Genomic DNA, 262004 nt, shown 5'->3' with positions numbered 1-262004 from the left:
TGCTCACGGCGATTTTTGACACCAGCCCCCCATTTAAGCTGTCTTGCTCAAGGGCTGTGCACCTGAGTCCAGGTCTCATCCAGGCGAGCAGTGTGTGTGTATCTGCACATAATCCAGGCACATTTCAGACATCCCGAAATTTGCTGACGTTTATAACTGTTACGCGAGGGAGATGTCATCATGCAGAACTTACTTGAATGCTTTCATCCATCTTCTTAATGGTTTTTCCAGTTGAGGGTTGTGGGAAGCTGCCAACTACAGAGAAGATGCCAGTCCATCAAAGGACATCCTTACTTCTTGTTACACTTCATCCCTGACTTAAGTGCTTTTTCCTTTCATATAACCTTTTTGTAGCGTCTGAAATATAATTTTGTATTTTATACTATTGACTGTTCTTTCTGCATGTCATTTATTGAATATTGTGTTTTTTGTTTATCTATTATTTTGCATTTTTGTACTACGTTAATGTATGTATTCATTTTCTGTGTTTTCTGTAGTGTCTTCCTTATATGCCACCTCAGGGGGTGGGGCCACCTACGGCTGCAGGGTGGGAAAGCCCGACACTATTTAAGGAGGAGCAGCCGTTAATATTGCTGCTTCCTGTCTTCTGGTTTATGCTTATTACAATTTTTGGAATTCCTGGTTTTGACTCCCAGCTATCAAGTTTAGTACTGTCTCTGGCGTCTGTTTTTGGCCTTGTCCGTGTAAAGTTTAGCTTTTAGGAAACCCAAATTGGTTTCCCTCTGTTTGTGCATGACATTTTTGTGTGGTAACTTTTGAATTAAATACTAAATATTAAATATCTAATATTCTAAAATATAATATTTAATGAAATATTATAGTAACCCTGTTTAGGCTTCTTTGGCTAGAGTTTTATTAGGATTTTCCATTCTCCCTTTTATATTTGTGACCTTTACGCCTCCACTTTTGGGCTTGTACAGATTGTAAGCCTGCTTCTTGAATCTGCCAGATGTTCTGAGGCTTACTTTGTTAGTTTAGACCTGTGATGGAGGTCAGGTCTGGTCACATGTCTTTTCACTTTGTTTGAGCGGTACAGACAGCCATGATCAAAACACCTATACAGTGTTCACACTCATCTTTGATGTGTGGGAGGAAGAGCCCAAGTGCACATGGTGAAAGCATGGAAAATACGCACAGACAGTGGCCAAACTGGGATTTGAACCTGGGACTGTGGGGCTGCGAGTCTTCAATGCTTACCGACTAAATCATGAATGTAAAGGTGGTCAGATGTAAATAAGGTCATAGATTTTTACAAATGCTCTGCATTTTATCTACATCTTGTCAGGGATGCCGGGGGCGACGACCCGGCCGGGACGCCTTGGAGGACCAGAAGAGAGCGTACGCCCACCTTGGACCACGTGGGGGCCGCCACCCTGGTTGCTTTGGAGGCCACGGGTAGAGGGCTTGGAAGCCCAACCCTGTAGGGGCCCGTAGTCACCGCCAGGGGGCGCCCCGAGGCCTTGGGAACCCTGGACCTCAGCACTTCCGCCACACCAGGAAGTGCTGGGGGGAAGAGAATCAGGGACACCCGGAGTGCTTCCGGGAGTACAGTCGGCACTTCCGCCACGCGGGGGCGTGTCGGTGGGAGATTGCAGGGAAGCACCTGGAGCACATCCGGGTGTGAATAGGGCCGCCTCCCTTCAAGGCTGGGTCGCGAGAGAAGGAAGGACTGAGCCTGAAGAGAGTAAGAGTAAGGCGTTGTGTGGCCAGGACTTTGGGGGTTTTGTGTGCACTATTAACTTGTATATATTGTAAATAAACGTGTGGTGGTGGAAAAACGACATGTCTGCCTGTCTGTGCCCGGGTTCCGTTCACAATCTGTAAAACGTAAACACAACAAAACATGATATACTGCAAACAATAATTGTTGTTCAAGGAAAGCCTGCCACTTTATCACAAGTCACCCTCTCAGTAATAAAACATACGGTAAGCATGTGGGGGCAAAGTAAATTGAGACCACGTGATTATTATTACATAAACATGACATGATCGAGCTATATAAAAGACTTTAATTAGGAAAATACTAGCCTTACTTGGGCTGCCACAAGTTTCTTTTAGGTATGTGTACAGAGTGGAGTCAAAGACCCCAATCTCCAAACACAACCAACCAAGATATAAAAGGTTATGCAGAAGGCAACAGAAAAGATTGCAATTGTGAAAGGAGACGTTTTGAGCCTCTGAGCCCAGAGGTAGCCTGGGCAGCCTTTCTGCAGCCTCAATATAAACATCCTGCAAATCTCCATCTGACATGTAAACAGCTGCGAAAACACAAACTCTGGTCAGAGTGGGCGGGCACTACAATCAGCCTTGGCCAGCTACCCAACTTCAACTGACCAGTATCAAATAGCTCTCTCTTTAGCCCTCGTCTGAGAAGATGCATCTGCAACTTGTTGTGAGTTATTTTCTGTTTATAACTTTTGTAATTACACAGGGGGTGGCGTCCCAACTCTTTGACACTGTCTTGTCTCCTCTTTACAACTTGCCATCAATCACCCCGTTGAAATTACCACCAAAGGAAACAAACTGAACTGCATATTCTAAACATTACTTTACATGACTTTATTTCTTTTACATATTTGTATTGATTTGGATTTGAAGCAAATAACAGTCCATACAACAGCGTTTCTTAACCTTTAAGTATTTGCACCCGAGTTTTCATAACAGTTTTAATCACGCCCCCCCCTAACATTTTTTAAAATGCATATTTTATTATACCTACTTAACTTTTATCGACATTTATCTAACTCTATAGATTTTTTGTTCTAGTAACAGAATGTAGTTTAAGTTCATTTGTTTTGGTTTCAACTGATGTTTTTTTCATATTTTTGATTCTTGTTTTCTTTTTTTCACATCTTCGCGCCTCCCTAGGGGGGCCCGCCCCACAGGTTGAGAACCACTGCCATACAATATACATGACTTGATTAAAATGATTTGTTTTTTGTTTTGCTTTTACCATGTATGTCTTTTATTAAATGACTGCATTTTTAATTAGCCTGGTGCTGCCTCGAGAAGGACAGTCTACCCCATCTGAGCCTGGGCTCTTCTTAAGGTTTCATCCCACTACAGTGTTAGAAGACTGCATTGCCCCATGCAGCTTTGGACTTAGTAAAAACATTATGTACATTTAAGTAAAGATTCATGGATGAGAATACTTTTGGCGTTGACTGTAAACCATAATCAGATGGGTAAACGATGACTGTAAAAGGCTGCATCTAGTTGGCAATAATGAATGTTAAGATAATCAGGCGAGAGTTCACAGGGGAAATTGTCAAATTTTTAAAACGGTTTGCAGAGTGGACGCTTGGCAAGATGTAGCCTGTGCCATCAATGTGGACCTAATGATTCTAAGGACCAGGCATAGTCCACTGTTGTCTCTGGTATGCTAAGTCCAAGCCAAAACATTTTTTAGGTGTAGTGGGCCTTTCCTATGCTGAGTTTGTTTCACATCCTATCACGACTGCTGCATTATTTTAAGCCCATGGGCATACAATTACTGCACCCTTACAGATTGGGGTCTGTCTCACATCAACAGGTTCTACCACCAGGATCAGAAGTTGTGTGCCTGAGTATGCATCTGCAAAGCCTTGAGCCATGATGGCATGGGTTGAAGGGTTCAACCTAATTACCTGGTTACTCAATATACACATAAAGGATACAAAAGGTATATGGCCATGTGTGAATCCATCTAACAAGAAGAAGCAATTTCTCATTGGCCTGTAGTGCACAGATTCACACCTGCCAAATAACAACTGAGGAGGTGGAACTGGAAAAGAGGGAGCCTGAAAGCAAACAGTGGAAAAATGAGTAATCGTGGCAGGTGCCAAAACAACTGGGTAAAGGAGAAGGGTGAGGCGCCTAACCGTGGGAAAGAAGATAAAGAGGCGGCTTGTGAGCTTTGTTCCCAAGATTTCTTACCAGGTACAGCAACTGTGCAAAAGCAACGTGTGTCTTGTTTTCAAGGCACCTGAAACTATCAAAGGTTTCTCGGACCAAAAAGCGCTGTTTGACTTCCTTTCTGGTTGAAAGAAGATCACAGGCCACATTGATGGTGTCTGGTTTTTACTAAGGGTCTTGTGATTATTTTTCAGAGAGTAAGACACAAGGGTAAGTAATATTCCATGGGCTGCTACACTAGTGCACTATATACAGTTTTCATTCACTTTCTCTCCACTCAACCGGCTCACTCAGATCAGATTTGTACCAACATGATAAAAGTCTGTGCCATCAACAGCACACTACAAGTAGCATGGCTAAGAACTGCAAATATTTCATTCAAACTTGAATTTAGCAGGGAATGAGGGATATTGAGTTTTTGTGCATGAAGAGGAAAGACACTAAATAGCCCAAATTAATAATATAAATAATAATGCACTCACCCATTTGTAGAACTGTATTCCACGTTAAGCAATTAAAGGTAGCCGGAGTCTGTTCTGGTAAGAACCTACTCCAGACATGAGGCCAGTTTATCTTAAGACACACACACACACTCCAATGGAAGTAACACACAGACCTTTGAGGACGCAGGGTTTCCACACCGCAGGGTCAAGGGTACATCATGGACAGCTCCATAGGCAAGGAGACAAAGACACAGTATTCAAAATGGACCAATGGAGTGTGTCTAATTAATCTCCTAAACATTTTGCTGGGATGAAACCCTAGAGAAAAGGAATAGTTACACGGGGACAAACTTCACATAAACAGTGATATGGCCAGGAAACAAACCCATGTGCCTGGAGCTTTGTGGTCACAGAACTCGCCACCATGTTATTAGCAGTGCTGTTTTCCAACAGAAAGCCCAAAACACTTCACTTGGTGTCAAGAATTGAAGTGCCTTTTCTAGACATTTTCTTTTGCTAGCTTGGAGCAAAACGCAAGAGAACTTTACATGAACAAACAGTATGCTCTAATCCTGAAATGAAACACTGAAATGTTTAATAATTATGCCTCTAAAAATTTGCAAGCAGCTTTGAATTGGAGCTACGCAGCTTAAAAACACACAAATAGGTTTACAAATATATGACTCATCTAGTATAAGGCAGTAGACAACCATATAAAGTATCTATCTATCTATCTATCATTGTAGAATTCCATCATACATATCAATTTCTCAGACTCTCTTAATTTAATTCAAAGTCATACAACATATTATTATGTATCATAACATAAAGATGTTAAGAAAAATCAGTACATAAAAAATAATTATGTTTGTGGTGTGAACTATGTAGTTGTAAATTATGTTTTATTCTGTTTTTTCTGTTTAAAGCTTCATATTTGCAATTAGCAGACACAAGATACTGGAAGTTTTTTATCCAAATAACACAGGGGATATATTATTATTACATTTTTTTCTTGAACATCACTATAAACTACATGGAGGTAAGCAACATATTAAAAAAACATGTTTATGTGGAGTATTCTTTTAAGCAGCATGTATATAAAGGAAGAAAAACAAGTAAACAAAAGAACATTTGAAATGTTTTCTAAAAGATGCCAACTGTCTTACCTGTTGGTGTGGGTCAGATTGTAGGCAACACTGTTTCATGTTTGCATTTTTAGGTAGAACTCAGCTAGTTTTGCTGTTTATTTATATTTACTCTTTTTAGTCAAAATGTATTGAAACTAGCGTGATGGGACAATATTACTTTGTTTCTGGTATGCATGTAGAATCTGTACCTCACTAATAACATCTCCACAATGCCATATTCTGGCCAGTAATTTCGTTACAACTTTTGCAGTCACAGTGCACCCAACAGTTATTTCAGTGTGTGTTCAAGTCTCAAGTTTTTCTTTCATTTTTCTTCCTTTTTACTATTTACAGAGAGAGAGAGAGAGAAAGTGGACTGTAGGGGGTGCCTCAGAGGCCCAACCACCAGACACAGCACAGCCGAACATAATTTCATGGATAAAATAAAGTAACGTTTATTCTATAATCATATCTTAACACAGTAAAAGGCAGTCCAACACAATATAACAAGCACCTCTGTCTCCTTCCACTACAAGCACTGTGAGCCTCATCCACCAACTCCTGATTCTGGCCCTCAGGTAGGTGAAACGCCCTCTTTTATGGTGGACCAGGAATACTTCCGCCGCTATGACACTGACTAAAGGAAGCAACTCTGGGTCATACAGAGGTTTCCCATAATAGTGATATTCAGTCTTGACAGTGTCTCCCTGTGGCACCCAGAGACCCTTACAGGGTTGCCCATCTGCACTACAAATCCTTGGTACATCTGCAGGTGTACAAACTGGGCAACTATCAGAGGGGCACTGCCTCCTCTTGCATTGGCGGACAACATGCTCATAAAATCCCTCTGTCCCTCATCCATCTATTACTTCCTTCCAACTGGGATAGAAATTGGTGATCCTCCCGGCCAGTTGGGAATTATCCTCAATCACAGTTAGGATATCAGTTCATTCACTCCCATACTATACAGTATATATATATATATATATATATATATATATATATACAGTGGTGTGAAAAACTATTTACCCCTTCCTGATTTCTTATTCTTTTGCATGTTTGTCACACAAAATGTCAAACACATTTAACCGTTAGTCAAATATAACACAAGTAAACACAAAATGCAGTTTTTAATGATGGTTTTTATTATTTAGGGAGAAAAAAAAATTCAAACCTACATGGCCCTGTGTGAAAAAGTAATTGCCCCCTGAACCTAATAACTGGTTGGGCCACCCTTAGCAGCAATGACTGCAATCAAGCGTTTTGCGATAACTTGCAATGAGTCTTTTACAGCGCTCTGGAGGAATTTTGGCCCACTCATCTTTGCAGAATTGTTGTAATTCAGCTTTATTTGAGGGTTTTCTAGCATGAACCGCCTTTTTAAGGTCATGCCATAGCATCTCAATTGGATTCAGGTCAGGACTTTGACTAGGCCACTCCAAAGTCTTCATTTTGTTTTTCTTCAGCCATTCAGAGGTGGATTTGCTGGTGTGTTTTGGGTCATTGTCCTGTTGCAGCACCCAAGATCGCTTCAGCTTGAGTTGACGAACAGATGGCCGGACATTCTCCTTCAGGATTTTTGGTAGACAGTAGAATTCATGGTTCCATCTATCACAGCAAGCCTTCCAGGTCCTGAAGCAGCAAAACAACCCCACAACATCACACTACCACCACCATATTTTACTGTTGGTATGATGTTCTTTTTCTGAAATGCTGTGTTCCTTCTACGCCAGATGTAACGGGACATTTGCCTTCCAAAAAGTTCAACTTTTGTCTCATCAGTCCACAAGGTATTTTCCCAAAAGTCTTGGCAATCATTGAGATGTTTCTTAGCAAAATTGAGATGAGCCCTAATGTTCTTTTGCTTAACAGTGGTTTGCGCCTTGAAATCTGCCATGCTGGTCGTTTTGCCCAGTCTCTTTCTTATGGTGGAGTCGTGAACACTGACCTTAATTGAGGCAAGTGAGGCCTGCAGTTCTTTAGACGTTGTCCTGGGGTCTTTTGTGACCTCTCGGATGAGTCGTCTCTGCGCTCTTGGGGTAATTTTGGTCGGCCGCCACTCCTGGGAAGGTTCACCACTGTTCCATGTTTTTGCCATTTGTGGATAATGGCTCTCACTGTGGTTCGCTGGAGTCCCAAAGCTTTAGAAATGGCTTTATAACCTTTATTAGATCTCAATTACTTCTGTTCTCATTTGTTCCTGAATTTCTTTGGATCTTGGCATGATGTCTAGCTTTTGAGGTGCTTTTGGTCTACTTCTCTGTGTCAGGCAGCTCCTATTTAAGTGATTTCTTGATTGAAACAGGTGTGGCAGTAATCAGGCCTGGGGTGGCTACGGAAATTGAACTCAGGTGTGATACACCACAGTTAGGTTATTGTTTAACAAGGGGCAATTACTTTTTCACACAGGGCCATGTAGGTTTGGATTTTTTTCTCGCTAAATAATAAAAACCATCATTTAAAAACTGCATTTTGTGTTTACTTGTGTTATATTTGACTAATGGTTAAACGTGTTTGATGATCAGAAACATTTTGTGTGACAAACATGCAAAAGAATAAGAAATCAGGAAGGGGGCAAATAGTTTTTCACACCACTGTATATATATATATATATATATATATATATATATATATATATATATATGGAAGGTAAAGAGTCTGCACATTGAAAAGCTTATGCAAAAATAGAATGAGGTATGATATCACATGACGTCCAGTTCTACCAGAGGGTTGTGATTATATGTATTCAAAAACTCTGAAGGAATTAAAAACAAAAATTAAACTGGACTAGGTTGAATAGCTATGGAAAGATAATCCAGTTTAAACTTTTTTTATGCATTGCAATTGGCATCTACTTCTACATAACTAGCATCAATTCAGCAGGAATCTGCTGGTTCAGCCTTTGTTCAGACTATGGTACCCTAAAAAAGAAGACACTATAAGCTTGATATGTTGTCAGTTGCACTTTTGAATGCTAATCATCCCATCCTAAAGGTGCAAAGTATTCAACAAAGAAAGATTCTTGCCATTGGGACCTTTATAGATTTTTATATGTTAAAAATACATCTCTTCGAATGTGTATTTCTCAGGCTTAACTTTGGGGAAAAAAAACAATACTTCTATAATATACAAGTCAGATATTTTGTAACAAGATATCTTTAAGGTTATCCTAATCTTCCTTCCATATCACTCAAAAACTATACAATCTGACAATTATAACTACATACACAGCATTTCTACACTCTACCATTTTCTGAAAAAAATCTGCATTTCATTTGGAATCTCAGATGAAGAATGAAGCCTGGCCAGTGGTAAGATACACTCTGCCATTATTCTATGTAAAGAGTGATGTAATTTAATATAAAATTATAACAGAAAACAAATTGTGAACAATATCATCAGACACCTGTCTTCCTTGGTCCCATACTCAGACCACACTGAGAAAACCCCTTTGACTGTTAAAATAGTATTAGGACCACCATTAATCCTAAAGCAATTACTGCAGGATTTGGAAAATTACTGAACACATCATTGTTCAGTTAAAAAAAAAAATCTGTTCACTACACTACACTGCTTATTACCTTTTCTCTTTTAATTGGAAAAATCTGTACCACCCACTATAGCAATTTAGGAAAAGAATGCTCTTTCATAATTAAAATAAGAGAAAAATAATATTTTTTCACATGAGGATCTATGCAAAGTTTCACAGCCAACATTGGAAGGACTTTATTAATAGTATCCAGTAAGCACAGTGCGCCTTTGTTAATCTTAAGATACTAAAATATTTTCACGTAACACCTGAACACTGCAGCTTCTCAGATGGGTATGGAATTGTGATATGAAATAAAGCACAGTATTACTTGCTGAGGATACTGCAATGAAATTATTGCTGTCCCTTAACAACAAGGCCAGTATAGAAGTCCTGGGAGCTCCCAGTGTTTCCTCCCACAGCCCAGAAATGTGCTGGTTTGGGTGGATTGGTGATGCTAAATTGGCCCCTGATATGTGCGTATCTCCCTTTGATGGGATGGCGTCCTGTCCAAGGCTTGTTTCTGCCTCATGCCAAACACTTACTGGGATAGGCCCCAGCTTACCTGAAACTCTGCTATTGATAAAAGAGTTTAGAAAAATGGATTAACTGAATGCTCAATTGTTCTGTATTGCACTTATTTAAATGTACTTTATAAAACTAATAATGGGGAAAAGGCAGTGAAATAGAACAATTAGCCCTACAGTGATTTATATCAAATCAACCATGTCAATATCTGCTGCCAGCATAACGCCTCTGGCAGACTTCTTGCTGATTATGGATAAACTGCATTTGAAGTGCATCGTTCATTTTTTTTCCTAATTTGCAGAATGGGGTCCATGACCTTTTTAATCTTTTCTATTTAAATTGTTTCTTAAACTATACGGGTCGCGGTGAGTCGTGAATCACGATAGTACCGAATGAGAGAGGGTCGCGAAAGCTTTGCGGAATGCCCCGAGATTGGTCGCCGTGGGCAAGAGGAACTCGCCACAGACATGATTGACGGCGATTCTCCGTGGCGAATGTGGATTGTGAAGACACAAAAAGGGTCACGAAAAAAAAAACCGATTAAAAAGCATTGATTTAAAGCCGTATTCGTGCATTCTCGTCGGTTCACATTTACACATATATAATGCTGAAGCCCAGTTAAGCCATGGGTCACTGTCTATCCTGATAGCACCAGGAACAAACCAGGAAAACAGCGCTGGTCAGGTTGCCGGTCCATCCAAAGCCTAATTACGTGCCCACACAGGGTCCCAACTACAGGTTAACCTAAATTCAAAGTCTTTCTGGATATAAAAAACGGAACTCAAAGAAACATATATGAAACAACAACTAGGAGCAGGATTCAAACTCGGAACGCGTTACCAGTACAGCAGCATAGTTAAATCTTAACAATCAATGGACCCGTTCATTTCAGGCACTTCTAGCCTTTCCCTTCATCTTTTACCTTCAGTAAATACGGCACTTGTTCGACGCATTATCTATCTTCTTCATCGTTCATTAATGGCCACTATACCTTAATTATTTTCACCCATCGACGCACATAACACTGACACGTAGGTATTCAATTGAAAGATCCGTAAACATTATTTAAGAATTAAGAAAAACTTACATAAAATACTGACATTTGCTACATGTACACGTATGTGTAAATTTGTCAGGAACACTGGTTCTACAAAATTCTCAAATGGCTGAAATTCAAATTAAAAAAGCTTTGCAAGAGTACAAATTGGCGTTAAAAAACCATTTTATTTGTAAACAAAAACTGCAAAAGAACGCACTAAATGGACCGTGCTACATTTACTGCACAATTCATTTCAAAGAATAATGGTAATCCACGTTAAAATGTATCGCAGTATATCCACATGAACGGTATCAGAACATGGGCAGAAATGTAATAGCACTGACATCATCCTTTGGCGATATTAAAAACTTGTAAACCAAATAGCCAGTTTGCCTTTACGGAAAAGTCTCACCATAAAATGAAACCTTCCACTACCGCTCACTCGACTGTAAAAACACACTTCGCCACACCCTGCCCTTATAGCATCCAAGCATGGAGAAACATGCACTCTTATACTAGGAGCGCTGCCTTCCTACGTCACAAGACCGACTTCGCAGTTGTTAGCAGAGACAAGCTGCTACGAAGAGAAGGCGGCATTCGCTCTGCATACACAACAAACTCGTTCATTGGTCCATAAATAATTCTGTGGTTACGCACCAACCAATAAACATCAAGCCGGTGAAGACAGCATGTTTCCAACGTGAGCTACGTGATTCTTACTCGGATTGGTGTGCACACTGTGACGTCGGGGGGGCGTTTGTAGATGTGGACACGCGGGCTTCAAGGGCCGGGCGCTTGTTTGAGCGAGCTGTTTGTTGATTTCAGTTAGTTTTTTCTGTGTTTAGCGGTGTGATAAATGTATACACTTTAAAGGCTTGCATTTGTTCATGTAGTCTAGCACGAAAAGCCTGCATGCTTTATTTGATCAGCATTCTTCAATGTCTGTTGTATATTAATAATTACAGGTTAGAAACGACTCCCCTCTTTAAGGCAGTTGCCAAGGGCATTTTTAAAAGGCGGACCGAGATAGATGACGAATAAGTTAATGTAATTTGTGTAATGTTTTTGCAAACCCGCGTAATCCGCTTCAGGGGGGCCGGAACCCAACCTGGCGCCAGTCCAGCGTAGGCCCTCACCCACAAGCACAGTTGCCAATTTACAAACACCAGCTAATATAATACGCACGTCCTTGGAATGTGGGAGGAAAATCGGAGTGGCTCAGGAAAAACCTCCGCACACACGTGGAGAACGTGCAGCAGCATTCGAAGCCCAGCTAAGCACTGCTAACCGTTCGCTCACTTTTTAGACTACGTGGCTGGAGGCCAGTTAAGAATGAGGACAAATGAGCCGTGATCGGTGACCATGTTTTCTTAAGCTTCTCATGGTAAATTTGACATTGTACAGATGCCATACAATGCAGGATTTACGAGTTTTATATTATCATTGTTTCTTCGTGTATAGTAAATACTCAAGTAAATATTTTTTCCGGGACGCATTGTCTCCCAAAAATCTCTGAAACGGCCTGTCCCCAGATTCGCATATTTTTTTTCCAGTGGTTTGATTTATCTTCTCAAGTTGATGTAGTTAAACTACACTAGTAACTCAAAAATGTTATTCCTTCCTTTAAACAGAATTCATGAGTATGTAGGTTGAAGGAGTTTTTGTAGTACTGTTATATTTTAATTTTACTGTTTACAGTTATACACATACAGAATACAATTTTAGTAAAAAGTGAACGCGTTCATTCAGAGCTGCGGTGTGTCCTGCACTTGAAGGCTGAACTCTGGAACCTTGACGACTTTTAAAAAGTATCTGGAGAGATCCTAAGATAACTTACAATAAGCTAACCAAAAAGGCTTCATGGGCTGAATGGTTTTTCTGTTGTTTCTCAAACATATTACATTCTTTCAGATTTTCACCCTAAGGCATACACTCAAGCCCAGGCAGCTTGAATCATTGCAACTTGTAAGGGCAGTGCCATTACAACATCATCGTTTGCTAAATTTTCAAATAGTTTAATTATTTTCTACTTAATGATGCTGTCTTTTGTGAAGGGTATCCAACTTTTCAAACTTTTTTAATCAAAATTAAGTTTGCATTATCTTAGTTCATCCCCTTCTAACCCATGAATATCAGTCCTTGCCACAGAGCGCATAAGAAATGCCATCTGTAGTCCAGGTGGCTAGTATTGCTGTTGTCTGTGAGATTTTGTTGTGGCATAATTGTTATTTAAAATGACCGAATGTCAAGCACGGCTACACTATTACATGTCTGGTACATTTATTTTGACCTGGTTTTGGTGAAAAGTTGGGTTGCAATTAAATATTTTTTTAAAGGAAAAAGAGGCCAAGTCAAATATTTAAGGCATTCCTGGAAACATATCACTTACTGGTATACACTGTGTGCACAATTATTAGGCAAGTTGTATTTTTGAGGATTAATTTTAATATGGAACAAACACAGTGCTATCAGTCAATCCAAAATGTTAATAAACCTGAAACCTGAATGTTTCACAACGGAAATGTGAGTGTGAACATCATCAGGGGAATACATATGTGCGCACAATTATTAGGCAACTATTAGTGTGCAGATTTATTATGCAACTCAAGGAAAAATGAAAATATTCCCATCTCACTTGTTTATTTTCATCTGTTATAGTGAGAATAATAAACAAACACCTCAAAATTTACAAATAAACATCTCTGACATTTCAAAAAAAATCAATCAATGACCAATATAGCCACCCTTCTTTCCAATAACAGTCATAAGACTTTCCATTCATGGAGTCTGTCAGTTTCTTGATCTGTTGACGATCAGCTTTTTGTGGAGCAGTGACTACAGCCTCCCAGACACTCTTCAGAGAGGTGTATTGTTTTTCTCCCCGTAAATCTAGCGTTTAAGAAGTGCCCACAAGTTCTCGATAGGGTTTAGGTCAGATGAGGAAGGGGGGCCATGTCATTATTCCTTCATCTTTAAGGCCTTTACTGGCTGGCCACGCAGTGGAGAACTTCGATGCAAGTGATGGAGCATTGGCCTGCATAAAAATCATGGTCTTTTTCCTGTATCACTGTTTGAAGAAAGTGTCTTTGAAAAACTGGCAGTAGGTTTGGGAGTTGATTTTGAGTTCATCTTCAATGCAAAAGGTCCAACTAGCTCATCTTTAAAAATACCAGCTCATACCAGTACCCCACCTCCATGTTGGAGTGGAGCTCTGTGCCCATTACTGATCCACAGGTCCATCCATCTGGTCCATCAAGAGTCACTCTCATCTCATCGGTCCATAAAACCTTTGAAAAAAATCTGTCTTCAGATATTTCTTGGCCCAGTTTTGACGCTTCAACTTATGTTTCTTGTTCAGTGGTGGTTGGGTTTCAGCCCTCCTTACCTTGGCCATGTCTTTGAGCACTGAACACCTTGTACTTCTGGGCACTCCAGGTAGGTTGCAGCTCTGGAATATGAAAGTACTGGAGGATAATGGGTTCCTGGTAGCTTCACGTTTGATTCTTCTCAAATCTTTGGCAGCTAATTTGCGTCTTTTGTTCTCAACACGTTTCTTGCGACCCTGTTGACTATTTGCAACAAAATGTTTGATGGTTCTGTGATCACACACCAATATCTTAGCAATTCCAAAAGTGCTGCATCCCTCTGAAAGACTTTTTACAATTTTTGACTTTTCAGAGTCAGTTAAATCTCTTTTTTGGCCCATTTTGCCTGAAGAAAACTAGCTGCCTAATAATTCTGCACACCTTGATATAGGGTGTTGATCTCCTTAGGCCACACCCTCCCTCATTACACAAATACACATCACCTGACGTGCTTAAATCCAATAAGCATTCAAGTTAATACAGCTTGGAGTTGGAATATACGCATTAAAAATGATGATATGGTCAAAATACTCACTTGCCTAATAATTGTGCACACAGTGTACATCATTAGAAGGACAGAGACATTCCCATTTTCCAGGAAATTTAATATGAGTGGTATTTAATATAAAATGTCTATTCTTAACAAAGAAGCTGACATGATGTGCTGCCAGTTGCTTATTTTTTATATTAGCGCATTGCATCAGTGTTCTTCTGATTCTAGTAGTCAGAACTAGGTTAAAGCACTCATTTCCTAAGTTGAACAGATTCATAACTGGTGAGATCACTTCAGAAAAATGCTTAATCAACTCGTTTTTTTTTTTGCCTTTTTTTTTTTTAGTTTGGACAACAAAACTCCAAGCTTGCTCCACTTAATGATATGGACAAAATTAACCTTATCCAATGTGCCATGTTGTACTTTTTTCTTAGTCATAGTAATGTCCAGGTATGGGTGGGCAGCAGTCCATTGTAAAACACTTTTATTCACATATACACACTGATCACACTAGGCCTGTTTTAATCACTAAGTAAAGTAGCCAGCACATTTATGGGTTGTGGCTAGAAAGTTGAGTAAACTCCACATAGTGACAGGGCCACAATTTACACCTGGAACTGTTAATCGACTGCACTAATGTCTGTCAAACCAACCCCACCAGCCACTGTGTGGTGTATTTCTCAAAATTCACTCTTTTTAAACAGTTATTTAACCCCAAATGTCTTGTTAAAACATCTGACAGTCTCAGGCCATCAGTTAAACTTTAGGGTAGACAATTTTGATTATGTGTTACCGTGTGTTTCATAAAAAAACATGAAAAACATCAAGTGGCTTTATTGTCATGCCATTCATACACAGCATTGCAGCATACAGTAGCACAAAACATTCCCGAGGACTAGGGTACAACATATATATAAACACTAGGCAAGTGTAAGAAAAGCAAAGAACTACAGTATATTATAAATAAATACAGTAATAGGTAAACAAATAAATAGTAATAAATAAACACATTCCTGTAATAACAACTAAAAATAAAAACAGTAACAAATGTACTGCATGTGCAGATCTGATGGGAGGGCGGCAGCACAGAGTTTAGAGTCTGGACAGCCAAGGGGTACAAGCTGTTGCAGAACATGGCAGAACTGGTTCAGATGTTACAGTACCTTCTGCCAGATGGAAGTTGAACAAAGAGACTGTAGGAGCAGTGCTCCATAATGCTGCAGGCCTTGCTGATGCAACGCTTCATAAAGATGTCTTTAATGGAGGGCAGAGAGATTCCAATGATCTTTTTTGCTCTTTGCACAATCCGTTGTTTGCCTTTCTGCCAGATACACTGCAGTTCCCAAAGCAGGCGGTGATGCACCTGGTCAGAATGGTCTCAATGGTGCCCTTTATTAAGGTGCATACAATAAGTACCACCTAGGATCCTGAATGATTTAGCCTAAACTTACCTAACCTTACAGAAGAGGATGCAGAGGTACACAATAATAATACTAATAATCCATGGCATATAACAGAGACATATGCATTGCATTTGTCATTGCAACAGATGCCACATTACAAACCTTTGCAGTAATGCATTTTATTGTAATTTGTTGATATGATAAATGCGATACATTTTATTACATGTATTACAAAGTATATTCCAGTATATTCAAATATCACCACTGAGGACTACATTGATTAGCACAGCTATTAATAAAAATAATACACTTAACAAAGATGTTTCTGCCCCTTGGCAGCCTGATGGCCTGTTTTGTCAGATGGGACTTGTAGTCTTTATACTCACATGGGTCCTTGGATACCCACAAAAATCCTACCTAATTTTCAAAATTATTACTATTCTGTATGTGATCTTGTCAAGTTAATTCCCACCCCTCACGCTCATGTGCCACTGGAAGACTGCAACAACTTATTTCCTGTCTGAATCATTTTGGGTGTCAGGGTAACCCAGAAAGCCATAAAGAGACTACACTACATTGTACTTCTTTTTCCTGGATTGTTTTTGAGGTGTTAGGAACCAAGGTTGTCTGGCCTGTTCTTGACACTTATTAGAAACAGGTCTCCTCTATCAGTATTCAGTATTTGAACATTCTACCTTTAGGAATAATCTATTCTTTCACTTGAGAATCCATTTGCTAATCATTCAAAAGGCTTTGGTTTTTGTTTTGAAGGGAGAAGAAGGGAATAAAAACTGGTATAAAATGTTAGGTTGATTCGAACACAAGACTCTGGAGGTGTGAGGTAGCAGAGCTAAACATTGGCCACCTGTTTTTTTTACAGGAAAGTGTGAAGCTGGCAAATCAAACATGAACATCATAGCTAAGCCATTTTTGCCAGATAGTTGGTATATGTTGACTTATTTTCCATTAAGTGAATAAAAGCACACATACAGCTGCTTTGGTGGTAAATCAAAAGATGCTCTGCAGTTACACTCTGATTACTATAAAGTCTTGCGGCCATAGCATTCCTGGCACAAGATCTGTTTTCTTTTTTGCAATTATAGTGCCAGTCTCTGACAGAGCAAACAGTTATGGTCTTTTCATTGCTTATCGCTGCCCTACACTGTCTAGCCTTGACTGGCAAAAGGGTCTCAAAGGCAAAAGCATGAAGAAGAAATAATTTTTTTATCCCACCTAGAATAAGATAAAGCGGGATAAATGTCCTGGAAGTCACATTAATGCAAATGACGGCTAATCAGTAGAGCACATTGAAAAGCCAAAGCATTACAGTATTTATAGCTGCATTGCTCATCAAGAGTCTATTTAGACCCCTACTTTGCCCAGAGAACACATGACACCATAGTAGATCCCATATATTAGTAGAAAGGTTGCACCCTTAGAAAAGAGAAATTAAACAGAAGAGCAAGAAAATTATACAAGAAAAGCCTTGTATTTGTTAAATTATTAAGTAAGAAGGGTGGCAGATATTAAGTTTATCTGTTTTTTATTTGCACCTAATTGTCTTTTATTTATTTATTTTAGCCAAGTATTGTCATGTATTCTATAAATGCATTATGCCTTTATTTCTCAAAACCACTGCAATTGTCTTCTGTATTTTGTTGTTTTGAAGGAGGTACTTATGTGATGTTCAAGGTGCTTTGCAATTGTGTGGTCTCTAAAAAGAATGATATAATCCTACAGGAAAGCTTTAACTTTTTTTTTTTTTTTTTAAATCAGAATATTTTAAAAATATGTAAACAAATAGCGGGATTGATAGACAGCTGCCACTTATGTAATTCTCACTTTTCTTGCTGTGAAAGGTGCTATCTTAAATAAAGATTCTTTGATTAAATTGAGTAACACTATTGTTCACGATGTACTGAACAAACTTAACTTTCCTAAACCTAATTAATCCAATTCAAGTCCACAGAGGGTCAGAATGTATATCTGCAACATTAGGAACAAGGAAGGTAGCAGCCATGGATGGGCTTAACAGTCCATTGTGGAATTTATGGTATGTTATGATATTTAATGTTTTTTAACCCAGATGGTGGAGTAAGACTGAACAAAACCAGCAGATACAGGAGACTAAACTGGATTTGCTCACTACAGGGTGGTCCAGACCTAATTAGGCAGATCCAGATCGTCTGGATGACTTTGATTTATGCGGGGACGATTCCAGTTCGGTGTGAAGACGATTCTTCATGTCTCGTCAGTTCGCACACTTATGGATGGTCTGGGATTTTTATGGGAGATTTTCTATGTAATAAACAGTTGTGCCACAGTGCCACTGCACTCAAGCAGCCTTTTTTCTTTTATGACATGCTAAATATGTGGGTACACTCTACAGTAACCTAATCAGACAGTGGCAGTCCATGTAAGGAAGGAAGTTCTGTACTAGTTCAGAAAATGATGAAAATTAGAGGTAAATGTTCACATTTATGCAGTGCCCAGCCTGTAGCCAGAAGATAAACAGAACATCCCTGTTACAATATTGTGTTTGTTGCTTATATTTATATTTGCTTTTATCCATCAGGGTTGCTAGACATGAATCCTATCTCAACAGTATTTATTGGGCACAAGACTGGAACCTGCCATGGACAAGACACCAGCCCTACATAAGGTAACAAAAAAACCCCAACAAAATAGATGCAGGGAGAATTTGTAAAGCTCCTGTAGGCCAGGCTTTGAAAAAACCCTAGAGTTGTGATTTAGCAGTGCTAACCTTTGCACCATCAATGATATATTTGTTAAATGTTCTTTTTGAAGCTACTATTTCTGCAAGTTCAGCAGAGATGATAACACGTGTTGAGAAAGAAAAAAAGTTAAATGTCAATGCTTTCATCTGTAAAATTGCATTATCTTTCCTTGTGATTTAATGAGTCAGACTAAAATTTTTACAAAGTCTTTAACTGCAAAATGCAGTGTATTTTTTGGAAATTGTCCCATTGATCAGTGCCCAGTTTAAGAGTGATGTTTCTGTCAGTATTGTGTTACTAATGTGCATTTTGTATAAGAAATCCTTCACTGCATAAACAGTTCAACCAAACTGTATTTTTAACTTGGTTGTCTTATAGGAGTGTTTTTTGCACTCCCATAGCAAGGATGAAAAATGGCAGAAGTCATTTTGCACATTTTTTTTAAATAACCAAAGTAACAAATTCTTGTCAATTCTTTGTAATGGTTTTATAAGCAGTTGAGGATCAAAAAGACAATACATTTGAAGTCATTAAGAAAATATGTTTTATGTAGTATCTAGGTGGCGCAGTGGTAGCGCTGCTGCCTCGCAGTTAGGAGACTCGGGTTCGCTTCCGGGTCCTCCCTGCGTGGAGTTTGCATGTTCTCCCCGTGTCTGTGTGGGTTTCCTCCCACAATCCAAAGACATGCAGGTTAGGTGGATTAGCGATCCTAAATTGGCCCTAGTGTGTGCTTGGTGTGTGGGTGTGTTTGTGTGTGTCCTGCGGTGGGTTGGCACCCTGCCCAGGATTGGTTCCTGCCTTGTGCCCTGTGTTGGCTGGGATTGGCTCCAGCAGACCCCCGTGACCCTGTGTTTGGATTCAGCGGGTTAGAAAATGGATGGATGGATGTAGTATCTATAACAATATTAGCTATTGATGTGCTATCCTTAAATCTGACAAATAAGAGTAATTGAAAAGCATATTTAGACTCCTTTGCTAACATCGAAAATTTCACTAGTTTGAATTTAAAATAGCTATTGAATTAGTAAAAAAGAACAAAGCAAAAATAAAAATACAAACAACTGGTGATGGCCATTCCTTTTCTTTTGTAGTTAAAGCCTACTTATTCAATAAAGGTGTCAGATTGGACACTGCAAAATGAAAACATTATTTTTATCATTTTAAGTCTTCTTTACGCAGATAATTTTAAGGTTATCATGGCTTGTCACACAGCCCACAGATTATTTATATAATTGTTAAGAAGAAAACAAAATCAATGTAGGAATACAATAAACAAAATATACAAAGTGATCTTATTCATCTCTCTGTTTTTCCTGTTGCAGTATTTTATTGTTATGGTCAAACACTTTTTAATGACTTTGTGGTATAAAACCACCACAAAGAACAATTATCCATTACTATTACTTAAACTTTGTTAAATCAATTTACATAAATAATCCAAATTAGATTAAAGGAGGACACACAATTTAGGATGGATGAGGATGAGTTCAAAACAGTGTTCAGCTATGCTGCTGTTTAATATAAATCTTTGGTAATGTTTTATGGACCATAAACACTTCGGCACTATATTAGTTCTTCATCAGTAATGTTTTCTGTGATTTACTTGTAAATATACAAATGGTGTATCATGATTACATTTTAATTTAGAAATGTTTAAAAAATGTATACAATAGGTTGTAAATGAAATCTGTGACTATGACTTGGTCATTTTACTGTATAATTATTTTCTGAAATTGCTTGTTTGTATGTAGATGTGGTAAAAAAGTCATTTCAAAATTTCACTACACAATAGAAGTACAGAAAACTTTTCTTTTCAGCTGAAAGAGTATTTTACTTTACCTGTGATATTAAAACACTGTGATACACAATTAGAATGTGAACTTGAAATGGTTACATTGTATTGCAGAAATCCTTTGATATAAATATAATTCCTGTATGGAGAATTTTTCTTTAAAAAAAACCCTGCTGGAATTTTTGCCAGTTTGTTGGAAAAATGTAAAATGTGGCCCCTAAAATCAGTTCTTCAGGAAGAAACATGTTTGGCTCCATTGGCCATATTAATTGAAACCTAGAATGAAAACATTCTAATTGGTGATTAGATTCTTCCTGCAGTTCCCCAATGATTAACTTTTTTTTTTTACTCAAGGCAAGCTGTGCAGAGGCACTTCAATAGGGATGTGTTTGTTAAAGGCACAACTGTATGAATGAATAAATAGATATTATTGCTAAATAATAATGATATAGGATATCAAAAAATATGTTGAAGCTCATGCTTATGTGAAAGATTAAAAAACAAGAGCTACTATTCAGCGTATTTTTCATATCCTTTACCCATTAGCAGACAATTGTGAAATAATGTAGCTAATGTTTTCACTACTAATTTATTACCTTCGAATAATGTAACTACTTTTCTAGTACTTGTGGATTGGCATTCCAAGGGTGCACATATATTCCCACTTTGGAAATGAACTATAGAAAAAAAATGTGTGGGATATTTTAAAACAAAGTATCTTTAAACATTGTTTTCTTTCATCCTTTCTGTCAAATATAGGTTCTTGTTGCTTTACAATATAACAAGTCTTGACAACATTTTGTTTCAGGAACAGGCCTTTCATTAACTTAGTCTCCTGGATTGGTATTATAGAATAAGAGCATGTAATTGTTTTACTTTGGAAAAGTGACAGTTTTCACAGGATAAAGAAAACAGGTGGAAAAAAGGATATAAAGTTGAAGAAATGCAAAACAGAGTAGTAGGGAAAAAGCTGAGATGATGTTCATAGAGCGGTCAAACAACCAGATATTGAGAGGCCAGTCCAACAAGACATAAGAGTTTTGCATTCATACACAGTGTAGGGAGGAATATAAAGGAAAATGGAGCAGTCGATGCTGTGAATTCTTCAAAGATAAGATTTTTTTCAGCATTGCTCCACAGAAAGGATATATATGCTTAGAAATTGGTTATAAAGGACGAGTTAAAGTAAAAAGGAATAAATAACTATGGAACAGGAAAATATAAATGTCTAAATGTCTCATTTAATTTCCTGTTAGTTTATGTTGAACTATTGTAGTTGAATTCTTTTGGACTGGTAGAAGACTTGAAATAAGGCAAAAGATTATTCAAGATAGGAAGGTTGTAGAGGTAGTAAAGAACTCCATATTCTCAGCACCATGATACCAGATCAGATACAAATATGAGAGATTAACTTTTCACTCATGGTCAAGAAGAATCTTCAAGGATGCTCATTCCGAGACATTTCAAGAACTTTAAACTGTCATAGATGCGAAATACCCAATTCTACAGATGCATATTATGCTCCCAATTTATATTATGGTACTGTGTAATTTGGTAATAGCTCAGCTGTGCTTAGTAAAAGCTAAAGTGAATGCTGAACACTGCATCCAAAACAATTAGATGCCATATCTTCCTGTCTGAACTGACTCTACTTTTCCAAACTGAAATGCGAAGCCTTAAAGATCTTACCTTACTAGTTCCACCGTACTCATCTTCCATTTACTCTCTTTTCATCTGATAAATTGCAGTGGTCTGTGGGTGTGCTTTTCCACCTCAGGAACTTTGTTTTCTGGAATCAATGAGTTCCTGTACGATGTAGGCCCTGGGCCACTTGTGATCCCTGGCCACTTTCATGTGTTGCATTCCCGCCACACAACAGGAAATGTAACCTTTATGCAAAATATGTGATGTTCAAAGGTCATAGGTTAAACTTCTGCTGTCATTTCAATATGCAGCAGAACTGCCAAAACAATGAAGAACGAGGTGTTGTTAGTTCTTGTCCCTTGTGCTATTGCAAATACATTTATTGCTATTTCAGTAAATTAATTTAAGAAAATTGGTCAATGGGGTTAATAAAAAAGAAAGCTAGAGCGCAAAAGAGAAGATGAATTGTAAAGATTCAAGATTCTAAGGCAGAAATAAGATGCATCAAAAAAGAAAAGGTAATATTAACATTATTCAGTAATTGTACATATATTAATACTGTAGTGAAATTCAGATTTAAAAAGAGATGGCACTAGTGCCAGTGGTCAGCCAATCAACACAATTCATGGCCAGGGCCACAGCCACAAGAGTTCCAAGTAGAATGAAAAGTACATACCTTGGAGTAGGAGCTGAAAAAGTACTGGGAACTACAAATGGCCTGAGTTGCAGTTGTGGGAATGCTACAAAAGTTCCAGAGTTTCTAAGTCCCAGGTACCTGAAAATGTTCCTGTGGTGGGAAAGTGCTTACATTTACCTAAATGTTTCTGGCACAGAAAATATTTTAACTGTATTATTAGAAAGTTACATCAAAGTGTTTTGTGAATGTTGTGGAATGATGGTTTTCTTGACCTTGTGTTGTATTGATGTTTTTAATCGCCAGTCAAATTGTGCTTAATTGGTGGTGTCATGACAATAAAGTAAAGCAGAAGAAGAAGATCTCCATTAATTAATGGTTTTAACATGGTAAAATGAACAGTCAAAAGAGCACCCCAATTTGTGCTTACAGAAAATATAGTTAAGATTTATTTGATAGGTACTGTATACACAAATAACACATGCATCCAGTAACAGATTTCGGAAGGAGTGAGAAGTAGCTGTGTGAGGTATTTCACTTAACACCACACAATTAGTTAGGAAAATGTTTAAGAAATTTAATTAGAAGTGTTTGTGCCATACAAATAGTTAAACAAAACCATCATACAAGGTTTAATACAGTTATGAAAATCCATGGTATCCATGTATGGAATAAATTAAATGTGCCCTGGATAAGCAGGTTCATGAAATGGATGGTTGGATGAATGGTGTACTATTCCATCAAAGTCTAGACTACTTAGAAATCTTTTGCCTGAGTAGAACTTATTCTGCTAGATGGCTGTCTTTTGAAATACTTTTTTCTTTAAACGATCATTTCCACCCTTAATGCCAAATTCTTTGATTCACCTTTAATTAAAACATTGCTAACTTCAAAGTTTTAGAACGTTAACATGTTCATGATTACTTGAGCATAGTGGGAAGGGGAGGGATGAGTAACAGCAGCTGATCGGCACCCTGCTGAAGTCATAAATTAAAAACCCCTGCTCGTCCTTTGGATGTTCCTAAATCGGAAGATATTTATTTTACATTCTTGTAACTTTGAATTAAATCAGGGGAGTAAACAGACGTAGACATTTTGTGACGCCAGGCCAAACGACGTGCGCCCACCATTTTTAGTTGTAGGTTTGCTTAATCGCCTCACTACTATTGTGGAAATAAGTGCATCCATTTCATTTTTAAACCACCTGTTTGTAGTCAGCAATGACGAAAGCGATACTTTTCTTTTTCGACGGTATTAAACAGCCGGCCACATTTAATAGCTTTGGCATCTATATTTGGAATCCAGTCGAGAAGAATCTAAATATAATTGTGATATCATGTTAAATCAACACGCGCCCCGTCCGCCTCCATTTTCAAACTCGAGATTATGTAATTCTGAGGCAGCTTCTGTTTTCTCTTCTGCCTGGATCACGGGGGCGGCACTGTATTGAGAATATCGACATATGTGTGGAGTTTTGATGGCCGCTATAAACATAGCTTCTCAATATCTGTTATCTGCTCTGTATTCTATCCGCCTCCAAAAGTTGCAACACACAGCCATTTCGATCTCCGTTACGAACGTATTCTTGCATTTTGTGTAGGGGCGGGGCGGGCCATGCCGTGTGCGCGCCTCCTGCAAACTCGCCGGCCGGCGAGCTAGCGCAGCTTTCTAGCGAAATAAATAAATAAAATAAAATAAAAATAAAACACTGACTGACATCTTGCTGGCGTTCACCAATCAAATCGCAGGAAGCTTTGGCCACGTGCCATTTTGGAATGTTTATACTTTCGTGTGGCCTATCAGAGTGAATGGAAGGCGGATTCCTGCGCTCTCGCCCGGCTGCACGCGCGGGGAGGGGGGCGTGACGAGCATTACTGCAAAAAGCAAAACAATATGTGTTTTTTTCCCTTACCGGCGGCTGTCCTGAGTCCCTGGTTATAGAAAGAAAACGGAGCAAAGAAGTATTGCAGGAGCTAAGAAGTCGAGCAAAGAATCTATTAAATGTATTTTTTCTTCGTCTTTTTTGTTAATATAATAATAGCTCTTCGGCAGCTCTCAACTTACTATAGCCCCGGCTATCGTCCCAACAGATCATGAATACCAAACGTCTTCCCAAGAGATCTGTGGTAGGAATCAAGGTCTGCACCGCCTCGGGTGTAACCGGTAACATCCAGGTTGGAGATGATAACAAAAATGTTAAACCCTATCCCGCCGGGATCGTCGGGGTAATACAAGCATGCAAGAGCGATTCTTCTGCAGGAAGCTGTGCACACACGCTGCTGGTGGACGATGGCACTTCGAAAGAGTATCTCAGCGACGAAATCATTTTGAACGGGAATGATTTTAAAACGGCAGGGAAAGAAAAACACACTAACAGTTCGAAGAAGGTAAGGGTATTGACCATTTTTACTTGAATGCATGCCGCACGCTCTTTTGAACCGCAGCCGGCATCCGCTTAACATCGTTTTCTTTTAGCATGTGCTGTGAAAAATATTGCGCATGTTTTTTTGCGTATGCAAATGATGTCACTTTAGAATAAATTAAGACATAACTTAATCCATTTGGAAAAAAGAATACAGTAATTTATAATAGATTATAAGAGCTTCTCCTTGTAACATTCATCTTCCGCTTGCATTAAACAAATTGTGCTGAAGTTTATTTGCTAAGATGGCGACTCAATGAATGTTCAAAGTTTAGTATAAAGTGAAGAGGGGGCAGGGACTTAAAGAAAAAAAAGCTTTCCCTCCTCCTGCGTATTGTACAGTGGGAAGCGACGGATGATATGCCCCAGCTACACCGGTACCGTAAGACGAGAGAAGTCGCCCGAGACTTTTGCCACGAGCAGAGCCACACATGCTAATGTTTGGCACAAGAGACATTTATCAGTAATGTCCGATTGTGGAAGTAGTATGGCTACTGTACCGCTTGCTAAGGGGGCGTGACGTCACACGCACTAAAAAAGCCGGTTACGGGCGATCTGACAGGCTGGGCTGCACGTCTGAAAAGAAACCCGCTGAAAACGGCGATGTTTACACTACTTGCATCGTAATACGGTTTAATCGGGCCATTTACAGAGTCGACGAAAAGAAATGAACGAGTAAACAGAGCTACCGGTGACGATTAAGCGTGTACGAAAACACACGCATACACAAAACCCTTAGCTGGGCGAAGCGAGAAAAGTCGCCCGCCAGTGTGGAGTTAACAGGCGTGCGCAACGCCAGCCTGTGTTCCGAGAGGGAAAGAGAAGGGGGTGTGTATCTGTGGACATTTTGGCTGGGTAGGGGGATGTGACTTGTACAATCACGTTGCATATTATTATATTTTATATGCGCGGGGGCAGCGTCATTTATTCGCTTTCCTTCTTCTTACGCCGAAACAAGGACGGTGACACGCCCCCCAACCCGCCATTCTTGTTTACTAGCAGTTTATACAAAACGGAGCAACGACTCGGCGTCGCTTGAAAACTGGACCAATGGTAACGCTGTTCGATAGGTTTATGTTACTGAGGCTCGTACAGCTAGATGCAATATATGCTATCTGTGCCTTGGGAGGGGGGCACACTGCCCCACCCGGCCCATGTGAAACCCCATGATGCTTAAAGCCAGAAGAGTGTTCACAAGAAGTACACGAATCGAACGACGCATCCTGTAATCCTTTTAAAATATTTATTTCATGTTGATTTTTTTAACATATTACTTTTCAGTTTGCCTGAACAGACTACAGGTATTGTTCCCAAACCCCAGTTACCACAGCTCTGTTAGCTCAGAAATAACCAGGACAATCACTGTTGGCCGTTTTAGAGATGATGTAATGGCAGAGGTGTGACGGACCTCTCCGTTTTCTTGAAGATAAGCTGCGTGTTACTGGTGCGATTTTTGGGGGTGTCTTAAAGGGTGAGAAGCACTTCGTATGTAATTGACACCTTAAATTGCTTGGATTGGATCCTGGAGGAAGTTCTCCTCTCTGTCCTTTTTAGTTAATATGTCTACCATATGCTTGTTACTTCTAACAGTCCATTCTTCCTTTCTATTTTTTTCGTTAGAAATGCATTTAACCTAAGCCAAGCTAAAGGTCCTGGTGCATATTGATAGAACTTTATCTCAAGTGGAAATTTAGGTTTTAATAGTTGCTTGGAAATACTATAACAGACAACAACAGCTCTCAAACACACTCGAGAATTACAAAAAAAGATGAAAAACAAAAAACTCTAGATAAAAGAGCAGTCACAGGCATTATATTGGGTGTATTGTCATAGAATGTGTGGGACTAAAAGTTCTGATCTGTGTATCTGTTTGTTAGTTTTGTTTGTAGACGGCCGGGTTAGAGAGTGAGTCTTTTCTTGAGCTTTGGTAAAGTTTGTGTTTCTTTGGGGACAAATAAAGCTTAATTATAAGGGCAACTGGTCCGTAGTCATCAATAAGTTCTATTTGTCAGTCATATTGTATTATAGGGGAAACGTGTGTTATAATGGCTGTTTAGTCAGAAGACATTAGGTAAAGGGCAGGTAGCTGAAGAGTGGAGTGGGTAGTGTTATCGACTTTCAGCTACAGGTAGCAAGGTTTGATTCTCTTTCGGCACCCTATCTGTGTGGAATTTTCACTGTGTTCATAGATGCTTTCTTTGGGTATGTTCATTTCCTCCCACATTTTGAAGATGTTTATTTTAAATAATTGGGTGACTCACAATTGGCCTATAGGGAGCAGCAGTGGTACAGAGAGATCCTTTATTTAATAAACAGAATTTGAAAAATGGAAGGTTGAAACTGCCATAAACAAACCTTTATTTTATACAGCTTCATTTTTGATTTTGAAACCTCATCACATTCTCATCTAGAACAATCATTGTTTTTGTATTTTTGTTTTACATTTGGTGCACCAGCAGGTCAAGTGGCCTGCTTGGTCATAAAATCAGTTGATATGGCATCGAAATCATTATGCATTATGCACAATTATGTAAATACCTGTATAAACAACAGCAGTAAAATTACATCGTGTATATTATGATTCCTTTTTGATTAGCTTGTTGGCCATTCTATGTGAAACATTTGCAATTGTAAGGATTAACTTGATATCTTTGCCTAGCCTAAAAGCCATAGGTGTAATTTGCTTATTAAATTGATTTTCAGAACTGATGAACAGCAGTGCATTCATGTCTAACATTTGTTTTGGTGGTGTAGTGGCTCCCTAATAGTGCTAGAATCCCCTTTTGGTTGACAAAAAGGGATTCATTTATGTTTACAGTTTGCATTTTCTTCCAGTTGTCTAGAGTTTGCAAATAGTTTTAGTCTTTTGTTTTGCAGGTATTTCCTATGTAGACTCCTATGGTGCAAAGACATACTATTAGGTCAGTCCAGTCTTAACTAACTAGGCATCTGAATAAGAGTGCACTGTGCTGGAATGTGTTTTTTTTTTTTTTTCCTTTCATTCAGGGTTGGTGGCTACAGCTGGAAGAGGTGCTTCCAAAATGCATGAAGGTTTTTGGAATGCGTTATAATTAAGCAGGGATTTATTTATTTATTTACAGCTTTTTAAAATAATTGATTTATATCATCCCTCCATGATCTGTACATAGTACTACTTAATGGTAAAAAATGTAAAAATTACTTTCTGGTTTTGTTCAATCCATACCGGGGTTATCATTGAAATTCATAGAATGTCCATACAGTTATACCTTTACAGTATAGCCTATTTGTGTGATTGTAATTCTTGGTGGCAGATACTCTATTTCCTCGTATTTAATAGTTTTTGCAATTGAACTTTTAATTAGTGGATAAATGTAATGTTTTTACTGAATTTAGTATATTGATGTGCTTAAAAGATTTTAGAGCTGATGACTGAATTAAAATATACATTCTAAAAATATAAGAGCTGAGTTCCATAAGTGATTACTTTGTCCCTGACACTGGTTACTCTGTTGACAGTTGACGGACGCAGGAGGCACACTGATGAAAATACAAATGTTTTTTATTTTTTCTTCACTTGTGAGTAATGTCTTCCCCATTCCCCCAAGCACAACACAGTCCAAAGCACTAACAGCAAACGATACTTTCCTTTCCTTCTCTTTTCTCCTCCACTACTCCTTGGCAAGCTTCATCCAACTTCCACCCGACTGGCTCACCGAATAGGGTGTGCTAGCTCCTTTTATGTTACCCAGAAGTGCTCTAGGTGCTTGATGACCTACTTCCGGGCAGTACATCCCGGTGTGGTAAAAGTATCACCCATATGGGCTCAGGAGCAGCTGTAAGAGCCCCTGATGGCACCCCCGGATCCCAACAGGGCTGTAGACAACTCTATCTCCCATGAAACTCTGTGGGAGTCTGAGGCACCACTGCAACCCATGGGGGCTGCCATCTGCTGTCCCGTGGGAGGTACTGTCCTTGCTCCCTGAGTCCTTTCAGTGAAGAGACGTCCCAGCCGTCTATGACGACACAAATGTAGACTCTGTACGTAGCACTTTACGAATTATTCAAATAAAAGTTAAATGAATGCCAAGTATAATATGCCTGTAAGTATATGTAGCAAATAGGCACTATGTAATTAATAGTCTTTGCAAAATGAAAAATGTTATGACAAATTAATTTGCTATTAAAAAAAAATCTACATATTAATGTGGGATTTTATTCGTAACATGAATACTAGATTTAAATGTGTCATTGCATTTGATTTTTTTCTGACTTGAATACTAAATTTGAAATTGCTAAGCAGTGTGGATTACTAAAATTCAGGTACAGTAATTTGAGAGAAGGTATTCAACATACAGTCAGTAACACTTTAATGGATATGTTTGTGGTACTAGGATGTTGTACCATGTTAGCCATTATGGATGTAGTGAGAAGTTAAGCACAATGACACCTTTTATTGGCAATTAGTAAGATTACAATATGCAGGTTTTCGAGGTAACTTAGGCCCCTTCTTCAAGCTTGAATATTGTAGGCTTTCAAGTTAGCTGATAAAAGGTGTCATTTTGTTAACTTCTCACTACATGGATATGTTTGTGATAACTATTTTGCTTGCATTTAATTTTGTAGGTATTTTGATCAGAACGTAAACCGATGTTTCTAATAGTTTAATTTGTACAGTATTTTATTGTTGCTATCAAACATTCTAAATAGGCCATTTACTAGTAAAGCAAGTGATTTAAAGCTGGATTAAGGAATAACATTTGCTGTATGATGTCATTAGTGGGTCAGTGTATGAACTTTTAAACATTTAAGTGTATTTTTGTTTTTCCAGTTAGTATACTTGGAGGTACAGATTTTACAGTTCAACCATTCTCACATATCCAACCTCTACAGTGTCTGCATGCCACATTCTGTCATTACTACTACTACTACTACTACTACTACTCAGTTCAGTCACCTATGCTTGGTGACTGGACATGACACCCAGACCTTTTTTCTGGTTTTGCATGTTAGTATGGTTTTTATATCCACTATTTCTTCTAGTCCTCTATTTTTTTGTAGACCTGAAATGTAGTAACTACCCTGCACAAATTTGTGGTATGTATTTGTTAACTGTTATATTTAGGGAAAAAATAATTTATAAACCTTCCAGCATTGGATTGTGTTTTAACCCCTTTCTAGCCTTTGTCTGACTGTAAGAACAGCCATCAATAGTTGAGATACCATTTTAACAACTTTTGGATCTATGTAAAGGTTAAAATATATAGTGCTGAATATGATAATAAACTTCATAAAAGTCTTTATTTAGAATCTTTTTATTTTTTATGATATATAAACTCTTAGCTGAAGGGAATGCTTTAAGCTAACATAGAAACTTGTTGCCACACCCCTCACTGTCTCTTGTTAGAGATGTAGACCCTAGCAGGTATGAGCTAGCATTTGTTTTTTTTTATCTCAATCACCAACCCCCCTAACCCGACAAACAGGAACCAGCCCTAGTGTTTTTCTTTTTTAAAATTATTTCCAGCAGGGATAATCTGCATATAAACCAAAAGGCAAAAAAAAAAAAAAGAACTGCTGTTTTTCTCACTAGGCATAAGACAAACCCAACAGTAGTAGTGCAACATTAAGCATGGAGTTAAGTTAAACTCCTTCACTATTTCCTGTTCAATCTGCTATTCCTTGTTGTTTCTTATTTTCTGTCTAGAATTTGACTCTATTCAGCTTTTATGCTCCTTTTAAGAACTCCTTGCCAGGATTCAGAGATCCCCCTAAACTCTTGGAAGAAGCTCTGGCTCATAGAATTAATTTTGAGGAAGCACATGATTTGCCTTTAAGTGTTTCAGTTGCAGGAGCTTGTAAATGTAACTGTATTTAAGTGTGGGGTCCTTGATGTTGACAGTAGAAGAGCAGACTTTCTTTTTAAGCCCTCTGGAACTGCTCTAAATACTACATATCTTACTTACAGAACACTACTGTCATACCAGTCACTAATTAACGGATGGCAAATTGAGAATTTTATATTGTAAAGCTACAGTTTTGTAACTTAGAGCAGCATCAGTTTCAGAGTGGTGTTTTCATAAAAAGAACAATGTGGAATTTCATTACAATATGACAAATTAATATACAGCTTTTGTTTCTGGTTTCCTGAAATCTTTCCTTGATTTCCTTGATCCTCAATGATTTATGCTGTAGGGCTGCCTATGTATAATGTTTGACTTGGCAGGAGCTGTTGTATTCATACTGGTACACTTATAATTCCTGTCTAATTACTGCTTTTAGTCTCATAGTCGACAAAATAAGTTCTACTTCTTTTAGTTCTTTTTTTTTATATTGTTCTTAAATTTCAATTTGTATGGCCAATAATATGCTGGTTTATTGTTATTGTCCATATGTTTTCACTGATTATTGATTGATTTTTTTTTTTTAAACCCACAATAATAACTGTACTTCAGCATTACTGTAATGTGATTTGTTTCAAGGAGATAATAGTTCTTCTCATTGGAAAATATATATTTGTATTAATAAAAGTAAAGGATATCTGTAATCCTTTTAATTTGTGGCTTTTTGTGAGAATTAGTTTGAATTTTGATTAATTTTCTTTGAATGTTGCAACCTTCAAAATTTGAATCTAAGAATAACTACTTTTGTCATCAGCCTTGATCTATTTGACTTTGGTTTCCTGACTTCAGGTAAACATTTTATATTTTATACAGATTCCTACCTTTTCTACCCATGATGCATAAAAAACATAATGTTACTTCATTACTACTTAATTGTGTTTTTACAGTTCTGTCCTCAATGTTTTTTCTGCAGGCAGTAGTAATCCAAATGCAATTTGCTGACAATAGTGTTTTCATTGTTACTTTAGGTATCATGATGTTTTTATAGTTTGAGTGGTTGCTGTACATTGAATTGCCACTTTTTTTTGTTATATTCTAAACAGATCAGAATCAAAAATTTTAGATTTCCTAAATTAGTTTTATTATTTGTCAACCTTTTTTCTCTCAGAACTGAAATAGTCTGAAGTAAAAGAAAAGAGAGAAAGTCACTGATACCAAAGTAAGGCTGGAATAACCACACTATGTACAATATTTAAAATTATATATCCCACTGAGCTACTTACTGTATTTAATAGTGATTCATTTAATTAGTTATAGATTGTATTTGTTGTTTGTTGAGAGTAAATAGACCTACTATTCATAATTTGTGATTTGGACATGCAGTACATGGAACATAGTTTATTTCATATCCTAGGTGTGGAAAACACTTTTTTTTTTCTGTGTAATATTGATTGGCATTGATGTGGCATGGTCCATGTCTGGTCCTAAATTAATTACTTTCTATAGGTTGGTGCATGGAGTATTGATAGAAACTTGTTTGTCATTTTATGCGATTTTCGTTCTTGTCTTGGGGATTGTTTCAGTTATTGAACCCACGAAGAGTGCAGTGTTTGTATGTAGTGCACCATGGAAAACTAATTTGATCAATTAATTGGTAAAGTTAGTTGTCTGTATATATGTTTATCTTATTGTGTGATGGGATTCATCTTTACAAAAAGTTTACAATTACATGTTGGACAAAACAATTGCTAGCACTCTTTCCATCTGATTGGTATTGGTTGGTACACTGTTTTGGACCAGGTATTGTGTGGATTGAGATAACTAGATTTTTTTTATGTGCAAGTGCTATCCAAAAAGTAGGTGGCTTAAAGTCAAACGCGGAGTGATTTTGTTACTCATAGCTGTTAATCCAAACATTGAGCCGTTTTTGCCAGCATTTATCTTTCAGAGGTGGAGAAATCTTAATAGTATCTTTGCAGAGCTTCGTTTCATTCATGGTGTACTATACTACTGTTCATGTTTTGCTGTGTACTTATTTGTTAGCTGTTTTGAGATTTTGATATGTAATAATAGTAATGAATTATTATTATTATTATTTCAATTTATAAATTAAAAAACTGACAGTGGAAGAGAAAATTGAAACACTTTTTGAAACTAGCAAAGGAATCTCTTTCACTTTTTTATGCATGTTACGTTAAGTATGTATGTGTGGTTGTCTCTGAAAGACTGGAAATGACCTTTTATAAATTACTAGCAGAATACCCGCACTTCGCAGCGGAGAAGTAGTGTGTTAAAGACGGTACGAAAAAGAAAAGTAAAAATTTTAAAAATAACGTAACATGATTGTTAATGTAATTGTTTTGTCATTGATATGAGTGTTGCTCTCATATCTATCTATATATATATGTTGTTCTCTATCTATCTATCTATCTATCTATCTATATATATATATACCCGCGCTTGGCAGAGGAGAAGTAGTGTGTTAAAGAAGGAAAGAGAAAGAAAAGGAAACATTTTGAAAATAACGTAACATGATTGTCAATGTAATTGTTTTGTCACTGTTATGAGTGTCGCTGTGATATATATATATATATATAGCAAAATACCCGCGCTTTGCAGCGATGTCATGTGTTAAAGAAGTAATGAAAAAGAAAAGGAAACATTTTAATAATAACGTAACATGATTGACATTGTCATGAGTGTTGCTGTCATATATATGCCTGCCTAAATAAGTCACCCTCGCTTTGCTCTTACTTTATTTACCGTTCATTTAATCACGGCTAATGGCGGAAAAATTATAAAATGGAAGGAGGATGGCTTTACCAAAACAATTATTGATGGCAAATCGATTATTCATAAAGCTTGAATTGGTGATCTGTTTTTCTGTGTTAACCTCATATTTTTTCATACTTCTTCTCAAACTAAGGTGGTGCGAGGGTAAAATGAATCGGGATGCGCTGATCAATGTAATCGGTGTACCAGGAAATCATGCATTGACAAAAGCTCCCCTTTGCTTGTAATGCAAAGTGTGATTAAATGCATTATTTTTTAACTCGTTATGGAGCACATGCATCGAAGCTTCTCAGCTGTGCTTGTGCTAAGAAAAGGAAAGATTTTAAAATAACGTAACACGATTGTCAATGTAACCTTTTGTAAGTAGTGCCTGGAGGATTCAGTGTGGAGAAACTCTAGAGACAGCGTGTGTATTAACTTGTGGATTTTTCTGTGAGTATTTGGTGGCAGTCTGACGGTTGCTTCAGAAGACGGCGTTAGCATGAGCTCAGCTCAGAGCGAAATGAGATGAATGGGAGGGGAGATGATGACGTGACTCCCCCACCCGCCTTAACTGTCAATCCCCACAAACACAGTCTCGGAATTTACATAAGCACACCCCTTCACCTACAATTTTAACTTAGTTACAAAGTGATCAAAACTCTTGTTTATATCCTGCGTCCTCTCATTAAACTTGTATCCCGCATTACCTGTGGGCATGTGAAACGCCAGCGGTAGCCTGTCTATGAACTTAATTTAAAGTTTAGGTTTACACCTTGCTTTCTTTCCGAGGTAGCAGCACTCATGAATATGGTAGTATATGTCACTCGCTCGCTTTTTATTGTTTCGCTGCCTTCTCAATTATATAATGCATGTTTTCTTAAGCGCTTTTTGGAGGTCTTCCTACGTACTGCGTTGACAGTCAGTTCACGTGATTACGTGGGAGGCGTGATGATGTCACACGAAACTCCGCCCCCACGTCATTCCAGCTCAACTCCATTACAGTTAATGGAGAAAAATACCTTCCAGTTATGACCATTAGGTGTAGAATTTCGAAATGAAACCTGCCTAACTTTTGTAAGTAAGCTGTAAGGAATGAGCCTGCCAAATTTCAGCCTTCTACCTACACGGAAGTTGGAGAATTAGTGATGAGTGAGTGAGTGAGTGAGTGAGGGCTTTGCCTTTTATTAGTATAGACTAGCAGAATACCCAGGCGCGCAGCGGAGAAGTAGTGTGTTAAAGAAGTTATGAAAAAGAAAAGCAAACATTTTAAAAATAACGTAAGATGATTGTTAATGTAATTGTTTTGTCATTGATATGAGTGTTGTTGTCATATCTATCTATTTATATATATATATATAGCAAAATAGCTGCGATTGGCAGCGGAGAAGTAAAAAGAAAAGGAAACATTTTAATAATAACGTAACATGATTGACAATGTAATTGTTTTGTAATTGTCATGAGTGTTGCTGGCATATATATATATATATATATATATATATATATATATATATATATATATATATATATATATATATATATATATATACATATATATATACATATACATATACACCTACTGTATATATACACACACACATATATACATACTGTATATACAACATATACATATCTACATATATACTGTATATACACATATATATACAAATCTACATATATATATCTACATATATATATTAGGTGGGACTCGATTAAAAAATTAATCCAATTAATTAGAGGCTGTGTAAGAATTAATCTTGATTAATCGTATGTAATCGACACGTAAATTTGCCCCAAATCGCAAATGTTTTTTTTTTTTATTTAAAACGGTTTTAGTGGGCTTACAGAATCAAATAATAGACATGGACATGAATATTGTAAACTGAAGCTGTTTTAATTTCTGAAAAAAGCTTTTAAACTGCATTTGAATTCAAAACAGAAACAAAAATATCATCCCTGGTTAAAATTGGGCAGACTTAAAAATAAAGTGGTAGTTTAAGTACTTTAAGTACATTTTCAGAATAGTATTGTCTTTAAATAATAATAACCAAAATTTCACCATAAAGTGCAGTTTTTCTTCTTAAAAAATAAAAGTCAGAAACATAAAAGGTAATTTGACCAGCTTACTCTTTAAACTCTGAGTAACATTAGCCAAAATTATTTTGTACATTAGGCTAAAACAGTGTGATCATTGAACATTTTGTAATTAGATGTATTTAGAATTACTAACGGTCACGGAAGTCCAATGATCCCCAGTAAGAGCCACAAAGTCCGCTTTCTGTAATGCATCTAATTTTGCTTGCTTTTCAGTGTGCACAAAACCATGCTTTTATCAAGGCTTCGCTCGGGTAGTCGAAATGATCAGTCGAGGAACGCGCTTTATTCCGACTCTAACATTTTTGTAGCTGTGATGTGTGCATCAGTGTAATGGATGTACCAGGAAATCATGCATTGACAAAAGTTCCCGCTTGCTTGGAATTGAAAGTGTGATTAAATGCGTTATTTTTAACGTTATGGAGTACATGCATCAAGCTTCTCAACTGTGCTTGTGCTAAGAAAGGGAAAATTTTAAAATAACGTAACATGATTCTGCGTTAACCTAATATTTTTTCATACGTCCCAAACCAAGGAGATGGAAGGTAAATGAATCGGTAGCGCGACATAGTCAGTACATCCCTCTCGAATCGAACCTCGAATGTCGGCGTTAGAGGCTTAAGACTCTACAATTGCGCCACCGCTTGTCTATGCTAAAGTATATATTGTAGATCGGGCTATAGATATACATTTATATATATACCCGTATCGCAGTGGAGAAGTAGAAGTTATGAAAAGAAAAGGGAACATTTTAAAAATAACGTAACATGATTGTCAATATACAGTAATTGTTTTGTGAGTGTTATTGAATGTTGCTGTCATCAAGGATTTGATTATCATTATTTCTTTCAATCAGGCTCGTATTTGTAGGATGTGTGTTCAAGTTACATTCCGTGTTTGTCAATCGTTGTAAAGATAAGAGGTTTCATTCATCGATTAGTTCCTTACTGCATCAATAAACAGCTCGTCTTCCTTTTTATCTGTGATGTGACAAACTGCATGCACGGGTTTTTTTTACGCTGTCTTCCTTTAGCGGACATTGACTTTTTCCACCGTGTGCTTTGTTTCCACAGTAGCTGCATTTATGAATATGCTTATCAGACGCTTCATATTTTTGCTGCCTTTTCAATTGTGTAATTCGGTTTTGTTCAGCTCTTTGGAACTGTTGCTTTTTATCTGTGCACTGCATCAGTTCACGTGAGCCACTCGGTGTACTTGCATCGAAGGTTCCCAGCTGTGCTGGTGCCATCTCGTGCTATGTCCATAGCTTTATTTAATGTTACCTTAGTCCTGGCACTTAAAACTTTCTCTGGCAGTTTCGCTGAGTTTGTGTCAAACACCACCCTGACCATCTCATCTTCCTCTCCATAAGCACAGTCCTTCACCCGTGAATATTTACCCGTGGCAGTTTGCTATTGGATTGCCGCTGACGGATGGCCTTATATGGGCAGGCACTAAATTACAAACGCCAGCGGCAGCCTGTCTATGAACTTAATTTAAAGTGTAGGTTTACATCGTGCTTTGTTTCCGAAGTAGCAGAACTCGCTTCTTATTGTTTCGCTGCCTTCTCAATTATATAATGCATGTTTTCTTGAGTGCTTTTTTGAGGTCTTCCTGGTTTTCTATGTACTGCGTGATTACGTGGGAGGCGTGATGATGTCACACGAAACTCCGCCCACGGCGTTGAAGCTCATCTCCATTACAGTAAATGGAGAAAAACTGCTTCCAGTTATGACCATTACGCGTAGAATTTCGATATAAAACCTGTCCAACTTTTGTAAGGAAGCTGTAAGGAATCAACCTGCCAAATTTTAGCCTTCCACCCACACGGGAAGTTGGAGAATTAGTGATGATTCAGTGAGTGAGTGAGTGAGTGAGTGAGGGCTTTGCCTTTTATTAGTATAGATAATGCATAAGTGAAATACTGTAGTACTAAACTAACATTATAACTAGGGCTGGGCGATATGGCAAAAAAAAAAAATGTAGATTTTTTCATAAAGTTTGACCGATTCACGATTTCGATTTCGATTTTTTTTATTGTGTAACTAGTCAACTTAAAACATTACAACAACATGACTTAAGTAATATTCTCTTTATAAGTAACTTGAAAACCCATCTGGTTAAGGAACATTGTATTTTTAATGGCCATGTCATACATAAATTGGTCAACAAGGTGTAAATAAATGTAAAACAAATTCACGAGTTAAATATCTTTGCAGAAGATTTGAATGAAATATGAAAGTAAATATTGTGCAATTTGAATTAAACATTAAATACTTCTGAATATATAGTAAGAAAATAACCATTTTAACCAATGTAAACATTACATCAGTCAACTCAAAAAGTTATGCAAATTTTCAACAGTAAACAAAAAACAAACAAAAAAAAAACAACACTTTGTAGACCATCGTGCAAACATAAAGCATGTTGTTGATAAGTCACATGTAGATGTTCTTTACAGGTTTCTTGAGAGGAAGACCAGTCTGTCTACTGTTTCAGGCTTTAGAGATGCTCTGTGACAGGTTATAATGTTCCCACCTGCACTGAACACCCTCTCAGAAGGGGCACTGGTTGCGGGAGTACAGAGGTATTTTTTTGCAAGTTTGCTGAGCCTGGGAAAGATTGTCTCATTAGCCTTCCACCAGTGAAGTGGGTCTGTGTCTGAATCTACATCAGGAGACATCAAATAGGCTGTCAGCTCGGCTTTGACTTTGTCTTCTTCTGATTGAATGACAGGTTGTGATGCTGGTGCCGTTTTCTTAAAAAAGCTTGCCAAGGTTTTCTTCCTCTTAGCCCCAGCCTCTGTTCTCTGTTCTTCCTGCTCCACGTCCTGAGTCATCTGAAGTGTTGTCTCAAGATTTTTGTCTGGCAACAAAGATATCAGCTCTTTAACAACTTTTTGCTTGATTCCCTCCAACTTGTCATGTTCGATGTAAGTTGTACGGAACCTGGGATCCATCAGAGAAGCTATGTTGAGGAGTTCATCTGTGACAGGGTCGCTGTATTTGCAGTTGAGGTACTGCAGTATGGTGCTTTTGATGCATTTTGTTAAATCTGTGTCATCGTCTTGTGCTCGTAGAATGCTACTGTTAAAGAGATGGAGCACTGGTTTGAGGTACGAGACACTCACATATGCTTCACCTGACAATGCATGAGTGAACTCTTGCAGAGGGCTTACAGCTTTATTTATGGATTACATGACATCGATGTCTTGCCACGTTGGAACTAGCTGCCGAGTTTTTTTATCAGAGCCATGAACCCGAGCTACGGGTTTCTCCTGTTCTAAAACCCTCTCGATCATCTTTTGTCTTGAACCCCACCTGGTGGGGGTCTCCGTAATGAGTTGATGAGAAGGTAGGCTGAGCTCAGCCTGTGCAGATGCAAGATCTCTTGTCTTTTTCCAGCTGAAGGAAAACACACTTACAACCTTCTTGCACACTGCAACTGCACGGTCAACTCTGTGGTCTTTCACACCATGTTCTGTTACAACAAAGCAAAAAAAAAAAAAGATTTGAAATAGCAGTTCATTGTACTTTGACAGAAATATTGTAAAGAGCTTTCTCCTTCATAACTGTAGAATATGAATCTATAACCAACAAACTCATGTTAAGTGATTGGCACTGTTATTACAAAAGCAAAACAATAATCATCATCATCATCATTTCAGCTATTAATGAAATAACATCTGAATAACTGCGATTTTAATGCTTGAATTATTAATCATACTTACCAATGGCATTGTGAAGACGATGTCCAAAGCACTGAAGATGGGTCCAGTCGTTCATCTTCACTGCTTTGATCATGTTCGTTCCACTGTCAGTGGTCATGCACACCTGTCGATCCTCCACAAGCTTCCAAGACGCCAGCGCATCTTTAAGCCCATGACCAATTATTTCCCCAGTATGATCGTCAGGAAAATAACATGTCTGAAGGCAAAAACTTCGCAGTTTCCATTCTGCGTCAACATAATGGGCTGTAAGGCTGAAGAGTATGACTACTCCACAGGTCAGTCGTCGTAGAAAAAAAAGATGCCCTTTCAAGCTGCTCCGCTACTTTTTCACGTGTTTCAGTGTACATTCGGGGAATAGCTACGTCTTTGAAATATTTGCTCGGCAACTTGTATCTTGGATCAGCAGTGTGTAGCATTTTTATGAACCCTGGCTTTTCGATGGTGTATATGGGAACCATGTCCTTAGCGATATAAAACGCCACAGCATCTGTCATTTCTTTCCATCGGGGCGCCTTTTTGTCATATGGAACGGAATTGGAAAATGATACTGCTAATGACATCTGCCGTTTTGCAATTTTAGGTGGACCTTTTGCACTTGGACTTGGCTTGTTTTCATCTCTTAACTTTGAGCATTCTTCCCATTCAGCTTGGTGCCTTTGTCGCAAATGTTGGAATAAATTAGTGGTGCTACCACTGCCGGTTGAAACTGACTTTCTACATATTTTGCATTTGACAAAAGTTTGTTCGACGTCTGAACTCTCAAATCCGAACCATTTCCAAACCACAGAGGAAACGTTACTACCTTTCTTTGGCACAAGGTCATCTTGACGTGAAGAGCCGTCCATCTCTATGATATTATTTCTGTAGCCTATTACGTTCCTTCATAGAGTACTGTACTCACAGGTGAGAGATTAATTAGGCGCGCCATCATGTGTTCGGAGTCGGACAAGCCTCTTAATTATTCTGCCATAGGTGCAATTACAATGTATCTAATTTTTTATTAAAAAATCGCGATACCTCGATTTAATAAAAAAATAAATCGTCTTAAAACGTAAGTTCAAATTAATCGAAAAAATCGCCCAGCCCTAATTATAACTAACAGTATAACATATAATTTAAATGGCAGAAATAGATCAATAGTGTACTTACTATTATTACTTGGAAGAAATGGCACCTTTAAATATATACAAGTACAACACTTAATATATAAACATGATTTGGAACTTACAATTGATTCCACATTAATGTAGGTTAATGTAGTGAAATTCAGCTCCAAATGAAATAACATTAGCAGAGGTCAAATATGGAACACGTTAAAAAACATCAACTAGTTGCTTTAAACTGCAACCAGCATGTCGCTGTTGTAACATCAACACATATGCAGCTTTTGCTTATAACGGGTCTTTATGCAACAAAATTGACAATAAATAAACAATGCAGCACTAATTACATCAAAAATAAACATGGCATCTCATTATAACTTGATGAAGAAAAAAAAAAAACACTTTACGCACACTGCAATGGATATAAACGCTAAACACATTAGTGCCCAGCTCAGTGTATTGGGAAATGGCGTCCTGTCTTGTAAATCTCATAAGCTGGGGAAGAAAAGAAATAACTTCTGGAAGTGGCAGAATGATGCTTCACGCTTTTTTTTTTTTTTATAATCAAATCAGGATGCCAGCCTTCTTAACAAGAGGTATTTTGCATATTGTTTCTCCAGAATTTTTCAGCATCTTGGAAATTGTCAGGTAAGTTTACAGTTCCAGATCTAAAATGGTCTTAGATTCAGAGCAGGTGATAGCAAGCAAGTATGAAGACACTTGCATATTAGCAGGCAGTGTTATCTGTGACTCTGATTCACAAGGTTGCGTGTTCTGTTCTCACCTCTAAATCACTTTGTGACCCTGAGTAGCTCTCTCAGATTGCCTTTTTACCAACTGTTTAAAATAAATAAGTAAATAATGTAAACGGTTGCACCCTATTTACATACACAATAAAGTAGTGTTTGCTATTGAAGAACACTATATGAATAAATATACTATGGAGTCTGATATGGTGACACATTAAGAGAGAGCAGTTTAAAATATGGAAAGAACAATGAATGCATAGGAGTAACTATTCATGTCTTATAGTGTGTCTTACTCTGTAAATGTTTTGTTGGATTTTGGTGTTAAAATGAGAACTGTTGTTGGCTTGTAATGTTTCAATTCTGATTCATATTCTGATCCAGCTGACTTCTATGTGAAGTTCGCATGTTCTCTGAGCTTGCATGGATTTGTACCAGAGAGACTCGTTTCCTCTCCGAGGCATGCTGTCAAGTTGTTTGAGCTCTCTTGAGTTTTTTTTAGTGTGAGTTATTTTTTTTTCCTGTGATAGATTGACATTCTATACACAATTCATTTCTGTTCTGCTCCAAATATTTTAATGATTGGCACTGGTGCTTCTTGATTCTGTCCAGGAAGAAGTGTATTTGCAACGTAGATGAAATGGTAGGTATTACAATGACAGATTCAGGGAGATTTTGCCATAAGACCAATTCTAATAGTGTAGTGCCTATCAGATGATGATGTCATTAATGCAATATGCTACCTGTGACCAGTATATATTGAAGTCATGAGCGAAATCTGATCAAAGAATATTTTACAAGTTTATGAGAAATACAGGGAGGGAGAAGGGGTGTGAACCCAAAGCATTACAATTTATATATCGTAGAGCAGGGGTTTTTTAGATTCTGGGCCCTTCGACCTTATTAAAGTGTCCTCCTTCATCAGTATTTAAAATATGTTACATGTAACTCATTATGACCATAAGTATTCTCAAAGACCTCATTTAACATATGTTTTAACTATAGAGTGTACCTGTCTATAATTTACATTTATACCTGCCATTAAAATGCATCCCCAGTGTCCATGTAGGTTTTTTTGTGCAGCACATCATACTATAGCTGCTACAGTTGTAGCTTGAATGAAAATGGGATGATCACAGTGAACCAGCAAGAACAAGTAAAAAGATGATGATCAGTCACACTGCCATTAAGAATGTTATTGTTTTAGCATGTTTCCAAATATGTGACTGTCTGATAATGGAGGTGGTAGTTTGAATTCACATACGCTGCTGCTGCCACTACGCTCACTTTTTAATGTTGCCCTTCTATGGCTTACCTGACTGTGGCACATTATTGTTATTTATAATGTTAATATATACTATTTTTGGACCTCCATGAAATCAAGTTTGACATCTCCGGTGTAGAGTATTCATGTTTTCACTTGCTCTATTAGGAAGTAAATGTGTGAGGCAAAGCCTATAACTAGACTTGTCTGATGTGTTTTTATTTTTTTTAGAATATTTTTCAAAGTTTTACAGGATTCCATGCTGTCTTTGATTGTGTTGTGTAACTCTTGCAACAGAGACTACAATTACTCCAGTAGTTTCTCTCTCTTTTCTTTCTCCTCCATTCCTCCGGTCAAGCTTCGTCTTCCTGCTCTTGACTCTGGCTCTTTGAGTAGTGGGTGCTGGCTTTTTTTTATAATGCCTAGTTTCTGGCAGCACTTCCAGGTGTGGCGGAAGAACAACCCAAAAGGGCTCAGCAGATCCTGCTGCAACACTCCGTGGCAGCACCCAAAAATCTCAACAGGGCTGCACCAAACTCCAATTCCCATGAAGCCCTGCAGGAGTCTGAGGCACCGTTGCAACCCAGGGGGGCTGTCATCTTGTATCCCTGTGGAGGTAACACTCTGGCCACTCTTGCTTCCCCCGTCCTTCCAGCGTGGAGGTGTCCCGGCCACACGCTACAAAATAAATTAGCTTCCCATTGGATAATTTCCACCTGTAAAGGAATGCCAAAATATATTCATTGCAATTAGCAAAATACATATGTACAATCTGAACAAAATAAGATTTGTAGATCAATAAGAGACTGTAAAACTGGATTACCACATGTTGCACAGTAAATAATGATGCAGTAAAAGGCTAGAAAGATCTTTATGCCTGAAAAAGCCTGCTCATCAGAGATGTTGAATTGTGATTTAGAATATATGGCTCTGGAAAGGAATAGAAAAAATATTAAAAACAGTAAACTGTTCGAATTACTTTAAAAATCTGATTTACAGATTTACAGCTTGTATGCAATGGAATAATTTGATGAGGGAAGAGAGAGTTTGTCATGTTAAAGTAAGATTAAATATTCACTAATCTAATTTTGCATAACAAGGATGTAACTACAGTTAACTAAGCTACTGATTTGTTATCACAGTCAAACACAAAGATAATTTAGTTTGTTTGGTGTTCTATGCTTAACATATAACATCCACATTCTGCATGATTTTTGTTAAGTGACTTTCATTAAAGTTATTTGCTGTAGATATACAGTCACCTATTCAAAGCATCATGATGCTCCAACATTGATGGACTGAAAGCCAGAAGTCTACGTGACCATCATCATCAAGTCCTTCCATGAGAACCCTAAATACAAAGAGGACTGTTTCACTCATGTTAGGTAGATTGCCCAGAGGGGACTGGGCGGTCTCATGGTCTGGAATCCCTACAGATTTTATTTTTTTCTCCAGCCGTCTGGAGTTTTTTTTTTTTCTCTGTCCACCCTGGCCATCGGACCTTACTTATTCTATGTTAATTAATGTTGACTTATTTTTATTTTTTACTTTGTCTTCTATTTTTCTATTCTCCATTTTGTAAAGCACTTTTTTTTGTATGTGCTATATAAATAAATGTTGTTGTTGAACTATTTACTTTATAAAACATCAGTGGTTAACTAGAGGATCATCTAATTGAATATTACATAATGCTATATTAGAGAGAAACAAACTAGGAAAAGAATAGTTTGCATAGTTGTGGTCAGTAGCAACAGAGCAATGATTGGTTCTTTCCACAACCACTGACTCCCATGCTTCTACTCCATGGTAAGCATTGATCCGCTCAGATGCTAAAGCTGTGTTGATAAGAACGTGAAGTACAGCCAGTTACTCACTTAAAAATTTATTGTTAAATCTCCTGAAATTTTGACATATAATGTCATACTGTAGTTCAATCACCTTTTTTTATTTTTGTGTCTGATTGCATTCCCCCTCCTCTTTTTTTGGAAAATTATAGAAATTTAGATATACTGTATAACATACTTAGGTTTGTTTTTGTTTTGCTTCCTGTTTAGTATGGTATGCTACTGGAGCTCCTGTTTAATGATGCTATTTGTTGTTGTGTACCAAGAGCACATTTTAACCATTTACAGTTATTTCTAAGGTAAAAATGGAAATATGAAAACTGTCCTAAAACATGAAATTGGTTGTTTTTCATGCTAGTGGTTATTTCCATAAGAAAATTGAGTTTGTGCAGTATCTAGGCTACTGTATGTAAATTCTGTATGTTACACCAACCAGTAAAAGCTCTACTATCTGTACTTGCTGGTTAGCAGGTCGTTACTTGAATTTATAACCTGACCAGCTTCTATTGTAGATAGTCAGGTCTCCCCCTTGAATACAGAAACAGTCAAGTCATTAATTATCCTAGCAGAGTGTAGTTATATACTTAAAAGTCATTTTGTACATGAAACATTTACATTTCTTTCTAGTGCACTATATTATTTTACTTTTACTTTAATGCAAAACCACTTTGTTGTCTAAAGTGTTACTGAAATCTCTTGAACTTAGTTTTCTGTTTGTTTAGATAATAAACACTTAAAGTTTATGTACTGAGTATTTTAAATTGGAGCAGGTTAGAAAATTGATGAATGAATTAATTTATTACATGGTGTATAAACATACACTTTATAATTTTCAGATACCTCAGAACAGCAGTGGAGAAGAGTTATTTCAAGAGTCGGAGCTAAATGATATCCCACAGAAAAGTCAAATCCACCCTCATGTTCTAAATGGCAGAAAGGTTGAAGATCTGACACTTTTTGGAGGAAAATCCTGTTTGAGGAGAGTAGAAGATCCAAAGAAAGATTCACTTTCACTACATCAGAACCGCGTTCAGAGTTCATCATACATTCCTGTTCCTAAGCACAGGTAAGACTAAATTCTTGTTAGCTGGTCTGGTCTAAAACAAACATCAGTGCTTAATCTGGGTGTAGAAAACAATTCTGGTACTTTAAACATTTTCCTCTAGTATGAAAGCAAAGGAGAGTAATCCAATTGTTCTTTCAAGAAAAAAAATTAAACAAAACAAGGTAAAACTCATTGCTGTTTTCATCCAATTACGGGGCAAATTCAGATGCTTTGAGGAACCAATAATGTGGATAGTCATTGAGAAGTGCCATTGTTTTAGCTTACAATGTTTTATGGCTAGCACAAATGGAAAGTCAGGCTGAATCACAGAAGTAGAAATAATTTCAAGGTAGTTTATTTAAAAAAAAATCCTTTTATATAGAGGGAGTGTCTTCATCCTTTTCATTCATTCAAGTGTTTTTATTTATATTCATTCTGATGTTGCTGCCCATAGGCAGCAATGAAGTTCAGTTAGTATTAAATATATAGCTGTAGTCTTTGTATTCAGAAGCTTTGTATTCATGTACATTTTATACAGTTATTGTAGATTTATACACAATATTGTAATTGTGTGATTTGCTTGGTTTTCCCTTTTTGTATGATATATAGTACAGTATACAGTTTTTATGTAGTTTACAGTTTTTTTTTTATATCTTTTTTTAAGCTCTATAAGCCTGTTAGAAAAGTGTTTCTTGGACTTTGCTGGCAGAAACACAGAGAAAATAGCTCTTTCTGGAAATATATTGCATAAAGGGACGAATCACATAGTTAAACAAAAATTGGTTTCTTTTACCAAAATAATATTATGCTAAAGTTAGTAAAAAGTTAACTTTTCTACTTGGCACCTGAAAGCCTCAACTGCAGAATCCTGTAAATGCTATAGCACCACAACTGCAGACCTGCTCAACCCTGGGACATTTGCATTGCACCACTAAGTGACCAAACGCCTTCCAAACGTCTTTGTACTTCGACAGTTCTTGGCAAAGATAACAACCAGAATGAGAGACCCTTTGCTAATGGAGAAAAGATGGAGTGGTAGTGAGCGAGCCTTCTGACTGGTGCAGCTACATCCATTCTTATGAATTAAAGTTGGGTGTTTCTGGCAAATCATGGTTTTAATTTTTACACTAACTATTCAATACAAGCTAAGTATAAAATTGTTTTTAGTTTTTAATTGTCACATTGTGGGGTTTGTTGTGATACTGTAAATGGAACTACTTTTCCACAGAGCATCTTCTATCAGTGAACTGATCCATTTGTAGATGATATTGCTCCTTGCTGGTCACACCATCAAAAATCAAAATAAGTGTCAAGCCAGGTGGCTATCATTTGCACATATCAGCTTTTGTATTATGAAATAACCTGCTCTTTTAATCATGTTTTTTCCAAAATAAGATGCAAGTGCTTCAAAACTTAAAAATGCTTTATTGATTGTTAAAAAATAATTAATGACCACTACATTTGTGGAGCCTTCTGGGTTTTTGAAGAAATAAATGACAATTATTGTGACAAAAGCAATGATACCATACAGTGACTAGAAATAAATATTCACCCTTTTAGCAGTTTTCACATTTTATTGTTGTGCAACATTGAATTACAGTGGCTTTTTTAACACTGATAAACAGAAGAAGACTCTTTATTGTCGAGGTGAAAGCATATATCTGCAACGTGGCCTAAATTAATTACAAATATAAAAGCCAAAACGGTTAATTGTATACGTATTCTCCTCCTTTAATGTGACATACCTAAATCAGTCCTGGTGCAGCCAGTTGATTTTAGAAGTCACATAATTAGTTCAATGGAGATCACTTGTCCGTAGTTAAGGAGTTTCAGTTGGCTGTAGTATATATGCAACTTATCTGGAAGGTCCAGCTTGTGGTGAGTCTATATCATGACCACCCCTACAAAGTGAAGGCAAAAGGACAGCCCATGCAAATCCGTGAAAGGTGACTAAAAATCAAAAGTCGGGATGGTTGCAAGAGAATTTCCAAGTCACTGAGCATCCTTTGGTTTATAGTTAAATCAGTCATTAAGAAATGGAAAGAGTATGGAACATTTGTAAATCAGCCTAGAGAAGGCAGTCAACAAAGACTGGGAAGGTCATCAAGACGCCTATAATAACTCTAATGGAGTTACAAGCTGCAATGGCTGAGATTGGAAAGATACGCATACAACAACTGTTTCCCAGATATTTCAACATTCTCATCTTTGCTGAAGATTCGGAAAAACAAAGTTAGTTGTTAGTGTTTGCCAGAAGGTACTTGGAAGACTCTGCATTTAGTTGGGTAGAAGACCAAAATGTAATTTTCTGGCCAGCCGAATCTGTTATGTTACACCGCGATAAAGCGGCATGTTTTAGAGGAGCATCCGTGTCCTCTAGGCAAACGGCCTCTGTGCAAACAGCCCCTCTGCTCGCACCCGCTCCGTCAGGCGCAGAGAAAGTCAGAGAGAGTGAGAGAGACAGAGAAAAGCAAACAATCAATCACCGCACAGGAAGCAAATCATATATTGAAGAGTTTTATTTAATATGTAATACGTGCTCTGATTGGGTAGCTTCTCAGCCATCTGCCAATAGCGTCCCTTATATGAAATCAACTAGGCAAACCAACTGAGGAAGCATGTAGCATAAATTAAAAGACCCATTGTCCGCAGAAATCTGCGAACCAGCGAAAAATCTGTGATATATATTTAGATATGCTTACATTTAAAATCTGCGATGGAGTGAGGCCACGAAAGTCGAAGCCCGATATAGCGAGGGATCACTGTAAATTCAAACCATTTTGCAGAAATATGTTTTTACTCTGAAATCTTTTTTCTGTTAATCATTGTCAAAAATCCAAATTTGATTCAATTTTGTGTAACAATAAAATGTGAAAACTTCCAATGAGGCGAATACCTTTTATAGGCACTGTTTTTGGAGCATATTTCAGTAGTTTTTAAAGCAACTTTAATGCAATCTACAGTTCAGAATACTTTGATGAATGACATCATTACTACTAGTCTTTTTATTAGGCTCATAGATGAGGTCTTGTGCATCAACAATAACAGATGTAGATTTTAGATACCTTTTGAAACATCACAAGAGCTTATTTACAGTAATACTGAAATAACGAATGTAAAGACATACTTTTTCTGCAGTGAAACTGCCCAGCATGTTTAGGCAAGGTAAGCTAAATAGCTTTCTCAGATCTTTCTTTACTATACTATTTAAAGATGCATCATCATCTGTGTACATATTACTCTTAACATAGAAAAGTTTATAAAATATATTTTTATCCTGTTAAATTAGGCAGTTTACTGAGATAATCTATAATAATAAAAGGCAAAGCCCTCACTGACTGACTGACTCATTACTAATTCTCCAACTTCCCATGTAGGTAGAAAGCTGAAATTTGGCAGGCTTATTCCTTACAGCTTACTTACAAAAGTTAAGCAGGTTTCATTTCGAAATTCTACACGTAATGGTCATAACGGTCAACAACGTACGCCATGTTGAACTTTCTTATTTATGGCACCATCTTCTCGAATTTGGTAGGCAGCTTCCCTGCACTAACCGAAACCAATGTACGTACTTATTTCGGTGGTATGATGCCACTGTCGGCCGCCATATTGAACTTTTCAACAGTCTTTGTTACTTATGGGCCCATCTTCAAGAAATTTGGTACACAGGTTCTTAACGCTAACTGAATCCTACTTACGTACATATATACGTCCATAACCTGCAGCTCGGTCACCGTGTGAGGCGGCGTTGGGTCCCCCATCCCAACGCGTCCCACGTTGTTGGCTGCCTGCCTATATAAGGCCCTCCGTCGCTCCAGTCTCTACATTCCCTTCCTTGCTTCGCCATGGGATTCACGTCTCCCTACTGATAACTACAGCCTTTTTGTTTAATCCACGGCTTCTCCGCTGTTTTATTGTTTGTTTATTACAATTATAGTTATTGTATAGGTATTTTACACTTACTTTACGTTGTTCAGGTACCCATTTCCTTTATCATTCCAACCCCCATTACCATGTCCATCGAGATGATCACTGTCGATCAAAGAACTATCACTTACCAAGTGGTTTCCATGCCCGGAGATACCACCTACCTTTTCCATTCTCTTTGTTACATATTGCACAGCCATATCAGGCTCACTCTTGATATCCGGAGGAACATTGTGTCTTATGTATTGAATGACTGGGACAGGTTCAAGGTGTGGACTGATGACGGTACAGGAGATAATTATACTACACAGGAGCACTATAACAGTGAAATGCTTAAGCCCTTCACCTATGGTTCTGCATGTGAGTTGATGGCTGCCGCTGAATTGTTCGGTTGTCGCTTTCAAGTGTACCGAAGTGGCCAAATATTTTACACCTTTCGACAACCGCCAATGCCTCTTAAACATCTTAGATTCACAGGTGACGATTTTAGTACTGGACACTTTGATGTTTATGAATTTTTAAACTCTCAAAAGCTGGATGTGATTTTATCGCTGAAACCGGTTCTGTGCTTACAACGCTTGACAGATGCCAAATATCACTTCAACACAACAGTCCTGCAAATACTGTCGTAATTGAAACAAACCATGAAACTCAAACCGATTATGACAGCAGCAATCCAAGCTGTGAGATTTGAGACAAGATTACTGTTCACATGGCCAACTGTAAGTTGCATGCTCAAGAGTAAGTTCAGCGCACAGCTTGGTCATGTTACAACCGGAGGGCCGAACTGACAACATGGTATACAAAGAGATCCTTAACAAATAATTATTGGCATATTTTCCCTCAGTTTAAAAGGTTAAATTTTCTTCTTAATAAAAATTTTAATGCAGTACTTCGCCGCTGCGAAGCGCGGGTATTTTGCTAGTTTTAGTATAAAGCAGAGTAAAAATTCATGGAAAAACTAAAGCAGATTGAGTGTGGGTTCAGCACACAGAATGCAAGGAGATTCTTATTTGGGATTTCCCTAACCAGAAGACAGAATCTGATGATTAATTTTGAAATTGACCTTCAATTGAGAAGTTTGATTTCGTAGAGATGGTCTTAAAGTGAAGACACAAAGAAAAAGAGAAAAGATATTTGGAAAATTATAGATTCACTTGTTTGTAACATTTCATGTTTTAATTAATTGTACACTTTAATTATATGCCACATTCAGTATTTAATCCGCTAATATCTTTTAAGTAAAGACGTTCAAATATAAATTTCAAAGTTAAAAATAAAAAGTGTTTCAATCCAATTGGTTATCTCTGTACTCATGACAATTACAACTATAAAACAACATACAGTGGAACCTCGGTTCACATACGTCTCGGTACATGTACAACTCGGTTTACGACCAAAACGTTTGCCTAACTTTTGCCTCAGTTCACGACCACACACTTGGTATACGAACAAGCCAGTTTCCCTTTCGGTTTGTGCGCGCTGATGATTTCCACACGTGTTGCATTGTTCTCGGTCAGACTTGCGTGCTTGCATGTGCGTGCGTGCTTTCGCTGTGAACTCTTTGTGTTCTATTTCATTTCCCTTCCGGTTCGTACGCACCAATTACTTTATTTAAGCATGTGTTCAGCCTCTCAGTGTTCATTGTTCTCTGTCAGACGTGCGTGCTTTACCTGTGAACTCTTTGTGGTCTACAGTATTTCATGTGCTTTTGCAGTTAACCATGGCTTCTAAGCACTGTAACCTCCTCTCCACCCAGTTCCTCCTCACTTCATGCCAGAACTCGACTTATGCAAGGGTAGTGTTCGTGGTGGTTTATGGTTAGTTTTTGTATCACGGATTTTTCAAATGTTCATTTTTCGGTTCGTAGTGTGAATTGTTTACACATCGATCGGGTTGTAAGGCTATTAACGTGAACTCCTGCAATGTTACTTTCTTGGTTGCTTGTGGTTAGTTTTTAAATAAAGTTCAGATTTGTTCAAATGTTCCTTTTTTTTTTTTTTCTTTTTCCCTGTGCTTAAAACTCATTAAAAAAAAAAAAGTGTTTACAGCGATCGGGTCGTAAGGCTATAGCGCAAACTCTTGCAATATTAGTTTTCTCTGTTGTTCAAGGTTTTCTCAATGTTTTTACATTTAGTTTACTATTACGATGTGCATTCTATGGTGTAATTAACTATATTTGTGCTTAAAAATGTTTAAAAAAAGTATATTTGCTGGTACATACAGTTTGTACGGTCTGGAATGGATTAATTGTATTTACATATATTCCTATGGGGGATATTGCTTCGGTTCACGACCAGAGTTTTGGAACGAATTATGGTTCTGAACCAAGGTTCCACTGTACTCTGTTTACTGTATGTATTTCGAAATAAAATTATAACATTGGTCAGACATTTCCTCAGCTTAACTCAAACTACTGTAATGATAAAATATCTAACAGAGTAGCGGAAACCCAAAATCGGCGAGATGTGCACTGGTGTTGCTAAAATACCATACTCCATTGTTAAAAACAAATTGGCATACTTAAGTCCCTCTAAAACCCATGCTGAAATCGCCAACAACCCAAGTCTTAAAAATTACCTGCATTTGTTCTTACTGTTCTGTGAAATCTGTCTATGAAAAACAAAATTTAGGAACACAATGTGATTATAGCATGTAAGTAAGGATATTCTTGAAATAATCAGTTTGAAATAGAGCTTCCCTTCATTGCATTGGCACACAGTTATCATATGCTCACTTTCTTTATTGCAGGTGAGAAATAAATTGAACCAATGCATTTATACATCTTAAATGTAACATCATCTAGATTTATGCACTCCATGTGACATCTATAATCCAGCATCTAATTTGCCTTTAATGATTGTGTTTTCATTGTGAAAGGTTATTTTTTATTTTATACTGGGAACACTACATTTTCTCAGAACAGTATAATGAACACTTAGAATCACTTTTATGTAGTACTCTGTGTTTGAGCAACTGAGGCCACTCCAATCACTATGCACCTGTCATCTGTTTTAAGATTGGGCCATTGTTTCAAAGCTAATGCCCTCTAATATTATTTTTCTTTTATTTTGTTTTTATCTAAAAGATTGACATTGAAGTTATTATCAAAATAAAGAGTAATTTATTTAACTAAATACTTATTTTAATTATATAAATTATAATTTACATAATAGTTGATGTGTCTGTCTTCTGAGAACATACTTTAACAGACATTATAGTACTTAGTTACTGTTAAATGAACTGAGGAAAAAGATCTATTCATATATTTCCTGAACCACGTCAGTCCAGTTCAGGGTTGCAGGAATCCAAAGCCAAACCCTTGTTGTGCACACTCATGCTTGCACTCATACTCCGTCAGACTTGTCATTATTGTAAGATATTAAGTGCATGAAATCTAATTAGAATTCTGACTCAGATTGAACATGTTTAATAGCCTTGGGTACAGGAATATTACTAAAATGTGATATAGTACAATAGCTATTAGATAACTCACTTTCTGTTTTAAAAAAGTACTTGAGCATAAGCAGAATAGTAAAAGTAACTGTTTAGGTTTTGCTGTCTGTGTAAAATAAATAATAAATGTAATATCACAAACAAAGCTTTTTTTGTAATTTACATTTTGACTTTAGATCTTCTTCAGGTAAACTGAGGAGAGAGAAATGTACTATTTAGTTCATCCTTTGGTGAATGCTTTAAATCCAACATTCAAGGTTTTTGCATGGTGTTCGCAGTTGTGCTTTTTGGGTTTTTTTTTGGTTGCATATTCATGGCTGGTACCACAGAGTACTTTTATTTCTAGTGTAGCCTGTATTGAATACTTCCTTATGGCATGTTTTGGCTTGGTGGAAACTGTAATTCTTCACTTTACTTTAAAATTTTTTTTGTATTTTAGTGTATTGTATTCTTTATGAAATGGGCTGTATAATAATGTTGTCTTGAAAGGCATTGTGTAAAATAATAAGTGATTCTTCTCCACCAACAGTTTATTTGAAAAAAAATATTTTTAAAAATTATTTAATGTTTTACATTGTAGATAGATATGATATTTTAAGGCTAAATTAAAACAGTTAAATAGATTTTGGTTTTGTTGATATCTGATATGCTCGTCCGCTGAACTACAGTGTTTTATGTTGTCTCTGGTAATATAAGATTTTTGCGTGTAAGAAAAATGTTGTAATCTTAACTGCCCATTTAGGAATGTTTGGTGTATATTGCTGAGAACATGGACACAAGAGACGTTTTTACTAATTATTAGGTATTCAAAATGTTATTGAGAAAAGGTGCAGTAAAACATGTTGTTTTTGTGAGAATGTAAAAATAGCTTATTTGGGAGTTTCAGTTTTGATTAATGTGATAACTGTAAAGGTACACTATTTTAGGTTGATAAGTTAAAGTGCGACTTTGCAAAGAAACTTTGTGTTTTCATACTTGATTGTTGTATTGTTCATCACAATGAAAAGCTGTACCAGTCATGGTTTAAATGCTTCCCGAACTTTGCATTCAAAGTTTTAATATAGTTTAGCCAAGCTGACATTCTTCATAAGTCTTTTTTTCATTATTTCCATTTGAGAGATATGGATGAAGGGAATCCTGAGTGCAGACTGCTTGCCCTCCACATCTGTCTGATTTGTTGTTAAATAGCATTTAATTATACCTTAGCACAAGACTGCTTAATTTTTTCCTTTATATTCTTTGTAAAGGAAAACTATTTTAGTAATAACTTCTGATGTGTTATTTAATGTACCTCTCACTTCAAAATCAAATAGATGCACAAATATACACTATTTCAAAAATAAATATAAAGCCAAATCTTAAAAGGTAAATAAGTCACTTTGAAAGCTAATGTAACCGGGTGTTCATGGTTTCAATTAGGCCAGTCATACCGGAACCATAAGGAGCTATTCTGAAGCAAGACCTCACGTGAGTATGAATTAGTTTGTTTGTTAAGTTGGTTTGATGTGCTTAGTGTTGATTAGGTATAACGAGCAAAGGTCATGAAGTGGAAGTGTAGTTAAATTTGACTAACTCTGAATAAGAAATGCCATTAAGGCTTGAAATTTGCCAGGAAACTAAGTGAGCAGTTCCAGCGCCCTGACCTTCTGCTGGATGCTTTGCATTTCCTCCACATCCCAGAATATACAGTATAATGGATGGCCAGTGGGTAATTTCTGAATTGGCCACTGTGCATGGTGATTGTGTTTATGATTAAGAGCAAGCCCTGCTGTGGGCTGGTGTCCTGTCTATGGCAGTTTCCTGCTTTGTGCACTGTGTTGCCAGTAGTGGTTCTGGCTCCCTGTGGCCCTAATTTGCATTTAAGCAGGTATGACAATTTTATATCATATTAATAGTCAATTGGAAGTATGTGTGAATTTGACATTTCTTGTACCTTTCATCTTTTGCTAATCTCAGGATAAAAGTTGTTTATTTGGTAAGATCGCGTAGCTATAGCTGTCATTTAGTCACTGAGATAAGAGTGAACAGAGCTGCAAAAAAGAAGATTTCACTAAGATGCCTTTCTCACTTGTCAGACTTTTCATTGCTTATTTCTTCAAACTCTCCTATTAATTCTTTGTATTTTCCAAACTGGTTTACATGAAGTGAAGTACTGCAGTATTTTTGTTAGTGTGTTTTTCATACATTGTCAAAAAAAAACACACTTTAAGGTTACAAGTTTCTGAATATGTTCAGCTGCTCCTTTTTAAGCAACAAAATGTACATCCACAAGCTATTATTATTAAACTTTTTAATCCAGCCCAACAGCCAATTGAATTGATATTTTTTTTTTATTAATTCATTATGTATATGTAAATTGTACAATCTTTTTCTTAAGTAATAAATTGGTAAAGGGACTGTGGCCTTAACATTATTTTTCTTAGGTTAATACGTTCCACTTACCTAAGTGTAGTAGTGCACACACATACACTTTCTAGGTCAGTATTTTTACATTTATGACACACAGCTTTGTCTCTTTGTGTTGTGTGTCTTAATTTAGCATTATTCATCTTATAGTGGTGACTGTCAATATGTTTGAACTTTAAAAAAAAAAGATATTTTTAAGATGAATCGAAAAACTTAAGAAAAATCTAAATTTTATCATATTGGGACCCAAGTATCATATACTGTACATATTGTGTGGAATCCTTGAAGTTCCTGCTTTTATTCAAGAACAAGCTGCAGTACTTTAAGATTTTATAATATTTTGAGAGATGACCACTGATTTTGTAGCTACTTTAATGAGTTACCCCTTTTATTCTTTAATCTATACCTTTTTTTGTTTTTTATTCTCTTTTCCTGTCTCTTTGACTTCAGTACTGCAAGGCAACATGTCCTTGAGTAATGGAATTGAAGGAGCCAAGTGTGAAGCTCACTAAAATGATTTTGAGTTAAACTTGTATGGGATAGATAAAATAAGTAACTGTTATTCTGAAGCCTGGCCTTCCAACGTTGCCCAGTCTTTCATGGCTTTCCTCTATGCGGCTCCATGTTCTCTTATCCGCCTCCTGCATTGCCTATCTGCATGTTCATGGTGCCGGACCTGCCTATTTTCAGGTCAGAGGTAACACTGTTTCTGCTTACTTGTAAGCTGATCCTAGCCAGGATACTTTTGAGGGCTTGGCAGTGGCCACACACCTAAACTGAAGGATTTTAACAGTGGAGAAATGCAGGCAGGCATGTGCTCTCTAGCTGCATCCTCCTTTTCATGTTATGCATCTGAATATGTTTCCCCATGCTTCTGCAAATGCCATAGTATAAATTATAGTCTGAATAGAGTTCTGCTGATGTTAAAGAGGATAAGAGACCACACTACAAACAAAAGATAATCTTGCATGATTACATACAGTGTCTTAAAAATAAACTTTCCAATTCATTATTCATTAAGATTCATTATACTCTTATTTGTGTGCAGTTTTTATTTATTTCTGTTCATGTAAAAAAAGATGAGTGAGGTATTATTAAAACCATGTGAAATAGTTATCTAAGTTTAAAGTAACTGTAGTATTCATTGTTTATTGAAAACATTTACATTACAATTTGCAAAATTTTACTAAATCAGTAATTTTTTTATAATCGTTTTCATTCAGAAATACAATAATAATAACTTTGCATTCAGTCATTTAGTTGTAGTTCTAATTATACTTTGTTTTCTATAAACTGGGTGTTCTTTATCTGTGCTTCATTTTTAAGAACTATTTGATTAACCACACCAACCTTGGTCCTATTTACTTCAGGTAATGAACGTTTAACTGTTTTATTTTTTTTTTTATTTTTATTTTTTTTAAAGTCCTTAACTCTTATAGTCTAATTTTACATCTTATTTTGTTCTTTTTTCTTATATTGGCAGAGATGGAATGGGAGTAATTAGGGCTTTATTTTATTTGACTGCATTCATACCCTTGTCCAGAGTGCTACAGTTATGAGCATTTAGTTTAGTTCAATAAGAAATTGATCACAAAAAAGCAATACATTGGCATCATCAAAAAAAAAGAGTCTGTATTATAACGGGTAAAATAAGAACATGATCAAGTTTCTTGTCTAGTTTTATGTTATTGGCTCTTCGTCTGTTGTTATTCACCGTAAAAGAAAAGTAATGCAGATGCTGTAAAAGCCTCCTCTTGTCCTTGCTTCTTTACAACTTCAGAATTGTAGCAAGTTTTTGATTTTTGTAAATTGTCTTATCCTCATACCTGGATTGAGAAAAAAAATCAATACATTTGTCTACATAGCCACTTAAATTATACATATGGCATATACAGTGGCATTATTTATAACTGCTTGATATGCATTGATTAAAAAATACAAAAAATATGTGTTCACTGTCTTTAAGGTTGCTTTATTATGAAGTTTATTTTAAAAGTGAAAAAATAAATGACCATTTCATACTGTCTATGTTTGAAATGGGTATATAAACCACTACCCAAGAACATCTGTCAAAGGAGATCTTGTGGTCAAAAATAGGTGGTAAATGGAGGATAACGTTTTATGCAGAATAAACAAATGGGCGGTTTTCGAATAGCTAATAGCTGAGTAGACCAGTAATACCTTAAATGAAATATTTGAACCAAAAAATTGTTACAGATGGTATACTGCAGCTGATGGACCCGGATGAGTTCTTCTCTAGTCAAGAAAACACAAAGTGTAGCTTTTACAAGCTGCGGAGTGCAGTGTAGGATACAGTGAAAATCACACTCCATCTATTGTCCTTTCATAAAGTATTTCTCCCTTTCTTCATTCCTCTGGTATTTCTGATACTGAATGTTTACAGGCCTTCAAATAAATTCTAATTTTAGTTAATAGACACCTGAGTGAACAGTAGTTTCTAGGTTCCTTTAGAAGTCTGAAACTGTTTAAAGCAAATTAGGTAAGTGGATAGATAGGACAAATAGCCTTTCAACATGGCAGTACATTGAAGTGTTAAAAAAAAAAATTTCTCCCAGTATTGTGTGTGGAGAGAGACAATATCTAACTGCAGTAAGGGTAAATAACTACTGTGACTAGACTTCAGAACATATTACAATTAATAAAAGTCGAAGATATTCCATATGAGACCATTATCTACATTGTTCTTGGGCTAAGATAATGGCAAAATTTCTCCTAAAAGTGTTTTTGTTTTAGTTGAGGCTAGAGTCATAAGACACATGATTTATAAAGATTTTAGACAGAGGTTCTAAGTTTTTACCCAACCTATAATTTTTACAGACATTTGGATCTTAACTTGATTCTTTAATGAGAGTCTCATAATAGTTAAAGTCTTTTCTACTATCATTAAAATTGCATCAGACAGTTCTGATTTCATATTTTTAGGTTAGGTATTGTCCTTGTTAATTTTGGAATTGTAATTGGAGAATACTTTGTAGAGTGCTTTCTTGTGATATTTATAAACTGAGAACAATACATTTGCATATTTTGGAATTAACTGTAGGATGTTTGTATTCATGTGCATAGTGGTGAACTTAGGAAAACCTGCAAGTTATGTCATGCCGACTTGTAGATGTGCATGTGTATTATGCTAATTCCACAGTGTGATACTGTACATTGTAGACCATGTGGTATATTTAACCACAACTATGAATCGCATTTCATGTTAAAATGGGGGAAGGGGTATACCCTCTCTTTGGCATATGCTACCATCTTTCTTAGCTGGGTTTGTAATGTTTCCTCACAGACTTTTTTTATATTTGTTGCAAGGGATTTTCAATAATGTGTTATCCAAAATCTCCCAACCAAAAATGCAATCACAATGTCTTGTTAATAACAATACATTAATTCATTATACTTGGGAAAAAATATTTTGTCAATGGTTAATAAAGCTAAAAAAAAACCAAACACCTGATTGTTACAGGCACAAGTCTATAATATTTTTTTTCATACTCACAGGAAGCCACATAATGCAGTATATTTTACTGTTAATTTTTAAGACTGAAAAGAAGAAGCAAACTATTTAGGTTCAAGAAATTGTCACTTACAGATAATATGTTCACAATGAAAGTGACAAATTAATCAGTATGTATTTTCTACATTTTAAATTCACATATTATAGTATTACTTGGTATGGCAGGATTACTTAGCAAATCTATTTTACTTAAATATCAATGTCTATAGCATCAATAAATTGAATACAATAATATGTTGCTGAAAAATTGGTAACAAAGATGAAAAGTAGGCAGAATGATGGCTGTGTAGCTAATGATGTGCACTAGTGTCTGGAAGGTTGCTGGATCAAATCCCATTACTGCCAGAAGAACAAGGCTCCTAACGTAAAACATGCTCCAGGGGCGCTGTACAATGTTTGACCCTGTATTCTGACCCCCAACGGTCGTGGGGAAAGACCGTTTCCCCTCAGGGATTAATAAAGTATATCAAAAAATAAAGAGTTCTTAAAAATATGGTGAGGAGTTTGCTTACTGGACTACCTAATTGAGTAAACTTACATCTAATAAAGACGAGGCTGTAATGTCTGCAAATGTTGATTTCTTCTTTTAGATTGTTCAGGGTTTTTATAGTCTGGATTTGCAGTACTATAATATATACTGAAGGGATAAATGTTCATATAATAGCCTATTTCTAGGGGATGTAAGCAAACTGTATCAGTAGCATTTCAGGTAAATGCTGATTATAGAAATAAATTTGCTATATATTTTAAACTAGTGTTGTGGTTTCAGAAGTCTACATATCCTTATTTAATATTTATGTATTGTTAAGTAAACTCTAAAGTCAATGCAAAGGCATTTAAGATTTTAAACGATTTGTCCTAAAATTTAGAGTTTTCACTTGAAATGCATTTGTTTGATATAAGAATTGATACAAAGTTAAAAAAGGTATACCATGGTTTTTGACAAGATTTTGATAGCCATTATATCAACCTATATGCCTTAAAATTAAACAGTATCACATTTAAAATCCCAGCCATCATCTTTACTTTGTAAAGTTTGTATGATACTCCTTTGTCCTTTTGTATTTTCTGCAGGTATTTGGTTTCCTTGTTAAATTCAGTTGGCCCTATATGATTGAGTTTTGGTAAGTGTGCTGAGGGATTGTTTGGTGCTTAGTGCAGAACAGTTGTTTATTGACTTGGGCTGGATCCTTTTGACATTTTCTCCTCAATTGCTATAATAATGACCTATTTTATGATCAGAAAGATCAGCATCAGAGCAGTAAATAATTATAGAAATGTTATAGAATAGTTTAGGTAACTTGGTAACTGAGCCTACTGTTGCTCACGTCAAAATTTTTTAATTTAATTTCACAAATTTTGCTTTTCACATATAATATTAACCCTTTCTCCTCTGGATTTTCTGTTTTTATGGGAAAAAATATTTTGTGAGATATTCTACCTTTTGGGGTGTCTAGGAAGCTCAAAAATGAAAACAAAAATTATCAATATCATTATAAAATAGCTGCCAAATACTTCAGTACTACTTGTTTCATTTCCGTGTTTTGCGGACTGTATGCCAGTCTCTTCAGTATGCATGAATATTAGCACACCCGGTTCCAAAGGCTGCAAACCTTCCTGTGCTTTACAAAAAACGGCTGCATATATATGTACTTGTGATAAGATGTCAGGGCCGAAACAGTTAACATTTGTGGAAATACTTATTTGTGGTGATTAATACTTCAATAAGTCATCACCAGTTTCAATAAGCTTGTTGAAGATTCACCACGTGAAGCTATACTCATGTGGCCCACCGTTGAACTTGCAGATAAAGTGTAGCTAATGTTTGGCAGCATCTCGGCTATTTGATGGTTTGTACGAACAAGCTTATTTGCAATTTTTAGCTTTGATAAGATGTTACTTGCTGCATATTGTAATCCTGTATTATTGGAGAACAGAGCTGCTCTTTCTGTTGTTAGTAAAGAATAATATCCAGACTCCATCAAAAAATTTAATTTGAAAACAAGCACAAAAGTGATCAGTTTGCATAATAATAATACTATTACTTGTCCCAGATGTTGCCAGTCTAAATGTTTGCATGCAATCTGTACATTTACATGTACATTTGGAAGAGTCCTGGGGCAGACCAAGGATACACACCCATCATGTTTGTGATGGGTCTCCACATGATTGTGTATACAGTCTTGGACGTAGCCCATAAACAATGCCATTGAGTTTGTTGGATCATTCAACAGTTTAAGAACACCAAAGTTGCAGAGTGGACTTCAGCTCTAAGTATGAGATTAGATGGCAACATTAAATATTTTAAAATGGACTTTGCTGCATTCTTCATCAAAACATATCCTATCCATGTATAAAATACAAATTATGCATACATTTTTAGGAAAAAAAAATTGTCATGTGACTCAACCTTTTGTACCCAGTTTATTGAATTGTTAAATGAAAACCCAGATATACTGAACAGTTTATGAATGTACTGTTAATAGTGGGGCTCATTTGAAAAGTGTTATTTAAAAAAAATGTTATTCAGAACATTTGGAACCTTTTGGAATTAGGGAGCAAAACCAGAATAGTGTACAAATGTCTTTTTAGTTTACAGATTTACTTGGTTACCTTAACTTAGTTTTGCTCTTGGATAGTTTCATTTATACCTTAAAATTAATAGGCTAATATGTGTTAGTGAAGTATGACCTAAAAAGGACATCTAATTCCGTTTTGTTCACTTTAGTTGAAGTAAAAACCTGCAGGTCAAGTTTTACTACAAATTCATGTTTGAGAGCCAAAGCAAAAGGTGTAGAGCTTTAGTTTGTTTTGTTTTTTTTTTTTGTTTTTTTTTTTTTAATTTTAAAATTTCCTAAAGTTTAAGTCAAATTCATTTATTTTTATTAGAAATACTTAGTTTACTTTAGCATTTCATTAATATGCAATATTAATATTTATGTCATTTATTCCATCTATGATACTTTAGTAGTAGTAGCAATAATAATAATAAAACATTTTATTATATGACACCTTTCTCATGCTCAAGGTGTTTAAACCATTGTCATCACTCTTCACATACATTTTTGTTGTTACAGCTTATACCCAACAAAATTTAAAACGCTATTTGTATTCATCTGGATTTTTATGCAGTCTTTTATTTTTCACCTTTTATTACAAGTTGAGATGGTCCCAGTTCTGTTTGATAAATTACAATTTTTAGCCCTTAGGAATGTTATTGTTTCTTTTAGAACCTTGTCAGTCTGTACTTAAAATACATTTTTAAATATCCTCATCTAGTCTGTAATTTCAGAAACAAACTTTTTTTTTCTCATGGGCTAATTCAGTTTGGAAAATGTCTATGTTCTTTTCTATTTATGTTTAGAATATCTTCCACATGTTGTGTTTGTTTGGAGGACAAACTGAATTTGTTGTTTAATATTACTGGTTAATTTTAAACTGTTTAGTTTCTACTTTCCTGAATTACAAATCTAATTAAGTATTCAATTGCCTGTAAGGCTGTGTTATAGTAGAGTGGTGAGTAGTGGATAAAATTACAGATGGACAGCTTCTGTTTTTAAAGATGGGATAAAGTCAGTGGTGGAAGTGGAGGCATTTTTCCCAGATAACAATAACAAAATTTATTTTACATATTTTTCATACAAATGTGTAGTTTGTAATCTTTTACAAATGATGCAAAGAAGGCCTAAGGAAAGGGGTGAATTTTTAGATTTTTAAAAAAAATAACTTTCCACAGTACTCACTTTTAGTATCTCTACATCATCTCAGATTTGTGGTGCATAAGAGCAAACAGCTGACTTATCGATTTCTTTTATGATGGCTTTCAGAATAATAAACCAAACCCATTATTATTAGTAAAAGTACATATAGTGAATGCATAAATAATTGTACAGTTGTGTGAGTTGAGAGGATTTATGCACTTTTTCTAGGTAAGTATGGATTTAGCCAAATATGTAGAAGCATGTTCAGGGAATACTTACATAGAGATAGTCCTTGCCATTTCCTGAAGGTTTTCTCCAAGTATAAATTGTGCTCCATCTACTAGAAACAGTACCAGGGTAAAGCTGTGGTAAGTATGAGTATTTGGCATGTTTTGTTACTTTGTTCACCACCTCAAACACGAAGAAGAAGAAAAAAGAAATTATATTTGTGAATATTTAATTTAGGGTGTAGGACAGTACCACAAGTGTTAATATCACGATGAATCACTTGGCATCCCATCTGTTGTTAGTTCCTGCCTTGTGTCTCTTGTAGCAAATATATTGTGTTTACCTCTCCTAATGTTACTTGATTAAACAGGGAAAATAACTGCATATTGCATTTAACCCTGAAAAGTGTGTCCGACTACTTACTGCTTCAGATGGGAAGTCCTTAGTGATTACTTTTGCATGTACTGTATGGCATTTTATAACATAAAAGACAGATGTCAAAAGTTTTTAGTATATACAATAGATATGTAGGTAAGTGGTTTGTTGCTTTTATAACATAAGTTTTATATGATTATAAGTTGCATAACATTGTATTTAGACTAAAAAATATATTTTTTTACATGGGTACAAATCACTAAATCACTTTATGTATCAATCATTTTATATAGTTCTGTTCATAATTATAGCCATTAATAAAAACTTTATGAAACTGTGTGGTCTAATTTTTCTCAGTTAAGTTCTTGCAGACTCAGCAGGATAATCCGCCTATTCACCCTTACGTTACATTTAGACTTTAAAGTTAGTGTTTTTGTTTTCTTTTTTTTTTTTTTTTAAATAAAAAAAAGCTAAAAACTTGACCTCCACACCGCTATGTAGGATCTAACAAGTATAAACGCTCCTTTCAACCAAAAATAGCAAAAATAATGATACCACTGAAAAATAGCAGCAGCAGGGTGCGTGTTGCCTTCAGCAGTCAAACATGAGAGTGTTTCTTTAAGGAGCTCCAAATGGAAGGAATCAGGTTACATTGTAAACAAGCTTGCTGTCAGCACTACAGTTTTTTTCTCCTCCTTTCTGCATTTAAGTTAATTATAGCAGCTGCAGTTCTTTATAACTTACTCTTTCAATGTTAAGAATGATATTGATCTTTTTTTTAAGTCCAGACCTGTTAATGTATTAATCTCTCCTGCTTACTGTGAAATGCAGGGTCAGGTTTGGTTGAGAAAACTACTGTTTAAAATTGGTTATAAAAGAAATGTATGACCTCAGAGTCATTTAGATTATGGTAAAAAATCTCAATTACTTTTTAAAATTGATTTAAAAAAGAAAAGCATGACTTTAGAGTCATTTAGATTAAAAAATGTATTATATTAACCTTCAACATAACTCAGTATTTTTATAAGAAATGAAATGACTGCATATGGTTCAAATTGGATAACTTGGTAGTAGTTTTGTGTGCATTGAAATTGTAGTACTCAATATGTCCTTCCACGTAATTTACCAAAGTGTTCTTCTTAAAGACATGCAACTTAATAAATATCGTATAGCTGGTCTTAGATGAAGTTTGCTTTGAAAGTAGGAACATTATAATCCAAAGTCAGCAGTGGATTATCTGCAACGCTAAAGTTCTTCATTTCTTTACTCCTGTCAAGTACAAACAACAAGGTTTCAGCCAAATATCCAACTTTTGACCAGTACCTTTATCTAAGGATACTTGCAAAATCCAAATATGTCAAAACAGTTAACAAATTTTATTTATTTATTGAAGGGGAAGCATAAGCAGGTTAAATGACTTGCCCAAGGTCACATACGGGAATTGAAATTGCATCCTTGTGTTATAAAGTCCATTGTTTTAGCCAGTACCTCACAGCCTATCTCAGTTTCTCACGGGCAGTGTTCTGCAGAAAAGGTCATTTATTTATATAAACATATATGTAAATAAAGTGATTTTTCAGATGTTAGGATTTTTTTTTGTTTGTTTTTGATTTTGTTGATTGTTTTGCTACATACCGTAACAACACAAAAGCATTTATTTTTGCTCCCAATTAATCAAATTACCTGAACATTTTTATTTTAATTATTTTTTACAATGAACATAATTATCTGATAGAATTGTTCATAGATAATGCATCTATCTTACATTTTAGAGTACTGGCAAATTATAATTCTAGACTTTCATTAGCCTCAAATAATAAACATTGGTGTGAGACAGTACTGGCCGTTCTGAGTTTAGCAGCCAATCAGTTCAGCTACACTGCATGCAAATGGTTGAATATTCTACCACTTTTCAGTTAGTGTTTGTTGAGATTCAGAGTAGGTTATACTTTTTAATACTTTTTTTACATACTAGGTTAGTGGAAGTAAAATTGCATGATATTGCAGTTTTGGAGATTATTATAATTTTTCATTTTTGAGTTAGGTTATTCATATGATTAAAGAGGAATATGAAGTGGTTGAAATTTTAATTCTGACTTGCTGTTTATTCATTTGGACAAGTAATTTCAGGCTGATTTAAAGCAGTTTCTCTTTAGGAACAAACATGGAACAGAAAACAAGCAGTAGTAGTCATTATTGAAAAATAATGTCCTGAACATTTCCTGACACAAGTATGAAAGTTCAGAAGAGATTCAGCAGGATTAACTTGATGAACAGTAAATGTATCAGATCTTCTTTGTTACTTTTTTTTTTATAATAAAACATAAGTAAAACTTTGACCCCTATGATGTGTTACTTTGCAAAATGGCAGAAACAGCTCAAAAACTGTATATATATTTATGATTATCAGTTGCATGTATAATTAATGATATTGATAGTCATTATCATGTTGAAATTATTGCTACATAATACTGAAAAGGCAGTTTGTCTATCAATGTTAACTCATTGGGGTTATGCAAGTTAATGATTTAACATGCAAACAGCTGAATTCTGATGTGGTTGACAACTGAGTAAATAACCTGATAAGCGCTCAATGCCAAACCTTTCTTATGTCTTTAGAAGATAAAGAACTGAATGAGGTACTATGCAGCTTAATCAGTAAAAAGTATGATTTACTTCAGCCTTTCATTATAGATCTGTAATATCACCATAAGCTACAGCAATTGTTGCTGTATTTATTGTTTATGAAGATTTTGTTTGATGTAGAGCTCAGAGTATCGGAATATATCAGAAAATCTTTGGTATACTTCATAAATAGTAAGAACTTTTAAGAACAAACATTTTTATTTGCTGGAGTAGAGTTTTTTTTTTTTCCCTTCTTGTATACAATTTGGCTGTTTCAGTGCAATGTCACATCCAAAATCAGCCGAGCTTTGCAGGCAACTAGCTGTGGGCATAGGTTGCATTCTCTGGCATGTGATATGCATGGTCACTTTTCTGGACAGAACAGAGCTAGGGTCCTATGGAAAATCCATTTTATGTTTTCATAAATTACTTTTTTTGATTTTCGTTTTTCACAGTTTTATTTTTCCTTGATTCAGATTTTTGGGTTTTTTTGTTTATTTTTTTTTTTAACTGTAAGTAGCAACAGCTACAACAAAACAAACAATAGTGAAATGGCACTTTACATTCTTTTTAATGAAACAGCACACCAGTTCAATCTATCAGGGAGGAGCCCAGATCCTCCATGATGCTGTATTCTAAGACTGCAGTAGGACAGTGAATGCCCTCCAGAATTGTAAGAGCGGTTACTAGTTTGATGCATTCTTCTGAGATGAAGGTTAACTTCACTTTTATGGACTAGGATGTTTGTTACAGCCTGAGCTGATGTGTTTTTTGGAGAGGTGAATATGGTCAGCGAGGTGCCCTACTGATTCAAACCAGCTATTCCACCTGGTGTTTCCTGCCTCGGTGGTTCCTGGCAGGCTTCTTGTAGAAGGCAGACTTTACCCACATCACTAGTGATGCAGCCTCAATAAAGTATTTATAGTGCTGCCAGGCCTCTCCCACCAAACTGATGACATGTCATAAGCAGGTTGAATGTACATTGTTAGGCATAACCCCTTTTAAAATTTCCTGGTATGCTTTCAGACAGTATGATGCATTGTCTGTAACCACTGCTAAAATGTCATTAAGATTCAGCTGGTTGTTGTGAAGGAACTGAAGTGCTGCCTGTGAAAAGGTGGAAAAGTTGCAGCTCTCCATAAATATAACATCTGCCAAAAAGTACTGGGGTCAGTACCTGTAATTGTAATTATGTAAATTATTTCTAATGATTCTTAAAACTTAAATGTTTACAGATTGAACATGTGCATTATTACATCTGTAGCTTTATCTACTGCATATCTTAAAATAATTACAAAGCAAAAGCAAACTAATCTGGAAGATGCTAAATCTGGAAATTAAACAGGAACAAAAGAAAGAGAGACCTGTTTTTAAGTGCTCATTGCATCTGAGGAGAAGCCTGCTGTTCTGCCCAGGTTTTGTAGGTGCCGAGTTTATAAGAGAAGAGTCAAATGTGGACATTGTGTGCATGTTCACCACGAAGCAAAACATTTATTAAATCCAGAATCATTGTTGTTAAATTTTGAAAGGGAACCTGTTAACTACCAGTGCCGTTCTCTAATAATATTTTCTGCAGAAAAGACTGGTAATACTGGTTAAATATAAATTCATCTACAATTAGAACTGTCTACATAAAAGAATTAACATACAGCCAAATGTTTACTCACCGATCACTATGTTGAGAACTATGTGGTCTCGGCTTTCTGTGGTTTCATCAACTACAACATAAATTTTATTGCCACAAATCTTTAGAAGAACGGTGTCCATATGTTGTTCAAAGCCATGGGGCAAATGAGTTTGACAAAGGCCGCTCTCATTTTCTGGTAGCGTGCCTCTTTGTTTACAGTGCTTAATAAATAAAGGACGCATCTTCGTCATTTTTTCAAGCTATATGTTTGACTCCCATGGCCACAAAGACCTCCACAAATTGGTGTCGTGTATCTGACAATTTTGTTATTTCCTCTATTGTTACCTGAAGGGGAACACTTTTTGATCTTAATTTTTCCTTGATCTTGAGATGTGTTTTAGATTTGATGTGATCTTTGCAAGTATCTCTTTGTGGCAAAACATGCAGAAATGTTGTTGTCCAGATTCATAAAAGTCACTGGGATATTATTGTGCCCTCAGTTTTGCAGTTAAACTTGTGTTTCTTAGTTTTTTTGATGTAGTTAGGGTATCTGATACTGCTCGCTTTGACCTTTCTGTCTCGTGCAGCTAACTAATTTGCGTCCCTTTAACGAAAAAACATACAGGAAACATGCGCGCAAATAGGTAGAGGCACGACTGAATTGCTACAAGAATTGTGTTCGCTTGAAAAGCAAACTAGAAAATAGTATCTAAATGATAGAACTTCAGATTATTCTATCATTTGTTTTGTTAAGTTTTGTAACAGTCATCCCTTCAGTCTCTATATTCCGCACATTTCCATTTTAAGTCCTTTTTTTATGTATTCTGTGATTCCGTCCATGTTTTCCGTATTGTGGAAATCAAGGGGTCCTACAGAACCAACAACCATATGTAATCTGTCATCTTTTATTAGCCTCAAATAGTCTGTATCTTTTGAAGGGATTTACTCAGTTGTTATTTCTGTCTATGTGACTGAGAGTGAACCACTTCATGTGCCTGTTCCTAAAGTAAAGTAGATATATACAGTAAACTAGCTGTGGTACTTGTCTAAAATGGGTTGATATCCAACTAATCAGTGTAGACGTCATTATTAACGTTTCCAGTGCATATGCCTCTGTTATATGCCACCTGGTAAGACATTCGTAAAAGCAGTGTTAATGTTTGTGATGCAACATCTATTGGAATGACAAATGCAGTGGATTTTGTTACTACAAATGGTTTTGATGCTTTATGTGTTGAAATGCTAAAGACATAGCAACCAGACGGACACACAGACAGATGCTTACCTTTTTACTAAGGTGGAAGTTTGACTTCTGCCAGGTAATAACTGATAATTCATAAAGGATAATATCCCTTTATCTTTAGTTCAGGGAAAGAAAAGATATATAAAAGATTATAAAAGATCCTTGGGCATCCTTCATAAAGAGTAGTTGTACCCCAGTGTCCTGGCTAAATTGCCAACCGCGGCCTAGTCATTCTGGCCCCTAATCATCCCATGTCCATAAATGGCTTACTACCTACCCTATAGCTAATGTGTGATGAGCATACTGTATGGGTGCAATAATGGCTGTTGTCGCATCATCCAGGTGGATGTTACACATTAGTGGTGGTTGAAGTGGCTTCCCAATCAGTATGTAAAGCATTTTGAGTAGTGAGAAAAGCACAATATAAATGGTAAAGAGTTATTATTGTTTTTATTGTTACTATTATTATTATCATCATCTTTCTTGAATGAAACAGAGAATAAAGTTCCTCCTGCCCCGGTACCATTTTAAAACTCAATATGCAACCACCAGATATTTACACAGATAGTGGTAATTAATGATAAAAAGTTCACAAAGCTAAGTATACTATTTTAAAATGTTTGTTTAGTAGAACTGAAAGTTAGGCAGCACCATGCTCCACTCTGTTTAAGAGTTCAGAAGATTTTCAGTGCCTTGCTCCACTCTGCTTAAAAGTTTAGATGTTTAAAAAATCTGTAGCTTCTTTGTATTCCACATGAATGATGATGCAGTGGTATCTAATTTTTTAAAGGTGGATTTGCGACTGTGTGATGACTTTCTAGCAGAGTTTCACACTTCCAAAGAATCTTTTTCTGACAGACAATAACATGCTGCCTGAGGGAGCCAGTGGTATATGAAAGTTTTACAGATACAGCAGTTCAGATGTGATCTCTAACATTTTTGTTTTTCTCCTTTTTATTCAGTCATGGTGTTTTAAACACAAAACATTAAACAGACAAGTCTCTCTTCTTATGCTCCTTATTCCTCCTTGTTGCATTATATGCATTGTCCTTCCAGCTGAGCACTTTACTGCTTGTCATTTCTCATGCACACAGAATCCAACGCTTTGACTTAAGACAAAATCAAACTTGTCAACCGCAGACTAGGTTGACTGAGTCGACGGGTATATTATGCTACAAAATTGGACGCCACAGGAGTTTGCTGAGATTGCCCTCAGCATTATTGTAAGTAAGGTTAGCAACTGAAAATCTCTGGAAAAATTGTGTAAAGTGACATGGCCTTATTATATACTGAAAGCACAACATATATTTGAATGTTATGGGAGAAAATGGGATGCAGTCTCCAGTTACAGATAGTTGCTGATTTACGGTTGGGACTTTATTCCTACAATAGTGTTTTATATAAGAGCTTTCTATTTCTGGCTAAGATTAACATAAGCTTATATTTGGACTACTTTTTACATTATTTTGTGTTTGTTTATTTTTGCTTTTGTTTCATGTTTGTCTAATGTTGTCAATTTGTTTGATTAATTCTGTTACTCTTCTGGTTTGAAAATCTGTTTTTGTGTGATACATAAGAAATGTGTCCCCTCGAATATGCTTTAAGTGTTGCCCAAAGAGTTCTGGTAGTTATTTCCAGAGACGATTTTCAAGAATATTCTCATTGTTACATATTTTTTGACCTTGATGGTGCTCCTTGAAATCCATTCACAGTTTAGAGCATTTTCTTTTTCTTTTTTTTATTATTTTTATCCAGTCTGGGTTGTTTGTTGAAATATTTGGTCACTGAGCTTCCAGAAACCATTTACTTCAAAAATTCCAAACTGTGTATGATGTTTTCAATGGGCAGGGAAAATCAAACTAATCAGGCCACTTTAATGTTAATTTTCAAAGCCAAGTTTTAATAATCAATTACCAGGAGAGGAGATATTATGCTATCACTTTTTTATAAACGTTTGGTCGAAAGATCTCCAGACTTGTATCTTTGTGTGTACATCGTAGAGGAATAAAAATCATCAAGAGTATGTTAGTTTATTTAAAAAAAGAAAAACATTTTGCACACAAATTGTACCCATTTATGTTGAAGTAATTCAGAATGAGCCCAGTAGCCTGCCCAATATGGAAAACTGTGTTATTCACTTACTCACACCTAAAAAAAAAAAAAATTCTTATCTGTAGGATATCCAAGGATCTGCAGTTGAAACGAACCATTCTTCAGTCTTAATTGCCAAAACTGAGTAACAGCGGAGGTAGCGCTGCTGCCTCGCAGTTAGGAGACCAGGGTTCACTTCCCAGGTCCTTCCCGTCTGTGCTTGGGTTTTACTCCGGGTACTCCGGTTTCCTCCGATAGTCCAATGACATGCAGGTTCGGTTCATTGGCGATTCTAAATTGTACCTAGTGGGTGCTTGGTGTGTGTGTCTGTGAGCGCCCTGCGGTGGGCTGGCGCCCTGCCCGTGGTTTGTTTCTTGCCTTGCGCCCTCTGTTGGCTGGAATTGACTCCAGCAGACCCCCCGTGACCCTGTAGTTTGGATATAGCGGGTTGGACAATGGATGGATGGATGGATGGAAGCTGGAAGTGTGGTCTTTAGCATAATTCTTTATGTTTAAGTTAACTTTATATATTGAGAAATTTCTTCAGCTCTTCTATTAAAGTTTGGTCAAAAGCTGGCGTTGGCAATACATATTCTATAAATTAAACTAGAAATACTGATGTAGTGTACCTCATCTGCTTTGAAGAATTTTCATAGAAATACATGGTAAATGCTATAAAAATATACAAGGTAATGAAACTTTTTTTTTTCTTTTGTTATAGTCTGTTGGGTGGTATCAACAAGATAGTAAACATTTTATAAATTGGAAGACTTGTATGTTTCACATGTGTTAGATGTGTTAAGTATGTATATCCAAATTAGCTTCTATGTGTTCCTTAATCCTTTAATGAGCTATGTAAAAATTCTTAAGAGTTGTTACTTTTGATTTTGTTCTTGGTAACAAACTTTTTTGAAAAACAAAAGCCTTGTTTTGTGTGTGAAATACACATATGAATATTTGTATGTTAATTGCAAGCTTCATACAGTAGAGTTACATTGCCATTTACTTAAACTCTTAATTACATCATCAATTTTTTTTATATTTATTGGTTTATTAATGTTAATGCCTTGATGCCGCATTGTTTTCCATCTAATATTATTTAGCACATAATGAAGGTAGTAAAGAAAGTATCATACAGTAAATATTGCAGGCTTTGTGCTGACCAGAATTTCAGAAGTGACTTCTAACGTTGTTGAGAAGTCTTTATGTGGTGTTCATTAAAAAACAAACTATTTCTTAATAAATAATACATTTCTAAAATATTTTTGCAGTACATTATGGTGCTTTGTTTTACTGTACATGTTATGGACAGAAACTATTGAATAATTATTTTTTCATATTTTCATTTTTAACAATATGATCGGAACTTAAAGCTGAGCAGCTGAACCTTTCAGCACCCTGGAGAGTTACCTACTTGACACTCTAAGCTGACCTGTGGAGACTGTGAATATGTGTGTCTTGAGAATAGCACTGTGCTTGAACATGCTGATTTTGAAAGCCAACTTCTAATAATGATTGAATAATCAATGATAATTATGTCAATTTTGATGTACTAAATAATTAAGCCTTCAGTGACAGCCATTATAATTGACCGGTCATGTGTGGTCAGTCAAGTGCTAACTGGAGTCTGAGTTTAAAGTTTTACTGTTTTTTTTTTTTTGCGTATCTGCGTGGGACATTCTATATGAGAGAGGGTCAGATAGATGCATTGACATATAATGTGGTTTGAAATATCCAAAATCTGTTCATGCTACATTTGATGGTTCTCTCTGTTTAGGCTAAATTAATAATTGTTTTTTAAAATGTATTATTTTGTATGTAATACTGGAAGTTAAGTGAACAACAGAGCAAGTAATATTGATAGCATTATTGGCAAAAAAGTTTTAAGAGCTATATCATGTTAGTTACTTTGTCAAATATTATTTAGTACTGAAGTATGCCATAATTCTGCTCATGTTAACATACTGTACATTAATATTTTTAACAATTTTTATTTTTACAGTTTTAATTACTAAATTTAAGATTAAGACTTGCCAAGTTTCATCATATGTTATATATTTTATAGATTTGTTTCTTGTACTATATGCAATTTTACTGTTATTGTTGAAAATAAAACGTGTAGAATATCAAATAGTGTTGTTTCTATCGGGCAGTACTGTGAAAATATACCAAATATTATTTGCTCCAGTAATGGTTGATCAACATGCTCTACCCCAAAATGCTTCCTGTGCTTTGAAGGCCTTAATATTTTATGTATAGTGTTGTCAAATCCTGTCATCGGTATTTACAAAGTTGCATTGATCTTGTGTTTTGTGGTCTGTATATGCTGTCATTAAATCTTATAAAAGCATGCAAAGTTGACCTGACAGTGCTCCTGCTCGCACATCCCAGCTTAAAGTGGCCACTAACCAAAATTAAAAAAAAAAAAAGAAAGAAAAGGTTGATTTAGATGTCTGCACAGGACTGTTTTTTTTTTTCTTTTTTTTTCTTTTTTCTTTAGAACCCACTCCCCACTGTCCTGCTTACACCCACCAAAACACATTGCTTCCATTAAGGAAAAGAGTCAAGTATGGTTGATAGAACAGTTGCATTAAGGTGCATTTATTACAAATCTCTTCTTGTTTCTGAACCTTTGCAGTTCTCTTAAATATAAGATATACAAACAGAAGTTTTGGGTCTTTTGCTACTTTGTATTTGGATTAAGAGTTAGTGCTGAAGTTGGTTAGCAAGTTGTTTTGAATGTCATAATATCTGATTCTAATCAATCGTTGCCTCTTTGAAAAGTTTCAGAAAAGAGACCTGGCTTATTACTGGAAAGAGGATTGTGTTTAAAGGTGCATGTGTGAACAAATATTCTCACTTCATATAACATGTGGTGTTATACTGTGTCTTAAGTTTGGAGCTCTTTGGCACCCCCTTGTAGTTACAATCTTTAAACTTCAGGCTTTCCAGTTTTTGCTGCAGTGTCAACCAGGTGCTGCTCAAGTTGAATATAGCCCTCACTACACACTGTTATATGGTCGTATATCCTTGCAAACAAACTCTACAAATTTATCCAGTGCTTTCCTTTTAGTGTTTGTTGTTACTTTTAATGGGTTTGGCAGGAATATCAGTTTAGTTTGACCCTTTACTACTACGCATGCATGGTGCTTTAAACTTGAGTTGCCTGGCTTGTGACCACTGTATGTTAGCACATTTATCGCAGCAAGCAAACAGCACTTGGTTGCCATCATAAACAATTAAAAATTACTGCCAAATGTCAGACTTCCCTTTACTTAATTTTGCAGTTTTATACTGTCCTTTTTTAATTAATGCAGTTTCCACTGCTGTGGATATAAAGATGTCTCCAGATCTTGAGAAGGCTGTGTTCGAGACATGAGTCCTAACTGCCTATGCAAATGAACATACTCGTGTGTGTTTGTGTGTAATTGATTTAAAAAAAAAATGTGCATAATTGTATGGACAGTTTAACAAGTGTATTGGTTTAATGCTTTTGTAGTTGGAAGAATCATGGCATGGCAATCACGGTTACAAAAAATGTGACACTTATTTTTTCTTTGAGGTAGTTACCTTATTTTCTTAGACAGTCAGGACATAATTATGTGATTTTAAATAGTCTGGAAAAGTGTCATTTAGAAATGTATGTGCTTTTCATTTTCTGAGATTTATACACATCCATCCATTTACATCTATTCATCCATTTTTAATTTTTAACCTGCTTATCCAGTGCAGTGTTTCAGAAATATATATTTTAAACTAATGTATTATGTACTGTTAATTTTTGAAAAACTGTTTCGAAGAGTAGTGCTACTGTGAAAATGCCGTGGCAGATCATCATTGTACAGTTATAATTGTGGACATTCATTTAGTAAAATGTCTCTCAATTAATTTTGTGTACTATGCTATTGTATTTTGTAGACTTTGTCAATTATATTCAATTTTATAATAATGCTTTTTATCAGGACATTTAGTTTCATTATAGTTTAGAAATTATAGCCACGAGTAATCTTTGGTTTCGTATTCCGGTTTGAACTAGTAAAGGCTCAGCTACATAAATTATTTAAGTCTGTGTTTACTGTTTACTCCTGAAAGTAATTATATACTTTGCAAGAAATCTGCTTGCATTTCTAGAAACAAAATACCACTGGAATGTTGCTCTTTCTTTTCAAATGCCCACTTTGGCTTAGGAGGATTATTTTTACTCCTACACAGCTGATAGTTAACTTTCAGTACTTAGGTATATTTTGGCAATTGTATTGTTTAGTTTTACACATGAATATTGTAAAGGGAAACAAAGCTGTATGATGTTAATGCTATGAAAGTACTTGTAAAATAAAGTTAGTTTTAGGCAATTTTGACCAACACATTGAGAAATCGTGAATGCCTATCAAATAAAAAATGTGTCAAAATAATTGATCCAAATAGATTTATAGCATATTGTTTATCTTTATATACACATTAAAAATGTTATTGGTATTTAACACTTAATTTCTGTTATCTGCCAGTTGATTTCTGAATAGTTAACTTTGTGCTTCTTTCTGTATTATCCATTTACTTACTGAATTAATTTAATAAATGGATACTTGTTCCACTAAAATTACAGATGGAATTCTATTTTTATTAAAAGAGATGTTTAAATTGAAAATATTTATCACTGTTGATTGAATGCCCATTTGATTGATTGATTTTACCAGTTCTTTAAACTGTCACTAAAATTAGTTACTCTAAGTTTGTTTTGTAATGCTCATTTTAATTTATTAAATGTCATTGTTTTTTATAAATGTAGCTGGTAGAATGTTTAATGTTTGACTAAGGTCTGCATAATTTTTCAATCATTGGTAATTATTGGTTACCATTTGTTGAATATTTATGCTAAAACACTATTAAAGTGGATTTTGTTGCAGTTAAAATTATTTATAGAAATCAATCAGTATTAATCAGTAGAAATCCATTGACTTTTGTTGAAATGTTTATGAAGATTTCAATTTTTGTTCTTTAACATTTGTTGCATATGTTTTAAAATGTAATTGAAAATCTCATTGAGATAAATGCGAGGCAGAAGCAATTGAGACATTATATTAGTTCATACAAAGTGTTTCCTTTTATTTGTTTTTGTTTTGGAGGAATTATTTCATGCATGGTGTTTCAGTAAGTCAGTCATTTTCCAACCCATGTAACATTAAATTTTAAGGAAGGTTTTGTCTGTTGTTTTAATGTGTATTGTTTACGGAGTTGGGCATGTTATTTTATAAATTTATTCAGTGAAGATATTTTAATTTTTAGTCCGGTTTCTCATTACCATAATTGCTTAAATTCTTGTTCTTTGAGGGGACAGATTATTTTCACATACTGTATAGTACAGATGGTGTATCCCATTTTTGTCTATGCATTTTTTCCAGATAAGTGTTCAGCCTCCTTAGTATACTGTATATTCTTGTATGTTCATTGTATATGGCTGAGAGAACTTATGAAGCACACTTGACAAAGAATTGTTGTGATTAAAATTAGTGAAGCCATAATGAGTTGGAAAAAGACATATACAAAGTGTTATCTGTCGTGAGTGTGTGGGGAAAAATTATACAGATTTTTAAAATATTGATTACTGATTAGGATGCAAACACCACATTTCATAATATCTTCCACTTTAGTAGAAGAATAAATGTAATAAGTTGAAGTTTTTTTGCCTTCAAGATATCTGAGATAATCTCGTTGTAATGACTAACATTACTGGTGTCATTTTCATTCCCAAAGTTTTCAGAAACTTTGACAACTTTTAAAAAATATCTATATGAGATATTAGGACAGCTATTATATTACCAAATGAGTTTAATAAACTAAATGGTCTCATCTTATTTGTCAAGCATCTGTGTTTTTCTGTTCATAAAAATAACCTTATACTTCACATTCCAATCAGTGTATTAAATTTCCTTGAGTGCCACTGTGTCATTTGGCCTGATTAGTTTTCATGATTATTTTATCCACTACATGGAAAAAAAATCTCTGTTGTTTATAGAGCATATTGTGTGCTGCTTCTTATTAGAGGGAGGCTGCCAAATGCCAACACCAGACTGATAAAACTGAACCCTCTATGATAGATACTTGATTATTAATTATTTGCATTTGAAGCACTTATTTTTGACATTATCCATAACATTTGAAGAATGCCACCTTTTTGGTGTATTTTTATTAAAATTTAAATGGATGGATAAGCAGAAATGATGCCTTTGAGTGTTGCAAATATAAAAATATAACTTTTTCTTACTGTATTCACTAAAAGTCACTTTGTTTTTATAGCATTTATTTTTAATTTGGAATTTTTAGAAGTATTTTACCTTTCCTGTTAACTACAGACTTATTGCTTTATTGATAAGTTTGTTGTATCTTGTAATTGCCAGGAATTGTACCTATATACTAAAAGAATATGGGGGGAAAAAAAAAAAACTTTAGTAAAATGTGATTCAAACTATGCTACTGATCTTGGTTTGAATAACAACTACTTTTTGTTTTTTAATAAAAAGGCACATATGCACCTCAAAAATCATGTTAGCTGCCCAAAAAGACTCACGTTTGAAATGATTGTATCTGAAATTGCCCAAGCCATCACACTGCCTCCACCGTGTTTTACAGATGATGTGGTATGCTTTAGATAATGAGCAGTTCCATGCCTTCTCCATACTTTTTTCTTGCCATCATTCTGGTAGAGGTTGATCTTGGTTTCATCTGTCCAAAGAATGTTTTTCCAGAACTATGCTGGCTTTTTTAGATGTTCTTTAGCAAAGTCCAATTTAGCCTTTCTATTCTTGAGGCTTATGAGTGGCTTGCACCTTGCAGTGCACCATCTGTATTTACTTTCATGCAATCTTCTCTTTATGGTAGACTTGGATATCGATATGCCGACCCCCTGGAGAGTGTTGTTCACTTGGTTGGCTGTTGTGAAGGGGTTTCTCTTCACCATGGAAATGGTTCTGTGATCATCCACCACTGTTGTCTTCCGTAGACATCCAGGTCTTTTTGCGTTGCTGAGTTCACCAGTGCTTGGTTTCTTTCTCAGGATGTACCAAACTGTAGATTTTGCCACTCATAATATTGTAGCAATTTCTCGGATGGGTTTTTTCTGTTTCAGCAGCTTATGAATGGCTTCTTTCACCTGCATGGAGAGCTCCTTTGACCGCATGTTGTCTGTTCACAGCAAAATCTTCCACATGCAAGCGCCACACCTCAAATCAATACAAGATTGTAGACCTGCACAAGACTGGAATGGGCTACAAGACCATCAGAAAGAAGCTTGGTGAGAAGATGACAACTGTTGGTGCGATTATTTTGGAAATGGAAGAAATATAAAATGACCATCAATTGCCTTCGGTCTTGAGCACCATGCAGAATCTTGCCTCATTGGGCGAGTAGAGCTGCAACTAATGATTATTTTGGTAGTCGACTAATCGTTCAATTTATTTTTCGATTAGTCACGATTATTTCATGCCTGCGACCTGTGGTTGCACATCCTGTTCTGGGCTCCAGTGCATGTCTTGCCTCATCTGCTCATGTCTGTCATCCTGTGAATGTCACCCTGATGTCTTTGCGTTAACACGATTAAAATTAATAATAATCAAATTAAAGTAACCAGTGAAACATAGGAATTTGAAAATAATCAGATGTTTTTATATTAGTGTGACCATCACAATAAAAAAAGAAATACATTAAACAATACAAACTAAAGTGCATGTAGCCTTTAAACCAAAAAAGTACATTTAACTTAACCAAAAAATACATTGTTAAAACTGAAACGTTTTTCATGTTTTAGTAATAAATGACTAAATGTAGACATAAACTATATAATGTGTAAAGCCTGAAGTGCAAAGAATAAACACTTTCACAAAAGGTTCAAGGATGATACAATAGTTTCTGTGGTACAGCGGTAGGAATTGCTGACTTATAATGAGGAGTGCCCCGGTTTGATCCTGACTGCCTTGTATATTTAACATTTTGAGCAGTGAGCTGCTCTTATTGTTAATATTATACAATAAACACATACATTTGATACGCGTCTGTAACAGCCACTGTATTAAATGTATAGTACTTGCAAAATTTACCTTTTTTTTTTTTCTTTCACTTTTATTCTCTCGGACACGATACATAACAACACCCCTTCCCCCCCCCCCGGGATCTGATGCTGTTACTTTTTATCTGCAACTGAGAATTCTCTGATCTGGATGTGTAAAAGCTGACACACAAACACTGGCAAATCTGCTTTATTCGTATCTTATTGTCACTTGCTTTTGTTTTATTCAATTTTATCGAGTGTTTCTGCTTACGCTGAATTAGTATGCGCCTTAAGGCCCGTGATGTCAAAGTTGCACTGACAAAAAACAGAGACATAGGTATATATGATATTTGGAATTATTAATTTTATGACCTTATAGTACATTTCAAAAAATATTGTGGCAAGGATGCAACATTATTCATATTGATTCGCATACCTTCTTACGGTTGTAATCAATGACTGCGTTTTCCCCCGATCTTGCCCAGTATGCACAGGACTCCAGGACATGCAGAGGAAAGAATGTTCCTCTGCAAGGTGAGCCCTGAATGCTCTTCTTTTCTCAGTGGACCCCGTACATGCCTTGCACAGTACATGTGCTTTGATCGCCGCCAAGTCAACTTGTTATAGCACAAGCAGCCAGCCACCTGCGTGCCGCTGGTAGTACTGAATAAGCTCATGCCTTCTGCTGTCAGCGCGCAGCACTGGGGGAACAAAAGTAACAGACAAATATATGTGACGTTTTGAAGAAATCATTGTATGACCTGAATAATACCAATCAGAAAACATCATCACACTAATGCAATATTATTTGAAAACGAACAGATCGGGTGTAAATTTGTTACGTGTAAAAGTTAGCTTTTTTTACTTTTATTTTCTCAGTGTCGTTCACGCTCTCCCTCCCCTCCTGATCTGACCCTAACTAACTAACTAACAGCACCAGCATACGTTCTGAAGAGACGGCGGCATCACATCTCCAGGATTCTTTTGTTTTAGATGCTCATGCATCGCAAAGGTGCTGCCGTGAAAAGTAAGCTCCGCTTTACATAATCTGCATTCAACTTTTTTTTCTTTTTAAGTGCTCTCTTACTTTAGAAAGTTTTTGTTTTAAATTTTTTCCATCTCCTTCCCCCTCCTCTATCCAACTCGCCATTGTAACCACGTTAATTTTCCTCTACATTCTTCTCCTCAGACATTCTTCTTCGTTGGTGTGCAGTCTTGACAAACTATAACAAACGATACTACTCCCAGATGTTCATGTAGTGCATTGCAGTTACAAAAACCAATGTGGTTCTTTGTGACTGGAGCCTCTGTTGAAGGTTCTGTTCAGGACGCGTCAACAATAAAAAAAAATCTGTGTCAACGATTTTTTGTACTTGACCTCGTCGATTACGTCGACTAATCGTTGCAGCCCAAGGGGTGAGGGATCAGCCCAAAACTACACAGGAGGAGCTTGTTAATGAACTGAAGGCAGCTGGGAACACAGTCACCAAGAACACCATTAGTAACAAACTATGCCGTAATGGATTGAAATGTTGCAGCGCCCGCAAGGTCCCCTTGCTCAAGACGGCACATGTACAGGTCCGTCTTAAGTTTGCCAGTGAACATCCAGGCCTGTGTATACAGTATGTATGTATGTATATATCTACTGTATATGTATAATTATTATTTGGTTGTTACCCGGGTTGCCACTGTTGGTTCATGAGTAGGCCACAGGGGGTTTCCTAAGCAACCTGCAGTCTGCTGCACAGTATGTTTCCCAGTTTCTAAGTGAGTTTGTTTCACCAAGGGGGACCCCTGATTGCACTTGTTTTATCAAGGGGGTGGTTTTGCTGTTAGTTGGTCATCAATGAATTTAAAAAAGGCAAAAATAGGCCATGGGACCATAACGGTTGAGAAACACTGGTGTAACTAAGGAGGTGCAGACTGAAAGAACAAAAATTACTTGCGTTGAGCGGCAGAGATTTTAAGAAAAAAAAAAAAACACCTTTCAAGAGTGAAAAACATGAGCCCCAATGAAATGTCTTTCATTTTTATTATTCTTTTTATTATTAATGTGGCTGATTTTGGCAGTTTAATGAACAGTATTACCCTATTATTTTCCTTTGGCCCTTGTATTTAAGTACAAATCGCCTCAACTTGTTCATCCATAAATTAGCATATGACTAGCACTTTGTCCTTGGGTAAATTCAGTCAGATGCTTTCAGTTTTGAATTGAGATTTTTTGAAGGATTCTGTACAATTTGAGTATCACAAAAAGGATGACAGAGTGGTGCAGAGTTTTACACATGCATATGTTTCTTTTGTATTTTACCATTGTTAAACTTGAATTTATATCTCTGTGTCCATCTATTACACATAAAAAAAAAAAATCTCTTGACTTCCCACATTCCACTTTAATTTTAGTTTTAGTACTACATTTCAGGTATTTCAGCAATTTCCACAGTAAAACTAAGAATATCCTGTTAGGTCAAGCAGGTGGCACATTACATGATTTCTAATTGTTAAGCATGTCAACTTTAACGACTGCAATTGCTTTATCTCTTCACCTTAATGATATCCGGTTTCATGACTAAAAATCACAGAGGATAACAAATTAAAAGTTTATCCCATGTACTTTTACAAAGTTTCTGTTAATACAACTTCTAGCTGGAAAAAATGTCAAACTTGATGACACAGTCACAGGATTTTGATGCTTTCAGGATGTTATATTAAAAATGTAATGGTTTGTAAGTGTCCTGGTGATGACTTTCTAGCATAGATTCTAAAGTATTGTGAACTCGCCACATCCTCACAGCCAATTAATATGTAGCCTGATAGCAGTGGTGGATGTACCAATACTTCCATGGTCTTTTTCATTTTTCCATTCTCATGATATGACAAATAAATATAAACATTTTTTTGCTATGTGCTTAACTGTAGATATTTAACTTGCTCTTCTTTTAAAATTATTAAACATTTAATTACGGTCTCCAGGGCTCCAAACTGCAACCAAAATGGTTGCAAATGCGACCAAATATAGGCTTTGTCAATTATCATTTCTCTTAATGAGCATTCCAAATGGTGAATTTCAACGAGAGGCTAGTTAATGCTTTTGCCAGAATAATGAGCAAAGATGTGAATATGACGTACCGGTCATCAAAATGTAAGGAAGGCATGCAAAATATTAGAAATTCATCTGCCCATCTTGTAGGTACCCTGCTATGCCGATATCTTTGCCCTGTGTAATTCAGTTGTCCTTTCTGATTCTTGCATACCATTTCTCTTTAACATTTACTCCAGTAGTTTTTTTTTTTTTTTTCCCTGGGGGGAAGAGAGAGAGAAAAAAAACAATTTCCCCATAAAAGCTTTGTTGTGGAACTCATATTTGTCATATGAGTGATTAAAAACATGTGAATGAAATAATTTCTACCAAAAAATAAATTCTACCATAAAAATGCCTTACCTGTCATGACCAACTCTTTAAATTGGGGGAGGATCTCATTTTCACAGCAGGCATCATTATCCTGTAAAACACTTTTTCCTGTAATATTACATACACCGTTGATCATGTCAGATTAAAACTGAACAAACTGTGAACACTGAGTAGTTAAAATGCTGCAGTGTCTTTAATAAGCCTATTGGCAGTTCTGTAATGCACATTCATATCAACTATGCCCCTGCATCCCTTCCACCAGGGACGACACTCATTTCCTTTGCTATAGAAATGCCCGCCCCGTATGCTGCTTGCAAAATGAACACTATACAGTTAAAATTGTTGAAAATGTATCCTAAAAAACTGTAGACAGTCTCCTGTATCATCTTCATATTTAATGTGCCTATCTATCCCATCCACTTTAGAGGACACTCATTTTCCACAGCTATGCCTTTGTTGTTGAAATGCTCTTCTGTTTACAAAATGAATACTGGACAGCTAAAAATGAACTGAATCTATTTAAAAGAATCTAGGAAGTCCTTTGTGACTTTTTGTCCTTTCCACTGGAAGGGATACTTATTGCCCCAGCTGGAGCAGAGCTGTAAAATGTGTGCCCCCTTTCTGCTGTTTACAAAATTAACACTGGACAGTTACAATTCTTCAAAATGTGTTTTAAAATGTTGTAGAATGTCTTCTTTATCACTTTAATTTCTACTATGGCCTTATGTCTCATTTTCTGGAGGGGTGGAGGTTTTCACTCCTTTCCACAGCTGGAAAATATAAGGGGTAATACACACTAAGGAAGCTAACATGGGTCTGAGATTATTTGTTGTTCTCAGTCTACTACCATGATTTATGACCAGATGATTTACCACTTTTGAAGAAAATGAGACTCGCACTATAGATGGAAAAGGCAAGGTGATGTCTTTAACACAAGTCTTTTTGTCTCGTTGTATTTGTGAAGCAGTTTACTTCATGCTCTTAACTTATACCAGGTCCCTACAGGCTGCCCCACCATGCTGAAGATGCGTTAGCGACAAATGCACAATGATACTGATTGGATATTTGGAAGTTACGGTGTTTGATTTGTGGGTTGATAAAAAAGCCTGAAATGCATGGAATTTTTCAGCAATTCAGGATGTCTGGTTAGCCTAATTATTATTATCATTATACTTCAGCTTTTTTCGCTTCGGTAGAAGTTAAATGTGGATTTTTAGCCACATATTTTCCTCAAAGATCTGATACATCTGCAGCAACAAAATATCAGCCACATCTCTCAGAGTGCAAATCTTCTGTGGTTTGCTATTACCCTCTATGTCTTAGTTACCAGCTCACATCTTGATCAGTTGTTTCTCTTGTGCTTCTTGCGCTTGTCTTTTAGTATCTTGGTCAAAAAAAAAATTAATATTTGTACTATGGATATAAAACAGTAGATAGATAGTATTGTGGCTCCGAGAATACTCAGAGTTTTTTGTGACAGTCTCCAAAAGTGCCTATTTCGCTATCCGAACTTCGTAATCTGTCTTGCCACACTTTCTAAGCAGATGCTTAAGTGCACAAACAGGAGGAGTCACATCTGCAGATGAATTTGCGCTTATGTCTTTAGTAAGTTGCTCAAATTGTTCAAGTTTGAGTAATCATTTTTTCCACAAGTCTCCACTGATGTATCATGAGATATACAGGAAGCTCATATTCAGCACCACATGCAGCAAGAGTGTGCTTCTGATCAGCAAGACTTCTCAACATAGAATAAGTACCATTCCAATGAGTTGGGACATCCTGCTGTAACACTCTTATTGGGGAGCCTGGCTACATTTGTATTTCTGTCAGATGCAAAATAGCAAGCTGTGAGTGCCTAAAATTTAATAACTGTTCATCTCCCATTGGCAATGCAGTCAGAGATACTTATATGGATAAATGTGCTACAAAGTGTGAACCATGCAGCCGAAAATTTAATGCTGCTTTCTTCCATAGATTTTGTCATTGTGACAGTCCGGTTGCTTCTGGGAGGTTCTTGAATCTCAAAGCATCGCTAGTTGTAAACCACGATGAGCTGGGCAAATGAGGACATACACAGTCAGCATGTAGGGTGTTGCAAATATGTAAAATTCTTTTATTAAAACCAGACTTTTCCAAGAAGTGCATTTCTAAACATCTTCAATAAAAAATCCACAAAAGCAAAGTGACAGGTGCAGGTTAAAAACCAACAAATAAGCCAATAAAAATGAGGTTCAAATCTCAGGCAGTATCTGACCTTTATAAAATCCATGAACAGCTTTCTGTTAGAAAATAGCTTTCTGTTAGAAAGCGTTCCGCTTTCTAAAAACCAACATCTCCTCTGCTTACCCCAGATGGGATCACAGCAGCCATGTCCCCCAACAGGTGCAGTTAGCCTTATGTGCCTCTGGTCTCTTGCCAGTCCCAGGCTCCCAGCAGGGTGCCACACTGAGCCTTGCTCCACCAACTCCCACTGCCACTCCTTGGCCTTACATGGGAGTGGATTGGTCACTCCTGTTCCCCAAAAATTGCTCAGCATGAGCTTCCTCCTACCCCACGCCCCCCGTTGTGCACTGGTATTGGTGCTGTCTTTCCAACCTCCTGCTTCCAGTCCCTTGCACGAGCTCCATCTTTATTCTGTCTCTCTTATTAACCTCTGTTCCTTTTTTGAGTTCCTTCTTGTTCTCCTTTCCTCTGATCTTTGATTCTCATTCTTTTTAATCCTGATCTGATCACTACTTCTGTCTTTTATAATGTCTGACTGTGCAGGTGCTATCACACCTACTCCAAGATATGAATGAGGCACATGACTAACCTGCTTACATTTGCATGTGAATGCACGATAACAAAGCACCCCAAACAACCTTGGAGTTGCACGTGCCTGCAGACATGTGCACCTGTTCAGAGACTGCACGATCTGGGACTCCAACATGGACCTTTTATCACAGACATGTTACGAGCATTGTCACAGAGCATGACATGCATTACTTTTTGAAATGTTCCACTTCGCTAACACCAAATTTAAAGCTTGTGCAATGATAGTTGCAGAGTGAAAAACTCGTTAACATTCAATACAACTCTTTTTGCCTGAAATTTTTCTTCAAGTGTGCTGTTAGACTCTTTTGCATCTCGTAAAAGCGGCAAGTGTGCTGACGTCAGTCTGAATCTGTGAACAGACTCAGGACTAACAGGATAAAATCCTGACATTTTTCCATATTGCAATAGACTTCCACCTTGGCTGAGAAGAAAAAGCTTGAGTCTGCCACTGTGTAACCATTGAAAAAAAAATGGTGTTATGGTACCTTGCCACTGGTGCTGGCTTTAAAATGACATCCGGTCTTTTTGGGATTAGCAAAACCAAACCATTAGTAAGATAGTGCACTCAGGGAGCATGTTGTGCATTCCAGTTAGCTTTGCAGGAGACTTGTGAGTGACTTTGAAAGATAATGGGGGTTTCCTCAATGTGGTGTTGCAATTCATGGTTCACACATCCCCGTTATTAACCCAAAATAATTTTACAGGGCATATTGTGGCCGAAAAGGAAACCATTGAATTTTACTACATGCTATAATGGATAATTTTTCTGTACTGTTAAATGTACTGTTTAAGAGGAGTTGAAGGTTGACTTATGTGGATTAGCAGCAAAAATACTTAATTATACTTTTAAATGATATTTTGGAGAGAATTTAGTAATACAAATGTTATTTATTAATATTTATTTGCATAAATAATATCTAAACATCTGTGACACATTGTGCCCATCAGTTTTCACTATCAGCAAGTTTTTATATCTTTTCTGAAGACGGTAATTATTTCTTTGCATTTTCATTAGTATCCTATTTCATTTGGAGCATTGCAATATATATTTAATATGCTTTGTTTGCTCTTTATTTTCTCAAAAATTTGAGAAAATCCTTAATCATTTATTGTGTGGGTTTAGTAGGAGATCAGCAGTGAATATGCCCTACAATGGACTGACATCCAGAGTTTGGCTCCTGTTAGTTTACAAAATTAATTGATGGATGGATGAAGACCCTCTGGATTCTCTGAAAGTATGAAAGAAACCTTTTTGTCTTTTTGGACCTAACCTTGGACCTTGCCTTTAGAAGCTCTAACAGTATTTTTGAAGGTACAGTGTTAGTAATAAGTAGTAATAAGTTGAAAATATTCCTCACTGTTATGTTGTTTAAGAACGTTATTTTAATATGCACAAATTGTTTTTCACTCTGTACTATTGCAATTTTAAGTAATACAGTAATCCCTCGCTATATCTCGCTTCGACTTTCGTGGCTTCACTCTATCGCGGATTTTATATGAAAGCATAACTAAATATATAACGCAGATTTTTCGCTGCTTCAGCGGGTTCTGCGGGCAATGTGTCTTTTTACTTCCTGTACATGCTTCCTCAGTTGGTTTGCCCAGTTGATTTCATACAAGGGACGCTATTGGCAGATGACTGAGAAGCTAACCAATCAGAGCACGCAGTTAAGTTCTCCTGACTGAGAAGCTAACCAATCAGAGCACGCAGTTAAGTTCCTGCCAGGAAGTCTCGTCTCGCTCATTCAGCATCAACGTGTTTCGCTGTGTAAAGAGTTGTGCTCTTTTGTGTTTATCTTTGTGCATAGTCAAGCCCTTCATTATGGCTCCGAAACGATCTGCTACTGCTTCAGGGGCCATGCCCAAGCGCAAACAGAAGATGTTAATGATTGCCGAAAAGGTAAATGTTTTGGATTTGTTGAAGGCTACGATTCTTTTTATTTAAAAAGTAGGAAAGGAATATAAGATCTACGGCCGCAGTGTCCTTTTAACCAGGGTGCAAAACGAGTTGTAAGTGGATGTAATAAGGCAGTAGTCTCGATGGAATCTGCTTTAGAGATTTGGATTGAAGACTGCCAGAAGAAGAACAACGGCAGTGCTACACAATCGCCTGAAATGGCTCCTTTGGAAGAGCTGTAACGCTCTCCTTTGTTGTGCAGTAAAATTAAACTCATCGTTATCGGACAAGTCATCGTGTCATTGGTGGTGAGTAACCATAATTAATTTTCTACTTACAGTACTTAGTACATGTACGTACGTTTAGTGTCACTGTACACACATTTACTGTATACTATTTTCTTGCATTGTACGTATTTATTGCTTGTGGCCTGTCTATCGTAATGGCTGTAAAATATGTGATATCGGAGACACTCAATATCTTTAAAATAATATTTAGGTTTTACTGTATATAAACAGTGTGTTTATATATACATAATTTCAATGAATCTTACCTAATATCTAAGAGAATACAAAGGGATTATGCTGTATAACTCTGCGGGGACTATTTATAAACAGCGTGGGGGAGTTTATAAGGGCTTAAAATATATAAAAATAACCATACAAACATATGGTTACTACTTCGCGGATTTTCACCTATCGCGGGGTGGGTCTGGAACGCAACCCACGCGATCGAGGAGGGATTACTGTATTACAAAGGTAAATCAAAAATGTTCTTAACTTAGCCACAGTTTGATGAAGAACAAAGAAACTATATTGCCCCTTTGTTCATGTGGGTTTTGTCAGTGTGTTGCAGTTTCCTTTCAGATAGTTGTAGGGTGTGTTGCATGGTTTAGTAATTATGAGTGGGTGAATGTACACATGTTGCTTGTGATATACTGGCATCCTGTCCAGAGGTGGGCCATGCTTTGCTCCCAATGCTGCCCTGATGCTCTTTGCTGTTATTGGCTCTGCAGTGATAGAAAATTGATTAATGTGTATCAATGCAGGTTGTTATTGTATGTCAGTTATGGTATGGCTTTGCATTTCTTTTAATACATATGGATATTATTTACATAAGCTTTAGCTTTGATCCAGACAGTGTGTGCCTTGTTTGTTTTTGTTTCCTAGACTGTTATCTGTCTTTTGCAGCTGTTACCTCTGTTCTTTCTGCTGGTAAAAGAAAAAGGTTTGAAAAAAATCATGTTTTGTGATCAGTATGTTAAAATATATTTTTCCTCTTTATTTAATTTATATTTTTCCTCTTGTGTGCCATTTTTGAACTTGTTAATGCAACTTATATAAAACTGAAAAGATAGTATCCTCAATAGGATAAAATATTTTGTAACCCCTGTTTTCCACAGGGCAAGTATGTGATTAGACTGCAGCTGCTTAAAAAACTGTGAACCGATCCTGCCTTCCAGATGTGACACTGGAGCTTTTGCTTCAAGGTCATCTATGATTAAGCTACTCTTTTTTAATACCTTGTTTTTAAAGTTGGAAAGCAGTAGCTTGGAGTATTATAGTATCTAAATATCAGGGATATCAGCAGAGAGCAGACTGTAAGTAAAATGCAGCATTTTAGTTTTTCCTTCCTTTTTTCTTTTTCTTATCTCACCAGTAACAGTTGTATTATCCATTGATAGTTATCTTTATAAGAAAAGATTTTATTTGTTATGTTCTCTTGGAGTGCCCATGTATGGTTACATGATAAAGGGGGGAAGAGAGCAAGAGGCAGACAGTGAAAGGTAAGGGAAATTCCCTTTTGATTCCCTTTGCCAACAGGTCGTTCTGTGCCACTCATGGTCTGTAGCATGCATGTTTTGTATGTGCTAACGTTTTATAGCTTAATATGCCAGGAATGCTTTTTTAGTAGAAGTTTTGGGCTTGCAAGAAATAAACATGAAATTCACTGAAATTCTTCATTGAATATTGGAGAAATTTACCCAACTTTAGACAGTTTATGTTGGTGTAAAAAGGAAGGAAGTTTATGGTTTAGCATTTGGCACCTTGTCTTTGTTAAATTGTTGTGTCACCTAATTTGGATAGCTCAGATCTTAACAGCCACCACTTGAGCAATGCTTGTTGATTTTATTATTTTTAAACTACTGCAACCATGTGAAGTATGCATCTTTTGTGTTTTAAACTTTGTATCCATGTCTTATGACAATTTTTAAAATTCTGAAGTCAAAAAAAATATATATATATATACAGTGGTGTGAAAAACTATTTGCCCCCTTCCTGATTTCTTCATGTTTGTCACACAAAATATTTCTGATCATCAAACACATTTAACCATTAGTCAAATATAACACAAGTAAACACAAAATGCAGTTTTTAAATGATGCTTTTTATTATTTAGGGAGGAAAAAAATCCAAACCTACATGGCCCTGTGTGAAAAAGTAATTGCCCCCTTGTTAAAAAATAACCTAACTGTGGTGTATCACACCCGAGTTCAATTTCCGTAGCCATCCCCAGGCCAAATTACTGTCACACCTGTTTCAATCAAGAAATCACTTAAATAGGAGCTGCCTGACACAGAGAAGTAGACCAAAAGCACCTCAAAAGCTAGACATCATGCCAAGATCCAAAGAAATTCAGGAACAAATGAGAACAGAAGTAATTGAGATCTATCAGTCTGGTAAAGGTTATAAAGCCATTTCTAAAGCTTTGGGACTCCAGCGAACCACAGTGAGAGCCATTATCCACAAATGGCAAAAGCATGGAACAGTGGTGAACCTTCCCAGGAGTGGCCGGCCGACCAAAATTACCCCAAGAGCGCAGAGACGACTCATCCGAGAGGTCACAAAGACCCCAGGACAACGTCTAAAGAACTGCAGGCCTCACTTGCCTCAATTAAGGTCAGTGTTCACGACTCCACCATAAGAAAGAGACTGGGCAAAAACGGCCTGCATGGCAGATTTCCAAGACGCAAACCACTGTTAAGCAAAAAGAACATTAGGGCTCGTCTCAATTTTGCTAAGAAACATCTCAATGATTGCCAAGACTTTTGGGAAAATACCTTGTGGACTAAGGAGACAAAAGTTGAGCTTTTTGGAAGGCAAATGTCCCGTTACATCTGTCGTAAAAGGAACACAGCATTTCAGAAAAAGAACATCATACCAACAGTAAAATATGGTGGTGGTAGTGTGATGGTCTGGGGTTGTTTTGCTGCTTCAGGACCTGGAAGGCTTGCTGTGATAGATGGAACCATGAATTCTACTGTCTACCAAAAATCCTGAAGGAGAATGTCCGCCATCTGTTCGTCAACTCAAGCTGAAGCGATCTTTGGTGCTGCAACAGGACAATGACCCAAAACACACCAGCAAATCCATCTCTGAATGGCTGAAGAAAAACAAAATGAAGACTTTGGAGTGGCCTAGTCAAAGTCCTGACCTGAATCCAATTGAGATGCTATGGCATGACCTTAAAAAGGCGGTTCATGCTAAAAAACCCTCAAATAAAGCTGAATTACAACAATTCTGCAAAGATGAGTGGGCCAAAATTCCTCCAGAGCGCTGTAAAAGACTCATTGCAAGTTATCGCAAACGCTTGATTGCAGTTATTGCTGCTAAGGGTGGCCCAACCAGTTATTAGGTTCAGGGGGCAATTACTTTTTTACACATGTAGGTTTGGATTTTTTTTCTCCCTAAATAATAAAAACCATTATTTAAAAACTGCATTTTGTGTTTACTTGTGTTATATTTGACTAATGGTTAAATGTGTTTGATGATCAGAAACATTTTGTGTGACAAACATGCAAAAGAATAAGAAATCAGGAAGGGGGCAAATAGTTTTTCACACCACTGTGTGTGTGTGTGTGTGTATATATATATAATATTTCATGTGCATATTTCACAAAAAAAACTTTTCATTTTAAAAGTTTTCAATGTCACTAGCTATTTTGACTTGTACTCTTATCTTTCCAAAAATGTGAGAATTGAAGCAGACCTGAGTCTGCTCAGTGCCTCAAAGGAAGGCGTATGTGATAAATCTGGTTACTGTTAGAAACAGTGTGAATAAGCTAATGATAAGTGGTTTTGGGTGTGTTCTAGAATGTATATTCAATTGCTCTGTTGCAGATATAGGACTCATTGTACTGTAGTAATTGGTGACATTTTAATAAAATCAGGAGTGAAAACTAAACCCTTTTCATACTTTAAGTAGTTCAGTAACACCTTAGCACATTATCGTTTGTAAATTATAGTAACCATTTACAAAGTAGGAGATGTGCTCTTTTTTGGGGCTACTACTTGCAGTATGAGGTTAGTGTACCCTCATTGATATTTCCAGTAGGCCTGTCACAATTATGACATACAGTAATTGCCTGATTCTGATTATTTGAGCGGACCTAAATTATTTTGCATGATCTTTAGAGTCACTTCTACTTACCTGTATAAAAATAGCTGGATGAAACAAAAATGTCCTATTTTTATCATTATTTCCCTGTTTTGCTTCTAATGTTTGACTGGAGCTTGTTTAATGACATCCAGTGTTAAGGAATGTTACTTTCAAAAGTAACTTACATGTTACTTACAAAAAGGTAACTAAATATATTACTTAGTAACTTATAAAATGTAATGCACTACAAGCTGTTTATAAATGCTATGTTACTCCCTCTTTTGTATAAAAAATTGCACATTTCATTGGTCAACATTTGTTTTAAACCTAAGAATACCTGGAGAAGTTAGCTGTAAAAAAACAGCCCCCTGAGCAGAAGAGGAAGTGCACAGTCAGCAGTAGAGAGCCTTGCGATTGCATGTCCTGCCTGCTAAAACACGTAGGCTTCTTGCCTTACACTGAGTTCTGCTACATTGGTCACTGGCTGGATTAAATTTAAATTAATTTGTGTATTTGTGACTTTTGTTCAGTAATTTCTGACTTGATGCGTCTGCACTGGTTGCGAGAAAAATTACCCCAGACAGGTTTTTCAAAGTGGCGAATTTCAAGGAGAGGGTGGTAGGGTGACACGTAGGGTGTCAGAATGATATACGAAGGGCTGAATCATCAGAGTTTCTGTTTCTCTGCTGTGACAGTGACCACTTTCATAAAAGATTTTAGTTTAAAAGGTTAAAAAAACTATATATACATATAAAAAAAACTACAAATACAACTCAAAATTCAAAAGAACTCCTAAAGGAAAAATTGAGTAACAATATTTCTGAGAACCTAGGTGGGCACAAGTGAAAAGATCAAAAGGAAGGCTTTGTTTTGTCTTCAAAAGTACAAAAGGATCTAGACTGATGTTGAAGTATTTAGTAGATATTCTGTGTATTATGTTTGTAAAACTGCTAAAACCAAGGTGCACCTAAGAAATACATAGTCCAAAACAGTTTCTAACTATGTAGCCTTATTTTCCTTCACCATATTTGTTATCTGAAGGAAGTATTATTTTTATGAAAGAAATACAAATTCAGGTTTTTAACCTGAAAAGCAGAAAGCACCTTTTGATATTCTAGAACGGGGGTTCTCAACGTCGGTCCTGGGGACCCCCTGTCGCTGCAGGTTTTTGTTCCAACCAGCATCTGTTTTTAATTGAACTCCTGGGCTAATTAAGTTAACTGATATTTCCCAAGTTCTGTGTTTAAGGAACAATATATTAATTAGGAAACTAAAGTTTGCTAAAAAAAAAAAAATGTACCAAGCAGTTATATAGGAATAATATATATTTTTTCTTTTTAACTGTATTTTGATCTCGATTTTCATTCTACTTTTCTAGGTGTTCTAATTGTTTAATTAATCCATTATTTACTAATTAGTGGGTCTGACTCTAAAGTAGCTGCAGCCTTTGATTATTTAGTGTTGTTTGCCTGGGTGTCTGCTCTGCTCGTTTTAAGTTGTCTTTATTACGATACAATGAAGGGGGAAAAACTGTACAAAGAAAGGGCAAAGTATAATGAAATCATCAAAAGAGAGTTAAGCATTTAAATCTATAGCAAAAGCAGAAATATTTATAAATGTCTTATAAATGTAAAAATCAAGCTGCTGTGCTTTCCTGAATGTTGAATAAGAGAAAAAAAAATACCAGATAATTAAATAAGATCAGTGCTATAAGGTTTTGTCACTGATTAGGAATCTGGTTGGAACAAAAACCTGCAGCCACAGGGGGTCCCCAGGACCGACATTGAGAAACCCTGTTCTAGAACATGTTTTGAGTATTTGAGGGAAGATGTGTGCTCATATTCCTGTGTGTTTGTGCATTTGTATGAGTGTGCTAAAACTTTGTGAACACCACTTCGAGAGTAAATGGAGTGTGGGTGTGTGTGTGTTTGTGTGTGTGTGCACACTGTGGTGGGCTGGCGCCCTGCCTGGGGTTTGTTTACTGCCTTGCGCCCTGTGTTGGCTGGGATTGGCTCCAGCGGACCCCCGTGACCCTGTAGTTAGGATATAGCAGGTTGGATGATGGACTATTTTAAAATGTGTGGACAATTTAAAGTTATTGGTTTTAGAACTTGACTAAGTTTTCAGGTAAACTCTAGCTATTCAGGTTCAAGTTTTTTTAAACCTAATTTTAGCAATAGCCAAACCACTGCTACGAAGCTCACAAAATTTGACTTATGCATAAACAACTGTAAAAGAAAGATTTGTATGAATTTTGAGTACAATCCAAAGCCTGAGTTTAGAGCTTTTTAAAGTTTAAAATTTTCAAATGCAGTAGTCATATCAACGAAATTCTAATTAGAGACAAATATTGATTATATTTAATACCTCTTTAAATTACCAGGATGTCTGTCTGTTTCTGGCAGGTACTTACTTTTTTAAAGAAACTTTTCCTACTTTGGCTTTTGAACTGCAGCATTCACATTATTAGTTAGTGGAGCTACCCCCAAAACCACTCCAGCTGTGTGTTAGAAGATGCAGGTTATTTAATCCTTCTTCTTTAACTTTTAATGCCTTAAATGAAACAAACTGTAAATAAAATAATTCATACAAAATTCACATTGTTACAGGTAAATAAAGTAAGTGTTCAAATTTTGGGCCACAAACTAGAACTCCAAATATTTAATATTTTAGTTTAAAAATGAAAATTGAACCACTTTAATCAAATTACCACTAAAGCAGACTAAAATATTAAAAGTGAACTTCAGTGGTGTTGCATCTTGCATATATTTTTGCAAATTCATGTTGAATAAATTATATTGGAAGCATGTGAAATATCACATTCTGGTCAATCAAATTTTTTATAAGCTAAATAACATAGGGGGAAAAATAAATTTACCTGCTGCCTTCTAATGGGCTGATCCAGTCCTTCCCACTTGCTTATTGCATAACTATGAGCAAGTCATTTTTTCTATACCTGTTGTAAGTAGCTAAGTAAACTTTTAAATTTTAAGTTGCTTTTAATGAAAGTTGTTTAAATAAATTTAACATAATTATTAAATGGTTAACTCTTAGCTGTCTCAATTATGTACCACTCATATATTGTTTGCACCTGTGTTAGGCCATCAAGACATATAAAAAGTATGGACTTTGGAATTGAAGGATACTTTAACATTAATTTATCTTTAACTGTTATAACTGTTTTCTGGTTTTATATTTAGGAGCAAATTCAATATGCTCAGCAATTTTGTAGTTTTATTTATCTTTTAATGATACTTAATACATAATAGAGGAGCTATATAAAATTAAGGTTGTTTGGTTAAACAGATGTTTTCTTCATACCCTTTCTGCCCTAGAAAGAAATTGCAGTATGCGGTATGCTAGTATGGATACTTTTAAATGTTAAATGAAAAGTATTTATAGGTTCTTCCAGAATATTAATGATAATAATAAAAAAAACTAACCTCTGTCAACATTGAGGTTTTCTAAATATATATCTGCTGTTTACATGAACTGCAGCAACCACAGGAAGTGGAGTGTGTGTGTATGTGTTCTTGTGTACGTACACATTGAGTGGATGTTCCTCTGATTGGGTGTAAAATTAAGGTCAGCCTTAAACCAAGCCTTGCAACAGGGTAGCAACTGTATTTTTATTGGTTGTCGTGTTTCTATAGTTACAAATATAACCTTGGGGACTTGTGAGACAGGCAAAAAAAGGGATTGTTTGTCTCTTTTTTTCCTAGTCTACTATTTTTTTTCCACTTCCCATTTACATAATTTAAAATGTATAAATGTGATGATCTTTAAAATACCCCACCTCCATATGAAGTCAGTTTTCCTTAGAGGATGGCCTTTTGAAAATAAAGAGTAGGCAGAATTTAAACGGCTTCTTATTTCAGGTGCTTGCGCAATATTTGCAAAATTGCTTCATGGAAGATATTGGGCACGAAAGGGGAGTAAGGTTCTGAATGTCTTAGTGTTTCTAAACACATTAATTTATTGTTAAATGAAATACTTGTTTTAGTTTTAAAGTGCATTGTATACATTCTGCACTAATTGGTATCTCCAGGAATTAATTTTTGATGTTTATACAACTGAAAGTAGTATTTTAAGTGCACTGTATTGTATATTTCCCTCCTTTAGTGTATTTATGTAGTACAAAGTTGGAAGACATACTGACTCTTATCAAACCTTATCAAGGGGCATACTGCTGATGGAGCCCACAGCAGATTCAGAAGTAAACTCTGTGGTAATTAATCTAAAAATCAAAACCACATCCCCTTTATCCTCTGTGCTACACTTCCACTGTAGCATTGTTTCTCCTCTTGTTGTTAAGCTGAACTTAACAATTTACAGACTAATCCGTCCATGCAGTACTTTTGTCCATATCATCCCATGATCTACTTTTGCTGAACAACTAACTCTGCCTTATCAGACAAAGATTTTTTTTTAAAGATTTTTCTTAGCACCACCATCCACACAGGTCCTTTAATTTACATCAGAGGCATAGGTGTCATCAGTAACTATGTTTGTTGTGATGCCGCTAATAAATATATCATCCTCCTGCTTATTAACATTACTGCATATATAGAATTTTTTTCAGGAAGTGTCCAGTAAACTGTGTAGGTGAAAACAGGTAAATGAAAAAGTGACTTAGGTTATTTTAGGTAGCACTCTCTGAGAAGTGTTGTAGATATTTGAATGCATTTGTTAATTGTGTTAGTTCCTACTAGTACCACAAACTCAGGAATGACAAAGTAATAAAGAAAGCCTCTCTGAACCTGTGAGAATAATTTTGATCTTTGTCCTGATACAGTATTCTGTTGAAAAACATACGCAACATTTTAAAAAATCCACATTTGCCAAGATCATAGTAGATCCCTTTGAAAGCAACAATCATTACTAATATAATTGATAAATGAAACCATTTTCTTGTGAACAAGCATTAACTGCAAGGTAAAATGTATGCATCTTCTAGATTTCACTCATATTGCTTAATACCTAGAGACTTAAGTATCTGTCCTCTATTTTTCTTAATTAACTTCTGCATTTGCTTTACAATCCCTCAGCAACCCAGTCTTGTACCCACTGAAGTGTCAGCAGTTAGACATTTGCAAGTACTGAATTGTTCTTCTGGGCCTCAAAAATTTCTAATGATAGATACACAGGCTGATCTCTGTAATCTAAAGAAATGATCAGCTCTGGAGTTTTATTAAGTGGACTGGTATCATATTATCCAGAAGATGTCAACTTTTGTTGTATTTGAATCTTGCATAAATCATATCATCAAACTAAATTAACTGAAAATAAATAACACCCAATATGCTTCAATTTTGATCCAGTGTTGAAATATTTACGATTGAGGTAAATGAAAGAATGGATAAAATTATGCAGACGATACCTGTATTTTCCTTCGTGCACTAAAAGAATGATCGTGTACCTAATATGTGAGTCAAAAAGGAAGTTAAAAATAAACCTAACCAAAAGTTGCAATACCAATGAATCTTTCAAAAGTACACATCAGAGTTTTAGAGAGAGTATACATAATCTTCAGTGACTCAAAGCATGTCTCACTGACTTCTAAATCATCAAAAAAAAAAAAATGATGGTACGAACAAAATCGTGGAAAAATATATTTAAAATAAAAAAATTAAGTTCTAAACACAAAATATAAAGAAAATACTATATTTCAATTCCCAGAAGTAAAAGTTAATAATTTACGTCAAATCGTAGTACTGTGTTAGGTAAATCTTTTGGTACTCCGATTATCATAGGGCACATACTGCACCTCACTTTACACACAACTTTTTATACAGTACAGTTTATTTTTATATAATGATTGAAAGTCAGTGTGCTGTGAACAATCCTCAGTTAAAATTCCAGGATAGATTATACCAATTACTAAGTATAGAACTGCCACACATACAAATGCAGATTTGTTAAAACATACGCAAAAAACAAGGCAGAAACTGATTAAACATAAATTGAAACCAACCATATTTTTCATTAATTGATGAACTATGGCCAGTTGGCAACAGTGAAAATTAAAATTGTAAAAGAGAAAGTCAAAAATAAAATCATTGCCTGTATGCTACTGGGTTTTCTATAGTGGAGTCTGTGCTGTTTGCCCAATCTGATGAGAGAATCTTTCCATCTGATAACTCCAACACTCCTTTATCCAAGATGACTTTTACATATGAAGGAGAGCAGCCTGGGAGTAGAAAAGTGGTAGAAAAACAGTAGAAAAACATAAACTGTAGTTCTAGTTAGGGTATGCTGGACTAAAGTAGTAAGTCTTCAGCCTGGATTTAAAAGCTGAGACATTACATTAGTAGGCAGATCATTCCACAGCGTTGGAGCCCTGTAACTAAAAGCGCTGCCTTCCATGGTTATTGTATTAATCCTTGGAATCTTAGATAGGCCAGCATCTTGATATCTCAGTGTGCAAGTAAGTAATGAATAGCTCAGATTAGTAAGCAGGGCCTTGGTCATTTAAGGCATTATATGTTAAAAGGAGGCTTTTGAAATTAGCCCTAAGCTTAACTGGGAGCCAGTGTAAAGACTTGAGAACTGGAGTAATGAGTTTGTATTTTTCTGGTTTGTGTAATACTTTTTGTAGCAGCATTTTGAATTAACTGAAAGCTGCATAAACAGTGATTTGAACAGCCAGGGAATAATGGATTGCAGTAGACAATCCAATGAAATATAAATATATGAATGAAGTTTTTTATCTTGCATATTTAGAAAACCTCTTAGTTTTATAAAATTTTTAAGATAGTTTGTGTGTTTTAAATGACATGCTAGTGACAAAAATAATACCTAAATTACATACTGATTCAACAAAACTATCAGTGATTCCAGCCAAGTTAAAGAGTAACCAAATGTTGTTGCCATCAAGATTATTCCCTCTAATAACTAAAATTTTTTTTTTTCTGTATTCAGAGACAAATAGTTCTCATCCATCCACTTCTTTAACTGACTGACACAGTTAATTATGGACGGTTTTGGAGAAACTTCATTTGGTCTAAAAGAAAGGTATCATTGGGTGTTATCTGCATATGACTGAAAATTAATGCTGTGCTTTATAATGATAGTTCCCAATGGAAGCATGTAACGTGAAAACAGTAAAGGTCAATAAAGTACTGAGCCCTGTGGAATACCATATTTAACTTATGAGTATAATGATGGAGTACTGCTAGCACATTTCTGCATGTACTGGTAGCAATGTTTTAAGTAAGAAACAAACTAGGCAGCACAGTGCCTGTGAGCCCAATGTAATTTTCCAGCCTCGAAATAAAATAGAATGTTCAATGGTGTCAAACACTGCAGTTAAAACTAACAACTTAATTGCTGTGGAATTTCCTTCATCAGAGGATATTAAAATATAGTTTACAACATGAGTTAGTGCTGTTTCTTTACTGTGACCAGTAAATTGAGAAGCTGCATGGCAACTACTTTTTCAAGTACTTCAGAGAGAATTGTAAATTTGAAATGATCCTATAATTATTAAGCGTATGTGGGATTAGCTCAGGTTTATGGTCTGAAGACTGATGCTTTCAGTTCTTCGGGAATTTAGCCATACAGTAATGAACTATTGGTAATGCTAAGAAAGGGTGCTGCCAGGACATCTATTGAGCTTTTTACTAGTTTATTTGGTACTGGCTATAAGGAACAAGTACAGTAGTAGGTTTCATTTTAGATATTAAAGTTATGACTTCCTTTTCTGTTACCAAATTAAAATTACTGGAGTGGTGCATGTAAGATGAGACAGGGTTTTTACTAAGCACGAAATTTTCAAGGTGATGCTGAAATCTGGAAGCTTATATTGTCAATTTTATCATTAAAGAAGTTTATAAAGTCTGCACTGCTAATGTCTGTAGGTATTTTGCATTGTAGTTTAAAATTCCCATTTGTTAGATTAGACACTGTTCTAATGGTTCACGAAGGCTATTACTGTGGCAGCTAAACTGAATCAAAGAATAGTTTAATGTTAGATGATAATGAAGTTTAAATGAATGCTTTCATTTTTTATGAGAAGTACTGAATATAAATATAGAGCTAAGATGCAATATAAATGTTTTTAATAAATTTTATCTATTAACCAAATTACTTTTGGCCAGTTAAGTGCCTCAGTATTTATCTAACTCTAGTTCACACAAAAACCTTATTGCAAGATTGTATATAGCAGAAAAAACAGATAAAACCAAATTTGCATAAATTGCAAGACTGTATATAGCAGAAAAAAACACAAAGCAAATTAACTTTTCATAAATTTAATTTTGCTTTCAGTTTTCTTGTGCCTAAAGTATTGACGAACCCTCCCTGGCATGCTTTAAGGGTTTCTGTGTTTTCTTTCAGAATGTTATCAATGTAAATTATTGTAAACTAGCAAAATTCCTGCGCTTCGCAGCGGCGAAGTACTGCCTTAAAATTTTTATTAAGAAGAAAAGTAAACCTTTTTAAACTGAGGGAAAATATACCAATAATTATTTGTTAAGAATCTCTTTGTATGCCACGTTGTCAGTTCAGCCCTCCGGTTGTAATATGACCAAGCTGTGCGCTGAGCTTACTCTTGAGCATGCAATGTACAGTTGGCCATGTGAAAATCAATCTTGCCTCAAATCTCACAGCTTGGATTGCTGCTGTCATAATCGGTTTTAGTTTCATGGTTTGTTTCAATTACGACAGTATTTGCAGGACTCGTTGTGTTGAAGTGACATTCGGCATCTGTCAAGCGTTGTAAGCATACAACCGGTTTCATCGATAACTTCGCATCCAGCTTTTGAGAGTTTAAAACATTCATAAACATCAAAGTGTCCACTACTCAAATCGTCACCCGTGAATCTAAGATGTTTAAGAGGCATTGGCGGTTCTCCAAAGGTGTAAAATATTTGGCCGTTTCGGTACACTTGAAAGCGACAACCAAACAATTCAGTGGCAGCCATCAGTTCACATGCAGAAGCATAGGTGAAGGGCTTAAGCATTTCATTTTTCTAGTGCTCCTGTGTAGTATAATTATCTCCTGTACCGTCCTCAGTCCACACCTTGAACCTGTCCCAGTCATTCAATACATAAGACACAATGTTCCTTTGGATATCAAGAGTGAGCCTGATATGGCCGTGCAGTATGTAACACAGAGAATGGAAAAGGCAGGCGCCATCTCTGGGCATGGAAACCACTCGGTAAGAGACAGTTCTTTGATCGATGGTGATCACCTCAATAATGGGGGTACGCTTGGAACGATAAAGGAAATGGGTACCTGAACAATGTAAACTAAGTCTAAAATACCTATACAATAACTATAATCGTAATAAACGAACAATAAAACATCGGAGAAGCCGTGGATTATACAAAAAGGCTGCAGTTATCAGCAGGGAGACGTGAATACTGGGGCGAAGCAAGGAAGGGAATGAAGAGACCGGAGCGACAGAAGGCCTTATATAGGCAGGCAGCCAACAATGTGGGAGGCGTGGGGATGGGGGACCCAAAACCGCCTCACACGGTGACCGAGCTGCAGGCTATGGACGTATATATGTACGTAAGTAGGATCCAGTTAGCGTTGGGAACCCACGTACCAAATTTCTTAAAGATGGGCCCATAGGTAACAAAGACCGTTGGAAAGTTCAATATGGTGGCCGACAGTGGTGTCATACCACTGAAATAAGTATGTACATCGGTTTGGTTAGCGCAGGGAAGCCGCCTACCAAATTTTGTGAAGATGGGGCCATAAATAAGAAAGTTTAACATGGCGGATGTTGTCGACCATTATGACCGTTACGCGTAGCATTTCGAAATGAAACCTGCTTAACTTTTGTAAGTAAGCTGTAAGGAATGAGCCTGCCAAATTTCAGCTTTCTACCTACACGGGAAGTTGGAGAATTAGTGATGAGTGAGTGAGTCAGTCATTCAGTCAGTGAGGGCTTTGCCTTTTATTAGTATAGATATCATGCACTTGATCACTTCTTATAATGGTCCATCATATGTTGTAGTGGTTAAGACAATGGACTTTAAACTACTAGGCCATATCCTGCTACTGCCTTACTGAGTGACTCTGAACAAATCACTTGCCTGTGCTCCAACCTTTAAAAAATAAAAGTTACCGTATGTTGATCATGTATGTTGGTGTGGATTAAAGTATCAGCTAAATATACAATACTAAAAGTTTGCCATCATCAAGGACTGAAAAGCCACCACTGCTTTAGAGTCCCCTTAAAACATTGCTAAGAAGGCATTAGACCTGTTAGAAGTGTAAAACACACTTTTATATTCATCTCTTTGTCTGATATTTAATATGTCATATGTAATCCTTTGGTTAGGGTTTTAATGATTCATTGGCTGACTCCTTCCAATAATTGCATGAAAAAAGAAAAATCAGTATTAACTTTTCAGGGACTTGGTATTACTTTGAAGAAAAGACAACGACACTTTCAAGGAACCAAATTTACATGTGATGAAATCATTCTTAAAATTATCAGTGGTGCAATACTCCATTGTTTTGGTTAAAGAGACAGCCACTGGATACAAGCACTCAAGTAAGTAGGAGAGACATAACTCTCTAAGAAAACAAGATAGTGGTGTTCTACATTTTGTAAAATGTGTACAAGTTGAAATAAAAAAAAAATGGGAAATCCTGGGGTTTATTTGAATAAACTATAGGGTAAAACATATATCCATTTTAAAAATCTTCACAAAGTGAAGTTTTCAGTGCAAGAAACAATCCCATAATTTGCCTAGTTAAGGAAAGAAAACCAAGTATGATAGGATCCTTACATGTTTAAACAGTTTTGCTGTACCTCTTTCAATCGATTCCAAGAGCATTCTCCTTACCCTTATACTGTATTAGCAACTGACATTATTATATGATCTAAATCAAATAGGAACACAAGTGATTCCCTCCTTGAAATTTTCCTGAGTTACACCTGACAGTCATGTTTAAAGGCATGTCTTTTGTTTCTGGCAGTTTACACACATTCCTGGAATTTAAACTTTTTCTTCCCTAATCTAAAAAGTCATACACATCTGACCTGCTTTGTGTCTTCACTAATAAATTAAGTATTCATATGGGTTGTCAAATATTGTGAGGAAAATCTGACCCACTTCTCAGAGGTTATAGCCTATGTTCTTTAATTATATTGCCCAACAGACTTGTTGTTTCAGTAAGGCCATCCAAATACACCAATTAACTAAATAATGATAGGGGAGCCTGATTTTTAACATTACAATCTTGTTATCCCCCCCCACAGTGTCAACTGCTAACGCTTTGCATAGTTTATATTCACTCATACAGTACAGTATTATTTGCTTAGTCTTTCTTTAAAATAGAATAAATGAACTCCCTTCCTCTTAATAGTACTGAACATAACCTTAAACTAATTAAATAAAAATACCATACATGTTGCTTATGATAGATCATAACTGGTTAAAAAAAATGTCAAGTGTGCTGTGTTATAGCTTTTAAACAAGATGAAGACTAAACCTGAACAGCAATAGAGCAGTGTGCCTGAAGCTCTATTTCTTTCAGACCTTACTGTAACAGGATTCTAAGGGCCAGTTTATACTTGATGTGACGTCAGCATTGTTGGTTACTATCAATTTGGCAGGCTTATAACAGGATCAATCTGTGAACTATGATGTTTGAAGAATGGTTCGATGCGGTCAAGCAAATCATCAAAATTTAAATGCTGACATACAGATGTCTTCATGATGCTTTTCTTCCTCCATTTCTTGAATAGTCAATACAAGCGTTGCTTTGTAATGATGTGATACTCTCTCGACATTCTGTGTCGTTGTTGCTGTCTTTATTATTTTTTTATTGTCTTTCTTTTTGCACCTTTGCAACAACATCTGAGTGCAAATAATATTTATTTTTAACATCTCTGTTCCCTCAACTCACAACACAGTGAAAAACTGACATTGCTTTCTTCCCATGATGATTTCTTGCACTGATACCTGGTAGAATCCTGCAGATTTACTTAATGTGTGCACACAAGTATAGACAGTATGCTGCTTGTGTAGTAGCAGCATCCTCAAGCTCATGCATCATGTAGCGTTAATTATATCCAAAGCCGTAGATTAATTCTGAATTTGCTACAGGTGCCACTGGTTGTTGAATTTATTTCTGCATTCTGACCTGCTGGTTGAAACTAACAATTGTGATTCATAAAAATTACAGTGTGAATGTTAATAATGTTCAGTAGGCATTGATGATGGAGTATGACCCCTTTATACTTAATAGATAAGTTCTCCTTGCTTTTGATGTACTGTATCTAGTTCTACAAAAAAAAAACATTTGTACAAACCTGCCTATTATTCATGAGTTGAAGTAATTTTTATATTAAGTTGCATATTCATCTTTTATTTTACTGTGGATTTTTTTTGACTTGTATGAATTTCCAGTATTATGCCACACTAAGAAATAATGGATCAAATTCAAAGATTTTTTTCTCAAGAAATATGGATTTGTAGCTAGATGGGTGAAATTTCAGTTCAATAACAATTTGTTTTGAATTTCTTGTGCTGTCAGTCAAAAAGCAAGCAAAGGTCTGGTAGATTTGTAAGTTAAACACTTTGTTAAATTCAAAAATTAATTGTTTGAAAATAAAGCTGAAGTCCAAGCAGTGCTTCCTTCCTCCTTTACACAGCAGGTGGAGATTGATACCAGAAATAGCAGGTTAAAGGGCCTGTGCCTAGCAACAAATGTGACTGAACAATGTAACCAGTCAGCTCCAGTCCAGAAGTCAAGATCAAGAGACAGAGGCAGACATCTTTTTACCTTAATAATTAACCAGTACTTCATATCCATATTCCTGCTACTAGTGATTTGTTGAGATACTGCAGTAATATCTACTTTTAGTTAGCAAATTTTGTCAAAACAAATGAATAATCTCCTGTTGTCCCTATTTGACCATCTCATCTCAACATAATTTTACTATTTAAAAAGTTATATCTAGTATCTCAAAATTAATCCTTTTCATACATAAATCCAAGTCTGCCATACCTGTGTTAAAAATAATAGCACTTTATTTAAGACCTGGTTAAATATAAAGCTCCTTATGAGCTAATATTGGAGGATGTTTACATAAGGAGTGTATGTGTACTTGATGGCTTAAAAAGGTAAATTGCTCTAGTGCAAAACAAATGGCACGGATACATTATGGGGTGTGTTTTTAGAAACTTTCCTTAGAATTCTTTAAGGGTGCCAATACATCTTGACTGGGAAATATGTTTAGATGAGAGTTGCTAATATACCAAAATGAATGTTCACTTGCCACCACCCCAAATCATCATGGTTTAATATGATTGGCCTCTGAATGCAAAAGGAGAGAATCGTTGAAATCCTTTGTATCAGTTTACCTAACAGTACATTGGACTTATTGTTAGAGGCAGGCTGTTTAAAACAGAAATGAATCCTGAGAACCTCTATAGCCTTCTGTTTTATTCATACATGTCCTATTTTATGTGTTTTGAGTGTTGTGTTGCATAATTTTTGAAAGACGTGTTTTTTTATCGAAGTGTTCCTACAGTTTCATGAGTATACAAGTTCATTGTATGTGCTAACTATTTCAAGGAAAGTCTTTGTTCACTCGCACATTTAGGCAAAATTAGTCAAGATTTTTTTTTTTAATATTTGTGGAATGCAGTAAAAATTCTCACATTTGTTTTTTGTTTGTTTTTTTTTTGGTCATCGAGATTATTTGGGTTTTTTTTTAGTCTTTTAAACATCTTTATATATTTTTTTATTATTTACAAAATGGATGAAGTCACTTTTTTTTTTTTTTTTAACCATTTATCCGTTTTCAAACCCATATATTCTGAGCAGGACAGTGGGGAAGCTGGAGCCTATCCCAGCAAACAATGGACATAAGGCAGGAACAACCCCTTATCAGGGTACCAGTACCAGGTGTGTTAAACCTGCTGTGCAGATCATGTTAAAAGAACAAGTTGTCTAGTTTGTTTTGAGTCATGAAATGAAGAGTTTTAATTTATGTCTGTTAAGAATGGATGTAATCGGCTTACTTTAGCATGGTTTTTAAAACAGTGCCCAGGATTAAGTTAGTCAATATTTCATGGTGTGACATGATGACAAAACAGTCTATGTAATGGGATAAAGTAATATTGTTATTGTAATGAATCCAAACTAAATTAAACAGGTGTAATAATGGATGAATGGATGGATTAAAATTAAGCTGACCTGGGGTGTTCATAGAAATTCCCCTTCAGAAGGAAAAAAGGAGGATTTAAGACAGGCACTGGGTGAAAATGAAGAGTTGCCAGATAGCTGAGCAACTACAGCAGAAGTAGTAAAGGTGACAACAAGAAGGGTGCTTGGCGTGACATCTGAACAGAGAAGGGAGGATAAGGAAACCTGGTGGTGGAATGAGGAAATACAGGAGAGTATACAGAGGAAGAGGTTGGCAAAGAAGAAGTGGGATAGTCTGAGAGATGCAGAAAGTAGACAAAAGTACAAGGAGATAAGGCATACGGTGAAGAGAGAGGTGGGTGAAAGCTAAAGAAAAGGCGTATGATGAGCTGTATGAGAGATTGGACCCTTTAGACCTATGCCAATTGGTTAGACAGAGGGACCAAGCTGGGAAAGATGTGCAGCAGGTTAGGGTGATAAAGGATAATAATGGAAACATACAAGTAAGGAGAGTGTTTTGAGCAAATGGAAAGAGTACTTTGAGAGGCTGATGAATGAGAGAGAGAGAGAGAAAGATGTGGCGATAGTGATTTAGGAAGTACAATGGATTAGGTGGACAGGGAGCCAGCAAAAAAAGCAGCTTGGAGATTGCCATTCACAGACATAGCACTTGAGTAGAGTATAATTTTGAATCATTAATGGCGATGAACAATTGAGGGTAGTATTTGCAGAGTTTTAACACAAGTTTTAATTTATGCCCATTTAAGAGATGCTTATTCTTTCAATTAAGTCAGTCTTTAGCAGTTCATTTAAAGTAAATAGTTTTTTCTAATGTTTTTTACTTTCACATGTCTGTGTTTCATATGCTGTGCCAATTTCAGAATTATTATATTGGCCTGGTTTTCTTATTGCCGCCTTTTCAACCTGCCTTTTTGGAAGGCATTCAAATTCAAATTGTAGTTTCTCCAGTAGTATTTGTTAAAATTTAGGGTTTAAGGTCATGATTTTATTTTAAACTATTACTTTTTTATTTTTATTATTATTCATGCATAGATTCTACATTAATTTTGTGATTCAATGTGTATTTATTTCATGATTTATATGTTAATTTTGTAATTACATTTTTTAATGTTAGATGCAATAATTGCATACATTTATGTACAATTTGTTTATTGATTCCCAGCTTTCCTAATTACTGTACTGCTTTAACAGCCTGAACAATACTTAGTAGTTGATTAAGTATAAAAAAAAGAAAGAATTATGAAAAGAGCTAAGCCACTTCAGATTGCCTTGCTAAGCTTTTAGTTTGAAAATAATGGCATATTTTTGGGAACTTTGAAAGTTGTCTTGCTCACTTTTTTTTGTTGTTTTTTTTTTTAAAGAATGAGAAGTTTAAAATTGTTAATAACCTGATCATTTGAAAGTTGGTTTAATGTTTTTTTTTTTTTTCTTAATTTCTTAATATTTAAAATAAGTGATGTTATTGCATGTTCATTTTGTGGTGGCATTGTGCAGTCTCCCGAAGATTCAATTTTAGGATGGAAACATCCATAGGCAAGAGAATAAGGAGCTTGAAGAGTGATTTAAAAACAAACAACTAAAAGTAATACAGAATTTGTCCACCCTAAGCAAAAGGTGGAAATTGCATGCAGAGAAACAAGGAAAACTGGGACTTCATTCACATAAGAAATAATGAAAAATGTTAAGGTGGAGTAAGGATTGTTTTGGCTAAAGGCATTTAAGACACTGTTTTTATCTTTTGCAGCTATCTTTCTGCAATGTAAACAAACAGCAGTGAGTGTAGGCTTTTTTATTAGTGAGCGAGAGGTGATTGGTATATTGTCTTTTACGTTAAAGAAATGGAGTAATAAACTGAAAAAAGTAGGAAGTTGTCCTATGCAATTAGACAAATAGAAAGAAAATCTACGTTAAGGAATTCTGCCCTTTATTTTGTCCTTAATTATTATTATTCGTGCATAGATTCTACATTAATTTTGTGATTCAATGTGTATTTATTTAATGATTAATAATTAATTAAAATGGACACCACTTGAGTTTGGTTAAAATGCAGAAGCTTATACTTTTAATTGGAAAAAGAAAATATAAAAATGATTTTGAAATTGCTACTTTGTAAACAATAAGCTTTTTTTTTGGAAGATTTATACTGTTTTTATTATGTGTTGCTATGTGTCATACAGCATAGGTTTTGGTGAGAAACAAGTACTACATAATTAAAATGGTAATCCATATTTTTTAATTTACACCTCAAGAATTATGAATGTCTAGCTGACACACTGATGGGAAAAACACACCTGTGTCAATATAGTAAATGTATATTTTAACCGTAAAATGCTACAGTGCAATTAATGATTTAAAATGATTAAAACCTATAAGTGCATATATATTTACATTTAAGCCCTTTTTAATTGTCAATATGAATTAATTGATTGTCTGAGAATATATATACAAAAGCAGAAAAATGGTGAAAACTGCATTTTTTTTTTTTAAATTCTTGTTTTAGATAGATATATTACAGAATAAATGAAACAATATGACAGCTTTTAATTATGAAAAGCATTTTGTTTTCTTTCATGCTATATGTATTATGAATAGATATTTTTGTACATATTTTATTACTTAAAGTACATATTTTAAGGAAATTTTTATTTCAAATTTTATTTTAGTATTTTATGGTCACTGAACAATAAGCCTACAGAATTTCATTGTGTTAAAAAATGAACAGTTAACACCAGTGGTCAATAGTTAATTACAAAAATACACTTTAATATAGGACATAAGGCTTCTATGCATCTGGTTATGCAGGATCTTAAAGCAGAAATGTTTTTATAGGGATAAAGAAAAAAAATCGGAATCTGTATCAGAATTGGACGATAAAGTAACTTGAAAACTGGTGATCGGTATCAGCTTTAAAAAAAAAAAAAACCTTATTGGAGCATCTCTATCTTTAACCCATTGAATATATGCAGGATTGACCTCAAATTCTTAATAGGATTAAGATCTGGGGAGTTCACTGGCCATGGTCCCAAAATTTCAATGTGTTGTTCCCTGTGCCACTTAGTTATCACTTTTGCCTTATGTTTTGCCCTATGTAAAAGGCATTGTTCATCACCAAATTGTTCCTGGATGGCTGGGAGAAGTTGCTGTCGGAGGATGTATTGGTACCAATCTTTATTCATGGCTGTGTTCTTAGGCAAAATTGTGAGTTGAACCCATTCCCTTGGCTAAGAAGCAACCTTACACATGAATGGTCTCAGGATGCTTTACTCTTGGCATGACACAGGACTGATTATAGCGCTCACCTTTTCTTCTCCGGACAATCTATCTTCTGGATGCCCCCAACAATCAGAAGGGAAATTCATCAGAAAAAATGATTTTACACCAGTCCTCAGCAGTCCAGTCACTGTACCTTTTGCAGAATATCACTCTGTCCCTGATGTTTTACATGGAGAGAAGTGGCTTCTTTTCTGTCCTTCTTGACACCAGGCCATCCTCCTAAAGTCTTTGCCTTATAGTGCATGCAGATGTACTCACACCTGCCTGCTGCCATTCCTGAGCAAGCTCTGCACTGGTGGTGCCCCAGTCCTGCAGCTGAATCAACTTTTGGAGACAATCCTGGTGCTTGCTGGACTTTCTTGGGTGCCCTGAAGCCTTCTTCACAACAGCAGTGGAAATGGGTTTAACAGGTGGAGGCCACTGACATTTTTCCCTCCTCATCTTTTCTGACTGTTTTTCACTAGTTTCACATTTGGCTACAGTCAGTGTCACTACTGGTACCATGAGGTGATACCTGGACCCTACAGAAGTTGCACAGGTAGTCCAACTTCTCCAGAATGGCACATCAATATGTACCATTGCCAGAAGGTTTGCTGTATCTTCTAGGACAGTCTCAAGGGCATGGAGGAGATTCCAGGAGACAAGCAGTTACTGTATAAGAGCTAGACAGGGCCATAGAAGGTTCTTAACCCATTAGCAGGACCGGTATCTGCTCCTTTGGGAAAAGCAGAACAGGATGAGCACTGTCAGAGCCCTACAAAATGACCTCCAACAGGCCACTGGTGTGAATGTCTCTGACCAAACAACCAGAAAGACTTCATGAGGGTGACCCAAGGGCCCCATGTCCTCTAATGGGCCCTGAGCTCACTGCCCAGCAGCATGCAGCTCGATTGCCATTCGCCATAGAATACCAGAATTGGCAGATGCACCACTGGTGCCCTGTGCTTTTCACAGATGAGAGAAGGTTCACTCTGAGCACGTGACAGAAGTGAAAGGGTCTGGAGAAGCCATGGAGAACATTATGCTGCCTGTAACATCATTCAGCATGAGCACTTTGGTGGTGGGTTAATGATTGTCTGGGGAGGCATATCCATGGAGGGTCACACAGACCGCTACAGGCTTGACAAAGGCACCTTGGCTGCCATTAGGTATCAGGATGAAATCCTTGGACCCATTGTCCGATCCTATGCTGGTGCAGTGGCTCCTGGTGCACGACAATTCCTGGCCTCATGTGGTGAGAGTATGCCTGCAGTTCCTGGAGGATGAAGGAATTGATACCATTGACTGGCCTCCACACTTTCCTGACCTAAATCCAATAGAACACCTTTGGGACATTATGTTTTGGTCCATCCAATGCCTCCAGGTTGCACCTCAGACTGTCCAGGAGCTCAGTGATGCCCTGGTCGAGATCTGGAAGGAGATCTCCCACAACACCATCTGTCGTCTCATTAGGAGCATGCACCGATGTTGTCAGGCATGTATACAAGAACACAGGGGCCATACAAACTACTGCGTACAATTTTGAGTTGCTGCAATTAAATTTTGGCAAAATGGACTAGCCTGCCACATAATTTTTTCACTTTGATTTTTGGGGCGTCTTTGATTTCAGGGCTCTGTAGGTTGATCATTTTCATTTCCATCAAACGATGTGGCATCCTTCCGTTCCTAACACATTACCCAGTCTATATCAGTATAGATATCCAGGAGGATTTCTTTTTCCCATTGAGATCTGATGTGTTTTCAAAGTGTTCCTTTAATTTTTTTGAGCAGTTATATATATTAGGGCTGCTTGATATTGGGGGACTGACATTGCAGGTTTTTGCTTTTTTGTGATATATGTTCTAATATTAAAAAAATCCACGAATGAACTGAATAGCTTCATTTTCAAAGAATAAATCATTTTTTGTTTCGGGTGTACTTGGAAGGTGCGTGCATCTGCGGTATAAAAAAAATAAAAAGAACTTGAAAAATTATTAAAACCTTTTGAGTGTGTGACCTTCCTGTCTTTATCACTAATACTATATAACCTGTATATTTAGTGGAGTTAGAAAATACAGCAAATTCTTAAATTGCTCTCCACTACCAATTTGTTAGTGAAGTAAGGTGTTGTCTACAAGGGATAAGAAGGATTACAGGAGGTTATAGCTGTACTCCTGGTTAAAACAGCATTAAACTAAGAAAGCTTAATTTTTACATACATAATTAACATGAGTAATAAAATATGCCATTTAACATTTTATTTCAAAATTAAACCTCTTTTTTGGTAAACAGCAAAATAGTAAATATATTTTAAGTAAAATTATAAATATGCAATTGCAGCCTTACACCAGTCCCCTTAGTGGTGTTCAAAAATACAGCTTAAATGTAATTTATAAAACAAATAACTTTTAAATGTTAAACTGAAATAAAATATAACAATATCAGTTTGTAATAAATAATAAACATCAGCACAGAACTATTTTGTCATACAAACTAATCTCTTATCAACATTGCCAAAGTTATACAAAGTGTTGGCCATCATGGCAGAACTTGCTGAAATGATACTTCTCAATTGTATGATATCTGGTTTCTTTCTTAACAGACTACTTAGCCTAGAGGTTTCTAGCCAAGTATATCATTCCGTCTACCTTTGCTGGCTTAGGACAAGAATGTTGATAAGTGATAATATTGCCACTTGCTGACACACTGAAAATCCTCTTTGATGGGGAGCTTGTAGCCGGAATACACAGATGCTTGTGGCCAAGCTTGGTATGTCATGAAAAGTTCAATTTTAATTCAGCTTCCACAGCTACCCTAAGTGTTAGAGAGGAATCACTCTTCGCAGCAGCTCTACTTTGTTTAAAGAAAATTTCCAAGGACCTCTTGGTTTTCTTTCCTTGGGACGTGTCAACAACTGTGGGCTCAACTTCAGTGCTGCAGCTTGACTTCTCTTGGCATTCAGTCATTTCTGATGTCACTCTGGCCTTGACTTCAATCTTGTTGTTTGCATTGATGAAGTCCAAACAAGATGCCATATCTAGCTACATATTTACATTTCTCATTAGCTAATCCAACATCTCGTTCTTCAATTTCTTGGTCAGGTGCGTCTTCCTCTTGCAACATTGAAGTGTTAAACAGCTGAAGACCTTAAACAGCTGAAGACCTGTCTTCACATAGGTGACACTAACACATAGTCTTCTCTAGAAAGTGCATCTGTGAAGTCCAGCAGTGAACCTAGTGATTTGTTGATAGACTCCAAAACATCTATATCTTGCCAGGTTGGAATTAGATGTCACACCTTCTTGTCTGCAAACAGGACCTGAGTTAAACCTTTCTGCTGCCCTAGTATCCTGTTGATCATCCTATGTCTGGAACCCCATCTTGTTTGGTATTCTAATATGAGGTAATGTAATGGTTAGATAGAGTTCCTTCTGGGCTTTTTCCAAAGACACTTCTGGCCTTCCAGCTGTGAAAGAGCTGTGCATTTTCTAAGGGAAAAAAACAAAGTATAAATTACATAGTTTAAACATTTGTATTTAAATTTAAACAATAAAGTGCTTGTTCATATAAATAGCTATGTTTCTGCAATCGAATAAACTACAGGTTAATCGTGGATGAAATATATAGTTTCTTCCTGTTTTCTTTACATGTTTTAAAATCTTAATGAGTTTTACTTTAGTGGGTGACCTAGTTTCAATTTAATGCATGTTTAAAAATGAATTGTTTATGAAACTAATATTTTGAAGTTCAACTCAAGATTAAAAAATGTTCACATTCAGACTTAAGGTAGAACATGCAGTGAAATGCAAGCCTGACTAGGTCAAGATGTGGTGGTGCGGGTTAGCACATGACCGGTTGCATCCCGGGAGTCTCTTGAACCCACATCTGCTGATAATGTACCTAAGGGATGAGCCAACAGATGAGGACACAACACACAAACATAGCAAGGGGTAGGTGCAAAGTTATTACTGCTTGTATTAAAAAAATCCATCAGTAAAACAAAGTGTCCAAAAACAGTGCAGTGCGCCATCAGTCAATAGATAAATAATCCTATAAAAGCAGTGTAAAGTTGTGTCTGCCCTTTAAAACTGACATCTCTCCATCTTACCCTGATCAGGCCAAGGAGATATGTCCATCCAACAGACATATATGACCTTTTAATCCGACCCATGTTCCTGCTGCCAATCCCATGGCATTCCATTTGAACCCGCTGAGCCCTGCTCAACTTGCAGCGCTGACAATACATGACTCCTCCTGGTGAGAGTGTGCTGTTCTCCAAACCACTGCCATTCACTGGCATTTCCCAGCGAGAGCACACCCTGAGCATAATGCCTGCTCCAGCTACATGGTCGCTCAACAGAAACAATCCCACAGTCCCTGCCTAAGTGTCAGCCACAAACTCCTACCTGGGGCACCATTCCCATCTGCCTGCTTCCTTCTGTCTTGCACTGACTCTTGCTCACTCCTTCCTTTCTCTTAGTTCCTCTCTTTAACCTCCTTTCTTCTTCTTCCTCTCTTTTCTCTTCCTCTTCACATGCTGCCTCTTCCTTATATGTCTCATTTGCTCACCACAGAAGGCAGATGAAGCAGTTGAGACAGACTGCACCCTGATGTATAGGTGGGTCTCTCCTCAATTACCTCACCAACCTTCCACAGCTGCACAAGCATGTACACCCATGAAGGTCAAGCTGGCCATTCAATTTTTTATTTATTTTAAAACAGGCCAGTAAAATATTAAGCCACAGACCTGCTATACCACTCCAGATTGCGCTAATAAAAAAAGAGGACTAGCAAAAAAGGCAGTTATATTGAAATAATCTAGCTATTAATCAATAAGCTAGAAAACAGTGTCATTGTGGAAAAGTTTTTCTTTTTTTTTTTTAAAAACACAATATGGCTAAGACAATGTGTACAATTCGTCGTAGTGGAAGTATAATACTTTGCATATATTAACATTAACAATAATGGTATAATGAATCTAATGAAATGCTAATGTTTAATTCTAGGACAAGTTGTTAAGTAAAACAGCATAGTAAATATAGCAAACTTGTCCACTGTGAGATTCAGTCTGTGACCAAAGCACTGCAGCCTGGCCTACTTGTTAAGGGACACAACTTTCACCATGTTTGTAATCTCTGTTGTTATACATATCAGATGTCTTTCTTCTAGGCCCCAAGTAGCCAATGTTTCTTTCAGACCTGTTGCAATGTTCTCGCTTGTATGGTCCTGTGGGAAAAATGCTGTTTGCAAACAGCAACTTTTTAGATGGCAGTCCTCATTTCTAAAGTGGACAGACAGATTTATGTAGGTCTGTGTTGTCTAGCTGAACCACGATCCGTTGTTGCTGCAAACAATTCCACTTTTGATAACTGTGATTGAATATGTGCCTTCCATTTCTCATTCAGCCCTGGGATGGCTACATGAGCAAAATTGTTGAATGATGGTATTACGTACTGATTGTCAAGTGACTGGATCATCTTTTTAAACCTTCTTTAACTGTGGTAATTGCTATTTTGTCTATCGTGGGGTGAAATGTAATTGACTCAGTGATTTCTCTCAGCCATTTCACTGGCAAATGTTTCCAAAATAGTTTTTTTTTTTTTGCTTTGGACAGCAGTTAGATCTGGCTTTGTACTCGTCATTCAGAGTTTTGTGGTGCCAATTTAAATGATCAAACTAAAATAATAAAAAATCAGCAAAAAGATTGTAGTGCGACTTTTTTTTTTAAATTGTATTTTCTTTACTTTACAACACATATAAGTATGTGTATGTGGCTTTTTATTTTTTCAATTCTGTTCATATATCTAATCTATTTGTCACTTGTAAGTTATTCTTGTGAAATGACTTTGCAAAAAATAACAAATAAATAATATTGCACATCCTGCAGAGCAACTATTTATTGCACATGCGCACATTGCAGTGATGATACTGAAATGATATATTGTGCAGCCCTAAAATATATACAGTCACTGGCCACTTTATTAGGTACACCTTGCTAGTGCTGCGTTGTATCCCTTTTTGCCTTCAGAACTGCCATAATTCTTTCTGGCATAGATTCAACTGGGTGCTGGAAACATTCCTCAGGGATCTCTGTCCATATTGACATGAGAGCATCATGCAGTTGTTACATATTTGTCGGCAGCACATCCATAATGCAAATCTCCTGTCCCATCACATCCCAAAGGTGCTCTATTGGATTGAGATCTGATGACAGTGGAGGCCAAATGAGTACAGTGAACTCATTGTCATGTTCAAAAAACCAATGTGAGATGATCTGTGCTTTGTGACATTGTGTATTATCCTGCTGGAAGTGGCCATAAGAAAATGGCTACACTGCAGTCATAAAGGGATGGACATGGTCAGCAACAATGCTCAGGTAGGCTGTGGCATTTAAATGATGCTGAATTGGTACTAAAGAGCCAAAAGTATACCAAGAAAGATCCCTCATAACATTACACCACCAACAACCTGAACTGTTGATGAAAAGGAAGGATGGATCCATGCTTTAATGTTGTTGACTCCAAATTATGACCCTGCCATCCGAATGTCATAGCAGAAATCTAATCTCATCAGACTGTGTAACGTTTCTTTTATTGACAAGTTTTGGGCAACTGTTGCTTGTTCTTGGCTAACAGGAATGGCACCCAGTGTGGTCTCCTTGAAGCAGATGGGCTACAGCAGCAGGTTCAACATGTTGTGCGTTCAGAGATGATGTTCTATATAATGAGTGGTTATTTGAGTTACTGTTGCCATTCTATCAGCTCAAACTAGTTTGGCAATACTCCTCTAACCTCTGGTATCAACAAGGCATTGTTTTCAGACCACTGCCACTCACTGGATATTTTCCCTTTTTTGGACCATTCTCTGTAAACCCTAGAGATGGTTGTGCATGAAAATCCTTGTAGATCAGAAGTTTCTGAAATACACAGACAATGCTTGTACATCAGATCAGCAGTTTCTGAAATACCCAGACCAGCCTGTCTGGCACCAACAACCATGCCACATTCAAAGTCACTTAAATCACCTTTCTTCCCCATTCTGATGCTCGATTTGAACTTTAGCAGGTTGTCTTGAAAATGCTTAAATGCACTGAGTTGCTGCAATTTGATTGGCTGATTAGATGTTTGCATTTATAAGCAGTTAAACCTAATACAACGGCTTGTGATTGTGTTTATGTGTGTATTTTATTTATTATATTAGATCATTCCTTACCAAAGTCTGGCTCACAAACTCCTGGGAGATCACAACAGGATTTCTAAAATAAAATTAAAACTTTTTATTAAAGTGTTTATTAATGCCTTACTGTAAAAGTAGCATTGTGTTCAAGTATGAACCGGTGTCCTATCTATTGATTCAGTTTGCCAGTCTTAAGCTGGGGCAAGGCAAAGGACTGAACATTGGTGGCCAGGATTTTGCTAAATGGTTGTGTTTTACACTGAAAAGCTAGTTGAATTGTTGTTGAAGATGGAAACATCTGTACCCAAATTCAATTGTTATGCTGAACCCGCCACGCTTGTTATGTTAGCTAGCAGTGTTAGGGTTGTTCACAGATGGCAAAGGACCAGTTTAATGAACAGATAGTGTATCAGAAATGACAAAACAATGGAGAAGAGCATTACTTTTGCACCATGCGGGTCCAGTTGTGCAGGATGTATTTTTTACTTTGGAAAATGCTGGTGGATTACAACAGTGCATTAGCTACATTAAACGTTTACTTTGTGCCCCAGGTGAACGTGGCTTTTGCAAGGCAAGCTTTGTACCAGCTGACACAAAAGCAAGGTGCGACTATTCAGCAGTTTCTTACATGACTTAGGCAAGCAATTAAAGACTGTGGTTTCTAGGGTGTTCGAGACAGAATGTACCATATTTGACATAGCTAAATACACTAGAATGAATCAAATGTCTTTTTGTCAATTGAAGTTAACCAGAAACCAAGTTTTACAAATAAAAATTATTGTTGTTGTTATTATTATCTTCTGCCATGTCACTTATACTTCTTTGGATCGTAATTTTGGAGAGTGGTATTGTTTTGAGCTTGCCAGCCTCTTTTTCACCAACCATTATTTGCACCATATCAACAGCTATCTACAAAATCAGATTTTTGGAAATTGTAAGTGGCTTACTGGCTTTTGCAATGCAAAATTCAACTTGATAACTTGCTTATGATGATTTATCATTAGTAGAGGTTGCCAAAGTAAAAATGGCTTTCTACTTTTGGATGTATTCTAGTTTTCTTTCAAAGAATTCCGTAGGCTTGTCTTTCCTGTTTGGATGATTGATATTTAAATGTTGAAGAAGCTTTGATGGCTTCATACTTTATTTTGACAACAGTTCTCGACAAACTACACACTGGTGTTTATTTTTATATGGACACCATGTTCAAGCATAAGGGTGTTCATATGTGCACTTGGCACCAGGACACCCTAGGCCTCAGTTCGATGATCGACTTTGTGGTTGTGTCGTCGGACTTGCGGCCATATGTCTTGGACACTCGGGTGAAGAGAGGGCGGAGCTGTCAACTGATCACCACCTGGTGGTGAGTTGGCTTCGATGGTGGGGGAAGATGCCGGTCAGACCTGGTAGGCCCAAACGTGTTGTGAGGGTCTGCTGGGAACGGCTGGCAGAGTCCCCTGTCAGAAGTAGCTTCAACTCCCACCTTCAGCAGAACTTCGACCACGTCCCGAGGGAGGTGGGGGACATTGAGTCCGAATGGGCCATGTTCCGTGCCTCTATTGTTGAGGCGGCTGACCGGAGCTGTGGCCGTAAGGTGGTCGGTGCCTGTCGCGGCGGCAATCCCCAAACCCGTTGGCGGACACCGGCGGTGAGGGATGCCGTCAAGCTGAAGAAGGAGTCCTATAGGACCTTTTTGTCCTGTGGGTCTCTGGAGGCAGCTGATAGGTACCGGCAGGCCAAGCGGAATGCGGCTTCGGTTGTTGCTGAGGCAAAAACTCTGGCATGGGAGGAGTTTGGAGAGGCCATGGAGAACGACTTTCGGACGGCTTTGAGGAGATTCTGGTCCACCATCCGGCGTCTCTGGAAGGGGAAGCAGTGCAGTGTCAACACTGTCTATGGTGGGGATGGTGTGCTGCTAACCTCGACTCAGGACGTTGTGGGTTGGTGGGGGGAGTACTTCGAAGACCTCCTCAATCCCACTAACATGCCTTCCAACGAGGAAGCAGAGCTTGGGGACTTCACTGAGCCTAGTATCAGAATGTCAGTTGAGTTGCATATAGCTGGCCGGAAGGTAGACTTTGCAGTGAGACATTTGGAAGCAAATGAGAATATATAGTGCATACTTATTGCATTGTCATTGTGAGCTGTTACACCAGTAACAATATGACTGAATTTGTCCTTTGTTTTCTTTGAATTCATGTTTACTCATTTTGATAATCCTTTAGTTTATTCCTAAAAACAGAAACATCAATTTTGATATGTTCTTTTGTTTCTTTTATTTTTATACTCTCAGTCTCTTTTATACCAGAATCTTTAGACAATGTATAAATCGTAAAGGCATTTTTTGTTTTTTTAACTTGGCTTTATATGAATTTATGTTGAGACTCGCACCAGGAAGTACAAATATTTTGAACTTCATCCAAGTTAAAAATGATTTATATTATTATTGAGTTTTAATGAAATGTTTAGGAGATGGAGATTGACTACAATATGTGAAGAATGATGATTTTTATAAATTCATTTTTGGTATCGCGATGATTTGCTTTTTGATCTTTAAATATACAGGTATATGTATGCAATTACAAATATTTCCATTAATTATTCTGACTAATTTAATCACCTTTACCACTTCTTTCTAGCTGTTTATGCATATTTACAGTATGTTGTGTCATTTTTGTAGTATTCTGAATTTTTTTTTTTTTTGTCGTTTTCATTGCCGAGTTAGTGAATGAACTTAGCTGTTGTGACAGAATAGTGCTGGGCACTAGTTGCTATACTTGGTTAAATTTGTGTGTAGATTCCTATGTATGTTGTCAATCATATACTCCATTTTTTTTTCTCTCTCTCATCTTTTTGATGACCATTAGATGGGTTTCTAGGCATGTACATTAAGACCCAGTTTTTTTTTTTTTTTTTTTTTTTTTGTTTGTTGTTAACAATGGTTGATAAACACCTCACAAGTTAAACTTAGAAAAACACAAGGGAATTAGAGAATGTTTGTATTCAAGTATATTTAGACAATAGCTAAATGTTATATTTTAAGAAAATACTTATCTGTGAAACTTAATTTAGTTACTGTATATCTTCCAACAATAGAATCCTTTGAGAACTGAAAGGCAAATTTCTGATTGAACCTTTGCACAGTTAAAACCTCAGTCACTCCGTCTGTGACCTCATTTGCTCTTCTGAGCACCCTGCATATCAGGCCAACAGTTTACTGGTTTAGTTCTCTGCTTAGCCTCTTGACTTGTTGTCTGACTTTGAGTACTGACTTGTTGTGGAAATGAAATCCAATGTCATTTTAAGCATAACTAAGACATTTTACCTTGCCTGAATGATACAGTGTAGACTAGCAACTTAGACAACTTTAAATCTAAAGCCATAGAACTGCAAAGACCTAGCACTCCCAATTAGTCACCCAGCAAAGCTGTTATTTTTCAGTATTTGTCTGCTGAAATGTTATCTTTGTTGAGTACAAGAAAAAAATCTATGAATTTTATGAAAATAATGTAATTATTACTTTGTTAAAGGGTTATGTAAAGCTTCATTTTAGAGGTGGCATTGTTAATTATGGAATGCATACAAACAAATATAATGTGTTTAAAGCAATATTGAATTGATTTATTTTACCTTAAATTTCAAGCTGTTCCTATGCAGACCTTTTTATTTTGACTGACTTGTTCTTCTGGAACTTTAATAGTAGCATGTTTCTTTTCAGTTTTTTCTTTAATATTTTGATTTAATTAATCCTTCATTATTGACATTGACTATTAATCAGGTAAAAGATGGTGGAATTGACTCCAATCATGGAATTTGCATTTGAAAGTTGTCACTGTGAACTCTCAGTATAAGATCCAAAGATCCGTCCATGCAAGTAAAAATAGTCCATCATTAGGCTGAGACAACAAAACAAACCCTTTAGAGAGAGACCAGAAAAGCTAGGAGTGGTCAGATCAACCATTTTGTACATTCTTTATAAGAAAGAATGTGGGCCTGTACCAAATTAACACCATTCTGGACAAAAATGTTTAATTACCTTTCAGATAGCCTTGGACTCCCAATCCCTCCTAACCCATTAACAGCTGTGTTTGGGGTTCTTCCAGAGGGGCTTAAAGTGGAGAAAGACAAACAAATTGTGATTGCATTCACTACACTTTTGGCACGCAGACTTATTCTGATAAACTGGAAGAACCCAAGCTCTCCTCTTTTAAGTCAGTGGGAAACCGATGTGTTATATTATTTGAAATTGGAAAAAATCAAATACTCAGTTAGAGGATCCGTACAGACTTTTTTCAAAACATGGCAGGATCTAATCAGTAATATTTTAAAATAAGTTCATAAAGCATAGAGAATTTATTAATTTAGGTATGTTTACAAGCCTTAAATTTAACTGCGTTTTTCTTGCTCTCTCTCTCAGGGGTGGGGATCGATCTGTTCTTAGCTCAATTTTTCTTTTTGTAAAAACTTGATTGCTTTGTATGGATTGTAATAAAATTAATAAAAAGTAATAATAATATTTTTATTTAATTTGCTTCCAAAATAGGCTTGCTACATATTGTAAGAAAAATATTGTAGCAAGCCCTATACCAAAAGGATCAATGTTTGTCACTATGTGATAGTTGAACCAACATAAGATGAATTAAGCATCCATTCAGAAATGTAAGTCAAACATTTAAAAATGCTTATTGCTAAAAAAAATGGGTTGCTGCTCAATTAAAATGTAATAACGATTAATCTTGCAATTAAAATTAATTGAAATGAACTGCATATTAATTGTAATTTATTGTATTTTCTTCAAGTATAGTAATATTTTCCTATAAAGAGGAAAGAAATCAATGGCTAATGTATAATTCAAACCGGCTTTAATAATTGCTTGCATAGGCATATTAAATGAATCCAGTTAGTTTTGTGTAACCATTATTATTATGTAACAAAAACAATGTCCAATGACCACCAAACACCCCCTTCCAACCGCACTGTAATAGCTGCTACAATAATTGAGAAAACCAATACATATGTTTTAAACTGCAGTGTTGCAAGAAAACATATCAGAAGCACTAACAGTTACACAACGAATAAAATATTAATGAACAGAAACATATCATCTTGGTTCGTCTTTTGTGCACAGTCAGCACTGTTATAGCTCAATTGCGTAATACACAACTCAACAACACAGCTGTTGCCTGGAGTGGAGGAGGAGATTTTGGTAAAACTAGGGCTGAAATGATTACTTGAAACTCAAGTAATTCAATAACTAAACATCATTAAACCAATTTTTTTGCATCAAAGCTTTGTTTAATCCATATAACTATACCTCGGAGAGCTCAGTATGTTTCACGCTGATGATTATTAGTGTCACACAATGTGCTTACACTGTGGATGCATGACGAGAAGATGTGATTTGATAGCGTGGATTGCAAAATGGAGAAGAAGAGAGGAAATAATGAGGGGCAAAGTGAAGAGATGTGTATTCCACCAACATCCTTTCTATTTTCTGCAGCAGGAAACTGCATCAAAGTATAGAGCAAGCCTTAGTTCTCAACATGTTTTTTACCTCCAACAAATGCCAGAAAGCCTTCCAACAAAGGCTTACGTTATGCTTGAGCTGTAATTAGGTTGAAACTTGTAGTTTTGATAGTTAAATTCCACAACTTATAGACAGTTTTTATGTGTTATTGTTATTCTTTATTTATGCCTTAGTTTTATTCTCTTCCTGAGAAGAGTCGGGAGTGATTTGTGACAGATGGGTACCTGCAAGAGTGAAAGGAACGGTCTACAAGACGGTAGTGACCCCAGCTTATGTTATGTTAGTTGGAGGCAGTGGCACTGACAAAAAGACAGGCGACAGAGCTGGAAGTGGCAGAGTTGAAGATGGTAAGATTTGCATTTGGTGTGATGAGGATGGACAGGATTAGGAACAAGTACATTAGAGGGTCAGCTCAGGATGGGTAGTTTGGAGACAAAATCAGAGAGGCGAGATTAAATTGGTTTGGACATATGCAGAGAAGATATTCTGGTTGTATTGGGGGAAGGATGCTACAGATAGAGCTGCCAGGCAAGAGGTAAAGAGGAAGGCTTAAGATTATATTTATGGATGTGGTGAGAGAGGACATGTTGGTGGTGGATGTGACAGAGCAAGATGCAGAAGACAGGAAGATATGGAAACAGATGATCTGCTGTGGCAACCCTTAACAGTAGCAACTGAAAGAAGAAGAAGACGACTTGCATATTTTACATATCTATAGTAAATGTCTTCATATTTTAAAGACTGAGTTTCATCATCTACTAGCATAATGGCCCAGACAAAACTCCCAATTTCATAGGATTCACTGGTAAAACACAAGGTGCAGAAAGAATAAACCAGTCTTTGGATTTAAAATTTAGCTAAATAAGTCAAAAGCCCTCAACCCATTCCCTTCATAGTCAACAGCAACTGGACCAGACAAAGCACATATTAGATGAAAAAAATGTCAGTTGGTTAATACAGTTATTGTTTGAAAATGGTCTTAAACCACCACATTTTATGTTTATGTGTTAAAATTTAGTATGCCCAAAAAGAGCATGAATGTCTAAAGTAGTTGGGATGGAACACAAAAAGCGATAGTTTTCTAAGCACATGTAACAATAAAAGGTAACCTTCCATTTTGACTCGTACTACTCTTGTCATTTCAAATTTGAATTGCACAAATATGCAATATGAACAAAAAATAGCATTATTGATTTAACTGTTTGAATACTTACAAAAGACCCAGAATTTGATGAAAGTAGCAGTATCAATTTTAAGCTAATACATTCATTACTTAGTAATTTAATTATCTGAAAAGTAAGTGTTGGCTGAAAGCCATATTATTGTTGTGTGAAATTTCAAACAACATTTCCAAGATGACAGAGTTTTCATGTTCTCCCTGTGCTTTGTGTGTTTTTTCTGGGTGCTCCATTTCCTGCCACAGTCCAAAGACATGCAGGTTAGGTAGATTGGCTGTGCTAAGTTGGCCCCTCATTTATGTTTGGGTGTGTATACTTATTCACCCAGTAGAGGGCTGGTACCCTGTCCAGGGATTGTTCCTACCTTGTGCTTGATGCTTGCTGTGACAGGCTTTAGTTTATACACTTAAAAATGGATGGTTTTCTGAGATGACAGATTAAGTTATAGAATGCAAAAAAAAGGTGTTCCCTTACCTACTTTTTTTATTCATGTCATCAAAGAGAGTCCAGAAGCAATGATGCTTAAATTAGATCCTTGAGTATGGGATTTTCTGGAATGTATTGCAGGAGCTTGTGTTTTTTTATTTACTTTTTTTGTATTGTAATTCAGGCTTTCCCCATATCTTCTGTTTTACCACTTCTAATCACTCCATATTACTTTATATTTTGATTCCTCGCCTGGGTTCCTTCCCTTTTCTCCTCTATTCAGGGTAACAACTCTTAGAAATAGTTTCTGTCTGCCTGCCTGCCTCCGTGTCTCTCTCTCTCTCTCTCTCGGCCAAGTTACATTAGATGAATTTTCCAGTGATTTTCAGTAGAACCCTTCATTCATAGAGTCTTACTGAGTCAAAGGAGGTTGAGGCCACACGTCCGTGAAGCCAGTCATGTTCCCAGTATCTCAGTCCAACTAGTCCACAACTTGCTTGTCTTTAGCTGTAGGGACATGCCCTGTGTGCATGAGAACTAACAATCCATGAATGTTCATCCCAAAGTACAAGTCATATAAAGCATAGATGAGGAGTATGAAACACAGAACAGAAAAGAAGCTCATCTGTCTGATGTTTCATGTTTTATGTACCAGGACAGAATGTCTCTTATATTCCCATTTTATTCTCATGCCTCTTGTTTTTTTTTCCATCCACCTGTCTTGCTACCTTTTTGATCTATGGTCCCAGCTCCCTCATTGTCTTTCCTATATAAAGTTGTTTCTTGTAACCCCTCTTCACTCTTTCTTGTTAGTCTTTCACAGACTTTCCTTTTTCCTTCATCCTTGTAATCATCCTAATCCTTAATTTATTTACCTTCATTACATTTATTTTCACAGATCCCACAGTGTTTCATATTTGATTTTTCAGTTATTTATTTTCTCCTTCTTTGCTTTCTGTTACTTCTTTCTACTCTTCACTGTATATCCAGTTTTTTTCTATTATCTGTGTCTCTCTGTCCTCCTGTCTTTTGCTCACTTTAAGTCTTTTTAGTCTGTTTAATTGGCAGCTCTCTTTTACTGTAGGAGTTAATATTCTTCATGCCAAAGTGCTCTTGCTTGTTATTTTATTGCTTATGCTCTGGCCCTGCTCCAGCCAATCACAAGTAGAGTATTTTATCAACCCATTTCTTACAACTTCTATCTCCCCTGCCTGCATGTTTATTTAAACCTTCCTATCAGTTGACACTTGACAACATGGGGGGGAGGGGAGGAGGGGTGAGAAATAGCTTTATGTTTGCACCTACCTGCACAGCACAGACTTTTGTAGAAAAAAGAAAAAAGGAACAGCAGAGCCATCTTCTTTAACCAGGGCCTATGCTGACTACACCCTAACTAAAATAATACAGTAAGTAGTGTCATTTGTTGCACTTTAACTGAGCCATGGATTTTTTTATCTTAAATCCTCCCTTGGTAAAAAAGACAAGTGTCATAATAACTTCACAAAGCCCTTAAACCTTTCTTCAGCATTGTGTCAATACATTGTCCTTCCAATGTCTAGTCCTCTGCTCTGTGCTTTTTCCCCATTATCTTGGTGTCTGTTCTGGAAAATCTGCATAAAGAATTGTAGAAGGGTGGAGATTATGATATGAGGTACATATGAACCAGAAAAAAAATCTTTAAAGGTGAGTGAACCTGTCTTTCTTTTAGGCTTTTTTAAACCTTGCCTTTGTTGCACATATTTCTTCAAGTACAATACTATTGATTGTAGTCTTGAGCTGGACTGTCTCTGACTGTTGGGTCTGTTTGATGTTTATGTACTGAAACACACCCCCATTTAGTTGTAGAGATGGCTATCTGTTTGATAAGGCCTATATTATATGCCAGAACATGTTGCTTGTTTACAAACTTCTTCTTTTCATGTTGGAAATTTCTATTTGTACATGAAAGCATAGGGATAAATGTGTTTGTGAGAGTTTATATTATACCGGTTACTAACAGAACATCAGTAGGTTCTCATAAGAATTTTAGTGGACCCTGTAGACATGGTAATATTCCTGCTGATACCATTACTACTCACAGAGATGCAGCAAGACATGAGAAATTTACTAGTGTTCTGCTCTGATCTGTTATGTTCTGCAGTAACTAACAGAGTAGTTGTGAACTATGAAAGAATTATATACTTAAACCCAACTTTTCTAAATGTACAAGGTGTCAAATTTTAGCTAGAGTTTTCAATTATAGACCATGTCACGCTTATTTTATAATTTGTTATAAAGTGTTCCAAGCTTATAGCTGAATATAATGGTCCAATTATTGGTAAAGTTCGTGCTAAGTAAGCAGGTGTTACCTTTTTGTAATTGTCATGAACAGATATCAAGGTACAACCAAGGTTTGGAGAATGTCCAATCTGACAAGCTAATATTTAAGTCATTACTGTTTATGAATAATATCAGACAAATCACCAGCACACATGGATGCAGTTAGTAAATGAGTAAGTATCTCCTCTCATCATTGAGTAGGTGCCCCATATGGAGAAGTTCAGGTATCATGGCATCTTGTTCACTAACGAGGATGAAGGAGATTTTGAGACTACCCAGTGAGTTGGTGTAATGGCTGCAATGCAGAAGTTATATCTGACCTGACTGGTGAAAAGGAAGCTAAGTCCTGAAAAAAGCTTTTTTTTTTTTTTAAACCTGGCTACCCTATATCCTCTCCAGTGACCACAAGCCCTGGTTGGTGGCCAAAAGAATTACATCATAAGTACATGCTGCTGAAATTTGGATTCTTATGGAGGCTCCTTAGTCCACCACATTCAGTGATATGCTGTGGAGATTAGCAATTTGCAAGGACCTTGCTGTGTTCTAGGCATAACAGACTTGAACAAGACCCAGGGCAGAGCAAAGATGTGCCAGAGATCACATATTGTTCAAATGACCTAGGGACATCTTGGAATTTCCCAAGTGAAGCTAGAAAAAGTTAATAAGGACAGGGTCACCTGTTATGTCCAACTCAGCATTTTGCCACTGCTACCCTTGTCAGAAAAAGTAGATAGAAAGTGAAGAGTGAAACATCATACATCTTAGAAGTGCATCTATAAGTAAAGACTGGACAATCATAATAGTTTTTCACATAATAATCTTGCTATAAATCATAAACAATGTTCAACACATTTGTTCATAATTCTGAAATTTTGTAATAAAATAACAGTTTTGCAATTAAATGTTTCTATGTCTCCAGCTAGGACTTAATTGCCTGTTTCAGACTAAAGTGGATGTGTGCCACCCTATGTCTTCTGTATGATGACTTCTCTGCCATCATGACAGCTCAGTATCTTACTATGATAAACAGGAATTTATTTAGATTGGAATTAAATCTACTTCAATATTAAATAGGCTTAAAATTAGAAATCGGCCATTAAATTTGATTTTTAAATACAAGCTCTCACCTTTTTAGTAAAAATATCTTGGCACAATCCAAAACACGACTGATTTTACTGTACATGGTTAATCAGCATTTCTCAAACATCTTTGAATAGAAGTTGATGGTTTTCTGTTCTTCCACTATCCATCTTAAAGTCTATTTAAATTGTGATTTCAGATTTAAAAATTTTAATCTTCACTTCATGTTTAAAGTGGATTTTCCCATTTAGTGAAGTTGTTTTATCAATGTGATGCAACACAGCATAGAACTCATAATTATACCATGTCCTAAGCATTCTGAGGTTTTGGAACACAATTTTATGGTATATTAAACTGTTAAGTTAAACAAACGTACCTCATCAAGAAAGCCACTGATTTTGCCTTCTAAATAGCAGATTACTACACCTAATATTAACTTGTATTAACGTTTTCTTTAAGGCACATTATTACTTTTTTTCTTGGTAGTGCAATTGCTGTATCTTGGTCTCACCAAAAATATGGACTCATCCTATCCACTTTATTTTAAAAGCTTTCACACTTGAGAAGAAGAACCTCAAGTGTTAATTGTTGCTTTTAGACATAGATTCTTTATATAATTACTTGGAATTATCAATGGATTGAAGTTCATTTTTGTTACACGAGAATTAGAATGATAGTGTTATAGTATGCCAGTTCTGCATGTACAGGAAGGAAAAAATACGGAGAGGAGACATATGAAAATACACTACAGCTGAGCTCTTTTCATTCCATAGAAAAACAGAACATGCTATTCTTCATTTGTAGATTTTGTAAAACTTTACACTACTTAGAAGTTGAATCTAACTGAAATCACTACTTTAAATACTGCCCTCTTATAAAGTAAAAGCCAAAACATGCCTGACCTCATTTGAAGCAGGCATTAGTCTTTTTTATCTTCTCTGTACATGTGACAAAGTCTTCTCCAGTCTGAGTGAACCTTGCCTCGATTTAGCCCTGAAAGGACTTCTCACGTGCCACAACCTGTCAACCATTTAGTTTATCTGCATCTCTGCTTGATCAGCGCTTGCTAGTTAGCCCAAGTATAGATACTCCAGCAAACTCATTTTCTAAACTTTTCACAAGCTCTGAATATCATGTAGGCCTATTTCAGTAGAGTTTTTGGCCAGTGGTGCTGCTGTCACAATACCAGTTTTTCAAACTTTGATAAAATACGTTTGAAACTAATAAAAGTATTGAAGTTCGATACCATTTTCCATACCCTGTACAATACTGTATATAATGTAACTCAAAATATATATTTAAATAAATTGCAATTCTGTATGCCTTAAAATCTTAATATTGATGGAAACAAATAACAGAAATTTTTGTCATTAAATGCAAATACTTCAAGTACTGCAGTCTGTTGTAAAAGGTAAGAGTAAATTTCTGTAAACAATAAGCTGTGAAGAAGTTTAAATCTGGTCAAATGTTTTTTTTTTTAACATTGATGAAAACAAATACTGCTACTGAAGTAGTACAAGGAAACATCACAAATGCCATTAAATGTTAATTGCTAGTATTTCAAACTTCTGTAAAGAGTATACATAACAATATTAAAACAAATATTAAAAGAACATTCAAGTAAAAAGAACATCAGTGTGGTCTTTTGTAAACAATTGTTCAGCAAATTAACACACAAACAAATAGAGCATATGGCACTTTTGTGTGGAAAAAGAACTACAGTGTCTTTCTAACTTCTAAATTATTTGTAGGAAGAACTAGTTTGCTCATGTGTTCTTCTATGAGACTGTGATGTTCTGTTGGGCTGCAAATGAGCCCTGATGTTAAAGAAATCATGCAGTGAAGCACAGCTGGAAGCATATAAGCACACTTTATGCAACTGAGTACTGAAGAGATATAGCGCCTTACATTAAATAGTAAATGTAATGATATATAATTTGAAAATCATGCATAATAAAGCAATGTGCTACAGCAGCAGACTTCACTGCTTGGTATAAAATTGAGGGAGTGACCGAACAGCACAGAATAAAACCGGCCCACAGGTAAAAATAATTGCAGGCCCCATCTTGATGCGTTAAACCTTTAGCTGGCTACAAAAAACCTTTTAATCTGTAGACAAAAATAAATGTCACATTGCTACTTCAGATGCAACAGTTTACAAGTTTATACTTGTTAATGTTTCTGTAATTTAGAAGTAAGATACTTCTCAAAATATTTTATATTCACTCACTTGCAAGTCTTGCATGCAGGCTTGCATGTATCTTGTGGTTTTCTGCTTCCATTTGCCACAGATTCAGAGTATTTTCAGGTAGCCATCCACCAGCTCTCTTTGTCAGTTAAGCATCCTGGTGAAAGCTCAGACACTGCTGAAGTTGCCATCTTGTTAACACACCTGTGAGTAGATGAAAATGGGGCTGCATCTCGAGCCATGGCAAACTGAAAGTGCATTACTAATGTAGGCTTTAGAATCCGTACCATGAAAAATGAGTATTGAAGTAATTTTAAAATGCTAAATTTCCATACTTTTCACAAACCTAGTGTACAGTGTCAGAAGACATCTCAGTGACTATGGGTATGTTTAAATGAAGAAGTGACAGAGTAAGAGAGCAAAATTACTTCGGCTTCTACTATTTGAGTTGGCAATTTTATAACAGACTTCCCCTCACTTCCTGTGGAAAAATAATCCCCCTTGAACAACAAATGATAGTTTGAATAAATGTATTCTTAAAGTAGTTGGTCTGAAGGGTCAGCTTAATGCATTTGTATCTCCCTTATCTGTCATAATTTCTGATCATCGTTTCCCTTTGTGAGGGAAATGATGAAAAACCCAAAAACTGGTTATACAAAAGCCACTAACACTCTTAAAGAAGTAACATGCATTTTTCACTTCAGTTTACTTAGCAGTCACATGCACCTGTTCTGTTAGTTCATGTTGCATACATTTTACTGTAATGCAGGTCCCATGCTGAGACAGGGCTACAAGGAAGCAGATCTCTGGACAGCATTGCCAATGAGTGTCAGAGCTCAAAAGGTCCCTCTCACCACACTCCACTGCCCTACTAGGCACACACATATACAGGGTGGTCCAGATCTGATTATGCAGATCCAGATCATCTAGATGACTTTGATTTATGCGGGGACGATTCCAGTTCGGCGCGAAGACAATTCTTCATGTCGTCCGTTCACGCACTTCACAATGGTCCGGGATTTTTCGGGTGATTTTCTATGTACTAAACTTAAGAAGTTATAACGTAATGGAAATTGCATAATTAATTCTGGACCACCCTATACTTGCACATTATGAATATCTTAGTTGCCAGTAATAAATCTGCTACAGGGATTGAAGTGGGGAAAAATCTAAAACTTTATATCTGGTTAAAGTCAACTCCTTTTTATTTCATTAATTTCTTACAGCGAATATCACAGACTAATTGACAAATGCAACATTATATCTAGAGGAGATTAACTTTATTCAGAGAGTGCAGTTGTCGAAAATCAAATACATATTTTTAAAAAGGACTATGCCACTTCTCACGTCTGTACATCTATTATGGTATGTCACAGAATCAGAATGCATATTGTTGCTAGAAATAGAAATTTAGCCTTTTCTTGACTCCACCATCTGTAAGATTAGCATTATTAATCTCCACTGCAATATTTACTACTTGTTCAGATGATAATTTTAGTTTGTTGTTTGAAAATATCAAGTGTAGTTTTCACCAAAACAACATCACTTGGTTGTCGATCGACTCTCATTTTGAATGACCATCCATTTTGACTTTTTCTTTTTTGCACCACAATAATGCATAGAATGTACAGTATGATCTCATAAAAATTATCTGTTAGAGACTTGCACTGATCATGCCTTATGCACTCATTATTTTGTTTTAAAAGTATTTTCATTTAGTCTGATTAGCTAAGTTAAAAATATTATGGATCAAATTGCAGTTGGGGGTTATACTGGATTGTGGATAGCTGGAAGTGGCTGAGCTGCAGTTGAAAATGTGGACTTTTCCTTCTGGTTAGATGTTTTTCCACCCAGCATATGCTAATGCACCCTTGTCAAGTAGGTCCCCAGAAGTATGTCCAAGTCACATTAATGGCAAATCTGGCCATGGGTATGCCACACCACACTCACTAATGTGCATAGAAAACTTGTTTCAGATTTAAGCTGTTCAGCATGCTTTTGGCTAATATTGAATCACATTGCAACTACCTAGGGGTCTGTCCCAGACTCCTTTTATAACCACTGTTCTGATAGATTGTGACAGTACATGGATTTAACTTTTCTAACCAGAAGGGACCAGTATCAGATGACAGACACGCTAGAATAGGTCAAGATATACTATACTTTCATAATGGTTACAATAAAGTGCAAAAGAAAAAGACAATGAATCACTATTTCATTGGCAATGAATGTAAATTGGAACTTTTTTGAGAGAATCAGTTAAAGCTGATTTATTTTTAATCGTCTTACAGTAAGTTTGTTGTTTTCCGCAAATACATGTATTGGCGCTAAATTTTGAATCAGCAAAAAAATGTATTCAGATGAAGTACAAGAAAATGAAAAAAAATAAGTTTTGAATAGCTAATGAATAGACTGGAAATACAATTAAATGTTTATGAAACAGGGGGTCCTTTTTGGGTTTATTGTCACAAGTTACTGTTTAATTTTGCAGTTCCTCTGTTTTGTCATTTATGATTACTTTGTAATTGCTTGAGAAATTAAATTTTTAGGCTTTCTTTTTATTTCCTGACTCTGTTGCCTTTGTACTGTTTACTTGCTGGCAGAGACTAGTACTTTGCGAATTTTACTGGGGAAGGGGTGGGGAATGTTGGCGATGAACAAAGCCACATACATTTCTGCTTGTAAAATAGCCTGGGCCTGGTTTTGTGATATCTGGAAGTCGACCCAGATTTATAAAAAAAAAGCTTTGGCAGAGTCTTAACTTTGTGCTGAGCTATGCCAGAATCACGGCTTGGCCTTGCTTGCAGCCTCAACCAGTTCAATCTAGTTGTGTTGCAGAATAGCAGCAAAATGTGGGGGAGTTAGCTTGGGGGGGGTATGGCATTAAGGAAACCTCAGACAAAATTCTTAAAGTCACAGTTTCTCATTTCATAATTTTTTGCCACCAGAATTAAATAAAAATGTTACATATTTGAATTATTTTTTAGTTTTGATTTAACTGAAGATAAGCAAGCAATCAATCATATAAATTACAGATGGCCCATCTGGAATGAAAAAGCTTCTATGTAGAGTTTTCATTTTTGTTGGTTTTCATTTTCCTGCTTCAGCTCAAAGAACTGCTGTTTATTTTTTGGCTTCCATCACCAAACAATATGTCTACCCACCCCTCAACATCATTAATTTTAATATTTTTTTGTAACTTCAGAGGTAAAAAAAATATCAACTTTCAAAAAAGAGTGCATTGTGTTGCTGAGTTGAATTGCCGCATAACTGCCCAGACATAGCTCTCATTTCTATATTAAGCTTATCCATAGGTGAGTTTCTAAAGCTATCTGTAGCTGTCAGTTTGAGAATGGGATTATTCCTGTAATCTTAATATGAGGCAGCATGGAGCAACTTGTAATTTCTGACTTATTTTCTAAATTTCTTTGCTCCTTAAACATTCTTCTGACTTACATTTTCTAAATGGATTGGCTTCTATATTGTACTTGCAGAGATGAACATTTGTCCGTTCGTACCTTGGCATTGTTATTCTTTATTTCTGAAACAGAAATGTTCCACTGATGAATGAGGGATGTATCAACTACTCTAGACAGTTTAAATTGTCTTGTGTGTGTGTGTGTTTTTTTTTTTTTTGTCCGGTAAATTAAGTTTTGTAATCGCACTTCCACCCTTGTTATAACTTAACAGGCAAAGCCTCTGCTCCACCAATATTTTGCTTATCTGAAAACAACTTTTTGATGGTGCACATCTCTGTTTTTTGTTATAATGTATTTGTGTCTAAGACTTTAAACCTTACGTGCAACATATTTTTTTTCCAAATAGTTTAGCTTCTCTTAATATTGTTTAAGGTATGCCAGTTATTACCTTAAGGTCATCTTTTTTATTGCAGATGCTAGTGACCCTGAGTAACTACTGGTAAAATGGGAAATGTTTATTATTTTCTACAGGGTTTTTTTCCCCTAGCTTTTCTGTGTGTGTGTGTGTTTTTTCTATCTTCACTTTCTTGTGGAATTTGAATCTGAGTAGCTATCAATTATTTTGATTATGACTGCTTTGCACACCCAGAGGATCCCATTTTCATGAATGGCTCCATTTTCAAAGGTGAAATTTCTTTGAAGGCTACATTTGAGTCTTCACTTGCTTCTTTAATGTAGCCGTGTGTGACTTGTATTCATTTCATGCTCTGCAGATGCACCACGTGCAAAAACTTAATATTAATAGTTTAAAAAAATGTAAAAAAATACAGTACAGATGTTCATTATGTTTAGCAAGCAGAATAACCTCAGTTTGAATTAGGGATGCTCTGATCGATCAGCCATCAAATTGACAACATGACCGGTGAATACGTTTTAATGCATAGCTTCACAGAAGATGTTAGAGATGTCTTGTTTGCCTATAGAAAGCTCTGCTCTTTGAGATACTTCCACATGGAATGGAAAAGATTAAAAAAATTGTATTTACCAAATCACTTTTAACCAGAATGAGCAGCATCTATTGATGTGTTCTCATAAATAGATATTTGAAGGATTGCTCCATTGGCTGTCTCCATTATAGGTTAGTGAGATACTATTGGATATTTTCTGAAATACATGACCATGAGTGGAAGCTTGTTTTGCCTTTGAGGACCAATAGAGCTTGGTGCATCTTATCTAAATATGACGTCTTCACATACAGTCAGGTCCTTAAAATATTTGGACAATGACACGATTTGCATAATTTTGACTCTGTATGTTACTACAATGAATTTAAACAATCATTGTTATTGAAGTGTAGACTGTCACCTTTTAATTTAAGGAGTTTACCAAAAATATCGTATGAACCATTTTTCTGCATAGCATCCCCATCTCCAGGGGCTCAAAAGTATATGGATATCTGACTAACAAGCTGTTCCATAACCAGGTGGGAGCAGTTCCTTCATTATTGACATTGACTATTAATCAGGTAAAAGATGGTGGAACTGACTCCAATCATGGAATTTGCATTTGAAAGTTGTCACTGTGAACTCTCAGTATGAGATCCAAAGAGCTGTCCATGCAAGTAAAAATAGTCCATCATTAGGCTGAGACAACAAAACAAACCCTTTAGAGAGAGACCAGAAAAGCTAGGAGTGGTCAAATAAACCATTTGGTACATTCTTTATAAGAAAGAATGTGGGCCTGCACCAAATTAACACCATTCTGGACAAAAAATTTTAAGTGCCTTTCAGACAGCCTTGGTGTCACAATCCCTCCTAACCCATTAACAGCTGTGTTTGGGGTTCTTCCAGATGGGCTTAAAGTGGAGAAGGACAAACAAACTGTGATTGCCTTCACTACATTATTGGCATGCAGACTTATTTTGCTAAACTGGAAGAATCCTAACTCTCCTATTTTAAGTCAGTTGGTAAATGATGTTTTATACTATTTGAAATCAGAAAAAAATAAATTCTCAGTTAGAGGATCTGTGCAGAACTTTTTCAAAACCTGGCAGGATCTAATCAATAATATTTTAGAATAAGCTCTTAAAGCACTGAGGAAATAGATTCTCTTCCCATTTTACTTTTTTATCTGCTTATTAAACTTAACCAATTTATGTATTTTTACCAGCTTTATGTTTTACTCTGTTGGCCATGCTCTCTTTCTCAGGGGTGGGGGTTGGGTTGATTTTGTTTTCAATCCTATTTTTTGTAAAAATTGATCTATCTGTATGGAATGATTACAATAAAATAAATAGAATTTAAAAAAAAAAAAGAAGGAATGCAGTGGTAAACTCCGCAACACCAAAAAGTCTGAAAAACCACAGAAGACTGTGTTGTATGATTGCAGAATTATATCCTTGGTGAAGAAGAACCCCTTCACAACAAACCAAAAACACTCTTTGGGAGGTAGACCTATCATTGTTAAAGTCTACAATCAAGAGAAGACTTAATGAAAGTAAAGACAGAGGTTATACTGTAAGGTGCAAACCACTGATAAACCTCAAGCATAGGAAGGAAAGATTAGACTTTGGCACAAAGCATTTTGTAAAAGGCTGTCCAATTCTGGAAGTTTTCTTTGAACAAAGGAAATAAAAATCAATATATACCAGCATGTTAGAAATAGAAGAGTATGTAGAAGAGAATGATCTCTCATGATCTGATGAATACCATATCAACTGCGAAACATGGTAGAAGCAGTTTTATGGCTTGCTCATGCATGGGTCTCAGTAGAAGATAGTCACCAGTGTTTATTGATGATATGACTGCTAGTAGAAGTAGGTGAATTCTGAAGTGTATAGGACTGTACAATCTGCTCAGATTCAGTCAAATACTGCAAAACTGATAGGATGATGCTTCAAAGTACAGATGGACAAGACAATCAACTGACCTCAACCCAATTGGACATGCATTTCACTTACTGAAGACAAACCTGATGGCAGAAAGTCCAAGGAACAGGCAGCAACTGAATATAGCTGCAGTACATCCTGACAAAGTATCACTAGGGTGGAAATTCAGCACTTGGAAATGGCCATGGGTTCCAGACTTCAGGCAGTCATTGACTGTGTGGGATTTTCAACCAAATACTGAAAATGATCATTATATTTATGAAATATTAAGAAATTGGTTTAGGGTACGATGTGGATACGACCTTCTTGGGTGCCGCAGCGGTAACAACTGCTGAAAAATAATCAAGAGGTCCTGGGGTTGTATCCGGGCAACCTCCAGAATTGCCATTTTGAGTAGGAGCTGCTCTTATTGTTACAATTGTACAATAAAAACTTACATTTGATTTGAGTCTGTAACAGCCAGTGTAAATTTATGGTCCTTGTAAAGGTTAACTTTTTTTTGCATTCAGTTTTATTCTGTCAGTCTCATTCATGCTCTCCCCAGTCTGACACTGCTGTTTTCAAATAAAGACATGCTATAACAGAGGTGAACTCCGATGAGGATGAGGGTTCCACATCAGAAAATGAGAACAGAAGCCCTCCCCACAAGAAATGTCCACTCACATATAAAAACAACACAGTTGCACCAAGCGTAAAGGAGATAGATGGCACCATTTGGATGCAGCAACATCCTGCCAGTCAGTATGCTCTACACGTGTTCTTCAAAGAAAGAGTAGGGCTTACAGAGCTTGCCAAGGTATCGTGGAAAGCCTGTTTGTAATTTATGTTTTGTGATGGTTTTTATATAAAAATATTTATTCGTTACTTACATAAAAGCCACATCGAATGTTATTTGCCTTGATTTATTTACGTATCTTCCTACAACGTAAAATCATAAGTAGACTGCAGAGCTTCCTCTGTTTGATCGACACAGGCATGCTCACAAAGTTCATGTGTACTGAAGTGACTTCAGTTGCAGGTGGAAGCTCCATGCAACTGGTGTTAGAATTCTGCCTTTGTCCAGAAATGGTTTCATAAGCTTTATGACCTTAGTCTCTGAAAGTCTTTCTCCCATGGGGCGACTGGGATCTTTTCCTGAATAAGATCAAACACAGTTGCGTAGGGTGCAACAACACTTATAAAGAGTTGTATTAAATAAGAAAGTCAGATTAATTCAAATGTTAAATGCTACAAACAGCTGATGATTTTATTTTCCAAATCTTTCGCTCCTTTTTTAGATTTGTCCTAACCTTCATAAAATCAAACTTCTCAATTTAACAACATTAGTCCATGATTCTAATTAAACAGCCTTTATTCTGTTTCAATCTACTTAACATTAGCAATGAGACTTTGCTATTTGTTATGTCTGTGTATTAATGTAGAATTAGTCATTAAATTAGAATTGAATTCATTCCCATAATACTATAATATGTTTTAGTCACTTTTAAGTTGTTATATTAATAAACATTACTTGCATTCAAAAAACTCAATGAATGATATCATCTACTGTTTGTGAATTTATTTTCAACAGTTTAGTATACAGTTGCAATAGCAATAATATAGATAAATGTGTGGATTTGTGCAAGGTTGGTACCCGATTTGTGCATCTCATGTGCAGTGCAGCTAGGATAGTCACTACCTTTCCAGCAACCCTGAACTTGTTAAACCTGTTAGAAAACTGATGATTGCAATGACAACTGTAGCCATGTTCATAACAACCTGAGGATTAATGCAAAGCTTCTGTTCCTTTTTCATGGCTTTGTATTGTGATGTGTTAAAAGTGAGTAATCTTGCCACTTGTGTGACATACTCAACTGACAGTTGATTGTCAAGTCGTATTCTGCTCTCAGAACATGCACAAATCATGCATTTTAAATTTCTCAACCAGTAACATGAGAAGTCAGGAAAAAGGGCACCCTTTATTGGCTAACTGAACAGATTACAATATGCAAGCTTTTGAGGCAGCTTAGGCCACTTCTTTAGGCAACTTGTAATCAATCTGTTTATTTAGCCAGTAAAAGTTGTCATTTTGCCTGACATCTCGTTGCATCCATAATGGCTAACACAGTACAATATTCTACTACTTCGACCAATACCATAATGGACATAAAAGTGTCAATAATAAAATCCTTTTGTGACTTGAAACTAAGCTGGAATTTTCCTGTTTTATTAAATTTAACTATGCAGAGTTCTAAAATAGGCAGGATACCCACAATACCACACCAAAATTCAAATGCATCTGGCACATGTCTTATTAACTAAGGTATAAAGTACAGCAACATGATCTTCTTTGTAGACGTTTGTGACGCACACAATAGTATGAACATCACATGTGTCACCAGCAAGTGATTTGTCACCCTAGCAAATATTTTATATACCCTGCAACTAAGGTGCGTTTTGGTACCAACTATTAAGGTTTAAATGTATCATACTTTGAGGTTCCCAACCATGTAATCCCATCAAAGTTATTTTTTGAAACATATCATTAGATATGTTAGACATAAGAGAATTACAGAAGGTGAGAAAATTGTGGGGCTTCTACTCATTTCCATATTTTCTTTCAGCTGTCTAAGAGCCAAGAATTGTAACTTATACAATGTTAATTTAAACTAAAAGAAATATTTTTACTCTTTTACAATGTTTAGTATGTGTCTGCAATAACAATGGATTCAGTTTGAATTCTGCAACATGTAGCAGGTGAAAACCACACCAAGTAATTTTGAAACATTTGACCTACAATAACACATTTTTTGAGAAGAAACTTCAAGTAATGAGAAGCATTGGCATGTGGCTGTGCTGTTGCTGTTGTAGAACATTAACCTCTCCAGATTGTACTTTAACTACATTGTGGGACTTTCCAGTCTAGCCATAGAAACAAGAAGGCAAAGAGACCTTTTTCAGCTATTCCACATCCTGAAAGCCCATCTTGGTTTAAAAGAAACCTCCCATTATGCAGCAGTGAGTCAATAAGGTTATTAACTTCCAATAATTGGACTGTTTGCCTTAATCTAAGGAAGGATAGAGAATACAGTAGGCTGGCCTGGTTAACTCAACTAAAAAGGTAAAGGTTCAAGGAAGTACTGAGCACAATATCTTGGCTAGTTTGTAAAAATCTGCTACATGGAGAACTGGTAAGGATGTATTCCTTATTATACGACCCATAAACTTGAAGTATAAGCCTGTCAGACCATTTTTTTGGATTAGGGATGTCTACTGGATGGTTTGGGTTCAAAACATTGACTTGTCGCTAAAGACAGTCAAAAAACATACATGTTGTTCATATATTCATATATATATATATATATATATATATATGTTCTATCTATCTATATCTATATCTATATATATATATATATATATATATATATATATACACACACATATATATATATAGATATAGAGACAGAGATATAGATAGATATAGAGACAGAGATATAGATAGATAGATAGATATAGATTCATTTTGCGTTGGAGACTGTTTTGAGTTTACCTTCCTGAATCTTCATTCTGTCTTCACTCACTATAATGTTAATTTGCCTTGTAAATAGACCTGCATCATTGAGACTGGCATCATTGGGATTCCGTAGTTGCAAATCTGGCAAAATAAGTAGTAGTGGCAATGGAGGGATAAACTGCTACCACTTTCATTATTTTTAGTTTATATTATGAATGTTGCATCTATATTTCATTTCCAAATTTTAGAAAATTGGCGCATTATTTCACAAGTTAAATTTTGTAATGACATCTTTTCAATTATTTATTTTATTATTGTTATTTTTCAGAATGTATAAGCAAGTCTAGTTGAAGTGAATGGTTTTCTTGAAGTGATTGCAGTACAGACCTGGCCAAAATAGTATTTGGCATGAATGAATGAAGATGATATACTATAAAACACTCTGGGAATGTATGGATGATGAGCAGCATTAACTTTTAGTTTCTGTGTAAGACTAGACCTTCGGTAATCAAGTGAGAAGCACACAGAGCAAAAATCTTCGTATATACTCACACTGGCAATTTGTTTCATGCCTGAGCATATTTGTCCGCATGTGATCATGCAAAGTCTAGTTTGTTTGACTAGTGTGATCGCTCTGTGCTGGGCAAACTATACCATGCCCCATTGCCCTCCTGGAAGAGGTGGGCCTGAGCACGATTTCATTAGCTTTTGGAAACCGTGTGATCACTACACATGCCCAAGCACGGAAAACAGACATAACGTCAATGATGCAACAAGTCAGGTAGTGCAATTTTTGTCTCATTCAATACAATTTGAGCTAAAAACAGATTCTTTTCTCACCTTACACATGAATGTGACTTGCATTTGTCAAGAAAAGCTGCAAATTTCTTCCTTAACATCATAATTCTCCATAACAATCTTCTTGTACGTGCAGCACGATTAACAGCTAAATCCTGCGCTGCACTGCAAACTCAATAAGTCTGTAAGAGGGTAGAGCGTTATACTGCCCTACACGACTCCAAAACAATCACAAAATAAGTAAAATCATTTTGACATGTATGGTTTCACTCTGTGTTCGGGTCTTGTTTTGGCTTTATACAAAGACACATGGAGATGATGAAAGCATGCCCAGACCCAGAATGTTAAGTCCAGTGTGAGTGCAGGCCAGTGGGGGAGTAGGGAGGGGGTACAACCACACTTGGGCATGGTATGGAGCAAATGTGCCTAGTGTTAGTACACCTTTACAGAATGTGACAATTGGTGAGCATTTATGTTAAACACTGACATGTATTTATTTATGTCTACTTAGAAAAAGTAAAATAAAACCTAGGTTGAAGTGGTAATGTGAAAGGAATGTATAAATTGTAACACTGTATTTGCTAACATTAGCTGTACCTTGTACTTGACTTCCCAATTTGAAGCTGCACGTTTTGGAAGTGAATGGGGAAATTCCCACTTCTGTAGGCAATATATATATATATATATATATATATATATATATATATATATATATATATATATATATATATATATATCTCATATTAAATTGTTACATTTGTGGACTTGCCAAGTGCATCCAGTAGTTGCACTTAATTAAAGGTGTGATCTGGATCACCAAAGTACAACAAACAATTTTGTGTGTTTAATGACCTCCATTGTAAATAGTTTGTAATGCCCCTTTATTTTTGACTGTCAAATTTATACTTTTTTAATATAAATAAGGCTGTCTTGTTTACAGTGTGCTGTACATACTTCATTGTAATATATTGTGCCAGACATGAAGGTGAGAAGGTTTTATTTTCATCAAAAAACTGACATTTTCTTGGCATCATTTAATGAAGATTGTTTTTTCTCTCCATCAGAGTCATCTCAATGAAATTCATATATGTGCAGTACTATTATAATTTTTATACTAGCCAAAGTACCCAGTGTTGTCTGAGTATAAGTAAATGTGAGAAAAAGTTGGTTCAGACATTGTTGTGTGATTGGTAAACAAACGGACAACCAATAAATATCCAAACAGCTTGGATTATTTTTATATAGATTTAAAAGGTTTCACTGTCAAACATTTTCTTAACGAACAATTATTCATCCAAGTAAGTCATCTGGGTATAATTGTTGACTTTATTCTTTGTAAGTACTTATTTGCTGTAGAATAAAACACTAAAGTCTGTGTGTCCAATCCCTCAGAGCCATGTGAGTAGTCAGTTTGGCTTTGGTGACACAATGAAAGAGGAAGAGTGAGCGTGAGATGCTCGAGGATGAGTAAAAGGTGCCTACTGAAAGAGTTGCCTTTAAAGACAGAAAGTATAAACCTGACCAGATGTGAGAAAGGATCCTTGAAAATAAGGTGAAAGTCTGAGAAGCAAGCTTTATAGAAACACTATTGAGAAAATGAGTGCCGCTGAAGAGCGGTTCAGACACATGCAAATAAAATGACTTGTCATTGACAGGTGCCATGGCTAGTTTTTTGTAATTCTACATTTGTACAGTTTTTGATTATTGCTAGATAACTAAATTTCTGCCTGCATTTTAAGCCCAACAGGTAAACTAAATCACTAATGTAAAGCTTCATATGATGTTATTACAGGGCACCAGCTGGGCATGCTGATATGGAGGTGATGGCAGCCACTATCTTGACCAGCCTTTCTAGCAGTCCTTTAGTCCTCAGTCCTCCCTCAGGAACCCCTGCAACAGGTATCAACATAGATCATTCAAAACTGTTTGCTGTGCCAAAGCAATATATATGTTTTCAGATTTTAGCTATTTCTCAGCTTTTGATATTTTTTTCATCCATAAGATGCTACTTAAAAAAAATACAAAAAAAAGATATACAAAAAAAGAATACAATATCACTTATCATGGTATTTTAATATTAGTGGTTATTATCAGCTACCGCTATAGATTCAGTATAGTTGTAGATAATTTACAGCACTCATGTATAAACCAAAACTTAATAATTATATAAAATTTTAATATACCTGCTTAAACTAAGTGAAAATTTTAAACATCAGAACCGAATACTTAATATTAATGCCAGATTTTAAGATACTAAGTTATCTGTGGAAACAAGGCATTTTTTAAAATAATCATTTATTTCTGTATATATTATTGTTATTTTTTTTTTACCTATTCTTGGTCTTTGCCAGTTTTTCATGGTGTCTGGTACTTCAACTGGTACTTTGTTTCATTCAGATTTCTTTAATTTGCAGACCCTTGCATTCGTGGGTGGAAGGAGGCCCTGTCTGCTAGCTATAGCAGCTCCACAAGTGGAAACTGGAGCTGGGACACAAGTGATCACTCTGTTCCATCCACACCGTCTCCTCCACTCTCCAATGATGTCAACAAGAATTACATGTTGTCTTGTCAGTCTGATGACAATATTGATGAATCGGAGACCACACACTTTCTCTTTGAAGATCCAATCCCCAGGAAAAGAAAGGTGAATTGAAAAGTTTATATTGAAATTTCTGTTAAAATGGTTTATTAATTAGTAATATTAGAAATATAGCTAGTGTTCCTATACAGCTAGAATGTATTGTATGTGAAAGGATTTTGTGATTTATTGGTTTTCATCATTTTTAATTTTAGTTACAAATACATTTTTTGAAAGCTAACATTCAAAATTACTCAAAAGAGAGTACATTTGGTACGCTCAACCCATACACCACCATTACTTTTAATACCATTTCAGAGAATCGTTAAGTAAATCTGATAAAACATAATTTGAAAAAATAGCTTGTTTACTGACACATCTTTATTTTTGCTGTATGAAATAAAATGTTTCTGTGAAAGTAGCAGTGGCAGCTGTTCTGTCGGTGCTATACTGGTCCGCAGCAGTGAAGCAGGAGCTGAGTCTGACGGTAAACCCTCGGTTTACCAGTTCATCTCCATCCATGTCCTTAATTGTGGTCATGAGTTGTGGGTAATGAACGAAAAAATGAGAGAAATAGGAGTACAAGTGGCAGAAAAGAACTTTCATGTCAGGTTGACCCTCCATGCGGTTACTGGACTAACACTCCATGATAGGGTAAAAAGCATAGTAATTTGATAGAGCCTCAGTGTAGTCTAGGGTTTTGCAGTATGCTGGTACAAGAAAACAGGAAAAATAATGTAAACCCCAAATTTTAAATCATTACAGTAACAGCATTACAAATTATTGATACCAGAAGTAAATGTCAGCATCTGCTCCACCCCCCTTTTACTCCCTTTTGACACTCGGTAGAGTGGCAGGGAAAAATGTTCCTAGATGTGCTGAAGATTTCATGAAACCACAGGTTTTCAACGCATTGAAGACTTCATGGTGGATCCCTGTCAACCCAACCCCATTGCTTTGAGGTAATGGAAACTTCACAGGGGACAAACCCAACTTATTACATTGATGCGATCAGTACTTCACAAAGTACTCAACCCCCTTATTGTTTGAGAACCATTTAGATACTAGTACTGAGGTTTGTAATTTGGTATTAATACCAAAGTTACAATTTCAGGAGCCAGTTGAGGTGGTTTGGATGTCCCCAGGCGGCTCCCTCTAGAGTTTCATCCCATTTGGTGGAAACTCTGCAGCAGACTCAGAACACACTACAGTGATAATATCTCTCTGCTGACTTGGGAATGCCTAGGTCTTTCCCAGGAAAAGCTGGAATCTGTAGCTGGGGACAGGGAGGTATGGGACGACCTATTTGGCTTACTGCTACCACAACCATCATCAGGAAAAGCAATTGATGAGATTAGATGTTGGGTACAAGAACAAAATAATAGAACATTTAAAGAAGGACATTATTTTAGTTAATTTTTTTTTTTTTTTTTTTGCAGCTGTACAAATTTTTTGTATTGAACTGTTACTATAACTCTACACTGTATTGTTGGTTTCTGAAAATGATTTTAATGAATTATGTCTTTAACAAAAACACTGCTAAACTGTATGGTACTTCGTTTTTTTAAACAAGAATATTACAGTTTTGATCATCTTATGCTATTTCCAGAAATGTCCTGCAGCATGACTTAACAATTGTCAACTAACAGCTGAGTAAGACAGTGATGCCAAAAGATCCAAATGCCATGCACAACTGTTTGTGCCTTGTCACAGATAGGGTATTACAGTTAAAAATCCATCAAAGCTTCACTACTGTCACTGAAATTAGGACAAGTTATACATCCCAGTTCTTACATATGCTTATGGATAGCAGTTTTAGAAAGCCAGAAGATACTGTATATGAATATTTTTGCTGAGCACATGGGTTCCTTTAGAGCATCACAGTACCCATTTATTAATGGGAATTTTTGGAAAGGGTAACGCTCAATGCCATAATGTTAGGAAAGTTATGGAATGAAAGTATGACCATAAATTTAGGTTGATGCAAGGTCTCCACAGTCAGTGGGTTCAATCTAGTCAAAACACCTGCAAGGTAATATGAAATAAACTATTGAAACACGAAATACATAGGTAATTTGAAAACAGTATAGAGTGTATTTTGGTTAACGTTGGCCAACATTTTTGTTCCAAAGCTTCAACACCTTATTGTGTCACTGCCTCAATAAACTGAAACTGTACTTCATGCAACTGAAGCAGTAACTTGTTTAGGTGTATATAATAAAGAGACTATTTAATGTACAGTATTGCTGTTCTTTAAAAGAGCAAAGGTGTAAGATCATAGGTGCATATTTTATAAAGTTTTTATAGTGAGTTGCTCATATCCTAATTTGGTGTTCCACTTGCAATTTTACCAGAATAAGCCATACCAAAGTAGCACATGGCATAATTTAAGACTTGGATATCTCTCTTCCATAACATTCAACAGACAGTGAGTGTGATGCAAACAACTCCAGTCTATAACATTTAATGCCTGGATGTCATCCAGATTCTTAAACAGGAGTCCAAGCCCACTACGCTTCTGAAAGGTGCAAAAATCCCACATTCCATTCATTTTTTCCCATACTTGGTTAAAAATATATTCAATTAAAATAGTATATTTACTGTAAAATCCAAAGCCATACACACATATGCATAGAACAGACCATCCCCTTCAGTCTACTTAAAAGCATAAATTCTTGTATTGCTTGTGTTCTCTAAAATTTCTATCACATTATTTATGATCCTTAACTAATGTGTACAGTGCAACAGGTCTTGTGGAAAGAACTCGGGAATTATGGAATGCCATGGGCACTTCTACTTTTAAAAGACCTGTACAGCAACTCTCCAAGATGGTGAATTGATGGAGTGTTTCTGAATCATATCATACTGTAACCTATCTCTGTACTCTGTGCAAACTGCTTGTGAAAGCTGTGATGAGAGAGGTACTGGAGTATCAGGAAACAGTCAAGCACAGTATTAGAATGGCTTTGGCTACATTTAGGAAAATAATCAAGATTCAGAAAAAAAGCAAAATATATTGTAAAACACAAAAACTATATGAAGTAGTTGTAATCCATGTATTGCTATATGGATCAGAGTGCTGATGCCTACTGAAGACAGATAAGAAGAACACTTTTTGCAAGAATGAGTTACCTGAGAAGAATATTGGTCATTTCACCAAAGCAACAAGATACAAAATGAAGTTATCCGCAAATATTGAAACACAAAAGGTACTTAAAAGTGATAAGATCAGAGAGAGAGAGGGGGCAGGCATGGTTTAGACATATAACAAGGATGAAAGAAAAGTAACTACCAGCTAAGACAACTATACAGCCATGAAGATAGATAGAAGAGCTCCATTTGGAAGATCTGATACACAGTATATTAGTTGAACAAAATGAGTCTTCTCATTGCAATCATAGACCATTAACTAGGTCTAACAATTAGCTTCATAGAAAATACCAATCAAGCATTACAACCATAAAAAAGGAATGCATATCTTTCAGGGTTTCAGTAACAGCTCCATGCACAGAAACAGGCTAAGCAAAATATTGAGATTTAACCACATTCAAGGTCACTCATGAGTATTCATATTATTTAAAATTTTAAAAATCAAAGGATTTGGAGAAAACTCCTGCTGCAATGTTGACCACATTTGACAAAGAAAAAACCTCATATTTGACAAACGGACATATTCACTGATGAATTGTGATTCTGAATGGTTAAAATCTAGATGTGGAGAAGTATGCAAAAGTCAAAAAAATTTGGTAATGGTTTAGTACTTAATGGATTCAGTTCCATAATGATATTACCATAAAGGTTAGTGTTGGATATTGCACGTTTGTGTTGATAAGTTGTGACCAACTTTCTTCTTTGTTAGGAACATAATGTGGTAAAACTTGACTTGGGCTGGTAGAGAATGTCATGACAAAATGATGGCAGATCTCAGACACAAAAGCAAGTTGCTACAAGTTCATCATAACCTTTTGTGAATCATTTAGGAGGGTTGTGTGATGTAGCCAAAATCATAAGTAACAGATTACCCTTTGAAAAGAACACACACTACTATGAAGTTTTAAAACAACCAGAAGGTTTGCTATCCCACCATAAATGTTTGAAGAAAAAATTGCTTGTCCTGTTCTAATCGTCTAATCTCCATCATAACAAAAAAGAGAGATTTTTGAAAATCCACCAAGAGACTTCAAACGAGCATTTCTGGATATTTCTAGTGAAACTTGTTGGTCGTCTTTTTTTTTTTTTTCTTTGTAAATTCAGAAAGAGTAGAATGAATTGAACAGAAACCATGCAAGCACTATACTTGAAATTCAACTTATAAATGCTGGGTTTTATTTAATTCAAGTGCAGACTTCTGTATTTGTTGTAATTTAAAAAATACAACAAAATGTTCAAGTCCTTTTGGTGTGTCAACCTGATATTCTTTAATTTCTGGTTCTCTCATTTTTTTGTTAAATTGATTATAAATCACATTATCCAGGATGCTCACATATGTTAGAGATCAGGATCAGCTAATCTACTCAGACCCATTGTACAGCATTTACTCCATAAGTTTGATCTTACTTTGAGTTAGTTCATTGACTTCCAAAGTTCCATCTTTTTTGCATTCCTTTTTTTTCGAGTGGGTTCAAGCATTTTAAATTGTAATGGCTACCCTAGTCCCAAGCACATTTCTTTCTGGTGAGTCAGGAGGCATTGGAGAAAAATATTAGGGATGCTCCAGTTGAGTATTTTAAGTCCAATATCAACCACCAATTTTGTGTTGCTTGATTGTCGGATTCTGATTCTTATTTCCCCCTCCCCCATCCCTTCATAAAACTTTTTACATTAAACTCCTACATTACCAGATGCACAGAAGCCTTATGTCCTATAAAGTATGTATTTATAATTAAACTATAGGCCATGGGTGTTATCTGTTCATTTGAAATTCTCTAGGCTTATTGTTCAGTAATGATAAAAATACTAAACTAAAATTTCCTTAAATTACATACTTTAACTAATAAAACATGTACAAAACTTGTATCTATAGGTACATATGGCATAAAAATATAAAATGCTTCTCATAATTACAAGCTGTCATATTTAGTTTTATCTGTACTGTACCTATCTGAAACAAAGCTTAATTTTTAAAAAGTAATTTATATACACACCTGCACAATCAATTAAATGATATTGGGAAATAAACACTGCTTAAATATAAATATACATGCATTCTTAAGTTTTTAATCATACAACACTACAGCTTTTTTGTTGTTAAAATATACATTACTATATTTATGCAGGTGTTTTTTTTTTTCTTCAGTGTATCAGCTAGACATTTGTAGTTCTTGAGATATAATTATAAATATGAAATATAATTATTTAGTACTTTTTTTTTTTACCAAAACCTATTAGTGTATGACAATCTTTAAAGAAAGCCACAAATGTATCAAATATTCATAAGCTGATTATCAAGAAGACACAAGACTAATGTGCTTAACTGATTTTTAAGTAAAGGACACATTTTGCTGTTAAGCTAACATTTTTCTTTTTCCAATTGAAAATGTAAGCTTCTGCACTTAAAACAAGTTTGCTGTCCAGAGGAAAATGGTTATGTAAGACCACTTCTCCGATTACCTTTTTTATTACTCCACTTTCTTTTACATAAAGGCTAATATACCAGTCGCCTCTTATTCACTGAACAAACAGGCTTCCACATGCTGCTCTTTGTTTACACTGCAGGAAGTTTTCTGCAAAAGAAAAAGATACACTGGTTCAACTACCGTAATATCTTGCATAAAGGAGCACTGGAACTAAATTACCATAAAACTTAAAAAAGCAGCGGCTGAAAAGATTGGGTTTTGTGATCAGCCAATTTACTGATCACTGATCGAGTCTTTTTTTTTTTTTTTGTGAAAATTGGACAATTTAGATTGGCGGTCAATCGAACTGAGCATCTCAAAAAAAAAAAAAAAAGAAAATGTTCATGTTGTGTTCTTATGAACACAAAAATAAGTACAACTTCTTAAACTGTTCTATAATGTAATTGTACAATAAACTGACTAATCATTAATTTGCATTGTTTAGCCTAATAATTTTTTATTATCGATGTGGTAAATAATGCTTCAATATAGTATTACTAAGTTATAAATAACAACTAGTCAGGTTTTAGTGATAAGCGAAAGGGTCATATTCTCTATTACAGAAATTTCTCCTTAAAAATAGTCTCAACAGGGCATTTTTACATCCACTAATACAGGGTAAGCCAAAATGAAGTACCACATTTCAAACGTTTATTCTACAAAAATGCTACAAGATAAAATACATTTCATTACAACATAAGTTTTTCTTCAATTTATGTCACATATACTAAATTTTAATACATAAAATGTTTTGAATTCTTTTTTTTGTCAGTATGGTTTCAGCTGAATTATTGTTAAACCAAAATTTTCAGCTGATCTTGTAAATGCTAGTCTCTTAGAATTAGTTTAATTGCAGTTGTATTCTACTGTAGTTAAGTGCAGTAATTGCCAAGTGAGGTCCTGAATCATTATGAAAGAAATATAGCATTAAACAGTTGAATATATTGTTAGATTACAGTATTATATAACATCAAATGTAGTATTCTATAAGGTTATGTTTAATGCTATGAAAAAGAATAAATATTTTGACACACTAATCTAGTGTGATATAGTATAATTAAAACTGTAAAAAGAATTCATTGCCATCTAAGTATATTCTACAGGACATTAATACTGTATACATTTAAGAGCTGAGTATACATATCCTGTCATTTTGATTTCATTTTACACTGATGTACTTGTATCATATCGGCTACTTTAATTTAAAATAAACTATGCGAGCTAAGTTCAACCTGTAGCAGTACTAGAAATCATTTTGTCAAATAGCTGATAGTGACTGAATGATTCATTAGCTTGCCACTGGACCCATAACATGTAAAAGAATTATAAATACTTAGCGTAGCAGTTGTAATGATCTTGTGTATGGTCAAGTAGTCTTACACTGTTAATTGTTACATTATTTTCTACAGAATTCCATGAAAGTAATGTTCAAATGCTTATGGAAGAACTGTGAAAAGGTCCTCAGCACATCTTCAGGGATTCAAAGACATATTCGAACTATCCATCTTGGGTATGTGTTTAGATTCTTATATTCAACAAGCCAGAGAGCTTTATGCTGTCAGCAATGTTTGATTTCCAGTAAGGTTTGGCAATTGGCCATTCTGCTGTTATCTAAAGGGTATGATCCAGTGTCATAGCTGTCAGTAAATTTTGCTTGTTACTCTTATCCTATTGTACATGTTTTACAGTTCATTGATGAGTCTTTTCTATTCTTTCATCTATTTTCAAAACCTGATTTTTAATATTTTGTACATTTAATACATTTATAAGTGTTTGTATTGAATCTTGTAACATACATAGTTTTTACTTAGTTTTTCATGGATAATTCTTGTAAATTGCAAAAAATGAGTTGACTTTTGTGACCAGTGATTAATTGCTAACTGAATTTCTCCCTACTGATACATTTTTACAGTATGGCATAGTCTGTTTGGAATTTCATTTTAAAAGAAATTGTCTACTTTGATCCCTTGTTCAGGTTCACACCACAGCCATAATAAGACAAGAAAAGTTTTACATAGAGGCATACTATGGACCTCCATTGTAGTTAAATCGATATAAAAAGCATTCACCTCACTTGTACTTTTTCACATTTTTATGCTGTCATACGGAATCGTATTGTGTGTATTAGGAATTATTTGACATTTATTGACTTCAGTTTTAAAAAGTTATTTAACACAGAAAAGGAGAAAACAAATCGGAAGATGCTTCCAAATTAATAATTGCACTGATAATGAGGTATAAGTATAAGATTTTCAAAGTAACACCAAGAGAAGAGGCAGAAACAAAGCCAAAGAAGGGTCAAAACTTTAAGATCTACTACACAGTGTCAAGGCAAAACGAGAAGCAAAAATCGAGATTGGAATACGATGTTATTGGTGCCATTTTGTGATCTGTCACTTCATTAATGAGTGTCATATGACTTCTGAGGGCATGTCCCTTACAACATAGGACCTGACCTAATAACAAAGCAAAATAGCGGCTATCGTAAATCAAGATTGTAGCAGATAGATTTAAAGAAACCCTCAAAATATGAGGTCAAACTTGTAAATTAATGTGAAAGAGCAGAAGAAATTCATAATGAACACATAACAATTATCAATATAATATACTGTAACTGATTAATTACATATTCATCTGCTGTAGTAAATGTGTTTTTAGAAATTACACTTGTGTATCTCTCTATTATAAAAGGAAATCCTGGGACGAGACTTTTTGGAGATAATTTTAACTCCTGCAAGAGGTAATTTTAGGTCCTGCAAGACGAAGACTATTTGCCAAGAATTTTGACAAGTCCCGCACTCCTCTCAAACATTTACAACCATGCCTATGGTCCAAAAACTTCTCATTCGTGTGAATGCTGTTGCCAGACACAGTTCCTGCACTCTCAGCTCCAAGTGGGGTCAGAAATAAAAGACAAAGAGTAGAAGACAAAGTAGAACGTCGTAAAGAGGTTCAAAAACATTGGCACGATACACATGCAGAGCAGGTTAGAGATTATGAAAGTACTAAAATTTGAAATGCTCAAAAAACTGATAGTAAAGATTGCGTTAGCACAAACAAATGGAAATTACTACTCTGTGAAATAACGGAACAGCAAAACGAGATCGAATATATGCACATAGGTGATATGACAGAAGTATGTAGATATTGTTCGGCATTAAATCTAATTTGTTTTGCCATTAGGGAAAAGTAGTGTTTCTTCATAATGAAGATGCCTATACACGAGAATGAAAAGAGTTGTTGTTTGGTAAAAGTGACTTCCACGTACGCGAGCAGCAGAGACGCAAAGTTTCTGCCACGTAGCACAGGCCTGAGGGTTAGCAAGTGAAGCGAGCAGGTGGCAAAGCCACCTAGTCTCTTATAATAATTATCTACAAGCTTTGCACCTCTGACCAGGTATACTTCTCACTTTAGACATATGTAAGCTCCTTAAAGAATGATTGATGAACAGTGATATTTAATTATTGTCTTATATGCTGTATATACGGTAGATATCTACAATATTAACTTATGAGTGTCACTCACTCTGTGCCACTTCATAATGAATCTTCTCCTTAGTACAGTCTTACAGACTTTACCTGATTTTATTTGTATAAACAGTATACATTATGCTGACTTTGAATAAATTACATCAAAACTATAATTCAGTGGAGCTTCATTGCGCAGGGCTGTGGAGTCGGAGTCGGAGACCATTTTGGGTACCTGGATTCGGAGTCAGAGTCGGCAAAAAGTTAACCGACTCCGACTCCTACTAAATTTAAATGGGAATTAAAAAAGTAAGTTGAAATGTCCCAATTCACAAACAGTCATAATGAACTACTTCTCTGCTGTAAGAATAAAGCCCAATGCATGCAGTGCATAATGTTACCACAAAACGAACATGTCAAGTAACCATGAAGCATGCTTTTCATTGACTGTATGCATCACTATATGGGATGTAATGCATAGGTAAGGTGCGGCATCGCTTTCCATTGTGTCGTGTTCCACTGTTACAGGGAACTGTGAAGCTAGCCTAAAGCCCCCCATACATTTACAGATGCACTGCCGATTTTTCGGCCGTTCAAAGAATCATCACGCGTCAAACACCTGAAAAATCATCTGGTGTGTTCTCAGCTCCGTCGGCTCCCCTTCGCTATGCGCTACACTGATTTTAGATTGCATTTAAAGGGAACCTGAGGTCAGAGGAATATGGAGGCTGCCATATTTATTTCCTTTCCTTTAACTATAACTGTATTCCAAGTTTAATATAGGTTTTCCAGATATTGTTTTTAGTTCATATAGTTAAGCTTTTTTTTTTGTTTTAAAAGTTAAAACTACCAAAGAATGTGGTTTGTATTTTTGAACCAATACATTTCCTGTTCCTGATTTGTATGCCTGCTATTACTATCCAGACACTTGTTTGAAAACAATAAAATAAACAAAACCTTGTTTTCATTGTGTTTGTCTTTAATTTGGCATTATAGTAGAGTGTTGGCTTCCTAGCCAGTAGTTCTGTGGTGAAATGACATGTATGTTGCCTTCCTTTCCTTCAATGGATGTAGAAAATACATTAGCATAGTATATACATACAGAGGAGTCGGGGAGTCGGAGTCAGAAGATTTAGAAACTGAGGAGTCGGAGCATTTATCTACCGACTCCACAGCCCTGTCATTGCGGCAGCTCCATGGTTCAACATTCTACGCATGAAAACTCACCATTTTATCTGTAGCAGGTAGTATTGGAAAATTAGAACAACATGATTAGACCATTCAACATAACAACCTTGCCAATTTTATTCATCTAGATTCTAAAATAGCATCTGCTTAAAATTTGAAGATCCCTAAAGTCCTGCTCTCTACCAAACTACTTTGAAATGTATTCTATGTCTATATTTTTTGTGTGATGAAAAACTTTAAAATGTTTGTGTAATGTTTACTCATGACATGTTTCCAGGGCCCTCATGCATAACGCAGTGCGTAGAATTCACACTATAACATAACGTTATCACAAAAGCTGAAATGTGCTTATGCACAGAAAAATCCAGATACAGGAATCTGTGCGTTCGCCAACTTCCGCGTTCTTCTGGTACATAAATCCCGGTCGGCGTGAAAAGTAATGCTCGTGCACTCGCGTGCCTGCCCCGCCCCAACTCCTCCCAGAATTACGCCTCTTTGAATATGCAAATCAATATAAATAGCCCTTAAGCTCAGCGTTCTGTGAAAAGACAATGGGAAAATGGAAGTTTTTCAGTGAATACCAAGTGGAGGGAAGGAAAAACATACAGTTTGTTGGTTTAAACAGTGGTATAAACAACTACAGGAAGCCGATCGTGTGACATAGCATGTCGGAGAAACTCGAAAGCTCAAGTGCACAAAGTCGCTCAGTGCCCGAAATAAAAAAGAAGTTGTCACATATGAAAGTCGCCGTGAAAAGGCGAGTCGTAGCCCACTGTCTTAGTGTCATATGAAAGCTTATTAGAATACAGAGAAAAAAAAAAAGCACACGGTGGGGAAAAAGCACGAAATGTCAACTTCAATCTCGAAATTTCCACTTTAATCATGTACTTTATTTTGTCATTAAAGTAGAACATCATAAACTTCATCTTAAAATCGTTTTATCTACTAGTTTCTCAAATCCCATCGTAACTAAAGTAGCACGTTAAATGCTGTATGTGCTCTATGTGTGTGAATCACTACGTGCTTCTTAAAATGGCTTTCTCTAGCTCCGACAGTACACAGAATCCATTACATTCGTGATATTACATCTCTCTAAAATAAATAACTAAAATACTGAGATGTATACATGATATCATTTTCATGATGATAGGAGTTAAAGCATGTTATTAAACGTGGAAACACGGTGGCGCAGTGATTGTGCGCGACCTTCGATGAAATAATTTATTGCAGCAGTACTCACGGGCAGCTCTAGGCTCGTGGCGGCCCTGGGCAGAGAAAGAATCGGTGGCCCCTTCGCCCGCCAATGTCAATATGGTATCTTATGCACGGCGGATGGCCACATCCGTTGCAGACACTGCATAGCCTCCTCGTGCTCATGACACAAGCGTTTAACTTTTGTCGAAATTTGCTGCTGTTTGTTATTTTCTCTTTCTGTTTTATATTCAATATATATTGGTGTGGCCGCCCCGCAGTACTGTCTCTTTCAAATGTACTAACCTCCAATTCCTGTCCTTCCTTTTCTTTCTCCAAGTAACCGGTCGTTACACAATCAACTCTGTAATAGACGTTAAGCCAACTGTAAGCTTAGAGCTTATTATTAACAATACAGATTATTTAAATGAAGTTAAAGTTTTATCTGTATAATATTATAAACATATTTTGCTGCATTTCATCTTAAAAATGATATCTTCATCATATGTAAATACAAACTTAATAAAGTGGCTCAGGTTGTGCAATATTATAACTGTAGCGCAAGTTTACAGTGAGGTAATTCTACTAATAAGTACAGATAGTTCTACAAGGATTGAGTGCGTTTAGAGTTCTTGGGATTAAACTCTTTCTGAACCGCGAGGTCCGTACAGGAAACGTTTGAAGCGTTTGCCTTGTGAGAAACAGTTCAAATAGGAAGCATGGCTGAGGCAGTGTGTGCTTGATGCTGTATACCGATAATTCTCTTTCTGATCAGCTGCTCCAAGTGGTGCAGTGAGAGTAATATGGAAAAAGATGATCTGCTGTGGCAACCCCTAACGGGAGCAGCTGAAAGAAGTAAAATAAGGTGTAATGAGAGTAATAACACTAAAGCAGCTATGGTATTTGAAATAGTTTGACCATTCTGTGGATCATTATATTGTTACAAGTTAATTACAATCAGATGCATTAAACTAATAAACAATATGCGGTTAATTTCAGTGTATTTATAAAGCTGCGTCAGGAAAAGAAAGGATAACCACATAGGAACAGTAGCACTGCTTTGACGCTGGGTGTCACCAGTCTGCAAAACCGAGCGGAGAACTTGCGTACAACAGGGTATGAGGTACCGTGAAAATGTGCGTGGCTTTACTCCAAGTTTAGGTTTTATACATCGCGATTTGAACATGGAAACGTTCTTACACAACATTTCTGTGCGTACGCTCCGTTTATACATGAGGCCCCAGAAGTTTTCCTGTATTTTTGATAACGTAACAGCAAGGATGTACAGTACTCTACTAATCCCCCTCATAATTTTTTCGAGCTTCTTTGAACTTTATCTAGCATTACTATGTCTTGTCTATAATATGGAGACCTAAACTGTACAGTGCACTCTAGGTGAGGCCTCTGTAGTGGGCTAGGTACCTTAAGCATTATCTCCCCTGTACTCTGCACATCATGCTGTACAACCTAACATTCTTCTTGATTGCTTCACATTCATCTTCTGAAGGTAATAAACATGACTACCCTTTTTCATCTAACCATATGTCCATTTTCTATCCAGCTTTTCTGTGATAATGGCTAGTCTACAAATCTGTTCATTTCAAAATACATTGTATTTAGTTAGTCTTAGTTGGTGGGCAGAGTGGTGGCTCTGAGGCTAGGCATCCTTGCAGGCAATTGGAAGGTTGCCAGTTCAAGTCCTATAAATGTCAGAAGTGACTCTACTCTGTTGGGCCCTTGAGCAAGGCCCTTAACCTTCAATTGTTTCGTCCTGGGTATGACATTAAACTTACAAGGAAAACTTGGGGGTTGGTGGCAGGATTAGCACTCTAGCCACCGTAAACATCCTCACACTGTTCTAGTGTGGTCCCAAGGTGTCTCGTGCTGCACTCTGGACCCAATACAGGTGGTTTGTGGTGTGGTGGGTGCAGTAATGCACTATCGGGACATGCTCCCAACCTCTCTTTCTCTTTTATTTGGTCAGGTATTCAAGTGACTTAACTCATAATGCTTTGAAAAACAGGACCAATCTTTCAAATGATACAACATGTAATGAGTTAACAGAAGCACATCACTTCAGAGATGATACTTAGTGGGTCTGTTAAAACTGCATACTTCAATCAAAAAACATTACGTTTGTGTCACTTTTTGGGTCCAAAGTAATGTTACTTAGTATAACTAAAATGTGACAATTGTTGTTCAAACACGTGTGACACGTATTTAATTAATTAGCTATAGTCTGTATAGTTCAGTGACTAATTCTAGATTAGTACACAGATCAGGCAATAACAAAGTCTGAACATTTATGTGCAGTGCATTGAAAATGACACAACGAAGGCTGTCTTACAGGAAATGTAAAGTAATGGATTAATCCACAAATAAGTCTGATTTTTATAAAAGTAGCTTTAAAGATCAAAGAAATGTAAGAAAAGGAGAGATTTAGAAACTTAAAGAACCAGGAGTTTGTAACATTTGAAACTTAAATTTATTTGACTTGCCTATTAAATATTACCCTTCAATAAGTGTTACTCTCTAGTTAATGTTTCCACCATGTGAATCTTTTATGCAAAGATTTTCTGGTGAAACTGATTTGAAAACTATGGTATTACAAAAGCAGATATAAAGAGTTTGTGTAAATGAAAATATCCCAAATAATGTTAGTATATACCAATTTATGTGGCACTGATATTATAACATTTACATTTTTATTTTTTAGTATTGATTTGATGCTGCATTTATTTTTTGGCTACTGAACAGAAAATACCAATGAATAAATTTATTACATGCACATGCTATAATATATAAGTAGTTTGTGGTGATCACATCATTCTTTATAACATTATTCTGGCATTCCCAAATAAAGAATCTGCTTGATGAGACCAGAATGAAATGAATGCAATGTATACTTGATGATCCTTTGTCTTGTATAAGTATACATTTTAACAGGTATAAGCTGACTTTGCTTATGTGATGTGAATGAGTTTGTTCCAGACGCTGACATGGCAAAGACCCCAAGAGTACTTATTGTTAGAACAAATCTAATCTGTTGAATGATCCCTGATACACAGTAACATTTGGATTAATAGTGTTCTTTAACAAATTCTGTTAACTTTTTTTGGTTTTTTTTTGCAATAATATTGATGATAATGTCAGTGATGATAAGATATATATATGAATAAAAAAATGCATTATTATCAGAATATTGATTTATTATAGAAGAATATGATTCAGAAACACTACATTAGCCATTTACTAACAGTAGCCATTTTTAGTACTGAATAAACTTTAGCTTTAGTATATTGGAAAATAGTAATTTTTAATATTTATTTAGAATTATAAATTCAATAATAATTGATCAGAAAGGAAGACAAACTAGTTAACAACCAATAGCTAGAAAAGCATTTAAGGAATAAGGCAATAGTAGCATATACAGTATATAAACTACAGAAATTTGTATTTGTTAATTTTCAGCAATAGCTATGTAAGGGAAGCTGTTCAATTCTATCCATGCTGTAGAAAAAGTAGAAGAAAAATCCGCCAATATATACTCCATCAACTTGTCACAATATTTAGGAAGAAGCGAGACATCTGCCAGGAATCTTTGACTATAAGAAATTACAGCCATCAGAGTGTGTGTGTGTGTGTGTTTGATTTGTACTTGCTACCATTTCCATTAGCATATTCCTCCTGCTATGTATAAAAATAGACAACCATGGACCATCTACTGTATATCCCAGTTGTGGAGAAATGCACACTCCTAGAGGGAAAAAAAAAGTTTTTTCGATTAATGATAAGTTTGCAACTACTTGAGGTACATCAGTTTGGTTCAACACAATTATAGGCAAGTATTATATGCACATAGTTGTCAATTTTTGTCTGTTTTAAAGTTTTGGTCAAAACAATGTGTAAAGTAAGGATTAATTATATTGTTCATCCTTGCTTTTGTGTTCATTGCTTTTACATATTAACTCTACAACAATTAGTTAAAAGCAACAGGTATCTGCCATCAAATAAAACTTTACTTTTATAAAACAAATGATTATTGTTTGAGAATTGTTGTGGTAGCTTAAGACTTTGATACAATAAAGTTTTATATATATATATATATATATATCTCCTAACATTTATAATTAAATATTGTATTGATGTTTTCTACTCATGGCTAATTTTAGGAAGCATAAAGAAAAAATGTTTTGCATTCTAGCTTCTCTAGCCAAGACATTTTTTTTTGTCTCTGATAACTTGTCAGTGTTTCATTCCATTATCATATGTATGTGTTATGTCTCTACACCATTGTATAAATGTAAACATTCATATTTATAAAGAGAATCCTGTTTTGGTTGACCCATTCCTAAAGGGAAAAATCTGAACTGTTTTTAATCTAATTATTCAGCAGAACTTGATATTCAAACACAATAATATGCAAGCATTTCAGACTGGGATTAAAAAGAGGTTGCATATTTCTTGAATATATGTACCTTCCAATGTAATAAATGTGGCAGGGCTCTTGGTGACATAATATAGTATTTTCTGTAATCATTTTCTTATTTTACAGGATTACATCAAATTGCCAGTGATTGACATTACTTGTGGTAGCTTATCCACGGAATCAAGCAATACTGACTGTTGACTTCTCTTTTATTTTAAAGTGGGTGTTGAAAGTCTGAAAATAATCATTTAGGAAATAGAAACAGAATAGAATGAAGTGATACCTTGGACATCGTAGAAAGATGGTGGTCGCAAGAGTCCCTTTGTCTATTGACGTATGCTTTTAAGCAAAATTGTTTCCAAAGTGCAACCCCTTTGAGGCTATTTGGTGTATACTGTGCTGCTGCTGACCCCTGTTGGTGAATGAAGATTTAATATACATTGTCTTTCCTAGGTGAACTTGTGTTATAACATATTTTCCTTACCCTATTAGACTTAGGTTTCTAAACATTTTATAAATCTTATTGATTCATCTAACATTACATTGTGTCATTTAAATAAGGACTATTTCATTCTGCTTATAAATAAAAAATTGGGTGTAATTTTATGAAATTGTATTGAATATCCAAACATTATTTTGGTATATATGTATACAAATATGTAAAGATATCAATCAGCATCAAGGAGAAAGTGTCCTTTCACTTCACTTTAATCTCCAACCCTGTAATGACCTTCTTGTTTTCATTTAACTGCTCAGTGTCCCATTATACCTACTTACAAGCTTCAGAAAATTTACAGCAGAGCTGCAATGATAAAAGAAAAAAAAATCATTAATTTCTTTAAAATATGCAGTCAGATTTAAGTGCATTCCATTTTGCTTCAAAAGAGAATTTTCTAGAACTCGTTTATTTAACTGTATTAGTAGAAATACATGAATTTGGGATGTTGTGAAAGTATGAATGGATAACTTTACATGTGGATTATGCTATACAAGTAATGTTAGATTTTTTATTTATGGACATTTTGGGCACCATTAAAAGTTTGCTTTCTCCATTCTACATGAAAGCACAAGATTAAAACTTTTTCTTGATTAAAATGAAATCTTGGTGTAACTCTTTGTGCCCCAGTAAATTATAACGTTCTTCAGTATACCAGTAATCTATTTGTCCACCAATCACTCAGAATATGAAACCAATGCAGGATATACTTTAAGGCAGTGAAGCTTTTATATGTTGCTCCTCTACACAATAGTCACTTTTCTCAACCTTCTCAGACTTGCTTAAAAATAATCTATGGAAAACATGTGGGATTAAGACATTTAGACCTCTATATAGATAACGTAATAACAATTACACTTCAAATTCAGCTTTCTAGCAACACAATATTTCCACTATTTTCTGAATAGAAATTTTATTAAAAGAAACCTATACAATATATACTCAAAGAAATCTTCCCTTCAGTGATCTTGAGGTAGTGCAGGAAAAGTGACCTTTTAATTAACATCTCAGAAAGGAGTGGAAGTAAGCTACATAGAATGTACTCTAGCTTTATATATGACAGGCACTCAGATATTCAGCTTTAAATCGTTCATTGATCACACTTCTCTCATTTAAAATTATTCACAATGTATCCATGGCAAGATCCACTTTGCGAGTGTTGACATCTACCAAGTTTTAGGAATGCATCAAATTTAAATAATGTAGGACAAAAATCATATCGGACAGCCTTGGTGTCATGATAACTCTTAACCCATTAACATCTGTATTTGGTATTCTCCAGGATGGGCTTAAAGTGGAAAAGAACAAATTGATTGTAATAGCCTATACCACACTACTAGCACATAGAGTAATCTTAATTAACTGGAAGAATCACAACCCGGTTTTTATAACTCAACAGGTAACTGATGTTCAGTTTTATTTGAAATTGGAAAAAAAATCTAATTCTTGCTTGGAGGATCTAGCCAAAACATTTTTAAGGCATGGCAAGACTTTAAAATTAATTTTTAGAATAAGCATTCATATAAGGGGGAAAGTGGGAAAATCCTGACCCCTTACCCATACACTCCCATACCCAAAAACCCCCCAACCTCCGGGGTTGAGATCATGTCTTATTTTGTTAGGTTTTATTTTTTCTGTATTTTCTTTCCTTTTTTTTAATTTAATTCCTTGGTTTTTTTTCTAGATTGATTTTGAAGCTACTTCTTTATAAGTTCTGCAAATATTACCTACTTGATTATATACTTTGTCACTTTCTTGAAATAAAATTAATACAATAAAAAAATTCTTGGTCGTTAGTATAAACTACATGGGTTAAGTAACATAAAATTATTTTTGGTGATGTATTTCAAATCTAAACAACTAATTTATTTAGTAAATTGAATACACATTAAAACAGTTGGTCTTTACAAGCACAAGCTAAATGATTCAATAATTTGATTTCTATGAAAAATGGTCTGATACAGCTGTCTAGTTCAGAAAAATAATTACCTTTATCAGACCAGTAAATAGCTCAGCTAGGGCTACATAAAGATGATCAGAAACATGTGAAGATCTGTTACAGACACTGATATATTGTTGAAATATTTCAGACAACCAACTGAAATGCTTATGAAATCTGAGAAGAGTTATGTCCACACCACACTCCTAAGGTGTATGTGAGAAATATTCAAATGGGAAAATTAGGTGTTTATAGTAGCTACTGAGTCCTGGTTTCCTTTAATTAATTATATTTCCTCAGCAGATACACAGATATTGGATGATTGCATCATTTGATAATGTTTTCTAAAGAAAGTTTTTTGAAAACAGAACTCCTTATACCTTGTAGTCAGTTTTACATTGACATTTATGAAAAGAATAAGGTTCTCACACTATTTTAGGTGAGGTGCTTTGTTACCTTAGGCCGTGCTTGATTATTTTTCTTCTAACCTGTTGTGCACCTTGCATTCTATTTAAATGACTTAAAATGCTACAGCGGATGAGAACTTTGTATTTTTTTGTTTCAGGCATTTCCTGTTATTATGTAAATTATGCAGATGCTGCAGAAAGATACTTAAGCAATGTTGACAGCCTTAAGTTTAAGTATAGACCTTCAATAGCCATGACTTTGATTGGCACAAGACACTTCTCACAATAATCAGTACTGACGGAATTATTTTGTAGGCGAAACGGCGACTCGGACTACAGTGATGGGGAAGAGGATTTCTATTACTCCGAGATTGAGGTGAACATGGATTCGCTCTCTGAAGGTCTCTCCAGCCTAACACCTACGTCCCCCACCACCACAGCACCTCCACCTGTGTTCCCAGTCCATGAGTTCCCTCTTTCAGAACCAATACTGGCCAAGACTTTGGATGGCAACTCCATGACCCCTCTGAGTCAGTCTGCACCCTCCAATCTGTGCCATATCCGTACTGACCATGCCTACCAGGTAATACTTGCCATTTTGTAATGTAACTAACATTTGCAATGCCTTCCAGCTAGCGATGCACCAGTTGATTGGCCACCAATCTAATTGTCCAGTTTTCACTACAAAAGACTTGATTGGTGATTGGTAAAAACCTTTTTTTTAACATCTGCTTTTCTAAGCTTTAATGGTAATTAGGTTTTAGTGGTACTTTATGCAAGGTATTACAGTAGTTCAGCTAGCAAGTGTCTTTGTTTTCTGTGAACTTCCTGTAAACAGTGACCAGCAAAACAGACTTTGTCAGATAGAGAAGATTGGAATGTTAGCCTTTACATTAAAAAAGTGGAGCAATAAACTGAGATTGGATGGTGAGCAACTTTGTGTTAAGTAGTTAGGAAATCAGTTAGGAAAATAAGAGAAAAAGAAGAATTTGAAATGGTGTCTTAGCAAACAATAAGATTTTAAGCGTAACAGCAAAATTAGTGAATTTTACATGTAAACCTGTTAAGTATGTTAGCCTTATATTTTCTTGATCAACATCTTATCATAATTTGATAGATTTGTGTTTTTTTTAAAGGTTTGTACTATGTTTAATATTTGTGTGTGAGTGTCATACAGTATAAGTTTTTGGTAAGAAACAAGTACTAACTAATTAAAATGGTAACCCATGTTTACAATTACTTGTTTAGCTGGTGCACTGTTAAAAAAAAATAAAAACTCCTGTGTAACTATGGTAATTGTATATTTTAATAGGAAAAAAGCTGTAGTGCAACTAATTATTAAAAGTTAGTAAAAACTAAAAGTATATGTATACTTACATTTAAGCAGTATTTAACTGCCAATATCAATTAATTGAATCACTGTGTGAAAATTTTTATGTATTTATTGTCAGACAGATGGTAAAAACTACATATTTTTAAATTAGGCATTGTTTCAGAGAATTACATTAGAGAAGAAATTAAATAAAATGCCAGCCTGTAATTATGATAAGCATTTTATTTTGTGTCGTATGTATTATGAATAAATATTTTCTGTACATATTTTATTAGTTAAAAAATTGTATTTTAATGGAGTTTCATTCATTTTATTATTTTATGTTCACTGAACAATAAGCATACCAAATTTTGTTTTATTAATTAAAATGAACAGGCACCACCTGTGGTCTATAGTTTAATTGTGAAAATACCAAAGCTAACACTTCAGTATAAAACTTAAGGTTTCTGTGCATTTGGTTATGCAGGAGCTTTGTATTTAAAAATAAAAAAAGGAATCCATATCGGAATTGGCCAATTCAGAAACATGAAATTTGTAATTGGTATCAGCCCAAAAAAAACACAATCTGAGCATCCCTACTTCCAACATAGGGTAATACATAAATACCTCTCTGCAGAGATGATAGTGTGTCTGAATAAAAGATGATGCAAACTTTGTTTATCCAGTATCGTTTACCTGTCTGTGCTATAATCAAGGTAGGTACAGGATATTTAGTTAATAATGGAGATTTCAAAACCCCTCTTGTCTTGATTGTGGATGTTCTATGATTAAAATGGCACATATTAGTTAGGAGAAATATAGGCTACATTTTAGCTGGGGTTAAAATTTGGTAGTTTCAGCATCAGAAACCCACCTAATTCATATGTGAATTTACAACAGGTTTTTGACTACAATTAATTGATGACTCACAAATGGACCTAAATCATAATAGATTTTTTTTATAATAAGAGAAAAAAAACAGTATATACTATCAATATCAGAGCTGTTGTAAAAGTCCAATTCTGAATTGACTAATAAATTCAAAAAATGTTCCAAGTTAATCTACTGGAGACTTCTGCTGGCACCATGGTTCAGTACCTGCAGCTGAGTTTTGACTGTCAAAAATACTTTTGATTGTACCATAACATTTGAATATAAAAGTGTTAATCGTTTTATTTTTATAGTATTTTATTATCACTGAACAGCTAGATGCCGTGTTTGTTTCTGCTCTCACTTGTCTATTAAATAAATGTTTCCTGTGTATACAAACTTGTTTGTGTGCATTAAGTACATACAGCACATCAGGGTGTGACTAAAATATAAATAAGGTGTGAGTTTTGGAGAATAATTGACAAAACATTAGGTTTTTATCATATCTATCTATCTATCTATCTATCTATCTTACGGCTGGTTGTTGTTTTTAAGATTTTGATTGATTTTTGTCCAAATTTACATGTCCACTTTAAACATTTTTCAAATTTTTCAGCTTTACCATTTATTTCAGTTACATTCGGTCTGCAATTGTAACCACTTTATAGTATATCACTAAAACTATGTGTTCAGTTCTGGCCTTGCCTATGCACAAAGGTTAGCCAACTTTGTTTTCCTTATAATTTCCATCTTAATTTGAAACTAATTTCAATTTTTTTAATGTCAAAGTAGAGTCATTGTAAGTCTAGAATTCTTGCAGTTCTTTTTCTTTGAATTCAGAATTAATGTGTAGTGTGATTTATTCTAAAATTATATATATTTTTTTCAAGATGTTTGGACTACAGAAATCTGCTGTAAATTACTTGACCAGATTTTTGTGATTAGTGTTTATTTCAAAACAAGTTTTAAATATTGAATAGTATTGTTTTAAATGGGGACTAATTTATATAATGATAAATAAGCAGATGTTTTGTAATGCTTGTCATTTGTCTGTATATTAGAACAGAACAATCAGATTTAAGATGTGAGGCAGGGATAAAAACATGCAGAATATTCATCTGTGCATTGAAATTCTAAAACAGATCTTGATTTTACTACATACAAAAAAAGAAATATGTCCTCTGGAAATTCGGAATCCTTAAAGCATTCACTCATGTTCCAAGTGCCTAAATTGGCAAATATGTGCACTTAAGCAGGGCAATAATATGACACAAAATAATGACCCTGCGTCAGTGGTAAGCTTTAATGAAAATCATCAGCCATAGATGAACATTCCAGTCTAGTAATATTTTTCAAAGCCCTCACACTTAACAACCAGGCTCCAGCATAAAATTTGAAAATTTCATTTGATTGCTTATCAGTGTTGTGAACTCTTTTATTCTTCAATAAATCCTTTCAATCAACCAGAATATGCCACTGTCTGTTTCATTCATGTAGCCACTAGTATAAAAAATATATTTTTACATAGTCTCCTAGAGAGAAATTGTGCTATTTCGTTATCCAAGAAAATGACATATTTTGTCAATAAAGAGATTCAGTGTAATAAGCAGCCTTTAAAACAAACTAGCAACATAAAATATCACATCCTATCATCCATCCATCCATCCATTTTCCAACCCACTGAATCCAAACACAGGGTCACGGGGGTCTGCTGGAGCCAATCCCAGCCAACACAGGGCACAAGGCAGGAACCAATCCTGGGCAGGGTGCCAACCTACCGCAGCACATCCTATCAAGAAACTGATGTTTTTTTTTAGGTAAACAATCGATTTACAGAATATTAAAAATACATTGCTTCCGTTTTCTTTCTCACAGCAGTAATTGTCAATCCAGCATTACTGCTCTTCACTATATTTTAAATTCGTATGTGGACATTTGGCATTTATACTTTAAATAGCCCCGGTCTAATTAGCATATCTGATATTACAAAGATTGGACAATTGGGCAATAACTGTTGCATAGTTTGGCTCAATCAAAACTTTGTTTTGAGTATAAATTATAATGAATAGCAGAAGATAATGGCTTGAAATTGAATAGTGGAAACTGCTGTGTTAGTTTTTCCTTTTATGGGTTAATGAATTATTAACTAGTTAATTTAATTTATTTGAACTTGATTGAAAAAGCATCCATGCCCTAAGGAGATTGTTCTTTTTTTAATAAATTATTGTGGAATTAAGCGTTCAGTATTTATTTGGATCACAAAAACAGTCATCGGGAAATATAAGCCTATGCAGTATTTAAGATTTTTGTCATGTGTATGTTTTACAATTAAGTTCTTACTTGCATATCTCTGTCAAACCACTTTACAGTGTAAGACAAAAAAGACACTACAAGATTGTACATTAAATGCAGTATACTGTATATTACAGTATAACATTACATTCTCAACCTCCCTTGATTCAATGCACTGTCCTGGGATATACAATATATTCTAGTAAATAATACATAAATATAATGTATGATAAGCAGTCAGTTGTGTTTTCTGTCTAGCCAATATGGAGTTGATGGTCCAACTATTTTTTTGGATGGATTTTGTAATGATGTAACACATATTATATTACACTTCATCAGACTTTTGCTTCTCTCATAATATCTACATATGATTTATGCTTCTGAAACTTAGCTAAGATTGTTTTATTTCTCTTAATGTTTTCAGTTGACTGTATTTCACTGTTAAAGCAATAAGAAAAATGAAAGAATATCCTTCAGCTTTTGGAATCTTCTATCTGCTTCTCCATAAGTAAAGTTTATATTATTTAGAAATTTCCTGTAGTGTGCACCATCCCAAGATGTTTCACAAATGCCGTCTAGTGCAATCATGCATGAATGATAGAGATTAAATCCATGACCTTTTGGTTTGAAATCCAGGAGCTAATCCACTAAGCCATTCACTCTTGATTCTCATTGGGCTCTAGGAAGACAAAAGAAAATGTATATTTGTGCTTGTTATATTTTAAAGACATGAAGCCCCCTTTGCCATAACAACAATAAAAAATAAGATAAAAAAGGATATTATAAAGGATCAGTATGGAATTCTCTTAGTTGCACACACCTTTGTTCTGTCCATTTTAACTATGGTTTTTTGACTGTGTAACAATGAAACACCCCTGAACTGAGTTAGTACAAAGGGACCCAAAGCAAAACTGACACAAAATAAAGTCTAATTTTAACTAAGTTTTCTTTACATTCCAAATTAATTGAAAATATTTTCTGTAGGATTTATTTAATTGAAATGGTCTGTTTATACTTTTTTTAATATGATTTCCTTTCAGGCTACAAACCCAATGAGTATCCCTGTGTCCTCCAAATTTGCACCTAACGAGAATGGAATCAGCATATCCTGGCAGTCACCTCCTGTGATTTTTAAAGGCTCACCGGTAAGAGCAGAGTAAGCACTTCTCAATGGGACCCAAAAGACCTGCTTTAAATAAGACCTTTTATTGTAGGTGTTTTACTCATGTTTTTATTTTATTTTTTTTAACTTGTTTGGACCAACCATTCCAGTTCTTTTTGGACACAGTGTTAATGCATTGTGCTTTAGCATAACAGCAAAGAATGCAAAAATATGGAAAAAACGCACCTTTTAAAATTATTATAAGCCAACCAACTAAGCACCCAACCTCTCCATTTGTGCCATTATCCCTGTCTCATTTTAGTTCAGATGTGAACACTGCCTGACTGAACTGACTGTTATTCCCACTTTACTGTTACTCTACGTTTCAATTATAATGCTTTAGCTTAAAATATACCCTTTTCATTTGAAAAGGTTTGCAGTAAAATGTTTTTTTAATTATTTTTAATTTTTTAATTTTTTTTTCTTAACTTTAAGACTTCTTTGAAGTTTCTGAAAATATAATCAAAGAACATATATTTCTGTTTTTGCATTTACACTGCCTCTAAGTGAAATTCTGGTGAATCTCTGCTAAATATTATGATGACTTAAAATTCTGAATGGATACAGTCATGTTATAGTACTTTACGTTGTGTAAATTGAAGGCAGTTGTTAAGGGTATGAAAGGAGACCTTTAAATGGAGTAGTTCTTATATTTGTCCTGTCCTTAATTTGCCCATTGGCTCAGATGTTATTGTTTCTTGCTTGGTTACGTATATTGGCTTCTTATTCAAATATTGTTTTATTTTTTAAGGAAAAATTCATCAATAATTATTAATAAGAGACTGTTTCAATATTAATTCCAGGGTGTTGTGACACAGATGAGGACTGTCAACATAGCTGAGAAAAGACAGCCTGTCCCACACACTACTGTCAGCAAGACATCGGCAACACTCTCCTCTGCTCCCAAAACAGCCACAGGAGTTAGGTAAGACATTCCGGGGTCATCAGGAAAACTGAAGGGGTGAAAATGATAGTGATGAGAGTAATCCACTTTCTTTATATTAAACCCATGATCACTGACACTTTTGTGATTTAGATCTAAAAGATTTAATCTGGTTTTATTATTCTAATCCTCTATTCCTACTTATTAATGTAATGTAATAAGACCTTTATAGTAAGTGTTGCATTTTGCAAGAGTCATAAAAGTTTGGCATTCAGTTCATCCAGCTCATTTGGTTAGCTAAAAGCATTGCCACTATATCTACAAATAATCTACAGGGTGGTCCAGATCTAATCATGCAGATCCAGATCGTCTGGATGACTTTCATTTATGAGGGGACCATTCCAGTTCCATGCGAAGACGATTCTTCATATCATCAATTTGCACACTTCTCGATGGTCCGGGATTTTTCGGGTGATTTTCTGTGTAATAAATTTAAGTTATAGCATAATGAAAATTGCATAATTATATCTGGACCACCATATAGATGCATTTTAAAAGTGTCATGTTTCTGCTTCTATTACATGATTAGATAGTTTGTTTCAGATTTCCTTGACTGTTTATGGATGGAAGTGCTTCCTGGCTTCATTCTTTAAATCATTTCCCTATAATGTACATGATTCAGTGTTTAATTGAAGGAATTCTGCTGGATAACTTTATTAGTGGTTTTGAATTTTTTGAAGAACAGTAGTTGAAGTAGTCATCGTGCATAGTTATCTTTTGGGTAATTTTTCTTTCCTTCAACCTGTCAGAACTGTTAATTACTGCATATACTTGGTCGTTGTTTTCAACGCAGCTTCCATTTCTTCTTTGCACTGTGGTGGCAAGATCTGCACACAGTACTCAATGTCCTTTGCTTTATTTATATTCAACAGTTTTCACTATATAATCTAAAAATGAATTTCTCTTATCGGCTAGACATTGAGAATGTTCTGTTAATATAAACCCTTAAATCATTTTTGGTGGTTTCAAGATGACAAGATTACTTGTAAGTCATAATTCTACATCCTCTATTTATAATTAGTATTACTTTTACCTGTGTGCAATGCATTACATTTTACTACATTAAACTACCATTTTTCAAGTAATTGCTCTGTTTTGAAAATGTGCTGTGAAAAAATATTTCCCCCCTTCTTTATCTATTTTTCCTTATTTATAACTCTTGATTTTGATCTCCAAACAAATTGAATAAAATACAAAAAATAAACTGAGTGAACACATTACACAGTTTTTAAATGACCATGTGATTTGTTTAAGGAAAAAGTTCAGCAACACCTCTATGCCCAGTATGAAAAAGTAATCCCCCTGCCCCCCACTCGCACACAAATTTAAACAATGGGTTAAATTCAAGTAGACACACACCCATGCTCGATAGCTGCCATTCCTATTGAATATAAACACCATTTAAGTATAACCTTTTCAGCGGTCATCAGCACAGCATGCCTCAAGCAAAAGAAATGCCAAAAACCCAAAGAAAGAATGTTAACTAAAAATATATCAGTTGGAAACAGGTTACAAAGCAATCTGTAAAACCCTGAAAACAGAGCCATCATCTTCAAATTGAGAAAATTTGGAACAGCTGTAAATCTGCCCAGGAGTGGGTGGCCTGGCAAAATCCCTCTAAATACGCATAGAAAATTCATCCAAGAAGTACCAGAAGAACCCAGATAAATATCTAAGAAACTTCAGGTTTTTCTCAGATCAGTTAACGTCTGCGTTCATGATTATGCCATTAGTAAGACACTGGGCATAAATGGTACTAATATGTACCATTTCACTGCTAGGCAAGAGGAACATAAAGGCTAATTTAACATTTGCCAAGAAACAACTTAATTTTGAGACTATGTTTTAGATACTGATGGGTCAAACGTGGAACTTTTGGAAAGAAATGGGGCAAAAAAAAGTATGCTCACAGTCAGACATGGTGGTGTTACTATGATGGTTTGGGGATGCTTTACTGCTGCAGTGCCTGTGCGTCTTTTCATAATTGAGGAAAGCATGACTTAAGCTCTGTACCAGAAATACTGAAGGAGAATGTATGGTCATCAGTCCATGATTTGAAGCTAAAGCAGAATTGGGTTATTCAGCTGGACGGCAATCCGATGCACAAGTCCGCCTTTGAATGGCTAAAAAAAAACAAAAGTTGTAGGGTGGCCTAGTCAAAGTACTGACTTGAAGCCACAGAGATATTGTGGTGGGATCCTAAATGGGCAGTTCATTGTCGAAAACCCACCAGTGTGGCTGAATTAAAACTGTTCCTGGAAGAACTGAATTGCATTTGTTGCAGCTAAAATTTGCACAACCAAGTATTAAGGTTAGGTGAACTTTTTTTTTTTTTACTTTAACAGGGACTTTAGTAGCAACATGGAGGCAAACATAGGGAAGCTACAGCTGCATGTTGCATTAAAAGCATTGAAAAGCACTGAAAAGTCTAAAATTAGAAAAGGTGATAGAAACTGTTAGTCTTAAGTAGGGATGTTCTGATCAGGTTTTTAAGGCTGGTACCGATCGCTGATTTCAAGTTCATAAGTTGTTTATCAAGAAGACACAAGACTAACATGCCTGACAGGTTTATAAGTAAAAGATACATTTTGCTGTTAAGCTGACAAGCCTGTTGTTTACTAAGCAGCAATTTCAAATTATTCTTTACCTTTTCTTTTAAAAGTTAAAAATGTAAGCTGCTGCACTTGTACTCAAGCTCACTGTTCAAACTGAAACAGTGTCCGTTTTAATTTAAAGGACAAAATAAAAAAGTCTGAATTCATAAAGTAGCTTTTCTTGCCATTTGTCTGGACATCCCCTCCATTTCCTTTTTTCTCGGATTATTACTCCATTTTCTTTAAAGTAAAGGCTAATGTTCTAAATTCTTCTTGCTTTCTGCTATACAGAAGAGTCCACACTGCTAAAATAAGCCTTGACTTGCTGCTCTTTGTTTACGCTGTAGGAAGTTTGCTGCAAAAAGGAAAAAAAAATAAAACTGTGCTTGCTCAATTACTTTAATACCTTGTGTAAAGGAGCATTGCACCTAATATACTATAAAGCTTAGAAAAACAAGGCCTGAAAGTCTATGCTTTTGTGATTGGCTGATTTACCAATCACTGTTCAAGTCTTTTTTAGTGAAAATCAGACTATTTAGATTGGTGCCTGATTGATCAGAGCATCCTTAGTCTTAAGATGAGCAAGCAAGTCAAACACTTGCATATTTAACTCTTAATAGGTACAAACAATAGTGCTGGAAAAATCATTAAAGGTATGTCATCATTTATTGGCCATCTTGGATCCCAAGATATAATGTAAGGCCATAAGCTAAACTATACAAAATACACAGCTTAGAAAATACATTGCAAAAAGTACAGCTGTGGAGGACATCAGTTTATTGACAAAATTCTTTATTTATGCGTTTGTGTTAGGCTAGTAAGTGTTTCTTTTATATACAGTATCTATAGCATGCTGTGTTTCCTGTGCAGTTTGAACGAGTCACTATTAGCATTGTTTGTTGTGTTATGTTTACAGTTATGACGCATTGCTCCTGTATAGATTGGCACTGACCTCTTCTCTAAGTGGCCAGAAGTCTTTGATTATGATTGTAGCCTTTTTGTCTTTAAATGCTGAACGGTCAAATAGTCTTCAGTTTCTGCAATTCTGTTATTAACTGCATGCTGTCAAATGAGCTAGACTCCATTCCAGACTGCCTGCTTTTCCAACACTGTTCTCCAAGATTTGGACACTTTGGATTTGGGGAAAGAACTCTGCCATATAACTTAGTAATTTTAATTAAATGTTGCACATACTTTGTGTATTGGTCTTTCTCAATAACTTCACAGTTGGATGTTTCTTAAATAATGTTGTATATGATTTTTTATCAAAATTGCTTGCATTTTTAAATTTTGCACTTTCATTTAACTTGGAAAAAATTATATGAATTTTAATTAAATGTGATTTAGGGGGAAAGCACAAACTTGTTCTTAGTATAGACAAAAGGTGAAATACAGGAATCAAAAACACTAGCTGCTAACCCAAAACAAAATCCAAAAATCAAAACCTCAAAGTCCACTGCACCACTAAGATCAACGTACTCATCAGCCATCAAAAACTTGTTTTGCGTCAGCTTCAATCTGTTGTGGTTACAGCTTAATTTTCCACATTGCCTTTACTTTTTGATTTATCCTCATATAAAACTTTAGCATATTCTATTTTGGCCCCGTTTTCCTATGTGTGCAATAAAGCATGGTAACAGTTAATATTAAAGATGCATGATGCTCAGATCTTGTTAAAAGGTTGCACTTTGCATAAATGACTAGATTAACCTGACACAAAATGTGTGTGGAATATGAGCATTTTGAGTAAAATACTTCATTAGGAAGCTTTGTAAATGTGGCCAAAGTTGAACAGTGCCGTATTGTTCAAATTTTTCAAAATTGTCCTCTATACAGTTAATTTTTTTTTCTTCACATAAGGTTCTAATTTATGGTATGGTTTATAGTACATTTTTTACAAACTGTACATATCAAGAAAGGGTTATCCTGTGTCTACTTGGCATTAAATATTTGGTTAACATAAAAAAATGCCAATCATATCAATATAAATGCATTGAAATAGACTGCAATTTTTCCCTTGGCTACCCAACGTAACATTATTAAATAGATTTTTTGTGTCTGGGAGTGTCATAAAGGGAATAAACCCCTGTGAAAGAATGCCTTAATCTAAAATGTTTAAACAGGTCTAATAAAATCATGTATTTCTAAAACATCTTATATTTAGGTATCTTCAATGTAATTCTTTGCATTTTTAACTGCATATATAAGAATACTTAAGAAGAATTCTGGTGTTTTTGTTTTTTTTTTTTTGTTTTTTTTTTTTATTGTTTTTTTTTATTTTCAGGAAACCTCGTGGAGAAGCCAAAAAATGCCGGAAGGTATATGGGATGGAGAAAAAAGAGTTGTGGTGTACAGCCTGCCGGTGGAAAAAAGCCTGTCAACGATTTATTGACTGAAAGTGGTGCTTTCTGAAGTTCCTTGCTGACAGACTTTGGCCCTACAAACTGGTATTAATAAAGTCAGACTCGTACAGAGACAGTATGCTTTTTCTTAAAACCACCTTTTTTGGAGTGTTTGGTGGTAGAATGAAGACGGGCCTCTACTTTGTACAGTGTATAATCTCATGGCTTTGGTTGGTTTTCTAAAAGGAAAAAGAAATACTCTTCCATCTTCTCTGTTATTTGGGGGAAAAAAAAAACTAACCAAAAACACATACGTTCAATGAAAATGGGAAATAATGCAGAAAAAACTTTATATTGGTTTGGGCAGCAGTGAATTTTTTAATTGAGAAAACAAATGGATGTTATAAAACAGAGGAAGAATCGAACTGCTTCTTAAATTTTCAAAACCTTTTTATCGTTTCTAGTTTTTCAGGTCTTAACTGAGACTTTTTTATGCATCTAGCAGCTGCTTACGTAATATATTTTTCTTGTTGATCTTCATTATTTTTCTGACCTGTTTGTTTAGGAAGCTTTTGAAGAATTGCTTTGTTTGTAGGAGAGCTTATTGGATTTATTTTTTTTAACTGCAGATTGGTGAAATTAACCAATTAAACCCTGTACTTTTTAGAGGACAATATTCTAATACTTCTTCAGTCTTTATCAGAAAAGAAAAAACAAACATAAAAAAGAAGTCTGCCGTCACAAATCTATATTTCTTAGCTTCTCTTGCACTTCTTTGGAGGTTTCTGCACTATTGTACATATCAGATAAATTGTCATTTTTTTCACTTTCCACATTTAATTCACGAACTTTAAGCTTTATAGCCAATAAGCATTTACTTTGTTTTTTGGGAAGCAGGCAAACCCAATTTTAGGTTTAATTTCACTAACTTTTCATTATATTATAAAATTTAGAAACTGCACCCAGTAATTCTAATTCTATATATATATATATATATAAGCCTAGAAGAGCTAACTTAAATTCTCAGGAACGACCATTTTATGTGTTAATAGCATTTAACAAACGTTTAATTTCCCACTTAATCATTACAATTCAATTATTGTAAACGCATGTAATTTATGCAAAGGGGAAATTACATAAATGTTTAGTCATCTATTGGTTATGTGTTCTTTATTGCTAAATGGTTCAGGTTCTTGAGTTTTATTGATATAGCAATCCAGCAAATGTAGGAAGTAATACATTTTTGTCAGGTATAATGAAACACCTCCTCATAAAGACATTGGCCTGAAGTTGTCCTTTCCAGAAAAAGTCAAGTATGCTCATGTTGCTGAACTCTTAAGTCATTCTGGTGTAAAGGAATGAAGAACACATTTAGTTTTTTCTCAGAAGTAGGACATGTATAGAGCTAAACATGTTAAAAATACCTCCCATACAGTGATACTTTTTTTTTTTTTTAAACTAACTCCAGTCCAGATTAGTGTTAAGTCAGGGAGAGAATATCTAAGTGAGACTATCTTAAGTAGTATCAGGCATGAGATACACTCAGAGCCATTTTGAGAGGGCTAATGGACTTGGTCATTTGAAGTAGTACAAATACTAAAACAAATATTTCAGCAGAATTAATACAGTTTGGGGAATTTCTTATGTATGAGCTATTAAACACTCCAAGCGTGAATAAAGCACTTCCAACGTTATGCTTGCTAGATATCACACACCATTCTTCTAAGTTTCTTTCATGCTGATACACAGTCAATTCAAAGACAGGTGCTTTAAAGCCTTCCTGTTGCTCCTGTCTGATTGTATTTACATGGTTTTCTTTTCACTATATGTTTAAATTTGCAAGCCCATCAGATTGCTACTACCCAAATGATCAATTGCAAAATACTCGTAAATATTTACTTTCTCCAGTGCATTCTCTCCCAACATCCATTAACATAAACTCATAAGGTATTCAGCCTTCCTTTGTAGAGGTTATGCATACAACCATGGTGCAGAGCTGAGAAAGATACTGTTCCAAAGTGGATTCTTTGACAAAACTTGGCAATAATACAAAAGTTTCCCAAAATTGTTCCTTCTAATGCTTAGTTTTGTTTGAATAAGAACAAATTGCCATATTTACCCATAAAGAGATACCAGCCAATAAATGGTCAAATTTTGAAAAAAAAAAACAGAAAAAAAATAAAATGAGCCAGTTTTAGCTGATTTGTTTGCTTCCTTTAAAACATTTTTTTCAATAATCTTCAAGCTTTACAAGTAGAGGGAAAATATATATGTATGCATACAAAACTTGTAACAGATCAATATGTTTTTCAGATTTGTCACAGTACAGATTTTATAATCATATTTCTTCATACCATTTTTTAAAATCTAGAATAGCTGTGTACTAATATTATCATTTAGAGTTTGTCTTTGTTAAAGATATTATGTGCTGCCTGTCAATACACATTAAGTGGAGCTTTGATCTTTTGGCATTAACAGTTCATTAATAGTGGATTTGGCAGTATCCCAAGATGCCATAACCTGTTGTCGTTCCTAAGCTGCCCTACTACAACAGTGTACTCTATTTGATGCAAATACCAGTTTTTTAAGGTGGAAATGGGTTTAAAATCTGCTCTGGTGTCAGTGTCTCCTGGAAGCCCATTCAAAGGGACAAAACTCTGAATAGCCTGCAGATTAACTTTTCAACAGGCATTTGTTAACTACACAAATTACTGATGTTTAAGAAATGTCGTAAGCTGTGCTAACCTGTTCAGTGAAGTGACCAGTTGCCATGTGTATGTGTCTGGGACAAGACTGTGTATAGCTTTGGAGGAGGTCTTTGGTATATGGTTATCACAGTGTCTTTCAGAGAACTTCATTGTTGGCCTTTCCGTTAGTGAAAACCTCACTAAAACCTGAAAGATGTGTGCAGAATCATTAAGAAGAATATCACTGTGGGATAACTAATTTTGCTCAGTTCTGTTTTCAGTAAAAACAGCAGCTCGGTAATAAATAGAATGTATACTGCTGGATGGAGTTAAATGTGTGTGTGTGTGTGTGTGTGTGTGTGTGTATATGTGTATATATATATATATATATATATATATATATATATATATATATATATTGTGTCAGCTTCATAAGCAGACTGTAAAATATCATCTTTATGCATAAAATATAACAAGAAAGGTGTGAATTTTGTTACATATGTGCATTTGACCTTTGCTCCCCTTCTCACTAACTAAGAAGACAAAGAAAAACAATTGGAAGACATGCTTCAATAATAATTAACTTTTTCAGTGTGTCAATTTTTATTCAAACTATCATGTTGTCAACCTTTAAAAAAGGTGCATCCTTTTTAAGCTACACGATCACAAGTGTTAGGTAATAACTTAAAATGGACTATCCACTAAATGTGAATATATTTAACATGTACAGAGACAAAATTAATTTTGTGCACGCACAAAATATGTGCATAGTAAAGTTCTGGAATAATACTATGTTGTTAGCTACACTTTTGTTTTCATTTGTTGACTTCAACTTTTATTTTAAGAAAACTTTGTTCATCATGTAGAAACAGAAACTTTGAGATGAGTCAGTGCTAAAAGCAGCAGTGTGGCCACAGCCAATTGACGCACTGCAGAACAAAGGTTCTAGCAGTTCTATCAGATTGTAGCAAATGTATATCAGTAAGCAACCCATGGGTTATAGTGCACCTTTTTCATCTACACCCACAAGGTAACAGAACACAAGCAGTACAAAAATGGCCATTACGTCCTCGGACAGTCATGTTGTATAGAGTAGATATTGTTAATCTTGGTCAGTTAACTAATCTTTGCAATGGATGATATTGAAGTGCATGTTACATGCTTTGAAAAAGAAAATGATTTAAGGACAAAAAGCCTCTGGAGCCTGCTTTTTAATGGTTGAAGAGCAATACTGCTGTTCACTCTCCTGCGCCAAATGACTTCTGTTAACCCACTGAAATGTAAGGAAAAAGACTTTGGTGTCATCATTTTTATCAACAGCTAAGATGGCCTGGTCTATACAGCAGTCAAATTGTGAATTGGGGTACAAATGTCTATATGGCAGGTCATATTAACATTTAGTGATATTTCAAAATGAATGCCAGATATCTAAAAAGATGAACTGCATTGAAAGGTAACTGAAATCTAATTCTGGATGTCTTAAAATAAGTTTCTTTACATTTTAAGATTTATACAAAACACTGATTTCTCAAATGCATTATCTAATATTCCAGAATCACTATATGTAAAATGTTTATGTTTTTGAATATCTCTTACTATTGTTTTTAAGATATCTCAGAATGCATTTCAGATATCTTTAAGTGACAAGGATGTAATTTTAAATGATTTTGAACTACATTTGAGATATTTGAAAGGGCATTTAGGATATCTTGAAATATACACATCAGGATATCTGAGTTCATTTTAAGATGTCTCTTAAGTATTCATTTGGCTTGCCATATGTTTATGCCATCAGATCAAAGCTATTTTTAATCAGTTCTGAGAGAAAGGCTACACTATTGTTAAGTGGAAACTTCAGCAAGTGCCAATGAGAAACGCAAACCTCATTGAATTGCACTAAATTCTACTGCACAAAGATATTTTTTTATCGGGATTTTTATACAGAGAAATTGAAGACATGAACGTGTGAATAATAGTTAATGGATTTTACCTTCCATTTTTGTCGGCAGAATTAGAAAGGTGGGTCTGGCGTAAATAGGCTGAGTCAGAAATAAGGATTATTTTATAGTTGATAAGCTAATGGTTTTAAGATGAGCCTGCTTTTATATTTAATTTTATTTTTACAAAAAATGTTTATGGCTTTATTTTGCTTCTACAAGAGCTTTTCCAGTGAAATGCCCAAAATTAAAGAAAAAATTGTTTCATGCGTTAAAGAAACATGATTGTTGGTGTCCAGGTTAAATACAAATTTGGACTCAAATGCACTTTGGTATTTATTTCCAGAATCACTCTTATAAAAGGAAAACCAAATTATGACAGATTTCCAAACATCAAAGTGGAGGTATTAAAGATGAACTGTCAAAGTGTAACATTGTGGATAACAGTAAAAATATTAACCAACATTATTTTTCTTAATGTAAAATATAAATACAAGTGTTTATCCATTTTGCTTCCGTGATTATTGCCAAAAGGAAAACCCATAGTATAGAGGAGTGTGTGCTTCTGTGAGTATACAGTTATGTACAGTTTGTCAATGTAAATACAGTATACACAGAAGACATTAAACTGTATGTGTATACAGATGCGGTATATGAATATACACTATGCTAAAACAAATGTTACTTCCACTCTGGAATAGAAAAAAACATATTTGCACTATGAAGCTTTTATCTAATGTGTCACAAATCTGAAGAAGACTTCAAAGCCAGCAATTCTGCCTAGTGGATGTTCTGCTTTCTTTTTACTTTCTTCTGTGGAAATTACTCTATGCTTATGCAGTTCTCACTCTGTGCAAGTAAATGCATCCAAGATGGTAATGGCATACATTTCCTAATCAATGCATGTTATGCCTCACAGTTAATTAGAATGAAGGAAAAATATTTACAACTGCTGCTTTAAACCATGCGGAGACTGACTGTGCTTAAGCAGTTGTAGCACTAGAGAGAGCCACATTTAACATTTTATGTACACCCTTTGTCAAACTCTGTGAGGTATGCCATGCTTGACACCACATTGTTATTGATTCTGGATTAAGGAACATGTCTTCCTGATCTTTTGACCATAGGGATTCTTACTTGATAACTTTGCAATTTCCATCACCAGGCTTAAGTTAACAACCAAAGGTGGTTTTACTTTACTATGGTCTTCATATTGTAAGATTATGCTGTATTGATTTGGAAAATGTGCATTTGTCCAACTTTATACATACGTGTATATACATATACCGTATACACACAATCACACACAGTATGTACAGGTGTTTTTTAATTCCTTTGATGAATGTATGTAAAATATTGACTATGCAACTACCTTAGGAATGTGCAATTTTTTTTAATTTTTTTTTTTTTTCGGAGAGCAGACACTGTCCACTGAAATATTTAGCTAATTCGTTTGGACCAGAATTTGTGTTATGGCATAGTATACATCATCATGTATCTTGTTCCACAGGCTCAACCCGAAAGAATGTAGCATTTGCAGCTTCTGGGATGCATGGTTCTTTACATGAGACACTGGCAGAAGCAGAAGAGTCGCCTGATAAATAAAATGAACACATCTAGTGCTCTTTCTGAGGCAGCCACAGACTTGTGCTACCAGAGAACTAACCACTGAGAAATCATTGCATGCACAGAACAGATGGCCCTGTGTCTGTTTCAATGGTTTGTGGTGAAAGCACTAGTAGCAGTGGAAAATGCATGAGTAGGGACAGAGAGGAGTACATTTCATTTGTAAAAGTGTGTGTATACATATATATATATATATATGTATAAATATTTTTTTTCTTATTTTGGAAGTATGTAATTGAATACATGAATCATGCTCATCATGTGTTTTGAGCCATTTAAGATTTTTTGTGAAGTTAGTCCTGCTGTTAATGTGACTTTTCTAAATGTACAGCACACACACAAAACTCCTTTGCCTTGAGTGCAAGTGTCTTTTAGGTGGGGGGTGTCGAGGGGGTAGGCTGTGGAATTATTAGCATCCTTGTTTTTTGTAAGATACCAGATTCAAGTGGGAGATGTCTCATTGCACATTCCTAGGTGATGCAGTGTTTTCCTTACTATTGTTTTTTTGCATTTGTTATGTTTTCTATTTTTATATGTTGTAGCTTTTGTGGGCCTCAGGCAACCAGGTTTTAAAAGATCATTTTTTTCAAATGCCAGAACATTAAGCTAAGCCTGCTGAAGCAATTTGTGGAACATGTGGGTATATGTTACCAAATTTGTTTTAAAGAGAAGTCAATATGATACAAAGCTACAGTATATATCAGTACTTTATGGCAGCTTCTCAGTATAAGAGTTTCAAATTTGAAAAATTGGTTCTGTTTGTTTTTATTTTGTACGTTTGGGTATGTACAAGAGAAGTCAGTGACAGAAGCCGGTGTTTGCCACAAACTTTATTACTGCTGAAATACTAATAAGTATGCAGGATGTTTTTTGTAATGATTTTTAACTATCCAGAAGAATCTTTGTTTCTTTACAATAATCTTGGTGTTTCATCAAACTTTGCATTTGTTAGGCATATTAGCTCTTTGGTTTTATTTTTGAAAAATAAATTTCAAAGGTCAATTAATGATTCCTGCTTTATTATATGCAAAATCTATATAACATGCAATGGGGTTCAGGACTGTTCTTACTAGCATTTGTTTAAATATTAATGTTGCAACGCTTAAAACCATATTCAATTTATCATTTAGGAGCCATATACTTAATTATGCAATATGTGTTCTGAAAATGTAATGCAATTCCAAATTTCTGCTTGTGGGGAAATTTAGCTTTTGCAGCCCATTTCTGATTATAAAGCTCTTGCACATTTTGTGCATGCATACAAAAAACAAAAACAATTTGTAGTTGATATTTGTAGTCTTCTCCGCCACTAGTACAGGTTAGAGGCCTAACCATATCCCAAAGACAACAGGTATCCGGTGTTGCAGTGCACAGATGCGTTACAGCAATTCAAACTCTTTTCCATTTTGCTGCTGCAGGGCACTGTCACTTATAAGGTTTGGTGAGATGGAGGGGAAGAGCAATGTGGACTGGCACTAATTCACCACCAACTAAGAATCCAACATCCCTTCCAATGGATCTCTCTTTTTTTTTGTCACAGGCTGTCTTTATAACCTGTACTGTTAGAAACAAAAGTACCTAATCAAGGTGGATTTTTGAGTCATCTAAGTACTAGGCTGCCTCAGACAAGGAAATATTAGAAGATTAGCTGATTAATGTGGTTTCTATGGCCTAAATGCTATATCTTAAGAGTCAAATGTTTTGTTTTTTAAAGGAGGGCAAGTGATTGACTGGCTTGCCTATTTCTTTACCTTCCATTGCTTCCTTCTTGTGGACAGTGTGAAGATCACTGTTAGCTAGCTTTTTGTTTTCAAAAAATTGAGTTATCAGGAAGATTTAAAATCGCCAACATAAGAGGCAAGGGTTTAATTAGTACAAGTTGTTTTTATTTTGAAACGTCTTCACATATTATAGTTAAAACCTGAAGATTTATTAGCCTGTGCCATCCATGACTTAAGTGTGAAATGAGTTAAGGTACAGGAAAACGTTATGTTATTACCAGACTGGCCATTTAGGAGTTGGGTTTTTTCATATATCGTTTTCTGAGATACATTGTCTCTAGAAACAGACTGTACTTTACATAGGAGTCTTGTCTTTGGCTACTGTAACAAAACAGGATATTTTTTAGGATTCAATTCTAGGGATATGAGGTTGAACTTTCATTCATTTTTGTAACCTGCTTATCCAGTGCAGGGCTTTAGTAAAGCAGGAGTGTATCCCAGCAAAAATCAGGCAAATGGCAGAAAGAATCCCTGGACAGGGCCCAGCCTATCACAGCATTAGCTGCCTACTGGTGTTACATGTCTGTTTAAGTATATCATACATATAAACATAACCCACCTGCTGACTTCATCTTTCACAGTTAGCACTATGCCCCTCTGTCTATTCATCTATTTTCTTAACTTCTCTGTTCCATTACAAGGTCAGGGATGTGGGTAGTTATTGTTAAGAAAAATGAAGTGACAAATAGAAATAACCCTGTCTGTTCTATTGTTATGTCTTCCCACTTCATCTTCATTGGACAACGACAGCACGCTTGTTCATAGACACCTCAGTCTTTGCATGCACTTAATTCTGTGATTGTTCTGGCTGTTTTCCTCTGGAGAATGTATGTGGGGCCCTGAGGTATGCACTTTAGTTTGGTTTCTTTGTTCTACTTTTCCAGGTCCACTAATGCCACTTTTAAATCTTTATATAAAGCCAGGGTCAGAACGTTTTACAGTAACTTCCCATGTAACATAGTCCAGTATGATTTATATAGCAAGTGTTCTGGTTTATTATTTTAAATATTTATGATATTCTATAAAATCACAAGGATATTCTCATTTCACTTTATAAAACACTATAAGCAAGTAACAGTAAGTTTTAGACATGATATACTGTTTATAAGCAAGTGAATCTTTAATAAATCATCCTTCAAATATGGCAGTCCTTATTTGGTCCTTAATGTAAACAGCCACAAGCTGAGTGACATTTAGAATTTACATTGTGAAGCAACTATTCTGAGAGTTGCCAGTTCAAACATTGCAATTTGTTTTTCAAAAATGCAATGAACCACTAGGGATAACAAATGGATTGTTTTAACTTAACTGAACTTTAAGATTCTAATAATTGTGAATGAATAAATTAAATATAAATTGTTGGAATGAGCTCAGTGTTCTCCAAAATTGCTAATTTATCCTATATTCAGTGCTACCTTGATACTTTCCCAAGTAATAAACTAACCTTTTTAAGTTTTAAATACTTTTTTGACTAACCTGAAAGATAGTTCCATAGTTATAACAGAAGAAAAGAAAGAGCAAAGTCTGCTTTGTGTAGCCCTGTTCTGCATGCAGTAGCAGACAGTGACCCTTGTCATTTAGTAGCATCTTGCAGTGTTTGTGGAGTGATTGTGTCTGCCAGGCGATGTGACTGAAAGCTACACAGCATCTCACTACCTAGTCAGCAGGTGGGGTGCCATTACATATTAAAAGAAAAAAAAGGACAGTTTCTAAATGAGTTCTGGAAATATCAAAATATAGTAAATTAGTTCTTTCCTCTCCTGTGTTTTTAATGATCCTTATATTAACAAATAGCATGGCTAGTAGAATGAACCGCCACATTCTTCAACCTGTCAATTAAACAGGACTTCTTCTTTAAAGATATTTTAACTAAAGGCTGAATTATATTTGCCTGAAGAAAAGAATACGGCCAGCTTTGAGCAAAAGACAAGAAGATCACCTGCGCAGCAAGAGTGTATGAAGCGTCTCTGTGGGTCTGCTTGCACCCGGCGACCATCGCATGCTGGTCCACCACATACAGTAAGCACCCGTCCGCCGGGACACTTTGCTCTTTTTTTCTTTTTCCTTTTTCAAACAAATGGCAGTGCTGTGCTCTGCAAGGCAGTGTGACCCCTTAGGAGTGCTTAGGCAAGCAATTTGCTTTAACAGTGCTAGCATAAGAATTACCACACACACAATTCATTGGAAATGTTAATCAGCTGCAAAGATTTTATAAACATGACCAGGTTCAGAAATAGTCATTTCTTAATAAAGCATTTTTAAATGTGAAAGATTAAAGCGCAGGCCAAAATGATTTTGTCATTGTAACACTACTTATTGATTTCATTAACCAGTATTTTTCAGAGCAGATCAGTAAAGAATAAAAGGGCTTAGGACTTCTTTTCCAAAATGCTTCAATTAATGTCTGTTTAAAAAAAAAAAAAAAAATAGCAACTAAAGAATGTATTTTCCTTTGTTTGTAATGTGTTTAAAATATTTGCAATGTGTTGTACTTCTGAAAAATATATGTGAAAGATATATGCTGCATGTCAAGCTCTCTTTACGTAAATTGAAGCTTTTTAGTATGATGATTTCATAGATGAATTTATGGTGATGAAGTGTGCAAGAAAATCCAGGCCGGGCACGCCAGGGCTTCACCGGGTATGTGAGTTCTCAAATTCCCTTCCTTAAACACAAGCAAAAATCTCACTTTATATATATATATATATATATATATATATATATATATATATATATATATATATATATATATATATATATATATATATATATATATATATATATATGTATATGTATATGTATATATGTATGTATATGTTTTTAATACGTGTGTGTGTGTGTGTATATCTATATTATCTGTGTGTGTATATACATGTGTGTGTGTGTATACATATATATGTATATGTATGTATGTATATGTAGATATAGAGATATATTGATATTAAAATATCATATATTAAATATATCAATGTGTACACACACACAGGTTATACACGCAGTATACACAGGTTTGTGTAGTGCACACCATCCAAATATACATGTATGTGGATAGAGGTAGATCTACTTTGACTGTACACATACGTGTGCATTTTCCTGTATACTCCCTTCATGTTTGTGTACACACTAAGCATTGTGGTCATTCCACTGGACCCTGAGTCAGTACTCAAAACTACCCTAAGAATGCACATTTTGACTTTTGCGTTAAGTAGTGCATTCTTGCTATGCAAGATTTTATTTTTCAGGCAGTGAAATGTAATCAGTACATACCAGATGGCGCGTGTTTTTCACCAAAAGTGTTTTTAATTTCCCAGTTTTACAATTAATACATCTGACATTCAGTCCAAACTTTATATGCATTTTATTCCTCTGCATACCTGGAAGTTTTTCTTGCACATTTCATTTGAAACAACATTCCGTAACCTTTATGTATTGATGTGATATTAAAATTGTATAAACATCAGTTATACCAACTTTGGGGAAGAAAGCAAAAATGTTACATCTTTTTGAGCATAATGCACTTTTTTTAAAAAAAAAAAAAAAAAAAAAAAGGAAAAATGTGATGTTTTGTGTTATCCTTCTGTAAAGCAAACACCACAATGAGTGTTATTTTGATACCATGCTGTTGAAATTAAAAGATTGATGCCGAATGTCACTGTGTGAGGAGCTGTTTTCAAATGTGCTAATGTGACAAGTGGCTGTTACATGATTATCAGATCAAATTTATAATATTTTGTAACAATGTTTGTCTTAAAGGGATGTTATGCAGTATTTTCATGCAGAATTGAACAATATGGGTTAGAATTTGGGAAGACACAGTAGGTTTAGAAGGTGCTTATTATGGTGGCTCACTTAATGTCCCCTGTAGCTGTGGCCAAATGAGCCTCTGGCATTCCCCTGGTTCACCTCCTCTTGCTGCTACCAAAGACACCTCACAAAGTACGCTAGCACTATATAAACGTTTCCAACCTGCAAACCTAAATCAGGGCCACAGCTGCTCTGACAAAGCCCCGGTCCAGCACAGGCCCTATTCATGACCACATTCAATGGCATTTTGATCTAAGACTTCTCGATGGCATGGACCAAGGCACCATTGTTTTGGATGCTGTGGAAAGTTTATGTGATTTACTACAACTCAGTGAATTACCTCCAGACTGGTTGAGTTTGGGTCTTCTGAGAAGGAGCAAGAAGGCAATCCACTTTAGTGGAATCTGGAGCACGTCAAAATATTGAAAAGTCCATTCTGGCCAAACATTATGGACCTGAAAGGCAATGTCCATACTACAGGACTATCTGAGGGGTCAAGTGCAGTGATCTGGAGATGTGATGGTCATATTTGCACATTAGGCCTACAGCACCAACAGATCCTTCCCTCCAGGATTATTCTTCAGCTTGGTTCGTGGGCAAATATCATCTTAAAATTATTTCAGATTATTTACAATGGAGCTCCACTTTGGCTATTTTAGGATTTTAATCCTGATGCCTCCTGAGAACGAAGGCACATAACACTGCAGTCAAGAAAGACCCCCCACCACCACTCCATCTCACGTTCCTACATTAACCTACTCTGTCCAGAAGGTGACTTGCGCAATACCTCAGTTCATTCCTTAAAAGCTTCTGATAATTTTGTCATCTTTAAGGGTTTTGCTTCTTCTTCCAGAGTTACGTTTGCAGAGTTTACCCCTAATCTGTTCATTTTTAATTCACTTTTACTTTTTGTATTCTGATTCTGTTCTCTGTGCTTTGTTTCTGATCTTTTCACCTGTATAATTTATGTTTTAGTAAAATCCATGAGGTCCTCATGTGTAAGAACACGTGGCTGAGTATTTAGTCAAGTACTAGGCTGTACCGCCTTTTAAGGCGACCGACTTTTAAGTTGACCACTTCTTAAGGCAATTCAATATGTAGATCAATTTGATATTTTATACAAACTCATTAATTTGGTTATATTGCATCTGAGCGGTATTACTTTAATACTCGTAGTTTCTGTTATTTTTGTGATGAAATGTAAACTTTTTTTCTATATTGAGGTCGCCCTTTTGAACCCCCCTGATATTTACTACACGGCATTTGTACTCCATCAACATTAATTATTTCCAGAGACATAATTTTGTCTATTTTTCCAGAGCATCGCGCACAAAAGCAAGGGAATGATGTGAGCACCAGAACTCTGCTCACACCGCGTCACTTCGTACTGCAAGTCTGTGATAAGCGGAATACCGCTACTTTTTCCACTGACGGGATAGAAGGACAATCCCGACCGCTTTTATATAGTAAGAATGAAGAAGAAGACATCGCACAGTCTGGAGTAGAAAATCATCTGTTACCTGGAAAAATGAAACTACAAATCCCATCGTGCATTGCAAAATGGACGAGGCGTGTGTGAAACTCCGCGCCTGCGTAGCACTCACGGAATGGAAGGACAATCCCGACCACTTTTATATAGAAGGATGACATGGTGGTCTCCACTGCTAAAAGTGCATCTTGGGCAGGAGTTTTTGCTTTTACTCTCGGGGGAGTTTCCAACACGTCTCACTACTTTTCCATCATTGAGGTAGTACAGGCAAGTCATTTGTGCCGCCATTTATGCCACTTGTGGACAGACACTAAATTAAAAGATTGTTGTAAGAAAGGAGAATAATAACCAAGATATGATTTATGTGAGACAAGACAAGAAGAGGATCATAGTGAAAGGACATGCCAGGGTCATAACCAAAAGAGACAATTGATCAGACAACCGTAACACAAGGACAAGCCGAGATCATTCGTCAAAGACAGGAATTAAACCTGATACCATGGAACCATACTGGAATCTACTTGTTCTGCAGCTGACTATTGCTAATAAGAAGTTCAAGGATGTTATCCAACCAATAGATACAGCACCACGGAACTGCCACCATATTAATATCTTCATATTCGATGATGTATTTGATGCAGCAGTCACAGTCATGTGACACGTCGTACTGCATCGCAGAAGCAAAGAATGAGACGGGGATGAAAACCGACCTTTCAGAACATGATTCAAAATGATCCAAAACAGAATGTACACAAACTAACCACACCAGAACAGAAGACATACGTGCAAAACGCCTTAATCATTAACAATTCTTTGTACTCTCCTGGCCTTGTGAGTGTCTTATGGTACCTGTGGTGATCTATGATGTCTTGGAGTTGATGCCCACCCTGCCCTTTGGATTGCTCACATCTTCAAGCTGCTCCTTCCAAAACTTGCTTGGATTGCCTCATAATCGCGGATCTCCTTTCCGACCTATTGCCAAGCCATGTTCGTGGACAGTTAGGATCTTGAAAAAGCTGGTGTGAGTGGCCGGGATTGAGATGGAAAAAATGACCAGGAAATAAATAATTACTAAAGATCAGGCAAAACCTCATCGAGGGCTGGGGTGGGCAGAATATCGTGAGGAAATGCTGAATGGAAGTATCTCCTTATTTGTGAACTCAATGTCAAGTGTACAAAGCCAGATGTTCTCATCCATAAATAATCTTTCTCACAAGAAACCGAAAGCTCACAGTTCGGATTTCTGTAGATTAGTTTGCTATTGTGTCACTGCTGTGTTGTGCGTTTTTTTGGTGGCCATCTTGGTTGTTTCGGATCATATAGTCCCAGTCTTGTGACTCGTGATGTCATGGCTGCAGGCATATCAAAGATATGTGCAGTGCAGCACACTGGTTATCCCAGCTTTGAGATATTTCTTGTTCCTTTATGCTTGTTTTGCTACTTTGATTCCTTTTTAACCTTTACCTTGGACTTTTTGGAAATGAGTTTGTCCCGTATGACCACCCTTCTGCCTAACCCCTCAGTTCTTTTTTTTTTTCTTTTTTCTTTCAATTCTCCTTTCGTAGGGAATCCATTTGAGACCAACAGAATACTAGGATAATTCATTAAGAATGTCTCGGAGATGAAGAACATTTTGTGGTGAAATAAAAAGTGCTCAAGAAGCAGAAAACTGCATGTTAAAAACAACTAGATGAGCTTGGCTCTATTATTCCTGCAGCTGTAGTGTCTACCATAATGTTTGAGACAAAGACGCATTTTCCCTTGATTTACCCCTCTGCTCTACAGTTTAACATTTCACATCAAACAATTCAGACGTGATGAAAGTGCACATTGCAGACTTTCATCTGACATCCTGCTGATTGGGGGACTGCAATATAAATAATTTTATAGTGACAGTCAAGGTAAGAACTGCCTTTGTAAAGAACTCAATTATGACTTGATTTTTGGTGTAGAAAATTCACTCGGAAGTAATTTCTCTAGTCCTGGAAGGAAAAAAAACACTAAATTCTTATTCCAGTCTTACTACCTCAGTGCATCAAAACTTTCCAACCCTGATGGAGGTGGTAATTGCCAATCCTATAAGTGAGGCATGGAAATGCAGAACAGTGGAAGCTTGTGTGTTTATTGTAGAGTGTTATGCCACTTAGTTCCCCCGATTAAGTTTTAGACAGCAACAAAGTTTTCGATGGGTGACTTTAGTTAATCCCGTTTTACTAACAGTTTGTGTTTACCAGTGCTGTTGAATGACTCTGTTCATATTACACCTTGGGCTGCTGATGAACGTGTCATTTCTGGGCCTTTGAATCAATTAGGAGCCTCCAGCAAGTTTAAGAGTTAATCAATTGATGGTGGCCCTATTGGTATGGGAGTTAAGTAGTTTATTTACTGTATAAGTAGGAGTTTTTCATTATTAAGAAATTTCCTTTTTTTTGCTCTCCCCTTGTACTTGCAATGGCTAGTGTTAGGCAATCCTTCTCTTAGAAGTTTGATTAAAGAAGTTAAATCTTGGATTGAGGGGTCTTTTACTCTCTTCATTCATTCACCAAACCTTTTTTTTTTGTTGAAAATGCGGAAATCTTGCCACTAGTTCATCAAGATTATGAAGATGTGGTTTCTAGCACCTACTACTCATAAGTCTTATCACTGAGCTATCAACCTCCTTCCAGGTACTCTCTTGCTTGGAGGCAACATGTAGCTCCCCTCTCATCCTGAGCCAGAGCCATGGATATACATGTAACGGAAAACTTGACTGGTTGATGCCTTTTTTTAAAAAAAAAAAAAAATGGCTTCCTAAGACCTCCACCGTGAATTAAATGAAATCTCTATATAATAAAAAAAAAAAAATCTTGGAGACAATCTGTGATTTTCTCTTGAGACGCTTTAACGTTCCGTGAGACATCCGTACAGCAGCTGTACAGGCTTTTAAATGTTCGAAGCGCCATGCAAGATGCAGATCACATAGCACGGCAGCAGCAGCAACAGCAACCCAGCAGCCGATCGAGTAAAGAGGAGGTAAAAAAAAACTGTTTCCCATTGTATCACAGTTTAAGAGGGGATTTCGGAGGAACGACTGCGCCTCCTTGGTTGTGCGTTCAGCCCTCCTCTTCACAACACGAGTGCAGAGATGCAAAGTGCTCCCGGGAGTGATAGGCGGTGGGCGAGCGAAGTGAGCAGGGGGCAAAGCCCCCTAGTTACAATTAAAAAAAAAATAACTACCCTCTTCTTTTAACCGCAGCTCATTAATCCAAATGACACAGAGAGGCAGTACATACGATTTGACCTGCATAAGAGTCGGAGTAGAAGAAAAACTGCTGTCATTATGAATTCTGAGCACTAGAGTTATCTTGTCATAACCCACGCTCTCACTAATGCTCCAACAGTTTTTCAGAGTTCTGTCAGTAATATTTGTATTTTGAGATGTTTTAGAGGTTTCTGTCATGGTGTAAATTGATATTTTGATTATTTTTTTTTTTCTCCTACTGATTTTGATTCTTATGATGGTCTGGCCTGGGAAGTGTGAGATCATCTGTGATAAGATGAGATGGGGGTCTGTGGCATTGCACCGGTTTCGCTTTATGCATATCGTAGCAACACTGGGGCACTGATGTGGGAATTGGCTAGCCAGCATCCATGTGCTAATGTGTGCAGTTCAGTGGATTTGCTCATTAGTGCCCTGGAGTCTGAAATTAAGACACTTACATCCACTGGGATGAAAGAGAGCCTAAGCATGTTTCAGGGAAATCAAAAAAAAAAAAAAAAGAAGGGAACGATCAATCAAAATGGAAACAGGATTAAAGAAAGACTAAAGAGTGGAAGTTAAGGTAAAACAACGGACAAGCGTCAAGACTTGAGGCAGAGCCGGCACTGTGAGAGAGGAGGAAGGCACAAGCACGACCGCACCCGCGGGACAGGGACCTTCCTGCTGTGCACCGAAGAAGCCGGATGGAGAAGGCACTCACAGGGGGCTACTGCAGATGCTGGGGAATGGCTGCAGGGTAAGATAGCAGTGCTTGTGGGGACCCCTGCTGAAGGCTGAGGGATGGTGGGAAGGGACCAGAGGTGATTAAAGGCTTGACTGCGCCTGTCAGAGCACAAATCGTCGAGTTCAGGAGACGTCAGTTTTGAAAGGAGGCATAAAGGGCTCGTGTTGGTTTTTAAAGGCACAGATCCTGTACGTTTGAACCATTTTCGGATTATTTATTTATGACCGTTTTGAACCTTCACCAATGCACTGATCTTATTACGGATTATCTGCCCCTTATTTATTATGGAAGACTGCACTTTTTAATAAAAGTATTTGCACATTTGCACCTACCTTTTGCTGTGTTGTGTGTCCTCATTGCCTGATTTATCCTCAGACTCCGGTTCAAGGAGGTGATGCCAGCTGTGGGCATCAACATCAGGAAAAAAACATCTGCTAAGCTAGAAAAGTGAGAGCTTCGAGGCAGGGTCTCAGTATGGCTTGAAGCCATTTGGAAATGGAATGTGCCTGCGTCAGTCAAACAAGTCCAATAACTTTTAGGATTTTCAAGTTATTACAGATTCCTAAAAGACTTCTGTTCTATGGTTGGACCTGTCACAGCCCTTATACGTTAGACTTTCTGGAAGATTTGTCAGAGCCCCTATCTTGAGACACCCTGATGCTAACCTCCAAATTGAAGTAGAAGTTGATGCACCTAGTGTTGGAGTAGGAGCGAGACTTTTACAACCTTACCATGAAACCAACAAGACTGTGATGTCCAGGTTGCCCACAGAGGGCACAAACTCTTTGATTCTGGGCCATCGATAGTTGCATACCAAGATGGCGTAAAACAAATGAGGATACAAAGCAACAAGTGCATCAAAAGTGCTCAGTACATTTTATTCAGTAATAAATGTGTTTAAACAAAGTGCAGTACAGTTTCTTCTTATTAATAAATAATCTTCAGTAAAAAAAAAACAAACAGTGCTCCCATGAAGGTTAAAAATCAGTCATTAAAGAAATAATCCAAAGGGTCAAATCAAAAGTAAAAACCTGGATCAAATTGGTGCTTCTCTCTTCTCTTTCTAAAAGTTCTCAGCCCTGGATCACCCAACAGGTATGCCACACTGGGTCAGAGACACCGCCATGGGCGGTCAACCCTTTAAAAGCTGGCCTGGTCACAGCTGAAATGTCTCCCAGATATCCGCAGAACGGCATTCAGCGCCTCAGCATTAGCAGCCCTACCCATTGAGCACCATTTGTTCACTCCTGCACAGCCAACTCCCAACCGCAAAGCCTCCAGTCTTTGGCCCGCTAGCCCACCCGACTCGCCTCTCTCTCCGTCTTTCTTTCTGTACCTCCCCTCTTGATCTTTCTCCTCTTCTACTCGCGATATATGGAGGGCCCATGTGGGACAACTGAGCTGAACACGCTGTAGTCTCTCGAAGCCAGAGTCTTAAATGTACTGTTTTCACTTAAACATCTGTACACTGCCATGGACCCCTTAATCACTTCACTACAAGATGCAAACTTGTGCCTTCTTTATATAAAAAAACAAACAAACAAACAAACAAACAAATGATGCTAAACAAAACGGACATAGGAAACAGGGATTATGAGCTCGCAATCTAGCTGTGCAAGAAGAGAGTTGCTGGTTGAAGGGCTGCGTAATGTGCTGCTCACAAAACTGCACACTAATTCATATCCATCTACTTCCAGACAGGATCAACGTTTCCTTACACCTTTTCATCTGAGCCGACTCGCCAGCATCAGTGGGTCCTGTTGGTTTTTCAGCCAACCCTTCCTACTTCACACCCAGGGTTCACTGTCGGAGACAAGATGGCAGTACATCGGAATAAACTCGAGTCATGATGTTCACGGAGCCAGTGTGACTTGATAAGTGTACCTTTTGATGCAGTTTTCAGCTGGATTTGACATCGGAAAGGCTGTGACCATAAAGACGTGCACATGGCCACCAAAACTGTGCCCGGGAACCCAAGCCCCCTCAAAGTTTGTTACATATCCATATTCCTCCTACAACAAATCTACCTCTCATGACAAAGTTTCTTTAAACAAACTAAATCCTGGAATGCATCTACTTCACCATCTAAGGTGTAACAATAAATGTGAATAAATCTCAAGTCTGCTTAATCCAGTTCAGGATTGTGGGAGGCACAGGACCAATAAACCAGTCTTGGCAGCAGCGGGTGCAAGGCAGGGCAGCGGTGAGAAGAATTCACCTTCCTAGCATTTCTACCCGTTAAAAAGCACAGCCACAACAGGTGGCATTTCGAGTTGGACCAATCAGGTCATGGCAGCTCCACCTGCAAGCCCTTAACCATTTAAAGTGGAGGCACCCTTCTGAGTGACCCCACCCTGCTGACCACAGCATCAAACCCAAAGACAAAAGAACAGAGCAGTGGGACTGTCGAGTAAAACAAGTTAGGTGAGGGATATCAGATGTATGACAGCACTAAAGGCCTCGCGGAGTTGGGAATGGAGCAACAGGCAAGACCCCAGGATGAAGACGGTTCAGAGAGGCAGTCGTGAGGTTGCAAGCACTGGGCAGCCATTGAGGTAGGAAAACTTGTTAGTCAGCAATTGCTCAGGTAACTCCACTGATGCTGCCATTTGCTGGAGTGGTGAGGAGGAAGAGGTATTTGAGAAAGGCTTCCATGAAGTCCTGTCATGAACCTCTGAAAGAACATGGACACGTTCAGTGGTGTTGGAGCAGCACTATCTAAAAAGGCACAACATCTCACACAGCAGCCCCAGTGATGTCATGCTATTGGACAGTTTGGGGGTGCAGGAGCTACTGGGAAGAAGAAGAAGGAGCCAGCGGGCCCTTTAAAAAGGGAGCTGACAAGATGCAGGAGTACCGTTGGTTTTCCGTCTGCCCGCCTGTCTGTCTGTCTGTCTTTTCATAGACTGTTCTCACCCATTTGGATAACCTGTTGAGGATACTGGACTACTGTTCCTGTCTGGATGTACAGTATGGTCTGTCTTGTGCCTGCCTGCCTGCCCATTCGGATGTAGGGATCGGACACATAAGAGGGAGCGCGGCCAGTCACCTCATCAGGGACACAGGTAGGACAAACTTGACATTCCTTACGGTGAACCATCCATCAGCAACGGCCTCTGCTGTCTTGGACTTGTTTAGGACGTTGTCGTTTATTGTACGATTATTGTAGTTTATCACCACTGTCAGGGCTCTGGGGATGGCCGTGTTTTGTTATATTGCATGTTTGTTCTTCATTTGATCAATATGTCATCATTATTATTTATCAATTCATTGGGCCAATGATTGTGTTTCTGTGAGTTTGTGTGTGTGTGCACCACATCAAGGCTGGCTGTGTTACTACAGCATAAAACAAATCAATCAGGTCTTTCTGGCAGTGTGAATCTTAGCGCCACTGTGCCCACTGCAGTGGAGGAGACACATCACATGGTCCTAATGCCAAGAGTTATGTGTGATGGAGAAAGAACACCGCGAGGGTTCGAGAGTTAGAAAGATACTGGAGCAGATGTTTGTGCAGTCCTGAAACAGAGAGGAGAGTGGGATAGCAATTCGGCTTTCATCAAGGCAGTCGGGCCATATTTAAAAGCCCTGGCGTCTGTGAAGGCGTTAGTCTTCTAGACAAGGGCACACTATGGCATCCCAAGGAAGAGTGAGTGGCTAACATGAAGTGGTGTCTGGAACAAACCACAACCCCGCTGGCACGGCCACTAGATGTTAACTTTCTTCTATTATAAAAACAGCCCAGCAAAATTCGGATTTGATACCAATACAAAAAACATTGTTTTATTAAACGCACTTGTGTCTTACTAATATAATGAATCTCGCAGCGTAGTCGGCTCAGGCGTGACTGTCCCGGGTAGACTGTAGTCTGTTAAGTGTCGTAGTTCACCAACAGCAACGCTACGATCGATCAGCGATCGCAAAAAGCAATTTGTTTAGCTTTACAGGCATTTCTAGTTGTGGCCGATTTGTTAACAACGTGCTCTTTATAAACAACTATCTTCAGAGAATCGTCCAAACCGATTGGGAAGCGTTAAAGCGCATGCGTTTCCTGCAGTGTCGGGGCATCCGCGTGTTTTGTTTTACCAATGCTGGCAGATGTTCACAGCGCGTCTGCACGAGAACCTCCTGAACCAGTCGCTCGTGACGCTTTTACGTTCACAATACATCACTGCTGGCAAACGAAAACTGCCGTTCATGATACAAGTACGATACAGAAAAGGAATTGTTCTGTTCTGTGTATTGTATTGTATTGTATTGTATTGACCCCCACTGCACGCCCAACCTACCTGGAAAGGGGTCTCTCTTTGAACTGCCTTTCCTGAGGTTTCTTCCATTTTTCCCTACAAGGTTTTTATTGGGAGTTTTTCCTTGTCTTCTCAGAGAGTCAAGGCTGGGGGGCTGTCAAAAGGCAGGGCCTGTTAAAGCCCATTGCGGCACTTCCTGTGTGATTTTGGGCTATACAAAAATAAACTGTATTGTATTGTATTGTATACAGCAGCAATGCGTTCACATTTGAATAGATTCATTGTTTTGTGTCTTACAACGCGTTAATACAAAGTGCTTTGTGCTTTGGAACAGCGCTTTACAAATGAAACATAATTGTTTTAAACTGAATATATAATCAATATTAAAACTAATAAGTCCATATCCCTTTATACCACGGGTTTCAAACTCCAGTCCTGGAGGGCTGCTGTGGCTGCAGGTTTTCATTCTAACCGTCTTCTTCATTAGTGACCAGTTTTGGCTGCTAATTAACTTCTTTAACCTTCGTTTTAATGAACTTGACTCAGACCCCTTTAATCAACAGCCAAACAGTAATGAGACACAAAACAAGCCGCCACCTGACCAGCTCGCCTGTGTCCATCACACAATATCTGAAAATAAGAGAAAGGAGAAGGTCTCGGTAAGGATGATCTCTCAGGTCACCAAACATCTTGACGAAAAACCAACCGTTTTGGCAGATAGAGAGCAGCAACAAGCCATGGAATTAAATAACGGGTTTCATTAACAGCAAGAATCGGCTTCTCATTAAGAAACTGGTTGGAGTTTGAAATCCCAGTTGAGCTGGTCATCTGTCGGCTCGTTTCACGTCTCATTTCTGTTTGGCTGCCATTTAACGAAGAAAAGAATCAATTCAGAGGACTGAATCCTTGAAACGAGGGCTTTTAAAATGATGGGAAAAGACGTTCATTAGCAGTAAAAACTGATTAGGAAAAGAGAATGAAAACCGGCAGCCAGGCTGGAGTTGGCCACCCGGCTTTATTTACACAAGTGTACCGCAAAGAAATGCTTTGAATTTCTAGCAGTGACCTGATTTCAGCACATCGACCGCACTGCACATTTCGTTATCTGATTCTTTGGAGTTCAAACTGCGTCATCACCTGAAAACAACGTTGTGATTCTGTGATATAATATCTTATTTTAATAATGTGTGGTCGAGCCAAAACAGGACCAACCTGAATTATCATCATGTTAAATATGTATTTATACACAAATTCATGTATGAATGATTACATAACTGAGATGTGATTAGAGGGGGGAAACCTGACCAGACTTTACTAGGCGCCAGTGTCCGAATCTAAAAATGAATCTAACAAACCCAAAGAATCAATTCAGTAACTGAAATTCCCAAATCTAGTGTTTTAGTTGTAGTCGTCCATTATGCCAACTATTACTGTACATTAGTTAAGGAATTGCACAAGTCATTTTGCTGCTGAGCGTCTTGTGAGCAGACAGCCAGCCAGCCGTTATACTTTTGGAGAGAGTGACGGAGTTTTAGCTTTTCCATTAAAGAAAGTGGAGCAATAAGCTGAGAAAAGGGAATCTGAGGATTCCTGCTGTGCATGGAGGGGAAATAGAAGAGTGTGAGAAAAGAAACGAAAGAAAGAAAGAAAGAAAGAAAGAGAGAAAGAAAGAATGAAGTACGCGTTGAGCAGAAGCTACGAGCCAATGAATTGAGGCCCTCTCGGCGAACACGGACAGCAGCTGCTTCTTCACGTGTGGGTTTAGTGAACGGCAGGCTGGCCTACTGAAGAGTGTGACGTGTTCGTTGTACGGGGAAACTTGGACCGGCTTGCTAACATTTATATTATTACATTTTACTACAATTTATTATTAGAATATTGCATTGCAGTTGCAGCTTGTAATTATCACAAGATTTGGTTTTCTTTTATGCCATGTGTATTATGGATAAATATTTTTGTGTATGTTTTAAGGGGATTTTATTTATTATTTAGTATTATTATGATCACTGAATAATAAGCCTACAGAATTTCTTTTTCTTCATAAAAAATGGAGCAGGTAGCACCCGTGGTACGCATCTGAATTATAATAATGCCACTTTAGTATTGAACAGAAGGTTTCTAAGGGGCAGTTATGCAGAAGTGTAGCGTGAATTAAAAATAAATAAAAGGCTAAGAAACCCAATTTGAATCTGCCAGGTGTAGTAACGTGAACTTGGTGGTCAACCCTGAAACCGTGATCGGTGCGTCTCTTGTAACCAAGTTGTATGTTACGGTGTATAACGGGAGCTCCCATCCATGCCCTGAATCGATTTGATCCAGATTTTGATTTTGTAGTGATGGCCGAGAAAAGTATTTAATTTCAGGTTTTCTTGCAAAACAGAAGTTTGTTTTAATGTATGGTGGCCAACGCTAGATATCACAAATATCAAAATGTCCATTGAAAAAGTCTGATGTTACTTGTGTTGTCACGTCAAGTCATCCAGTTGAATACTTAAAAGGTGCAAAACGCTAAGATATTTTAAATCCATCCATCCATTATCCAACCCGCTGTATCCTAATTACAGGGTCACGGGGGTCAGGGCACAAGACAGGAAACAAACCCCGGGCAGGGCGCACCCACACACCAAGCACACACCAGGGCCAATTTAGGATCGCCAGTCCAGCTAACCTGCATGTCTTTGGACTGTGGGAGGAAACCCACGCAGACATGGGGAGAACAGGCAAACCTGTGAACCCAGGTCTCCTAACTGCAAGGCAGCAGCACTACCCACTGCGCCACCGTACCGCCCTTCTTTTAAATCGACCTTTCTAGAAAAAGCCCACGACCCAGAAGCCTTTCACGTGTGTCTGCCCTTTAGATTTGAAGACTCGCTTCTCTCCCGCCACACTGGCCAAGATTGCCATCTTCAATTCAAACGCACAGTATTGTGGGAATGAGCCTTTCCTGTTTAACTTTTAGGCCGAGATTTCCGTCAGTAATTGCTGATAGTATTTCAGCAGTAAATGCATTTATTTTGCACAGTCCAAACCTAAGAATGAATAACTGACACATGGATTTTGCAACACGAGTTACGTGAATTCTTTATCTTTTTTTCCTATGGCTGTTTTTCATATCATTTGCCATTGTCCAGAGTTGTCACCACAGCGTCCCGTTCAATTGAAATTTTCATTCTGTAGTCTCTCTATTAAAACATTTGATTTTTGCGGCCACCACTACAAACTACATGGGGTAAGTAACAAATAATTTTTTTTTTTTTTGGATGGAATATTCCTTTAAGGAAAGGTGGAAACAGGCCCTGGGTTGGGTGCCAGTCTGTCACACTCACTTGAGCCAACTTAAAGATGCCTTTCAATTTTGCCTTTGGTGGAAAAGGCCTGGAGTATCCAGAAAAAACGGCATACACAAGTGGAGAACATGCAAATCCCTCAGAGGATTTGAACCCAAGACTTATAGCGCAAAAATACTGTGCCAACTGGGCACCTCTGAACTTACACTTACCAGGCTCATCATCCAAGATTTTATGCCCAGTGCTGGTCTGAGTCAAGTGACCCAGTAATGGAGGAAATGTGCGACAAGTTGTGCTAAATCCGCGAGTGTAGCACATGTACTAACACTGCCCGTGATGCCCTGGTGTCCGGCACTGCCAGGGCAGACTTGAAGTGGGTGTAAGTAATAATTCCCATAGCTCTAAACTCATCATCATTACTCACCAGGCTCTAGAGTCACCATGACAACGTGCCAATCAGTACCCTCCGGTCCAGCTCTGCCCCAGTCGCAGCCCGTGATTGGCTCGCTTGTTCGCCTTGTGACCACACAGATGCTCTTTCATTGTCCACAATGATGGCCAGCAGTGGCTCGAGACCACGTTTAAAAATAAGAAAAGAAAATCCACAAGCTTTGTAGTCAGCAGCAATTTCCAAATTTATTCAGACTGATTGGTTTGCAAATATTGTTAAACTAATCTCCTTAACATGAAATTGAGAATAAAGAGCGACAGGCCGCTGGCCTGCCAACAAGGTACAGGAATTGTATGATTCAGATAGAAAAAGGTAAAATCATCAGGACTATCATATACAGAAAAATCAGTACAATGCACTGTTATCTTCTCCCACTAATTGTGATTACTAACTCTTTTTTTTTGTATTCTTTAACACATCTCCATTACAAACACAGGTTTATAATAATAATTATTATAAAGTCAGTATCATAGAGGACAATATTCCCAACAGAGAAATTCAACAGTTTCAAGCACTGTCCTATTAAAGACATGTCGAATCATGTCGAGAAAAATAAAATAAATAATATATATGAAAGTGTACACACAGCACTCATTAAGCACAAAATCTAAAATAATCGGAATAGTTTCGAAATAGACTATAGTAACCATATTTATGGCTTCAAGATTTGCACATATCAAGCTAAACAGGCTTTTTTTTTTTTAAATATTGCAAATTGTTCCAGTTTTGCATTTCTAAAATAAAACCGAGGTGTGCAGAAACCTCATCTTAGCTTTGGTATAACAAACGAAACAATGCGCCGCTTTATCGGTCAGTCCGATGGCCGCTCCTTTAAAGCGGCGGCATCCCTGATCTGCTCACCCAGGTTTCCTCTTCTTGCCATTCATTGACTTTCGTTTTTCCCAGCCCCGCTATCTGTGACGCTAGCCGGCTGACTCGATCAGACAATGTCAGCTGCGGGAAACAAAAATAGATTTTCTCAGTTTGGTGGCTGATATCGCGTCCCTGCGAATTATAAGAAGCACAAGGAAACCGAAAGAAGTGAAGCGAAGAGGCGACAGGCAAGCCGCCGAGCCGCCCGCTGAGCTCACCGCGGCCGACTGATTTCAGACTCTGAGTGTCCGCAGCTCTTGGCGCGTCGCCGGCATCCAGTCACGTGACGCCGCCGCCTCGGCACAGCCGCGCCACGTTAGACTTCTGCTATTGACCTAGTTCTACCGCTAGATGGCGCTGTTGGCCCAAAGGTCCGCCGTCGGGCTCCGCACACAAACTGCTGCTGTCATCGAGAAACCCAGAAATGAAAGAGCTCTTAACAAAGAATCGATACGCCTACTAAATATATAGATCGATTATGATTGGAAAAATAATCAATAAATTAATTAACTTCGGAAAAGCTATTCTCCTGATACAGTAAATGAAAACGATCCAAATAATTCAAAGTTAAATTTCGAATACAAAAAAAAAAAATCAAGTAATAAAAATCTGAAGAGAGACAGACCCTCGCCAACTGGATAGCAATTCATCAAAAAAATATACAAACCGAAAAAAAAAAAGTTCCTGGATAATAAAAGTCAGAAGTTTCCGTCACGGTGGTTTGCAAGCAGAAATTGCAAATCGTGAAAGCTGTCTGGTTCTTGAAAATGCAATCTCTGCTGTTGGCGAGGATCATTAAATACAGAAGAATTACAAAAATGAATCAAACACAATTTATCAAAGCTTAGAATCTGCACACCTCAAAAGTGAAAATAAGAAAATATAAAAACAAAAAATAAAAAACAAAACAGCACTTTATGTGTACAACGTATATTAGATTATTTTTGGTATAACATTTGTCATTTAGTGTACGTTAGTAATATAGAAGCATGTGCTATATATACCTTTTCAACAATATATAACAAATAAGTTAGCTTCTCTTATTTATTCTTCTTTTACAAAAAAGCACATAACTGGCACAATAATATTATGAAAAAACGTTCTGAAAGCCACGCGGCTCGCTGTCTACGACAAGGCAAAATATAAAAGCTTTTCTCATATATATGTATACTCCGAAACTAATGTCTGTCTGTACATGTATACGTGTGTATGCGCATGGCGTGTACACAGACATATACATGTGTGCGCGTGTCCGTCCATACAGCCCGTTAGCACACCCACCCACCCACTCACTCACACACACTCAAGTAGAAATTCCCACACACATACATATAGAAATATATGCACACGTTTAAAATTAAACATGTAGTAAAGCTCAGCATTCAGCGTGTAATAAATCAAATGTCACTCTCACGCTAAAGATAAAATATCCTGGCACAGACATTTAAACAAAAAAAAAACAAAAAAAGTTTTAAATTGGATGCATAAATTGGTAAATTGGAAGGAATGTTTATAAAACAGCATCTCCAACTTGAACAACTTTTAATAAATAAGTTTTCAACAAAAATACGAACTTGTTAAACCCAACTGGGAACTGGACAAAATACATAGAATCTTATTAGGTACTATACGAAAAAAGCTATTTGTTTTTAAAGCATAATTGGGTGCTTCTCGAGAGCTTAAATAAAAAAATATTGAATATATAAAATTCCTAAGAAAGGCCAAGTCCTGTTATACATATCTATTATTTTTGATAAAGCACCCTGGAAACAGAAGACGTCGTGAGTGGGACGCCGACACCGACGGACCCTCGGCAGTCCCGGTCGCAGTTCTGCGATCTCGTTAAAGGAGGCCGCTCGCAGACCGGCTACCCCACTCCCTCCCTCCCTCCCCATGCAATGCAGCAGGATTTCCTTCTTTCGTACGAAATTTTTGAAATAGAAAGAGAGCCCTTGGAAGGAGTTCCGGAACCAAGTATTACAGTAAATAAATATTTTCATTTTGAACAGTTCCTCACTCTGAACAAAAAATCCTTCTCTGTGATGGTGTCAAACAGGGAGGTGCTGACGGAAGTGTGGCCGTCCTACGTTTTCTTCATGAAGTAAGGCGGTACAAACCAAGAATGTAGTAATAATAATAAGAAGAAGAGTAAGAATAAACATATCTCTGTATCCAGTGTCACTGACTCTTTCATTTTCTTGTTATTACGTGTTTGCTCAGTGGCCATCCTTTCTATCTCTCTTTGAATTTTCTTTTAAATATACTTTTACACTGGATCTGAAGTGCCAAACATAAGCGCAAAAGGTTCACGTGTTCTTTTAAGGAGACGAAGCCTGTTTGGATTCAACAACATCAAACTGGACTTTTGTGGACTTACTCCGATCTTATCTTCTTGAGTGCATCACCTCACTTCCGGAGAGTTACATTTAGCTAAATGACAACAAAAGGCAAAAAGCCGGAGGTGTTGTCACTGTGTACCTGAACGCACGTCCACAGTTGAGCGGGCAAAGAACACACCGGCCATGATTACTCGCGTGTAAGGTAGCTAACCTCTCACTGTGATAGGACTGCCATGCTCCTGCCTGGCGCCCTCCAGTGCCTGGACCGATACTGCAGCTGCAATTCCTCCGGTTGTGAATGGGCAGAGCACAGGAAAGCAGCCTGCTGGTCGCTGGCCGCTACACTGGCCTCTCGTCACTTCGATATGCACAATGACATGCCTCGTAATCTTAATCTCCTTCACTTTCCCATCTTTTCCTTTGATATGCACCGCACTATTCTTTATTAAATAAACGTATGCTGCATGTGTTTGGCACTTTGGCTTGTTTACTATCAATCGAGTATCATCAGTCTGCAGAAACAGAAAAAGTTAGAGCGTCGCATGTCGGCTATAAAGAACTGACATGGCTGACAAAGGAGCCCTGCGGAGACAGTAATAACAGTCATGAGGACTGGCGGAGTTGCTTATAAATATGAAAAATGTAAACGACACGAGGAGGGAATTTCGACTGGACGACAATTAAAGTGCAAATCTGGGGCAGTTTTGTGCCATCGAATTCAAACTGCTGCAGAGAATGTTACAGCTACAGTTTGCAATTAGAAACACTAACAATGTGTTACCAGAAATCCTGGTAAACAGCGAAGTTTGCAAATTAGCAAGATGACAGATGGCACTTTTTTCTTTTTCTGTTTACTGCTAAGTCATTTTGCCACCAGAAGAAAGGAAAAACAAAACAAATATATAGAGGTCATTTTTTGTTTTTAAATTCCAGGTGAAAACTGAAAGTCTATTTTGCAATTGACTAACATCAATAGAATTTTCAACGCCTTTCCTGCAGATATTCTCTTTGTAATATTATAACTTCTAAAGGCTATTTAAAAAAAAAAAAAAAGAATTAAACACTCCCTAGCTTTCGCAGATCCACAATTTACGGAAAAATGTGCACAAGTAAATATTGGTTCTGTAACGGCTTACATTGTCGTCTTAAATCATTGCAAAGGCTAATTTAAGGTATCCTTTGAAAAGAAGGACTAAGAAATCCACGTGAAATCTTTGTCACTCTCGCCATGGTGCTCGGGTTCTTGTGCAGAATCGCTCTCCTCTTTGTCGTCATCGAGGATGACATGTGGCTGCGACATTCCTGAGTCAGCTTTCCATTTCACATCTTCATCCACATCTCCTTCCCCGTCTCCTTCGGCATCCCCGTCCACCATCTCCTCGTCCACGTCTGCCTTAAGATCATCAGGGTCGTCTGTGAACTGATTTTCCACGGGGTACATGTCATCGTCTGGTGAACCTTCTGTTCCATTCTGATCTATAAAGGAGGACATTCCTCGACCTGAGCAGTCAGCACACACTCCATGACGTCGCGAGCCGTGCTTGATTCCCACGCTGGCTGCTGACATGAAGACTCTGCTGCACACTTTACACACGTACTTCTTATCTTTGCTGTGGACCTGAAAAAACAAAAAACACCAGGAGGGCTGTGAGAGGGAGGGCAGATGATGGAAATGGACACAAGTTTCCAGCGAAGATCGCTTTAAATAACTCCGCTGACATTCATCTGCTACACACTGCATACCATATGTACGATATAAAAAGATACACAATTATACGATATATTGCAGGAAAAACGGGGCCATTTCTAACTTCAGTGAAATAAAAAAAAAAGGAATAACAAATGACAATATGAATTACATTGTAAAAACACTGCAATATTCTCATCACTTTGTGACTCGGGTATCATGGTAATGTTGCATCGTGGGAACTCTGGGAATTCCTAGCCTTATGTAAAAATAAGACTCTCGAGAAGTAATTGAAATTATGTAAGACATCAAATATGAACATCTACAACTCTGGATATGGATATTCACACTAACAAGCTGTGTTCAGGTTAAATTATTATTGATTAACCTTTCATGCACAAGATGAGTGTGCCCAACAACGCGAGGTCGTCAAGCTCTCCCCTCGGGTTTGCAAAGACATCCCTCGTCTTGTGGCCTCCTGTGTATTCCCAATAAATGAGAACAGAAAAAGACAAGCAGAGAATGAAGAGATCGATATAAGAGTACCACATTTGGGGGGGAGAGAAGAAGAGAGGTCAGTGATTTAATATGAAAGACTTGCGCGCATTTTGGCATTCATTTTTGCCTTTTTTATCTGAAGGGCAGCGGCAGCAGAAAGTAGGAAGGTCGTCATTTTAGATTTGTTCAGGCACCTGACATCGTGCCATTGAGTCGCAGCAATGGCCGGGGCTCCAGGCTGTCCATCACCATTCTCTTAATGGAAGCTGGCTTCCAGTCATTTATTGGAGCTGTGACTTAACTGGACTCCTTGGATGTGGATTAGCAAAATATGTATCATCAGTCTATATTTAAGATACGCAGAAGTGTGTTTCAGGACTAGGCCCTGCATTTTGTTTTTTTGTACAATTCTTTCTAAAAGTGTTTTCATACCTTGTTCATTTGGTGCTTTTTGTTCCGAAGTCTGTTGCAATTTCCTCTGTAATCCGATTCATTTAGATAGATAGATGCGAATACGCCAAGTGTACTCTGGGGCAGACCAAAGCAACTGTACCGAGACCCTTTGGTCTTGATGCAGTACCAAGCAAACAATGGAGCGCAGTTTGGGTGAGGAATGGCTGTGATTCAACACAGGATCGATGTAACTACAGGAAATACTGTGCATTATGGGGGAATTTGTGCCTGCTATGGTAGTCATGCTATGCATCTGCTGTCGGTAATTACAGAATCTCATTTACAGCATAATGAATTTGAGTGTTAACACGGAGCAATAAAACAATAAAAAGGAAAAAAATTAATATGCACATACTTGTGTTACACAATCCACACAAAACAACTCGTACAATTACCAGCTTGATTCAGGCTCGGAGCCTCTTGCACGAGTGTGATCTGACAGCACTTGTAGAAAAAGGACAAACAAAATTGATATCAATGCACTTGTGATTGGCGCGATCAAGACACATACAGGGGCGTCAAGGAACGAAGAGCAGTTCTCTGTGAGACCGACGATCTTCTGATATGCATAGGCAGGTGGGCGTCCTTTTTCCGGCGATGCAGATATGGTGGTTTACTAATGGTGACATTTTGTATGTAGCAAAAGTTACTGAGAGATTCCAAAATGAACATTATTAGGAAATGTCTACAAAAGGTAAGACAGTAGATGTTATCACACACACGCGATTGGGAGGCAGCTAGAGGGCCTAAATAACAGTAGTACCACGTCAGACCGGGGGTGGCGGCGAGCTGCACTAACTTTCTCTCTTCATCCTCTGCAGGCTTATCTCCGGGAAGTCCCACTAGGTGCCAGCGCTATTAATGACGAAACTTCCAGTCCTGAAGATGTCATTTCTGGTTCCTGTCCAGATGACATCACTTCCTGTCATGGCCTTTAAAGCTGCCATCTTGTCAACCCAAAATCAGTTCTGTTTTGGACTTCAACCTGAAAACATCCCATCAAAATTTCAGCAGCCAGGGCACAATATATGGATGGCTGCCCCAAACCTTTTTTGATGTACCCGTGTCTTTCTTATTACAATATGTAACTTAAACTAAATTGAGGTTACGTTAATACAATTACAGTATAGGAAAGTCACCTGCCACTTATACTATCATAAAACAGAAGCACATCGGTGTGTGCCTTCAGCACAGCTTGCCTTCTTTTGTACACTCGCCAACTTGAAACGTGTCCTTTTTGCACCATTCAAAGCAGCGCCTACTTTTAAAGGAGTCTTTTAGTTGTTTGATAATGGAGCTGCATTTGATAAAAAATCCAAATAATTGTGGGAAATGCAGTGGTGCAAAAACACAACTCTTGTTGACATCATTGATATTTTTTTCCTGGGAAATAAATAACTCTGTCCAATGAACAAAGTCCACGATGTGCCCATGGGATGTTTATTGGTACATTCGGGCCACTTCAAAGTTTGCAGTATGAAAAGCAACGTGAAACTGAAACAAAGTAACGAATATCTCCTGGCTCGGAGCAAAGCAAACCGGCTAGGAGTGTGAAAACGCCTTAAGAGAGTCTCCTGATCCTTTCCTGGATGATGAATGATTTATGCCTGCTTACATTTTCCAGGATGGATTTACTGTTTGTTTTTTTTTTTTTGTTTTTTTTAAATAAAGCATCACAAAAGATATAGGGCTCCTGGAAAGCATGTCGGCCACTTGTCTTATATGTAAATGTGTACGCGTGGAAGTGTTTATCTGTCTGTCCATCCAGATGAGCTCAAAGAAAGCGATTATGTCGTCAAAGTGAAACCGCCTAGAAAAGAGAAACTCACTTAGTCGCTAATGCACAACCGATGCGACTGAAGTGCCAGAATCCATGGTTTCTAGGAGCCCAGGGCTCACACAGCTAGTTTCTTATAATTACTGAAAAAACAAAGCAGTCAGTTCTGGGACTTCATCTGTTGGGAGAAGTGAATGGGGGTTCGAGTTAAATAAGAGACAGGACTCGGCCACCATGATGCTCCTGCGCCAGGGCTTACAAACAGCACGTCCGCTCCCTCTGTGTTCCACGGCATTCAGCCGTGTTCTCCCTACCTAAATGGAAATGCTAAGCATGTAATAAGCAGATGTTTCCAATTCGCAGGGCCACACGCTGTAGGTGATTAAGTAGTCACTTCCTGCTTCTGTTTAATAAATGCGGCCAATCAGTAGCAAGGTAGACTTCTCGGGCATTAACTCTCCCTGTTCCTCCTTGAATTCCTGCTAAAAATGTTTCGACCACACATGGAACGAATACTGCAGCGTAAGGACCACACATTGCTAATGAGACATTACTGGTTTTTCTAAAGTTATTTTAGGCTTCAGGCACATGCCCAAAGGATGGTGTTGTCATAAACAGTGAAGTTAACAAACTCTTCATCCCAAAAAATAATAAAAGGCTAATCGTGCGTGCACTACCATTTTTTTGTAATTGTGCTCATAAGAGCTACTTATGAATGCCTTGACACTACTTTTGTGTCTGGTGCCTTGTGACCCACCGGTGTGAGAAAAGGCCCACATATGACACACTGTTCAACTCATCTTGTTGTCTAATTATGCAAGATGTCCAGCTTTTTTGGGCTTGCTTCCCCTCTAAGTTTAAGTTTAGCCTTCTAGACCTGAAAACCCTCCATCTTTAGGCCATTTTGGATCATATTATGTTCAGGAAATAACACCCTTATGAAAAAAAGTAAACCAAGAGGTGTCTACAGGAAAAACAATCTGAAGGCCTTGAACTTGTGCATGTCATGTCAACTGACCCCCTAAAACTTTGAAAAAATGGGAATTGGTAACACTTAGGCATGTGGAGTGTCGTCTTAGGGCCGGAATATACCTAACACTACGTGTTGTGTGTGCTTGTGGACGCTGCTGCTACGCAAACAGTGTACTGTCTGTACTTGTATGAGGACTTTATGTAAATCTCAAGATTCCAGCAGGTGGCAGTGCGAGACCCCATCACGGTGACAAAACAACGTCCAGTTTCGCTGTGTTGTAAGTTGAGGGAAGAAAGACGAGAAGAAGAGGATGGCAACAGAGACATAGAAGATGGTATATGAGAGCTTTAAATGTACTGTATATTACCTATCATAGTGATACAACGCTTGTATTCCCTATACGAGAAATGGATGAAGTACCAGAAATACTTTCGCATTTAACTTTGATGACTTGCTTCACTGCATCGAACCATTTATCAAACATCGAGGTGCGCACATTGATCCTGTTGGAGCTGCAATGCGGCTTGCCGTCACATCGTTTCATTTCGCAATGACTAAATCTTGACTTCTTTTCTCAGACATTTTCCACTCACACAGTCTTAAATTTGCGTCCATTTCGTTTTGCACGTTTCCATATCCACTTTCAAAGAGCTGGCGATTTGATGCCAGCTGTTCTGACAGGCATGTCGGTCACTATGGAGAAGCTGATAGAAAACAACGATGCTGACGTCAAATACCAAAAACTGAACATGCACACCATCCATATGTTTGCTGGTAGTTGAACTCACGCATGCGTCACGTTCATTTCTGACAACTTGCTCAGATGACGTGTCAGAAAAGCGCTAGGAACATGCGTGCGTGTAAGCATTTTGACCTTGAAGTATAAACCCGGCCTTATGCTATTTTGGAGGTTGCTCATCACGAATATATATATTTTTTTGATATTTTATTCTTTACTGGGGGTCCTAACCCTCTAAGAGCTACTCCCAATATCATTTTGGACTATTTCAAGTCTGTCATTACAAACATGATGTTATTTTTGATCCTTTACTAGGCATCTAGCCCTCAATGGACTGCTCTCAGACGATGAAAATGACACATTTCTGTTACAATCGAGAATATTTAGACTGTAAACATTTAAATTGAAGCACACGTAATATTTCAAATGTCTGATGCAACTCTTCTTGTTTATTATGTACTTCTACGTCATAAAGTAAATCATTACATTTCTTACGAATACCCAGCATTAGCGCGGCTTACTCTGTTACATATGCCTGCGAGGTGAGATGCCTCCATTGGAGGAAGGAGGCCATTTCAAAGAATTTCCACACCGATATTAAGTCTCCTCTCTAACACTTGCCTGAGATATCTTTCTATTTTCACACAGCCTTGGAGCCACCTACCTGTCAATGCCAATATGCACCAAATCACACGGGTGGACATGTAATGGATGTCAAGGTAAAGTCTTGAGGCTAGCTATGCTAGCTGTGTCACCCAGTAGAGCTTCTGAATTAAACCCGAATATTTAACCAGATGAACAGGTCTGAAACTATCAGCGTGCTAAAATATATTGCCTTTATTACACTTTATTACATGCTGGGCACGTGTCATGGTTCCAGGCCCTTGATCTCCATTAAGCCAAACTTTATTTCCGTAGTACGCATTTTCACCCGTTTTAGATTAATTGTATATGATTGCACACATTTGCTTTCTATTCAAGCTGCGATTTCTAGCCCCCCAAAAAAAACCCCAGAAACTGCAAAATGGATTGTAAAGCAAACACGTGGCTACCATAGGACGGTTCTATCGTATCAGAGGGTCTAGCTTTGTAAGCATTATAACTAACTGTAGCTTTATTTTTCTTTGAATGATTTACTTATAAGGTTCACATTCTTGGTGCACATGATGGAGTAACAAGTAGGCTCTGGGAAGAAATGGCTGAACAGCAACATAAAGCCCCGCTTCATATCAAGGTATGGTCTGCTGGTCATGTCAGTGCGGCCTACTGAGCCGCATGTACCCTCAAGTGCCAAAGTATTGACATCCTGGTGTTACTCTGTGGGAGTCAAAGGTCATTCGCTCTGTCCATATGACTTGCAGAGGTTACACGCTGAGCAGGAGCATGCATAACAGTTTGAGAAAGAGCCATAAGAGAGTTAAGGTCTTGGAGTAGAGTTCAGGAAACCTGAAAGTGGGACACATACACACGTATGCCTTCCTGTAGATACACACGCAAGTGTGTGAGTGAAGGCACTGATATAGAGGGCACCCACCTGCAAAAAGAGGGATCCGGAAGAGAACGCCACCATGGCATCACTGATTGGTTGTGCTGGACAGACACGGACAGATTGCCCAGGTAAATGGCGTTTGGCATATAAAACTGAACCAAGGCTGCAGAGGTCATCTTTTGACAATCTGACGATTGGTGGGAACAGAACTGTACAGCAAGCATGTTGAAGTATGAGCTAATTGTAAACTTTCAATGTTTTCATCCTGTTTTTTTGGTACTTCTGTTATTTTTGGTAATTGTCTTTTTCATCCTCTTGATTTTTTTTTTTTGAGAAAGAAGAGTCATTTGCTTGGTTGTTTTTCTTTTTTTCTTTCTGCAGCATTTTTGTATGTGTCCAAGTATACACAGTACAGTTTCACCTCTGCCTGCTGTGTTTACTAGTACATCACACCAGAATTATTTTTTTTAGCACTCTAACACAGGAAATATTGTTTTTAGATTAAATTTGGTTGGTGTCTATGTATTCTTCACCACTGATCTGCTCGGGTTAGGGTGCCAATACAAATGGCGTCCCACTGTCAACACAAAGTCCAAACAACAAAAGTGTTTCAGTCCTAAAATAAAGGCGGTTCATACAGAACAAGCTGAACTGTTCAGATTTGGCAATGCTGCTCAATCACTCTGTGAAGCGCCTTCTGTGACGTGCTTGAGGCTCATCAAATGTCGCTGGTCTTCTTTATACGTTCTCTTACTTGTACTAAGGGGTTCTTTGTCAGGTTCTTCATCGTGTCAAGTGCAATGATCAATAAACACAATGCATATACTGGACACATACAGTGGTGTGAAAAACTATTTGCCCCCTTCCTGATTTCTTATTCTTTTGCATGTTTGTCACACAAAATGTTTCTGATCATCAAACACATTTAACCATTAGTCAAATATAACACAAGTAAACACAAAATGCAGTTTTAAATGATGGTTTTATTATTTAGGGAGAAAAAAAATCCAAACCTACATGGCCCTGTGTGAAAAAGTAATTGCCCCCTGAACCTAATAACTGGTTGGGCCACCCTTAGCAGCAATAACTGAAATCAAGCGTTTGCGATAACTTGCAATGAGTCTTTTACAGCGCTCTGGAGGAATTTTGGCCCACTCATCTTTGCAGAATTGTTGTAATTCAGCTTTATTTGAGGGTTTTCTAGCATGAACCGCCTTTTTAAGGTCATGCCATAGCATCTCAATTGGATTCAGGTCAGGACTTTGACTAGGCCACTCCAAAGTCTTCATTTTGTTTTTCTTCAGCCATTCAGAGGTGGATTTGCTGGTGTGTTTTGGGTCATTGTCCTGTTGCAGCACCCAAGATCGCTTCAGCTTGAGTTGACGAACAGATGGCCGGACATTCTCCTTCAGGATTTTTTGGTAGACAGTAGAATTCATGGTTCCATCTATCACAGCAAGCCTTCCAGGTCCTGAAGCAGCAAAACAACCCTAGACCATCACACTACCACCACCATATTTTACTGTTGGTATGTTCATTTTCTGAAATGCTGTGTTCCTTTTACGCCAGATGTAACGGGACATTTGCCTTCCAAAAAGCTCAACTTTTGTCTCATCAGTCCACAAGGTATTTTCCCAAAAGTCTTGGCAATCATTGAGATGTTTCTTAGCAAAATTGAGGCGAGCCCTAATGTTCTTTCTGCTTAACAGTGGTTTGCGTCTTGGAAATCTGCCATGCAGGCCGTTTTTGCCCAGTCTCTTTCTTATGGTGGAGTCGTGAACACTGACCTTAATTGAGGCAAGTGAGGCCTGCAGTTCTTTAGACGTTGTCCTGGGGTCTTTTGTGACCTCTCAGATGAGTCGTCTCTGCACTCTTGGGGTAATTTTGGTCGGCCGGCCACTCCTGGGAAGGTTCACCACTGTTCCATGTTTTTGCCATTTGTGGATAACGGCTCTCACTGTGGTTCGCTGGAGTTCCAAAGCTTTAGAAATGGCTTTATAACCTTTACCAGACTGATAGATCTCAATTACTTCTGTTCTCATTTGTTCCTGAATTTCTTTGGATCTTGGCATGATGTCTAGCTTTTGAGGTGCTTTTGGTCTACTTCTCTGTGTCCGGCAGCTCCTATTTAAGTGATTTCTTGATTGGCCTGGGGGTGGCTACGGAAATTGAACTCAGGTGTGATACACCACAGTTAGGTTATTGTTTAACAAGGGGGCAATTACTTTTTCACACAGGGCCATGTAGGTTTGGATTTTTTTCCTCCCTAAATAATAAAAACCATCATTTAAAAACTGCATTTTGTGTTTACTTGTGTTATATTTGACTAATGGTTAAATGTGTTTGATGATCAGAAACATTTTGTGTGACAAACATGCAAAAGAATAAGAAATCAGGAAGGGGGCAAATAGTTTTTCACACCTCTGTATGTACTGTGTCCTGGATAGGCTTTCAGGAACCATGCTTTTATTACACGCTGGCCCCCGTGACATGCGTTTCTCTGTCATTCTCATTCTCGCTCTGTTCCACGCTTGGTGCTGCTTTTCTTCTTTATCTTCTTATTATGATCTTTGACATTACATCATTGGCCTTGATGGTCAGTAGTTATCGCTGCATCCTTTTTCTTTCTGCCATGTCACCTTCTGATCAGTTTCCCTGGGTATTTTGCCACAGGAAAGATGCAAACCCTGATAACTTCAGAGAGGTTGCCACTAGCCACAGTTTTTTGCTTCTCTAGTGTGTATCTCATCATAAGATTTCAATTAAGACCAAAATCAAAGTTTTAGTCCCTCTGGATTGCGAGTAATCATGTGACAGAAAGTCCTAACTCTTAACATTTTCACAATGTTTCAGTTTTCTGGGCCAACACCAAGAGATCTCCCATTCATAATTATTTCACCCTTCATGAACAGTTAATTGTGTGAGTAGTAACTAAAAAACTAAACAAAGTCCAACCTTTGGTCCTCTTCTCCAGTTTTCTGTCAGCACAAGTTCAAAAACTTAACTTTTTGATTCAAGACTGAATCAGAAACTTGGGCATTGTGAGAAGGTAACCCAGTGCACCTTGATGCCACTCTTTTCCATTGCAGCATCCCCTAAAATTGTCTTTTGTTCCATTTTATTTTCTTTTCCACCTACACTTGTGTAATTTCCCCTTGTTGTACTGCATCTCAAGAACTTAAGGAAGTTTGACAAACAGGACAACACTCATCAGACTCATTTGGTTGGCTAATACAGGTAGACCGGCTGTCCTAACGTCTTATTCGGATATTTCCTAACAGCCGTCGAAGTTTCCACGTCAGCTATGTGATTTGGAAGCTTAGTCTGCATACTCCTGGTCAATATTGTATTTACTTTATCCTGTAATATTGTTATTGGTTACTTTATACAGCTTGTTAAGACCTTGTGTGAAGAGTTGCATTCTGGTATTTTTCCCCCTCTCTGGTGATTTTTCTAGATTGATTTTTGAAGTAATTTGTTCTATAAGCTCTGCAACTTTTGAGTGCTTGATTGTATACTGTTACTTTCTTGTAATAAAAAAAAATTAAAAAGCAGACATAATACCAATGTCAATGCCCGCTACATAAGGCACAAAATTAAATTGAAATCTCAGGAAATTACAATAAATGTTCCTGAACGTGTATAACAAATCCTCTTTAACTATAATGGAGATCTCACTAAAAATGACAAGTTAAATTTCATTGGACAACACTTACAGGTTTTGCTTCCTAAAGTTATTTTTTGGTTATTTACGATAGCTTCAAGCTGAACACGATTGTAGGGTTACATTTTGTTCAATTTAGCATGTTTAATGGTGTTAACACTCTACATAAGTTCAATTACGTTAAAAATGCACTGATGGGTTCCACTTGTCCAGATACGGATTTTCCATCCTTACAACGTCCTGGTGAAACCGTCATCACTGACTGCATCAAGATTAGCAGGGAAGAAGCCCAAGTGTGAATGAAGAATAGTAATCTTTCAGGACCATGCTATGCTGCAAATCATTGGTTTTGTGTCAAAAGGCAAATATAATTTTTAGGTTGCATCATAAAGGCTATTGAACACAAATCAAGAGATGATATGCTCAGACTATATAATGCACTGGTAAGACCACATTTGGAATACTGTGTGCAGTTCTGGTCACCACGTGACAAGAAAGACATAGCAGCACGTGAAGCTGTGCAGAGAAGAGCAACCAAACATGTCGTACTCTGACAGAACTAAAGCTGTACAGTCTCGAGCAGGGGAGACGCCATGGGGACATAATCCAGATCTTCAAAATTCTCAAAGGCACCGATACAACAGATTCAGCAGCATTCTTTTAACTCAGGATACTGGTGGAAATAAAGAGGATGTGAATTTGGGATTGAAGCCAGGAAGCACTTCTTTGTACCCAGAGTTGTGGGAATCTGGAACAAACTACTGAGACATGTAATTGAGGCAGAAACTTTAACAACCTTTAAAAGATATCTGGATGGGATACTCGCTAGCTATTAGCTAAACAAACAAGCTTGAAGGACTGAATGGTCTCCTGTCGCTTATATTTCTTCTGTACGCATTCTTGAAGCATCTCATCAAGCAGCTGAATGCAGACTGGTGCTAGGCAGTTGTCAAGAAAATGATCAATGACATCCTTAAATGCCTTCCCTATGGGGCCACTAGCAGATTTTCAAACCATTTGTCATCAATAGCACATCTCGTTTGTGGACTAATAATCTTAATCTTGGACGTTATTCACTGAAACATCTGCCTCAAATATTGAAATTCTCCATTTTACTTGTTCAGTACCTTCACAAATCTTTCTTCAGTCCGAGTTTCAAATGAGGAGGAGATGGGTTGATGAGACGTTTATGTGCCACACTTTACAGCTTGCGCAACAGCCAGTGCTTTATAATGTCATGAGACTGTTTAGCATGGCTGTCCCACTGGCAAATGAAGCAACAGTACCTGGCATATCCAATCTGTATTCCTAGTAGCAGTGCCACTAATGTTGGATCAGCACAGATGTCTCAGATGTAGTTCCAAGTTTTCGAAGGTTTCTTTCATTTGTACTGCAATGGGTAGCCAATGGGTTTTGAAGAGTAAACGAAACAGAATCAGTAACAAGCCACCATTGTTGTGGGTCATGCTCCCAACCCAAAGCCGGGCCAAGATTAAAACAAAACAGTTTACTTTGTGGGCGACATATTAGTAGACTTAAAATATGAGAGGCAAATAGGTGAATGCAATAAAATGGTAGAGGAAAGGAAAATTTAAAGGTGATTTTTGAGATCAGCAGACCAAAATCTATAAGATGCTCCCAAAAGCAATCAGGAAGCAAAACTGTTGTGTTATTAATGTATCAAAGAAAGTGGCTTAACTCGCCACCACGCAGTATGCTAACCCAGCCCCACACACACACACAAAAGAACCTTTAAGAGGTAGGATTATGACGTCTACACAAAACATGGCAGGTTCTGACTTGCCAATGCTGAGGTCTAAGCTTGCTGCTGCTGTCATGGAGTTTGAATCCTGTTATGGGACTCTAAGATCCACCCTGGGCATAAACCTCCTCACATCTGGGCTGCAGGATCCGATATGGCCGCTTCAACACACCCAACCGAAGCACGTCCGACTGCTATCCACTGTCACTTGCTGCACTGCATATCACACACTTTTCAATATTGTCTGTGCTTTTTTACATTAAGTGCAGGCTGCAAATGTACAATTGAGCTCTCTTTATATTTATTTATGTATTATTACCAAGACAAGATCATTAAACACAATTTTCAGCACACTGGCTATATGGGGGAGGTAAAACTCATACTTGAAAGCCCTTCTAAAAGCTAAACAAGTCCCACGGCATTCGAATGAATCTATGCATGATGACTTACACCTCTGCTTTAACTGTAGAAAATCAATCTGCACAGCCATTTTGCCGAATGCTGCCTTTGAGGCTGTGTCTGGAGAGTGTACTAGGCTATACGCTTTATAAAACACCATGGTCAAGTGCACAGTCAAATTCCTGCTCCTGTTTGGAGTAAATTAATTTCATTGTGTAACTGAATCTACTTACCACACAGCAATCCTTTCAATTAAAACAAAATAAAGCTACTCTTAGCCTTTAATATTCCAGTAATCTCAAAAATATAATTTCCTCTTGACAAGTCACCAGTACTGTTCTACAGCCTAACTTTTTAAACGTCTCTTTCTGCAACATTCCTTTGTGTACAGAATTGACTTTTCTTGCTTCAATGAAAAAACGAGAACATGTCAGGCTTAGCTCACTGCTACTCACCAGCGTGTGCCTCTTCATGTGCTCTCTTCGGGTGAACTTCTTGCCACAGATCTCGCAGGGGTACGGCCTCTCGCCGGTGTGGGAACGCATGTGTCTCTTCAAGATGCACTGGTGCATGGCGGAGAAGCTACAGTAGGGGCACTTGAATTTCTTCCTGATGACTGTAAACTCGTTCACTGCAACACAGGACACAAACACATACAGAGATCAGAGCGGTCATATTTGTGTAGGTGACACTTCACTTTGTTGTTTCAGTTACGTACAAGGTCTCAATGGGCTTTTGTATACTGTTGCATAGTTCGTGTGCTTTTGTTATGTGTGTGTGTTTCACGTCTGATTTGATAAGACACCCTTTTGCTGCACAGACTGACATCAAAAATTTTGCAAAATATTTTTTTTTTCTTTAAAGTCTTACTCAAAATGCCTTATTATTGGAAATGGGTCACACAAAGCATACAGATTATATTTGTTACATAAAAGAGGCTTTAGATCATTAAATATGAGAAATACAAATTTCTTTTGGATTCCTTCAAGGACTGACTCTAATGTCTCTATTAATCTTACTTTACAACATTTTTTTCCCCCAAGTTGGTCAAACCTGCTAAATGTTTTGACTACTTTTTGCTTAAAAACCTTGAAAAGCATGTTCTTTTCCCCACAAAAGTCAACAATGTCAGTTATCTTGCAGCTAAAAGCTCCCTGGTGGGTACGTATTGGTATTTCAGAACTGGACCATTACTGCTGTTCATATAAACTTCAAGATACTGCTGCGGTCATTAGATTCACACTGGTTTGGTGTTAACACTACACAGGGATAAATATTTCTTTATTGTCAACAAATGCATCTTTTGCTTTACAAAATAATATATACTGTACTATGCATATTACACAATAATGTAAAAAAAAAAAAAAGCTGCAATGAAAACATTAAATTCTTGGCATACATCCATATTCTGTCAAGCGTCTCAGAATTACTACTAGGCATTACGCCACTGACTGAGTAGGATAAGAATTTGTCCTACCTTGAGTGTGGGAAAGGCGCTACATAAATAAAATGCATGATTATTATTTTTATTAACTCATGAGTAGGACATGAGAAATATTCATGAAGCATTGCACACCTATTCTCAGCCAGGATGAAGAGTTCACGGAGAGTGTTTCATAGTTTCCTAGGAAATCACGATGGCATTGTGTAGTTTTCTGATACTAATGGTATGACTTTACACAAAAATAATAATAAGAAGACATTTAAAGTAGTAGTAGGAGGAGGAGAAGAAGTGGAAGAAGAAAACATAGTAAGGTAGAATATTGTGTTACACCGCACAAAATTGTAGCCAATTTCGCAACAACATCAAGAATTATCCTGTAATGAGCACTGAGATGGAGTCATTCAGTCCAAACACCGAATGCGAGTGAGGACCAATATCAGGCACATTTACTTAACTTTTTCTAGATGAATCACCTTCCCATTGTTATGGCCGTGGGAAGTGCCTCGTAAAGTAACAGCTACTGAAACCAGCCACTGCTATTCTTGTGCTGTATCTTCCAGTGATACCAATTGTCTTCCACTGTGCCGTGCCTCTCTCCATGATCCCTCCCTTATCTTCTTTCAGGCTCTGTCTATCCACTGCTTGCCTTCTTGATCCTCCCTGCACTTATAAAGTGTAACGTGAATGTTCCTGAGGTTCATAGAAAGCAGAGCTCAGCATACCTCTGTGACATTTTGCTGTTGACCACCCATCCAGCACCATGTATCTTTAGGTTAATATGCTAGCTACTACAATACAGTTTTCATCCATGACCACCTGTGTACTGATGCGTGTTTATCCGCACTTGGGGCAATGATCTCTATGCACATGCCTCTCGCCTTAACATTACGTCACGTGGATTAGTGAGCAAATGTATAAATCTGCATATTACCTCGCATGTTTTAAGGTTATTCAAAGTTTGGTACAAAATTCGAGAAATGGTTGGTTGTGAAATACCTGAATCGCCACCATTGCTAAGCTGCATTTTACATGTAATGATACCAATGCTCTCATTTTGGCTGACAGTACATGGCATCACCGTATAGATGGAGAAGTCACGTAACATACAAGGTTTATTACAACTTCATTTCTTTGCTGTCAAATCACTATCTTTTTACATGTGAGAGCTGATCTCTGCCTGAACACCATCTTCTCACAACTTGTTGCAAGTCAGGACAACTCGCAAGCTCTTCTAAATCCTGGTGAAGTTAGAACAAGTTTCCTAACTAAGTTAAATTGATAAAATGCGTTTACCTCTACACTTTAAGACTAGGACAAAATTTAGATCATTCTGGGATTTTTGAGACAGGACTGTTTTCCTACTCTGAGACGCTTCATAAATCCAGCCACTGAACTGGCTTCTTCTACTACAAAGTTGTAAGGGGCTGACATGAACAATCACCAGGCAGGACGCCAGTTCATTTTTTGTTCACTTTTCTAAAGTGATCATGGTCTTCATGGTGTCTATTTAGGGGCTTTAAGGCCCAATTAATCAATTTCTGCAGTTTGTTTTTTTACTCAAAGACTTTATCAAAAAGTTCATTATTTTTTAATTCGATCGTTTAACACCATTGTGTATGGAAAACAGATACCACTACTTTGTGGATGTTTTGCACAATTCACTGGGATGGCACAATGATGATCCCATTTAAAGATCGCTATTTTTTACTTCTGATTTATCCAAGATTGGATAAAAACCTGTTAACTCTTTCCCTTGAATTTTCTGGTTTAAAAGACCTACTTTCTGAGTTTTGGCAACGATTTCAGTTTTTCCCTTTATATTTTGATGAAAGATAGTAATAGCCTGCTGGTTAACAAAGTGTGCACCTCTCTGACTACATTTTCTCTTCTGGTCATTTTCAAAACCTTTTCTATCTTGTTCACACAATACAAACTGCTGAACAACTCAATGTGTATATTTTTGGGATTTAGGAGGAAACATAAAAAACATAAATAGATACAGACAGCATGTACGAGACAGCTGCCCTGCCAATCATCCAACCCAGGTCCCTGGACTCATGAGGCAGCTTTGATGGCACAACCACAAACCTGTCAATTTCTAGTCATCAAATGTTTCCAAGACAAAATGGCAATGCAAAGTGTGTGATGCTATTTTGTTGCACACTATTAAAGAGTATTTTATAACGTATCCATTCATTGCCCACCTTCTTCCAAGTCAAAGATGTGGAAAGCCAGAGCCTGTTCTACCAGCATTGGGAGTGAGGTAGGAATCAAGACTAGATGGGGCACCAGCCTTTCAGTTGACATATTTACAATCACTCAAACAGGCTGATTTAGAGCCGCTGACTAAATGAACTTTAGAACTGACAGTTTGATACTGAATGTAGGGCAAGCCTAAGGAGACACACTGTGGTAATGATCAAAAAGACAGAGGATGGTACCCTGCCAAAGTGGAATTACTGTGTACTATCGTGGTGTAGAATATGGCATAACTGGATAACGTGTGCTGCAATATATATATAAGGGGGTGTACCAGCCACCCTAAACAAACACTGACAGGCAGACACAAGTTTAAGTCAAGCACACACGTTTATTCCCGTGGGGAAGCCCTTTCCCTTTGCTCCCCACTACAGAGCACAGCACAGTCCTTTCTTCCTTTCTCTTTCTCTGCCACCTTCATTCCTCTCCCAGCAAGCTTCGTCCACCTCTTTCCGATTCTGGCTCCTCAAATGGAGTGAGGCGGGCCCTTTTATAGGGCACCAGGAAGTTCTCCAGGTACTCTCAGATCCTATTCTGGCAGCACTTCCAGGCTTGGCAGAAGTGCTGCAACCCTGGGTTCTGAAACTGTCCAGGTGCCCCCTGGTGGTGGCCACGGGACCGAGCAAGGTTGAGCTTCTAAGCTCCAAACCTGTGGCCCTGCTGTCAGCCAGGGGAGTTGCTCTTTTGTGTTCCAGGAGAGGTTTTGCCCTGAATATGCCCTCTTCCCTGGTCCTTCCATCACAGGAGCAAAGGCCATCCCCCACAATTTATAATTAAAGTGGAAAAAATACTCAGGCTTTCCAAAGGCAACTATTTTAAGGGTCAATGGATACACAAGCACAGTACGAAGCTGAGAATACAAAAGGTATGGCTGTTGACCCCTAGCTATGGCAGTAGTGATTTCCTATTAAAAGCCTGAGATGCCAACCCAGTTCTGGTGCAAATGCCACATTATATGTTCCATATCAATGGAAATAAGAAGCTATGGCTATGGCACAGGATTGTGGTTGAAGTAAGCAAGTCTCACTTTCAACTGTGAAAAGAAGACTTTGACATGCAGGTTTGGTAGGTCAGTAGCAGTAAGAAAGCCATTGTGAAAATGGCCAAAAGTTTTAAGAAATTTTTGTTCCAAAACTGCTTTTACAAAGCTAGAGGATTTGTAAGTAATCAACAAATGTCTGGACACCTGTAGGAATTGTTTGCATTAACTTCATTAATTACCATTGTTGCAGAAAAGCTGCAAGCTGTTAACCCATTACATGCTCCCTACAAAAAAAGACCTTTTTGTATAACTGTATCTATTTTGGTAAGCTAAACGTTTGTGTTAACCTCTGAAGGTTTACTGCTTACCTTTGTAATTTATAATTAATCATTTCTGGTTATTCACCAGATTCCTGAAATTTCAATAAAAAACAGAAAAATGGGGGTGTTCTAAAACTGTTCACCTGTAACATGTCTCTACTTTTTACTCACCTATGGCTGGTTTATATAACTCTACTTACATGACACTAAAGTCTTTGATACTCCTCAGAGGTAAGACAGGTACATCTTACATGTAAAATACAAGGACCAAGTAACCCCGCAAGATCATACACCTGTTCAGAGTTGATTTTTTTCCTTTTGACAGACAAATTTGTACACCTCCAGATTACACCAAACCACATGACTGAATTTGTCTGAACTTGAATGCCTCGGCCATTTCAAGGCACACACTCCAAACGGGGGGCACTCTCTCCCTGTGTTCCACTCACACTTGGACTCTCTCATTCTCAGCCTTTGAGATCTCTTTAATGCTTGCCTTGACCTTTTGATACGCGGCTCTCTTGGCTTTTCTCTATGGCTGTAATCTGATTCTTTCTGCCTATTTGTGCATCACAGGACTCCTTTGAATGGGATATTTACTCGCTTTATAAAACTCTGTGACATATAAAAGGTATTGAAGAGCATAAACATGTATTGATTGATGGAAATGTTTTGCCCTTATAAGTGGGGGTTGGGGTATATAATTGAGATAGATAGAGTGGGCCTAGGAATTCTGTTTTTGCTGTGCGTTCCCTTGTGAGACCACATGATTTGTAGTAAAGAAAGCCCTTTTTGACCTGCTCCGGTATCTTTGTGATTGCTGTTGGGCACATATGGGCAACAGTGGTCGTCCCGTTATGTAATGTAATTAACACAGCCTGCTGTGACAGAGCGCGGATTATAAGAAGTATGACTGACGTTGAGGCAGGAGATACAAATTAAAATATTTCAAGGTGTTAGAGCGTCTGTTTTATTGACAAAGCTACTTGGCACCTCGGAGGCATTTTTGGCAATGTTTGCTTTTATGGCAGTTGTTAGTCAGCGATGCGACGCATGAAACAATATACTGTGCATATGCCTTATAATGCAAAAGAGGTTTTTGTTTTGCTTTATTGTTTCAGTTTACTAGGATGGTACAAAGCCAACTAATGATGAGCAAAAACATGCAGAAGGAAAAATGAGTGGGCTACAGCACAGGATCATTTGCAGTACAAACAACTTTTGAAGCATTCATTTGGCAGGCTCTGCAGTAATTACTTCACGCTCTAGCATTTGTTCGCTCTTTAAATGTGTGCTGTAGTTCAACTGCATTAGGCCGAGTCTGAACCAAGGGAGAAGCATACATGTGTCATCAGGGTAAGCACATCAGCTAATCCAATTTAAAAGCTCAAGCTTCAGCTGGCCATATTAAACAAAAAAAAAAAAAGTGACAAATTCTGTAAACTGTCTTCTATATAAAACACTTTTACGGAGCTAGTGGTGTACATTTTTATGCGTATCAAAGGCTTATTACTGTTGGATGGAACACACATTCCACAAGCATAACAGGAAATGTCAGGTAAGCACTTCAGTCTTTCTACAGCAAACAAATCCGTTCATGTGGTGCAATCTAGCAGCATGCACAGGAAATTAAACTGGCCAGAGGCTTGAAGAGTACCCACCCCACGAGACAGGAGGAATCTCATCAAAAGACAAGCCGAAGAGTTGAATTCTCTTTGTATCACGCTTCAACAGCCTGTAAAAACTGAAAATGTAGGTAAAACATTCTTCATAGAAATTCCAGGACTCTTGAAAAACAAAAATTTTGAACATATGTAAAGCTTTATGTCAGATTTTTGTTTGCCATTCAGCTAGTCATTTGGGGGTCCATCCATTCACCTATTTATTTTCAGGCCAGCTAAAGCCTACTATAGAGGTATGGGGCTGCGCTTAGCAGCATGGGGCAGAAGGCAGGAAAACACCTCTGAACTTGTCCCCTCAGCACACAAGGTGCCCCTCATGCACACACCCTATATACAGGGCCCATGAGACCTGAAACACTCATCTTTGGGTTGACACCGGACCAACATGCTAACATCACACCAACAGTACGCAATTTAGGATTCATGTGGATCCTGCGTAAGGGAGAAGGAGGTCAAAAGTGAAAATGCAAAAACTAAAACAGGGGCCAAGTCAAAACCAGGAAACCTTTGTCGGAGCCCAAAAGGCAATCAAAATACAAACATAGTAAAAAAAGAAATTTACATGGTAATGGTCAGGAGAACGCTGGCCGCTTGTGGCAATACAAACTGACCACTAATTCATATGATCTGTACTTCAAAGTCCCACACTCGATGTATAACAGTTCTAAATAAGTGAGCACACAATTTATAAACATCAGAGATCATAATAGCTGTGGGGCAGCAGTTCTAACCACAGTTCCACTGTGCCTGTCATTTGGTAGCAAATTATAAAACAGCTTTCTTTTTCCAGATAACTTCACATCCATTTGCTACTGAATGCCATGGACCAGGGTTTACCAGTATTGCTCACTGTCTGTGAACTCGGTGGTAAACACATGAGAAACGTGGGTGGCCTATTTTTTTCTGGAAAGCACCTAATCAGTATCAATTAATTTATATATTACTAGGAAATGCTTGGACCTCCAGCCGTCAATGAAAGGCAGTTTGTGTGCTGCTTATGAAAAACAGCAGCTTAGGTGACTCTGGCAAGGGTGTCGCCGTCACTCCTGTCATGCCCTAACATCAGTATGACGTGTTTGCAATAAAAATGGTCAATAAACCTGTGCAATGTACTTCACAGTCAGCAGATGTTGTCGCCGTTCTTTTCCTGTCTCGTGTGGCTAGGCACCCGATGCCTAATTACGTGGTGGAGGTAGCCTACAGCTCTAATTCTTTGGTCATGTATGACTTTTTTCTGTGCTTGTAGTGTATGACTTCTGTTTGCCAAAAACAAAATTAGTCAGCCTGTGAAATATGCTTCACAGTCAACAGAGCACAGTTCTTTCCCGTCAAGTATTGCCATGTACACATGCCTCTGTTCTTTTTCTGTCAACCACAGTGCATAGTTGCGCCATTGCTTGCCATAAGCAGGGCCTGAAGCCCAATTAAATAGTTGAGGTAGCCTGCACCTACAATTCATGGGTCATGTTATACATATCACACCATAAACTCTCGATTAAGAAACAATAGCATGGTTCAAGACCCACTGGTTTGCGAGTTTTTGTGTGACAGACGAAGAACCCCATAGCCTTTACATATAAATGTGATTTAAATATGTCCTCCTCAAAAACAACAGGAAGCCCCATCCCACCTCATTTTAGTCACCACTTTAACTTGCTTAAACTTTTCAATTTAAAAGCTCACTCTACACTTCTTGCTCTTTGAGCTGTTCTTAGTTGACAAAACACCTTAACCCAGTGCCGTTACCGAGAAGTATAGCAGACATGTGTCTTGTCTTTAAGTGCTTTATTTATGATCTTTGATTCTGTCCTGTAACAACAAAGCATACACACATAAAATATTTGTAGCAAGGATGATTAAACTTGACTTCTCTTAACCCACAGCCATGTTGAAAATGTGTCTCTTCTCTAACATAAGTGAGAAAAGTCACACTGACAACTTCATTTATTATATAAGTATTCACTAATACATTACAGTGATGGAGATATTCTTAAAAACTGCAGATCTGTAATCCTAATTTGCACACTGTAGAGATAAAATGGATATGACAATACCTTTCCACTGCAATAAGAAACAACCAAACTACATGAACTTTTCTTTTTAACCAATCTACTGTTAACTCATTGGCATGCAAAACCACTTTCTGTATGCCCCTTCTGTGGGCCAGAGAGGCTGCCGTGAAGATGTCCCTTTTTTACATACCTCCTGCATTTTTATAGTTTAGATTGGGGCAATGGTTAATTTTTTTTTGAAAGATCAGGAATTTTAACAGTTTTTCTCTCTATGGAAATTACTGTGAAAATGAAAAAAGTGTACGTAATCTTCATTGTTTGTCTGTACTTTCTGGAAATGTGCCCTATCTAAATATATAAATCATAGGTGAGGGCCCCTTTGGGTGTTCTAAAGCCCACCTGTAAGGCTATCAATAGAAGTTGTACAGTGATTTTTACTTTTCTTTTTTTTATAGTAACATTAAAACAGTATTTTCACTGCCGAGTGTTCCCTTGTAGCCGAGAGACTGTGCTAGCTTTCACTTTGCTTTGCCAAATGCATCTGGGTGAACTCAGCAGTGGCAAAGTGAGACACGACTTCTCAGTACTGCCAGAAGGCAAATGTAGGTAGTGCTCTTTGATAGTGGCTTAGAGCCAAGAGCCCAGTGCTAATTCAAACTAGCAAACCTGTCTTACCAAGTCACAACGTAACAGCAAAGCTTGCAAAACCGGACTGCTTCACTTAAGGAAACCTACACAAAGTCCTCCATTAATATGCCACCATGTACAGTAAATCATTGTACATACAAAGAAGATAATGAAGCCAGTTAAGCTGGGCAAATGTCCATAAAGGTACAATCTAATACTAAAGCCATTTGCAATTATGAAATGGCAAAATGATTGCCTAATGAAATATACCATATATCCAGAGAAATGATGAAGACAATAAATATTCCATGGCTGATAAAAACCCTGTTTGGGCCTTGGAACTACTGATTAATAGTAATTTGTGTTACATATAAAAAATGAAGCAAAAATGAGCTATAAATATCTACTCATATATAGTATAAAAATATCAACATCACATACTTTAAGCATTAAGATAAGTGAGTACATTAGAGGGTCAGCTCAGGGTGGACAGTTGGGACACAAAGTCAGAGAGGCGAGATTGCGTTGGCTTGGACATGTGCATAGGAGAGATGCTAGGTATGTTGGGAAAAGAATCTAAGGATGGAGCTGCCAGGCAAGAGAAAAACAGGAAGGCCTAAGAGAAGGTTTATGGATGTGGTAAGAAAGGACATGCAGGTGATGGGTGTGACAGAGCAAGACACAGAGGGCAGGAAGATATGGAAGTAGATGATCCGCTGTGGAAACCCCTAATGGGAGCAGCCAAAAGAAGAAGATTTTGCATGTGGCTCAGTTGCAAGATTGTGACAAGAAATGGAAAAACAAAACTACAGTCAAAGGAATTAACATAACTTGGCACCCAGTACCAGAACTGTAGGATGTGTTACTTTTGCTTAAAAACACTCTTGCTTTCAGAAGCTGTATTCATGTATATACCCTTAATCTGCTTGTAAAGCTCAAGTTACCGCACCTCTTAAAAATAAAACCAACAAGCCTAAAAAATTAGTCTAACGCTATGTACAGTATACTTAATCTATACCATACTTTACAGAGTTTATTAAAAGCACCAAATTCATCTAACCAGCAAATACACAGTTCATACGCTTGTATAAGGGACATTATTTGCTTTGAGCAACTCTGTGACTCCAACTGAAACAAAAACAGTTTAAGTCTGAAGTTAGATATCCTGGCATCAGTTTTCTAAACCTGCTTCATTCAGATCCATGTCATAGGGCAAGAAAAAAACATGGACAGGGCCCCCGAGAGCACTCACATACTCTACGACAAATTAAATGTGTGTGTGTGTGGAGACATATACATATACACCTCACTTCAATACATACGTGTGTGTATATATATATATATATATATATATATATATATATATATATATATATATATATATCTATGTATATATATATATACATACACTCCATCTATAGGCAGTATATATTATATATACATACACACACACACCTAACTATATAGGCAGATACATATATATATATAGAGAGATAGATAGATAGATAGATAGATATACATATATATGTATACTGAACAAACCATTCAATTTAAGGGTAATTATTTACAGTAATTAATTAGAAACTCATTAAGAACAATATCATAATGACTGCAAAAGAATTTTCACTATTATATAGTGTCTGGAAAAATATTCACCACATACCCTTTAGAATTATTTTATTTTAATTGTATAGGATGCATGCACATTTTTGTACTTTTTAATTTCTTTCAACTCAAAAAAAAAAGAAACAAAAAAATAAAACAAAAATTTGTTACCTATAAGTGTATTCAACAAAAGCCCATGCTTGGGGTATAAAGGTTTTGGCAGCAATCAGCACTGTGTGGCCATATTTTTGGGTCTCTGTCAGTTCCCAGGTCCTTACAAACTGCTCGGGATCACTGACAAGGGCAGGCTGAGTTTTGTTTTGGATTCCAGTCTAATTCCACTGAGAGGCTGCTTTAACCAATTGATCCTGCTGTAAGGGAAATACAGTATCTGTTTTGGTTTTGTCTCTTCAGCAGAATTAGTGAGGCTTCCCTTTGCAATCTGCTGTACTTTGTCTCACCTACGTTCTCTTCAATTCTGAAAAGCCTTCCTGATGATGACAAGTACCCTGTAATATGATCCCCATACCACCATGCACGATTAGAAGGAGGACGTTAAGTGAGGCGCTATGCTGAGTATTCCTTTTCATTCAGACTACTAGAATGTTTTTAGTAAAATCTTTATGTGGTGCAGATGTCATGGCACTCTACCATAATCACTAGTTAGTGTATGACAATAATATTTTCGATCTGTGGACATTTTGGTGACAACATTTTTCAACACTTTAATTTGTTTTTCTTTGAATGACAATCCAGGAAAACTTTGCATAAACCCTCAACTGACTGATACAGCCCTATCTAAAATGGTTCTTCATATAAGATGAAACAGTGAAAAAAAATCAACATATTCAGTAGAGCACAACTCCAGTACATCTAATTAGAGTTATATTAACTTGTCAAGTTCTGAAAAAGTCTGAACAGATCCTTATAAAGTGAATCTGATTTTTTTTTAAAAATTTGATTCAATATAGACCATCACTTTCTGACTGAGCTATAAAAGATGGACTGGCTTCTTCCAGCTGTGCAAAATAAGTCTTCATATAAACAGGTGTGGTACAGGATATTGAAACTGATTTTATTTTATTAGGAATGATGTTTAATACAAGTCTATTTGAAAGAGAAACCATTTTGGGAAAAGAACTTTTGTGAAAGTGTAAGATATTCCCAAAACATGTGGCCTAGCAACGTCAGTACTTGATGACCTTGCCTGCAAGTTGCATCTTGTCCTGGGTATGATTTAAGTAATTTAGGATAAGACATGTGTGAATGAGCACTTTTTAGTTGAATTATATTGTGCTTGACAACACTGGACAGAATTGATTTTGTAAATGGCTGCCTTTTATTGTTTTTCGTAAATGTTTTTAAGAGATCCCTGTCCTATTAATCTCTATGATCATTCACGGGTAAGTTTATAATATTCTGGAAATGCTGTCTCTATGTTTACTCTAATTTCTGGAATAGGTATAGGTGAAAGATGAAGGAAGTTGGCAAGGCTGCTTTTAACAAAGATTCTCAGTTGTATATAGAAGAAGAAGCAGGACACTGTGAGACTTGAATCGTAACAGTTGAAAGGATGGAAATTCATTATCAATATAAAGATCTCTAACTGTCACAGTCATTGGTGACTTCCAGTGACTGAAGACTGAAACAGGTGATTATCACGTATAGGGGCAGCAGACAAGAGCTTTTCTGTTTTAAAATGCATAATACATTGGCTCCTTGTTCTTAGTAAATGGAGAAATACACTGAGCACAGAGTAGAGCAGGCAAAAGACATTTGCAAAACATTTCATAGGTCTGCAGACCTTGAATTCATCACAAACAAGTAAGGCGATTCCCAGTTATGAGACTGACATTTTCTTGGTCATCATTTTTCTTTGTGTGTAGATCTAAGTGCTGCATATTTAAGGTGCAGTAGTAAATGAAAAGAACTTCAGGGTAGGTTAACCTCTATATCAATTTGATACTGAGGAAGTTATTACTTCCATTTTACCAATCAAACTCAAAATGTGAACTGTTTGAAAAAGTATTTTTTAAATAGAAATGATGTTTTTCTGAGAATTACTTAAGATTCAGTATATCTTAATACAGAAAAACAATTATCTTGTTTCTTACTTTACAGTACAGGTACAGCAGTTTATTTGCTCCATTCATCTATTTTCATGGCATCTTCTAGTGTGGTGCCGAGGTGTCACTCACTGGACGCATGCTCCCAACCTTACCAGTTCGGACCTGGAGGGAGCTGTCCTGGAGCTAATGGACATAAAATGGGATAATGTGCTGGCATTGTGGGAGGTCAATCAATAACAAGGTACGTTCACAGGCACACACACCCTTGCTTTGGTTTATTTAATATACCATATACTAAAACACAGTTTTAAAAGCTATTCTGTGGAAATTCACAACTCGCAAAAATTTTATTCTAAAATGTACAACATGTAAAAGACACTGCAGGTCAAAAGTGCATAAATGATACAAAAACAAATGGCTATCTTGAGGACGTAAGACATTGTTCTCTATAATTAATATATGTTGTGTGATGCACGGTTTGTTTATTTATATGACTAGGCTTCGCCAACCCCCGTTTTTGTTTTTCCGGATACACACTTTAAGATTATTTCTTTCTTTGAATTGCTGCTATTTCATTAGTTTCACTTTTATTTCAGAACTTCTGTAAAAACAATTTTTGGAATCTTTCGAGTCCCAATGTACTGAATCTTTTAAATGAGGTCTGTGAGACTTGTGTTTAATGACTTTGTACCGTAATTCAGGATAGGATTCTCTGTTTGAAATTTCAGCACAGACAAAACGATCCACATCATCAGCAGTTAATAATTTTTTTTGCAAAGTAACCAATAAATGGGCGGCACGGTGGCGCAGTGGTAGCGCTGCTGCCTCGCGGTTAGGAGACCCGGGTTCACTTCCCGGGTCCTCCCTGCGTGGAGTTTGCATGTTCTCCCGTGTCTGCGTGGGTTTCCTCCGGGCGCTCCGGTTTCCTCCCACAATCCAAAGACATGCAGGTTAGGTGGATTGGCGATCCTAAAATTGGCCCTAGTGTGTGCTGGGTGTGTTTGTGTGTGTCCTGCAGTGGGTTGGCACCCTGCCCAGGATTGGTTCCTGCCTTGTGCCCTGTGTTGGCTGGGATTGGCTCCAGCAGACCCCCATGACCCTATATTCGGATTCAGCGGGTTAGAAAATGGATGGATGGATGGTAACCAATAAATGCATGTGAGGAAATTCTCTTGACTTAAACTTCAAAGCCTTACAATATTTACATACTTCTGACATATCACCTGTGTCCATATATTTGATCTCTATTCGTCTTTTTGTTATTTCTCCGTGTAATAATTTCTCTTTGTTTGCGCTAAGGTGATCTTTACTTTCTTTGTTTTGACACTGTCGTTTTTTGCTGCTTTCATATTCTGTATCTTGCTCTGCATGCGTTTCACGCCTACGTTTTTCTTGAGTCTTTTGAATTCCACTGTTTTCATTATCTCTAACCTGCTCTGCATGTGTTTAGCCCCCTTGTTTTTTAACCTCTTTATGACATTTTATTTTGTTTTCGACTCTTTGTCTTTTATTTCTGAACTTGCTTTATCCTGCTTTTGTTTCAATGACACCTGGTCCATGATGATTATTTTCCCTTTTTCGAGTAATAATTTCCATTTGTTTGAGCTACTCCGATCTTTACTTTCTTTTTTTTATACTTTCTAATTTTCCTACTTTCATATTCTTTAACTTTTTCCACATGTGTATCGCACCACAATTTTTTGGGTTTTTTTTTAGCCTTTCGAATGCCACTGCTTTCATAATCTCTAACCTGCTCTGCATGTGCATAGTGAAGGTTTCTTAAATTCTCTTTTATTGTCTTTTACTGGAGTAGTACTTATGGTTTGTTCTGGCTTCAGTAGCAGCTTTTTTAGTTTCTCTTTTGACCTTTCAGATACATTTCTTCATTTCTTGCTATAGTGTCAGGTATTCCTCTAAGTCAGAATTATCTGGCTACTTTTTAACTTTCTTGTGAAGTGATGTTTTCAGTTTTACTTTTTTTATTAATGCCATTTTTTGTCCAGTTTGGCCGATTTTTTATCTTTTTGTTTGATTGGTTTTAGTAATATATAATAATTCTGAGCCTGGATCAGAATCAGAAAGTCTCTGAAGTGACAATATCTATTATTTATAGTTGAAAGTTTTTACTTTCCCATTCTGTGTTTTCTGTATATTTCCTCATCCCCAAAAAGTCTGTTTTTCTCAAACTATAAGTCTTTGCTTTGGTTTACATTTGTACGTTTTTAAAGATGATGATCCATGTTGTGATCACTGTTGCTCAAAGGATCAGTAACTTGTTTTGATCACTCTGTCCTTATTGTTCAAAGTACATACTTTGTACACAATTTAGAATCAAGAATATTATTAAAACTCATAAAACTGATTCTTGTAGCCTCCTTTTATTTATGAATAGAAATTTGTGGTCTAGAAAGCCAAAACTAAAGGAACAAGGCATAAGATAGTGGTTGCTTGAAGGGTGCCTATATTTTTTCTGACCAAATGTTTTTTTGAGGCGCCAAATACAAAATAGGTGGAGGACGTCTAATATTACAGGTTTAAAATTATTTCAAGGGGACTTTCCAAAACAAAACAAAACAGAGTATAAGTGGCATAGATCTACAAAATACTGTACACTGACATATAAACCTTGCTTTTATGACCTGACCAGTGGCGGTTTTGACAGTTATAATACAGGAAATGTTACCAAGCAACTAAAGACCTGAAAGCTATTATAATATGCAACAGAATGAAAGATAAAAGAAAAAATGTAATACTAACTCATCTACTGATGATTTCTACCAAGAACATTAGATTGTTACCCATCAACATGATGGGCCAAAACAAAGGAATGGTATGTTTTTGGGGTTATTTAATGGGGAATTTATGTATAGTGTGTTGTGTACTGTTCTTGTGAACCTCTGCTAGCCTGCTAATGGTAAGCCTTGTGGACCCTCCTTGGTAATATCTAACACCTTGTGCCAATCATGTCAGTTTGGAACAGGTTAATAACATTGATTTTATGAAATGTAGAAAATGTATAAAATCTTTCATTTTACTTTTCATTAATTCTTTGATGCCAAAGTGACTGCACAGTATCTTTCCTATTATAAAAGGACATTGTGTTTAAGGCAGAAAGCAGATCTGGACAAGACATCAATAATCTTTACAAAAATCCTTTCATTTCCACTCTTCAACAGTTCATTTCCTTTTAAGTAAAAAAAATAAGTACAATGGAGGGTAGCATGCAGACAGATGCAATGAAGCAAACTATATGGGTTAATTGCAAGTGGCAAGGTTGGCACTGCAACCTAACAATTACCAGTGGAAATGGGGCATTGTCTGGGTGGTATTTGCACATTCTCCTCATGTCTACTTTAGTTTCTGCCTAAATCCTAAAGAGATGCACGTTGGGTTAAGTGACTACACTGAGTAGATGTGTGCATGAATATTCCTAACAACAGAGTGGCACTTCATCTTTGTGTCCAGTGCTGCTGGGTATATGTCAAGAGTCAACAGTACAATATGAACATGTGCAGTCATAAAGACTGAGTGATTCTAAATTGGATTTTATTTGATCACACGTGTGCACAAATAATTCCATGCAATCACAAACTTTGCTAAGGACTATATAGCTTTATAAAAAAGTGCTGATAAAAAATGACTAGAAAAATAAAAAACAAATATTTCAAAGAGAAAAATCGGGTGCTAAAAATAAATCCGTAATATTGCAGTATTTTGCCATCAAAACAGAGCATATAAGCAAAAAGCTGGGATATGAAAAGTTTACCTTCCTATTGTGCCTATAAAGTGGGTCATCAACAAATTTTTCCAACAGTAACGCACAAAAAATTAAGAGACATTGAAATGAAATGATCACAAGCACACAACCCCAGAAATATTCATTACTCTTAGATGTATTTGTTTTCACGGACTCCATCACCTTCTATATTATGAAGGCTATGATGCTAATATACAGCATGCTACTTACTGGAAGTTCTACATGCTTTCCCATAGTCACCTATAGCCTGATTAATAAAATGCAGTCCAGCCAAACTCTTGCCATAATAAAGATGACTCTAATTCCATTTCACATTAACTTTCATACTGCTGTGTGGTTCACATCATAGCACCACCACCTATACCTGGAAATCATTAAATTGCACCTCCTATGTGATACACAAGGTTGTACACAATGTGGTTGAAAGAAATGAAAAGGGAACAATAATACCGTCATCTTGCTTATTATGTCAAAAAATAAAGAAATGCAAGGAAAGTTTCTAGCTATCCCAGCCATCCCAGAATTACTAACTATGACAAGGGGAATGCAGACAATAAAGGTGAAGCCAGTTCAATACTATGCTAGTCAGGATACTACAGAGAAAATCTGGCATGGTTTAAAAAGGGTTTCTATCTTACATATTATTTTACTACCATAATAATTACAGTCAAGTTTTTTTTCTCTATTATTGCTTTGGGTAACAAACTTAAAGCTTAAGACTGCATAATTCATAATGATTTATTTATACATCTTGAAAAGAAAACTAGTATTAAAATGTATATTAAAATACAATTCTGTGATTTTTTTTATGTTTACATCCTTTAAATTCTTTGTTGCTGCTGTTTTCAGAAGTAGGATTAGCCCTCTCCACTGTAACTCCTATTTCACTAATGTCACAAAGGTAGCTTTTGAGTTTATACTGCAATGATCACAATATTGAACACACATCAAACTTAAGCCGCTTTTCCACTGCATAGTACGGCACGACACGGTTCAGTACAGCTCACTTTTGCGGGGCTTTCCACTGGGAACAGTACCTGGTACCTGGTCCTTTTTTTAGTACCACCTCAGCCGAGGTTCCAAGCGTGCCGAACCGTTACCAAAATGTGACGTGTAAACTCTGCTGGTCACTGATTGGCCGGAGAAAATCGTCATTACTGCGTCACTGGCTATTCTTTTCTTTAAAGGTACAGACACGCGGAAGTTTCGAAAGTTCTCCAGCCAGTGAGTGTTCGTAAAACCGGGAACAAGCACATCCCACCACTCTGAAGCACGGTTAAATGTCCAAACAGATAGTCTGTTGCGGCGACTTTTTTGCAAAATGTGGAAAAACAGATAGTCTGTTGCGGCGACTTTTTTGCAAAATGTGGAAGATCTGTAATATACAGAATCAGCATTTTAATGTTACACTGGCAGTTAAGTTCATTTTATGCTTTGCAACAGTGATAAAAGTTAGCTAGTGATGTGCTTTTTTTAGATGCTTAACCTTGCGCGTCGTCGAGCTAAAGTGTTGTCGTTGTCTGCGTGTTGTTGTAAAAGTTCCACGGTGTCACGGCAGTAGAGGCGGCGCAACTCTAACGACACGTGAATAATCCCACCCACTCTAAAGACTAAACTGCAGTCGAAACGCAAACCGAGCCGAACTGAGCCGAACCAAGGTGAGCTGTACTGAACCGTGTCGTGCCGTACTATGCAGTGGAAAAGCGGCTTTAGTTCACATTGTGTATTTTAATAATCTGATTCCCCATTAATCTGTTAAGGAAAAATGTGGGGTTTCAATAACTGCGAATGGATGGGCTGAAATGTTAAACTGAACTCTGAATGCTAAAGTGATCAAGTGACCTTTATAGTAATCCAAGATGGCTCACATCATTAAAGAAAAGACTGCTCCTCAGTTACCAAAATTACTGATATTTTTAATCGACGCTGCATATTAAGATTTCTGTCCTTCATTATTAGCCCTGTAGAATCCTGTTGTTAGTTTCAGAGCATGCATGCTACAAATCATGCAATTAGTTGTATTAGTTGTGAGCTTCTTCTATAAGCACAAATAGAATATATATTTTTACAAAATGGTGTCATTTTCACATGTGTCCCTTTCCAACTTTTATACATGATGCTTCCACTTGGGAATTAATATTTCTAATTAACACAATTGGCTTCATAACTTTGAAAACAGAAACATGACAAAAAGTTAAGAATTGGTTGGTCTGTTTCTTGTCCAACAAGGAGGAGAAGTTTCCTGGTTTACTTCAGGATGGCTTTTTGTCCCTTCTAACAACTGAGGTGTTCTTTCCTCTATATACTTGTGCATATGTTTGTACAGTTCTGGCTGAGTATGTATGCTGAACTCCTCTCATTTGTATTTCTTACATTCCCAATTACCAACCCCACTCTGGAAGACAACTTTTTGTAATTTATTATGAGGTTTGAAAAGGTCCTTGCAATGTTCTTCAAAGAACTGCAGGGATGAATTGTATTGTAAAGAAAACTATAACTGGATATATCTCAGTATTTATGAAGCATAATGTAAACTTTAAACTTCTAGGGGTCAATATAGTTTAAAAACAATACAAGATAATTCTAATCTTCCTCAATGAAATAAATATCTCTTCTTAATCTATAATTGCCAACCACCCTGTTCCATTCTGCACCTTTTGCAATGCCACCCAGTCATATTCAGTACCCTTAAGTCACAATGGATGTGGCAGTTCTTTTCTTGATCACATGTTGGTTTTGAAAACTAAAATGATTCAAAATTCAAATTGATTGGACCAAAGAAAAACATCCTTCCTGGTATAATTAACTGACACGGAGGAAGCAAATCTTTTTACAGCAACACTTTAAAACATCTTAGTTTGAATTATTAGTCTACTTCATTAGTTCTACGAAGTGATATTAGCACAACTGAGGAGCTAGAGATATTCAGTTTGAATGTAAATCTCAATGAAGAACACCATTGCTTTTTAGCCTGGTTTATAAAATGAGTCCTTCTCATATTACACTTGCAAATCTTACCAAGTATTACAATAAAAGCATATCATCTTATGAACTTAACTTACATGATACATGGTCTTACAATTCAATAGGATTTTTTTTTTAAGGGAAATTTTCCTCAAGAAAATAAAACCAATTTTACAATACTTCAGTCACTGGGATGTGTGGGTGGCTGGGCACACTGCCGAATTATTCTCACCATGGAACAAGGGAAATGGGTGTCACCAAGATCCACCCCAGGAATTTCTTCACCACAAAACATTAGCAGATGGAAAAATTTAGTATTTTCACAATAATCCGGAGGGGCATTGACATGATCATTTCTCACATAAATGGTGCCAAATGTTGTTATCTCACACCCTTTTTTGATATGACAATAAAAAAATCCATTAAAACAACATTGCACTTCTTCTCATTATCTTTTTAGGAGCACAGAGAAATGAAACAACAGAACATTCTCAGAATCACTTAATCCAATCCAGGCCAGAGCCTGTTCCAGCAGCACTGAGCACAAAGCAGAATCCAACCCTAGACAGGGAACCATCTTTCAGAGGGCCCACCTACACACTATGGAACTGGCAATTAACTTAACCTCCACAGCTTTGGGGACGTGGGAGTAAAACTGGAAGACTGAAACCAAATATTGATTTATAATGCTGTTTGGGTATGAATACTTATTTGTGTAGGGGGATTTGCATCCACTAAGTAAGAGGGTTAAAGAGTGACAAAGACAATAAAATTACTCATTTAAGAGGCATAGATTAGTATTAGGAAGGAGTGACTGCTCACCTCCCGTTCATTTTGACGTGATATACTACATGACCAAACAACTGTAAAATATTAGTAGTTTTGCTTCAAAAAAGAACCTAATAAAGATACTTTTAAAAAATAAATTACTCATAAAATGGCTTCTATAAGTATACCACCAGGTGGTGCTGTTTGCCTTTATTACAAAACATTATACATTGTGGAATTCACTAAGCAGATATAATTATTAGATGTCTAAAGTAAAAAAAAAAACAAAAAAAAACAAACACCAATGTCTTGATTACTAAAAGAAATGACATATAGCTGCTTAAAACTTGTTCAAACGTAAAGGAAAAAGGTGAAAATGCAAGAATCAGGCAAAAAACTGCAGCTGAAGGTTAGAATTGCAAGAAATGTTTGAAAGTATACACAGGAATTACATTTAAACGTTAATATTGTCAAGTTTGTTTACTTTTTTTAATAAAGAGATCTAAAGTTTCTATATTTATTGTCAAATTGCATAGAATACACATGATGTAAATGTTTTTCTAATAACTGGTCTACTGGTCACAGTTAATGACAGTTAGCTACAGCTGGTTGCTTTACTCTGCTCCTCCACATTCAGTTCCCTTGCTTCCCAGAGAAGCTCAGACTTGCTGTTGCTCTGGAAACACACTTTCATGTGCGTCGCCAGGTTTTTTTGCGTACTGAAAGACTTGCTGCAGATAGTGCAGGTAAAAACACGTGCATTTGAATGTACAGATGATAGGTGCCGATTGAGGTCAGTCCTGTCACGGAAATGCTTGAGGCAGAAGTGACACTGCATCATCTTGCGTTTGAAATGGATGTTCTTTTCATGCCGGTCCGCATTTGATTTGAGAGTAAAGCTTGCTGGGCACTGGGAACAGTAGTAGCGTACTGGAGGCTCACTTGGCATTAAACTGGCAAAGCCAGCCAATGTTGGCTTGGAGGTTTCAAACCCTTCTAAGGAAAGTGCCATCATGGGCATATGCTGGTATTCGTGTTCTCTGAGTTTCTCTGAAGTACAGAAGAACCTCTGGCACAAAGAGCATGTGAGTTCTTGCCATGAGCCTGCATCACATGATATCTCAGTCTCATTATTGCTACTATCTGTGTCAGTTACATGATCCTCCTCTCTTGAAAAAAGCCTCATATTCGGTCCTAGGAGAAAAACATGTGTGATTATCAAACTTCAGTAATTATCAGTAACAAAGAATAAAGCTTCAAGTGCATGCAAAGCTATTAAATTTTATGCACAGCTTTGTACCTGAATCACAGTCTTGTATGTCCTCCTCCCTATGCGTTGTCACCTGCAAATGAATTGAAATAGTCAGGAAGATATTCTGCAGCAGCAGGCAGGCCACCTACATCTAATGATACAATGAAAAACTACTCAAAGGTGAAACTGTGAAATCAATGAAATAGGAAGTGGATGGGCAGTAAAGATAATGAAGGAAAGTTATGTGAAGGAAAGTCACAGAGACAAAAAAAAAACAAAAAAAAAAAACCACATGCAGGAAGATGTCATGCAGGAGGCCAAAATCTGCTTAACTACAGCCACAGTAGTACATATGAGTGGGAGAAGCTCACAATCAATTTGAGTATAAGCCCAGCCATACTTTGTTGACTCAAAGCTAATGAATACGTTGGTCTTGGGGCATTCTGATGCAGCTCAAGGGAGGGAAGGTGATTTGACTTTGGTCATGCTTGGTTTGTTGTGTATTTTCTTGGGCTTGCAATAACATCTCAATTTTGAAAAGTGGAATGTTGTTCTGCCAGGGGGAGCTCTTTTCTAGACTCTGGGTTCAAATTTTATTGTATTCTCTTTTCCACTATTTTTTGAATACAGCTTTTACTTGAGTTTGTTGAACAAAGTGGTGCATACTTAGTTGGAGTATTGTCTGCAGAGATTAACAATCATGGGGACCTTGGATTGGAGTTACTTAAATCCAAGGTTAAATGGCTTCAAATTTAACAGTTTCCTAGGGAACGTCCCTGAATGAAACCTACATACGGGCCAGAAAGAGTATTTCTAAAATCAGGAGGGTAAAGAAAATATGACAGACAGAGAAGCAGACACACAAATACTATTCCACCATACCCATGATCAGAGCTGGGGCTGTAGCTGCTTTGAACACATTTGTTGCTCTGCAGGAATGAATTATGTCTCTACCCCTCCCATCCCTACACACCATCAAACAGATGGTGCCTCTCTGCAGAGACACAGACTTCTTGGGGCTACCTTTGATAGTGCTTTGCTTTTGGAAGGAACTGGAACAAGGGGTGTGACTTGTAGATCATAGTCATCTAGCAATAAAAAAAACTCACTGCACCCTTGTTCTTATTCAAGCAGAATAAAAAGAAAACAGAGCAAAGACTCTCACCCTTAACAAAATACAATCTATGAGAAATACCTCACATTCCAGTGCTTGACAATGTTAATCATTAAACCTAAAACTATCTGGATTCATTTTACATTTCCTTTTCCTGCGAAATTCCAGAGGGCTGCATTTTAAATAAAAAGTTTAAAAAATGTTTTGTTTCTTACCTGAAAGGACAAAGATTCTGCATCCTCCTTGACCTTTTTTCTTGGAATAAGATGATCATACTGCAGATTGGGGCTACATAAGGAACCAGAGGGCCTCACAGTGGAGGAGAGCAGGGGTTCAGCAGGTGATGATGCCCCTTGTTTGCTATGAAATTGCCCCCCTGCTTGATTTGAAGAGTTGTTGGTGGAGTCAGGCCCTGAGGAACACAGGAAACGAGTCTCACCCACGTAAAATAGCACCAGCTGGCCATTTCCACATAATATGAAGGGGCAAAAGGCAGTGTGAAGCAGTTTGCACCACATCTGCACAACACGTAATGGCTTTTATTTTATTTCTTTTTTTTCCAGCCACCCACATTCATGTGGTGAGTAGAGTACAGTGAGTGGAACTATTTTACAGAAATAAGCCCAAAAAGAAAGCTATTAAAATAATGTGGAATATTTTAAAAAAGCAGGAATAAGAAACATCTAAGAAAAATGTAAGTTGGTGACCCTCCTGTGGAAAAAATAATTAAATAAACTTTCCATATGAAAGATTTTTTTTTTTAACAAACCACAAGTGATACCAAGGAAGACATCTGAGGTGCTAGAATGCTTTTAATTACATATACAGCTTTGGATAATCACAGACAGGAGTTTATAATTTATAGACATTGTTTGTAAAATTAATCAATTAAATTAATAGGACATGTTTTACAGTTGCAAATAATCTGATTAAGAGAAAAAGGAAGTTATTATTTTAACAAACTATAAATGTATGTATTTACGTCCAAATTCATGGCAATCAGTTACACCTTGAAGTTTAAAATATTGGTCAGTGAATACATTTGACTGTTTATTGTTAATGACTATTACATTTAGAATGAAAAATTGTGGCTTTCTAATGCAATCAAAAATAAAAACTTTTTTTAAATGAACAACCTATGAGGACAGTTTTACAGTTCTGGGACTTCACTAACGAAGTCCACACCTTTCAAAAGAAAACTAAAAAAATAATAATACAGGGTGCCATTTGGTACAAAGCATCAACTTCAAATGGATATCACTCAGTGTTATAAATATTAAACACTCTTAAAAATTTAAAGGAATACTCCACTGAAAAACTATATATTTCACAAATGTTACTTACTCCATGTGATTTGTAGTGTTGGCTGGGATTCTTTTAATCTCATGTTTTCTTGCAGAATGGAGCTAGCAAAGTTTATGCTTTAATGGAAGCAATTGGTTACCAACACTGGACAACAGAAAACGATATCAAAACGTCCATGAAAAAATGTCGCCTTCCTCATGTCACATATTACATGTGTAGAAATCTAGGTATACTACAAATGTGCAAAATGCTTACATTTATTTGCTAAAATATTGTTAAATTGATTCCTCTAGTAAAGTGAAAGTAGCCCACAAAGTGAAGAGACTTCTAGGTTGTGTTTTAGCCAAAAAGAAAAATGGATAAATTTTTCATGTTTGGAGAATATGACCGGATGACTTGAAGTGGATTATGCAACATGAGTAATATATATTTTTTTCATGGACTTTTTGTTACTATTTGCTGCTGTCCAGTGTTGGTCACCGCCCGCTTCCATTAAAGGAAAAAATTTGTTAGTTCGGTTGTGCATGAAAACATGAGACTAAAGGTTTTTCTTGGCCATTACTACAAACTCCATGGGGTAACATTTAAAATGCATATTGGGTGCAATATAAGTTTAATTAAAATATTCTCATTTTAATAAACATGGTGCATGTTTTGCCAGCATCAGTGTGTTCAGATGAACAGTACACATCCACATCAATGTCAGAATTTTTACTGTAAGTCTTTCTTGTCGGCTACTGCGACAATGACATCACTATTACACAGGCCCCACAATTTTGAAGGCTATAAAGGGTACATTTGCTATTTGTATGTGACACAGTCCATATTGTCTTAAGTGAGGAAAAATAATAAATGTACTTTCCACATTTCACACCATTTACTACTGCAGCCTCTAAAGAGTTTTGACGCATACATTTGGAGATTAGGGACAGAGACGGGCGCAGGCTTTGTGTTTTAATGAGCAATCGGCGGCCGATTCAATCAGGTTTATTAAAGCAAGTTCCAAAAGCAGCAGAGTCACCTTGTAAAAACATCCACTGTAATAATAAGTGCTAAATTAAATACATCACTATGTAAGGTAATATTTAGCAAAACATCTCATGATGGAATACATAACATATGGAAATTTGGCATCATTTATCTAAAGATACTACAGTTGAAGAAGGCTTTAGAGAGGAAGTAGTGTGTTGAGCACTTTGTCTCATTACTTATTTAATGGCACCATTTGAAACAAATACTTTTTATACCCCAAAAACACAAAAATAACACAATTTTCAAATATGTACATTCAATCCACTGATTTTAGCATATTTAAATACACAAATACAGGTTTATATTCATAATAAATATATAATTACATAAATACGAATGAAATAAAAAACTGTAAAAATAGTAGATAAAAAATCGTTTATGATGTAACATATGAAGAAAAAAAAAAAAAAAAAAGAATGTCCCTTTTTCACTAAAGTATTAGAATCCCGGCCAGTAAAACCGTAAGTTCATTAACTATCTAACTATTAATGGAGAAGACAGAATGCAAATGCATAAAATGAAACATTTAACAGTCTCTTCTGATGAAATACATTCCCACCCACCATGCAATGCACACTGACACCAGGCACAGCACAGATTCCTCTCTTGCATCTTGTACTTTTCTTCCAGCCATTACCATGGAAACAAAAGTAACAATTTTATTGTTACTCATTTATGATACATGTTAGTATCATTTGGAACCTCTTAAACGTATCTGTAATCTGCTAAACATATTTATCTAAGGAATGTTTTCTTATAATGTTACAATTGTAAAACTTAACATGGCACCTACACACACATTCAGAATTCTCTTCTCTTAATCAAGGCAGAGGATAAACATCTCCAAAGCATGTTGCACTCTTAAAACTACTGTCAAGTGATTTTACTAATGGTTTGCTGACCAAGGGTAAACATAGCAACAGAGAATAACAATGGCAATCAAAGGCTTAAACCTGCAACTAATGAGGGATGAGGTTTTACACTTTTTTCATGTTTTAAGTGGTGATTAAAAGGTCTTTGTAGAAAGAGTCAGAAAAGCTGTACTAGGCTAGTTATCTAGGGAATACAGCTCAAGAGAGATTAAGTTTGAGGAATTTTGTTTGTTATTTATTTATTTATTAGTGATGGGAATATCTGCCCCACAACCAATATCCTGTGATTTGTTTCATTTGGGCTTAAACATAATCATGGCAGCTCTGTGAAATACATTCCAGCCTCTCATATGAAGATGAGGGCAGTCTGCACAAAGTGCTGCTCAGTCTGTTGATCTCCTAACAGAATACAATATACACTTGTACAGCCTACACACAGCTAGCCCATGTGAGATCGCAGCACAGCCAACTTGTCTTGATCATCCTACTGAAGTAGACAGTATGTACTTTTGTGTAGCCTTCTGAAATGTGCAAGTTTCTGTTCTGAAAAGTATGTGGCAAAGGACAGTGTACATCTAGTGCAATAGTGTGCTAAAGGAAATGCCTGACAGCTCTCTTCTAGCACATGCTGTGATCCTCTCCTATTGTGCTTCTGGGTGCTAGGCCTAAAGTGTTTGATTTTCTGCACAATAGTAAACATTGTACAGCTACTTGTTGTAGTAAACTGGAGGATTATCTGCTCATTTAGGGCACCACATCATTTAATGGCCTATGGTAGTACTGTAACACTGAAAGACCTATCATTTATAAGCACGTGAAAAGCACGAATATTAGAAACTCTGTTTATGTGCCACTCATTCTTTTATTTTGTGCCTTAAAACATTCAGTGTGGAGCATGTATTTGTTCAACTATTTTACAAGATACTGAACAAAACCATTCTTCCATCACACATGTTGGCATGACAATGGTGTGTGCTGACTTTACAGTATGAAGATCACTTCAGCACAAATACTGCATCTCTATCTGATGTCACTGGACATTAAGTACTAATTCTTTTAATGTACTAATCCAAATATTAAAAACAAAACAAACATTAAATACCAATAAAAAAAGCATAATTCAGATATAAGCTACACTTTGACAATGATGACAAAAAATACTTTAAAACTCATATCTGCCATTATTTAATTGAATGGGTAACCTCAAACAAATATACAAAATGGACTACAAATATGCTATCACAGGAAGTGGCTTTTGTGCATGCAGCAAGCAGCAGGATGTTTGCAGGTTAGCAAACAACTGGGAATCTGCAGACACAGTACTGTAGAACACATCCTTCTCAAGTACTGCTCCAGTCTTTTATTTCAAGTATCTCTGAATTTTACAGCAACCTTGCAATACTAAGAAGTTGGCTTGGCGTGGTCAATCCCTGCTGTGCACAATTCTATTAAAGCATCTCACTATCCTTTTCTCACTGCCCACCACTGTTAAGCTGCTATAGTTGTGTAATCTTCTTACTATGAGAAAAAAAAATTACAACAACCACCAAACACTCAGGCGTATTACTTACAACCATGCTATTGAAGAGTATGTGCATTTAACTTTGCAGCAATGAATCAGATTAAACATATTTAAATAACGTCATTAAGACAGGCTACTTTTTTGTACTGAAGTATAAACAGTGGCAATTTTCTAATAAGTTTACAGGAAAAACAGAAATAATCTAAAATAATCTCATAATATCAAGAAGTGGACAGGCAACACAAATAAAAAAGAACTTCAATAGCTGGCATTAAAAATAAACATAATTATCCTGCACTGGTTATGCAGATTACTATATGAGTGACAATTACAATTCAAATTTTAATTATATATTATTGGCAGGGACAATACTAGGTATCCCAGCATCATGCTTGAAACAGCTATTGACTGTTATTAGAGTATTAAGGCAACAGAATCTTACTTTGGCTCATATCAAACAGCACAATGAAAAATATTACATTACCTGAAACCTAAATGGATAGCATTATTGTCTTCTATTTAATGTGGTCACTCATTTATGTCTTGCAATTAAGTAGACATTTCCCCCAAACCCCATCCCCCTGCCTTTGGTAAACATTTTCCAAATGAAATGGTAGGGTGCAGGCATAATACAAATACTGTATGACAAATACCATTAATGAGGTAACTGCAACGGTGGAGTCTCAGATGACTCCACCAACATCCCAATATGACTCAAAGCAAGCAGCTTTACCTACCTGATGTTGTTAATACAATACAAAAAATGCAGTTATGTTATGTGGTGCATTTCTAGACAACTACTTTGGAATTGCACACACTGTAAAAATGTAATGGATCGGCGTATGTATCTGCCAGTTTTCCTCTGCGACCTCCAGATTTCCTCCTAAATGCAGTTTGATGACTGGTGACCCTTTGGCCCAGTGAGAATGTCTGTAGGTGTTCACACAAGTTTGCCCTGTGTTAAGCTAGCCTGGTACACAGTCTATGTTTGGTCCTTGTCTTGTGCACCATACAGCTGGCCAAAACCCCAGCTCTCTGCAACTGTAAAACTGAATTTAACAGGTACAGTAAATGGATGTATTGACAAATTAACACTGTAAACAGTATACCGTACAATTAAATGACTTGCATTTGTTTTTAAAATAACATTTGTTTTTCCAGTCATACTCTGATCCTACATTATATCAAGTTTTTATTTGTTCAAAAATGGCCAGAAATTTCACACAACCTCCAAAAATTAGCAAGTGAAATAATATGTTTGCATATTATACTTTCCTGGTATAAATCAAAAACTGACAAGTTTTGAGAACTATGTAATATTGTGATGCGATAAAAATTGCACAATCAATAAACAGTTTACTGAGTGGTACTTTTGCAGAGCTGTATGTGCACCATATTCACTTGATGCAATACCATTCCAGATTTAAATAATTTTGAAAACAACATAGCAAGTGCAGCATTGTTTTGATTTTCCACAATATATCAGCAGCTTGTTACTAAACAAAATGGAAAACAGGCCACATGTAAAATAATTCTACCAAAATAACAGAAAAAGAAAAGTGTCTGAAGAATATTTTGTTATACCTAAGGTGAAAGAATGAAATGCCATATGTATAGAGAAAAAGGGAACAGAGAAACAAAGCTAATGGTGTTTGCTGAAAAGTGTAATAAACTAGTGCCATAGTCATAAACAAAACCTAAAACTTTAAAACAAATTAATAGAACTTTTAACACAAATTCGGTTTGTTTATTAGATTGTATCTATAAACTTAAACAATCCAGAAATCTCACGTGCTGTCATTTATATTCAATGACCTGTGAAGTCAGGTTTAGTCCAATCCTGGACATCAGTCCAAGGCAACAGCGTAGAAACTGCTAAATAATAACTTAAAAATGGACACCCCTACAGAATTCAAAATGGTTTGGGAATGCACAAATTATCTAACGACATTCAAAAGCAACCTGAAAATCTGGGCTCAAAAATATCCAATACGAGCCAATAAAGCAAAAACTAAAGAAAAATGTAAAGAAATTCTAATTGTAACATATTTAAGGGGCAAATTGGGAATACAAGGCAAGTTTGTAAATACTCTGCTCAAAAAAATTAAAGGAATCATCATAGTCTACCACCAAGTCAGTTAAGCTTCCAGGATATCAATCTGTTCAGTTAGGAAGGATTAGTGATTATGAATCAGCTTCCATGCTTTAGTGCAAATGAATGTGACAACAAGAGCACTTGAGAAGCAACAGTAAGATGACCCCCAAAAAGGGAATGGTTTTGCAGGTGGTGGCCACAGACAATTACTCTCTCCTTATCCTTCCTGAGGGATTCTTCACTAGTCTTGCATTTTGCTAGTGTTCTTGTCACTACTGGTAGCATTATGCAGTACCTGATGCCGATTCAGATTGCACAGATATTAAACCTCCTCCAAGATGGCACAAGATGGTTTGCTCCTGCAAAAAGGTTTGCTGTGTCTTCCAGCACAGTCACAAGTGCAGATACCAGGAGACGAGCTGTTACACCAGGAGAGCTGGACGGGGCCATAGGAGGGCATCAACCCAGGAGCAGAACTGGTATCTACTCCTTTGTGTGAGACAGAAGAGGAGGAGCACTGCCAGAGCCCTACAAAATTACTTTCAGCTGGTTACTGGTGTGCAGGTTTCTAACCAATAAGGACCCGAAAGCCTCTAGTGGGACCTGTGCTCACTACCCATCATCATGTAACTCGACTGGCATTTGCCAGAGAATACCATAATTGGCATCTCCGCCATCGACACCCCATTCTCTTCATAGATAAGAGCAGCTTCACACTGAGCATATGTACTATATATCAACTTCATAATAATTTTTGCAAATGTTTAAACAATTTCTGCAAGTCACTGTTATGTTTTAAGTAGAAATACAAGCTAAAAAGCTTCCAGGTGCTCAGATCTTTCTTTTTCAATGACAAACAAAAGCTAATTAAAGTTTAAAATAAAAAACAAAACCATTTCATACCAAGTTATGCACCATTGTTATGCAGTATATTTACTCAAAAATAAACAAAACAGGTAGTCACATTGGACAGAATTAAAGATAAATGTAAAAAATGTAAACTTACAAGACAAAGAGTGGGTACCCTTAGGCAAGTACTCAAAGAGCAATGGGTTGTCATCTCCTAGCATTTCTGCTCGAAGGGATAACAAACTGTTTTTGCTCATGAGTGCTGCCCTCAAGTTGGCTACAGAGGTAGCTTGGCTTGGAGAATCTTCCTTCACGGAACTGAAAGACTGTGGCAGGTAGCTTGAATCAGGTCCTAACAATTCTTCTTGCTTTACAAAGAAATCTAAACGGTCACCCCGACTGTCTGAACTGTTGGGTTCCATTGCATCTGCACCTGAAATACACAAAAATGTTTTGAAAGTCATGAACAATTTTTAATTTAAATCTTTACTTATGTTATGCACTTGTAATGTAAGAACATATAAATACATGGTCACAGAAATCCTCTCTCACCTGTTCTATGTTTCACTCAAAACAAAATCTACTGCCAACATATTGTATAATGTTTTAAAAACCTCACATGCTTGTGGACAAACATGAGAGAAGACATTTGAAAGCTTCATCACACCCTCCAATATGGCAGGCAGGTAGGCGCACCTGTAGATGTTTGTGTTTAATCTGTCAACACTGAAGGGAATTCCTGACCTCAGAAGGACTTCAGAAAACATTTAAAAAAGAATTATGAGCAAACTACTTTTTAAAAAAGCATCAATGGAGGTCTTACAAATGTACAGCTTTAAAACTTTCTTAGCCAACTACATTTTCACTCATGCCCGATGACAAACTTAACTATAACCTCAATGGGCTGTTTTCAGCTAGAGGCTTTGAATCGGTGTAAACTGCTTCTGCTAATTCAAAGTAAACTTTATGCATAATTACAAATTAAAACACCAATCACTGATAACGAAAAAGGACATTTAATTGTCACTGGCAATGTCAACATATTAATGAAAATTTTAAATTGTACTAAGTAAATTTCAGTATCTGAACAGTGAGTGAAACATGAAGAAGACAACTTATGGTTAATCACTTTTTGAGTAATATTTTGTGTATTTTTCAAGAAAACATGTTTAGATAGTTACATTTAAAGTTACATTTAACTCTTGGTTGATGTCAATTTCTAAAGAGCAATATTTAGAATGATTTTAATTTGAGTATTTCATGAACTATAAATTTTCATTATCATCTATACATACAATAAAATCAGCTGTTAGGTTTATGCTGTTAATCTCATAAGCAAAAATATTTCAGAATTATACATGAGCCTTTGAGCATAAGTAGGAGGAAAAATATGTAACATAAAACCAATTTAATCTAGTTCAGGGTCACAGGGGTCTTGAGCTTGGGAGGGAGGCAAGAAAACACTGGGCAGGGTGTCCAGGAAAAATACATGTTTTGTCTAATTTCGAAATTCACTGTATAAATTAAAAAATACATAATCAAAATGGCATATAAGGTTATGTTATGAATGAAGACTATTGTCAAAATGTCTTGACAATGTTTCTGTTTTTTTCTCTTTAAAAAGGGGAGAATGGTTGTTTGAAGAATGAATAACAATAATAATTTTGTTTTTTGCACTGGATAGGATAATAGTGACCAAACTGAAAGTAAGAAAGAAACATTTTTTTATTAATACATTGAATAGATGAAAAAAATTAATAAATGCTGCCAAAACTTGAATAATTACTAAAACAGAAAATTCCAAGCAAGTCTGAATAACAGCCATATAGCTTGAGTAAATATGAATAATTTATCATTTTACAGTTAAGCTCAAAAATTACAATATGTATAATAAAAAGGCAAGCATGACTTATGTCATGTATTTAGTTATAGATGTAGAAACATTCCATGAAATAGCTGGATGAAAAACTTGCATTAAGTAAATGCACAGTTATAGTTTATCAAACTACACAGCTTTCAAACATACACTTCATATTCTCATCTACAAGACATTCACATATTTCATTAAAGGTGAACTGGCATATACTGCCTTTCTCGCTTCTACTTTTCTCAGTTGTTTCAATATGAAAGTACTAGCATTAAATCTTGAATTTATGATCCTTTTTCAGGGCTATAATACTGTTATAGTGCATGCTAATGAATATAACATAAAAAGCAAATGGTAAGTAAATGTGGTGAAATGCAGCATGCCAAAAGTCTTTTACTTTTGAATCAGTACTATGTACCTTATTAATTTGAAATATTACATTTCATGCCAGCCTTTAAGCTCAAAGTAGAGTTTAAATTGATCATCTATTGTTTTTGCTTAGTAGATAGTGCTATATTTGAAATAAGAATATTATCTGTAAGCCATGACTGCTTCTTTACAGCCTTGATTTATGCCACTTTAACTGCAGCTAATTATAACGTAAAGACAGGCTGTGCTTTACCCACTAGTTAGGGTGAAGGGCTGTTCATATACACTACTGCATACTTTTTCATCTACGAATGTAGTCCCTGATGAGGTGATTCAATCTGAAGTAACTAAAGGAGCTGTGGAAGCTCAATGACTACACAACACCACTCAGCTGCCCATTATCAAGAATCACAGTGACAAACAAACCCACTCCTCATACAGTGGAAGTGCCACAGCTGGAGTATTTAAATATAGAGCATTACCTCAACAAAACTGACAAAGGCTTTTACCAATTTCTTTGCTGTCTTGATGATGGTATGGGGAAACAGAGACCCAGTATTGTTGCTTACAGACAACACTGATACATTCCTTGCAAATTTTAAAAACATTTTAGACTATTCTTAAAATGCAAAATTAGATGTTTTTATAATTTGAATAGGACATCCTTTTCCCACTGCATTATAACAGGCAGACTTCAGTTTTTTCCAATTGAATACGAACAGATGACGATCATTAAGCAATATACAGTAATGTAAGATATGCCACAGATTCTTCAGTATGTATTATTACAACATCTGGTAATACTTTGCATATTGGTATAAATGGATTAGGGGTAATGGTGGTTCCAATACTAAATGACTGATAGGCAAGTATTTTATGGTCTAGTATTGTGTGAGTGTGGGACAGTCTAAAAATATGTGGCCAAGAAAGGCAAGGGCCTGACAACTGAGCTCACAACTAGGGTCTTGGCTTCTGTATAATTAAGATAACCAGTGATAAGTCAAGTATGTTCAGTGTAGATTTTAGATACATTAAAACATGCTTTGCAAACTGATGAAGAGTGTCTTGCCATTGGCAGACATCCATTTCCGATCAGAAATTCTGACTGAACTTTTCAGGAGATGCCTCATGTCATTTTAAGGAGTAACTTTATGAAATAAAGTTGTAGAGTTATAAAATAAGCCTATAATTTCATTATTGAAAGTCAGCATAGCTTCAATTGAAAGGCTGGCAAAAAATGATCAAAGATTTCTAAATTATCAATTTAGAAATATCTAATGGTGCCAACGCAGAGAATCTTCAATGCATTGAAAACTTTGTCAGTATACATAAAAGAATAGCAACATCTCAGATTTAGAATGCCTTCTACCACATTCTACGTGAGGATTAAACTACTGGATTCCTGCTAAAGTAACATTATTTAATAGTACAAGATGGTGTATTAAAGTATACTAGGGGGTTCTGGCCCCTGCTGGCTTCACTCTGTCACCTGCGTATGGGAAAGCAGATGTTCAATTTAAACAGATTGTTATTTTCATGGGAATTGTAACATATGCATAATAGAACTATTTTACATTATAGCGAGTAATTAACCATAGTAAAAAATAGTAAAACATAATAAATTGAAAGACAATTATGTTTCATGTTGCGTTAGAAGTATTCATTGTGTCATACGTTTTCGTTCTGTTTGGCTTTGGAATTACCAAGCAGATACTTTTTAAACTTACACTTTTACTGTAAAACTTCAGTAAAAACAATATTTGGAATTAACTTTTAGTCAATATTGCATTGAATTTTCATTCCTTGTTTGGAGTTACATCGTGACCACACAACGTATAACTTCCCGTGAGTGAATATTGTTTCTCTCTCTCTAAAAAATAAACAGTTTTTCGAATGTTTGTCCCTGTGATTTGTTAACTGTCATAGCGAAAGCTATTCTAACGGGAAACTGTAAAAGTTTTAATACGAATGGCATATCAAGATCTCCTTTGGTGTCTTAATGTTATCCACAAAAGATGTACTACATTACCTTTCTTGTCACCTGTTAAAATTTTACATGTCAGAATTGTTCGACCAATTTTGAATACAACTAATCTTGTCCTATTGCATAGCCCATCACTCATACATAAATTACGCAATAACATTACGATACATCCTTCTTTCAACAGTAATTCGGCCTCTGGAAGACTGGATGGTGTTAACGATTGTAGATATTCTACGGGATATTGTAAGTTGAGGTTTTCATCTTCCGCATCATGACCACAAACTATTTCAGCATAGTCTACTGATACGCATTTAACCAATCTACCGTATAACCGATCGTCAATTTTCACGTTAATTCATTTGACTTTATCATTTCTTGGTGCTAGGATTGCCTGTGTACTCATTTCTTCTGTTGATAACCCTTCGGGATGAAAATCTTCAATACGATTTGGACATAATAAGACTTCTTTTATTGGAAACTTAAAGTGAGGAAAACGTAAAAATTTACAAGAGCTGAGAGCGCAGGAACTGGTGTCTGACAAAAGCATTCACACAAATGAGAGGCGACGGGACAGTGGGTGTGGGCCGTAAATGGTTGAGAGGAGGACGGGACTTGAAAAAATCTTTTGGCAATAGTCTCATCTCAAGATTTTCTTTTATAATAGAGAGACATATTTGTGACATAGTAGTTAAAGTGGAAGTCAAGTAGTGCCATGCCCTCCAAGCTTTAGATCTTGCAATAAACATTTTGTAATATGACCAACTGCAATAAAAAAAAAAACCCTTGGTTATATTTGTATTGTTTCTATCTCTCGTGGCACACATTTCCTTGTCATCATGGTTGAATCAGAAGGTACAGCATGTATCCTGTCTAGATCAGGTATCAAAGTAGTGCATAAGCCTACACACATGCTGCATGCAGTCCTTTTCACTACTAAAAGCAGTGGGGATTAAATTTGGAAGATGTTGGTCATAAAGTCTTTATTATCTGGATGTTCTTCTTTTTAAGTCTGCATATGCTGGGTTCAAGTCTAAGTGTCTGTTAACCCTCCCAGCAAACAGTTTCAAATCCATGCCCTTTGACGTATCACCAAATAGGGCACACCATACATCCAAAAGTCAACCCCCACCTTCCCCCACCGATAATCCTCTATTGAACAGTTGTTGAAATATCGAAAATTCAATTTCATTTTCACATCTGGTGGGTAAACCACACATAACCCACTTATTAAAAAAAATGTACACTATAAATACCCTTAATTACCACTACAAATTAGTAATTGACGAGTACTCGTAATAGTATTACTAAAATATTAATACAAGAAAAAACTTCTAGTATTTGTTATTAGCTGCATGAATTCCCAAAATCACAGCAGTCATTTAAAACATGATCAAGCCAATTCATCTACCTCAAGCAATTATACATATTCTAATTTTTAATTATAATGATGCTAAAGAAAGGAAAAAGCAATTTTAAATTGATAATAATTCATAAATTAAAAATAAAAGAAAAATATGATAGATAAGAGGATAAGTAAAAGAAGTGAGGGATATATAAAAGAAATTAGGAAACACATTGAGTAAGAAGACATGAATGGACTTGTAGTAAAATTATCAGGAGACAATATAATTAAGAATTTCTGGTAAGAAAGTGGTGGAAAAAGTAGAAAGAAAATGAAAAAGGAGGAAATATTGTTAAACTATGGCTGAGTCAAGCATTTCAACTAGAAATCACCCTAAGTGAGGCGAATGCATAATTTTTTTCTTTTATCTTATAGTTTGCTTTTTTTTGCCTTGCTCTTCTTTTTCTGCTTGTTCTCACTCTTGTTATTTTCATCAACTTAATGTACCGTATTTATCATCTGCTTTACTGTTTGACTCATTTAATAAGAAAGTAAAAATTCATCATATTAAAAAGTAAAAAACTCATAAATACTATTAGATTATACCTCAGGTCACAGCAGTACAGATTAAAAAAGTGTGACAAAAAGGGACAAATTAAATGATGATCTGATAAACTGTGATCAATCCCTTTTCAGAATCTTAAAAGTTCACAAAAAAAGATATGCGAGACTTGGTGACATACGTACACACAAAAAAATCCAGGCAAGTGAGAGATGTACACCACTTCTAATTACAGGTAACATGTAGGAGGTGAAGTGGGTAAAATATATTTAAATACCTTTATTACTGGATCATTTGTGCTAAATTGACTATGGTTACAGCTACAGTTTCTGGCAAGCACTTCTTAAACTCATCTTGTTTGAGCTTCACTGAACTTTTCTCCTTTCACTTTGCTTCTGCAAGTGACCTTCATTTGCATAAATCAACACGCCTCATGTCTTTGAGATACTGTCAGCCCTGTGGTGAAACAGGGGACGTAGTGCGTAAGGATGTCCCAGTCGTTTGAGCACTATTAATGACAACTATCAATGAGAATTCAAGCAAAATGACACCTTTTATTGGCTGACTGAACAGATTACAACATGCATCCATAATGGCTAACACAGTACAAGACTCTACTATTACTGACTAATATCAACAAATACAAAAAAATGTGTTAAACGTGTTCATTTCATTTTTTTTTATAACATCATCCAATTTCAATCAAATCCATCAAAACACTTTACAGAAACGGAGTTATTTAATTTTATTAGGTTTGGGTTTTTTTACCCCTAAATATTCTTATATCAAAATGCCTTACTGCCACCTTTTCAGATAAATGAGAAATAATGTTTTTTTAAGTGAGTATGTGTGTGAGTGAGTGAGTAAGCAAGTGAATGACTAAGTCAAAGTGGGAAGTGTCCGGCCAAATCGGGAAATGGCCAATATCGCTGTAAATTGACCAGCCAATGTCCAATTTTTCTTTAATTTCGAGATTTGGCCAGCCAGTTTGCAAAATAGCATGGGGTGATCGGCCAAAGTCAGAAGAAAAAAGGCATGAGCAGATTTTGGTGGGTCTATATAATTTCATACTTTATACAATCTCTTTACGTTATGAATATCCATTATCACTTGCTGCAACAAGATGAACTTTTATGACATTTCGAATTGCACAACAGGTTCTTATTTCTACATTTGCAGCAATTTGTTGCGCACTTAATAGTGCAATTGCATCAAATGTAGCCTTGGCCACCGGTCAGTGATTGGGAAGACGCGAAGGTTTGTAGTGATTTTTCTTCTGTGCCTACAGATTCCAGTGTGAGCAGTTTCTCGTGCAGAATGGAAAACTCACTTCTTAATCTGCATCTTAATTTTTAAGCATCTTCACACCTTGAGCAGACAGTCTTACATCAGCACATCGAATTTTGGCCACGGATTTCTCGCCACTTCACAAAATGGCCAGCCAAAGTAGCATATACACTGGTCATTTCTAGTAATTCGGACTTTGGCCACACCTCTCAACCAAACTGCGAAATAGCTAGCCAATTCGGGAACTTGCAGAACTTCGGGTTTTGACTGTAACATATACACACATACCCATGCAGATTTATAATTTTTTTTCTCTAAAATAGTGTTTGTTTCATTTCAAACCTTCATCTCTCAAAATGGGAAATGATAGAGCAATTCTGTAGCCAAGTTTGGATTTAGCACTTGCAAATCTATAAAGAATACCTAAAAGTTTTGACAGGACCCAAAACATTTTTTTTGTTATCTGCCTCTGTGGGCCTATTTGCCCCTCTGGTAGGATGACTCATTTGCCCACCTATAAGTATCACAAATACACACTTGACTTTCTCAGCCTCCATACATTATGTCTTGCCATGATCCTCCAGGTTTATTTCTACCTTTCAGTCAAGCTCTTGCTATAGTCTCACCTAGCAGCATTCTATGGAACCCTAATCCTCAGGTAATTTTTTAAATGTCCAGGCAACCCCCAGGAAGCCTATCCATCATAATACATAACAGGGATATGTTTCTCTGCTGTAAACGATTAGGCTGAGTGAGTTATATAATGTTTCACTCTCATTGCTTTTTCTTATACCCCCAGAACAATTACCTATGGGGCATTCTCAATAGACACGTGTTACCACACCTTATCAGTTTTATTGGAGCAAAAATATTTGCAGTTACAGTCAGACTTTCCTCCATTTCTGGAACATTTTAGGGCCCCAAACTTGGTCTACTAACAGAGACAGATGAGGAGGATTGTGATGAAATCATAGTTTATCCAGCACTAAAATCAGAGATTTGAACTTGTTTGGCTTGTTCTCAGTAATCTAAATATATGCATAGTCAAATTCCTAAAATTAGTTGTCATCATTAAAACTTCTGTGAAATCTCTGTTAAATCTGTAACTGATGGCAATACATGGGATTTCATGAAAACGTCGCATTGTGATTCTTGAAGAAGCAGTGAATTTCTGTAAGGAAGTAATTCCTCTCTTATTAAACTAGTGTAACCAAATGATTAGGTATTTGTTTCTTAAATTAAAGCACAGAGGCTAAGTAATAATTTTATATGTGACATATTACGGACCTACAGGCTCTTCAGCACAAATCACATGGTGCAAAAAGAAATTGCAACAAAACAACCCCAAAGGGAGACAGGCTCCACTGGGAAGCACCAAAACAGCACTCAGTAATGAGGAGGAACCAAGTCCTATGACTTACGAAGCTTAAACACCCTATGGCAATTTTCCTGGTAACTTATCAGCCTTTTCCTAGATTTGGTTTTTAGGCAAAAAGTTGCTGCAGAGATTCAGAAAATATATATTAATTAACCAAAAGATGAGGATACTCCAGGAAACGTATATTACAATATTCTGTTATGATTAAATGTGAGCTTAATATTGATACAAATTTATTTTACAATAGCACATGGGGCATTATATTATAGCAAATAGATATATATATTGAGTGTCTAGTCACAAATGAATTTTAAATCCTGCAATCATTTTCTATTAAGCACAAAGTAATAAAGACAAGATCAGACCATGAAAGAAAAAAAAAAACTGCTATGAGAGATACTAAAAAAGAAAATGAGAAAAACACAGAGACAGAGAGAGCGACTGAGAGCTCAAAGATAAAAAAAAAAAAAGCCGAGATAAATTCAGCCCTATGCTGCTATGTAAACCAACCCACTGTTGCCATGTAAAAATGTAGATCTCAGTATGGAATATAACCGACTTGACTGGATATAATATACAATATGTTGTATGTTACAATAAATTCCATGTTTTCTTTGTACCTCAGCTTTTGAAGGTGTTTACTATGAAATAATCTACAAAGATTAGTTGTAGTGTCTTTGGCAGCTACACACACTTACATGGTGCAATGAATTCATATTTATAAGGCTTGGCAATGATATGTTAGCATTTTCCATGACTAATATCAGTCGTGAAAGCCAAATTCAACATTTTCTATAAAAACTCAACACTTTTCAAAATTCATATTGTAGTACGATAGTAACTGTATTAGAGCCTCTTTTAAAGAAGACGACACAGATAAATGATAAAGTTAATTAAGCTGGGGGAGCTGGATTTGGGTCATGGGCATGGGGTTAAGGCATTAATTAAAACAGTAACCTTTGCAAGCTTCAGGAGGAGTCACAGAGCAAATCAATGTAATAGATTTCTTCTTTTTTTAAACAAAGAAGAAGAAGAATACTATTAAGCAATTAGCTCATAAAAATGTTTCTTTGAAAATAACTTAAAAAAAAAAAAAATCAAACTGATGATCTTAGTCAAAGTGAATTATAATTTTAACTTGATTATGATATACACATTGAAATTCTGATTTAGAGATCTTTTCAATGGCACTAAGAAGAAAGCAAACAAACAATCAATCTAAGCAAAGCATTTGTTCATAAGGTTTCTACATGCAACCACCCCATGTTTATGCATCTTTTCCTTTTAGAAATAAAGGTCTTAATACCGGTGATGTATTCTCTAAAGAGTTTCTCAATTTAAAGTTGTTACCATGGTAGCTAGCATCCTCTGGCATTAAGCATTCTCTACACAAAACATTTTTACAAAATTAATTGTTTTGACAGTATGTATAGTTTGAACAAAGATTACAAAACAGAAACTTTCAAAATAATAACAGGTTTTACATTTTTCAACAGCCCCCTAACTGATGTTTGACTCACGTTGTCCTCCTTTGTAAGTCGCTTTGACTAAAAGCATTCGCCAAATGAATAAATGTAAATGTAACAGTAAAATAAATAAAGACTAACAGCCATCATAGGACACAAATTTCAAGTGACTATTAAACATTAACATGAATCAAATAAAGACTGCCATGAACTACAGGCGTCTTTTCTAGGTAGCAAAATATCAGACTTACATACTGTATTTGTATCCAGTCAAATAGTGTAACCATTGTATTTTAAGTGTTGATTTTTTGTGACATTAATTATTACCAGAACTAATACATGAACACTCGAACATTAAAAGGGACATAATTATGTCATTAGAATGTAATTTCTGAACCTTACAAGCATTTGTTCCACTAAACCATTTCTTTCATGTGATTTTATTAAAATTGGTCCTTTTTTCAGTTTACTCAAGTTGCTTCAAATCCCCATGAACAGTAGTAAAGGCTAAAATTAAATGTCAGAATATTAATTATTTTTTAATTAAAGGTATAATGTGGGAATATCTTTTTCATCACATTATACAGTGTAAGTCAATTAATAAGCTTCTCTTAAATTGTACAATCAATAATAATCTACAGCATAACATGATTGATTGTCATGTACACAGCGTATTGCCTCTGTGTGTGTGTGCACGTGTCTCTATGTAGTCTGAAATTACTTAAAGAATTCTTAATATTACCCATAGTGCAAATAATTATCTTACATGCCAACTGACTAATATAAACTATTAAAAGTTTTTTGCTACTATGTTTTTTGCAAACTGTTTTGCTACTAAAATAAATTACACAGTTATAATTACTTGTACATCAGGGCCAATACTATAGATATTAACTTAAACACAATGGTTTGTGTCTAATTATTTAAACTTTACATCAGGAAGCAGAGTGGATAACTCTACAGCATCACACTTCTTAAATCCCAAGTATAAATCCTGACCCAGCCACTGAATACATGGGATTTGCACATTCTCTCCGAGTCTAAATAGGCCCTCGACAAATATACAAATATCTCGAGAAGTGGGTTATAAAATGGATGGATGGGTTTAACTTAAACTACAGTGTTTCACAAAGAAATAAAATATACCTCTAATAGGACATCCCACAAGAGCTATCTTTGCTCTGCTACAATAAAGAGCATGCTGTGATCCTCATCAGGATAACAACATCTCTCCAGTGATTGCTGAGATTCACTGAAGCTGAAATTGTTTGCAGTCAAAATGCATTACATTACTTGCCCATCTACCCATAAGGACATGTCAAACATGATTTCAAGTGAGGACGCTAAAGTCATTCTTAACAGAGTAAAGACATTCGGGTACACATCACTTTCTTCATGTGATTTATACTTCTTATTGCACAAGCAGTAGTACATATGAATTTTCCCAAATTCATTAAGATTTGATGTAGAGTTCCAGCAGATGAATGAACTATCACACTCAAAATAATCACGTTACCCTGCAATTAAGCACTAGTATTCATATGATAATCTCATTTTATTTAAGTTCTGAACCAAAGGTTCTGGTAGTCCACCTAAGACAAAGTGACAACCTCCTTGGAAAAGTTGGTGTTACAATTTATGTTAGGGAAACAGACATAAACCAATCCACATATACTGTATAAAGAGTGCTGTGAATTTTTATATTTGGTTACAATGGGTCCTAATAATTTTATAAAGACATGCATTTTCATTTAGTATAATATACTCCAACAAAAACAAGTGAAATAAATAGTCACTTTTACAAATCCAGTCTCTCTATTATAAAAAAAAACTTGGGACGAGACGTGATCTTTTGAAGGGAGACATATTAGAAATGAGACAGAGAGACACTTCCATGTCCCACGACACGGTCAAGTCATGTAATACTGTCATCATTTGGAAGCAAATCCCGTGAGATGGTGACCTTGGCAAGTCACGCCCTACTTACAAAAACTTTCAAACAAGATCACAGTTATCTAACCTCTCAGTTGTTAGCACGCCCTACTTAAACCATTTTCAAACAAGATCACGGTCACCTAGCCTCTCAGTTGTTGGACAGAACTTCAGAAAAGACAAAGCAAAGAAGAAAGAGCTGCGAGTTGAAAAGAGACGCAAAAGCACTGAAGAGAAAAGAATACCCAAAAAAATGCAAAAAATAACAATAATAATCTATGTGCAAATTCTGATAATTAGGAAAGTAAGCAACGACTAAGCGAAGAAGATCTGCAACGTCTATCGTAATATTACATTATTAATGCGTATCTAAAAGTCGAAGCTAATCGTCTCTTCTTTATTAAATCGAATCAAGCAAAACTTAGAACAGAACATATGCAAGGTCTCATTGATCACATTCAAAATTCAAATATCAATAGTTCAGACAAATTCAAAATAGGTAAAGCAGAAATATTACCATCATCACATCAAGGTAGTCCAAGAGTATTGCAACAATTATATCATGATGCAATGGCAATTATCCCAAACTATCGGTTGACCAGTTTATTTATTACAATGACGTGCAATCCATAAAGGCCAGAAATACGCAGATTCTTGAGAACAATGCCACCGGCTAAATCGGCTCTGGATATTCTGACATTCATAAGTAGATTGTTTTATCAGAAAGTCTTATTTTTATTGAATGAACTCTAAACGGTGTTTGGTCAAATCAGATCATACATTTACATGATCGAATTTCAAAAAAGGGGTTTGCATCACATGCATTTATTGGTTATTTTTCAAAATAAATTATTAACTGCTGATGATGTAGGTTTTTTCTGGGCTGAAATTCCAAACAGAGAAACCTATCCTGAATTATGGTACAAAGTCATTAAACACATGTCTCACGAACCAAATTTAAAAGATTCAGCATGTTGGTACTCAAAAGAAAATCTGTTTAAACAACAGATATGACTATGGCTGGCTTTCCTGATTATCGCCGAAGAGATAATCGTCAGAAAAAAAACAAACTTTTCACGGAAAGAAAGATGGTAAAATTGTGATGCTCAATGATTCAATGATTTTACCATATAACCAGTATTTGCTCATACGATTCGATTGTCATATTAATGTTGAGCATTGTGCATCGGCTATGAGTATTAAGTACATCTGCAAGTACATTCATAAAAGGCATGATAAAGTATGCGTAACTTTATCGAAAGAACAGTCTCAGGACAAAGTTCAAGCATATTTAGATACTTGGTACATCAGTGCAAAGAAAACATTTATGGAATTGCCAATGCACGGTCGAAGTAATTCTGTTGAATTATTACTGACTAGCACAATACCTGCGCTTCGCAGCGGAGAAGTAGTGTGTTAAAGAAGTTATGAAAAAGAAAAGGAAACATTTTAAAAATGTCACTGATATGAGTGTTGCTGTCATATTATATATATATATATATATATATATATATATATATATATATATATATATATATATATATATATATATATAGACACAGACACACAAAAACACACACACACACATATATATATATATATATACATATATATGCATATATACCCGCTTTGCAGCGAGAAGTAGTGTTAAACAAGTAATGAAAAGAAAAGGAAACATTTTAATAATAATGTAACATGATTGACAATGTAGCATTCACACACATATACATACACCTATATCTATATATATATATATATATATATATATATATATATATATATATATATATATATATATATATATCTCCTTTGGTGCGAGCAGCTGTTGCTGGGGTGCCAGAATCCATTGAGGAAGAAAAATTAAAAACATTATTTGTACAAAATCTTAATTTATCTATCCATTCCTAAATAATTAAATGGACAGGCTATTCCGTATCAGTGCAATATGCTGCTTGTTAAAACCAAGGGGGTGTGAGGGTAAAATGAATCGGGAAGCGCTGATATATATATTGAATATATTGAAATATTTTTACTGTCAAATAATGCAGACAGTACGCGGCACGTACTTCGCCCTAAGTCTGGGCTCATCAGGCAGTACACACTCACTGCACCCCTTCTTGGGAATTGTACCACGGACATCAGCGCTAGAGGCGAAGCCTCTCATGTTGTGCCAGGGTGTGTGGTTTGTCTATTTGACAGTATGTAGATCATGGTATATATATATATATATATATATATATATATATATATATATATATTACTTTTGAGAATGCAATGTATAGTTTTGTCCAGGAGCAAAGCAATCTTGCCTGAAATCAATGGCAACCTTTTGTAGGGTGTGTCCCTGAGACTTATTAATTGTCATCGCGAAGCAGAGCTTTACTGGAAATTTGAGGCATTTCAATTGAAATGGGAGATCAGAGGGTATAACGGTGACACGAGGAATACATTGAGTGTGGAGAAACTCTAGAGACAGCGTGTATATTAACTTGTGGATTTTTCTGTGAGTATTTGGTGGCAGTGTGACAAAGTTGCTTCTGAAGACGGCGTTAGCCGCAGAGCTCAGCTCAAAGCGAAATAAGGTGAATGGGAGGGGAGATGATGACGTCACTTCCCCACCCGCCTTAACTGTCAATCCCCCCCACAAACACAGTCTCTCGGAATTTGCATAAGCACAGCCCTTCACCAGCAAATTGAACTTAGTTACAAAGTGATCAAAACTCTCGTTTATACCCTGCGTCCTCTCATTAAACTTGTATCCCGCATTAGCCGTGGGCATGACAAACGCCAGCGGCAGCCTGTCTATGAACTTAATTTAAACTTTAGGTTTACACCATGCTTTGTTTCCGAAGTAGCTGCAGTCATGAATATGCCTGTACAGTATGTGTCACTCGCTCGCTTCTTATTGTTTCGCTGCCTTCTCAATTGTATAATGCATGTTTTCTTCAGGGCTTTTTGGAGCTTTTCCTTGTTTTCTACGTACTGCGTTGACAGTCAGTTCATGTGATTACGTGGGAGGCATGATGATGTCACACGAAACTCCGCCCCCCACGGCCATCGAGCTCAACTCCATTACATTATATGGAGAAAAACAGGTTCCAGTTATGACCATTATGCATAGAATTTCGAAATGAAACCTGGCCAACTTTTGGAAGTAAGCTGTAAGGAATGAGCCTGCCAAATTTCAGCCTTCCACCCACACGGGAAGTTGGAGAATTAGTGATGAGTGAGTGAGTGAGTGAGTGAGTCAGTGAGGGCTTTGCCTTTTATTAGTATAGATTCATTTACCAGGTCAGAATATGATTCAATTTAAAGAGGGCGAAGAAGCAGAAGCTTTAGAAGTAGCAAAAAACAGAAAAACAAAATTATTGGCTTAATTTGAACTTAATAAAACAGACGTAAATGCAAAAGCATATACATATGCACAAAAAAAAAAAAAGAGTGTAGCATCCAAGAAAAATTAATTGCAAAAGTGCTGCTTGATTAAATATTGTATGTATCACCAAAAGATATCAAACAGTTTCATTTAAAATTGTTGTTATGTAAATCGAAAGGAGCAACATCGTATAAAGATGCTCTAACTATAGATGGAACTACGTATGGTACCTTTCAAGAATGGCACCAGCAGCTGGGTTATGTAAATTGGATGACTATATGTTTGAAATGATGTCTGATGCCACTTCTGTAATGATGCCTGACAAATTAAGACACTTCTTCGTGTACTTAATTATGATGGGTGAAGTTGATGCTTTACAATTATGGGAAGCATTCAAAGGACCATTATTCGAAAAGTCGAATGAACAAATGGCTGTTTCGATCATCAAAGAAATGCTAGAAGCAGAAGATTTAAGAAGCAGATGTAAAGATGCAGCAATTTGGACTTCCACAAGAAATTAGCAAATCAGAGGTAAAGAAAGAGATAACAGCAGACGAAAATTTAACAGTGGAAGACCATAAATTATATCAGAAAAGTTCATTCCAAATTTTGTTTTTACTGGTTTTAAAGTAAAAATGAACATAATGCATATGCAACAATTCCCATGAAAAAACAATCTCTTTAAATTGTATTTCCGAAAAAATAAACCCAGGGATTGGCGAGCAAAGCAAGCAGAGGGTGGAGCCCCCTACTTATACAAACATGAGACACCTGACTAAACCTTGACAAGGTGGACGTCTGCTTAGTACTATAAGGCAAAGCTTTTTTTTTAACCTAATTGTTCACACTTTAAATCTATTAGGCATGTTTACACATCTGTATCTTTGTTTTCAGCACATTCTAAATTAGACAAGTATGCCCACTTTAGATCATTATTCTTCTTCATTTAAAACACTCTAATAAAAGCAGTTTTTCATATGCCTTGTTCATGCACAAATAAAAAGAAATGAGGCGGCAAGGCTTATTTTGTTCATTTGTCCTATAAAAGACAACTTCAAAGGGCAGAAGTCTGCATTTCTTGCCTCAAATGAAAAATCTCTCATTGCAAAAACAGTACACCCACAATACATTTCTAACAAATAGATTTTACATTTAGAGCCAGTGCTAACAGTGATGCTGCAAATTGTGGAGTACTTCAGGTATCTGAGTTCAGCTAACAGCTTCAATTACTAATATATTGGAATTGACAATACTGATAATTATTACAATCCAACATGTGCCCGTTATTGTATTTCTACCTTCTCCAATACTCTAATTAAAAACCACAGTTAAACTACAAAAGGAAAAGGGTATAAGCAGTCCAGTAACAGACAGGGACAACGCCATGGTCACCTCACTGATAAAACTCTTGATTCCAAGAAACATACTGACATTTCCTTTGTTTCACCCTTTGAAACCTGCAGACACAAATCACAGAGCCTTGTCCTGCAGGCCTGTGTTTCCTGGCTTTTGTTCTAGCTATGGCCATTATTACACTGCTTTAATTGAACCTGAAAGTTCCAAACAAGTGCCTTATTGAACCTAGTAAGAAATTACAAGACACATATAAAACATAAAATAAAAGTAATGGATTAATGCGAACTATCCAAGACAAAAACTCCTAGGCTGTGTTTTCAAATATTATAAACAGTTTATCTTTCTGGGTTAAGAAAATGCCATATGACAAGTTTTCTAAGCAATTTGGGATATTTAAGTAACACCAAATTTTAATTAACCCCTTGTTGCATCTTTGTTAAAAACAAAACTTTAAACATTTAACTTTTTTGGACCAAGTGCTTCCATCCATGAATCTTTTCTACATTTTTTTCTGATTACTCAATTATGGAGTATCTCATCTCCATTAGACATCAAACCATCGCAGATAGGCTCTACATTCCATTGAAGGGCTCACGCACATCAGCATTCATCTCTGACTTGAAGCAAAAAACCAGGATATCAAGAAAAATTCCACCGGTCT

General features: G+C 36.4%; 2 protein-coding genes across 3 annotated transcripts in view; one reads left to right on the top strand and one right to left on the bottom strand.

Moving 5' to 3' along the window:
* The first annotated feature begins 24527 nt into the window (after nt 1-24527).
* Nucleotides 24528-174994, top strand: si:rp71-79p20.2 (zinc finger protein 704). The gene is made up of 9 exons (XM_039734436.1): nt 24528-25037; nt 45284-45513; nt 140920-141026; nt 141542-141771; nt 148730-148830; nt 160753-161020; nt 165952-166056; nt 166877-166998; nt 171895-174994. The coding sequence occupies exons 1-9, from the start codon at nt 24744-24746 to the stop codon at nt 172004-172006; spliced, it is 1569 nt and encodes a 522-aa protein (XP_039590370.1). The 5' UTR covers nt 24528-24743; the 3' UTR covers nt 172007-174994.
* Nucleotides 174995-197407: 22413 nt separating this feature from the next.
* zbtb46 (zinc finger and BTB domain containing 46) overlaps nt 197408-262004 on the bottom strand; it is a 156329-nt gene continuing 91732 nt past the window's right edge. Inside the window, exons 3-6 of one of the 2 annotated variants that reach the window (XM_039735307.1) lie at nt 244582-244857; nt 236965-237161; nt 235684-235726; nt 234558-235577 (exon numbers count right to left, since the gene is read on the bottom strand). In XM_039735307.1, coding sequence (XP_039591241.1) covers nt 234979-235577; nt 235684-235726; nt 236965-237161; nt 244582-244857 — 1115 coding nt within the window. In that variant the 3' untranslated portion in view covers nt 234558-234978. Of the gene's footprint in view, nt 202072-214349; nt 214526-234557; nt 235578-235683; nt 235727-236964; nt 237162-244581; nt 244858-262004 lie in introns of those variants that run through there. The other variant, XM_039735308.1, reaches the window with a different exon arrangement.

The sequence above is a fragment of the Polypterus senegalus genome, chromosome 14 (genome assembly GCF_016835505.1).
Source record: "Polypterus senegalus isolate Bchr_013 chromosome 14, ASM1683550v1, whole genome shotgun sequence".
NCBI lineage: Eukaryota > Metazoa > Chordata > Cladistia > Polypteriformes > Polypteridae > Polypterus > Polypterus senegalus.
Note: the sequence above shows the minus strand (reverse complement) of the source record. Positions and strands in the feature narration are given on the sequence as shown.

What these genes read in the sequence shown, in the direction of transcription:
- si:rp71-79p20.2 (XM_039734436.1), top strand. Translation starts at nt 24,744, where the DNA reads ATGAATACCAAACGTCTTCCCAAGAGATCTGTGGTAGGAATCAAGGTC. An exon ending in GTACTGACCATGCCTACCAG is followed by an intron (nt 161,021 to 165,951) that starts GTAATACTTGCC and finishes ATTTCCTTTCAG; the next exon opens with GCTACAAACCCAATGAGTAT. An exon ending in AAAACAGCCACAGGAGTTAG is followed by an intron (nt 166,999 to 171,894) that starts GTAAGACATTCC and finishes TTTTATTTTCAG; the next exon opens with GAAACCTCGTGGAGAAGCCA.